The 268,085-nt window shown below is 44.5% G+C and overlaps 4 protein-coding genes across 9 annotated transcripts in view; 1 reads left to right on the forward strand and 3 right to left on the reverse strand.

The window, feature by feature from the left end:
* sccpdha.1 (saccharopine dehydrogenase a, tandem duplicate 1) overlaps positions 1 to 981 on the forward strand; it is a 20,962-nt gene extending 19,981 nt beyond the window's left edge. The window contains exon 12 of the mRNA XM_072580447.1: positions 671 to 981. Coding sequence (XP_072436548.1) covers positions 671 to 776 — 106 coding nt within the window. The 3' untranslated portion in view covers positions 777 to 981. The remainder of the gene's footprint in view (positions 1 to 670) is intronic.
* Positions 982 to 5,265: 4,284 nt separating this feature from the next.
* Positions 5,266 to 70,020, reverse strand: kif28 (kinesin family member 28). The gene is made up of 23 exons (XM_072580158.1): positions 69,837 to 70,020; positions 62,263 to 62,454; positions 59,231 to 59,437; positions 53,255 to 53,290; positions 51,973 to 52,197; positions 49,476 to 49,630; positions 44,650 to 44,761; positions 42,928 to 42,995; positions 42,051 to 42,193; positions 41,588 to 41,709; positions 34,843 to 34,933; positions 31,786 to 31,846; positions 28,717 to 28,840; positions 25,578 to 25,701; positions 24,546 to 24,661; positions 23,282 to 23,389; positions 21,947 to 22,221; positions 20,950 to 21,084; positions 15,626 to 15,792; positions 12,950 to 13,050; positions 9,458 to 9,599; positions 5,744 to 5,916; positions 5,266 to 5,430 (listed from the first exon to the last, which is right to left on the reverse strand). Exons 1-23 carry the CDS (start codon positions 69,888 to 69,890, stop codon positions 5,266 to 5,268), a joined length of 3,096 nt encoding a protein of 1,031 aa, XP_072436259.1. The 5' UTR covers positions 69,891 to 70,020.
* A 9,224-nt stretch (positions 70,021 to 79,244) lies between these two features.
* Positions 79,245 to 175,421, reverse strand: ahctf1 (AT hook containing transcription factor 1). Of its 4 annotated transcripts, none has more exons than XM_072580454.1 (36): positions 175,200 to 175,421; positions 160,766 to 160,894; positions 157,782 to 158,035; positions 154,339 to 154,519; positions 153,055 to 153,262; positions 152,712 to 152,828; positions 151,416 to 151,500; positions 148,139 to 148,289; positions 147,766 to 147,898; positions 146,756 to 146,937; positions 143,029 to 143,090; positions 140,966 to 141,094; positions 137,555 to 137,645; positions 132,638 to 132,727; positions 127,585 to 127,725; positions 127,200 to 127,304; positions 126,993 to 127,092; positions 126,615 to 126,738; positions 126,472 to 126,528; positions 126,154 to 126,300; positions 121,829 to 122,019; positions 120,541 to 120,685; positions 120,216 to 120,344; positions 118,813 to 118,957; positions 117,093 to 117,243; positions 114,235 to 114,342; positions 105,856 to 105,961; positions 105,337 to 105,534; positions 103,185 to 103,686; positions 102,938 to 103,064; positions 100,267 to 100,376; positions 92,413 to 92,591; positions 89,593 to 91,156; positions 81,334 to 81,455; positions 80,754 to 80,902; positions 79,245 to 80,573 (listed from the first exon to the last, which is right to left on the reverse strand). In XM_072580454.1, exons 2-36 carry the CDS (start codon positions 160,884 to 160,886, stop codon positions 80,360 to 80,362), a joined length of 6,618 nt encoding a protein of 2,205 aa, XP_072436555.1. In that variant the 5' UTR covers positions 160,887 to 160,894; positions 175,200 to 175,421; the 3' UTR covers positions 79,245 to 80,359. The 4 variants fall into 4 exon arrangements, with proteins under 4 accessions (XP_072436555.1, XP_072436554.1, XP_072436552.1 ...); XM_072580453.1 differs by having other exon boundaries at positions 100,267 to 100,373; positions 105,856 to 106,048; XM_072580451.1 differs by having other exon boundaries at positions 105,856 to 106,048.
* A 17,349-nt stretch (positions 175,422 to 192,770) lies between these two features.
* Positions 192,771 to 268,085, reverse strand: part of LOC140482809 (3-oxo-5-alpha-steroid 4-dehydrogenase 2-like) — a 267,535-nt gene continuing 192,220 nt past the window's right edge. Inside the window, exons 2-6 of one of the 3 annotated variants that reach the window (XM_072580456.1) lie at positions 212,102 to 212,262; positions 209,474 to 209,575; positions 201,217 to 201,367; positions 200,871 to 200,917; positions 192,771 to 194,851 (exon numbers count right to left, since the gene is read on the reverse strand). In XM_072580456.1, coding sequence (XP_072436557.1) covers positions 200,875 to 200,917; positions 201,217 to 201,367; positions 209,474 to 209,575; positions 212,102 to 212,262 — 457 coding nt within the window. In that variant the 3' untranslated portion in view covers positions 192,771 to 194,851; positions 200,871 to 200,874. The remainder of the gene's footprint in view (positions 194,852 to 200,870; positions 200,918 to 201,216; positions 201,368 to 209,473; positions 209,576 to 212,101; positions 212,263 to 268,085) is intronic. The other 2 variants (XM_072580455.1, XM_072580457.1) reach the window with 2 other exon arrangements.

The following is a 268,085-nucleotide window of genomic DNA, read 5'->3' on the forward strand; positions in this document are numbered from 1 at the left end:
TGAAAGGAGATAATGGGTGAAAGCCAAAAGATTATTCCTGTCTGTCAAAAATCAACTTTGCTTAATTGTTCTCAATATGTCTCAATTCCTTCTTGTTAGAAATCTACGTGTTATCTTAATGAATCAATGCATGTATTTAACTTTAATTGCCTTCCACCCCACACTTTCCAGTGTATGAAGATATTTCACCTTAAAGTTCTTGTTTTGTAACTAGTGTTTCGAGTAAAGTCCTTTACTATTTTTAAAAAAACTGTCTGAACCACTTTGACTAATTCTCTTCCTTATCCTGACATGTAATTTTGCAATGACTTGTATTGTTGGTGTCACAATTGGCCTATTTTCACTCTATGCAAATTGTTTTTAATTAGAGAAAATGATTTCTATTAGATTTTAAATATTTATTGTACACTTTAAGTCAGTTGCACATGAAATATTGTTTCACTTTTGCTTTTTAAATTTCAATATGGATGACTGGTTCTGTTGATTATAAATATTAAATGACGCACAGATTTGAAAAGTTTCTTGCAAGAATACTATTGTCTTCCAGTGATTGAGTTAATTGCTTTAGATTTGAAGACCTCCCAGGGTGTCTTCAGTTGAGCTCCTGAATGGAGCTGAAGAGGCTGCTCATAGTTTCAAACTTCTCATTTTTGTTTCTCCTTCCTTCTAGGGGTGGGGTGTACTCACCTGGAGCAGCATTCTCGAAGACAACTCTGATTGAAAGACTGAACAAATATGGCATTGAGTTCAATGTTATCAGCAAGCCTGAAGCATAAGTGCTTCCACACGATTTGAGTCCTCTGAGTGTGGTGGTTCATTGTCCTGCTATTTACTACACTGACCAGATTTGTACTTGATAATTAACAGCTTTTTCGCAGCAGTTCGCTCATGTTCTAATATAATGAACAAGAATGCTAAATAGTTTGAGACTTGCTTTTGAGGATTGAGTGTTGTGATGGTAATTAAACTTGTTGAATGTAACCATTTCAAAGTTGTCACTGTATTTTTAAATTGAATTGCAATTATTCTGTTTATATTCAACATGTTACAAGGGAAGAAGAATTGAAAATCATACAACCACACGTAATTCTAACACCATTCTGGACCCTTGTAATATGGTCTCTGTCTGTCCCTCCGCCCCTCCCTGGATTTGACCATGCACTTCCATTGGATTGGTCCATGCTTATTGACAGTGTACTGCAGTGATGTACCATTCTGCAGAATGGTTGACTAGGAGACTCTCCCAAACCAACCTGTTTGGTGACATTTCAAATATACCTTTCAGGGCCAGCAAGTCTTGGCATGGGATTCCTCAAAGCTTCCAGCCCAAAAGTAGGAATGTTATCACTGGTCCATGTGACCACTAGGATAGGGTAGCTGAAGAATAGAACATTCCTGATGAAGAGCTTGTGCTCGCAACATCAACTCTCCTGCTCCTCAGATGCTGCCTGAGTGGCTGTGTTTTTCCAGCACCACACTTTTTTTGACTCTGATCTCCAGCATCTGCAGTCCTCACTTTCTTCTGGGATAGGGTAACTAAACCTTTTTTTGGTGTAATACTGATAAATCTAAAGCATGTTGTCCAAAATGTCTTGCCCTTGTCAATGTCAGGATGCAAATTGGTGTTCTAATGTCAATTGGCCAAAACTATCAGTGTGCCAGCATCCAGCTTTTAGCTGAAACTGTGTCCAGTGAACAGCAGGCTGTATATTTTTGGGATATTGTTACCTTTTTTTCCAAGTAAGCTAAATTTAAGAACCGAAATAATAGATTCCACAAGGAACAAACTCCTAAATGTCCCAGAAGCTTCCAAACTGGTGTAAAGATATAAATAACAATTTCCATTTAAGCAGACCAAGTCCCCAAGATGAGTCTTGGATATATAATTAAGACACAAATGTTTGTTTTTCCTTACATTGATGTTCCTTACAAATTGTCCTGATGGTTGTCAGTTTTTCACCTTGCAATGTATTTTTTTCAGCAACCTGTTTTTTCTTTTAAGCTTTCAGAATATATTTTAATGACTTGAATGAAAGTATGTCCAAGCTTTCAAGTTAGAAGGCACTTTGTGTTTATTTGGTGAAGAGTGAATCAAGTTAGGCTGTGATATCTCAACATTTACTGACAACTTCTACAAATAGGAAGGAATAATAGGCCTTTAGAGGAAGTACAAAGCTATATCACAGCACGCAAAGTAAAAGAGAAACCTTGCCAAAATAAGTTGTAGAAACAGAGGACTCTTGTGTTTATTACTTCTGAACTGCTCATGTACAAGTATACTTTATATTAGTTTTCAGTGCAAAAGATTACTAGGAAGCAAATAATGCAATGAAATGTAATCCGTACAAAAAACTTGCAATAATTTCACTAAGAATCATTGCCAAGCCTCATTTGCTCAGAGGTACTTTTTAAAAATATGATTGTTTTAGACAATGATGGAGAAAGTGAGGACTATAGATGCTGGAGAGTCAGTTGGGAAATGTGCTGGAAAAAGAACAGCAGGTCAGGCAGCTTCCAAGGAGCAGGAGAATTGACGTTTTGGACATAAGCCCTTCATCAGGAATGTAGAGGGGAAAGTATGGGGAGGGGCTGGGAGGGAGTAGGTGGGATAGTGATAGGTGGATACCAGTGGGAGGTGATTGGGCAGGTAGGTCCGGTCAAGAGAGTGGTGCTGAGTTGAAGGGTTGGATCTGGGATGAGGTGGAGGGGAGATTTGGAAACTAGTGAAGTCAAATAATGATTCCTAATCTGCTATGATTTAAGGAATTAAACCAGGATGGCAATGGTGAAGGTGTATAATGTTAAGATAAATATTTCGACCTGTGTTTTAATTGCTTTTGTAGGGATTAGGAACAGTGCAGAATCAGTGGGATTGTAAAGGATCTGTGGAAGGATGCATTTGATAAGCAAAATGACCAAAGATGGTTATATTCAAACAACAATCAGATACCGCATCTGGACAGTCATTGGTATTGCCATCATCAGGTTTCCCCACCATTAACTACCTGATAGCTCAACTAGACCAGCCCAATCAATATTCTGATGACTACAGCAGTTCATGGCTGAGTAATCTAAGGCATGTTGCTCACCATCTGCCTCAGTTTCTCCACAACCCACAAATTACAAATCTTGAGTGAGGTTTAAATCCTTGTAGGATGAATGCAGTTTACCCTAACCCTATAGCAGCTGAACATCATGCAGACAAAAGCATTGACACCCTATCAACCAAATTTAAAAATCTATCAATGGCTTATTGTGGTTGTTATTTATTTGTGTTGAACACTCTCTTTTTGGAAATCAAGAAGAAAGAAAAGGGGTGGATAACTCGATTTAATGAAGGATAAGTCAGTACATGATTTGGAGATGCCGGTGTTGGACTGGAGTGTACAAAGTTAAATCACACAACAGTAGGTTTATAGTCCAACAGGTTTATTTGGAAACAGTACAGTAATTAGGATCATGGTTTGGAGGATTAAATGTAGGATTAGTTATGATGAAGACAAATGGCAAAAGAAAGTTACTGATTAAGGCAGTCACCTTCTGATGGTACAGTGTATTAGTCAGTTAAAAGGGCTTGTTTTCAAAATGTAATAATGAGAAATTTTAATCTTATAGATCAAATTAGTAAAGGTAGACTGGAAGATGAGTTCATTTTGTATTCAACATTTGTTGGAACAATATGTTCTGGAACAGATTATTTTAGACTTGATAATGGGTGACGGAGGTATATTAAATGTTTGCATTTAGGTATAGCAAGTAATTAGGTACTTTGTTAATTTTTACTGCAAGGGGACTGGAGTATAAAAGTTGGGGGAACTCCTGATCCAACTATCTAATATTGTTACTCTGTTCAAGCTATCAGGTTATCCTATTTGAAATGCTGAGTGTTGTCAACATGTCTAATACCCAGTGATAGTAAGGCCCAACCGAAGGTCTTAAAGCATAATTGTGATGTTAACATGGAGTTGTGTTCAACTTTACCTGTACTTTTATGACTGCTGCTCTGATACTTTCTTTGGGCACCTTAATTAAGTCACCCTAGTCCTAGCGGGCCATAGGACTATGGTTTAACCTGAGGGTGGTCATGTCTCAAGCAAAGGGCAATGTTGAGTAGGTAGGATATTCACAGTAACCTCAGCCAGTACAGGAACTGAAGCCCTGTTGTTGGTGTCACTGCATCCCAAACCAAGCTAAACAAACCAAAGGTTACTTGCTATTGTTGAAGGATTCTCTATATTACCAGTGTTTGTAAATCCCCATCCAGTGGTACTGAAAAAGTCCAGGCAAGTCAGAGGATTAATTGTGTCTTTCAATTTTAATTTTTATGATTTTACTACTAAATTCTGAGTTAAATTTGATCTCTCTTGGTGTTCAGGTGAAGCTTTGTTGAGAACTGTAGTTGCTTAACTGGCTGTCCTTTTAATACTGTTTGCTTGTCAAGTACATCCTGTGGAGAAGTTGTCTCTAGTGGTCCTAAGATCAATTAGGAGATATATTGCTGGGAGTTTCTTGAGATTGGCAGCTGCTTAGTTGTTCTCTGGAGTTTCACTTCTCTTTGAACGATCTCTCGCAATGGACGTCGCAAAAGCATGGAAAAATACAGTTAGGGAAAGAAAGTTTCAGAAAATACAGAATAATGCTACTTTAACAAATGTATGATGCAACCTGCAGCAATTTAATCTTTGTTTATCATCTTGTGTTTGGGATTATATTCACCTTTTTCTAACAATTGCATTATAATAGTGACCATATTAGGAAAGTCTTGCTGAGCACTTAAGATGTTCTCCTTTACAGTAAGAACAAAACACCAACTTGCATTTGTATAGCATTTTTAACAAGCAATACATCTCAAGGTGCTTCACAATAGTACTATCAGATAAAAGTTGGCACCTTTGAGCCAATGAAGGTGGAATTAGACCAAACGTTGGTCTAAATATCGGGTTTTTTTTATATTATGAAGTACCTTCAGAAGAATGGGAGAAGTTTAGGAAGAGAATGACTGAGCTTGGGGTTGATTTGGTTGAAAGTGCTGTTGTCAACGATGGATCAGAGGCAAGAGAAACCACAATGAGAGGAAGGTAGAGACCTCAGAAGAAGTAGGAAGTTCTAGAGACTAGATAGAAAAATGAAGCAAGTTCACAGTTTTTATTAAACAAGTTGCTGGACGTTTCTGAGCCTGTAAAAGACAAACAACTTTGTTTTGGAAAGAGAATTTATTTCCGCTGGAGAGGATCAACTGTTTATTGTTTTTTAAAAAAACTGGCTTCACTTTGCCACAGTACCCCACAGGTTGTGCCCCTTCTTTTTTTTAACAATGAGACTGACATCATTCTTCAGAGTGTTCATGCACAATTCCAGAGAGTCACCAAAATCCCTTATTATCCGAGTTTGGTTGTCCAGGTACAATCGCAGTGTTTCAACATCATCACCCTGCAATGTAGAGATTAACATCTATGAATTCAAATTGTTGCAGGTATGGAAATTTATACATAATGTCTGATATGATTGAGAAACTGTCCAGTGGGAGGTGTATCCACTTATGGGACTCTGCAATAATGGGAGCTGCAGCCGCAAACACTTATACTGTGACTGAACAGAAGGAAAATGGCAAATCAGTATCTCTTGCACTCATACACTAGAAGAAAGCAGAGTTAACATTTCAAATCCCGTGACTCTTCAAAGGTTTATCAATTAGTCTTCGCATCAGTTTCATGCAGATTTTACAATTTTGCATCAAACATACCGGTGGTCGATGGCGCCTCAATCCTAGCAGTTGGTTCCGTACCCTGTTCATGCTTTGGTAAAATGTTTTCAGAGCCTTGGCAAAGTCAACTTCATAACTGGCCTTGGGTGTACCCTTACTGCCAAAGGCTTCTGCATTCTTTCGGTGGAAAGACTTCTCATCGGGCCTTGAGGCTAGGGAAAAGTAAGATGAGACCAAACATTAAAATTACTCATGTGACTTGATCAATGTTGTCTATCTCATATGCTGCAGGCAAGGATGCCTGAGGCATGGTGCATTGGTGAGACCAAGCACAGGCTACGGCAACGGTTGAATGGACACCGCACAATCAACAGACAGGAGTGTACCTTCCAGTCAGAGAACACGTTAGCGATCTGGGACATTCGACCTCGGACCCTCAGGTGACCACCCTCCAAGGCGGACTTCAGGACAGACAACAACGCAAAGTGGCTGAGCAGAAGCTGATAGCCAAGTTTGGGATGGCCTCAATCGGGACCTTGGGTTGGTGTCACACTACAGGTGACCCCACTGCACTACATACATACACTCCTACAGACCCATATGCTCATGCAGACCCTCTCTCATACACAAGCTTTCTCTCACATGCTCACACATACATTACCGCACCCTCTCACAGACTTACACCCCTTTACACTCACACACATGTACACACTTTCTCACAGGCAATCATTACGCCCCCACCACCGCTCCCCCCACCCCCCCTTAGAAACAAACACATGCACATATAAGTTTATGGGGTGAAGTTGTACTTGCAGAAAAACATTTTACCTTGCTCAAAAACTGCATGAATCCATGTAAGATTCTGTAAATCCCTTTTTAAAATTAGAATCAGTCTAAACATTGGGGCACTGACAGCCTCACACAGGGTACGTCACACCTTCAATGCATTATGTGGACCAACATGGCACCTGTTGTTAAAGTTCACTTGAGAATGTAACTTTTAAGAAAGTTCTGAAATTTACATATGGAAGAACTGAAACCAACATGCCCATTGTAAAGATGAGAGACTTAACAAACAATCCAGGTCTTTTTCAATATATAATTTCAGTTACATCACACTGTAAACTTTTGCTTCTGTGTCTGATGATCTTATACTCCACAACCACCTGATGAAGGAGCAGCGCTCATAAAGCTAGGACTTCCAAATAAACCTGTGGGACTATAACCTGGTGTTGTGTGATTTTTAACTTGGTACACCCCAGTCCAACACCAGCATCTCCAAATCATAACAACTATTCAAGTACAGAAATCATTTTATAGTGAAATACAATAAAATACACTGAAAAACTTTCATTTGTTGCCATAATCAGGTGCTATTTTGATGGTTTAAGAGTAAGAGAAAATGAAAACATATAGATTAAAGAGCTGTCCATCTATGTTTGAATTCTGAGCCAGCTCAGAGCTACCACTGCCTCACCAGCCCCAACTCACGTCAAAGTCACTGGTTCTCACACATTGCACCTTTTGTTGCTACGCCTACCTCGTTGATGTCGCCTCAGGGCTTGCACTTTCCTCCACACTCGACTAATTCTCTTCTCCCTCCCCAGCCCATCCCCACACTTGCACCCACATTGAAATCATCTCTTTCCCCTGCACCACCTCCCCCCCTCCCCAACCCCTGCACTGGGCTTACTTTCTCCCCTTCCCTCCTTCCCTACCCCTGCATTGGGTTGACTTTTCACCCCCCCACCCCCATCACTCTCGTCCTACACTGGTTTCACTCTTCCCCCCCCGCCCCCCCCCCCCCCGCCTTCCATACCGGGCTCATTCCTCCCCCCCCCCCACCACACTGGGCTCACTCTTGCCCCCGCCCAATGCTGATCTCATATCTACGTCCCCAGGCCTGCGTTGGGCTTGCTCTCCTGCCCCATGACTCTCGCTGCTGCCAATGCCTTCAGGAGCTGTCTCCTTTGCCGCCATCACACATGCTCAGCAGGCTGGGGCCGTGCCCACTCTTGCCCTGCCAAAGATACCGAGAAAGGCTTTTTTAAAGAAAACAAAAAGACAAAGAGAAAAAGTTAAAAGAAAAAATAAAAAAAGAAAGCAGTGGATGAGCCACAGACCAGAAACTCAAACGCAGAGCTGTTACTCCATTGCCACCACATTGATCATTTTCAGCCACTGAATCTGACTTCAAGTATAAACTCTTTATTTCAACAGCAAGGAATTCAAGCAATGGCCCCAGTTGCATACCACAAAGACTTAACTGCTACTTTCTTCTTGCAATTATTCTAATTGGCATTTGTTTTAATCTTGATACCTGCAATTTCTTGGCATCTCAAAATCCTAAACAAAACTTCAATGATAACTTGTAATTAAAAAGTGCCCTTTAATTTATTTAAACAAGAGCTTTAATCTAGTTAAACAGAAAAAAAATTCTGTTTGTGCTTTCTGGTTTCAGTTTTTAAACCAAAGCTTCTCTGCATTTTGATTTAACTTGAATAATTAAAAGGGATCGACATGAGCTAGATTAATACCAACAGCTATATTATTCTACAGTTCATTGACTATGTGTAGGGCATCCTGATGGTTATGACAATTTTTCTCTGATTACTGGAAAAGTGCTAGGCCTCTGGTTCTTCGATTGGAATCAGGAACTGAGGATCTGATGCTTCTATTGTACAGGACGTTTGACCATGTATAGGCATCACTCAAATTGGGAACTGTCCCTTAAGAAATAAATGTCCAAATATGGTGGAGGCATGTTCAATTGAGGCAATCAAGCAGGCACTGGATGATTATTTAAATAGAAATAGTACATAGGGATATGAGGAAAGGGAAGGAAATTGAAGCTAGGGAATATAACTAGTACAAAACCAATGGGCTGAATGGCCTCTTTCTGAGCTATGAGAAAGTAAGGACTGCAAATGCTAGAGAGTCAGAGTTGAAAAGTGTGGCACTGGAAAAGCATCTGACGACCAGGAGAGTCAATGTTTCAGGCATAAGCTCTTTATCAGGAACATGCTGTAACAATTCTGAGATTCTGTCTGAGAAAGGTACAGTGCAGATTACCCAGAATTATTCCAGGGTTTAAAGGGTTCAATTATGAAGCCAAAGTGCCAACATGGTTTATATTTCTGTGAATTTGGAAGTATCAAGGCTGATCTAACTCACAAGCATAAAACGATTAATCCAAGTACTGTAAATATAAAGAAACTACTCCCTCTGGTGGAGGAATACAAAATAAGGTGGTTTCTGAACTGGACCTGAAACATTAACTCTGATTTCTCTCTGCAGATGCTGCCAGAGCTGCTGAGTTTTTTTTACACTAATTTCTGTTTTTAATTACAGAATAGGATGGCATAGTCCCATGAAATTAGAGCCAAGTTATTTAGCAGTGAAACCAGGCCAATTTGCTCATATATTGAGCAGTGGTGGAAACCTGGAACATGCTCCTCTAGCATGGTGGTGAATACGGAGTCAATAGAAATTTTTAAGACTGAGAGTGATAAGAGTTTTGTTAGGCAAGAGAATTGAGTGATATGGAATAAAAACAGGTAAATGGAGATGGAGTGCATGACAGCCATTACTTAGTAAAATGGATAAACAGGTTCAAATAGTTTACTGTTCATGTATTTCCATATGTGTAAGAGAAAGAAGCTGCAAAATTAGGTCTTAGTGAGACAGTGTTAGCTGTGCAGCCTGAGCAAATTTGCATTTGGCATCACAGCACACTCTGCTGGTTCCACATACCATCACTCATTTTCCTTAAAGTGCTCTTAATGGAGACGTTGTCTTTTCTTAAGGTTCTGTTGACATCTCTCAGAAGTTCAATCTCTTGCTCCAACTTCGATAACTTGATGTAAAGCTCTGAGAGCTGGTCATCGTCTATTTCCTGCAATTGGACAGAAAATGTAATTGTGAAATTATGAATGGAATGTATTCAATTTTTATTAGTTTACCAACCTTTATTAAGTTCCCTGTGAAATATGTGTGCAACAAACAGAATCTGGTCAGTCAATTACTTCCACAATTTTAATAAAATGTGCAGCTTGTCAAAAGTAAAATTCAGAGAAAATGTGATGAGAGGAAAGAGATTTAAAAAACATGAGGGGAAATGTTTTTTACACAGAGGGTGGTTCACGTGTGGAATGAACCTCCAGAGGAAGTGATGGATATGGGTCTGATTATAGCATTTAAAAGATATTTGGATAAGTACATGAATGGGAAAGGTTTGAAGGGATATGGGCCAGGAGCAGGCAGGTGGGACTAGTTTAGTTTTAGATTATGATTAGCATGGACTGGTTGGACCAAAGGATCTGTTTCTGTGCTTTATGACTCTATGGATGTTTGTCAAGAATTTGATTAAATCGATATATATCAGTGTTGTTAGGTTTTACGTTTTCAAAGTTCTGGAAACCATAATGGTTTTTCTAGCATTTAGAAGCACTGTCAGAACTAAAATTGTAGCTGCTTTGCTTCCAAGATAGAACCTTCTACTTATCACCTGCTGTTTTTTATGGCCATTGTGTTCCACACTTCTATCACACATTGTGGGAATTCCAATTTTAAGGTAATGTCCCTTTGTTCTAGAGTCTCCCCACAAGTGATAATAGTGTATTTCTATTTACTTTATCAATTCCTTTCAACATGTTCAAAACCTGGATATAGGTTTGCTCGCTTAGCTGGAAGGTTCATTTCCAGATGTTTTGTCACCCTACTAGGTAACATTTTCAGTGGGCCTCCAGGCAAAGCACTACTGATAATTCCTGCTTTCTATTTATAAGTTTGGATTTCTTTGGGTTGGTGATGTAATTTCCTGTGGTGATGCCATTTCATGTTTTTTTTCTCAGGGGTGATAGATGGAGTCTAACTCGATGTGTTTGTTGATAAGAGTTCCGGCTGGAAAGACATGCTTCTAGGAATTCTCGTGTGTGTCTTTGTTTGGCTTATCCTGACATCACCACAGGAAATGACATCACCAACCCAAAGAAACCCAAACGTATAATTGAAAGCAAGAATTATCAGCAGTGCTTCCTCTAGAAGCCCACTAAAGATGTTACCTAGTAGGGTGACGAAACATCGGGAAATGAACCTTTGAGGTCAGCAAGCAAACCCACACCCAGAACCTCAACCTGAGCTACAAATCTTCTCAAAATTTGCTATGTTCAAAACCGTCAAGCATATCACCCTTAACTTTCTATATGTTCCAGGAAATACAAACCTAATGTATGTCATCACTCTTCATAATCTAATGCTTGGAGATCTGATCACATTCTGGTGACTTTGTGCTGCACTTATTCCAAGATTAATTAATATACCCTTTCAAAGATGCCCTGCACAAAACAGTACACAAACTACCACAATTGGTCCAACCAAAGCTTTGTATGGCTGTAGTAAAACTTCCTTTCATAGTCTAGTCTTTGTGTTATAAACGACAACGTTCCATTAATCATTCTGATTATTTAATCAATTAATGTCTGCATATAATTTTATGCTTTGGTCTATGCTATTTACCAGACCAATTGTTAATTGTATCATTGGGAAATTGCAGTAAATGCAAATGTATAGGCTCAGTTTACATAATACAAAATTACAACCCACCCAAAAAGGTTTGTAACAGCAGATGACAGTTTCTGCTACTTGAACCTCTCTTGTCCTAACACAAGGAGACAGTAGTATTGGGAATACATATTCTTAATTAAGAACTACCTGGAGGATTTTAAATTATTTGGACTATATGTGGTTTCTTGGAAATCAAATGAACAGCTCAATGAATGCTGTAAGCCACCTGCTGTTTACTGGAAAACAAGTAACTGGAAAGGAGTTGAGCAAAACTTGTTAGAGAGTTAAGAGATAAGGTTTATGGATTTAATTAACAACTAAAGAACTGGGGATGCTGGAAATCAACCCTGTTCTGAAGAAGGATCACTGGACCTGAAATGTTAACTCTGCTTTCTCTCCACAGATGCTGCTAGACCCGCTGCATTTTTTGAGCAATTTCAGTTTTCATTTTGGATTTAATAGTTGGTTTAGAAGTAGTGTAGCCTATGCACTGATGTTTGTCTAGCAACACCCTTGTAGAGTGGTTCTTTTTCTCCCTAGGAACAAAAGACCACAAGAAGCTACAGCTTAAAAGATCTCTCTGTCTTCTCACCTCACAACATGACAAGCTAACAAGATCTCTCTCCAGGCTAAAGTATTTCTGAGAACTTGGGAAACGTCCAAAAGAAATTAGTATCCCAGACTACCTCATAAATTCTGAAGCTGCATGGTGGCTCAGTGGTTAGCACTGTTGCCCCAAGTATAAGGGACCTGGGTTCGATTCCACCCTCAGATGACTGTGTTGCATATTCTCTCTGTGTCTGCATAGATTGCCTCCAGTGCTCTGGTTTCCTCCCACAATCTAACAATGTGTGGTTCAGGTGGATTGGCCATGCTAAATTGCCCATAGTGTGCTGGTCAGATGGATTAGTCATGAAAAATGCAGGGTTACAGGAATAAAGTAAGGGGTTGGGGTGCTCGTTGGAGGGTTGGTGTGACTCAATAGACTGAGTGACCTGCATCCACACTGTAGGAGATTCTATGAAGTTAATTCCATTCAAAAACCTAAGCCAAACTAATTTTCCATCTGATCTGAAAAGACCAGTTTGAAAATTTTCCATCATTCTATAGCAATCAGCATTTTGATCCTGTCGAAGGAAACATGGGAAATCATGAGAAGGCTTTGAATTCATCCTTTGAATTCAGATTCTTGGCCCACAAATTTATTTGCCTTAAAAAAAATATATGCTCTGCAGAGCTGTATTGTCTGGCTTGTTCTATATGTGTCTGTTTGGGGCTCAGAGCATATAGTTTAATTCCTGATTATAGCTAAGTTGTTAACTAGTTTTCCATTTGTTTAAAGATTAAGTACTGTTTATAATAAAATAATTATTGAAGAAATCTAGTGAAACACTCTTTTACTCTGGACAGTAGTAATAAAGAGAAACAATTTGCCCATTTTAGTGATTAAATAAAAGATTTACACTTTTGGTATGGTTTGCAGAGTAGTGGGGATGATTTCCAGTGATTTTTCTTGTTCGAGATGGAACAGTATTTATAAGGCCAATCACAAACTTCTTTTCACATGTAATATAGCCATTCCCTGTGCAGCTATGCCAGAACACCAACATGCTTTTAAAATTAATTCTATTGGGATATACTTTTGGAAAAAAAATGTGAGCGCAAGTGAAGTATACTTACCACACTACTGGGCAGTTGTGGTCTCACACAGTCAATAATTATGCTGCCTTCATCAGTGAGTTCAATATCATCTGAAGGGGAACTGATTTCTGTGCAATCCTCTTCACAACATGTAAAAACAATAAAACGTAATACAAAATACAATCCTGTTACTTTTATTTGGCATTGACCAACATGCTGATCACATAGGGCAGTAACAGTATTACAATAAATGAAAAAAAACTATTGTTGTCAGATTCTCTCTCAGGGCTGAGCAAGGAGAATGCTGTTACCAGTGTTGTTCAACTGTGAGTTTTGGAATAACATTGTAAAAACTTAAAACACCTTAAGACATGTAGATCTCCTTTCTCAGCCTGCCCAAAGGCTATCTAACAAACTTGGCTGGTGTTTCTAAATCATTAAACTTTATTTTAACTTTTACATTTATATTTTTAGATCTTAACTTAGTTTTATACTTAAATACAGAGTGAAATATTATAAACACATGCCTCCAAACTCTACTACATACAGGTTTAGTAAATGTTTTTTTGAAGTGCTCAATTAAAATCCAAATTCACACCTTCAACTTACAGAAAATTAACTACAATTGGTATACAATTAATTAGCCATGTTCTGTATTGTATACTGTAATACCAAATACTGTAATACTTCATCAAGGCTACCATTCCTTGCAATCAATTCCCACAAGAACACCTTCAATAGCTAGAGCATAGAGCCTGGAGCCCAGAGTTTAGAGTGTAGAGCCTACAGTAACTCATTGAATGCTTATTCAATTCATTGCTCCTGACATAATATCACTATTTTAAGTGGAGAGAATTTTCTGACTTTATATTGTTCTTTCCCATGATGTGGAATTGAAACACAGTCCATCCATACTGTAATTTGATCAACCTGATTTTCCTGGTCCACCATGCCTTCTTACATACCTTTTCTATATCCTGATTTTTTTTTTCTTCCGACATCCTGATGACTACTAGGAGGCCTGTATATAACCACCATCAAGGGCCTTTTATCTTTTACAGTTCCTCAACTTTAGCCAGACACATTCTACACTTTCTGACTCTCTATCAGCTCTTACAATTGATTTAATTTTATTTCTTATAAACACGGCAACCTTACCCTTCTAGGGGAAAGTGAGGACTGCAGATGCTGGAGATCAGAGCTGAAAAGTGAGTTGCTGGAAAAGTGCAGCAGGTCAGGCAGCATCCGAGAAGCAGAAGAATCGACGTTTCAGGCATAAGCCCTTCTTCAGGAATGAGGAGGGTGTGCCTAGCAGGCTAAGATAAAAGGTAGGAAGGAGGGACTTGGGGGAGGGGTGTTGGGAATGTGACAGGTGGAAGGAGGTTAAGGTGAGGGTGATAGGCCGGAGAGGGGGTGGAGTTAGAGAGGTCGGGAAGAAGATTGCAGGTCAAGAAGGCGGTGCTGAGTCCGAGGGTTGGGACTGAGATAAGGTGGGGGGAGGGGAAATGAGGAAGCTGGAGAAATCTGTATTCATCCCTTGTGGTTGGAGGGTTCCTAGGAGGAAGATGAGGCGCTCTTCCTCCAGGCATCGTGTTGCCATGGTCTGGCAATGGAGGAGGCCAAGGACCTGCATGTTGTTGGCAGAGTGGGAGGGGGAATTAAAATGTTCAGCCACAGGGGGATGGGTTGGTTGGTCCGGGTGTCCCAGAGGTGTTCTCTGAAACGTTCCGCAAGTAGGCAGCCTGTCTCCCCAATGTAGAGGAGGCCACATTGGGTGCAGCGGATACAGTAAGTGATGTGTGTGGAGGTGAAGGTGAATTTCTGACGGATATGGAAGGATCCCTTGGGGCCTTGGAGGGAAGTGAGGAGGGAGGTGTGGGCGCAAGTTTTGCATTTCTTGCGGTTGCAGGCGAAGGTGCCAGGAGTGGAGGTTGGATTGGTGGGGGGGGATGTGGACCTGACGAGGGAGTCGTGGAGGGAGTGGTCTTTCCGGAACGCTGATAGGGGAGGGGAGGGAAATATATCCTTGGTGGTGGGGTCTGTTTGGAGGTGGTCGAAATGACGAAGGATGATACAATGTATCTGGAGGTTGGTGGGATGGTAGGTGAGGACCAGTGGGGTTCTGTCCTGGGAACGTTTGGAGGGGTGGGGTTCAAGGGCGGAGGTGCGGGAAGTGGAGGAGATGCGGTGGAGAGCATCGTCAACCATGTCTGAGGGGAAATTGCGGTCTTTGAAGAAGGAGGACATCTGGGTTGTTCTGCCCATCTGCCTCTCCTTTCAATTAGACGTGATTTAGTTCCCATGCCTGAACCCCTTGCAGCCACGTCTTTATTATATCCACATTGTACTTCCAATTTCAATCTGTGCTTTATTTAATGCATGATTTAAAGTACAAGACTCTCAGTCCTGCGTTGACTGCCCCCTCATCTGCAGTGCCTGAAGCTGAATTTTAGACCCCTTCCATACTTTATGTCCTATTCCTTGTTCTGGAATTTTTAACTTCTGTTGAGCCCCCCCCCCCCCCTTAACATTTTCCATAATTTTCCAAGCCTATTCCCCATCCATCTATTTAATATAAAGTCCTACCCATAGTGCTGGTTATACAATTTGCAAAGATTCTGCGCTGAGCATGATTCCTAAAAACAGTAATGATGCCAATGAGTTCAAATCCATGTCCCCCACACCAATCTTTGAGCCACAAAGGTCTTTTATTACCTTGGAGACCCCACAGATCCAGGACCAGAGCATGATTTTGTAGATAGTTCAGTAGTTCCTCTGACACACTTTTGACAGTGAATTGCATTACTTGATCAATTCTTGCATTAACAGTGTTCCAGATGGGTTTGGTGCAGAAGGGGCATGGATGGTTAAGTACATGATACCTGAAGAGATTAGCACACAGTTAATCTTTCTCAGGGCCCTGGTTTGTGAGGTATATTTTTCACATACACTGGTATATTAATTGTGCACAAACTGATACTACAGTATAAGTCAATAATTGTACGCAAGATATAAATTTTCAGCAATTACCAGCTGCATACTTTAGACTTCTAGACTCAGTGCTCTAGATTCTAGATTCTTTGGTGTCCATGACACACAGAGAGAAAGTACACAATTGCCATTAAGTTCATTTAGTGCAGGATTTAATTACAATTATTCTACTGTGTGCACTTATCACAGTGACCTCTCTTCATAAGACTTCCAACCACTACATAGAATAGTGGTGAATTTACAATACAGATAACAGACCATTCAGCCCATCAGTTTCATGTTGGTATTTGTGCTTCACAGGCACCTGTGGAATCGTATTGCAATAAGAGTCACATATTTGGGAAGGATCATAATCAGTTTTCGAAATCCTCGTGATGGAAGCAGAACATTTTTTAAAACACTCCAGGCACAATTTTTTTAAAAAGTATTTAAAGGACAGGAGATTAAATGTCGTGATAGGTGGAGAGCTTTTCTTTAACAGTTCTTTTTGATGCTTTGACAATTTCAATGAGTTTATATATATTATTTAAGTACATTCATGTCTACCTTTCAGAATTCTAAAGTACACTTCACCTCTTCCAAAGGGCAGCTTGTCAGTCCAAAGGTGTACCTGATCTTAACCAAAGGTGTCCCAGAACCAAATCCAATAACGGTACCTTTTCCCTTTGAAGTCAATCTTTCAGCCTTTCCAAAGGACTCCACAAAGTTTAGACATACTCTTACCAGGTGTAATCTGTGCACATCATATTTCACATGCCCAGGTCATCAAAGTCAGACTTGAGGAGTGGCAGCTGCTGATTTATATGGGCAGCTATTTCTGTGAAACACAAATGCATGAAATGTGACTTGCCCCAATAGGTAAGTGTCATATTCAGGAACAAGACTCTTGCTTCTTTTCTCAATGACAGAAAGGCTCTGGTCATAGCAAAAAATCCAAGTTGGAGAGTCTGTGAGTCTGTCAGAAAAGCTGCCTTTTCTTTGTGTCCAAGTGTTTAAAAGCTCACACCTGACTTTGAACAGGTTGGTTTTACTTCTGTCCCCAGTTCCTACATTAATCAACTTGATGGACCTGTTCCTGGGCCTAAAGCAACACAAATTCACACACCTTCACAGATTGAAGGCATTCTGATTTACCTTAAATTCTAAAAGACAGTGTCAAACATGACCATTTTGAAAAGGGAAGCAGTCACAACATTGCCTCTGATTCAGAGTCTTTAACCCGTGTGCATTAAATGTCATTACATGCACAGTCAAGGTGCAATAATACAGTGGCTCAGGGAACACTCAGACACTCACATAATAGTTGCTAAACTTAGGTAGCTTGTATATTGATCTTAAAGGGTTAATATTGAGGAATGCCATAAGTACTACCCACCATTGGGAGGTCATATGGACTTGTGAACAAATTAGCTTAGGATTTCAGAGGAGTCAGACCCGACATCCAGGTCCTCCTAATAGCTTTTGGAACAATGTCTATCATGTCAACGTAACCTGGGGCTAGTTGCTGACATTTGAGAAGCTATTTTCTGTTCAATACAAAAGCATCTTCCAATTAGATCAGAAAGTGGTTTATCCCTACTGCACTAGACCAAGCAGGTCCTGTAGATCCTTTTTCCTAAAGAGGATAGTGACAGCAAACCCACTACTTGGTGAGATGCAGACTTGCTTCAGCTGCATGTCCACGTCTGGAGTGACCAACTTCTGATCTTTCCAATCATATGGATGTGGCTTTTAATATCTCATCAGTGGGAAACCATGACCTTTGTTTACAAAATATCCATCTAACTATGTCTCGGGAAAAGTTTAAAAGCAACTTGTTATCTCGCAGAAGAACAAAGGAAAAGCAACCACCTTCATGACTCCAGTTTATACCAGTCATGAAGGGGCCTTGAGTGTCGGAACTGTTTTGGACAGGTTCTGCACATTTCAGTGAACACTTGTACTTTTTATCACAATGATAGAATGTTCAACCCAAGTTGACATTCAAAACACCAACTTTAAAGGGGGAATGGGCAAGGCCAGCATTTGTTGGCCATCCCTAATTGCTCTTGAACGGAATGGTTTGCTGGGCCATTTCAGTGGGGAGTTATGAGTCATTCCAATTAGTGTGGAGGTGGAGCCACAGATGGACCAGATCTGGTAAGGACAGAAGAAATCCTTCCCTAAAGGGCACTAATGAAACATGAGTTTTTGCAACAATTGATGATAGCTTCATGGTCATTATTAATGAGATTAGCTTTTGGGTTTATTCTTATGATTTGAAATTATATTCCATCAGCTACTATAGTGGGATTTGAACTTAAAGCATTAGCCTGGCTCTCTGAATTACTGGTCCAGTGACCTCAGCACCACAAATATAGAATAAACAAATAGCAATCCTCCAATTTAAATTAGCATATAATTCTTTAAGGGGAAGCTAACTAACCACATAGTGAATAATATGGAGGTTGGGTGAGATGAAGTAAGATGGGTTGATGTTCCTATGGAGAATTAACTCTGATGGCTAGTAATCTTGGAGTACCTCAGGATTATACCATTGGTATTGTTCACGTTTACGTCTTCACAGTTAGTATCTGACTATTGGAGTCTCACATTGCCCTAATATGTGGACAGTTGAGTGAGAGATCAATGGAGAGCAATCAGAAGTGCAAATAGGAAGTAATTTTATTTTCTTCTTGGCTGTAGGAACTAAGGCCAGCTGCATAAGTCTAGCTGCATACCTAAGACAGTTCAACTAAAACATCTTGGATTGGAGACTGGATGTGGAATATTCCTATCAGAAACCACGAAAGCTGGAAGCCTGAAACATAGGCGCACAGTAGTTGAGGAAAAGACGATATATTGTTTCAGGTGAGACTCATTGTCAGAAAGAGATCTTCTAGGTTTCACGGCAAACAGTTCCTCAATGGAAGGAGGTTATCTAATGACAACCAATAGACATCCAAGTCCTGACTCCAACCTTGACTGAGAATTGTATAATTTAGGACTCAGAGGCAGAAGGTTATAGTGTCCCAGCAATTCGTAGCCATCTTGTAAAAGCCACATCTGGAGTATTTTGTACAGTTTTAGTCACACTATTGCCCTGTACACTTCTACCATCATCAGAGAGGGCACAGTGAAGAATGTTAAAAGTTGGATTCAGCATCTGAGTTCCAAGGAGGGGCAAGCAAAACTGGAAATGGTTATATTGACAAAGAGCAACTCTGGAAAAAAACCTTGTTTTACATTGCAAGGAGCATTAAAACTGAATCTTAATAATGATTTCACATAGTCAGCAACTCTATGCAGGTCACATGGTGTAATGGAAAGTGTTCCTGTCTCTGAGCGAGAAGTTCCAATCTCTTGTCCCACTCCAAGCTGAGAAATGTGTGCTTGTAACAGGGTGAAACAGATTGAGTATTAACCTGCAAGTTCTCTTAGCACATATCAATTGCAGATGGATAACAACAGGAACAATTCTTGGTTAACCACTTAGAATCAGAGAATCATAGAGATGTACAGCATGGAAACAGACCCTTTGGTCCAACCTGTCCATGCTGATCAGATATCCCAACCCAATCTAGGCTGACCTGCCAGCACCTGGCCCATATCCCTCCAAACCCTTCCTATTCTTTTGCCTTTTAAATGTTGCAATTGTATCAGCCTCCACCACTTCCTCTGGCAGCTCATTCCTTTCATGTACCACCCTCTGAGCAAAAAAGTTGTCCCTTAGGTCTCTTTTATATCTTTCCCCTCTCACCCTAAACCTATGCCTTCTAGTTCTGGACTCCCCCACCCCAAGGAAAAGATTTTGTCTATTTACCTTGTCCATGCCCCTCATGATTTTATAAACCACTGTAAGGTCACCCCTCAGCCTCCGACACTCCAGGGAAAAACAGCCCCAGCCTATTCAGCCTCTCCCTACAGCTCAAATCCTCCAACCCTAGCAACATCCTTGTAAGTCATTGCTAAACTCTTTCAAGTTTCACAACATCTTTCCGATAGGAAGGAGACCAGAATTGCACACAATATTCCAATAGTGGCCAAACCAATGCCGCAACATGACCTCCCAACTCCTGTACTCAATACTCTGACCAATAAAGGAAAGCATACCAAACACCTTCTTCACTATGCTATCTACCTGCGACTCCATTTTCAAGGAGCAATGAGCCTGCACTCCAAGGTCTCTTTGTTCAGCAATACTCCCTAGGACCTTACCATTAAGTGTATAAGTCTTGCTAAGATTTGCTTTCCCGAAATGCAGCACCTCATATTTATCTAAATTAAACTCCATCTGCCACTTCTCAGCCCATTGGCCCATCTGATCAAGATCTCGTTATAATCTGAGGTAACCTTCTTCGTTGTCCACTACACTTCCAATTTTGGTGTCATCTGCAAACTTGCTAACTATCCCTCTTATACTCACATCCAAATCATTTATATAAATGATGAAAAGTAGTGGAACCAGCACCAACCCTTGTGGTACTGCACTGGTCACAGGCCTCCAGTCTGAAAAACAACCCTCCACCACCACCCTCTGTCTTCTACCTTTGAGCCAGTTCTGTATCCAAGAAAGAAAGTTCCACCAAGATTAATGGAAAGAACATTGGAACTTCTGTCATTTCTAATCATAGCTCCAAATCACAACATGCATTTTAAAAAATAATGTACACCATCACAACAACTTGGACTCCCTATGTGAACTGTGACACATCATTACTAATCAAGAACTTTACTACAAATGCCATGTACTCAATTGCAGAAGAGGAGAGGAAATGCAACTAGGATTTAATGTCTTTATGCAAAAGATGATGAAATAGTGGATCAGATTTCCCAGGAAAGTGATAAAGGCCTATGGCAGCTCTAAATTTAGGAAGGAATAGATTATTTTGCAGAGAAAAGATTGAGGGATTTGGAAGATAGACACGTAGACAGTAATTAACGGACAAGCTGGCAATGGTTTCTGTCATGTCCATTCCTGGGGTTGGTTCAGGGATGTCCTGCAAGGTAATCGATACCCATTGATCAAACAATCATGATGTTAGTTCCATATGAAAATTTATTCTTACTGAATCTGAATTCCTCTCATGCTATTCTGCTTCAACCATCTGATTCCCAAGCATTGCTTAATCTGAACTTGAAAATCCAACCTCTGGCCCACCATCTCTGTGGGGTCAATGAGGATCTCATCTTCACTCAGAGGTCTAGAGAAAAATACAAACTTATTTAACATTCTGAAAATGTAAAAATGCAGTGATACTATAAATACCATTTCTCAGGATGGGTATCTGCACCTAGCAATAAGCAAATAAAGTAAAACTAAATGTTTAACGTTCATATTCAAAATTCTAGTGCAATTTTAATATTGAAAAATTATCGAGACAATCATATTCTTTGTAAGATTTAAAAGATTAAAAATTTTAGGATGTCTTGGAAATTAGACATTTTCTTACTAGTCCGATTGTAGTTATACTGTTGGCAGCATAAAGACTGAGTCTAACTTCTAAAGATGATCTGAAACCATTGGTTTACATTTTAATTCAAACAACTTCACATTTGGCTTGTAAACAACGTACATACCATCAAACTATGCTTCAGTATAAGATGTGTGGTGCAACTATGCCTACGTTTTGCCTGAGCAAGGATTTTAGTAATTTTTGTCTCAACCAACATGTTCTGAAACAATGTTGCAGCATGAACTGTTTTTCCACTGAGAGTGGTTGCACCAAAGATCATTGCTTTTATTTCAAAGGGAAAATGGATAAATATTTAAAGTACAGAAAATTATGGGATGACCGGGAGAGAGTGGAGCAGTAGGATTCCATTCTGAACTGTTAACTGCACAGATGGATGGGGGAGCTGTACAATAGTGCTGCTACTGTCTGTGGTATATATTTACAGAACTGGACTGATTTTATTGTTGACTGCCAGAGATTTCACTTCAGCCTCCATATTACAGCCTTTCTGACATATGCAAAATATTACTCTGTCTTTTGTAATAAATCTTGGCTTGAATGGTTGTTTGGAAAAAAAATACAAACTAAAAACATTTGTTCTGAAACTTACTGTCCAGTTGGAGTGCATGGCACCAGATTCATCTGCAAAACGGCCTCTTCTTCACCTTGTGAATTGTGAAACTCCACATGTTCTTCCAGTGGAATACAATAGTTGAGAGATTGAAGCCAGACATATGCAGTTCCTAAATGGACCACATCAATAGGGTCCCAGAATGGATCACTCTCTCTATCCAGAGAAATGGTCTTTCCATCAATGAAATGCTGATATATGTCCTCCATGATGAACTTTCTGTTCACAAACTTAGCTTTTGACCAGACCCATACCTGTGTTATTGGGGATACATGGGGATCAGACCTAATTTTCTACCCAAGGACATAAAATGTAATGCTTTCATACAAGTTACAGTAACACGAGTGTTCAGTTCAAATATGAGCAACTTTGCATTAACGGTTATTGTGCGTATAAGGTTGCACTTGGTTGGGAATAAGAACTTTCTCCTTTATCTTGCAATGATGCATTGTTCCTAGGTTTCTGTCAGAGCTTCTTTGGGCAGCATGGTGGCTCAGTGGTTGGCACTGCTGCCTCACAGCGTCAGGGACCCATGGTTGATTCCACCCTCAGGTGACTATGTGGAGTTTGCACGTTCTCCCTGTGTCTGAGTGCATTTTGTCCCACAGTATAAAGATGTACAGACTAGGTGGATTGACCATGCTTAATTGCCCATTGTGTTCAGGGACGTGTAGGTTAAGTAGATTAGTCATGTGAAATTCAGGGTTATAGGGATACAGTAGATGGTTGGGTCTGGGTGGGATGCTGTTTGGAGGGTCAGTGTGGACTCAGTGGACCGAATGGCCTGCTTCTGCACTGTAGGGATTCTATGATTCTTCTCTTGTTACATCACTAGGAGACCAATGAAATTAACTCAGTGAAGGTCTCCACCTGATATCGGTTCTCTATACAGCTGTAGATAGTTTTAATTTTACCCCACATTTGAGTTAAGATAGGGCACTTTCGTGTAAAGTAAGAGAAACTGCTCAATATATTCTCACTTAAGATTTTTGCATCGACAGGAGAGAGGAGACCTTAATCATTTCAAGGGTACAGGACATGTTTGCATTGTCTATTCCCAAACAATATTACTTTTCCATAACCACCAGAATATCCAAATCCCATACTCAATGGTACTATGAAAGGATAACATAGAACATAGGAAATAGGTCAAGGAGTAGTCCATTCGGCCCTTCGAGCCTGCACCACCATTCCATATGACCAAGACTGATCATGCAATTTCATTTAAAAAAGTGGTAAAAGAGGAAAAATAATTTTCTTCTGATGCAATATAATGGGTGTCAAAGCATTTTGTATGAACGTATTCCTCCGTACCTGATGAGTCGTTTTATTTGTCACCTTCACTATCACCTCCTTCACCAGGTCATGGCCCCTGGAGTCTGTTAATGCCAAGTTCTTCACTTCCAATTCAAATCTGAGATCCTGCAATTGAACAATTAAAATAGTTATCAAGTCATAGAGATATACAGCATGGAAAGAGACCTCGCGGTCCAACTTGTCTACTCTGACCACATATTTTAAACTGAACTGATCCCATTTGCCTGCATTTGGCCCATTTATGGACCTGTCCAAATGTATTTTAAATGTTGCAATTGTACCCACCTCTACCACTTCCTCTGGCAGCTCATTCCATACATGTACCACCCTCTGCATGAAAACGTTGTCCCTCAGGTCCCTTTTGAATCTTTCCCCCCTCACCTTAAACCTATGCCCTCTAGTTTTGGAGTGCCCTCACCTTGGGAAAAGATCTTGGCTATTCACCATATCACATGATGTTATAAACCTCCATAAAGTCACCCCTAACCTCTGACACTCCAGGGAAAAAGACCAAGCTGATCCGGCCTCTTCTTTTAACTCAACCCCACCCCCCACCCCCACCACCACTCCCCCTCCCCCTCCCCCCCCCCCCCCCCCCCCCCAACCTCCCCATTTCTGGCAATATCCTTGTCAATCTTTTCTATATTCTTTCGAGTTTAACAACATTCTTCCTACAGAAGGATCATCTACTTGAGCACCATGTCACTTTGGTGCTGAGGGACTACTCCATTACCAGAGATGTTATCTTTGAGATTAGGCATTAACCTGAAGCCATGTCTGCTCAAGTGTTCTAAAACAGATCCATGTCAGACTCAGAACACTAACTCTGTTTCTCTCTCCACCGATGCTGCCAGACCTGCTAGGTTTCACTCGCATTTTCTGTTTTTATGCCATGCTTGCTCTCTCAGGTGCATAAGAAAGATCCCATTATCCTGGGCATTATCCTGGCATCCTGGACAACATCCTTCCCTTGAACCACATCATTATAAACAGTTGGTTATTCAGTGATTTTCTGTTTCCAAGTCTTGGATTTGTGGAAATTAGTTTCTCCAAACTCATCTTCCAAACATCAGTAACTTTATGTCAGACATAAATCATCAATTGTAAAGCGTTTTGTGGTGTTTTCAGGATGTAAAACATGTGAGGTAAGTGCGGGTTTACTCCTTGACAATGCCACACAGCATTGCCCATCTGGAGAGGGATGAAGGAAAAAGTTGGTGATTTTCTTGCAAAAGAGAGAGAAAACAAATTGTGAGATTACCTTACTTAACTCCTCACTGATCTGGTTTGCTTCCGCCACCAGAGGCTTCACCCTGATGTAATCGAGGAACACAGCAAGCACACTCGGGTCCACTTTCTTGTTCCTATTTGAAAGACCTAGTCAGTGGGTGATCAGAAAGAGTCACATTGAGAATAATTGCTGCTTTTGAATCACTTACCTCAATCCTTAACCAAACATTTCTGTACACTTGAACAATTAAAGTATGACTACTGTGTTACTAGTAGAAAATACAGGTGTATGGTTTAGTGTTGTCCATAGCAGTTGTTGAGGCTTCTGATCCCTTCATGGTGTACATTAAATGTATTAAAAATCCACAAGGACCACTATGAAGCCATTGATTGTTTCTGAACAACCACCAGCACTCAAACATCACGCTTTTGTAAACGTGAAAGTTTATAGAATCATAGAGTCATACAGCACGGAAACAGACCCTTCGGCCCAATCATTCCAAGCCAACCTTATTCCCAAATTAATCCCATTTGCGTGCATTCAGCCGGTATCGCTCCAAACATTTCTTATTCGTCTACTTATCTAAATGTCTTTAAAATGTTGTAACTGTACATGTTAGTAAGTTAGTTAGTTAGCCAATTAGTTAGTTAGTTCATCACTATCTCAGTGTACCTTGTATAAATATTTACTCTTGGGACCTGGAAACTGGGACCAGGCTGCATGTCTTACACAGCCAAATTACCCGAGCTGCATCAATTGTCTTTGCAATTGAGAGCCCACTTCACACGGGATTAAGATGCAAGCACATACTGTAACGTTACAGTCACATGTACATCAGATTAGGAGACAGCTTCCCCATTGAATGTCTGATGTGGTTTTGAATGACAATCCAACAACTTTCAGAGTCTTTCTTCTCCCATTGGTGCAAATTCATTAGTTCATTAATGACTGCGTGCACTGGATTTTGAACTTGGGACTGCTGCATTAATACTTCAATGCCGTAACCAGCACACCACCATAATCCTGGCTTTACCTGCTTACCGAGAGCATCTCTGTCAAAACCTTCTACTGCTGCCAGCTCTGACTGGAAGAAGTCATAGTCATATTTGCTCATGTCCTCACCATTCCGCTCACAAGGGAATCCTACGTAGAGGTACGTGCTGTTAGATCCCAGAATGAGTCTATCCTGAGATACACAAAAGCAACAATTAAAACCAAAAACACTTGTCATTCATTAGTTGTCAATTTCAAAGAAGAATAACAAATATTTTTGCAACACATTTTAACATACGTTTGAGGGAAGACCTTTTAAATGAAAAAGCTATTCGCCCTTCTGAATTTTAAAAAAAGTTTGATTCAAATAGCACTTTCATATCGTGTAGTATTTGCTTTGACTGCCACTGTAGACACACCATGGTATAGGACCAGAAAATGTAGCAGCAGAAATAGACCATTCTGCTCATTGAGTCTACTCTACCATTAAATGAGATCATGACTGAGCTGATCATCCCTAACTCCAGTTTTGTGCCTTATCCTCATGACACTTGATTCTGTTTAAAAATCTGTCTCAACCTTGAATATACTTAGTGATTCAACTTTAACAGCCTGCTGCAGTAAAGAATTCCACAAATTGGCTACCCTCTGAGAGAAATAAAATCCTCCTCATTCCTCCCTTTAAATGTACAACATTACTCTGAGATTGTGCCCTCTTGTGCTAGACTCTCCCACAAGGGGAAACAACCTTTCCACATCTGCCTTGTCAAGCTCCCTAAGAGTCTTTTATTTTTCAATAAGGTCACCTCTCATTCTTCTATGCTCCAATGTGATGGGACTATGCTCTTTAACAGAGATGTGTTCTGTCTTGCAGAGAAGTGTCATCACAGAAGTGACAAAATGTCTCCTTCAGTCAGGCCTTTAGTAAACAACTTTTGAGTTTTCCCTGAGTTTTTTTTTAATAATACAAAAGAATCATGAGTGAGCAGGATCAGGGCTCAAACAGACCCATGAAGGTTTTTAGTTTTGCTTTCAGTTAGAAAGTTTTCTGATGATTGCTGAGCTAAAGGCTTGAGTTCCTGACTGCTATAGTGGAGTCTTAGACAAAATGTTTCCTCTTAAAAATTAAATGGGACATTTCTTTCTTCTGGGCTGGAGAGAGACAGCGCATGAAAGCCACAACTGTTTTGCTGAATTGCATTTTTGCCAAAGCTTGTGTTTATGAGATGCCACTTATATTAGAACAGTTGATGATTAGTGGTTAAGTAATAAATTATCTTGTTAAGTATTTCAATAGAGTTAAAGTTATGCCAGTTCCTTTTCTGTATTTTAACTGTGTTGTAAGAATGAAGTGTGTTTTGATTAAAGCCTAATGGTGGACCTATCGAATCACATCTGGAACACAGCACCTTACACTTACCTTTAAACAAATATAAAAGTTAGGGTCTAGGCTATTCTTACAATACTTTGGTGTTGGAGACTGGTCTAGTCCACAATACCAATGAGAGAAGGCCTAACCAACTCAACCTTTTCTCATAGGAACATCCATCCATACTCACAATCAACCTAGTGAACCTTATCTACACTGCCTCCAAAGTCAATATATCTTTCCTTAGTTAAGGGAATCAAAACTACTCACTGTATTCTAAATATGGTCTGTGGTGGGTCCTTGTATAATTTTAGCAAGACCTCCTAATTGTTATACTCCATTCCTTTTTGTGATAAATAGAAATGTAGAAAATAGTAGCAGGAGTAGATCGTTTGGCCCTTCAAACCTGCTCTGCTCTTCAATACGATCATGGCTGATTATCCAACTCGGTTCCTTTTTCCTGTTTTTTTCCCTATATCCTTTGTCACCTGCAGCTTAAGACATATCTAACTCCTTCATAAAAACATTCAATGTTTTAGTCTCAACTGCTTTTCTGTGGCAGAGAATTTCACAAGCTCATCATTCTCTAACTAAAGGTTAATTTGGGAGGTGGAATGGGTAATGTACCTGCCTCTGAGTCAGAAGACCTAAGTTTATATTCCATTCCAGGACTTGATGAGTGCTCATAACACCACTGAAGAAGGTGATAATAGGTTTGTAATATCTTCTTCCAACATACTTGCAATGGTAAGAGCAGGAGAAATTCCTGATCAGCTAGAGGAGTCTTTACCATCACCATTTATAGCTCTGGACTATACCATGCATGTAAAAATGCATGTTGACACAATAACATGCGCTCTTTGAGAGATTGATAATACAGCATCACCAGTTAAATGATAGTTTCAACATCCAATGCCATGTCTGACTGGGTTTATATCTTGTCTGTGAAAGCACTGTTTCTTACATTAGCATTCCAAATTCTTACATTGACAGTGGACTACAGCCGAAGGCTCAGTTGTTCCAATCTGTTGTTTATTTGCTCATGTTTTATGCCTTTTCCCAGCATTCCCACTACTGCTGATATTCACTAAGCTTGGGACCGCCCTAATATTTCTGCATCTTCAGCCACAGACCACTAGAATTTTGTTTTCCTTTGTCAGAGTCCATATCCCCACCACCTCCACATCTTACGGAGCTCATCTGACCATCCCTGAAACAGTTGCCATGGAATCTTTGCATCCACCTGAGCAAATAAGTGGGGCCTCAGTTCAATATCTCATTCAAAAGACGGCACTTTGAACAGTGCAGCCCTCCTTCAATGGAGAGTCCTAGTGGATATTTGTGTTCAAGGTCTGAAGTGAGACTTACACACAAAACCTCTAACTTAGGGGTGAGATCCACTATTGGCATATATTACACTACATGTAATTATTTCATCAAATTTATTCCTTCTTGAAATGTGGGTGTAATGTATTTACTGCCAATCCCTAATTGTGCTTGAACTGAGTAGCTTGCTAGGCCAAAACAAAGGCCAGTTAAGAGCTAACCACATTGCTGGTCAGGACTAACATGTAGGCTGGACCAGGTAAGCGCAGCAGATTTCCATCATAAACATTCATAAACCAATGAGCCAATCAATGATACCGTTCATAGTCATCATCACTGCGAGTGACTTGCAATTCCTGTTTCTCCTTAATTAAAGTTAAGTTCCACCAGTTGTCCATTTGGGATTTAAATCCACATCCTCAGGGTGTTAGCTAGACGAGTGACATTACCACATGGCACGATCTCCCTTACATCTCCACAAAGTACCGTTTCTTTAAAATAAGAGAGAATTACCAAGTGTTTGAGTGGAACTTTGGTAAGGAGAAGGGCTCCATTTAAAATCACTTTAGCTTGTCCACATGGCTCCAGTGTTACTTTATTATCTAGATTTGTAATGATGGCATGTTTATCAGCAACACTAAAGAAGAAAAAAGCCATTAGATCAATCATTTTTACTCAAGCAATAAAGACTTCACAATATGCATACTACTGTGTTATACAAAAACACAAGGACTGGGAGCAGGAGTAGGCCATTCAGCCCCTCAAGCTTGCTCCACCATTTGATACAAATGTCTCTGATCTCAGCCTCAACTCCAGCTTACAACCCGCTCCCCATAACCCTCCAACCCAGTACTATTAAAAATCTCCTTAAATTTACTCAATATCCTGGCATTCACCACAGTCTGGGTGGTGAATTGCTCAGATCCATGACCCTTTGAGAGAAGGAATGTCTCCTCATTTCTGTTTTAAATCTGTTACCCCTTAGTCTAAGACCAAGAGGAAACATCCTCTCTACGTCTACTTTGCCCATCTCCTTTAGCATCTTACCTACCTCATTTAGATTAGATTAGATTAGATTCCTTACAGTGTGGAAACAGGCCTTTCGGCCCAACAAGTCCACACTGACCCTCCAAAGAGTAACCCACCCAGACCCATTCCCCTACATTTACTCCTGACTAACGTACCTCACACTATAAGCAATTTAGCACAGCCAATTCATCTAACCTGCACATTTTTGGATCTCCTCTCATTCTTCTAAACTCCAGACAGTATTGGCCTAAACTGTTCAGTCTTTGTTCGTAAGACAAGCCCCTCATCTCTGGAATCAATCTAGTGAACCTCCTCTGAACAGCCTCCAATGCAACTTCATCCCTCTTCAAATAAGGGGAAATAATTTATCTCCATTTAGATAATAAGTTACATTTCTATTCTTCTGACTAAAATGGATAATCTCACACTTATCCATGTTAAACTCCATCTGCCAAATTGTGGCCCACACACCCGACCTATCCATATCCATCTGTAAATTTCCTTATTTCTTACTTTCCACATATATTAGTGTATCTGCAAATTTGTCTACAGTACTGTCCATCATCCAAGTTGTTAATACAGATTATAAGTTGTTGGTGCCTGTGGCACCCCACTAGTTACATCTTACCATCTAGAAAAAGATGTATTTAGCCCAATTCTCTGCTTTCTGTTGGCTAGCCAATCCTTTATCCAAGCTAATAAATTACCTCTAACCTCATGTGTCCTTACCTTGTGCACTAACCTTTTGCATGGCAACTTATCAAATTAACTCTGCTACATGCTTCAGCTACTGGATGCCCATCATCCACGTTGCTTGTTACATCCTCAAAGAAATCTAGCAAATTAGTCAAACATGATTTGTCCTTCATAAAACCATGCTAAATCTGACAGATTGTGGTTTGACTTTCTAAATGTTCTGTTACTCCTTCATTAATAATGGATTCTAACAATTACTCAATGACATGCAACAGCTTACGGTGTAACATTCTATAACAGTTTAGAAATTCCCAGCACAGACAGAGGTCATTCAGCTCATTAAGTATGTGCTTGAGCAATCCACCTATAGCTTTGCTTCAACTCTTTACCAAATTTTCTATTAAAAATGTAATGGTCCCTGGCATATACACTCGCTGTGGTAAAGCAATCCTTCTTCCAAATATTATGGATACAGAAATTTCCTGTTTAATTTCCTTTGCAACAATCATTGTCTCCCCACCTAGAATATGTTTTTCCTTATTGACTTCATCAATTTCTTCATTATCTTTTTTTAAAAAAAAACCTCTAGTTGAACTTCCTTTGGGCCAGTATAAACTGTCTCAGGATCTGAAGTCTTGTGTCACATCCCTGGTAATGTTTGGTGAGTATACACCTCTGCTTTCTCTGTAATGTTCATCCTATAATGTGGGTACCTAAATATGAAACCAGCACTCAACTTACAACTTAATCAATCTTTTGAAATAATTTGTTACTTTTTGTACATTAGTAGTTTTTTTTAAACCTACCCTCACACATTTAGAGATTTATTTAGTTGAAATCCTGTGATTCCTTTTTACTCAATCCCTTGAGCCTCTTGTCTTTGTGTTTTCTTTTCTCAATGCTTCATCTTAAAGGACATCGGCCATCTGTCTGCCCATCTATAAACTGCTTTCCCAAACCCTCCCTCATAGGAGATGTTTTAAGATTCAGGCATAAATTCCGAGAGTATTTTTTGACAGGCCATTCACCCATTGCAGGGAGTAGGAAACACAGCCTGACCTGTTAAAGCCTTTACCCGATATCCATGTACATTTCCACTATCCAGCAGAAATTACCGGATAACAATGAGGGGCAGCATTCTCAGACTGGGGGGACTGAATGGCTTGCCACCGTGACTTGGCTGTGATTGCCTAATGATTCCCCTACAAAGAACCTTGTAGCTTTGAAAAGTAAAGAGAAACCTTGAACCTTAAACCTGTCTTCTACGAATGAGGAGATCTTGGATCACCGTGGGCGGTGTCCCAATCTGCAAGCTGAAACTCTGGGTTTCAGTCTCATTTCAGGACTTGACAGCCATGGAAAGTGTGTTTATAATGCAGCTTATGAGGCTAATTATCAACTCCAAACCTTTCCATCACATGCCAAGGTAGTAAGAGTGGAAGAGACTCCAGATCATCAATGCACCATGATGCCACTTAGGTTATAACTACTGGCTTCAAGCTGGTGACTTGTTCCAGGAAACACAAACTACTGTAAACAGATATAGGCATGGGCTTTGCTTCCCTCATGTGTTTCTAGACATCAGAGTTTGTTTTGGTCCTTATGATTTGATACTAATAGAGGCAGCTCTTCTTCCTAACTAATATGAGGAATGCAAAGCATCCCCTTCCTAAAAGAAGAACGTACCACATAATAATTACTTAGCTAGGAAATCTGCAAATATAAACAGCATTTCATTTACATACTATCACTGTCAATAATCTAGCAACTTGTTGGTACTTTGCAAGAAACTTCCAGTGTCTGTTCCATAATCTGTAAGCATATTTTTAAAAAAATTATATTGGGGTTTCAACATACCCGAAACCTTTAATAACAATGGCCTGTGGGAATCCTGCAGATTGTCCAATGACAGTCTCTCCTGAAACAAAACACAGGCATTCAAGAATCTACAGTGCATTTGAAATATCAATGAAGGCGTAACATATTTTTAAATTGGATGCACAGGAATTAGGTACCATGCACATTTGTGCAAACAGGTCACGTAATTGCACTTAATCTCCCTCAGAGTGCACACAAATGCTGCACTAGGAGGCATTAAAATGCAGAATCTTTTGGTCCTGTTGAACTATTTGGCCATAATGTAAACTGGGTGACTCCATCATTTTGTAATTTTTACTTCCGACTATAGTATTTTCTTGAAGCCCATTGGTGCTAAATTGCTTCTTCAATGCCCCAGGTGTAGTAACATGGAAGCATAGATCTCAACTCGTCAAATCTGCCTTGTTTTTCAATAAGATCATGGTTGGTCTGATCATTGTCTGATCTCAACTTTCCTGTCTGTCCTCCATAACCCTTGCTTCCTTTTCCATTAGAAATTCCGCCTTAACTAAATTCAATGACCCAGCCTCCACTGTCTCCTGGGGAAGAGAATTCCACAGACAAATGATCTCAAAAAAAGAGACCTCTTATTCTTAAATTATGCCACCTCGTTCTAGTCTCACACACAAGAGGAAACATTCTTCTAGATGTCAATCCTCTCAGGAAGATATTCTCCGAGAATTGCAGAAGTGTTACACTATTGAAGGAGGCCATTCAGCCCATTGTGTCTGCACCAATTCCCCATACCTTTGTTTATTATTTCTATCTATATAAACTTCCAATGCCCTCTTGAATATGTCATTTGAACCTGCCTCAATCATATTTCTAGGCAATGCATTCCATACCCTAACTACTCACTGTGTGGAAAGGATTTTTCTCATAATGCATTCTCCTGTTGAAAATCAATTTAAATCTGTGTCTCTGGTTCTTGATCCTTTTATGAGCAGGAACAATTTCACCCTATCTACTCTGTCCAGCCCCCTTCTGGTTTTGAAAATGTCTAACCAGATCTCCTCTCAGCTGTCTTCTCCAATGTCTTTAATCTATCCTCAAAACTGAAGTTCCTCATCCCTGAATTCTTCCTTGTAAGTTGCTTTTGCACTCTCTCCAATGGTTTACATCACTTCTACAATGTGCCAATCAGCTGCGCCCTCATTCTTCAAAAGTTATAGGCTCAACCTGTTCTGTCTCTCTTCATAAAATAAGCCTTGCATCACAAGAATGAGATGAGTGATTTTTTGCTGAACTGCACCTTACTCAATTATATCAGTCTTAAATAATTAACATGATTATTTGGTTAAGAATGGTCAGAAAAATCAGACTTGTTTGCCTCAGGATTTTCTGCTCAATCATTTAAAGACAAGATGAAAATCATGAATGAACCATTGGTGCCCATTTGTTTAAATGTTGCCAACTGAGCCTGACCTCTCACATCTGGATGTAGAAAAAGAAAACCTCTGCTAGCCCTCACACACACTTATCGATTGTGATGGTCAAACAAAACTTCATTTAGTTGTTCCCTGCAAATGAGAGATTTTAGTCTTGATCATGTTACATTGCGTCTCACAACACACCAAATTTCGGATTCAGATTTGTAGTATTTGAGAAGGGGAAGGCTGTGCAATGTCAACCTCTTGAATGGTGAGTGTGCAATCAGTTTCAGAAAAAAAAAGGAGAGTGGTCAAAGTAAATCATTCATAAGAGGAATGAAATGAAAGGACACAACCAAAGCATGCCATTGACACACATCACTGAAATAAAACAGCAGATTAACCTTTCTGATATGGAATGAAACTTGCATGTTCATTAAATGCTAAAAGATGATGGGGGGTTGGGAGATGGTGGTGAGCTAAGGGACGGGCAGGGTTAAGGTATGGTGGGGGAGGGATAATATTGGGACCATGGCTTGAGTCCTGCCAATGCATCACTGATCAAGAAAATTCACCACAAATCTTAAATTGAATCACCAAGCCCTGGGAATGATATCAGGAGGGTGAAGTGGGAAGACTTGACCTTTGTTTTAAGTTATGCTCTCAGTGCCTATTTCACATTAGAAATGACTGATTATCCCACACTGAAACAGAGGAATATGGGAGCAGGAGAAGACCAATCTGTCTCTCACTGTCCATCATTGATCATCTACCTCAACACCATAATCCTGTGCTGTCTCTAAATTGCTTGACAGCTTTGATATTAGAAATCATTTGGTCTCTGGCTTGAAGACTGTCATTGACTGAGCTTCCACAGCCCTCTGGAGTAGAGGATTCCAAAGATTCACCACCAGCTTCTCATCTCAATCCTTAATAGCTTGCCTTTCAGACTGGTGTTCCCTGGTTCTGGGAGCCCACAGACAATCTTTTCTGCACTGACCCTGTCAAGCACTGTCAGAATTTTGTCTGCCTCTATGAGATCATCTGTCAGTCTTCTCAAACTCCCCAAAACACAAGCTCCTCAATATCTCCTCACAGGACAGTCCCACCATCCCAGAAATCAATCTGGTAGACTGTCAGGAGGGAGAGTTTGTAGCATCACCACCTCCAGATCAGCAGCTCCAGATTCAGTTCCACAATGGGACTTGTTGGCTTTGGAAGGTGCATCCATAACATGGCCAATCAAGTTGCCTGTAAATCTTGCCAGCACAGCTAATGGTAAAAGCAGGAGAGGCTGCTGGCCGGCCATGATGTCATTGGCAAACCACAGCAGCAGTTTGCAAACCGTAACAATGGACAAGTGCAATATAAGTTCATGGCTATTAAAGCCCCCTGAGAGTATAGTGTCTGAAGAGACAAGATGTTAGGGAAGAGGACTGTATATAATGCCTACAAATGGAAGCAAGACTGCCCTCGGAACAAATTAAGTTTTTTTTCAAAAGTTTTAAAATACACCAGATATTATAGTTGCAGAACAGCATCAAATCGGTTTAAGTGGCAAAGTGGATTGACTCTAGTCCAGGTGTAGTTAAAAAGAATGATCAGGAGGTCAGCCAATAAAATCTGTCTGTGGATGTGGACACAGAAACACAGGGGTAGAGATTACCATCTTGGACGAAGAGGTGGACAAAGCCAGAGAGCTGAGGGTCCACGTTGACATTCACCAGATAGGGGAACATCTGAATCATACGCCTTTCCTAGAAGACAAATTTACAAACAAACTATGATGTTTTTTGTTACATTTCTTTGACAACAGCATTTTCCAAGCCCTCAAATTCTACCACCTTGAACATCAATATTGATTACATGGCCTGTGAGCATTCTTTCCCCAGTCCTGCTCACTGCTTCTTTCCTGTTCATTCCTCCCCTCACTCAATAACCCTCCCTCTCACCTTCTCACTCCAGCTTACTGCTTGTCTCCTACTCACTGCTTCCTTCTCGTCTGATCAAACACAGCACCTCAAACACAGGAATGGGTAGTTCAAGAAGGGGACTGAACAAGCTTTAGATCTGAAGCAGTTTGGTAAGGAAATTTGAAACTTATTTAAAATACCTTGGGTTCTGTAATTGCTTTTAAGAATGTTCGAATAGACTTTAAAGAGCTTGTATCAATTAGAAAGTGATCAGTTTTAATTTTTTTAGATAATAAAAAAACTGGAACATGTTACATGATTACCCCTGAACTGGAAGTGGTACCAATAGGAAGGAAGCTACCATCCAAAGAACATTGGCTGGCACACTCAAAGGAGAACTGGAGGCAAAAGGTGATCAGCACACAGGAGACTTGGAAGCAGTGCTTGAGTGCGCTAAGGTTGCAAGCTTGGAAGATTATGTGAATAGCATACCAGAAGTACCCAATGGGGTAATTATTAGCTGGCAGGTCGAAAAGGAATCCTGAAAAGCTACACTATTATGATTGTCATGACCCAAGGGGGAGAAATTTTGGAATACTACAATTTCAGTCTACCTGCTACAGGAAACTTGCTGTAAAACTTGAAAGTGCTCAGAAAACATTTACAACGATGTTGCCAGGGTGGGAAGGTTTGAGCTATAGGGAGAGACTGAGTAGGGGCTATTTTCCCCGGACAATCAGAGGCGGAGGGGTAACCTTATGGGGCGGCATGGTGGCTCAGTGGTTAGCACTGCTGCCTCACAGCGCCAGAGACCCGGGTGCGATTCCAGCTTTGGGTGACTGTGTGGAGCTTGCACATTCTCCCCGTGACTTTGTGGGTTTCCTTTGGGTGCTCCAGTTTCCTCCCACAATTCAAAGACGTGCAGGTCAGGTGAATTGGCCATGTTAGTCAGGGTTTAAAAAAAGGTAGGGGAATAGGTCTGGGTGGGTTACCGTTTGGAGGGTCAGTGTGAACTTGTTGGGCCAAAGGGGCTATTTCCATATTGTAGGGAATCTAATTTAAGGTCATAGAGATATGACTTGCTGATGAATTCATGTTAGTCTCGGGACTAAAATGGACTGCAGTAGGCAGCTCTCCATAAGTGTTTCAAGGTAAACTAGGAATGGGCCATAAATATTGACACAACCAACGTCATCCACATCTCATTGGGTGAATTTTAAAAAACTTCTCAGTGTAAGGAAAAAACAGCATATTGTGGAATAGAACAGCTGCTGCCATCAATTTTGCATGTAGCCGTGTAAGAATGTCTTTATCGAATTGACAATTTAAAATGGCATTTATCCTCTATTTGAAGAATCATCTTCTTTTTAATTTGTCTTTAATTTGCTTTGGTCCTGATTTGTATTAGGAAAAACCACAAAACGTGATACAGTAAGTTTTGCTATAACATGGAGTTCCATTCACGTGCAATCCAATGTTGTAAGAAAATCATGTAATAGCAGCACCATTTAAACTAATGGGGCCGGAATCTCATTATAACCAATACTTTAAAAGTTCACGCTATAGAAACAGTGTGCCCAATTCATCCATCGCATTATAGCGAATTCGCATGAACAAAACATGCTTTATAGCAGAACGACCTGTATCTTGTTGGTAATTTTTTCATGGAGTAATTGTTTGGTAGATGGCACTATTTTACTTTATTGGTCTCCCATGGGAATCAGAATAACGCCTTCTGACACTCAGTTAAATGTGAATAATAAATGTTGTCCAGGCCAGAGAGGTGCACAAATAAATCAAATCATGAATTATTCAAGAAGGCTGGAATAAATTGGCATTGCCAAGCACATTCTCGTGATTCACTTGTCTATAAAAAAAACAAAACAACTGCTGAAATGAAGACAGGTGTGCTGCATTATGAATGGTTTCTTTATACTTGCGCTGTGCTTCAGACTTCTGGTCTCTCAACACACACATCCCTTTGGGTACAAAGCTTCCTCTGCGGAAGGGATCCAGCAGGTGGAGCTATTTTATTGATATTTGATTTATTTGAATTATTGAGACTTCCACTCTTCCAGCTCAAATTTATATCATTTTATTTCTTAAAATGATAATTGTCCTGTCTGAGCCCTGGCATTAACTTTTTGACAGACGACCCCATTTTGATTTTTTTTTTCCTTATCCATTCTTGAAGCCAAACAGTCAGGGCAGGCGGGGACAAGGTAGGACTAATAAATTAAACTGCATTTATTTCAATGCAAGGGGCCTCACAGGGAAGGCAGATGAACTCAGGGCATGGTTAGGAACATGGGACTGGGATGTCATAGCAATTACAGAAACATCGTTCAGGGATGGGCAGGAGTGGCAACTTAATGTTCCAGGATACAAATACTACAGGAAGGATAGAAAGGGAGGCAAGAGAAGAGGGGGAGCGGCATTTTTGATAAGGGGTAGCATTACAGCTGTACTGAGGGAGGACATTCCCGGAAATACATCCAGGGAAGTTATTTGGGTGGAACTGAGAAATAAGAAAGGGATGATCACCTTATTGAGATTGTATTATATACCCCCTAATAGTCAGAGGGAAATTGAGAAACAAACTTGTAAGGAGATCTCAGCTATCTGTAAGAATAATAGGGTGGTTATGGTAGGGGATTTTAACTTTCCAAACATCGACTGGGACTGCCACTGTGTTAAGGGTTTAAATGGAGAGGAATTTCTTAAGTGTGTACAAGACAATTTTCTGATTCAGTATGTGGATGTACCTACTAGAGAAGGTGCAAAACTTGACCTACTCTTGGGAAATAAGGCAGGGCAGGTGACTGAGGTGTCAGTGGGGGAGCACTTTGGGGCCAGCGACCATAATTCCATTCGTTTTAAAATAGCGATGGAAAAGGATAGATCAGATCTAAAAGTTGAAGTTCTAAATTGGAGAAAGGCCAATTTTGACGGTATTAGGCAAGAACTTTCAAAAGTTGATTGGAGGCAGATGTTCGCAGGTAAAGGGACGGCTGGAAAATGGGAAGCCTTCAGAAATGAGATAACAAGAATCCAGAGAAAGTATATTTCCATCAGGGTGAAAGGGTAGGCTGGTAGGTATAGGGAATGCTGGATGACTAAAGAAATTGAGGGTTTGGTTAAAAAAAAGAAGGAAGCATATGTCAGGTACAGACAGGATAGATCGAGTGAATCCTTAGAAGAGTATAAAGGAAATAGGAGTATACTTAAGAGGGAAATCAGGAGGGCAAAACGGGGACATGAGATAGCTTTGGCAAATAGAATTAAGGAGAATCCAAAGGGTTTTTACAAATATATTAAGGACAAAAGGGTAACTAGGGAGAGAATAAGGCTCCTCAAAGATCAGTAAGGTGGCCTTTGTGTGGAGCCACAGAAAATGGGGGAGATACTAAATGAATATTTTGCATCAGTATTTACTGTGGAAAAGGATATGGAAGATAAAGACTGTAAAGAAATAGATGGCGACATCTTGCAAAATGTCCAGATTACAGAGGAGGAATTGCTGGATGTCTTGAAATGGTTAAAGGTGGATAAATACCTAGGACCTGATCAGGTGTACCCTAGAACTCTGTGGGAAGCTAGAGAAGTGATTGCTGGGTCTCTTGCTGAAATACTCATATCATCGATAGTCACAGGTGAGGTGCCGGAAGACTGGAAGTTGGCAAACATGGTGCTACTGTTTAAGAAGGGCGGTAAAGACAAGCCAGGGAACTATAGACCGGTGAGCCTGACTTCAGTGGTGGGCAAGTTGTTGGAGGGAATCCTGAGGGACAGGATGTACATGTATTTAGAAAGGCAAGGACTGATTAGGGATAGTCAACATGGCTTTGTGTGTGGGAAATCATGTCTCACAAACTTGATTGAGTTTTTTGAAGTAACAAAGAAGATTGATGAGGGCAGAACAGTAGATGTGATCTATATGGACTTCAGTAAGGCGTTTGACAAGGTTCCCCATGGGAGACTGATTAGCAAGGTTAGATCTCATGGAATACAGGGAGAACTAGCCATTTGGATACAGAACTGGCTCAAAGGTTGAAGACAGAGGGTGGTGGTGGAGGGTTGTTTTTCAGACTGGAGGCCCGTGACCAATGGAGTGCCACAAGGATCGGTGCTGGGTCCTCGACTTTTTTACATTTACATAAATAATTTGGATGCGAGCATAAGAGGTACAGTTAGTAAGTTCGCAGATGACACCAAAATTGGAGGGTTACCTCAGATTACAACAGGATCTGGACCAGATGGGCCAATGAGCTGAGAAGTGGCAGATGGAGTTTAATTCAGATAAATGCGAGGTGCTGCATTTTTGGAAAGCAGATCTTAGCAGGACTTACACCTTAATGGTAAGGACCTAGGGAGTGTTGCTGAACAAAGAGACCTTGGAGTGCAGGTTCATAGCTCCTTGAAAGTGGAGTCTCAGGTAGGTAGGATAATGAAGAAGGTGTTTGGTATGCTTTCCTTTATTGGTCAGAGTATTGAGTACAGGAGTTGGGAGGTCATGCTGTGGCTGTACACATTCACTGAACCATTCAGTGTAGGTCAACCCAACAGGGAGGGATCTTTATTCATTCACAGGATGTGGATAGCATTGACAAGCCCTATACTGACTGACATTGGTTAGGCCACTGTTGGAATATTACGTGCAATTCTGGCCTCCATCCTATTGGAAAGATGTTGTGAAACTTGAAAGGGTTCAGAAAAGATTTACAAGGATGTTGCCAGGGTTGGAGGATTTGAGTTATAGAGAGAGGCTGAACAGGCTGGGGCTATTTTCCCTGGAGCGTCGGAGGCTGAGGGGTGACCTTATAGAGGTTTACAAAATCATGAGGGGCATGGATAGGATAAATAGGCAAAGTCTTTTCTTTGGGGTTGGGGAGTCCAGAACTAGAGGGCATAGGTTTAGGGTGAGAGGGGAAAGATATAAAAGAGACCTAAGGGGCAACGTTTGCACGCAGACGGTGGTACGTGTATGGAATGAGCTGCCAGAGGAAGTGGTGGAAGCTGGTACAATTGCAAGAGGCATTTGGATGGGTATATGAATAGGAAGGGTTTGGAGGGATATGGGCCGGGTGCTGGCAGGTGGGACTAGATTGGGTTGGAATATCTGTTCGGCATGGACAGGTTGGACCGGAGGGTCTGCTTCCATGCTGTACATCTCTATGACTCTATGAAGTATGGGTGTGACAGGCTGGATCAGCATTTATTTCCCATCCCTAACTGCCCTGGAGATGGCGGTGGTGAGCTGACTCTTGAACCATTCAGTCTAGGTCAACCCAACAGGGAGGGATCTTTATTCATTCACAGGATGTGGATAGCATTGACAAGCCCAATACTGACTGACAATAGACAAAGAAAAGAACTGCAGATGCTGGAAGTCAGAAACCAGTTCTGGAGAAGGGTCACTGGATCCGAAACATTAACTTTGCTTTCTCTCCACAGTTGATGCTGAGTTTTCCCATGCAATTTCTGATTCGTTACTGACTGGCAATCCCTTATTTCCTTGCCAGATTATTTGAGAGCATGTTTACGAATGGAGCACCTTGTGTGGGTCTGGAGTCTCACACCTGGCAGAAGATTTCCGTCTGTGAAGTAGACCCAATGTTGTGGTTCTGTTCGCCGAGCTGGGAATTTGTCTTGCAAACGTTTCGTCCCCTGTCTAGGTGATATCCTCAGTGCTTGGGAGCCTCCTGTGAATCGCTTCTGTGCTGTTTCCTCCAGCATTTATAACCACTACAAATGCCGGAGGAAAGATCACAGAAGCGCTTCACAGGAGGCTCCCAAGCACTGAGGATGTCACCTAGACAGGAGACAAAACGTCTGCAACACAAATTCCCGGCTCGGTGAACAGAACCACAACAACAAGCACCTGAGCTACAAATCTTCTCCCAAACTTTGAGTAGACCCAATGGTTTATTTTAATGCCAATCCAGTAATGAAGTGCTCATGTGTATCTGTGCTCACTTTATATTCCAAATGTACTCACTAACTCCTCAGCTACCATAGTGGGACTTGAATAACCTGATTACTAGACCATTAACAAAGCCATGATATTTAATGCTCACCATTCATGTAGGTTGTGATTACAAAATAAGCAGCCTTATGAAAACTCAGTTTCTGACTCATCAAATATTTTATCTTGCGTATATTACATGCATGTTGCAATATTTAAGAAAACAAATGTAACAACTATTTGATTAAAAAGAAACAGAAAACACTGAAATACTTAGTAGATCAGGCAACATCTGTGGAAAGAGATACCCAGTTCAGGTTTTAGATCTGTTACCTTTGAGTTCTGATAAAATATCATTGAACTGATCTTTCTCTTTCTACAGATCTTCCCTAACCTGCCGAGTGTTACCAGAATTTTCTGCTTTTGTTTCAGATTTCCAGCATATGTAGTGCCTTGTTTATGTGCTGGTAATAATCTCGGCCAATTGGCAGTCCTACATATTATACAGTGCACACTGTTTTGCTCATTCTAACCTGGGTTAGAGTTTTGTATTTCTGTTCCCATTCTTGCTGTGCCTTCTCGAGTTGCTCCTCCCAAGAAGTCTGAATCTCTGCCATCTGCCGTTCATTCTCAGCCAGTGACTGTCGTAACTCTTCTAGTGAGAAAAGGCAGCATGATATTACAATAAAGTTTTGAAATGTTAAGGTGGAAAAATGAGGTGTTTGCAAAGGAGCTGCGATATTAGGATTTGGCTGCAAGGATGGAGGGGGAGATGCCATTAAGAAGAGTGGTTATCACCACTTCCTATAAGTCTTCCTCACATCCACCCTACACCCCCATTCACAGTCCCCACCAGTGAACCCTATCTGTCTGTTGCTTTTAGTTAAATGGACTTCAGCATTTGTAAGCTTTTCAAGCCAATGCGTCAGAGTGAAGGTTAAACAAATTTAAAAATTAAAGCTTTTACATTCTGCTGGACTAACTGCAGACACGTACTCATTTCTTCCTCTACTCTTAGTCCAGTATTCCTAATCTTGGTGATCGTTGACCGCAGCTTGGCGTTCTCTGCCCTCAGCTCCAGTATGAGTCTTTCTGTTGGATTTTCATTTATCACCGCCTTGTTCCGGATGTTCTTAGTCCTGTGGCCATGAAGTTGGGAAAGGGTGAAAATGGGTTAGTCATGATCACATTGCCTGAAAATTACATTTACAAACTCATGATGCTCGTGTTAAAGCAGAAATGTCCTGGAAAAATATGTGCCCCTTCCCACCGTCCTCTCTGATCCATTGAGGTAAATCAGGAGGAAGAAGATGGAACAAAAGAAGAAAGTTCCACAAGGTAAGAAGGGACACATCCTGAGTAACATTAAATGGGAAACCTATTTTTACAAAAGACCATGTGGTACTCAGTGATTTGATTCAATAACTTGAGCAGTGGCATGAGTATCTGCTGTGGCTCAGCAGGGAGCATGCTCACCTCAAAGTTAGATAGTTGTCAGTTCAGGCCTAGTCCAAAAACTGAGAGGGTGCTGCACTGTTTTGCTAAGGGTAATATTCAAGCTGAGATGCTTTCTGGCCTCTGAACCTCCCAATATTATTTTGAAGTCAAGCAGGGAATTTCTCCCTGGTGTTCTGGCCCATACTCTTCCGTTTGATCAACATTACCTGAATCAAAAATTAGAATATCTGGTTCTCGTTGTATTTCTGCTTGTGGTGTAGAAATTGGCTTCTACATTTCCTGAATCACAACAGCATCTCCACGTGAACAGTATATCAGTGACTGTAAAGTGCTTTGGGAAATCTCAAGACCAGTAAATATGAATGTCAGTGAAATTTCCTGTTTTGTTCCCCCTCTAAAATCCCATTATGTTTACCTTTCAGCGTAACGTAATGTTGAAAGTGTTTCCTCGTAGCAGATGTCAGCTGGACTGACTGTCGCAATCTGTAAAATAATTCTCAATTCAGATAGAAAGCTGTACTCTGGATATGACACTTATCAAGTTGTGGGGTGGCAGAGCTGAGAAGAGATCACTAGTTGTACATCAGCCCCTCAACTCCACCATCTCCTATTGTGAAATATAAAAGTCAGGGGACATGAGCACCATTGGCAAGGTAAGAATTTGTTGCCCATCCTTAATTGCCCTTGAGAAGGGTGGAGGTGAGCCACTCTCTAGAACTGTTGTGGTGTAGACACAGCCATAGTGCTGTAAGTGTGGGGTTCAGGTGCATTAGAAATTGGTGGGAATCAACTTGTACACCAAATATGTGCGAATCACCGTCTGCTCTCAGTAAGGTATATCTTGAACTCCTGTGTATCTCAACACTGTCACAGGGAGGTATTTAAAATATAGGGTGGAGTAATTTCCCTGGCAATGTATTCAACAATACAATGGGAGTAATTGGCTAATGTAAAAAGTGAAGCTATCATATTCTTACCAAACCATAGTGCTGCTCCCTCATTAGAGAGAGAGAGACAGAGATAAATGATTGGTGGTAGTTTAACCTGAGGGTCACCACACCGCAGGTGAGGGGAAAGATTGAGAAGATGGCATCTTCAATGTAATCTCAGCAAGTGTAGGAACTGAGCTCATGCTGCTGACATTACTCTGCATTGCAAACCAGCTGTCCAGCTAACTGACCCTCATTGCTAATACAATGTGAAGCCAAAGTTTTGTTTGATGTCATGTACAGTATTCTTGTATACTATGCCTCCTCATCTGCCAAATGCACAATGAAGCATTTACTATTTTAGCTTTGTCGCTTGTATTGATTTTTATTGATTTTGCCCCATTTAAATGTCATTGATATCTGGGAATTTCCTTGGATCCAAACTGAAGGAATGCTGACAATAAGATGAGGAACACAGTGGAACACATTTTTAGGCAGCGCATACATGTGGGAATCAGGTTGGGATTTGCTTATAAATTAACAAGGTACAACAGGTAACTAGGAGCATGACTGATTTGCAAAGGTAATCCCTTCCTTGGCATTTCTGGCCTTTATTTTATGTAAATGGTGAATGTCGCCACTATCATTAGGGGGACATGACTTGGTCGTCACAGAGCTACAAGACCCAACTCAATGTGTAGGAGACTCAAATTGAATACTCTTAAATAGACTGGTCCGGCCTGTGGTTAATCTAATTGTGTGGTTACCAGTAAATGCTGCACTAAGAAAATTTCACACAAGATTTTGTTTATCGGATTTACTACCACTCAGACACATGGGCTGGGATTATATTCCAGAGTCAAATATCCAGGTCGTGATCCTGGAATTGCAGATGCCGCGATCCTGAAGGCAATTATACAGCAAAGGCAACCAATTAAGAGACTATGTCAGCCCCAAATAAATTAAGGACAGAGGCAGATTCCAAGAGGCTGCAGGGGTTCAGACTCTGCTGAGAAATTGTTTGCTGCCAGGGATCTCACTCCCAAAGCCCTTCAATGAGCAAACTTAACGCAAAAGATACAGCAAGGAGGCTCAGCCTGGAAATGAAGAGAGAGAGAGAGAAATGATTGAAAGTTGACCCTCTTCACACTTGCCTGTTGAATAGTTTTGTCAGAGCACACATCACAATTTTCTAATTGAGCATTTACCATCCTCGTCTTACTGTTTCCTCCCAGAGCTGATTGCAGTAGTTTGGTCAGTGTGGAGTTTCTATATGGCACATGCAACACCCTCTTCCCCATGGCTATTTCTGCTAAAGCACTAGGGGAAAAAAAACATAGAATATGTGAAACTTTGAATTAGAATTAGCTTTATTGTCACATGTACTCAAATGACTATAATGAACAGTGTACAGGACGTCACGTACGGCCCCATCTCAGGTACAAAGGTACCTGGGTACAGATTCTTAAGTACAAATTCTGAGGGAAAATAATTAGAAAAAGAAATAAATATTTTGTTCGATAAACACGATGTGGAGGTGTAGGTGTTGGACTGGGTTGGTACCTAGGTACAGATTCTTAAAGTACATATTCTTAGGGGGAAAAAAATTAGAAAAATAAAGAAATAAAAGTTTTGTTCCATAAACACGATGTGGAGGCGCAGGTGTTGGACTGGGATGGACAAAGTCAGAAGTCACACAACACCTGGTTATAGTCCAACAGGTTTATTTGAAAAGTCCAAGCTTCCAGAGCACTGATGCAGGAGCCGCGCTCCGAAAGCTTGTGATTTCAAATAAACCTGCTGAACTACAACCTGGTGTGATGTGACTTCTGACTTCAACAAACATACCATCTGTACTGAGCAACGTAAACCAGGAGGGAATACAACCGTGTAGTGGTTACATTACAATAATCCAAAGGCCTGGACTAACAATTTCAGGGAATGCAAATTCAAATCCCACCATCATAGTTTAAAAGTCTGAAAATGTAAATGAAAAGCTGGAATGCAGGAAGATTGCCATAAAGCAGTTGGATTGTTGTGTAAATTTATCCAGTACACTATCCCATGACAGAAGAAAACCTATTGAACTTACCCAGTCTGGCTTAAAATCAACTCCAATCCCGTATTGATTCTAAACTCTCTCTGAAGTAGCTGAGAAAGCCACTCAGTTTAAGAATGAGAAATAAATATTATCATTGCCAGCAAACTGAGTGTATTAAATAAAAAGCAAGGGCCCCACAATTCATTTCCTGGACTAATTTAACTCAGTTTGTTGCAGTTGTAATTGGGAATAGATAATGATAGATATTTAATTCTAATCATAGAAATAGAGTTATAGATTTGAATGGGATACATACAAACGTTGTGATAACATGCAGAATAATATTGTCTTTCATTAAGTTGTCATTCTCTTGTACATGCTATTTTATTCTATCCCATTTCTGACTCACCTAGAAAGAGTGAACAGGCTGGGCTGGAGAAAGTGAGGACTACAGATGCTGGAGATCAAAGTCGAGCGTGTGGTGCTGGAAAAGCACAGCAGCTTGACCTGTCCATCACCTTTCCCGCCATCTGTTCCCGCCATCTGTTCCGCCCACTTCTCCGACCTATCACCTTCTCCCCCACCTGTTGCATTCTCAGCTCCTTTCCCTCGACCCCACCCCTCCCATTTATCTCTTAGCCCCCGGCCTCATTCCTGATGAAGGGCTTATGCCTGAAATGACGAATTGCCTGCTCCCCAGATGCTGCCTGACCAGCTGTGCTTTTCAAGCACACTCTCGACTCTGGGGCTCTTAGTCTGTGGTATAAAGTCTGTCAATATTGTGAAGGTAGCTAATAGGATAAATACACAGAAGTTATTCCATTTGTTGAGACTAATCCAAAATGGGGCTATAAATAAAAATTATTGATAATTCCAATAAGAATTTCAAGAGGACTTTATTTATCCGGAGAGTGGATAGATTGTGGAAATCGAAACTACACTGAGCTGTTGAGGCAAGTCACAAATGGGGAACTGAATGCATACATGAAAGAAAAACATTGAAACAGTGCAAATAGGAGCAGGCGTAGGCCATTCAGCCCTTCAAACCTGTTCCATCATTCAAGATGATCATCCAACTCAGTTCCCTGTTCCTGCTATCTCCCCATATCCGCTGATCCTTTTAGCCTAAGAATTACATTTATCTTCATCTTGAAAACATCCAATGTTTTGGTTTCAACCACTTGTTATGGCAGAGAATTCCACAGGCTCACCACTCTCTGTATGAAAAAATTTCTCCTCATCTCAGTCCTAAATGGCCTACCAGGGACTGTGACCCCTGGCTCTTGAGGTTAGCACTGCTGCCTCACAATGCCAGGGACCCGGGTCCGATTCTAACCTCGGACGACTGTCTGAGTGGAGTTTGCATGTTTTCCCCATGTCTATGTGAGTTTCCTCCCACAATCCAAAGATGTACAGGTTAGGTGAATTGGCCATGCTAAATTGTCCATAGTGTTTAGGTGAGATGCATTCGTTGGGAAAATGGGTCTGGGTAGGATGCTCTTTGGAAGGTTGGTGTTGGCTGATTGGCCTGTTTCTGTAGGGATTCCATGAAAACTTCTATGGACTCCCAATCATTGGGAACATTCTTCCTGTGTAACCTTGTTAGAATTTTATTGGTTTCTGAGGGATTCACCCCTCATTCTTCTAAATGCCACTGAACATAGCCCTAACCAATCTAGGGAAGTTTCAGTAGAGTTAGATCATGGTAGTTGTTGGTATGTAACTTGATATTTGTAACAATGTGAACTGTCAGGATGGGTGCAGGAGGTCACCATCTTTGTGGTGTCAGCTCTGAATAGTTATGTCACAAACCTTCATGCATCTTTGCAGCACGCAGCCCTTATTGTCCAGATAAATGTTTATAAAGGTATTTATTTTATCTTCAACACATTTATTTTTTCTTACAGAATGTGTCTCTGCTACAGTTAACAGATGAAAACCATTGTCATTGCTGAATAAATTGGTAAATTAATCTGTCTCAATTCTGACAGTTCAATGATAACATAACATTCTTTTCTTGGGCTGAATGTCTTGATTAAAATGGATAAAGATTTCAGCTAGTACAACACCTGAAAAAGGAAGGTTAGTTGATATATTTCATTGCCCCAACCCTTCCTTTTCACCACAACTCCATTGCCATCCACACAAGATCATTAGTCAGACTAGATAATCCTTATCAAAAGAACAAGAACAGAAAGTTCTGGAAACACTCTCCAAGTCAATACAGAAGATAAGGAAACTGCTGAGACATCAATTGGAATTTTAGACATTATATTGGGAAAGGTGAATGGGAATAAGAACAAGAAATATTGGCACTAATTCAAAATAGGATTATTACTTTCACAAGTTTGCTGCTAGTGTCCTTCATGGACCATTGATCAAGTGTAAACAATTTGAAAGCAGGCAAAGGGTTACGTTTGAGGTAAGTGTCATCTACAATCAGGCACTAGGGAAAACTTTATGTAGAACCTTGTATAGAATTTACAGCACAGCAAAAGGCCGGTCAGCTGAAGTGGTCTATGCTGGGAGTTATGGTCCATGCAGGCTGGCTTCCACCCAACATGTTTGGAGAGTCTAAGCTGAGCCAGTGTACATGATGACTCCTGCAATTAACTATAGTGTCCTGGGAGACAAAGGAACAAGGGCCTTTTTTCCTGTTTGCTGACTAACCAGAAGAAATTGGCAGTAAACATAAACCAACAGGTCCACTAAACCTACTTGTTACAATTTCAACACTTCCTCCCTCTCTCATTCTGCTCCTTCCCAGAGATCTCTGCTGACTATATGTAAAAGGATGAAGCGAAACTGTGAAGCTTCCAAAAATTAAACAATCTGCCAGGACTTATATAAATAATAGAATTTGTACAGTGTGGGAGAAAGCCATTTGGTCCGCTGACCCTCCAAAGAACATCCCACCCAGGCCCAACCCCTTTCCCTGTAACCTTGCATTGTCTGTGGCTAATCCACCTAGCATGCACATCTTTGAACCATAGGGAGAAAGCAGGTCACCCACATGGATACAGGAAGAATGTACAATCTCCACACAGTCAGTCACCCAAGGCTGGACTTGAACCTAGGTCCCTGGTGCTATGAGGCAGCAATGCTAACCACTGAGTTACTGTGTGCTGACCCATTAAAAAAAGGGCAAAATATCGTAATGCTCCAAACTGCAAATGAGGATCTTGTTCTGAGGAAGAAGCAAAATTGATAACATCATATTAAAACACATTACCATAATGTTTTATGTTAAAACAAAACCATACGCACAGTATCCCCATTATTACTTGCATTCAGTGAGGTATTATTGAATGCATTCTGTTAACTCTTTAGTTTTTTTTAGATCAGATTAGATTCCCTACAATGTGGAAACAGGCCCTTCGGCCCAACAAGTCCACACCAACCCTCCGAAGAGCAGCCCACCCAGACCCATTCCCCTCTGACTAATGCACCTAACACTATGGACAACTTAGCACGGCCAATTCACCTAACCTGCACATCTTTAGACTGTGGGAGGAAACCCACGCAGTCACGGGGAGAACATGCAAACTCCACACAGACAGTTGCCCAAGGCAGGAATTGAACCCAGGTCCGTGGTGCTGTGAGGCAGCAGTGTTAACCACTGACCACTGTGCCGCTCTACTTCTTGCCATTTAAAATTCAAACAACATAGTCATTTAATTATTACTCCATATGTTCAGCATATACTTCAATGCACCCAGCCAAATTTCCCTGGATCTGTGTTTCCGATGACTGTCTCTGCTGTCTCATCTTTGAAGAATTTTATTATTTCTTACACAGAAAATGAAGGTGAGGAGATGTCCAACAGAGATGCAAAGAGATGGATACAAAATCACACCGTGACTTTACTCCCTAAAGTCTGAAGACATTATTTTTTGAAGAAGAGAAATTTAAATTGGAGGGTTAAATTTGCATAACATCAACTTGTTCCACTGCTCCACATGCATTTTAAGTTTGCTTTCAGGGCTGTCCCACCTGATGACGTTGCCCAACGTAGTTAAGCTGAGATTGATAGCAGTTCCCTCTCTCAGCCGGTCTCCCTCAGAACCAGAGGATTTCTGCCTTTCACTGCCAGCCAAATCTACCAAATTGATGTCAGACTGTTTCGTGAGGTGGTCTTTTAAAAATACCTGTGTGAAAGAATATCAGCAAAAGAAGTGATATGTGTTCTATGGTCTTCAGGTTAACTAATCAACTGTGTTTTTACCTTTTTAACTGTACCATTGACCAATTTTTCTGAATGAGAAAAGATAGTGAAGAATGCATTTGGTATGCTTTCCTTTATTGGTCAGAGTATTGAGTACAGGAGTTAGGAGGTCATGGTGTGGCTGTACAGGACATTGGTTAGGCCACTGTTGAAATACTGCGTGCAATTCTGGTCTCCCTCCTATAGGAACGATGTTGTGAAACGATTGAAAGGGTTCAGAAAAGACTTATAAGGAAGTTGCCAAGGTTGGAGAGTTTGAGCTAGAGGGAGAGGTTGAAAAGACTGGGGCTACTTTTCCTGGAGTCGGAGAGGCTGAGGGCTGAGGGCTGACCTGATTTATAAAATCATGGGGAGCATGGATAGGGTAAACAGGCAAAGTCTTTTTCCTGGGTTGGGGGAGTCCAAAACTAGAGGGCATAGGTTTAAGGTGAGAGGGGAAAGATTTAAAAGAGACCTAAGGGACAATTTATTGCAGAGGGTGGTATGTGTCTGGAATGAGCTGCCAGAGAAAGTGGTAGAGGCTGGTACAATTGCAACATTTAAAAGGCATCTGGATGGGTACATGAACAGGAAGGGTTTGGAGGGAGAATGGACCAAATGCTGGCAATGGGACTAGATTGGTTGGGATATCTGGTCGGCACGGACAAGTTGGATCAAAGGGTTGGTATCCATGCTGTACATCTCTATGACTGTCTGACTCTAAAAAGTATTGTCCTTATCCTATGTTGCTATTTTAAAACTAACTAAAAATGTTTGGCAATCATTTGGAATACAACAGCAAGAGAATCTATTAAACTTATCATCATTATAATCATAGTATACAGTTGGATAAAAACTCCCCTATTCAGATGGCAATGTCCAATTTCTGTCTAGCGGTAGTTCTCAACATGGGTGACCATTCTAATACACTTCACATTGGCCTCTTTCCTTGCACTATCTCGAAAACTGAGCTCATCTAAAACCTGAGCTCCTGTTCATGCATGTGCTGTGCTGATTCCAGGTTAAGCAACACATCACCTTTAAAACTATTGCCTTGTTCTCCAATCCTGACATGGCCTCAGCTCTCCTCTAAGTTTCTAACCTTCTTTTGTCTTCCACAGCCTCTGCACTACTCCAATTCTTTCCTTTTGTGTGGCCTGGATTTTTGTTGAGTCACCACTGACGATTATGCCTTCAGCTGTCTAGACCATGAGCCTCCCTGTCTCTTTTTCTCTATCTCCCTCCCACATATTTTTACTGATTCATTTCTCTAGTCTGTCCATAAAACCAAATGCTTGCATTCCAGGTCTCATTCTAGTAAATCTCCTCTGCACCCTTGCTAAGGAATTGACATCTCTCCTATACTCTGGTTTCCAAAATTGGTCATGATCATAGAATAACACAGCAGGGGAGATCACTTGGCCTATTGTGCTTGTGTTGGCTCTTTGAAAGAGTTATCTAATCAGACCTACTCCTCTGCTCCTTATCTGTAGGTCTATAATATTTTCCAATTCAGCCTGAGCAAACACACTAAGGTCTTTGCTCCTGTCACATGCGATCCTGTTCTAAGCTAAATGTCTATCCAGCTCCCCCTTAGATTTGCCAGTTTGCTGCGTCTTCCACAGCTTGTTCTGCATTCCATACTCTCAAGTGAATTCATCGAAAACTTACTTCTCTAATTTGTCGTTTGTAAGAACTATCATTTTCAAATTGCTTGTTTGTCCCAGCATAGTCTTTTTGAACATGTTGGTACTTTCGCACTGGGATAAGGGCACAGTTCCAACAACAAATCTGACGATTTGCTCAAGTGACTTGTTAGACATTTGACACTATAAAAGCAAGTCCCAACATTCAAACTGGGGACCTATTCTCAGTTTTATTTATCAATCAATTTTTTAATACAATATCCTTATGTTTGAACTCCATACCTGTGTTTGTAACAATCCTGTATCTTTAAAATACACCCATTTTCACCTTCCATCATTTTATCTGTATTGCCTTTCTTCATTCTCCCAATGAAAGTGAACTACCTCAAACTTTTTGGTATTAAATATTACCTGCCAGCTGTGTAGCACTTTTACTACTTAATGTCCTCCCAAAGTTTGTTACTTTCTTCTTCACTATTTACTAAGTTTCTGAGTTCTGTGTTGTTTACAGTCTTTGAAATTATGTGCTGTACAATTAAGTCCAGTTTATCAATGTAATTGTAAACTTTGCTGAAGTGAATTAAATGAGTCATGGTTATTAACAAACAGTGTCACCACACTGACTGCTGTTGATCATTACCTGTTTGAATCGGATGGTGGTGATCAAGTGTGAACGACTGCTGACTGCGTTGATGCTGGTGGACCTTGTGATTCTCTTTGTATTGCCTTCCTTCAGCAACTGTTGGATTTGCTCATAGCTTTCACAAGGCACCAACGTTTGATTTTCCACATAGAAGCCCCTTTGGGGGCTTTCTCGCACTTTTAGATCTCTAGGCTGTTTACTCTCGGCTAACAAGTCTACCACCTAGGAAGCAAATTGGTTTTAGATGCAGTAAAAATGTGTCTCTCAATTGACCCTTACGACAATTGGCACCGTGAAACATCAGACTGAAATGAATCCCAACATTACAGTAATAAATCAGCACAATTGTTAACAATGCCCAAGTAAGTTTTACCATTTAAATGGAAATCATAATGTTAAAAGTGACTTACTGCTTTGAAGAATTGCAAACCATCGCCTGTGATTGATTGAAATTATCAAACTTGCTTGTCCTCTAATTCTCTCAAGTCCCTTTGTCCTGTTTAGTTGACCTCAATTCTTTCCCATCACTATAAAGGTCCTGCCTTCTTGACCTTGCCCTTCACTAGAGACATACTGACCCTCAGGCTAAATTCATCACGAGTCATCTCTCTCTAATAAGAGAGCAGCTTATGGTCCTCTGAGACTAAGGAAACTAGTGGTTTTTCCTGTCTATTTTTAATATTTTTGTTACTTATTTTGACTTAACCCCTTTTATTTTCATTCCTCTTTGGCTCACATCCTCATCCTTGTGATTGTTTTCTGTTTCAGTGTTAAGAGTAGTATTTATTGAAAACAAAACTTTCCATTGGTTATAAGTATGTTTAAAAGATCAGTTTTCATCTAATGCAAAGCTTGGCTTGTGGAGATGTATCTGATCACAGCCATAAGCTGCCCAGTCTTCACTGTTTCTATGTGATTATCTCCAGCCACACAATATCCAAGGCAATTCTATGGATTAGAACCAGAAACCCCTTTTAATAAACTAGCTCAAGTACTTGCTGAAAAATAATAATTAAACAATACCGTATCCTTGCATTATAAGTACATCTCAACATATTTTGTCAGTTTCAGTAAAGTAAATAAAATGCTATTTTACAATATGAGTTAATAAAATGTTCAGTTATATAAAAAAGCTTTGATTGGCAAGATCTTCAACATCATTCTTTAGAAGTAGCCTTTTTCTCACACTAATGTATTATTGACTTAAAGTGTACATTCATACTGTTGGTCTGAAAGTGGACAATATTTCATCTATATCCCAGTAGGAAGGAAAAATGACCTTTTCGTTGTAGATTTCCAACATGCTGAAATAAATCTGAAAAAGAAAAGAAATTGAGTTGGATCTTTAATGCCAAGTTACATTCAATAAAATCACCCTACATTCATAACACCGAGAGACTGTGGAACATTACTACATGGTAATCCAGAAGTCTAGGATAATGCTTGAAGGACATGGATTCACCACTCAGACGCTGGTTTGAAACAAATTGAAACTGCAGTACTGGATACCATGACAACTATCGCTGATTACAGTAAAAACCCATTTGGTTCATTTTGGGGAATGAAATCGACCATTCTTAACACAGGTCTGGCCTACCTGTGACTCCAAACCCCATAGCAATGTGGTTGATTCCAAACAACCATCCGAAATGACCCAGCAAGCCACTCAGTTCAAGGGCAATTAGGAATGATTGATAAATGCTGATCTAGCATGTGATGAACACTTTCCATGAAAGAATAGATTAAAAATAAAGACATCTCTGCCTTATATAATTTGTCAATGGAAATCATTCCACATTCCAGACTGATTGACATTTCAGTGTCAACTACCATTCAGTTAGTAACCATACACTACCATCAAAACATTCGGTAATCAAAGGCTTAATAATAACTGAAGCCAATTATAATCAAAAAATCAATTTAGAGATTTGGATTACCTCAGGACAAAGAACAAAGCATAAACAAAGAATGAATTATCACTAAAACCTAATACTGAATTATTGCTTTCATTTTATTCAAAAATACTAGGCAAGGTTCATAATATTTACCAGTTAAGTTTTCTCTTGAATGAATTTCCTGGCTCATATGTAGTTTAATTGAGCTGTTACATGATCCTATTTACGTGTGAAAAAGTGATGTAAATTTATCAACCAGCAACTACACACGCATTTGGACAATGTGATCTGCCAAGTCATTTAGTCACTAGGTAGAGTACAGCCAATACATTGTTCACTGTTGTTGGGCCCAATCAAAACAAGAAACTGCATAATATATTTGTGGGCGGCATGGTGGCACAGTGGTTAGCACTGCTGTCTCACAGCGCCAGAGACCCAGGTTCAATTCCTGCCTCAGGCAACAGACTGTGTGGAGTTTGCACATTCTCCCCATGTCTGCGTGGGTTTCCTCCGGGTGCTTCGGTTTCCTCCCACAGTCCAAAAATGTGCAGGTCAGGTGAATTGGCCATGCTAAATTGCCCGTAGTGCTAGGTGTAGGGGATTGGGTCTGGGTGGGTGTGCTTCGGTGGGTTGGTGTGGACTTGTTGGGCTGAAGGGCCTGTTTCCACACTAAGTAATCTAATCTAATATTCTGAATACATCATACTCCTATTGCATATGGTCATCTGGAGGATACACATTGTCTTCCACCTGTCATGTCTCAGGAAGTTTTCAAATACATCTTCCTCTTGTGTTCCTCTCCCATTTAGATTTTTTTTAAATCTGTGTGCTGTTCTGTTGTCCCTGCAATGACCCTTCCTAATATCATTCTCACTGCACTCTTCCCTCAGTTCTTTCCCATTGCTGCAACAATCATGGTGTCCTAATTTTTCTCACCCTTCAATCCCATTATATGTACCTTTTTGAGTAAGATTCTACCACTCATATCTCATCATGATCGAGGGCTTTTGCCCGAAGCATCGATTTTCCTGCTCCTCAGATGCTGCCTGACCTGCTGTGCTTTTCCAGCCCCATTCTAATCTAGACTCAATGTGGTAAGCCTTTTTTTAAAAATTACATCTTGATCTTTCAAGATCTTTACTTCATAGTAACTCTTCTCTAGCTTTGGGTGTTTTCACTTTATTTCTCCTTCTGTTGTCCCTCAGGTTCAAGGATAGAGTCATAGAGTCATAGAGATGTACAGCATGGAAACAGACCCTTCGGTCCAACCCGTCCATGCCGACCAGATATCCCAACCCAATCTAGTCCCACCTCCCAGCACCTGGCCCATATCCCTTCAAACCTTTCCTCTTCATATACACATCTAGATGCCTTTTAAATGTTGCAATCATACTAGCCTCCACCACTTCCTCTGGCAGCTCATTCCATACATGTACCACCTGCTGCGTGAAAAATTTGTCCCATAGGTCTCTTTTATATCTTTCCCCTCTCACCCTAACCCTATGCCCTTTAGTTCTAGACTCCCAGGGAAGAGACTTTGCCTATTTACCCAATCCATGCCCCTTATAATTTTATAAACCTCTATAAGGTCACCCCTCAGCCTCCGATGCTTCAATGAAAACAGCCCTAGCTTATTCAACCTCTCCCTATAGCTCAAATCCTCCAACCATGGCAACATCTTTGTAAATCTTTTCTGAACCCTTTCAAGTTTCACAACATCCTTGCGATAGGAAGGAGACCAGAAATGCATGCAATATTCCAAAATTCAGGAGTGGGTCTGCAGGAATTGAATAGTCCAACCCTGAAGCAGCAGACTCTGCCAAGTGTGGGGAGGTAGTGTTTGATGAAGCATTAGGGTTAAGAACACTCTGGATTCTGCCTACTCTTTCTTGCTGCCTATCCCCATTACCCTACATTTCCCATAGCTGATCCACCTAGCCTAAACACCATTGGACCAAGGAGAAAACCCACACAGACACAGGGGAGAATATGCAAACTCCATGCAGACAGTTGCCCCAGGCTGGGATCAAACCCAGGTCTCTGGTGCTAGAAGGCAGCATGTTAGCCACTAAGCCACTGTGCCTCACCAGACAGAGGCTGTTGACAGAGCTGAAGGTCTTTGTAAGATTGGAGAAGGCCAAATACAGTGGCAAAACTCAGTATAGAATTTAAAATGCTTCTTGATAAAACTAAGTTAATTTTGAATATCTTATCTCACTTTGTCTCTGTTTGGGATTTCTATATATTTATTCATTTTAACCATTGTAAGGTCAATCCTGCAAGACCCTAATTTTCAATTTAATTCATTAATCTGGGGGAGACTTGTTCTCTGAGACCAAAGACTGTTAGCATTTATTCAGTTAACTGAAGTGAGTTTAATGTGGGAGAACCTCTTTGCTATTAATACATTTAGTGAATTATCCCAGACAATGTAATTGATTCTATTTACAGAATGTGTATTTTCAGGTTGAAGACTAAATTTACTTCAGTTAATTTAGGGATAGCCTCTATTTGAACATTCGGTTGTAATTTTTGCTGCCACCAAGAAGTTATTATTGAATTAATTAACCTTAGAAAATGTGCCTTCTGCTTCCTCCCAGTCTTACTTTGGTTCTCCTGAGCCTGTTCTATCTTCATTAGCTCCACAGTTCCTCCTTTACACTCCCAATCATTTTCCATTTACTTCTCCCACTTAAACTATTATGTGTTTTACCTATTGTTAGGGTGTGGACATCACTAGCATGGCCAGCTCATGCAGTCTAACCATTACGTCCACTCAGAAGGTGGGATGGGGAACTATTTTCTTGAATCCCTAATAATGATTTATTACAATTTCAGACTTGGTCACTCAACAGTCCTCAGTGGTCATGTGTGCCTACAATGTCCTTAGAGTCTCTTTACCTCCATAGCTCACTACATTCAGATTCTGCATTCTCTGGTCCTCCATATCAATTGTTCCATGAACACGTACTGACGGCCATTTTGTAGGATAGAACTTGAGTAATGCTTAAAAAAAGGACACATTTTGTTGAAGCTTTCATTTTGCAATCATCAGACCAAGAATTACTCCGAAACCCAATGTAAGATTGTCACTCAGGCTTGCAGCGTGATGTTCTGGGAGATACATATGTTATTGTAAAAACAGAAAGAACACAAACAGTGCGCTTGTTCCAACTCAATGAAACAGGTGACAGCCATGCTTGGGTATATTTTTCAGGGCAATGTCTTGACCAATCAGACTCAATCTACCTGATTTAAATTTAAACAAAGGTTTGCCATCATCTGTCAATCATGAATTTTCCATGACAATGCTTCTACCAATCAGAATCCACTTGCCAACCAATCAGCACTCTACTCTCATACAAATAAAATGATTGTCTTCCCTTTATGTTGGTAATCCTTGAGAACTGACCTAATGAATGTAAGATGAAGAGTGTTGACAAAATCTGACTTTACTCAACAATATTTACTTATTTGATCCTACGTCCCACCTTCTGCAAATGGATTAAAAAGGAGACAACCAATTTGGTGTACAGTAATTTTTTTAAAAAAATGCATTTAAGAGAATATGTATCAGCCTCAGAGTTAACAACTTTCATCACTAGCTGATAACGATGCTTAGATACGTGAATAACCTCACTCTTTAACAACCTAAAAACCTCATGAATATAAAATAAAATCTTACCTGATCCTGCTGGGAGGAGTATAGATTTCTGGAACTATTATTTCTCTACCCAGGGGCAGCACAGTGGCTCAGTGGTTAGCACTGCTGCCTCACAACGCCAGGGATACAGGTTTGATTCTGCTCTCAGGTGACTGTCTGTGTGGAGTTTGCACATTCTTCCTGTGTCTGTGTGGATCCTCTCTGGGAAATCTGGCTTCCTCCCACAGTCCAAGGATGTGCATATTAAATGGATTGGCCATGCTGAATTTTCCATAGTGCCCAGGGATCTGCAGGGCTAGGTGGATTAGCTATGGAAAATGCAGGGATATGGGGTGGGTCTTGGTGGGATGCTGTTCAGAGGGTTGGTGAGGACTTGATGGGTCAAATGGCCTGTTTCCACACTGTAGGGATTCTATGAATATGTGGAACTACTTGTGCCATTTTTCTATATTGCCTTTTCTCCTAGAATTCTAACCCGATTTTATTAGTCTTTTTTTATCTAAATCACTATTTTTTGGTCAATAGCCTATAATGGGGATTGATAGCTACGTGACTTAATCTGGAAAGAGTCATCATAAGAAGATAAGAAATAGGAGCAGGCGAACAGCCTTCAGATCCTTGTGCCTGTTCTAACATTCAATGTAATCACGGCTGACCAGACGCCTTAACACCACTTTCCTGCTCAGTGCCTTTAACTCATGACTCCCTTGTCAATCAAAATTTGTTTAATTCAGTTTTGAATATATTCAATGATCCAACTCCCTCTATTCTTAAGGGAAGAGAAATACAAAGACTAATAACCCTCTGAGAGAAGAAATTCCTCATCATCTATGTTCATTTTCAGAAACCAGGACCCATTAATTAAACTGGTTAGATTCCTTAATGAGAGTAAACATCTCTCAGTATTGACCTTGTCATCCCTCTTATGTTTTAATAGGACCATATCTCAGTTTGCTAAACTCCATTGAGTATGGGACATCGTCTGAAAATTAGGGTCAAATCATTGAGGAGAGATGTTAGAAAGAATGTCTCCGCATAAAGGATGGTGAGATTTGAAATTGTCTTCCAGAAATGGCAGTAGATGCTGGAGCAGTTGTAGATTATAAATCTTGAGATAGGTGATTAGTTTTGTTAAGCAGATGTATTAAGGGATATGGATGAAAGATAGGCCACAGATATGGATTTAGGCCACAGATCAGCCATGATTTGTTGAATAGTTCAACAGGCTTGAGGGGCTGAATGGCCTTCTCCTGTTCCTTTGAGCATTGGCCCAATCCCTGCTTGGCCTTCCCTCATCAGACAAACACTTCCATTCTAAGGCTGGTTGAAATGAATAGTGGTTAGCTCTCTACTTCCAACCTGGTTTTTTCTGCTATTCTTTTGAAATGGTTAATGGTTAATGAAGTGGGTAAAGCCAATTTCTAAAGTGTATGAGCAATACTTAATCATCTTTATTAGTGTGTAATATTTGAATAAGCATTTTTGAGATGTTCTAGGCTTTAGCTTTTGCTTATGCTTCATCAGTTTTGATTCACACTCCCTCACCCATTACTAGTACCTCTTCCCAGTCTACACATCACCCACTCACCACTTCAAAAGGTATTACTTTTCACCAAGTACCCATTAATCCCATTTCACAATAAATACCAATATCCAGTGCCGACCTTCAAACAGCTTCTTAATAGCTAATCCTTACCTGGTACTGTTTATCAGGTTCTTGATTTTGATGAATTATTTTGAACATCCCATCGCATGTCAATGGGATTATCCCTCTATCTGGACCATAACCAATCATAGAGTAGCTCTTTCCTGAGCCCGTCTGACCATAGGCTAGTAGAGTGGCATTGTATCCCTTCCATGCATTATTCAGCATTTCTTGGCCAAGATCATCAAATACTCTTTTCTAAGAAAACAAATTTTAAACAAAATTCAATGTTTTTCTTTTCTTTCCATTTCATTCATCAGGACAGTTGCAAAAATGCCAAATCTGAAACTGAACAATACTGCATGAGAATCAGGGTTGATTGGTTGGCAACTAGACTCTGATTCTCTGATGATGGCAAAGTAGTTAGCACTGCTGCCTCACAGTGCCAGGGCCTTGGGTTTGATTCCAGCCTTGGGCAAATTTGCATGTTCTCCCCATGTCTGTATGGGTGCTCTGGTTTCCTACCACAGTCCAAATATGTGCAGGTTAGGTGGATTGGCCTTGAGAAATGTAGGATGACAAGGATGGGGATAGGGTTGGGATTGGGATGTTCTTTGGAAAGTCAGTGAAGACACAATGGGCCAAATGCCTCCTTCTGCACTGTAGGGATTCTATGATTGATTGCATCCAAAGTCACATTACACCAGGTTATAGTCCAACAGGTTTATTTGAAATCACAAGCTTTTGGAGAGCTGCTACCTCATTCAAGTGAAGTCACCACTTGATGAAGGAGCAGAGATCAGAAAGCTTGTGATTTCAAATAAACCTGTTGGAGTATAACCTGGTTTCATGTGACTTCTGACTTTGTCCACCCCATTTCGACACTGGCACCTCCACATTATGACTCATTGAGTCATTGCCATGAAGAATGCATCTAAACTTTACCCAATTTTTTTTGTTTAATTGTAAAGGTACTTTGTTTAACATTTGATGACCAACATCATCAAATGGTCATCTCGAAGAAAACACATTTTAAACAAAATTCAGCAATTTTTTAAATCCTTAAGTGTGCTGTGATATAATCTCTGGGGTTTATACATGTCATTTTTAATGTTATTTGTTGTAAGAGTTTGGGTTTTTGTTTTTTGGGTCAGTAATTTTTTGGGTTTTTTTGTATCTCAGAAGTTAATAATAACTTGTAAACTTTTCTGTAGTCATGGTGATTTTTTTACCGAATAAGTTTTGAGGCCTGACCTTAATGTGAATGTGTTTCGTGCAACATTAAATTAGATTAGATTACATTACAGTGCAGAAACAGGCCCTTCGGCCCAACAAGTCCACACCGACCCGCCGAAGCGCAACCCACCCATACCCCTATATTTACCCCTTACCTAACACTACGGGCAATTTAGCATGGCCAATTCACCTGACCTGCATATCTTTGGATTGTGGGAGGAAACCGGAGCACCTGGAGGAAACCCATGCAGACACAGGGAGAATGTGCAAACTCCACACAGTCAGTCAGGAATTGAACCCGGGTCTCAGGCGCTGTGAAGCAACAGTGCTAACCACTGTGCCACCATGCTGCCCATAAACTTTACATTACATTAACTTTCTTCTGGTGCATTCTCCATGGAAGTGCCTCAGAGTCCAGTTACTAACCAATCAGCATTCTGTTGTTGTTGCAGTATAAATTCTTATTCCATTTGAGATCTGGCATTCTTGCATCAGTCCTGATGAGTACAAGATTAAAATAAAGCTTCAATAGCATGTCCCTTTTCTTCAATGATATTTAAGTTTTGAAATGTTTAGTCTAGTAGTCAAGTCGACGAAATCTGTTCTTACAATCTAGGCCTTTAAAGCGCTGATATCATTCTGGTGAATCTGTGTTTTACCCATTCCAAGACCAATATCTTCTTCCAGGGGTCCTTGGATGCTGCCTGAACTGCTGTGCTCTTCCAGCACCACTAATCCAGAATCTGGTTTCCAGCATCTGCAGTCATTGTTTTTACCTCTTCTTCCAGGGGGTCTGCTGCTCAGAATTGAATGCAGGTCTCCAGGCAGGGTCAGATCAGAGCTGTATACAGCTGTAAACTAATTTCCACCCCATTATATTCCAAATGTCTTGAGTTGAAAATCAATTTGTTTTTTAAAATTATTTTTGTAACTGTCCAAAACATTTTAGTCATTCTGTGCTTGAATCTGTAAGCTTCTCTGCTCATCTTTAATTCCCAGCCCATGGCTGTTTAGAAAATGCTCTTGATGTATGAAAGATCAAATATAACTTTGAATATCATTTTAAACAAATGCAAAGTTCAAAGTCTTGCTTTTTGGCATTCCACATAATCTGAACCATTCTCCTACAGAGACCCCAGCACATGCCTTATTCAGTCTGATTTTTAATAATTCTCTTGGTGGTGGTACATTGACTGGGAACAGTACAGGAAAGAGGAGTATAATTTGAAAGAGAGATATGTACCCCTACAAAAATTAAACTTCAGGTAACAAAGCTAATGTCTACATAATTAAAGGGTCAGCTCTTTCATACTGTGGCTATAATTTTGGGATTTACAGATTCTCAGGAGAAAGCCTCACTTTATTAGATTATACTTCATATTTCAATTATATTTATGCGTCCTTTTCTAATAGTGAAAATAAAAGAAAAGAAAAATAGCCAGTTCAGTTCAGCACATTAGTTTGAATAGATGTATTTTAACAGATAATGGGTACAGCTGCAAGTCATGGACTGCAATAGTTCAAGAAGTAATCTTATCACCATTTTCTCCAGTCGAACTAGGGATGGGCAATAAATGCTGGCCTAACCAGGAATATCCACATCCCATGAAAAAAAATGAAAAAAATCCATTCTCGAAACTATTGTGATAAAATGTCACAAAGAATGTGAAAGGAAATATCGTCACTTGAAATGAATGTTTCTGGTGTTCCTTATACATGCGCTGCAGAATGGCTCCTGAAGCCATGCAAAACTCCTACAATATGGAACCAAAGAGTCTGCCCACATCCTGTGCTCTTAATAAAGTCAACATTGTCTTCTCTAAAGTTCCTTCCAGATGACATTTTACCTGGTCTGCATACTTGCTCGCAGGTCCATCTGGAATAAGAATTCCTTCCTTGTTTTTGATAAATCCATTGTGTGACCAGTAGGACAGGTCAAATAAAAAGGTTTTTGTGTTGTTCCGATTTCTGGGATGACAAACTGTGATACTGTTTAAAACCATGGAAATAATGCAACAGCTTCCCGCATCTTTCTCCATCTGTTGAGACATGTGAGGGTGACACATTGTTAACAGAAAGGGCAGTCAGGTAGAAACTAATATAAAAATATTTGCAACAATGAATGAGGAATATCCTGGATTACTTTAGGTTAAGGAAACTACAGATTATTCTCTAGGTACAGCTGACGGATGATACCTCTTAATGTCACCAGTGTAGACCCTCATATGCCATTACACTAAGTGTAGGCTATGACTATTGACAGGAGTTGTGGTAATGGAGAATATCATGGAAGATGCTAAACACAGGAGCCTAAAACACATGGTGGGAAAATAAAGCACATTAACATAAGAATACGTGAATGCTTACTGCATTAATAGACGGTTACAGCATGGAAATAGCCCCTTCAGTGCAACTTGTCCATACCACCCAGTTTTCACAATTAGTCCATTCCCATTTGTCTGTGTTTGGTCCATATCTCCCCATACTTCTCCCATCCGTGTATATGTCCAATGTTTTTTGAATGACAAAATTGTACTTGCCTCCACTACTACCTCTTTCAGTCCGTTCCAGACATTCATCACCCTCTATGTAAAAAGATTACCCCTCTGCACCACTTTGTATCTTTCCCGTCTCACCTTAAACTTCTGCCGTCTAGTTTTAGACTCTCTCACCATGGTGAAACGTTGTTGGCTATCTACCTTATCTATGCCTCTCATGATTTTATAGACCTCTATAAGGTCATCCCTCAGTCTCCTATACTCCAGGAAAAAAAGTCTCAGCCAATCCAACCTCTCATTATAGCTCAAATCTTCCAATCCAGTAGCATCCCTGCCCCTAATTTGCAACTGTCCCCCCATTTTAGCCTCTCTAAAAAAGGGAAACATCCTTTCAGCATCCACCCATCAAGTCCCCTCTGGGTCTTGTATGTTTCAGTAAGATCACTGCTCCTTCCAATGTGTACAGGCCCAGCCTATCGAACCTTTCATCAAAAGATATCCCTTTTCCCATCCCAAGTATCAAATAAATGAACCTTCTGAATAACTGCTTTTAATGTATTTACACCCCTTCTTAAATAAAGAGCCCAAAACTGTACAGTGCTTCAGATAAAGCCACAACAATGCTTGATACAACAGCAGCAAAACATCCATACTTTTATTTTCTATTTCCCTTGCAATAAAAAAGAACATTCCATTTGCCTTCTTAGTCACTTTCTGCATCTGCAGACTAACTTTTGTGAATCATGCACAAGGGTGCCCAGATCCCCATGTACGTCAGAATTCAGTAACACCTGTCCAGCAGAATATTCTTCTTGCTAACATAGATAGGTTCACATTGTACCACATTATAGTCCAGCTGGCAAATTGTTGCCCACTCATTTAACCTATCTATATTCTTTTGTAGACTCCTTATATTTTATTCACTACTTACGTTCCTACCTATCTTTGCACTTATGAGCAAATTTAGACACCATTCCTTTAGTCCCTTCTTTCAATAAATTTTTATAGATAGTTAACAATTGAGAGTTTAACACTCATCCCTTTTGGACATTGTTCATCAAATCCTACAGGAATAATTTAAATTTACAGTAAATTTTATTGCAACAAATGGAAAGAATTTGTCTTTATGTACGCCTTTCACAAACTCAGGTCAACCCAAGGTTTTTCATAGCCAAGGGAACAATCTTAACATGGGAAACATAGTGGCCACTTTTTTCACAGAGCAAGGTTCCAAAGTCAGAAACATGATGAATGATTGCCAGACAATCTGTTTCTTAAAACAAAATACATAAAATGTTGTGGAAACAGAGTTAACTTGCTGAGTCCAATGATTCTTCTTCAGAACTGAAGGGGGCTGGGAAACGATGTTGATGCAGTTGGCAAAATGGAAGGAGGTTGAGTGAAACAAATTGTAAGGGTGTCGAGAATCAAAGACAAAGGGAGAGCTAATGATAGTAAATTTTTTTTCATCTAACCTATTTTTCTAATCAGCCTGTTCAGAGATGTGATTACACACCTTTAGAGAAGGTGGGACTTGAACCTGAGTCTTTCAGTCCAGTGATGGAGATACTACCACTATGCCAGAAGAGAACCCCAAAACCCACTGTGAATTGAATGCAGGACACCCCAATTTACCAGCTGGTCGCTTTAACCAACTAAGCCACTGCACTGCTAGCTAATTATAGTAAAGGAGAGGTAAAGATGTAAAATAGGTGTTATTGATTAGATGAAAATAGGTCAAGTTTGCTGAGAGCAATTCCACACTATCAAAGTGTGGAGGTGTCAGTGTTGGACTAGGGTGGGCAAAGTTAGAAGTTACATGACATCAAGTTATAGTACAGCAGGTTTATTTGAAATCACAAGTTTTCGGAGCAGTGTTCCTTCATCAGGTGAAGTGGAGGGTGCCTGTGCACTTCCTGCCACTTCACTTGAAAGAGGAGCAGTGTTCCGAAAGCGTATAACTTCTGACATTGATACTATCGAGGCACAGAGGGGGGATGGGATTTTGATTGATATGATGTTGATTAATTGAGAAATATTAGCAGGACACTAGGGAAGAACACCTTTGCTGTTGTTCTTTGAAGTAATGGCATAGAATCTTTTTACCTGAGAGGGCATTTGGTTTAATGCCCTATCTGAAATACTGACAAAAGACTTAATGGCATTAAATCAGCTAGTCAATTGGAACTAAATAGCAATCATTTGTAGTTCTTTCTCTGTGTTTCTCAGTTGTCAATTGTCACCCCATAAAGATGACTTTACCTTATTATCCTCTGTTCATTGACAATAGGGAAAGGTTAGCAGAAGTGGCTGATGGAGCCATTGTAGGTTTAAAGCTCATATCAGGTTGAGCTGATGGTCATTAATGAAACATTAGTTTCCAACAGATACTTTTACAATTATAATTTAATAATAAATTCTTGTACTGAGTGTTGACTGGGGATCAGTGCTTAGAAATGAAGTAACTTTCAAAAAGGCAACGTTGCTGCTTACCAACTGGACTTGTTGTTGACAAAAATAAGCAGACTTGCTTTTCAAATATATGCATCCTCTTGGGGATCATGGAACAGCAAATAATCTATCAGTAAAAACACTAGCCTCCATGTAAGGTGTATGATTTATGTCTATTTTAATATAATTTATTTTGAATTATGAACAGTGGCACATGAATTTTGTGCATGTCTGAAGGGATTTAACAAATAACTTTTAATATTTCTGTAGCCATGTTGATTGCTTTTAAAAAGGCATGAGAGAGAAACATCTTCAAAAATAGCATGGTTTAAATTACTTTGGGAGAGTTTATGAGTGACAAAGTAAACAATGCACAGCATTAGATTTTCAAATAGAAGATTCTGGATTTTTGGAGGCATTTAAGAAGAAGTAATTAGATTCTCATGACAGGGAACTGAAGCCACAGCTAAAATTATTTTTTATGTGGGATGGAAATGGATATTCTCTCCGGTGTTTGAATAGTATAATGGAATTCAGTTGGGATCAATGGAATTGTATTTTTACCATGTGTTTCAAAATCTTTAAATTATTGTTATATGTAAATAATTTGGCTTATTCTATTTCATCTTTATTTCTTCTTCATAATAAACCTCTGTTATATTGTTAAATTGGAACCTGCAGTATTTTGTGCTTGTGTTTCAGTGAAAGACCACATTGTTAAAACCAAATAAACAAACTATAATCTATCAAGTCAGGTTTTAGTCTGGCATATGACTTGTCCATTAATAGCACCAACTGGAATAATAACACTGCTTATAAGCAACAAAGACTTCAGCTACATGTCATCCTGAAAACCCTGTTTTTGCTGGATGGATGTGGACTATGCTTTGAAACTATTTTCTTGGGTTCTGCTCTTGGGTTGGACCATGATGCTCCTCTCCTTTTGAATGCAACTGGGTCAAAGGTGATTTTGAAAGTCCCTGAGAGGTATCCTGTTGGAGCTCTTGATGTCAAATTCACTGTGATGAAGCAATCTGGCATTAGTACCTGGAAAAATTCATATATATATGGGTGGAACAGGGGATGAAAACTTGTGTACTCAATGCACTGGAAGTACTTTTTATATAGATGATGTATTGGCCATTTCTAATGCACCACTTTGTTAGGAAAGACTGAAGATGCTTCAAAAAATTGATCTTCCTTTTTCCATCTGCAATAACAACTTCTTGTTGGTAAGAAGGCTATTGTTTCATTTCTCATGATTATATTGGTGTCCTTGCCATGTAAGAAATATATTTATTAATCAAACAGAACACTCGGTCGATGATCACCAAAACATTGAAGGGTGAAGGACGTATCCCCTCAAAAAGGACGACATGTTTGATCACTAATCATTATTGCCACTAGAGCTTAGAGTGTCTTCTATTAACCTGTTCAGATCAAAGATAATTTTTTAAGAGGTTTAGACTATATCATGTGGAGTCAGTGTACTTTTCTGCATGTTGCTGAGTGCCAGGAAATGCTTATGACTGTACATAGAGAAGCCTGGGAGAAAGTGAGGACTGCGGATGCTGGAGAGTCAGAGTCAAAAGGTGTGGCACTGGAAAAGCACAGAAGGTCAACCAGCATCTGAGGAGGAGGAGAGATGACATCTCAGGCATAAGCCCTTCAACAGGAATGTGGGTTGGGTGGGGTTGGAGGGGGCAAGGTGGCTAAGAGATAAATAGGAGGGTGGGGTGAGGCTGAGGGGAAGATAGCTGGAAAGGCGATAGGTGGATGTAGGTGCAGGGTAATTGTGGTAGGTCGGAGTGGAGGGTGGAGCAGATAGGTGGGAAGGAAGATGGATGGGTAGGACAGGTCAAGAGGGTGGTGCCGAGTTGGAGGGTTGGATCTGGGATAGGCTGGGGGAGGATGAGGGGAGATTTGGAAACTAATGAAGTCAATGTTGATGCCATATAGTTGAAGGTCCCAAAGCAGAAGATGAGGTGTTCTTCCTCCAGTCGTTGAGTGGCTTGGATTTGGCAGTGGAGGAGGCCCAGGACTAACACGTCCTTGTGGAGTGGAAGGGGGAGTTGAAGGGATTGGGTAATGGGGTGGTGGGATTGTTTGTGTGTGCGTCCCTGAAATATTCCCTGAAACTCTCTGTTGGCATTCTGTCTCCCCTATGTAGAGTACATTGAGAGCAACGGACACAGTGGATGAGGTGGGTGGATGTGCAGGAAAATCTCTGCTGGATGTGAAAGGCCTTGGAAGGAGGTGAGGGAGGGAGGTGTGGGCGCAGGTTTTTTTTTGACTGCCTGGTGTTCTTTACACATCGTTGTCGGATCTGCTTGGTCATGTGAATTCCACCAACGACAAGTACCCTCTAATATCCTTGCAGGCTTCACCAGTTTTGTGACACAGACACGGCTCATGGTTGTGGATATCTTTCATGCCTTTTGCTCTCCAATTCGGTTGTTTGATGGCACAGCACAACATTGGATCATCATCAACTTCATGAAGCAGGTGACTGTCTTGGCCAAGAATCGAGCTTTGTGAAGAGTCACTGCTGAGCAAGATTTGTTGTTGACCCCTGTATTATAAGTAATTGGCCACAAGAGGACTATTGCTGACTGTGGAGCTACTGGATTACACCTGAAGACAATTCATGCAACTAAAATTCTCATTGCCTTGGTAGCCAAAGTCATAAACAATAGCATTTTAGATGCTCATCCATGCAGCAAGATCTTTTAAGAATAAGAGCAAAACCAATTGGAGTTGAAGGTAATCAGATAAGTCATGATCTCACTGAATGTAGAGCAAGCTTGATAGACTCAATGGACTACATATGCTCCTACATCTTAAGATCCTATGGTCTTATTAGGTATGACATTAATGTACAACCAAATTAACATGGGCAGTTACATGATGCAACATAACCTCGGTCTACTCGAATCAGTGGATAGGTCATACAGGGTTCACATTTACACAAAACACTTGGGCTAAATAGATTTTTTGATGGCTAAAACCTCTGGTCATTTATGGTCAAAAGAGTCTCTGAGCTAGCAATTGATGTTGTCAATAAGTTTGTTCAAAACATACTTGATATTTGGAAAGCATTTCACTAAGTTGGCGCCTGATCTCGTGGACTGTTGTAAACTGCATACAATTCAGTAATAACAGAGTGCTGTGTGCGACTTAAGTGAAAATCTTAAATAATCCAATCAGCTGCACACAGCATAATCTAACTAACAGCAGGATGACATGTGTGGAGAGGGATGGAGTATGACGACATCATTGGCAGAGCCTCAAGTCTAAGACTATGAAGAGCCCGTTGTCGGAGATGCTGATACTCCTGATGTTTTGGCATGCACAGTGTGCTAGAAAAAGATTCTTAGATGAAGCAAAAAAAAACACCCTGGAGACTTGCACATATCAAAAATTCTAAGGTCACTTTTTTGGAGGCTATTGCAAATTGGAATAATCGATAAAGACTTATTAGCTTTATTCTTGTGGAATGTGTGTAGGATGCTTGATAGGATAGCTTAGAACAGTGTGTGTCATTGAACTATACAAGCATAGACATCACCACAACCAAGTCCTATCTTGTCACACCTGAGACCTACATACCTGACCTTTTCATTAGAGGTAACAGTCAGGGTGAGACATTAACTCAATCAAAACCTATATACACTTTCACATGGTTAAAATTGAGCTCAGTATCACCTTTCCCTGATTTAACATATTATATATATATTTCCAGTAGTTAACACATTAGATCAATGAGTACATTACTGATTTAGTTAAGGGTTACAGGACAAGACAATTAGTTCAATTATTTTAAAGGACAAATAATTTAAATAATGCAGTGCCTTTAATTAGACAAATGTTTGAACTACCATGCATAGGCTTCATCAGGGTAAAACAGAAAATTGTATTTCATGTTGTTTATTTCAATATAGTTCAACCCAATAAACTGATTTCATCAGACCATGTGTTACAGTGTTTTTGTTTACCAATTTAGCACTTATTGAGCTCCCAGTAAAACATCCAAAAGCTCTTCGCATGAATGTCATCGCTTCAGGTGACATTACCTCTTACACGGTACAGTGACCACAAGCTTAGCAGAGTTGGTAGATTTCAAGGAATGCCTTAAAGAAGGGCAGGTAGGTAAGAGAGACAGAAGGAATTCAGGAGGGAATTCCAGAACATGGGGCCGAGGCTGCTGAAGGCGTGGCCACTAAAAGGCAGAGAGAGAGATTAAATACAAGATGAATGAGAAAACTGGAAGAGTGCAGGGATCTTCATGAATATTGGGGCTGGAGGGTTAAAGAGATTGAAGGCATTGAAAACACACCGACTTTAATCTATACTGGAAAGTACCTACACCAATAAAATGCACAATAACAAAGAAGTCAGACGTAATTGCCGTCAATGTGTACATCAATGACTTTTCTGTTCATCACATGAAATATTTAATAGTTCCCACTCACCTGGTTAAAGGGTCGAACACGGACTGCCACTTGCACACTGTCGGCACTCAGCATTTTTTTGTCCTTCCTTCATTTCCCCAGCTGGGGAAAGCAAAATTTGATAAATTAATAATTGTATGAGCTGCAGCTTAGCTGTCTTGTTTAGTCTGATGTTTATTTCAGCACCAAATATAGACTGTCAATTTTTAACTTCAATGCTTTCATCTGCTTCTCTGCTCACATTACTTTCTCCTCTGTGAGCTATGTTGTTACTGTGAGCTCCGTGGACAAGAAAGAATTGTGTCTGTCAGCCTACTTGAAGCAAGTGCAGCAACTGTATTAAGGGGTAGAGGTGTGGTTAGGGAGTTAAGAGTTACCTGAACGCTTATTGCTTAACTAACCCACAGAAGTATCCCTGGAGGTATTAAATATTCTGAAAACCCACCCCATCTCCATTGGGCACCACTTTCAGATGATGTGCATCTGAGTAGGATGTGGTGGGGAGAAGAAAAAATATAAGTTGAACATTTTGATCGTTTGAGTCACCTGACTGAAATTAACAAAGCACCTTGAAATGGATAAATAATGAAAAAGCAAACTTGAAACCAATCTTCCAGTGTGGGAAAGGATAGACGGCTTCTCTGGTGACTGTATAGTCATATGAGATTTCCAAGCTAGTGTAAAGCCAACTCATACATTTTAATTTGAAGAGAAATAAAGTGCAAATGAGAAGTAATCATAATTCCCAATTAGTCTCACTGCCTTTAGAGGCAGTGTTACTCTTAAACTGGACAAACACAGGGCAACATTTTAAAGCATGAATAACAATAGACCATACATTTTAGTAGGATTTTTATTTATATTTGGAACACTATAAATGCAGTGGAACTCTGGTAGAGTATGAGAATAGACTAGTACCTAACATAAACAGGAAGTCAAAGACTTCTGAGTAAAGTAACAAAAGGTTCATAAAAAGGATTGGCACAAATTGAACAGATGTTACCTATGGATGTAGGCAGGGAATATGCCTCAGTTACTAAATTAGCACATTGCATTTGTCCTTACCAAGGTTTCTGTCAAAGTGGAAGAGAAAATTGATGGACTAAAAATTGATAAATAAGAATTAATGGTAGAGAGTGATGGAGGCAGAAAAAGAAACTGAGGGAATTTGAAGAGTTTAAATTTGCAAATCATGGGGGTGGGACTGACTGGATTGCTCTGCAGAGAGCCAATGTGGACTCAACGGACTGAATGGTTTCCATTTGTGAGCCACTTACACTCTCTGCTGTAATTAAGGCTGATAAATCACCAGGATTGGGATAAGGTGTATCATTGAATAGATAAAAGAAAGAGTGAAAGTGGCTGATAGGTTGGCCATAATGTTCTGATCCTTCTTAAACACAGGCTTACAATCATTTACAACCCTCTCACAAGGCACAAAGTGGAATATGATGGAAAACTCACCACGTGTCTAGATGAATGCAGATCTAACAACAGTCCAATAGTCTAACAGCATCTGTGATAATGCAGGCTGCTTAATTGGCATGTCATTCAACAACTTAAAACATGCGCTCCGTTTTGAAGACTTGTAATGTTTCATTATTAAGTTCTAAGTGGTGGTGGGGGGAGGGGGTGAAATGGGTTTTAGTTTTTCAATTCTGTGAAGTTGAAGTAGAAAAACATTTTTGTAACTTAGTTATATCATACAGCATGGAAGCAGACACTTTGGTCCAACTAGTCTATGCCAACCATGTTCCCACATTGTCCCACTTACCTGTGCTTGGCCCATTTCTCTCCAAACCTTTCCTGTTCATGTACTTATCTGAATTTCTTTTAAATGTTATAACTGTACCTGCATCCACTACTTCCTCTGGCAGTTCACTCCATGCACGAATCACTGTCTGTGTAAAAATGTTGCCCCTCATGTTCTTTTTAAAACATTCTCATCTCGCCTTAAAAAATATGCCTCTTGGTTTTAACTCCCCGCCCTAAGCAAATGTTTGAGAGTGCTCTGATTGGTTTGTTCATAGCTGTACCAAACTGTCAGAAGACAGTCCGTGCCTATAAACTTGGACCTGAAACTTCTCAACAAATATTCAGGACAATAATGAAGAAATCTACTCAGAGATTTATATAATTTGCATAAAAATTGGAAATACTGTTGTTTCAACCACTGAAGTTCCAAAAGGAAAAAAAAGACAATGTGAGGGAATTGTGATTTTGGAAGCATTCTGAAACGGTGTCTGGAAATCCCTAATAACAATTAGATGAGCAATGGATTTTCAAAAACTGGCAAATTTGGGCAGTTCTGGCATATAGTTGTGATATCCCACATAGACAACGTGATGTGAAATGGTCAAATGAGAACCCACAAGGAAATTGGAAGAACAGACAGTGTAGGGGATAGGAAAGGTAATAGTTTTGGGGAACCAAACAGAAGGGTGCCAAGATAATAAAAGAGAAAAGGTTAGGTCATAAAAGATATAAAGAAAATAAAACATAATCATTGTAATAAGACCATGCATACAAAGGGTAATGGAAATTAAATAGGAGACCTATTTAGGAACTATAGTAGGGACAGTCAATAAATCCTAAGAAAAGGGTGTACCAGGATTGAAAATAAACATTAAAATTGTAGCAGGAATGTGGGTAGATCCTGTTGTAATCTGAGGTAACCTTCTTCACTGTCCACTACACCTGCAATTTTGGTGTCATCTGCAAACTTACTGACTGTACCTCTTATGCTCGCATCCAAATCATTTATGTAAATGACAAAAAGTAGTGGACCCAGCACTGATCCTTGTAGCGCTCCACTGGTCACAGGCCTCCAGTCTGAAAAACAACCCTCCACCACCACCCTCTGTCTTCTACCTTTGAGCCAGTTCTGTATCCAAATGGCTAGTTCTCCCTGTATTCCATGAGATCAAACCTTGCTAACCAGTCTCCCATGGGAAGCTTTGTCGAATGCCTTACTGTGGTCCATATAGATCACATCTACTGTTCTGCCCTCATCAATCCTCTTTGTTAGTTCTTCAAAACACTCAATCAAGTTTGTGAGACATGATTTCCCACGCACAAAGCCATGTTGACTATCCCTAATCAGTCCTTGCCTTTCCAAATACATGCACGTCCTGTCCGTCAGGATTCCCTCCAACAACTTGCCCACCACCGACATCAGGCTCACTGGTCTATAGTTCCCTGGCTTCTCCTTACCACCCTTCTTAAACAGTGGCAACACATTAGCTAACCTCCAGTCTTTCGGCACCTCACCTGTGACTGTCGATGATACAAATATCTCAGCAAGAGGCCCAGCAATCACTTCTCTAGCTTCCCACAGAGTTCTGGTGTACACCTGATCAGGTCCTGGGGATTTATCTAACTTTATGCATTTCAAGACATCCAGCACTTCCTCCTCTGTAATATGGACATATTGCAAAGTGTCACCATTTATTCCCCTACATTCTATATTTTCCATATCCTTTTCCACAATAAATACTGATGCAAAGTACTCGTTTCTGTCTCCCCCATTTTCTGCAGCTCCACACAAAGGCTGCCTTTCTGACCTTTGAGGGGTCCTATTCTCTCCCTAGTTATCCTTTTGTCTTTAATGTATTTGTAAAAACTCTTTAGATTCTCCTTAGTTCTATTTGCCAAAACTACCTAATGTTCCCTTTTTGCCCTCCTGATTTCCCTCTTAAGTATACTCCTACTACCTTTATACACTTCTAAGGATTCACTCAATCTATCCTGTCTATACCTTACATATGCTTCCTTCTTTTTCTTAACCAAACCCTCAATTTCTTTAGTTATGCAGTATTCCCTATAGCTACCAGCCTTTCCTTTCACCCTGACAGGAATATACTTTCTCTGGATTCACGTTATCTCATTCCTGAAGGCTTCCCATTTTCCAGACGTCCCTTTACCTGCGAACATCTGCCCCCAACCAGCTTTTGAAAGTTCTTGCCTAATACTATCAAAATTAACCTTTCTCCAATTTATAACTTCAACTTTTAGATCTGGTCTATCCTTTTCTATTACTATTTTAAAACTAATTGAATTATGGTTGCTGGCCCCAAAGTGCTCCCCCACTGACACCTCAGACACCAGCCCTGCCTTATCTTCCAAGAGTAGGTCAAGTTTTGCACCTTCTCTAGTAGGTACATCCACATACTGAATCAGAAAATTGTCTTGTACACACTTAAGAAATTCCTCTCCATCTAAACCCTTAACACTATGGCAGTCCCAGTCTGTGTTTGGAAAGTTAAAATCCCCTACCATAACCACCCTATTATTCTTACAGATAGCAGAGATGTCCTTACAAATCTGTTTCTCAATTTCCCTCTGACTATTAGGGGTCTATAATACAAACCCAATAAGGTGATCATCCCTTTCTTATTTCTCAGTTCCACCCAAATAACTTCCCTGGATGTATTTCCGGGAATATCCTCCCTCAGTACAGCTGTAATGCTATCCCTTATCAACAATGCCACTCCCCCTCCTCTCTCGCCTCCCTTTCTATCCTTCCTGTAGTATTTGTATCCTGGAACATTCAGCTGCCAGTCCTGCCCAGCCCTGAGCCATGTTTCTGTAATTACTATGACATCCCAGTCCCATGTTCCTAACCATGCCCTGAGTTCATCTGCCTTCCCTGTGAGGCCCCTTGCATTGAAATAAATGCAGTTTAATTTATTAGTCTTACTTTGTCCCTGCCTGCCCTGACTGTTTGACTCATTTCTGTTCTCAACTGTGCCCATCTCAGATTGATATCTTTCCTCACTATCTCCCTGGGTCCCACCTTCCCACCTTACTAATTTTAATCCTCCCAAGCAGCTCTAGCAAATCTCCCTGCCAGTATATTAGTCCCCTTCCAATTTAAGTGCAATCCGTCCTTCTTGTGCAGGTCACTTCTACCCTAAAAAGAGATTCCAATGATCCAAAACTGTGAATCCTTCTCCCATACACCAGCTCCTCAGCCATGCATTCATCTGCTCTATCCTCCTATTCCAGCCGTCACTAGCTTGTAGCGCTGGGAGTATTCAGATAGTACTACCCTTGAGGACCTCCTTTGTAAATTCCTGCCTAACTCCCTGTAATCTCCCTTCAGAATCTCAATCTTTTCCCTCCCTATGTCGTTAGTTCCAATGTGGACAACAACCTCTTGCTGGCCCCTCTCCCCCTTGAGAATATTCTGCACCTTCTCTGAGACATTCTTGATCCTGGCACCAGGGAAGCAACACACCATTCTGCTTTTTCGCTGCTGGCCACAGAAATATCTGTCTGTACCTTGGACTAGAGAATCCCCTAACACAATTGATCTCTTGGAACCCAACGTACCCCTCATTGCATTGGAGCCAGTCTCAATACCAGAAACTTGGCTGTTTGTGCTACATTCCCCTGAGAATCCCCCACCCCCTACATTTTCCAAACAGCATACTTGTTTGAAATGGGTATTGCCAGAGAACACACCTGCACTAGGTGCCTACCTGTTTTGCCTTTCCTGGAGTTAACCCATCTATGTGACTGTATCTGAGACTTGCCCCCCTTCCTGTAACTGCCATCCATCACATACTGTTGCCGTTGCAAATTCCTCATTGCTTCTAACTGTCTCTCCAAACGATCCATTCGATCTGATAAGATTTGCAACCATGAGTGGCACTCATCCACAAATTCAATCAATAAGCTCATCAACCTGGACCCAAATACCGACCACTGCAGCGGACAGCTGGAACTGACAACTGGAAGCAGCAGATTCAAACCACTATAAATGCCGGAGGAAACATCACAGAAGCGCTTCACAGGAAGCTCCCAAGCACTGAGGATGTCACCTAGACAGGGGACGAAACGTCTGCAACACAAATTCCCAGCTCGGCGAACAGAACCACAACAACGAGCACCCGAGCTACAAATATTTTCACAAACTTTGAATGACTCATATCCTATTCCACGTTTAGTAGACTGTATTGAAAAGGTAGGCCAAGCAACTTATATTTCTAAGTTCTGTTTGGGAGGATACTGTTTGGCAGGTACCTTTATCTGAAGAGTAAAGGACTTTTCAGCTTTCGTGAGACTGAATAAACCATACCAGTTTAACATCATGCTGCTTGGGTCAGTATTAAGAATGTGCAGCCACATTTCAAAGACAAACCAATATAATGTCACGTACATAGACGATCTAGTGATTTGTAATCACATGTGGAACGAACATTTGGAGCATTTATCAGAATTAGTTGATCAACTTTGAGAGGCAGGCTTGGTGATAAACCTCGCTAAGAGGCAACTTTTTCACGCAGAGGGTGGTGCATTTGTGGAATGGGCTGCCAGAGGAAGTGGTGGAGGCTGGTACAATTGCAACATTTAAAAGACATCTGGATGGCTATATGAATAGGAAGGGTTGGAAGGAATATGGGCCAGGTGCTGGCAGGTAGGACTAGATGGGGTTGGGATATCTGGTTGGCATGGACAAGTTAGAGCGAAGGGTCTGTTGCCGTGCTGTAGGTCTCTGACTCGATAAGAGGGAGCTCACAATAGGTAGAGGTTTTATATCACCACCCCCTGGCCGTGGTCATCACCAACGGGGTGAAGTCTAGGAATTTTAGGATTGGTAGGGGTAAATGGCAAGGCTGCCCCCTCTCACCGCTGTTTACGTTGGTGATAGAGGCGCTGGCAAAGGCCATTCATCAGAACATCCACATAACCGCTCCGGAAGTGGGATCAAGGACACACAAGATTACACTGTATGCGGATGATGTCCTTCTGGTTTTAATCGAACCTGGTGACTTCCATACCCCATTTGATACAATGTATCAATTCATTTGGGGCTATTTCAGGATACAAGATCAACTTTGCAAAATCAGAGGCTATGCCTTTGGGGAACCTTAAGGATGTGCCAGAAGTTGAAGGTGGCCCTAGATTCCCCTTTAAGTGGTCATGGGCAGGGTTCTGATACTTAGGCATTTTTATTACCCCCAAGTTTGATCTGTTATTTCAGACTAACTTTGCTCACTTGCGTGACAATATTAGGCAAAATTTCCAGAGATGGGAGGCTCTTCCAATTTCATGGCTGGGCCGAATATCTCTCATTAAGATGAATGTTCTTCCTAGTTTGCTTTATCCCATGCGTATGCTCCCTATAATGTTTCCCAGGTCAACGCTGCGGAAGCTTATGGGATGGTTTGGTTCCTTTGTCTGGCATAGTGGGCAGCCTCTCATCAAACTAACTAAATTGCAATTGCCTCAAGGAGGGAGAGGAGTTGATTTCAGGAGGTATCAATGGAGTTCCCTGCTGTCCTTTGTCTGCGATTGGGTAGGTAACGATCCAAACTCAATATGGCTGGATACTGAGGCCTCCCAAGCAAAGTGCCCTCTTATTAACCTGTTGTTCATGGATGAGGATAGTTATGGACTACTGCCAGAACCCCATTGTCATTAGTACAGTCAAGGCATGGAGAGTGATGAGTCAGAGTGAGGGTTGATATCCAAGACTTTGCCACTTACACCTATAGTTGGCATGCCAGCGTTGACAGACTCAGGGATGACAGACTCAGGGTTCAAACTATGGGCAGGGAGAGGAGTTTCTCGTTTGGGAGACTTGTTTGAGGGGGAGGTTATGATGTCTTTTGAGCAACTGAGCTGTAAATACAGGTTGCCCAGCAGAGATCTTTACCCTTTTTCTTTTTATTATACTGATATTAGTTATAAAATTATTGAAAAATACAATCAATAAGTTTGTAAAGTTAAAAGAATTTGCTAATAAATATATTTACAAAAAAGTTATTAGAAAATTTTCCATACCATTGATGAAGAGGGAAGCACTACAATTCCTGGGACTGAGTGGTTTTGATCGAAATTTCGTGCCAAGTTTTAGCAGTGTAGTTGCTGCATTGACTGACCTGAAGTGTAGAAAATTTTATTGGATAGAAGAGTGTCAGAAGAATTTGAGAACTGAAAAGCTGCATTGACCACTGCTCCTGTGTTAGCAACACCTAACTACACAAAGACATTCAAGATGGCTTTCAATGTGAGTGATGCGTGTTGGTGAAGTACTCCTGCAAGCTGACAAGAGAATAGAAAGACCTATCAATTTTCTGGAAAAATAAATCAACAGAAATATTCCACAATTGAGAAAGAACCTTGAATTTGGTGTTGGTGTGCATTTATGTTGCCAGCAATATATCTGAGACAATTGCACATACTGATAACCCCTTATAGCTTTTTTTTCTCTCCCCAAACCAAGCAAAAAATTCCAGACTGTTTAGATTGCAGTCATTCAATTTGAAAATTATACAAATGACAAGTTGAGAGAACAACATTGTAGACGCAGCGTCACGACTCTGAAGACAGAGGCTTTCAGTGACAGAAGAAACAGATTGAAATGGACTGATAGCAGAAGAATAAAGGTTTATTGAAAATAAAGCCATCTTTGTATGTTGATTCATTTTTTTTGGCGGGGGGGGGGGGGGGGGGGGGGGCAGGGGGGGGAAGAAGAAAGCTGAGACAAAACTGTGGCTTTAAGAAATTTAGTTTATTCTGCTTTTTTTTAAAAAATGAAGAGGCTGTGTCAGCGGTGATGAGCAGCCTGTTCCAAGCCAATAAACAGATTGTGAGGCCTTGGAATTTAACAAAAAATGAAACAATAGAAACAGCATGAAGAAATGGGTTCAAGTTTAACTTTCAGTAGCTGTTGGGGTTTGGAAGCTGCTGTACATCTTTCCCTGTTACAGCAAAATGCTTGAATTCTCAGAGTTTTCTCTTTATGTTCTTTCCTCCTGAACTGCAAAATTGCATGTGAGAATCAATTTTACTGAATTTGCCTTTGCCAAGGATGTGTCTATGGGATATTACTATACTGGAATAGTTGCTGTTTGTAGTTAATAATCTATTCTAGTTGCATAACTAGAATATTATTATAAGCAACAGATATTTGAAGTTATAGATGTGAAATTACAATTTGGAAAATTTGAGAGAGGTGATGACTCAGTGGCATTAATCACCAGACTACTGATCCAGAGACCCAAGTAATGTTCTGGGAACACATGTTAGAAACTCACCATGACAGAGGGTGGAATGTGAAAGTCTGGAATTAAGATTCTAATGATGATTATGAAACAGTTGTCAACTGTTTAGAGAGAAAAGAAAAAATCTGGTTCACTAATGTCCTTGAGGGAAAGAAACTGCCATGCTTACCTGGTCTTGCCTACATATAACTCTAGATTCACAGCAAAGCAGTTGACACTTAACTGTCCTCTGGGCAATTAGAGTTGGGCAATAAATGTTGACCTGGCTAGCAATGCTCATATCCAATGAATGAATAAACAAAAAGGGAACGAATAAGGGGGAAAAATTGAAAAGGAAAAGATCAGTTAAGACAAATGCAAACTATTAAATAGGAGATCAAACTAATGACAATAAATAAAGAATAGAACAACTCCATTGTAAAGAAATTTCGGCAATCTTTTTATTTTTTTTTAAAATCTGCCTGACTTACCAGTATTTGCTGAGCTCTCTCAGTTTTGTTGTATGATTTATAGCAGCACGCCAAGCATATCTTGATGAAAACCAAAAACATGATACAAGCATTGTGACAAAAGTAAATAACGTGATGCAGCATCACGTGACATAAAATTAGTATGTTACAAGGTTCAGTGTGATACCCGGGCTAGACTTCAAATGCATGTTTGGCTATCTTGTAAAGGAGAGTAAACAAAAATAGGCAAAAAAGAGGAAAAAATAATATCTTCAATAAAAAACATTTCCTACATTTTAAAAATAATTGCAGATAAAATTGTCAGCTTCTTCTTCCTTTCCAAATCATAGACATGCATGTTGCCAATATTCATCCACTGGAAACTTTGTGCCTGCATTAGATGTGAGCAAAGATTTGAAATGACAACATCCATGGAATGAGAAAATGGCTTATTACACCAAAGCTATTTCCTGATGAAGAGGAGTTACTGACTTCATGCTATTAGTAGAGATATGGGATAAATGAACTATACATCAATTATAACTTATTCTCTTTTCATGAAAGCTGAGAGATAAGATAGCTCAAGGTAGCCAAGCACCACTTTGAACTGTGCCTCAGATTACTGACAATCTTATCACGTCTCTAAAATGATTGTTAAAAACAAATTTTTTTAGAGATGCACAACTGCATATATGGTACCATTTACCCAATTGGCAAAATGTTCCATCACAAAAATGCAAAAACATATCAAACTGCCAAGTATACATTTTATTTATAACTTCCCTAAAATGTCAAAAATATTTACATTTAATCATTTTATATATGTTAATAAAATGTAAGATTCATTACAAAATTAAGATGAGAAACATTCGCCTAAAAACAAAAATAGCAGTTACATACTCCATACGGAGCTACAGTTCCCCTTACAGACCATTTGTTCATGAAATGTTAAAATAATTTATATAAATTATTTTCCGAAAATTGGATGAACTTCAGAAATTCGCTCAGTTCTGTATACTGTATAACTCTTATATATAAACTGCATCCAAGTATTAAATCGATAAAACAGTAAAACTTTTCACTATTTGTGTCGGTTTACTTTTCTGCGTGTGACAGGCTTTCGGAACACAGGGATCAGTTTTTTCCTCTTACAACGAAGTGTCATTTTGTGTTCTACAGATTCAGCATCATCATTCCCTCCTCTTTTGCTGGATCGTGTCTCCAAAGGACTTGCTAAAGGAGAAAGAAATTCAAGTTCCACTTGTGGAGCCACCCCTGAAGCCTTCTTAGCTTTCCTGCAAAACAGAAACAATCATGGTGTTAAAACACACAAATTTCACATTAAGTCATTCATGCTTTCAACACATCAAACAAAAATTAAGGTCAATCTTCTTCCTCAGTAATGCAGAATTGTAAATTAAAAGCATCATTTTATGCTACTTTGCAATGTTTATTTTTGAAGAATTAGATGTTACCTTGGAGTCCCTCTTACTCGGAGTCTTGTAGTTCTGCTTCTTGTATTCATCTTCTCTTCCTCCTCTTCCTCGTGTTTTTTACTTTTCTCCTCTTGCTGTGTTTTAGCCACCCTTACTTTGGGGACATTATCATCCAAAACAGCCAACTCCTGACGTTCACACAAATGAAAATGCACAACAAAATTATTACATTGCTTACCAAAATGCACAATTATTATTACACAGCCAAATACCTTCTGGATTATTAGTACTAAACATGGTTAGGACATCAGCCAAGACAATTTATAAATAAAAGACAAATGAGGTTATTTAATATCTAAAGCTTAATTGTTGTACAGAGGTCAGAGCATAAACCAGGAATGAGGGAGAAAGTAAAGCCATTCAACCCACAAAGTCATTTATTGACTGTGCAACCTCCCTCCAACCCCTAAAATGCTCATCTACAATTTAGGCTCAACTTAAATTTAACGCACTAGCCCCAAGAATTTAACTGAAATATTCTTATTTTTACATATCCTGTATAATAATAGTTTTCAGATAAACAATCTGTGTACTAGATCCTAAAAGATGATTTGTTTACCTGCTCTTTTACCATCTGAGAGACTGCTTTGCTGGTCCTCCTTCTGGATCTTGTTAGAGGAGTAGAAAAAGCAAATTCTGGTGGCGGCTGCACAGAAGACTCCTGTAACACTGTTTTCTGAACTATTAGCAATAAAATTGGAAACAAAAACTGTTAATGAATGGTCAATTAAAAAATGACAAGTTCATTATATTCAGGGAAGTGAAATTCCAAACATATTTAAACACAGTTTGTTAAAAGATTCAAAGTAATCAACAGATGCAAAAACTTCAATGTGCCATAGAAAATTCACACACCCATTAGTAGTAAATTGAAGACGTCAGCAATCTACTCAAACACTGATTAAAGTTCTGTTTTTGCAACGGGTCTTGGATAAATTCTGCTTTCTATTTTAAATACAAACCTGGAGACAGGAGAAGGCCCCTTCAGCCTGCTCCATCAATCTAGATCATGACGGATCATTCACCTTAACACCATTTTCCCAATTTTCTGTCTCCATATTCCTTGACGTTATTAGTATCTAGCAATCTATTGTTCTCTGTTTCAAATATACTCACTGACAGACCTTTCACAGCTCACTTGGGTAGTGAATCCCAAAGGTTCACTATCTTCTTTGTGAAGATATCCATTTAACCCCAAAAATGCTTTGCCCTTATTTTGAGATTGTGTTCGAGACCCACCCAATAATCACAGTTAACATTCTTTCTGTATTCATCCTGTCAAATCCTGTGTTATGTTCTTATTTGCATAATTGTGAAGTGAACCTAGATTCCGTTTTTCCCCAAGGCTCTAATATCATCTGTTGATGAATGTTGAAAATAAAATACACATTTTGCTGAAGCGTTTTGTGTACCCGTCAGGACAATTCACAAGAAATGCCAAAATGTAAAGGGAAAATACTCTTACGATACAAGAAGAAAGTATCGATTGTTTGCAAAGTGAATTGACTGGTAGAGGCATATCCTCTAAGCTGCTCACAAGAAGGTACTGACCGATACCCAACTAGGCAATGCTTGCAAATCTGACAACAGTGTCCAACATTACTAAATACTGTCCAATCATGGAACTATGCCTAATGAGAAGACTTACGCTGTCAACTAATTTAGGATTATCAATAAAGCTGTGTGGCACACTTGTGGACTAGAAACTATATTATACATACCCATTGTGCCTGCTTCAAATCAATGAACAGGTGATAACCATTCTTTGGTTTATTTCTCAGGGCAATGCCTTGATTAGTGTTAATCTGTCCGTTCAAAATTTAAACACCAAAGATAACTCCAGTATGGAGGGATTGCCTTACGAGCATGTTAGGATTCAATTCACGGGAGTTTAGAAGAACGAGATGTTATCTCAGAAGTATATCTTAAGGGGAGTGACAGGGTAATCACTGAAAGGATGTCCTGTAATGATGGTGTTGGGGACCAAGTGCAAAGTCTCAAGAGTTAAATGGCACTAATTTGAGATTGCATTGAGGAGGCATTTCTTCTCAGAGGTTTGAGTGTCTTCAGAACTCCTTGCCACAGAGAGCTGGGGAGCAGAGTCCTTCTGTCTATTTAAGGTTGAGATCAATTCATGATCGATAGAAAAATCAAGTTTTACGGGGAAAATGCAGGAAAGTGGACATGAAGAATGTTGAATCAGGCACGGTCCTATGAATAACAGAGCAGGCTTCAGATGCTGAATGGCCTACTCTTATTTCATATGGTCTTACACTGACCTTCTGATAATCTATTTCCAAATCAAGATGTTGTGTAATTTGGAAGAGAACCAGAGTAATCAGGTCTTTGGTCATCTGCCCCAGTATTACTATGTTACAGTATTTTAAGTTTTGCTTTATGACACTCCTGTGAAGTAAAGCAGAGCCTTATAATAAAAATGGTACATAAATACACGCTGTTGTTGTGTTCACTTGTGCCTACTGTGCTCATCTTTCTAGATGGTAGAGGTTGCAGGTTTGGAAGCTTCTGCCAAAGAACCCATAGCTAGTTGCAGCATACGCCTTGTGGCCAATGTGTTTATAGTACATTCACACTGCTGCACATGAATGTTTAAGGTGATAGATGAGGAGCTGAATCAATAGTTTGAAGTGTCAATACGTTAGTAACAAATATTGAAACACATGATACATGAAATAACGGATAAAGAGAGTAGGAATAATCACAAAATATGGTCGAGGTATTTAATGAATGTTTTGTTTCTGACATTAACAAACTGGAAGATAGTGAGAATGGCCTAGTTGAAAGCAAATGACCATATAAAGAAGAGATGCTGAAAAGGTTGACAGCACTCCAGATACAGAAGTCACCAGGCCCAGATGGGAGGTATCCCAGATAGCTGACAGGGGCAAGGGAGAAAATTGCAGAGCAGTCAACAGAAATTTCCAGGCCTCTGAACACAGGATTAGTCCCCAGGGACTAGAGGATTGCAAATATGACACTGTTGTTTAATAAAGGGGCAAAGGATAACCCAGGAACAACAGACCTGTTAGACTGACATCAATAGTGAGAATATTGATGCAGACCATAATACGGGATAAGGTAAATATATACTTTGAGAAAAATAAGCTAAGACCAAACAATCAACATGCCTCTCAGATTTAACTGAGATCTTTGACAAGGTGACACAGGCAGTGGCTGAGGACCGTACTGTGGCCGTTGACAGATGTGGACTTTCAGAAAGAATCTGATAACAGTGCCATATGGCAGGTTGGTAAGCAAATTAGAAATGTTTTGGAATGATGGATTCTAGGTAGAATGGAGTAGAAGTCGGTTAATAGATAGGAAACAGTGGAATATAATTAGAATCTGAAGGGGAGCAGGTGGATGATAGATTGGCATTTCTCAGACTGGAGACAAGTTGAAAGTGGTGTTCCTCAGGGATCAGCACTTGGTCCTTGGCTTTTTCTAGTTTACTTAAAAAATTTGCAGAAGAGTGTTTAGGATGAAATCTCCAAATTTGCAGCTGATATTAAGCTAGGGAGAATAGTAAATTATGAGAGCGATGCTGAGAAATTCCAGAGGGACATTGTCAAGTTGGCCAAATGAGAAGATGAATTTCATTGCAGAGAAAGGTAAGATAAAAGCAGCACAGAAAATACAGGCTCAAATGGTACAAATTTGAAGGCAGCACAAGAGCAGCTAATGTCAGGGCTCAAGTGCACAATTCTCTAAAGGTGGCCAGGCAAGTTGAAATAGTTAAGGAAACTTATAGCATCCTTGGGACTTTAAAAGAAGGCAGACAGCATAAAAGGCAAGGAAGTGATGTTACACATTTACAAATTGTTGGTCAAGCCACATTTGGAGTACTGCGTTCAGTTCTGGGCAACTTAACGAAGGATGTTAAAGCCCTGGACAGAGCACAAAAGGAGATTTACTAGAATGATACCAGGAAAGAGGGAATTTAGACAGAAGGAAAGATTAGAGAAATTAGATGGATTCTCCTTGGAGCAGAGATGATTAGAAAAGGTGACCATATTGAGGTGTTCAAAATTATGGACAATTTTGACAGAGGAAAGAAGGATATTCTGCTTCCACTAGATGGTATGGCAGTAACTAGGGGTCACAATTTCAAGACTGTCAGAGAGCTAGGTGTGAAGTGAAGAGGAGCTTCTTTACTTAGTGCTGCTAGGATTTGGAATACACTACTTGAGAATGTGAAGGCGGCAGATTCCATAGTTCTCAAAAGAGAGTTCAATATATATTTGAAATTAATGAAATGAGTGTGTGTTACGGAGAAAGGGCTGGAGAATGGGACTAGCGAGGTAGCTCTTTTGGGAGGTAGTACAGAATGGCCTCCTTATGTACCGTAAAATTCTAATGATTCTTAAATCTGTTGTTTAACACTGATCATGCATCAGTTGCTGGATACTCTATTTCAGAAAGAATGTACAGCTCTGAAAAAATATAATCAACACTGTACAAGTATTCACTAAAATACGAGACAAATGGCTACCATTGTTACAAAGAAAATATTGAAGTATTAACTTCCAACTGAATCACAGAAGACAAAGAAGGAACTGAATTTTCAAAAGCGAGGGCTTAAGTAGTGAAAGTTTGATGTCACTGATTTGAAAGTTAGTAGGAGAGCACAACATTTTGGAATATAATTAGATTCTGATGGGGAGCAGGTGGATCAAAATGGTCATTTGCACACTTGTCCTCATTACTGAAGTTAAGGTTACCTGCCAGTTCTTTAGGACAATGTCAGTTTCAAAGAGAAAGTAAATACAGTCAATACCTCTGCTATTGTTTCACAATGAATCCCCTTTGATCTGCTGTCAATTGTTAAGTCTGATTAAGTTAAAAATTAGTTTTTTCAATTCTTAAATGTACAGCCATTATTTCTTCCATATATTCCACTCATGGTACACCATTCACTTTTATCAACATAGGCAAAATACTTGTAAAACAACCCTGTGTTCCTTAATGTCCATGAAAGAGTGCTTTGCTTATTCACTATTAAATACTTTCTTTAAACTTCAATTTGCAACCTGTCCTGAAACAAACAATGGACACTTACCAGCATAGTCTTCACTGACTTTCACAGGCCACTGGACCCAGCATTTTAAATTAAAAATTTCAAACCTACAACACCCCTAACCTCCTATTCCACCCCAAACTTCACAAGATAACTGCTCTCCTCTATTTCTGGCTTTGTGTATTCCCAGTTTTAATAACTCCAACATTAGAAGCCATGCCATCAGTTTGAAGGCTCTAAATTCTCTCTCTAAATCTCTAATTCAGATTTAAGTGCGCCTCTGAAACCTGCTGTCTTGACCAAACTATCCTGAAATTCCACCTTGTCTTGGTTTATTTGTTAATACTATGAATAACCTTCAGGATGTTAAGGGTGTTTAAGAACCCATGTCATTGTAAAGAGCAGTCGACACAAACCTTGTTTGCATGAGTACCTAATTAAAACCGGAGTACCAATTTGAAAATCTGAGTCAGTATCAACAGGATTGTTGGTGAGAGCAATGACACATAGTGAATCATAGTGTCACAGATGTACAGCACGGAAACAGACCCTTTGATCCAACTCGTCCATGCAGACCAGATATCCTAAATAAATCTAGTTCTATTTGCCATCATTTAGTCCATATCCCTCTGAACCCTTACTATTCATATACCCATCCAGATGCCTTTTCAATATTGTCACTGTACCAGCCTCTACTTCCTCTGGTAACTCATTCTGTACAAACACCATTGTCTGTATGGAAAAGTTGCCCCTCCGGTTCCTTTTTATAACTTTCCCCTTCTCACTTTAAAAATGTACGCCCTTCCCCATCTAAGGGGAAAGGCCTCGTCTAAATTACACAACCATGTTCCTCATGATTTTATGAGCCTTTTTAAGGTCACCTTTCACCTCCGACACCCCAGGGAAAATAGTCTATTCAGCCTCTCCCTATAGCTCAAATCTCCAGCCCTGGCAACATCCTTGTAAATTTTTTCTGAACCCTTTCAAGTTTCACAACATCTTTCCTATAGGAGGGAAATCAGAACTGCATGCAACTCTCCAAAAGTAGTCTAACCAATGTCCCATTCTGTACCTGCCAACTCCTATACTCAATGCACTGACCACTAAAGGCAAGCATACCATATACCTTCTTCACTACCTTATCTACCTGCAACTCCACTTTCAAGGAACAATGAACCTGCTCTCTACGGTCTCTTTGTTCAGCAACATTCCCCAGGACCTTACTATTAAGTGCATTGGTCATGCCCTGATTTGTCTTTCCAATATGCAGCACCTTGCATATATCTTAATTAAACTCTATCTGCCACTCCTCGGCCTATCTGATTAAGATCCTGTTGTACTCTGAGGTAACCTTCTTCGTTGTTCACATCTCCAAATCATTTATATAAGTGATGAAAATCAGTGAATCCAGCAGCGATCCTTGTGGCACACCACTGGTCACAGGTCTTCATTTTGAAAAGCAACCCTCCACTACCTGTCTACACACCAGTTGTGTATCCAAATGGCTAGTTCTCCCTGTATTCTGTGACCTAGTCTTGCTAACCAGTCTACTATGAGGAACTTATCGATTGACTTACTGAAATGATATCCTAAAGATGACACCAAGGTACACTTTTGGGACTAAATGATTTTATTCCATTTTGAATATGTGCTACACTTGACACAATGGTTCATGATGAGAGTGATGGCTATTACAAGCCTTACGTATGCACACAAAGAATACTCCTATAAACACACAGACAAAGGGAATACAAAACCCAGAAATCCAATGCTACAAACAAGAGTCAGCTAGGCACTTTGAAATATAAATGTCATTGTAATTAAGATACTCCACTATGATTTCACACCATTTGCTTCAATTGTTTTAGAAATTCTTAAAACTAACAATTGTACAATATGAACACAGAGGCAAACACTGCAATTACATGTGACATTCATAGTGGTCATTGGAAAGGATCAATGGCTGGAATTAACTAAATCAAAGTAGAATTCAACTGACTCAAAAATGTATCCAGGAAATTAGTGATGAATGACAAGAATAATTCCAGTTCTTTGGAACTTAAAAAGTTATACAAGAAAAACTGAAGTGATTAAAACCAAATTCTGCTGAGGGGGAAAAAAAAAGCCTGATGCAGATATTCAAAAGTAATGCAAGATTCAAATGATAAATGATCAAGCCATTTATGTGGGCCACGGACCTAGAACCAGAAGAATCAACCTTTGTCTTCAGCAATCGGCCTGCAGGAGATGCAGCTGTCCGTGACAGTATTGGTAAGAGTGCTCGCCACATGGTCCTGCCTTCAGCAGAGGAAAACATTCATTATATTGTGGCAGGACCACTGTACTGAATCGATAAATTTTGAAAAGAACTAGATAGGGAATTCCAGGAGACATTATGGGTGATCAAATGCTACAGAATTTTGATCAACCACAATCTATAACCTCACAAACTGGCATATATCCTACTCTAACATTACCACCTAGTTAGGGATGAACCCTGGCTCAATGAAAGTGCAGGACAGTGTGTTAGGGGCAGCAGCAGGCACACCTAAAAATAGGGTGCCAATCTACTTGAATGCCAAGCAGAGTAAGCAGCATAAAATGTAAAAAGTACTCTAGATTATTTTCTGTTGCATCAAAAAGTTACAAAAGTGACATTCGGCGTCAAGTTGACAGTGTACACTTTATTTTTGTTAATGCTCAATCATTTCATGGACTGAGAGCTTTACTGGACAGTACAGCTTTTAGTGCTTATCCCTAACTGCCCTGAAGCTGGTGGTGTTGAGCTGCCGCCCTGAACTGCTGCAGTCCTTGGGGTATATGAACACAGTGCTCACATGGAGTTCCAGAGTTTTGAGGCAGTAAAGCTTGCAGGTGGTGGTGTTCCCTTTCTCTGCTGCCCTAAATCTTTCCCAAGTGCAGAGATATATGCGAAAGCAGTTTTACTGTGCTAGGTTCACAGAGATCGTCTCAGATCTGATACTAGTGATCCACTCTTAGATGACGGTATCATTGGATTCTACTGTACTGCGACCAAAAACACCTGTGCTAAAATTCCATAAACTTTGTTCTCAGCAGCAGGAGAGTGAAGTAGAAATCAGTAATGGGAAGTAGGGATGAATAGGTAGCAGATCTCATTAGTTTTAACCAGGTTAACAGGTGCTCACTCGTGTGGGAGAGCAAATGGAAGTGCAGTGAATAATAAGAAAGTTTTATTTTCCAGTTTTGCTTATCATCTGTGCTCATGCACAAAGTACAGCCACTTGTATATTTTATTCAAGTAAGCATGGTCACAGCTAAGAGAACTATTACCAAGTTGATAGTAAATTCCTTCAAAAGGGTTAAAAATTGGTATAAAAAAAGAGAAAACATAATTATTGCAAATTTACTTTTCAAAAAACCCAGCAGTGATGCATTTAGCATTTACTCAAACACTATATATTGAAATAGTAAGAATTACTGTTTTACTTCCAGCAGTTCTTTCCACCACCCTCATCCAGCTGGGTTTAGCTATTTGTCTTTGAAATGGAGAATGCTTTACAGCAGAAATAAAAGGCATAACAAACGTTACACTTTAACGTTTCAGGCAAACAATAAAACATTCCAGATTTGTGAAAGTAGTGTAAAGTAGAATTATACCTTTCATTTCAATTTTGGGCTATACTGTCTACTTAGTCAACTAAAACAAAATAGTCTGATCCAAATAGCTTAGCACATACATTAAGAAAACGTTTAAAAGACATGTGAACAAACATGGTTAAAAGCTTTAGCCAAAATTACCTTTAGACTTTTTTGATGATCTTGTAAGAGGAGGAGAGAAAGTGTAAGAATCTTCTTCTGCTAAAATTATTGTCCGTGAATCCGTGCTTTTACCAGGTCTCCTCCTAGTTGGTTTGTGGGTAAAAGTTACTGTAAGCTGCTCCTCTTGCCTGTCATCCCCAACATCATCTTTAACAACAAACTGAGTTTCTTTGCTTCTAACAGTCTCCCTCCTCTTTGTCTGTGAATTAGCAGGCAGGGTTATCTCAACATTTGAAGTCAGTTCAGCAATGTTTTCTAGTGCCATAAAATGGGCATCTTTGGCCCTACTTCTTGTAAGTCTGCTGGGTGTTGGTGGCACAGGCACTTGTTCATTAATCTCCAATGATGAAAGTGGGTCATTTTGTACTGCATGAACTTCAGAAAGTTTCCTACTTTTCTTTCTCATAGAAGGACGAGTAGTAGGAGCATCAGTTTGCTGACTTAGTGGTGTTTTTAAAGGGTCATGCAAGATGGGTTCTGCATCGGCTTTAACAGCAACACTACTTCTTGTGGATCTCAAAACTGGCACAGTTTCAGTGAGATGTGAGCGCGGTGTTTTGGTGACAAGCAGACTACTTTCTATGACATTTTTTTTATGACTGTTAGTTTCCCTGGATGATTTTGAGGTAGGATGGACAGTGTCAAACTTTTGATCAGTTGGCACATCCTTTGGGTCAGCAAAGTTACTTTTCAGGATCTCAACTACACCAGTAGTAGTTCTCCTTGTACTCCTCCTTGGTGTTGCAGTTATTTCAACTTTGGGTTTAACTTCCTGTATTTCCACGAACACAAGCTCCTCACTATCTGCAACACTGCCTTCGGTCATCTTATTACCTTTTCCTTTCAAGGAATTTTTAGGTGTTGCCATTTGCTTAGTCTGGATAACTTTGCCAGTCTCATCTGCTTGTGTTTTCTTTATTGTCTTGCTTTTACACGACTCACTCCTCTCAGTTATTACTGGCGCATCTACCTGAACAGGCAAAATCAGTTCAGACAATTCTACCTTTGACTGATCCACTTTAAGAACTTCTATAGAATTCTCTGGTTTGGCCACTTTAATTGGTTCAGTCACATAGGGCAATGCTTCAGCCAAGTTACGTTGATCTTCCAATGGTTCTTGAAGAACCAAAGAGTTGTGTTTTATATATGACTGTTCTTCACTTTCAAATACATTAACTTCTGGAGCATCTTTATTGCGTTCACCTAGTTTAGTTTCTGTGCATTCAAGTGCAATTGCCTTTTCATTCTCAACTGAAGGAGGCTGTTGATTTTCCATAGTCGATGTCAACAGTTCAACAGGCTCATCCCCATTATTATTTTCCAACATTAAGGTTAAGTTTTCTGGATTATCATAGTGGTCTTCAATCTCAACAACGTCATCCTCAGCGTGACTCTCAGTTTTTACAGTGCTATAGGACTGCTCTGCAAGCTCGGAGTTATACCCTTCGATAATTACAGCTGATTCATGCTGTACTGGCACTGTAGAATTTTCAGTCCAAGATTCCTTGCTTGAAGGCAGCACTTCAAATTCACCATCAACATCCTGCAATCAGAAGACAGGAGGTCTGAATCAGAAAATATTTCACATATTCTCTATTTAAGCACATATATTCAAACACCTTTCATGTATATCAGAACAAATACAAAAAAAATTCACAACACAGTTTGTTTAACATTCATATAAATGAATTACAATTAAAATAAGAGAACGGCCAAAGGTAAGCATTTAATTTAACTATCATTTGCTTCCTTCTCAGTGAAAAAATATTTTCTTTAAAAAAGGTATGTGTCACATCCTAAAAAAGAGGTACCACATGAGAGTTTTATTCTCAATTTTACATGTATTGATTCCCAAAGTCCCATCACAAAGTTTCATTTTAATATTGCATTGAAATTATTTTGAATCTAGTGGAGAAATATTGAGAAAGTAGGAAAATAGATCAGACAAGTGCCTGTAAACCTCAAGGGATGCAGTAAAATGTAAAATATGACATATATCACTTGGTTTGAGCAGTCAGTAAACCTTTGTTTCAAGCATACTTTTGAGGTGAAGTCACTGGGAGTTTGTTGCTATTTATCTGGATGAAAGCACAATCAGAATGTTGCAGTGATTCATTTAATGATAAGATGACATTTAAATGGAATGAGGCTTTGCTAGAGTTGCAAGTATCCAGAAAACAGTAAAATTAATCACTGGCCAACATCAAGAGAAATTCAAGGGTAGAACTAAAATCTGTCCACTAACTAATAAGTACAGACAAATGCCTACAGCTAGGAAGGGAGTCATGCACAGTTATCAATATTGTAGCATCTCTAGCTTCTAATTTGAATGCAACTTGGCATAAAAAAAACCTCAAATTCAAACTGAAGCAATGCCAAAACAAGAGAGATTAGTCGATTTGGAGGAGACAATGCAAGTGGCTCCAGGCTAAAGTGCACAATATAAAATAACTGAAATACCTTCTAATTTGAATCAATTCAGAGTCTAGGTTATGTCAGATATTGCAATCACATTTTCCATTGAAATCACACAATTATGTCAACACTCAAAACATTTGACATACTGAAACAATAAACGATTAGAGATGCAAAACTGTGACAATTCACGCCTTAATATGAAGGGTAAGATACATTTACAGTCACCAACAATTCCTACAGTCTCTTTATTTGGAGACAACTTTCTCCTTCATAAGGCAAACTAACGAATGATAATAATATTATTATTATTATTAATAATAATAATAAATGCCATAATGTTAAAACAAAATACAGAAAAATAGTCTGACTATAAATGTTCACCTGAAAATGCTCAGTGCTAACAGGAAGCAAACTTGCAAGTGGTTCATTCAGTGTACACACACCATTATCTTGCATTATTTCAACATCACTTTCCTCATTTATTGGCAATGCTGACTCATTTTCTTCTGGTTTTGACTGTGTATTGGGAATGCCTTCATCATCAACTACAACCACCACAGCTGGAAAAGAAACAAATACATTCCCACATTTAAATACAAAGTAAACAAAACTAAATATCCAATAATTACCATAGCTTTTAAAAGGGCTGAGACATTAATAACTGTTAAGATGACCTGTACATTTGAATATCATAAGCTGCACTAGTTTGAACAGTCCTCTTTTCATTGTATTGTACATAAATCTTTGAACCCCACTCCATAAAGAACCTTCATCACTGCTGTGACAATTTCTCTAACTCTTAAAACAGCAATATAGAAAACATTTATTTTCTCCATCTTTAAATTTCTAAATTAAGAACGCTATTTTAAATATAGATATTTTTGTGTTACCTTTATTGCTTGCAAGATACAATAGCTAAATTGAGAAAATGCAGACTCCAAATGGACTGTAACCGTCGTGCTTGGTGATTAAATTCCAGATATTCGCTTTATTCATAGTGGGGAAGCGTTTCAAATGAAATTAGGAACTGTATGGAAAATCATGTTAAAATATTCTACATTTAGTTGACCTCAAAAGGAACAGGAGTTAAGTCACTGCAATTCTGTTCTGTAATTCAAGTAGACCACAGCTATTCGGTGTCTTAACTCCAGAGATCCTTACTGGTTTTGAAATGCTCAATACCCTTGCCTAATAAAAATCTATCAATTTCAGCTTTGACATTTCAAGTGATTGGTGTCAACAATGTTTGGGAATAGAGAGTCCCCGATTTCCACTGCCTGTGTGTTAAGAAATGCTTCTGGCATCGCTGTTGAACAGCTTTATTCTAATTTTAAGGCTCTGACCTCTTTTCAGGCAAACGAGATTCTTTATCATTTCAACCATATGGATCATCTTAAACCTCTCAACTGGATCATATCCATATATCAATTATATTGAAGGGAATCTTACCAGAGATGCTTTAATATTTTAACCATTTTAGCCCAGTATAACAATGGTAAATCTATACTGTAGAGCCCTGTAATCCCTAACCACAGATTAACATATCCCACCTGTGATGTAGTGTCCAGAATGGAAGGAGATAGATATTCTTGGAATCCAGCCATACTCCTGAACAGCAGCAACATAACCTCTACCTATTTGTTGCAATGTATGTTCATATTGTAACTTCACATGCTCATCGTAGTATGTAAATATTGTAGGAATGAAAGCCTCAAAATATATGCAGGCACCAAGATCAAGAACAGGTTTGATGTTTGATCAGTTGCAGCTAACAAACAGAAATTTATCACATTTAAGGACCTCCAAATAAAGACACTGAAAAAGTCTCACAGTAGGAGTTTTTGTTTGAATAACTTGGGAGTGCATACTTTCCTCTTTCAAGGTCACATTCCACTTATCCAAATTCAGTTTCATAATGTGAATTAACTGACTATAATTCTGCCACACACATCAGTGTAAAGCATTGACAAGTTTCTCCATAGTCTTCCAAATTCATCACTTTCAAATATATATCCAGCTCTCTTTCGACACCACCTATGGAATCCGTCCGCTCCACCTCCAAATCTTTTATACAGAATCAGAAAAAGCAAGGATCGCAACACCAATCCCTGATGTACACCACTTTCAACTTGTCTCTGGTCTGTAAAACACTTGCCCACTAAATCTTTTAGCCAATTTTTAATTGTTACTGCCTAGGACCCATCAATCCCAAATATTTCTAATTTGTTAACCAATCTGCCATGTGGTAACATATCAAATGCTTTATGAAAATCCAAACATACAACATCCACAACACTACCCTCAACCACTACCTGTGTATCTTGTCTCTCAAATTTAAGTTCTCTGACATGACCTGCCCTGCCCTTGACAAAGCCACGTTGTCAAGAATAAATTTATTCTAGACCAAGTGTATGTTTATTTTATCCTGTATCATGGTCTCCAACAGCTCTCTCCACTATTGATGTCAAGCTAACAGGTCTGTAGTTTCCTGGGTTATCCTTTGCCCACTCATTAATAAAAGTGTCACATGTGCAATCCTCCAATTCCCCCAGGAAAGCATTTGAAATTTGTCAATACCTCCGCAATTTACTCCCATAACTCTCTGAGCAACCTAGGATGCATCCCATCTAGGCCTGGTGACATTTTTTTAACCTGGACTGCTGCAAGCCTTTTTAATACCTCTTCTTTATCTATCACACGCTCAACAACCATATTTTCAAATCGGCCATTGTCACCATTTCCTAATTTGGTCAAGTTAGAAGTAAAGTACTCATTTAGTATCTCTGCCATATTCTTCGCTTCAGTAAGTGGCTTACCCTGCTCATTCCCTATGGACCACACTCTATTCTTCAATAATTTATTGTTTACTCTATTAATATATTTCAAGAACATTTTACCATTTGTTGTTGGACATCCTGCTATCCTTTTCTCATGCTTAACCTTCCTTACTTCAACCTTAACCCCTCTCCTGCATTTGCGATACTATTCCTGATTCATATCGCAATTCCTATCACAATATGAATTATACACCTTTTTCTTCCTTACCTTCCCACCAATATCCTTAGTTATCCAGGGTATTTTGGATAGTGATAAAACGTCAGAAGTTTCTTGATGTTTGTCCACCCACTATCCCTTTAGGGTAAGACATCGATATGCATTTATTATAACTGCATAACCAAGCAGCCTGCAATAGCACTGAACTACAGGGTGGGCAGAAATGAGAGAGCAAAGTTAAAAGACCTCTAAAAGAAGTTGTGTGTAAGCTTTCCTGATGCTCTCTGATGCCTCCTGCAGTATGTCTACCTGTTGTCTGACACCCATTACTCCAGGTCAGGTAGAAATCCATGAACTCTCAAATGGCCAAATAAAATGCTTGGACAACATTTAGCACATCTATGGTATATTGAAAGCACAGCAGTTTTTATGGCTTGTCAATGTGACCTTGGTTTCTAAGCTATGAATGAACTTTCATCAGACCATCATAGGAATGATAAGCTTCTACTTGCAGTCACAACCATAGCATGACCAAACCTTTTATTTCACAATCACACTTGTTCAAATTTACTTTTAGAACTGACATTTACTTGTACAAGAAATCTGTATCTAAAATACAATGCAGACTCTTCAACTCTCTCTGGTGGTGAGCTGGGAGGTAGGAATGGTTTTGAGTAAAGCACAAAATGAGGCATAACATGAACATCAGGCCTTTCCACTCTAGCAGAATTAAGTAGGAAGGTTCATTGTAAAACCTCCTGTAAGAGTGAACAAGTCTTATTCTATCACCACTGGGATGAACCCTGTGACAGGAAGGCTCATTGCCATGCAATATGCATGGCTGCTAAACTGTGTGGCAGGTGTATTACCTCCATCAGTTGGTGGGGAAGCATTTAAAAGGAAAGTAGTGCCTTGTCAAGGGGAGTCCTTGCTACCAACTCCCACACCACCACCCCCCCACCCACTATGAACATCTCTCCCTTGTTCATGACTTAGGCCACTGGGTTATCTTGGGACTCTGGTGTCTGTCCATCTGACAGATGCCACAGCCTCCCCAGTGGCGATGATGAGCATGAGCTGCTGGCCTCCGACTGACTGCCAGCTCTCACGAGGTGAGACTTCAACCCTGGATCCTTGATTCTAACAGAAAGTCCACCACTGACCCCTCCATTGCCTAAATGGCTTGTGGTTCAGTGGGCCTTCCCAAAAAGGGTGAAAGTAGGTTTTATACCAGCTCTCCAGCTGCCAGGTAAGACCCCAAAGTCTCAACAGGATTCCACCCATGATTAGCAAAGTGACTAGCAAATGCCCTATTAGTAGCCTACCTAGATTAGACATTGGGGCAGCACGGTGGCTCAGTGGTTAGCACTGCTACCTCATAGCGTCAGGGACCCGGGTTCGATTTCAGCCTCGGGCCACTGTGTGTGGAGTCTGCACATTCTCCCCATGTGCACGCGAGATTCCTCAGTACTTGGTTTCCTCCCATAATCCAAAGATGTGCAGGTTAGGTGACTTGGCCATGCTAAACTGCCCAATGTTCAGGGATGTGTAGGTTAGATGCATTGGTCAGGGGTAAATATGGGATAGGGAAATGGGTCTGAATCAGTTACTCTGAGTTGGCGTGGACTTGTTGGGCCAAAGGGCCTGTTTCCACACTGTTCATGATTCATACTTGCAATTTTCAAGAGCTTGTTTTACAAAAGTTATGAACTGATTAAGTAGCATGATTAGGAAGATCGCCTTTTGCTAGGACCTAGAGTTTAAATTGTATATATTTTTATACCAGTTGGGAGAAAGTGGTAAAACTGTTTTTATACCATCAACAAGCACTTGTATATTGCTGCTTTGTTAAGAGAATGGTATTCTTGTTTGATTTGAACAGTTACATTGCTTCTCTAGGCCAAAAACAAAACTGTGAAATATGTTTTGCAGAACTAGGTTTTTCACCACACAGTGGGAGTCAAGTTTAAAATTGTAATTGCAGAGAACTGACTCACTGGAGAACTGTAGTTCTGTGACAAATATTTCACAACTTTGCTGTTGGTCTAGAGGAGCATTGTGGCTATTCAAGTCAAACAAGAATACCATTCTCTTAACAAAAGGGTTGGTGTACATATATTTATTGATGGGATATAAACAAATTACCATGATCTCTCTCACCCAAAACTAATGGAACTCTCTACATTAAATGAATCTAGTTTATAGCCAATCTAAACTGCACAAGCTCACAGTACAGAACTGCATGTAATTAAATGCAGAAGTGCAAGTGTCTTCAGTAAGTTTAACGGTGGCTGGTGCAGGAAATTATAAGAATCACATACTAACACACAACAAATCAATCTTGCAAATTTGTTGCAACAAAAGAAACTAACCCAAGAGTCTAAGTTTACCCATCAGGCATCCTTTATTTATTCCGGGGATGAAGAGACTGCTGAAGAAAACAATCAATCATTCTTCACTTGGGTGAGTCGTGAACATTTGCCTTTCAATAACGAAGGCAACCTTTTACTTAAAAGGTCAAAGAGATTTAAATGTGAAGTTTTTAAATTATGAAGGGTTTTGGGCGTGTTAATGGCAAAGACCATTTTTGTTAAATGAGGAATCAGTGTTTAGACTATTAACCTCAGACTATTAGCAAGAGAGAACAGTCAGAATTTAGAACTTAGAACATAGAAAAGTACAGCACAGAACAGGCCCTTTGGCCCACAATGTTATGCCGAGGTTTAATCCTAATGTAAAATATAATAACTTAACCTACGCATCTCTCAATTCACTGCTATCCATGTGCATGTCCAGCAGCCGCTTAAATGTCCCTAATGACTCTGCTTCCACCATCACTGCTGGCAATGCACTCCATGCATTCACAACTCTCTGCGTAAAGAACCTTACTCTGAAGTCCCCTCCATACATTTCTCCTAATATCTTAAAACTATGACCCCTCGCGGCCATCAATCCTGCCCTAGGGGAAAGTCTCTTGGCTATTGACCCTATCTATTCCTATTATCTTGTATACCTCGATTAGGTCTCTTCTCTTGCTCCTTCTCTCCAGAGAGGAAAGTCCAAGCTTATTCAACCTTTCTTTATAAGGCAAGCCCTCCAGTCCAGACAGCATCCTGGTAAACCTTCATTGCACCCTCTCCAAAGCCTCTGTATCTTTCCTATAGTAGGGCGACCAGAATTGGAAACAATATTCCAAGTGTGGTCTCAACAGGGACTTGTAGAGCTGTAGCATAACCTCGCAGCTCTTAAACTCGATCCCCCTGTTAATGAAAGCTAAAACACCATATGCCTTCTTAACAATCCTATCCACTTGGGTGGCAACTTTCAGGGATCTATGTACTTGCACACCCAGATCCCTCTGTTCCTCCACACTGCCAAGAATCCTGTCTTTTATTCCTATTTCGACCTTCGAAAATGCATCACTTCCTATTTATCCAGGTTGAACTCCATCTGTCATTTCTTAGCCCAGCTTTGCATCCTGTCTATGTTGCGCTGCAGCTTGCAATAGCCCTTGGTACTATCAATGACACCTCCAACCTTTGTGTCATCTGCAAATTTACTAACCCACCCCTCAATCTCCGCATCCAAGTCATTTATAAAAACTACCAAGAGCAGACGCCCAAGAACAGAGCCTTGCGGGACCCCACTCAACACTGACCTCCAAGCAGAATACTTTCCATCTACAACCACTCTCTGCCTTCTGTCCGCCAACCAATTCTGAATCCAGGTAGCCAAGTCTCCCTGCATCCCATACTTCCTGACTTTATGAGCAAGCCTACCATGGTGAACCTTATCACAGTGGGTGGCACGGTGGCACAGTTATTAGCACTGCTGCCTCACAGCGTCAGAGACCCAGGTTCAATTCCTGCCTCAGGCGACTGACTGTGTGAAGTTTGCACATTCTCCCAGTGTCTGCGTGGGTTTCCTCCAGGTGCTCTGGTTTCCTCCCACAGTCACAGATGTGCAGATCAGATGAATTGGCCATGTTAAATTGCCCGTAGTGTTAGGTGAAGGGGTAAATGTAGGGGTATGGGTGGGTTGCGCTTCGGCGGGTCGGTGTGGACCTGTTGGGCCGAAGGGCTTGTTTCCACACTAAGTAATCTAAATCTAAAACAAATGCCTTGCTGAAGTCCATATCCACCACATCCACTGCTTGACCTTTAATCGACCTGTCTTGTCACCTCCTCAAGGAACTCAATAAGATTTGAGAGGCATGACCTGCCTCTCACAAAGCCATGCTGACTGCCTTTAATCATGTTATGCTTTGCCAAATAGTCATAAATCCTATTCCTCAGAATTCTTTCCAAAACTTTGCTGACCACAGACGCAAGACTGACAAACATTACCTGAGTCTCTGGATTATCAGTCCACCAATGATGTCACAAGGCCATTGCTTCCCCTTTATTTTTATTTAGAAGATTACTGGGCTATTTGATGTTAACAAGTGGCCAAGGCTGATAGTGTTAGATTTTTTTCCCCAGAGAACAGTAAATAAATAGTTGAAGGGAGACAGATGGAGTTAGTTTTGAATTGCTGGAACAGGCATTTTGGATCACCTGGTCTGTTCCTATCCTCTTTAAAAAAAAATTCTGCTTTAAATTCCCTCACAGTATCTGAACAAAGTAGTGGCATATAGGTTTTATTTCATGCCTCTAAACAATTACTTGCCACCCCTCCACAGAGGTCCTCAAAGACCAAAAAGTTATTTTTTGCCTTCTTGTGTGTACTATGAATACAACATAATACAAGAAACAATAAAATAGATGGCTATAGAAAACCTAACATATTTGTCAACTACATAATTAGTGAATTTCAGAATTAAAACGTAGCTAAACAGCTTTGAGGAAGTGAAGCAGATGTGATGATTACGAGCCTCTCTTTTGTGGTAAGATAAACCATGATCTTACCACAAAAAATATGTGTAGAATTTACACATACGTAACTGCACAATACTAGTTCGACACACAAGTTCAAAGACAGCAAAATCTGGCCATTCTGTTTATTAAGTGAACAGTCATCTTTGCAACAGTCATTTTTGTTCAGGTGGTTGTTAAACTGACTTGGATTTCAGAGCAAATGACACTACACTCCAGTTGTTTTCAATTGTTTCTTGGTACACAAACCTGCAGGTGCTGCATTGAGAAAAATTCAAAAGAAAGGCTCACCTGCTATAGTAAACTAGATTTTTTTCTTAAACTAGAGATTGTAATTTTACATAGAAAAATAAAATAAATTACATACGTTCAGTCTCTGTATGAACTGAGTGGACCTCACTCTGGGACAACCCTTTTTCTTGTGGTATATGAGTCAGTTGCTGTCCCTCCGTCATTTCTGGAAGTGTGCCTTCACTACTGGTAAAACAACATAAAAGCAAACACAGAATCAGATCATTTGGCCCAATCTGTCAAAAGCCATTATTTTATGCTCTACATAAGCCTCCTTGCACCTTATTTCATCCACCAAGAGCAGACCCTTCAATACTTCCCCGTGTACTTATCTGGCTTTCCTGAAATTCATCTTATCATTTCCTTCAAATACTCCAATAGTCTGTGTTCTAACCACTTTGGGTAAAGATGTTTTTCCATAATTCCCATTGGGATGCATTGGTGACAATGGTTTATTCATGGACCCTAGCTCTGGGCTCATCCAAAAACAAAGGCATCTTAGTTAGATCTTTCCTATTTAACCTGTCCAGAATTTTTAAAAGGCTATCAAAGTCACTCCTTCACGTTTGAACAGTGCTGTTAACAGAGTTAATGCTGGAAACTACAGGTATAACAGATCATATTATATTTCTGGATTATAGCCCAGAGATATTTACAGGCAACAGACCTTAACTAGAATATTAACATTTTAAGAGAAATCTGGGAATGGAATTTTCTTTCTGCCTCTACTGATGATTCAACATAGAACTCTTTCCAGCATGAGAAGAACATCCTTTAATATTTCAATGAGGAGGTTCACTTCCCAGATTAACTGTCTGTTAAGATCTTACAGAATAAGGCAGTTAGCTAATATCAAACGAGTGGATTTTATATTGTTCTTTTCCAAGATGGCAAATCAGGAAGTGGAAGAGATGCGGTGGAGGGCATCGTCGACCACATCTGGGGGGAAATTGCCGTCTTTGAAGAAGGAGGCCATCTGGGTTGTACAGTTTTGGAACTGGTCCTCCTGGGAGCAGATGCGGCAGAGACGAAGGAATTCGGAATATGGGATGGCGTTTTTACAGGGGGCAGGGTGGGATGAGGTGTAGTCGAGGTAGCTGTGGGAGTCGGTCGGTTTATAGTAAATGTCAGTGGTTGGAGGTTGGAGGAAGAGCGCCTCATCTTCCGCCTGGGAACCCTCCAACCACAAGGGATGAACTCAGATTTCTCCAGTTTCCTCATTTCCCCTCCCCCCCACCTTGTCTCAGTCAAATCCCTCGAACTCAGCAACGCCTTCCTAACCTGCAATCTTCTTCCTGACCTCTCCGCCCCCACCCCACTCTGGCCTATCACCCTCACCTTGACCTCCTTCCACCTATCACATATCCAACACCCCTCCCCCAAGTCCCTCCCCCCTACCTTTTATCTTAGCCTGCTGGACACACTTTCCTCATTCCTGAAGAAGGGCTTATGCCCGAAACGTCAATTCTCCTGCTCCTTGGATGCTGCCTGACCTGCTGTGCTTTTCCAGCAACACATTTTCAGCTCTGATCTCCAGCATCTGCAGTCCTCACTTTCTCCTCCTTATTCTCCCCAGTCAGGAATACAATCTTCCAGCATTTACTCCTAAGTCCCTTCAGAATTATGTGTTTCATTGTGATCAACTCATTCTTCTGAAGTGTTCTTTGATGTCTCCTCATTGGAAGTTTCACATCCCAGGGTATTAGCCTAGTGAAGCTTCACTGCACTCCCTCTAGGCCATTCTTAGGTAACATTGAAACTACTCAAGATATAATCAAAGCCCAATACACTTACAGTAAAAAAAAATTCTCTTAAATCCCTTGCTAATAAAGGCCACTTGTTTTCCTAACAGCTTGCTTGTATCTGCTTCTGATTCATGTATATTGATCGCCCCAAAGTTCCTCAGAACATTATCATTTCCTAGCCATGAATCATAATAGAACAACTTTTGACTTCTTATCAAAGGGATAAATCCACACTTCTCCACTTTATGTTTCACCTACAATTTTTTTGCCAACTCTCAATCTCACTAAATTCTTTTGTAAATCTCACAGTTTATTTTCTCACTTACCTTTGTTACATGATGCATGATCACTTCATCCATGTTAGTAATATATATTATATACAGTCGAGGCCCAAGCATAGATCCTTATGATATGCTACTAGTTACTATCTATTAACATAAAAAGGCCATGTTTATTTCCAACTTTTTTTCTGTTCACTAACTGAACCTCAAAATTTGCTAATATCAATTCCAGAGAGGCAGTGTTTGTTTGATGAAGAGAGATTGATCGGTTTAGGCATGTACATTAGAAGAATAATAGATCTAATTGAGGTACAGAAGATCATAAAGGGGATTGACAAAGTAGACAAATACAGAATATTACCTCCTGTAGGCTATCTAGAACAAGAAGTCAAAGCTTTAGGGTAAAATCGAGAGGAGGAGAAATTATTTGTCTCAAGGGGTCGTGAATCTGTGGAATTCACTCTTCCAGATTATGTGGATGTTGGGATACTAAGTAAATTTAAGGAGGAGATGGACAGCAGGCAAGAAAGTGGAGTTGAGGCAGAGATGAAAACAGCCATGTTTGTATTAAATGACAGTGCATTTGAGGGGCTGAATTGCCTGCACCAGTTCCTAATTCTTATGTTCTTACATGGAGATCAATGCTGGGAGCTCTACGTTTTACATAAAAACTTATACGCCAACTTACTGGATGTTTTTCAAATTCTAAACACAGGCTTACCTCTCATTAGTAGATTCAAGGTTAAGCAAGACTGCTTCCTCATTTTTTGAGGTGAGGAACTGCGTTGTATGCTGCGGTGAATCTACTGTTGGTGACGTACTTCCATTCTTGGCATCAATGTTCAAAGCTAACAACAGAAAATATTATCTGGTTAATGGTTTTGTTTGACAAACAAATCAGCTGAAGGTAAAGCTACTTCATTCCTAAGATGAAGGATTTCAGAACACTTAATAAAAAATAAACTTACCTTCTTCACACTCAGAAGCTTTGTTAATATCTAACTCAAACAGATTTTCATTTACAGGCACATCCTCGCTTCTCATTTGTGGCACTTCAACTTGGTCACTTGCAGCATGCTCCTCCATGACACATCTCTCCACACAAGCAGGTGCAGTTAAGACTTTTCTTTCATTATTTACAAACAACACAGCTTCAGAGACTGCTTTCCCCATTTCCTTACATGTATCTCCTCTATCCAGAGACTCAGCAGCATCTACATATTCTTCCATGGACCACTCTTCTGTTCTTCCTGAACTGTTAAAGTCATCTCTGGGGAGTTGAACTTGGTCATTACCCACGTCAGTGCCAGAAAAATCAACCATCGCCACTTGCTCCGACAGTATTTCATCGTCTGGAGTTAGTTCACCCATTGCCTGGTTTTCTGTAGTTGAAGGCCATGATTCAATGGATGGTGTTCGTGGAATTGGTTTTGACGATGAAGGCAGTAACTGTAGTTCATCAGCTGCAACCTAGAATCAAAAGGATATTTTATAGAGGTTGCAAACTGACATAACAGGTTAATAAATAATCAATTATTCATGAATTCAGAGGTTGGAGACAACCAAGGATTAAAAAATTAGAGTTCTCCACATTTGTATCGTATTACTATTACAGGCTACCCAAAAGATACCTTATGTGTAATTGACAAAATGGTCAATTATACAGGTAACCACTTCTTATAAAGTTATACTTTTACGTACTCAAAGCCACATCTGACACCGATTCACTACAAATCTCAACTAAACTAGCTAGGATAGTTTCCTTTTAATAAACTTATGTAGGTTTGCTCACTGAGGTGGAGGGTTCATTTTCAGACATTTCATCACCATACTAGATAACATCTTCAGTGAGCCTCTGGATGAAGCACTGTTGATGTTTCCTGCTTTCTATTTATAGATTTGGGTTGGTGACGTCATTTCCTGTTCTTTTTCTCAGGGGGTGGTAAATGGGGTCCAAGTCGATGTGTTTGTTGATCGAGAAACAACATCACCAACTCAAAGAAACCCAAACATATAAATAGAAAGCAGGAAACAATCAGCAGTGCTTCATCGGGAGGCTTGCTGAAGATGTTACCTAGTATGGTGACGAAACGTCTTGAAAATGAATGCTCCAGATCAGCGAGCAAACTTTCCTCCAGAACCTCAACCTGAGCTACAAATCTTCTCAAAACTCACTAAACTTACTTTATAGTTACCGTGAAAATAATGTCATTGTTGTCCCAAATAAAAGACAGTTGTAGAGGAGCACAGAATGGAAAGATGACATGGAACACAGTCAATGCATTAATCATTCCTGTAATCTGTCTAAGAGTACATAATTGTCCAATCTGCTTCGCTTAGCATGGTTCTATCTGAACTGTTCATTCCTTTGCTAATCAAAGCTTGACCCGTGTCCTCTGTCTATAACTGGTGTTAGGGAAATCAAAATCAGCTCTAACACATCTCTTCTTCCCACTGCAAACATTTCACATACTGCACACTTTCACCAAAACCCATGCCAAAAAGGCACTCAAAAAGGTATAACGCTCCATCTTTTGATTTTCTTCAAAATTATAATTACATAGATTTTAAAAGAGCCCAGAAAAGTACAGAATTCTAAAGATGTGAACATACCAGCCCATCATTTACTGGATTGCACACTTAGCTCCATGACCTGTTCATCACTGTTACATGCTATGCTATAGAGTTTCAGGGTAGCTTGACGTTTTAGACAGCATGCAGAGTCACCACAAACAGACCAAGACTGCAACTTCTAAATGAGGTTCATTAGCAGTATCTAAGTGTTATTTATTTATTTATCACACACGGCCTTGAACGTACTAGCATTTTTCAAAACTTTTTAAAAATTATAAGCACTCATGATCTGACCGAAGTCAAAGCCTTTCAAAAACTGTACAGAATATTCCCAGACATTTGTCTGGACAAAATATCTTCTGATGAACATGGACATATAATGAACTAAGTCATCCTGCCTTAGAATCAAAGATTATTATGTATTACCATTCAGTTTATAACTCAAAGATCGAGAAAACAACTAATTGTCAAGATGCTATCATTTAGCAAAAATCATCTCCCTTTATATCTCCGTTTAATAAAGCTGAGTAATTACAAAATACATACCCCATTGGTCCACCGAATTGTTAGCTTCTCCTTCATGAAAGAAATTTTGGTCTCTTTACCACGCAATGAAGGAGTTGAAGACCTACTCGGTGAAGGACATGGTGATGTCAAGGATGTGGGACGCAAGTTGGATCTTAAGATCGACTGAGGAGTAAAATTGGCAAAAGTGGCCTCTGAAGATGTAAATGCTCTTGCCCTCTAAACAGGAAAACAAAACAATATTTAAGTTGCAAGCATGCTCCAAGTTTAATTACTGCGCTTTTCCTGCTGAAAATAATGATACATCGGGTAACAGGAAGGATATTTATCACGGCTATGCTGAGTACAATACACTAACACAAGTTGAAAAAGATTTGACGAGAGCAGGTGATTGAAAACTTGATTCTTTTGTTTTCTACTCCAAAGGTATATTTCCAGGAGGGCATAATATTGACCACAGTATTGCTTAAGAATTACATTTTACAAAACCTTAAGTAAAATGCTCAATCCAAAAAATGTGCATTGAAATTAATTGCAAACCTTCATCACAGGTGGTGTCTGTAAAAGTTTCAGCTCCGATGCTTTAGAAATGCCTCCAAGGTGGCCAGTATTGATGGTGCATGGTTGCAACGGATTGACTGTCAACCTAGAAGGACATGTATTTTGCTTACATGGAGTAGGCTCTGCTTTCAAGGGTGAATTGGTCTTCAGTTGCTGCACAGAATCCAACATCCTAGTCAAAGAAAAAGATTCTATGGGAACTGTACTCTAAAAAATCTCATTCTTTTCCAAGGATGCAATAGTGAACCATTTGCAAACTGATTTATGATTGAAACAAATTTATTTTAGAGAGCTAATCACACTGTCCTACGTAATTTTTAGTAAGTTGTCTAGAAACAATACTCAACTGATCTCAGATTATCATACTAATATTTAAGTTTAACTTGCAAATGCTAAAATAAGATGCAAGTTTCATCAAGACATAATCCTAGAACTATACAAGTCCAAGAGTCAGAGTCATACAGCATGAAAACAGATTCTCCAGCCCAACTTGTCCATACCAACGAAGTTTCCTGAACAGAATTACTCCCATTTGCCTGTGCTTGGTCCGTATTCCTCTAAATCTTTCCTATCCAAGAAAATGTCCAAATGTCTTTTAAATGTTGTAATTATACTTGCCTCTACCACTTCTCTGGCAGTTTGTGACATACGTGCACCACCCTCTGTGAAGAAGTTGCCGCAGAGGACCCTTTCAAGTCATTTCCCTCTCATCTTAAACCTATGCCCTCTAGTTTTGGACTCCCAGACTCAGGGGAAAAGACATTGGCTATTCACCTTATCTCATGATTTTATAAACCTCTTGTAAGGTCACCCTTCAGCCTCCTGTGCTCTCCAGAAAAAAGTACCAGCCTATCCAGCCTCTCCTCATAAATCAAACCTTCTAGTCTTGGTAACATCCTTGTACATATTTATTGCATCCTTTCCATTTAACATCCTTCCTATAGCAGGGCAACCATAATCGCATGCAGTACTCTTGAACTTTGACCATTGGTTGTTTCATCAAAACAGAGTAGGGTTTCATGCCTTATACAAATCAAAACATCCTTTCGTCAGAGAAGCCATAAACAAATTAATATTCCATGACCCATATACACTGTCCAAACGTGACAGAATATATATCCTAGAGATAAACAATGCTGTTTACAGCAAGGATACAACTATCATTCCAGACAATGACATACAAAAAAAAGGAAATAATTAAAGGAGTGAAAACCCCTTAAACTAAAACAGTTATAGGGAGGCAATTTCCCCATACCATACTGAAATCAAACTGGACCTTGTAACGCAACTGCAGATGACAGAAGGCATACCAGCGTAAAAGACATTAGTTGGAAAAATATGATATTAGGTTCTGAATCAAATTTAACATTAAAGCTCACCCATCAAATGATCATAAACTATCACCATAACTAGCATTTGTGGAATCAAGTTGGTTGAGACTAACTATATGGCACAAACTTACATGCAAAACTCTCTGTTCTATACCAAACACAGCAGTAGGACAGCGAGTTACAGCTGGGAAAAAAACATTCCTGTCATCTTAAATCAGATGAAGATGCAAGGGATGCAACAGGAAAGAAATAATGTTCAGTGCAGGACCTTCCTTAAAAAAAAAGTGCCACCAGCAAGACTAGTATTTATAGTCCATTTCTAGCTACCCCTAAGATGAAGATGGCAAAAAGCCACCTTCTTGGATGCTCCAGTGTGCTGATGGAATTACTGAAGCAGCGAAGATGAAATCTGACACTATGGGTTGTGAAAGCTACAGGTTTGAGACATGCTTTTGAAGAATGCCTTGGCGAGTGCTAGTGGATCTTGTAGATGCACATCTGGGTGCTATAGTCTACCACCTAGAATACAGTTTGATCCCCCAGTCCAAATTATCTTCAAAGTGGAGCAGTATTGTTTCACCAAGGAAAAGAGGTATGTGCAGATTTCCTAATTAGCATTTTACTTCATGTGGCGAGATTTCATAATGTCTGGGCTTCATGTTGAGAACTCCTAGGAACACTGGTTTCCATACTCAATACTTGTGGGTCTACCCTATAGGTAGGACAGGCATGGTGATAGAAGTGTCAGCAGGTAGTCTTTTTTTGTGTGGGTGGGGGGGGGAGAAACACAATAGTAACATTGCTGAGGTAATAAACCAGAAACTCAGACTAATGTTCTATAGACACTGGTTCAAAATCCACTGTGGTATCTGGTACAATTTAAATTCAATTAATTAAATTACTTTTTTAAAATGGCATTGAAAGCTAGTCTTAGTAATACTGGCCATGAAACAATCAATTGTGGTTAATTAAAAAGCCAATTGATTCACTAATGCACTTTGCTTTAAGAAAGGAAATCGATCATCTTTCCATGGCTGCCTCTTAGCTGCTTTCACAGGCAACTTGAAATGGAGAACAAACTTTGGCCTTGCAGGAAAACCCACAACCTATGAAAGGATGAAACTAAACTATCAGCATGGAAAAATCATATTTGATATGACTGTTGAACAGCACTTCCAACACGGACTCAAATTCGTACATAATAGTGACAAAAGACTTTGCCTTGGGGACTAGGCTAGGTATGTCATTGTCCTGGTGCAATCTGATGCCTAGGTCAAACCAGAGGACTCAAGTTTTATTTTGATCTTATTTCTTTGAAGCAATTTGATATAACAATATGGTTTGCTAGGCTATTTCAGAAGTAAAGTGAGAGTCAGACAATAGGCTTTAGACCAGTTAAGGTTAACATGTTTCCTTTCATAGAAGAGATATTAGTGAAACATTTCAGTTTGTACAATAATCCATTATCATGTTGATTTATTTTAAATTCATTCACAGGATGATGGCATAACTGGCTAGGCCAGCATTTAATGGCTAGAGAGCAGTTCAGAATCGACCAAATTGCTGCGGGTCTGACATTACATATAAGACAGGTAAGGATGGCAGATTTCTTCCCTAAAAGGCATTAGTGAACCAGATGGTTTCTCCTGACAATCAACAATGCATTTGTCAGCATTACACTCAATCCCAGATTTTTACTGAATTCAAATTCCATCCTCTGCCATGGCAGGATTCAAAGCCAGGTTCCCAGAACATTTCCTGGGTCTCTGGATTAACAATCCAGTGATAATACCACTAGGCCATTGCCTTTCCTAAAATGATGTCAGCATCACTGTTACCATTCTGAGAAGCTCTCAGCAACTTCTGGCACCCACACAGGCATCACCAAAAATGTAAATCCTGAAAACATTATGAATGATTTGCTACACCTTCACAGAACATTAGAAATGTGGAGCTTATTCAAGGAAAAGGTACTGTGTGTCCTAGATAAGTATGTACCTGGCAGGCAAGGAGGAAGCTATAGAGCGCGGGAGCTGTGGTTTACAAAGGAAGTGGAATCTCTGGTCAAGAGGAAGAAGGCGGCTTATGTTAGGATGAGATGTGAAGGCTCAGTTAGGGCACTTGAGGGTTACAAGCTAGCCAGGAAAGACCTAAAGAGAAAGCTCAGAAGAGCCAGGAGGAGATATGAGAAGTTGTTGGCGGATAGGATCAGGGTAAACCCTAAGGCTTTCTATAGTATTTAAGGAATGAAAGAATGACGAGAGTAAGATTAGGGCCAATCAAGGATAGTAGTGGGAAGGTGTGTGGAGTCAGGGGAGAAAGGGGAAGCACTAAATGAATATTTTTCGACAGCATTCACTCTAGAAAACGACAATATTGTCGAGGAGAATACTGAGATACACGCTAGTAGACAAGGCGTGATTGAGGTTCACAAGGAGGAGGTATTAGAAATCCTGCAGAGTGTAAAAATAGATAAATCCCCTGGGCTGGATGGGATTTATTCTAGGATCCTCTGGGAAGCCAGGGAGGAGATTGCCGAGCCTTTGGCATTGATTTTTAAATCGTCATTGTCTACAGGAATAGTGGAGACTGGAGGATAGCAAATGTGGTTCCCCTGTTCAAGAGGAGGAGCACAGACCACCCAGGTAATTATAGACCAGTGAGCCTTACTTCAGTTGTTGGTAAAGTGTTGGAAAAGGTTATAAGAGATAGGATTTATGATCATCTAGAAAAGAATGATTTGATTAGGGATAGGCAGCACGGTTTTGTGAAGGGTAGGTCGTGCCTCACAAACCTTATTGAGTTCTTTGAGAAGGTGACCAAACAGGTAGATGAGAGTAAACCGGTTGATGTGGTGTATATGGATTTCAGCAAGGCGTTTGATAAGGTTCCCCACAGTAGGCTATTGTACAAAATGCAGAGGAATGGGATTGTGGGAGATATAGCAGTTTGGATCAGTAATTGGTTGGCTGAAAGAAGACAGAGTGGTGGCTGATGGGAAGTGTTCATCCTGGAGTCCAGTTACCAGTGGTGTACCATAAGGGTCGGTGTTGGATCCACTGCTGTTCGTCATTTTTATAAACGACCTGGATGAGGGTGTAGAAGGGTGGGCCAGTAAATTTGCAGATGACACTAAGGTCAGTGGAGTTGTGGATAGTGACGAAGGATGTTGTAGGTTCCAGAGAGACATTGATAAGCTGCAGAGATAACCTGGGCTGAGAGGTGGCAAATGGAGTTTAATGCGGACAAGTGTGAGGTGATTCACTTTGGTCAGAGTAACCGGAATGCAAAGTACTGGACTAAATGGTAAGATTCTTGGTAGTGTAGATGAGCAGAGAGATCTCGGTGTCAAGGTACACAGATCCTTAAAAGTTGCCACCCAGGTTGACAGGGTTGTTAAGAAGGCATACAGTGTTTTAGCTTTTATTAATAGAGGGATCGAGTTCCGGAACCATGAGGTTATGCTACAGCTGCACAAAACTCTGGTGCGGCCGCACTTGGAGTATTGTGTACAGTTCTGGTTACCGCATTATAAGGAGGATGTGGAAGCTTTGGAAAGGGTACAGAGGAGATTTACTAGGATGTTGCCTAGTATGGAGGGAAGGTCTTATGAGGAAAGGCTGAGAGACTGGAGGCTGTTTTCGTTAGAGTTAAGAAGGTTGACAGGTGACTTAATAGAGACATACAAGATAATCAGAGGGTTAGATAGGGTGGACAGGGAGAGCCTTTTTCCAAGTATGGTGATGGTGAGCACGAGGGGGCATAGCTTTAAATTGAGGGGTGATAGATACAGGACAGATGTCAGAGGTAGTTTCTTTACTCAGAGAGTAGTAAGGGTATGGAATGCTTTGCCTGCAACGGTAGCAGATTCGCCAACTTTAAGTACATTGAAGTCGTCATTGGACAAGCATATGGACGTACATGGAATAGTGTAGGTTAGATGGGCTTCAGATTGGTATGACAGGTCGGCGCAACATCGAGGGCCGAAAGTCCTGTACTGCGCTGTAAAGTTCCATGTTCAATTCAGAATCACAAAATTGATGTGAATTCCCACTTCTTAGACTATTACTTTCAGCCTGAAAACCTTGAAGAGGTATTTTAAATGAGATATAGTTAGATTTTTAACATAATGCACATCATGTTAGTGCTGAACAATCTGTTTCTGAGAAACAGACTTTTATATTTGAAGGAATAGGTCATTTTGCTGCTTGAGCCTATTTGCCATTAAACAAGACCATGTCTGATCAGAGGCCTTACAGATTTTGTCACACACCTTTGTTACCTTTATATAACAAAATTCTATCAATGCGAGGTTAAAGGTTCCTATCAACAATTGGTTATAGTATTCACATTTTTTTCTTCTATCAGTGTCCTTCAATAAAAGATATGCACAGTTTTCCAAAATAAAAAACAGTTTCAGTGTTAGAGAAAACCTTGGAATATTATAGTTTGTGTATTTGCAATTTTTCACTTAATGCTTCAAAAACCTGGGAGGAAATCTACCTGGTCCCTGGGAGTTTGTCATTCTTTACGACCAACATGCTTTTCAGTAGTTATTTTTGTTTTGCCTCTGTTTCAAGCTTTGCTTGCTTCAAATTTTCACCATATTCATTGCTTGCCTTCCTACTTATACTGACATTTAGCATGTATGCCTTTTCCAATTATCATTGTCAAAGCACCATCATTAATTTTCAAGAGCCCCACATATTATGAATACTCTTTTTTCCTAATTGTAAAGATGTTTTGTATTGATTTCCAAATTCCTTGTAAGTTTCTTTCTGTATTCTCTTTTCATGTTTTGTAACTCTTATCAATTCTATTCATCTTTCCCATTTGCTGTGCATGCGTTTCCTTTTGCTTTTTTATTGGGTTTACTTCATCTCTTACTTCTCCACTTGTCCTTTGTTGCCTTTTTTGGCAAACAGAACTCTTGCTCTTTAATTTAATCCTACATCACATTAAATTCTAATTTGAACTCTGAACACAAACCTTCTGTCTTTCCATACATTTATAGGTTTGCCCAGTTTATTACAGAAAATTCTGCCCCATAGCATAGCAATCAGTCTTATCTAAAATTAAGCTGATTTACATTTTTCCCTTTCAAACATTGCACTAAAGTTTATTGTTCAAATGGAATTAGGCTTTAATCATGTCTAGTTCAGCAATGGCTTCTAGATACAATGTGGGACATTCACTTATTGGTTTGTGGACAAAAATTCTGCAGAAAGATTTTCTGGGGACACTCAAAGAAAACTCACTAACCATTCTTACATGTTGGTCTGCTTGTTTCAATCTACATAAAACTTGAAATATTAAAATCACTCCATCTTTGCTGTATGCTTGTCTACTAATTTCTGCACTTAAACCATCTGAAATATCTCAGATTTTTTTTCCACATCTCCCACTATGGTCTTAAGACCTTTGCTATTTCTTAATTCTATTCATAAAGTCTCTACTGCCTGTTTGCCTCTTACACCATTTAAGTGATTGCATCTTTAATCACCAAGGCTGGTTCTCCCCTTTTGCCAATTTCCCTATGTTTTATATCTTGATAAAGTTTTTTAAAAATTACTTACAGTGTGGAAGCAGGCCCTTCGGTCCAACAAGTCCACACAGACCTTCCGAAGAGCAACCCACCCAGACCCATTCCCCTACATTTACCCCTTCACCTAACACTATGGGCAATTTAGCATGGCCAATTCACATTTTTGTGAATGCACATCTTTGTGATTGTGGGAGGAAACCAGAGCACCCAGAGGAAACCCACGCAGAATGTGCAAACTCCACACAGACAGTTGCCTGAGGTGGGAATTGAACCCGGGTCTCTGGCGCAATTTCCAATCTTGAATATCTAACAGCCATAACTACTATAGCATACGCTCCAAGCTACAGTTGAATCTTCAGTTCATTCTATTTGTTTCTTATATTTTGTGGATTTGTATAAAGCACAAATCACACCCCAATCTGTCTCACTGACCTAATTTTTGGACTAATATTTCATTTTTGGAATAATTTCTTTACATCTTTTAGCTCTCTTTACCTAAAGCACAATCTGACTATTACACTATTCTGCCGCAATAAACAATTATCTAGATGAACCTTTTCACCCAAGGCCTATAATCACATCCTAGCTTAAGTCCTTTTGACTGCCCCATTTATCCTCTCCACTACAGCTGTAGCCACAGCCTAGTTCATGTCCCATACTAACTGCAGTTTTATTTTTTTTACTGACCCAATATGGCACCAGTGTCCCATGAAACAGAATCAGTTCTCCCCACACCACAAGCATACAGCAAGGATGGAGTGATTTTAAATGTGTCATTTTAAGTTTTATATAGATTGAAACAAGCAGATCAGCAAGTGTAAGAATGGTAATGAGTGTTTTGAGTGTTCCCAAAAAAGCTTTCTGTAGCATTTTTGTCCACAAACCAACAAGTGCGCCACACTGTATCTAGAAGCCAATGATAAACCAGACATGAATAAAGTCTATCAAAAGTTCTCCTCTTTAATCTTATTTCAGTGATTATCACCACACTAATATTTGTGGAAGTCAAATTTCTCCATTCTATGACATTAACTTATGACAGTTTATGATGCTTTGACTAATGCTTCAGTTCTAGGTCTATGTCCCTATTTTGATTTCACTTCCTGTAACATAAGTAAATGACAAATTGTCCTCATTTACTTCCTGGTTAGCAGTCTGTGTTAACCTTTCAGTGGGATTGGATACTTGGCCTACTTGGTAACATCACTCTCCTATCATTGGTGCCAGCATGAAATTAATGCTAAGAGTTGGGAAATCTGCACCACACAGCACGTATATCTTCATGGGCATTGAGCTGTGCTCAAGGTAAGTGACTAACATAGTCACTTTGTACAGTCCACCAGATCCACGGCAATAACTACAGAGGTCTGCACATGGCTCAAAACTCATTATTAATATGAATCTTCCTGAGAAATTTCAAATATGGGAAAGAATACACAATAATAAAGAAACATTGCAAATAAACTTATTAAATAAAGCTACCTGGAAAGTCTTCTGGATTGTCTGTTGATTGGCGTCCCAACAAATGCATTAGACACTTCAGCAGATTTGAGGGTTGGACTAACTGAACTCAGTTCATTATTCCTTGGACTGAAGTTTTAAGAATAATAAGTCTTAGTAAAACAATCAAAATGGGCATGTTTTCCCTTTACTTACAAAAACTATTTTCATCTTTATGCATGTACAGGTTAAAACAGAAAGAATATACTACTAGAAAAGTTACCAAGCAGGTAGACTGAAATTAGACAGCATAAGTTCAGAATACAAACAAAAAAAAATAACATTTACAATGCACGTTTTCGGTTCATAAAACAGGTAACTTAAAATCCTGCTTATTAAGTTTACAAGATCTCCACCCACTGCTTAAGAGGTGACATTTGAGCTTATTTGCTTACAAAGTAGACTTTCAGAAAATAAATCCTATATTTTAAAACATTAATTAGCACAATGCAGCTTTTCTTCACCCACTTTTCAATGGTAGCTTCCAAATCACAAAAGAAACCCAGAGCAATTTTTAATGATGACTCACTTTCTGTGTACCACTGTGATTCGTATCCTTTCCTGCTGCAATGAATATTTGAATTATGCCAAATCTTCGAAGGGTAAAGGTAGATAAATCCCCAGGACCTGATCAGGTGTACCCTAGAAATCTGTGGGAAGCTAGAGAAGTGATTGCTGGGCCTCTTGCTGAGATATTTGTATCATCGATGGTTACAGGTGAGGTGCTGGAAGACTGGAGGTTGGCCAACGTGGTGCCACTGTTTAAGGGTGGTAAGGACAAGCCATGGAACTATAGGCCAGTGAGCCTGATGTCTGTGGTGGGCAAGTGGTTGGAGGGAATCCTGATGGACAGGATGTACATTTATTTGGAAAGGCAAGGACTGATTAAGGATAGTCAACATGGCTTTGAGCATGGGAAATTATGTCTCACAAACTTGATTGAGTTTTTTGAGGAATTAACAAAGAGGATTGATAAGGGCAGAGCGGTAGATGTGATCTATATGGACTTCAGTAAGGCGTTCGACAAGGTTCCCCATGGGAGACTGATTAGCAAGGTTATATCTCATGGAATACAGGGAGAACTAGCCATTTGGATACACAACGGGCTGAAAGGTAGAAGACGGAGGGTGGTGGTGGTAGTAGAGGGTTGTTTTTCAGACTGGAGGCCTGTGACCAGTGGAGTGCCACAAGGATCGGTGCTGGGTGCTCTTTTTGTCATTTACATAAATGATTTGGATGCGAACATAAGAGGTACAGTTAGTAAGTTTGCAGATGACACCAAAATTGGAGGTATAGTGGACAGTGAAGAGGGTTACCTCAGATTACAACAGGATCTTGACCAGATGGGCCAATGGGCTGAGAAGTGGCAGATGGAGTTTAATGCAGATAAATGAAAGGTGCTGCATTTTGTGAAAGCAAATTTTAGCAGGATTTATACACTTAATGGTAAGGTCCTAGAGAGTGTTGCTGAACAAAGACACCTTGGAGTGCAAGTTCATAGTTCCTTGAAAGTGGAGTTGCAGGTAGATAGGATAGTGAAGGCGGCATTCGGTATACTTTCTTTTGTTGGTCAGAGCATTGAGTACAGCAGGTGGGAGGTCATGTTGCGGCTGTAAAGGACATTGGTTAGGCCACTGTTGGAATATTGCGTGCAATTCTGGCCTCCTTTCTATCAGAAAGATGTTGTGAAACTTGAAAGGGTTCAGAAAATATTTACAAGGATGTTGCCAGGGTTGGAGGATTTGAGCTATAGAGAGAGAGAGAGAGAGAGAGAGAGAGAGAGAGAGAGAGAGAGAGAGAGAGAGAGCGCCTGTTTTCCCTGGAGCGTCGGAGGCTGAGGGGTGACCTTCTAGAGGTTTATAAAATTGTGAAGGGCATGGATAGGATAAATAGACACACAGTCTTTTTCTTGGGGTCGGGGAGTCCAGAAGTAGAGAGCATAGGTTTAGGGTGAGAAGGGAAAGATATAAGAGACCTACGGGGCAATGTTTTCACACAGAGGGTGGTACATGTATGGAATGAGCTGCCAGAGGAAGTGGTGGAGGCTGGTACAATCGCAACATTTAAGAGGCATTGGATGAGTATATGAATAGGAAGGGTTTGGAGGGATATGGGCCAGGTGCTGGCAGGTGGGACTAGATTGGGTTGGGATATCTGGTCGGCATGGACGGGTTGGAACGTAGGGTCTGTTTCCATGCTGTACATCTCTATGACTGTTCATTACTGTTAATTGCAAACATTACACAGCAATCTCCTCTTTTGCTGTCTTTAATTATTCTATTCTTGACTCTGATCAGTTGATAGGGTTAGTTCAGCTAATCTGAAATGCAAATCCCATACCACTTCCACTGCTGAAGCTCAAAGAGCTTGATTGGCCCTTTTTCTACCAAAGTTAGCTTTCTCATAAATTACTTTTAATTGTTTTTTAAACACCAAATCTGATTAAAAGCTTCAATTTGTTACATTTTGGAAAACAAAAGATCACTCCTTACTTGAAGATTGATGGGCAACTAGTATCTTACCTTAAAAACTGGAAACTTTTTGCACCCCTTTCCCATGTCAGAAATTCTCACTCATCGATACTACACCAGTTATTCACTGCATTCCAGATAAAATACATACGAATTCTACAAGAATTACCCATCATTGCAGCACTTAGTGTTTGAGTTAAATCTTTTATGGGCCCAAAACTGCAGGTATCTTAACTTACCCAGTCCTACCTTTACCAACCAAATTTATTATATATTTTACATTTCCTACTCAACTGTATAGAAGAGAACCATCCTTAGCTATTTTCCATACACAGACAGGACTGACAACATAGCATCAGAGTTCGTTACCTGTTGCAAGGAGATGGAGCAGTTTGTTGTTCATTTTTTAGCCACACTTCATTAACCTTTGAAAGCACTGTACTAATAAACGTTGCACGAGTAATCACACTTCCTGCAGTTGTTCGCCTTGCCACAGTGGACAATGGTTTGGGTCGTGTAACTGTTTTCAAAAGATCCGCAAGATTTAGCAGAGTCAATACTTTACAGTTAAAACAAATATGTAGCAGCCATTGAGAAAGCAAGTGGAAAGATAGACCAAATAGAATTTGAAAGAAGCCACCCTCAAACAATGCTTTGGTTAGATGTCACAAACATCAGGGGAGAAAGTGACATAAGGACATGGATTTGAATGGCTGTCTGAATTGGAATTCAATTAATCCACAAGTTCAATTAATGAATTTTTAAAAATCTGGAAGCAAAAGTTAGTATGAGTAATGGCGTCACAAAATCCATAAAAAGATCAGATTGTCATGAGAATGTACATAGTTCTTGAAAACCCTTTTGAGAAAGGAATCTGCTATTCTGTGGTTGACTCTAAAGTTCTCTCTGAAATTGCTTATCAGGGCACACAAATGAACAGCAATGGATAGCAAATGCTGGCATTCTCAGTGATGCCCACATCACATGAAAGAACAAGAAAATACCTGCATACAAAGGTTTCAACTCAATATGTCAGACAATGGAGATGCAAATGTTCAGTTATGACATTTATAAGATTTTGTTATGTTTTGGTTTGAAGACTAAGTTACAGTAAAATGAAAGTGATTGCATGTCCTGTTCTGGCATCTGACAGCCAAGCCTCTGATTGCTAAAGATTACAGGAAGGACCGTACTGCTTTACTAGGTAGAAGGTGTAAGGCATTCACACTTGTAGACAATAGTAAAGGCAGCTGTAATGCTGGTGAACAGACAAAATCTCCTTGATTAGATGAGCCAATAGGCTGAGGAGTGGCAAATGGGAGTTTAATTTAGATAAATGTTAGGCATTACGTTTTGGTATGGCAAACCAGAGCAGGACTTATACAGTTAATGGTAAGGCCCTGGGAAATGTTGCTGAACAAAGACTCCTAAGGATGCAGGTACATAGTTCCATGCAAGTGGAGTTGCAAGTAGACAGTGAAAGTGGTATTTGGCATGCTTGCCTTCATTGGTCAGAACATTAAGTATAGGAGTTGGGACATCATGTTGCAGCTGTACAGGATTTAGTGAGGCCATTTTTAAATTATTGCATTCAATTCTTGTCTCCCTGCTATAGTAAAGAGGTTGTTAAACTTGAAACAGTTCAGAAAAGATTTGCAAGTATGCTGCTGAGACTGAAGAATCTGAGCTATAGGGTGAGGCTGAATGGCCTGGGGCCTTTTTCCCTCTGAGTGTCAGAGGCTGAGGGGTGACTTAATAGAGGTTCATAAAAATCATGAGGAGCATGGATACGGTGAATAGTCTGTCTTTTTCCTAGGGTCAGGGAATCCGAAACTAGAGGATATAGATTTAAGGTGAGAGGGGAAAGATTTAAAAAGGGACTCGAGGGGTAACTTTTTCATGCTGAGGGTGGTGCATTGTTAACAAACTCGAATAACAAGTTCCAAAATGTCCTGATTCCACAGACTTTCTGGATGCTTGAATAAAGATGCATTTCTTCGATGGTAATGGCCGAGTGAAAACAAAGTCTTTAGACTGCTTTAAACAACATGGGTTTCAAAACGTCAAAATTTCAAAAGTATGATCACACCTTCACGTAAAATTGCTAAATTATGGTAAGGTTTTGCACGTTCATTTGCTAGCCTTCTCTGAACCCTTGGAAGAACTTTGCCATACTGTTCCAGAATGGAATTCCTTGCAGCTGTTCTTTCTCGAATTTGAGGATCACGATCATTCTGAAAAAAAAAAGTTTTAAGAAATATTTTATTTCCCTCATTTCCCTGCTTTACCTCAGCTTTCTTTTTCCAGAGCTAGTTCCTTTTCATGCCACGGAATCAACACTAGATTGTGTGAAACGACAGGTATAATGCAACATAATGGAGATATATTGTGCAACATGAGTGGATTGGGGAGGCAATGGACTGTTAATCCAGAGACTCTGGTTTGAACCTGCAATGCAGCTGGTGGTATTTGAATTCAACAAAAATCTGGAATTAAGAGTCTAATGATGACCTCTTGTCAATTGTTGTGAAAAAAAACCCATCTGGTTCACTATTGTCTTTTAGGGAAGGAGACTACTTTCTTTACCGAGGCTACAGGTGACTCCAGACCCACTGCAATTTGGTCAACACTTAACTGCCCTCTGGGATGTTGATTCCCTCATCCCATGAAAAAAAATCCGACCTAACCAGAGCCAAATTTAAACAATGTTAGATTTGCTCTCATTTTAGCAATTTGTCTAAACTCTGCAGTTTCAAATTCCAACAAACAGTTTGACAAGTACGTCTTCCCAAACCTGACTTAAAAAGAATCAAAGATAAGCACACATTAAGCTAACTTGAAAGCAATTAATGTCGTAGACAAATTGGCCATGTCAATTACAGACTTGGCCAAATGGAGTGTAGCTTGGCAGTTAACCCCCAAATGAAATTTTACTTTATCGGAGAGACTTCACCATATTGCTTACAAAAGTTACAAATTCGGTTTAATTCTGATACTTCCTCAATTTCAGGCAACTGTTACTCTAGTGATCAATCTGACTTTTATTTTTATGGCAGATGATTCACTGTTCTATAGTGTGACCCAGGGGCACAAAAAGTTTGTGAACTTGGCAGCGTGTCTTCACAGAAAACCACATTTAGATGGCATTTGTGATGGGTAATTAACATTTCTTGCTAGTTACAAACAAGGCGGCCTAAAACATAAATGAATAAAAAGTTTTGAAAGGCAATGGTAAAATTCGTAATCATGCTTCATATTTTAACATTAAATTTAATATTAATGTGGGCTACCAGAGCACCTTTAGAAAGCAAACTGCTATTTACACTCGGCTATACAAAACAGGGGTTGAAAGCAGACATTTCATACATATCAGACGGATTTATTTTTCCTCAACCCTGGGGACTTGCTCTGGCAAATTTAGAGACTGAATTAATAAACTCAGTTTCCGATTATTAAAACAATTTTCAATTAATAAAACCGCTTTCAACCTACCAAATTCATTTTCAGTGACTGATTGAGCTGCAAGGCTGGCACATAGTTGGCTCTTTGAAGATGATGAACTAAAAGAAATTCTTGGTTTTGAAGATTGCCACTCTTCTTCAAAAACTTCTCCAAACACTCCTGCAAATATATCAAAGTAAATAAAATACTGCAAAATTGTGATTATAATGCTTTTATAGCAAGCTTGATTTATCAGCGAATAGTTTCCTACTAAACTGACAACTCAATGATAATGTTTTTTTCAAATTACAACTAAAAATTAACCTTCCCTCCCAACTGCAGGTGACTTTAAAAATGCGATTTATGGATACTTTACCTGTTCAGTAGCAGTGAAAGGGAGTTTAAGTAATTCCTCCATCAGTCCATTCTCTTGACATAGCTCATACATGTGCTTCAGCAAATCTTCTACATTTATTCTGTTTGCATTTAGTCGAAGTAGATGCCAGGCCTCCACCATGCACCTTTATATTTTAGAACAAGCATTTTGAGCTTTACTTTTAATATTAATTTTAGACAATGATTGAACATTTAACATGTGCAACCTACCTGTCAAGAAGCTTTAGGGCAAAACACAACATGGAAACCTTTGATTAGTTATTAAAATAGAGAATAGAAGATAGAGGATAGAGAACTGATAAAATGGCTAACCTAAAAGGCCTTCATTTCTCAACAGGAGAATGATATTCAACCCAGTCTGTTATTTAATTGGATCATGAACGATCTGCATCTTAATTCCATGGTTCCATAACCTTCATACTGCTGCCCAATTAAAAATCTGTCAGTTTTAATTTTGAAATTTTCAACTGCCCTATGCTGAACACTTTCATGGTGGCGAGTTCCTCAATATGTCCACTACCTTTTCAGTAAAGGAATATTTTGTGATATCACATTTAAATGGCCTAGCTCTAATTTTAAATGTTATGTTATAGCTCTATGTTTGGGAGCTTTTAAAAGAAATTTCTTTATGCGATATGGACATTATTGGCAAACATTTATTGCACATCCCTACTTAAGAATCTACCACATTGCTATGACTCCAGAATCACAGGTAGGCCAGGTAAGGATGACAGATTTTTTTCCTCAAATGACTAACGAATTAAATGGATTTTTAGAACTGGCAGTGGTTACATGGTCACCATTATGACTTTTTTTTTAAAAGAAAAAAGTTCCAGATTTAATTGAAATTATATTTTACCAATTACCATATTGGGATTCTAACTCCAGGTCCCCAGAACATTGGCGTGGGGTTCTGGATTGTTAGTTCATCATGACTACACCAGCACCTTCCTGTTCTCAGTGATGTAGTTGCTTTGCTACTACTTGAAGCACATAACAAATCACGTCTGGTGTGACGAAGTGAAACGCAACTTATATTAAGAGGCATAGTACACGTCATTCTGCTTAACAGGCCTGAGATGTTCCCTTTTCTTCCCAGAACACACACAGAAAAAGTGGTTTATGCTTAGAAAACGGCTGTTAGAACTACCATCTTATTGGAACTGCATATATAACGGAATGCAATCTCGTAACTGAATGAATAAAAGGAATATTACACTAGCAACAAAATGAATTACTAAAAGTTACATGATGAAGAAATCAGTTACCTGTTAAATAGCAGTACAGTAAGGTGAAGTTTAACCTCACTGCTACTGGCCATTGAAGGTTTCATTGCCTGCATGTACCGAAGGGCTTTTCTATGTTCTCCTTGGCACATCAAGGCTTGTAAGATTCGGACATGCTGCCATGAGGACAGTGACCTGCTAGTTGCTGGATGCAAAATACGATCTAAGGCATTCTTTGGAACAAGGAAAGAAGAAATAGATCAAATGCAAGATTTTTCAACTGCAGCTCAACTACCATATCAAACTTATTTAAATTCATCAAATATTACTCCATTGATTGGCATGGTCATTACAGTTATATGATATACTGAATTATCTTAAATACCTATGGATACTTTGATCATTAACATGTGTTAATCATGGCATTTTTAGTATAGCAACAGGTCATTCATCCCATTTTCAGTGTTAATACTCCACATTATCCTCCTTCTACCTGCTTCAGCCAAATCAACTAATAACCAAATTGTTTGCATATCTTGAAACATAAATTTAAAGAGAATTATTGTCTGAGAAATATCTATAGAAAACTTTAGTAAACAAATTCTGTTACCCTGTTAGTTTTGTACTCCAGACAAGGAGACAGGTAAACCTGGCAGTAAATTTACTCAAATTCTAATTAGGGTCTCAGAATCATATTGAACTTAAGGGTCTGTTTCTGTGTTGTCTATGCTTCTAATAATGTTAATAAAATTTGGACAGGGAACTGTTTGAGACCTGGGAAATGCTATTGGTTCATTAACTACATAAAAATTACCTCCCCGCTATGGTAATCCGTAAGAGCTCAGGATCCAGTCCCAGGATTGATGATCAGCTGAGGACATACATAATTGAATCTCACAGAGGACAAATTATGTGAAGTGTGCAAAGGGCTCCACCTTTCAGACATCCCCTGGTGCCCAAAGAAGAATCATACCATGTAGTACTTGATCATTTCAGTACGTACCTGGTTCCATACCAACCAACCCAGTTTCAGGTGATCATTCCCTCTGGTTTATATGCTACTCATTATTTTTTAAATTATGTCTTCAAGATTTCGCTTTGAGGGCTTCCTCAAATATATTGCCTCCATCCTTATTTCGTATATATGAGCATTCTAAAATTTTGCCTTTTGCTCCTGGTCTTGCCCAGATCTGGCATGTGTTCTGAAGCAAGGTTACACCCGAAACATCGACTTCTGCACCTCCTGATGCTGCCTAGCTTGCTGTATTCTTCCAGCCTCCTGCCTGTGTACTTTGGATTCCAGTATCTGCAGTTTTTGTCTCTAACCAGGTGTGACACGAATAGATCCAGGATGTGATAGCCACCTTTACTTTTTCCAATGAAAAACAGTTGTAGAAGTCCACCTTTACAGCTATAGAACAATACAAGCAAAATTGTGCAGATGCTGGAAGTCTGAAATAAAGACAAAAATGCTGGAAAAGCTCATGTGGCAGCATCTATGGAGAGAGAACGAGACACTGTTTCAAGTGCAAAATGATTCTTCTTCAGATCTTGCTTGCCATTTCAATAACCACCTTGTTCCCATGCTAACATTTCTGCCCTGCGTATGCTGCAATGTTCCAATGATTTTACATTTCCCCAGTCTCTCCACTGCATCTGTTGCACATGCGTTCCACCAGGATGCCTCTGACAAGACCTCTTTTTCCATATCAAAGGTGCCCCTCCCATTGTGGTTGACAGCACCCTAAACCCCAACTGAACAGTTTCTCGCACTAAATAAAAACCAAAAGAACTGCAGATGAGATAAATAAGAAGCAAATACAAAAATTGCTGGAAAAGCTCTGTGGGTCTGGCAGTATCTATGAAGAGAAATCGGAGATAACCATTTGGGAATCAGTTGAGAAAGGATCACTCGACCCAAAATGTTAACTCTGTTTTTGCTGACAGATTCTGCCAGACCTGCTGAGCTTTTACAGCAACTTCTGTTTTCATTTCTCACACTTCGACCCTCACTCCTTATTCTCCTCTTTTCTGGAAGGACCAACTTCCCTTTGTCTTCATTTCGCATCACACTAGTTGACACATTCAAAGGATCATTTCTGCCATGTCCAGTAGAATATCAACACATCTTCCTCTCTCGTCCAGTCAGTATTCCACAAAGACCATTTTTTCCAAGAAACCTTGGTCCAGTCCTTTGTTGCTCCTAATATTTCCTCATTCCCCTGTATACCTTTCCATGCAATCACAAAGTATAATACCTGCTCATTCACCTCCTCCTTCTCTCTGTCCAAGGTCCTAAACATACCTTCCAGGTGAAGCAGTATTTTATTGTACTTCCTTAAATATAGTCTCTATGTGAAATAAACTAGAATAGTAATTTATTGTCTCTTGTGCATTTAAAAAAAATAGTGAAATGTGTTTAAGTCACCATACCACGATGCCTATGTTAAAAATAGAAGGCATAGACAAGAAAATTTTTTAAAAACAAATTAAGACAAAGTCTATCTTAGTTCAATTCCTAGCCCTTGGCTCCAGAAAAAGTGTATCGGTGCAAGATCACCATCTATGTCAAAATAATCACCGTTGCAGCTGTCGATGCATTACTTCACTTTTTACTAATTCTCTTCCAATACAGCAGTATCCTTGTTGTGGGTAAGTTAACCAAAACTACATGTAACTTTACAATTGATGGCTGTACCAGTGATCTTATATAAAGTGGTATACAATGTGGATGGCTGTTCACCCACACTATATAACATATTCCATTCTGCACACCTTCGCTGAAGTGACTTAAAAATCAAATAAAAAGGCAAGATGGTAGTTTGCAGGTTCTTACTGGATTGGCGAAAGTAGCTCCTTTATGCGCATCCGTGTTAGGACTTAACTGGGAAGAGTGCAGATATTTAAACCCCACTATTCCATAAGTTATCACACATGTGTAAACACAAAATTTAAACCACCAGGTTGATCAATTTGTTCACTAACTACTATTCGGGACAAAAAGTATTTCACACTAAATTTTATCATTTACTAGAAAAGAACTCTTTGTAATCAAACTTACTTTTTAAATAAATAGCAGTGGAAAGAAAGGACTACTAGTGTACTACAATGTGATTTAAACTAGTTCCTTTAAAATACCAAATACAACAACAACTCACATGCGTGAACAATAGACTTTAACAAATATATTATCATGAAAACATATAGCACTGAGGGAAACAAAATTCTGAAGATCAAGATTTCAGATTGGCAGGATGCAGTTAACTCTCAGTTCTTTTGATTTTAGTAAGGATTTCATGCTGTTGTCTGTAGTGTGATGGTTCTTCTTCAATCGGGTGGATAAAGGTCTTTTCCTGTAAAGAATTATTTCTACTCCCACTGATAGAAGGGTGTTTTCTGCTTTCTAGTTTTGGATGGTTCAGATTGCATACTTTCCAGTTTGTAGTAAATTGGTTTGGCCAATGCAAGGGCTGTCATCAGGCAGCTGCATTGTGACTCAACTTCCTAGTGCCTCTCTTGATTCAACAGAACAATCTCACTGCTCCAAAAGTGACATTTTTAACGGTGCAAGGCAATGTTACCACTTGCTTTTTAAGTTGCAAAACCTTCCTTTTATGTGAGTTGTATCACCATGTGAGAATTTCATTCCAGTTTCATTCCCCACAACTGAAAAATATATGTAGCACCTTACACTGGTGAAGATCATAAACAACTACATTAGTTACTTCTTTAGAGAATTCCAGCTGAGGCAGATTCGTTGCTAGATCTGTGCTGACTATTGCTATTGGATAAGCTTTTTCTCAGTTATAGTAATTTGGCACCTGATTATAATCCATGCCTCTATATATAAACACGACAACTGATCATCCATCCATCCTCCTTCCAGAGACAATTCTGCTGCAAAAATATTTATTGAGGAATGATTTCATTATGAATTTTAAAAATACTCGGCATCTAGTCTCAATTTAATGCAACTTTTTTGACCTTCTAACAGATAGCTTACTGATATCTCCTTGTGTAGCAGATGTCTGGATCAAAAAAAAATTAGTCTTTAATTTAATCATCTTCATTTATAATGGCCAATGGAAAATGTATTCAAAGCATTTAATTCCTGCATTTCTGGAATAACACCGAAAACCTAAGTAAAAATTTCCTGTATAGTTCAGAATTCTCAGCCATGTTACACATCTTTGGACACACTACCGTGGTTAGCATGGACATCACAAGTTTCAGTTATTACATACAATTAACTGAGCAAATAAGAACTTGAGTTAATTAATTAACTCAACATTTCAATAGAAATGACAACAACTTGCTTCAACTAAGGGTAAAGTAAAGTAAAGTTTATTTCTAATGTGAGTACTTACCTCATGGTCACTGTGATCCAAAAGCCAAAATCCCTGAATAAGGTTTACTAGGCCCACAGGTACGGCAAAAGCAGGTGGAAAAGATTCAATTGAAGACTCATTCTTATTAGGAACAGAAGAAAGAACATCCAGCAGTAGATAAATAGCCTGTAAATCAGAGGTTAAGGCTCCAAAACAAAGTGCAGCAATCCAAATTATAACTAAATTATCTATATAATTAAAATCTCAACAGTAAGTCAGATATTTGCAAACACTAACTCATCAATGCCAGAAAGGCGGTGAACACCAAAAACAACCTTTTATACAACTAAAGGATACGATGGCATGCTTTGTCGTTTCATCCACACTCTCCAACAAATATACATCAAGAAGAGCCTGTCGTTATGAAAAATAAAAATATTAGTTTAACAGCTGCAAAATTTTCATTTCACTAAATTTGCCATTCAAGCATCACATCTTACATGAAGAGTTGAGGGTGGATATTTTCCTGTTCCTCCTTCATCCCTCTTCCACAGCTGTGCTATGTGGTCCCCAGTTTCAGACACCATTCCATCAATCAAAAGGCAGTCTGAACACCATTTGCCTCTGGGTAAAACAAGTTTAAAAGTGCAATATGAAATTAGTCAAGTTATTTTGTGACCATTGACCAATTGTTTAAAAAAATATTGATTCTTACTCTAAAAACTATTTTCTACAGAAAATATAGATTCAAGATACTGATTTAAAAACCAGAAATTATGAAGCAAGTTATAAACAGAGTTGTGCTGTACACTAAGCTAGCAGGTTTGAGAATCACATTACATATTTAATTTCCAAAATACAATTCACTAAGAACATACTTTGATAGACGCTCCAACTTATGCCGTCTGTTAGTGTAATAATTTTGTATAATGGGGTAGTTGTAGATGGGCCTGGATAACTGTAGCACATCAATATCATCTAAAGAAAAAGTAAAAAACATCAATAATATAAAACTCACTGAAGTGCAGCATAAAAAGGTTATCCCAGCTTAGTTGATAAGCATTTTTAAAATATGTTGCTGTTACCTGAACCCTCTGGGAGTAGGCCAGCACGACAGAACCACAACACAACCTGAGTGTATTGAGAAAGGAGTGTACCTACAATGCGCTTGTTCATTAAGTCAACCAATCCTGTGGGAAGAAAATATTATTATGCTAAGAAAAAAGGATTTCCAGGATTATTTTATATTCAAACAATATTTAGCAGGAGATTTTTCTGGAAAGAAGGCCTCTAAATGTTTATTTGTAGGTGACTGTCGCATACCTCTGCTACATGTTTGGTGCTTTTTTTGTTTATAATTTTAAAAACACAACTAGCAACATTTAAAAATATTGTTGCACACACAAAGTAAAATAGCAGATTAGTAACCATTTACATAAAACAGTGCAACTGTAATTCATATACACACACCTCGCTCAGTCAGTTCCTGGGCCTCAGTAAGGAAACAGCTAACAATGGTGGTGAGGTTGCTAAGTAACATCTGGCAGTGCTGCAGAGACTGGAGTGTGTGTGGGTCAATGAAGTGACATGATCCATCAAAAAGTGGAACACCTAGTGGTTAAAAGGACAATGTGAAACACACTCAAGTTAAGCAGGTGTCAACCTTATCAAAACAATTTTTCACAGCGGTTAACTCTCATATGTGTACACTTCTACAAGCATCTGCTTTGAAATGAGAAGAAATGTGCCTGAAACACAATTTTTTTTTAAACAACAGAGCACGTAATTAATTTAGGGTGACCCATTTATCTCATGCCTATAATAATATGCATGCAAGTTCATAATGTCAGCTCCATTAATCAGAGGAAGCTACTGAGCAAACATTAGTTCTGTTCGGCAAGCAGATGAGAAGTACCCAATCCTATCATCCAACCATCCCTTCAAGACATGGATTAATTCTGGGCTGATTTGCATATCTCCAAGATATAGGTTGATTAAAAGTCTGCAAGGATTAAGGGAACAAATTACTAGCAAACTGTTTCAGCCAGAAAATAGTAACATAGCAGGACCATACAACAAAGATTTCTTTTGGGAAGTTACTTCCAGATTCAAAAATGTAACTGAATTAAAGGGGAAAAAAAAAGTCTTTCTTAAATAAAAATCAGTATTTTAAACATTAACAATTAATGTTTTAATAAAAATAGTTAGGTTCAACAACGGAGCATTTATCTGTGCTTTAGTGTAACACAACTTAACAGGTCAAACACACATTTCAAAATATATAATTTCACCCAGCTGCAACAGCACACTATAGGATCAGTGCTTAATTATAAATAGTAGAGTACATCTCATCCAAGCAATTTAACTAGCTCCAGTATTGTATACTCCCAACATGAGAATCTAATCATCTCCCTTTGATATTCAACCGTATTACAATTATTTAATTCCCCATCAACTTCGATGGTGTTACCTTCACCAGAATCTTATCTAGGCCAATCACAAATATGTCAAAAGTTGGGAATGCTCATCCCCAAAGCCTGTCCACTACCTACAAAGCAGAAGTCGGGAATATGCTGCAAGATTTTCTAAATATCTAGGAGTGCAGATCCAACAACACAACAGGCTTGACACCATCAGGACCAACTAACTTGATTGGAATCTCTTCCTCCAATGGCACATAATGACAGTCGTGTGTACCATCTACAAGAATTATTGGAGCAATTTAAAAGTTCATTCAATGGAACTTTCCACACATAACTCCACACATTTATTTCCAATTATGCACCATTCATACTCAACTATAATGTCACATCTTCACTATCATTGGGAATTCTGGAAGTCTTTCCTCAACAGCACTGTCAGTCTATCTACACCACAATGGCTTCAATGGTTCAGAGGAGTGACTCAAAGGCATCTTCAAAAGCAATTAAGGATAGCAATAAATACTGGCATGGTCAGAAATGCCCTTGTCATAACAAATAAAAATAATTCCACTGGCTCCAAGTGATGACAATGACTGAGTCAACCAAAAAGCAACATAAATTAAAAAAGGGTAAAGCTATTTACCAATACCAAACCAACAAAACATTTTTTTTCCAAAGCAGCCAATTCAGGTACTGGAAGCTACTATAAACACAGTCAAACACTTGGCCCAGGGTGGGAATAAAATCTATTGGTTTTGTGGGGTCAGCATGGCCTTCCACAAAGCCTGCACTACATAAAGACAAAAATAACAACACAAGTCAAAGAAAAAAGTCGCACTTACCTATCAATGCTTCAAATGTAGATAACATATAAAACTGAAGAGTTATGTACAATGAACAAAGAAAATTTACAGCCCAGAAACAGGCCCTTCGGCCCTCCAAGCCTGAGCCGATCCAAATCTACTGTCGATACCTGTCGCCCAATTCCTAAGTGTCTGTATCCCTCTGCTCGCCACCTACTCGTGCATCTGTCCAGACGCACCTTAAAATGAATCTAACAGGCCTGCCTCTGTTACCTCTGCTGGCAACGTGTTCCAGACACCTACCACCCTTTGTGTAAAGTATCCTCCTTAAACTTTTCACCTCTCACCTTGAAAGCGTGACCTCTCATTATTGAATCCTTCACTCTGGGAAAAAGCTTATCTCCATCTTCCCGGTTTATACCTTTCATGATTTTGTAAACCTCAAATCAGGTCCCCCCTCAATCTCTTTTTTCCTAATGAAAACAAACCTAACCTACTCAACTTCTCTTCATAGCTAGCACCTTCCACACCAGACATTATCCTCGTAAACCTTCTCTGCATCCTCTCCAAAGCCTCCATACAGTTTTGGTAATGTGGCGACTAGAACTGTACACAGTATTCTAAATGCGGCCGAACCAATGTCTTGTACAATTTTAACATGATTTGCCAGCTCTTACACTCAATATCCCATCCAACGAAGGCAAGCATACTATATGCCTTCTTGACCATTCTACCCACCTGTGCAGCAACCTTCAGGGTACAATGGACCTGCACTCCCATACCTCTCTGCTCATCAACTTTTCTCAAGGCTCTTCCACTCATTCTATAATTCACTTGAGAATTAGACTTGCCTAAATGCATCCCCTCACATTTGTCTGGATTGAACTCCATCTGCCACTCTCCTGCCCAACTATCCAGTCTATCTATATTCTCCTGAATATGTACAAGCACAGAAAAACATGGTTGGATGCAGCTTTGAAGTGGTGACCAAGAAGGATGGTTTGAAAGATGGGATTTTGTAAGGGAATTCCACACAATGGAACAGTACAGCCAGAAACTACCACCAATGTGTAGAGTCATGATGCAAAGAATGTCAGAATCCAAGGTATCAAATATGGCGAATGCTAGGCTAGAAAAGCTACAAACAAAAGTTGAATGAGGCTGTGATGGCAAAGAACACAAATCTTCACTTCAATGGAAACAGGAAGCCAATGAAGAACAAAGAAAAGACCAACAGGTGAACAAGGAAGACTGTATGCAGTAGGGGCTTATGATGATTGTTAAAATGGAAAGCTGGTAAGGAATATCTAAAATAATTGTCCCAATGAAGCCAAAGGAGTAGACATGTATTTCAGTGGTAGTCGGGATCAGTTATCTTTCTAAGAAAAATAACTACTCTGGACCTAAGAATAAGAAATAAACAATGAGTTAGGATGTGCTACTTTGACAATAAACAAGCAAGAGAATGTTTATAATGCTTCTAATTCAAAAAGAATACTTTGATTCTCACGAGGAGTGGAGTTGTTCAGGAGAGAAGAGGAAATAATAAAAATGTGCTCAATGAGGTGCAACATGCCAACCCTGGTAAATAGACAAAAGACAATAGGTGCAGGAGTAGGCCATTCTGCCCTTCGAGCCTGTACCACCATTCAATATGATCATGGCTGATCATCCTCAATCAGTATCTTGTTCCTGCCTTATCTCCATAACCCTTGATTCCACTATCTTTGAGAGCCCTATCCAACTCTTTCTTAAATGAATCCAGAGACTGGGCCTCCACTGCCCTCTGGGGCAGAGCATTCCCCACAACCACCACTCTCTGGGTGAAGTAGTTTCTCCTCATCTCTGTCCTAAATGGTCTACCCCGTATTTTTAAGCTGTGTCGTCTGGTTCGGCACTCTCCCATCAGCAGAAACATGTTTCCTGCCTCCAGAGTGTCCAATCCTTTAATAAGCTTAATCAGATCCCCTCTCAGTCTTCTAAACTCAAGGGTATACAAGCCCAGTCGCTCCAGTCTTTCAGTGTAAGGTAACCCCGCCATTCCAGGAATTGACCTCGTGAACCTACGCAGCACTCCCTCAATAGCCAGAATGTCTTTCCTCAAATTTGGAGGCCAGAACTGCACACAGTACTCCAGGTGTGGTCTCACCAGGGTCCTGTACAGCTGCAGAAGAACCTCTGTTTCTATACTCAATCCCTCTTGTTATGAAGGCCACCATGCTATTAGTCTTCACTACCTGCTGTACCTGCATGCTTACCTTCATTGACTGGTGTACATCAACAAGGAGAAAGTGAGGACTGCAGATGCTGGAGATCAGAGCTGAAAATGTGTTGCTGGAAAAGCGCAGCAGGTCAGGCAGCATTCAAGGAACAGGAGAACAGACGTTTCGGGCTTCAGCCCTTCTTCCTGAAGAAGGGCTGATGCCCGAAACATCGGTTCTCCTGTTCCTTGGATGCTGCCTGACCTGCTGCGCTTTTCCAGCAACACATTTTCAGCTCTGGTGTACAAGAGCACCCAGATCTCTCTGTACTGCCCCTTTACCTAAATTGATTCCATTTAGGTAGCAATCTGCCTTCCTGTTCTTGCCACTAAAGTGGATAACCATACATTTATCCACATTAAACTGCATCTGCCATGCATCTGACCATTCACCTAACTTGTCCAGGTCATCCTGTAATCTCCTAACATCCTTGTCACATTTCACCCTGCCACCCAGCTTAGTATCATCAGCAAATTTGCTAATGTTATTGCTAATACCATCAAGATATTGCTAATATCTTGTCCAATTTGTCACCTACTGTCAACACTCAGCACTTGAACGTCAGACATAAATCACAAATGCAATTCCTTCTGTACTAGCTCTCAAATATCAAAAATGCTTTCTGCTTCGTCATTGCCACTCACTTATCTCAGCAAGTTTCAAACACATTTTCTTAGCGAACATAACCTTGAAATGAAGAAAATGATCATCTAAGTAGTAGTAGACACCAAATATCAATGACAGAAATGATTAGCTGTTCATGCACATGCATGCAGAAACATTCGCATCACAAAGTAAAAAGTATGCAGTGCAGCTGAGAAGCAAACTTGTTCTGCATGAAACTGCAACTGCAGGTTAGTCATCACTTTTTGAGAGAGAAAAAAAAAGCCAAGGAAAAAGGGTATGGTATTTTCTACCACCTCAGTCTCTCTCCAACCACAGACACAGACAATGTGAAGAAAATATAGCCTTAGACTACATATTACAAAAGCCAAGAGAATTGCTGAAAAAACACATTCACAAGTTTCAGACTTACAGATGCTGTCAAGTTCCTCTTTGGTTTGAGTGATCTTTTTCCATGTCCATTCAAGCACAAAGCGCAGACTGGCAGCTGATCTAGGTTGTTCTTATTGAAAAGAAAAAAAATTAAAAAACATTACTTTCTACAGTTAAACAACAGATCAAAACATGTGTTTTGAATTACTTAAGGCAAAATGTTAAGATTTCTTTGCAAGTAGTTTACAGTTTCCAGCAGAGATTTATTCTACAGTTTGTTCTAATTATGGAAGTAGCAGACAAAATATCATAGCTAAATAAAAAAAAATACATGACTCAGACGCCCTTTTATTCCTTCATGAAGTCCAGCAAAAAAAGGTAAAAAAATGCGTTTTGTGGGATTTAATCAACTTTTTTTGTTTAAAAAAAGCAGAACCTCAATCCTTCACAAGCTACAAAATGTTTCATCACCTTTTTTTTGGTCACCTTTGAATAGATACCATAGGACCTGCTTAAAGATAACTCAAATTTGTTCTCAGATTTACTGACTAGATGTCTAGAAGTGTTTACATTGATGAAAGCAAGTAATGTCAACTCCTGGCAGCCTGCATGTCTTGACACACAAATTGTATAGATGCGGTTAGAAACACTATTGTACACTGTGTTGGGTCTCTTTTAAACATCTAAATACCCAGCTATATAGTTTAATGGGGCTGAGCCGATCAGGATCTAAAACTAGGAATCAAGGCACCCAGTATTGGCTGTATAAAAGAAGAACCAACAGAACTCGGGAGTACCCTAGTGTAATAAAAAGCCAGTTTCAAAATGGTCAGGGGTAGCTGAAGAGGAATCCAGGAGAAAAATAACCAAGAGACCAGAAGAAACTAAAAGGCCAATGGTCACAGGAACAAGGAAGAAAAGAGATTTCGTCTGAGTGATTAGCCTAATACACCAAGAGGTGACCACTAGCTGAGAAGAGGCGGCTTCAGGTAGTGAATTGGTGCTGCATTCTGGCTCTATGTAAACAGGTCTGAGAGGGGCTTTGCACCAACTGAAAAGGGGCTGGACATTTGCCAGGGAACTGTCCACAAGAGGAGACTGAACCATTAGCAGCCAAGCAGTCCTTAGGCACTTCACATCAGAGCGATATTGCAAAGAATAAACAGTGGAGCCTTCCACAATGAACAGTAAAATCATTCTGGAAGAATATTAAGTGTCACATTGTAATTACCGTCATCTGAATGGTTTGATAATAAATCACATCTACATGTCTAGGATATTATGCATGACCACAGTTTGCCAATTAATTAGTTTGCCTCATACTCTAACATCCAAAAATCAGCATAAGACAGATATTGAAAGCTATTTCTTTTTTGGCTTGGTGTAGTAAAGCTTACATTTGGTTGTTCAAACCAACGGAATCTTGTAACTTTATTTATCAGTAAGGATTTGAGATTCCCAATCTTCATTAATTTTAAACCAAAAAGAGAGTTACCGATCCCTTGATAGACCATAATCAAACTTGGGGGCTGTGCCAGGATCGTAACAAACATCATCACGAGGATGTGGTGGCCTCGCAGTATTGTTACTTGACTAGCGAGCCAGACTAATGTTCTGGTGTCATAGTTTGAATACCATCATGGCAGAGAATAAAATCTGAACGGTGTCATGACACACTGGGATAATGCACTGAAAATCAAACACCAGAGTAGTCACAAATCTGAAAAATTAATTAAAATCACTGAATCACCCAATTTAGCCTGTCTAACTTAGGTTAGAAGAAACATGCATACAAAGTTTTCTCCACCAACAAGAAAATTTATTTATAATCAGTGTTTAAAATCGATACCAATAAAAGAGGCAAGTTGAATGACTAATCTGTAAATCTTACTTAGAACTCCAATACACAAACAGATAAACACACAGAGACAAGCCAGCAGAGAAAGAGTGTAACATAGCAAAATTCGATGATACTAAAATAGTTGGAGAGCTGACTATGAAGAGTAGATAGAGCTTACAGATGGATATTGGTAGGCTAATGGATATTGGCAGGTGAATGGGTCAGAATGTGGCAGATGGAGTTTAATGTGGATAAGTGTGAGGTTGTCCATTTTGGCCAGAAAATTAAAAAGGGCAAATTATTTAAATGAAAAGCAGATTCAAAATGAATCAGTGCAGAGGCATCTTGGGCGCCTTTGTGCATAAATCGCAGAAGTGTGGATGTAGATGCAGCATATAATAAGAAAAGCAAATGGAATCCTAGCATTTGTTGCAAAAGCATTGGATTATATATTTAAAAAAGCAATTATACAATGCGTTGGTAATACCACACCTGGAGTACTGTATCCAGTTTTGGTTTCCCTACTTGAGGAAGGATGTGGTGGCAGTTCAGAAGAGGTTCACCAGATTGATTCCAGGGATAAAGCACTGTTGTAGAAGGAGCGGTTGAATAGCTTGAGCTTGTACTTGCTGCAGTTCAGAAGAATGAACGGGGTAGGAGGAATCTGACTGAAGTATATAAAACGCTAAAGGGAATTGATAAAGTGGATGTTGAACAAATACTCCAGACTGTCTCACATGGGAGAGCAAGAGGACATTGAATGAGAAGAGATAGGTTCAAAACGGAGATGAGGAGAAATTACTGCAGAGGGTTGTCAAACTGTGGAACTCACTACCCCAGAAGTGAAAGCAGAATCAATCAACAGATTTAATAAATAAATAGATATGTTTCTAATGAAATGTGGGGTAAAGGGTTATGGGGAACAGGCAGGAGAGACAAGTTGAGCCTGGTAAAGATCAGTCATAATCATGTTAAATGGCAGAAGGGACTTGAACAGCTGAATTGCCTACTCTCGTTCCTAATTCCTATGTTCCTATGATGAGATAACAAATATTGGGTATGGGGAAAGAGGAGGAAAAAAAAAATCAGAAGCAGACTTCTGACACCAGCCTAGATCATAGGATTTCTTTTATCCCCTTCAGATTCAAATAACTTGATGTAGTGGATATAGCTATTCTCAGTCCTTCACCAAATGGTTGTAAGTTTTTGCCTTTTCAGAGCCTCTGAAGGTGGATTTCCCTCTTTTCATGTGAGCAGGAAATTTATAGAGACAAATACTTAAGAAAAGTGGGGCCCGGTTCAAATGAAGAATGCAGGACAGCATGCAAGGAGAAGCACCACGCAGAAGTAAAAACATGGGTATCAACCTGTTACAACACTATTTACCAAGCAGTAAACAACAACCACACAATCCTACAATCAATAGATCAGATCAAAACTCTGCAGCCCTGCCACAACCAGTCATGAAGGCTAAGGCTCCACATCCTGAATCATGGGAGCATTCAACAAAAAGAAAAGGCTTAAGCAACTGAAAGCACCTTCAACCAGAACAGCTGAATAAAATGTTCCAAATAAGCTTCCAGGTGGAGATTCCTAGCAATGTAGATACCATTCTTCAGCCAATTAAATTCACATCACGTGATAGCAAAAGTCAGCTGAAGTCACTGGTTACTGCAAAATTAAAGGCATGGTGTTCTGACAACATGCTGGCAGGCAGTAGCAAAGCTGTTCTTGTATGTTACCACACAATGGGTATCTACCCAATACAGAAAATTGCCTGGGTATGGCTTGTTTTTGCTCCAATGTATTTTCAGATCATCAAAGGATTGATGGAAGGTGTCATCAGCAGTGGCACCTACCAAAAACTGCTTACTGACAAACAGACACTGTTGCTTCAATTCCTCTGCACTCCTCACCCAATCCAACCTGACTGTAATCTGTGCTCTTAGATCCAACCCTGATTTTGTTATTAAGCCTATTGGTAAGGGTGGTGCCATTGTAGTCTGGCGTACTGATCTCTGCATTTCAGAGGCTGAGCGCCAGGTCTCAGATACCTCCTTCCTATCTCCTGCTGGACCATGACTCCATCATGGAACATCAAGCCACTGTATCAACTATGATCATTGAACCCATTTCATCTGGTGATCCCCAGATCTGCTGAGCTTTTCCAGCAAGTTCTGTTTTTGTCACTGACAAGGAGTTGGGGATACACCAGGCCCAATCAGCCCTGACCTCATTAAAGCCTTGTCCATGCTTGGACAACATGAACTCAAGAGGGGAACTGTTGACAGCACCTTCCATTACTTTGCTGATGATTGGCGAAGGTGACAGATGGGATGTGGACAAGAAAGCCCCATCCCTCAGAATTATCATCTATGGCTAACAATCTTTGTTGGGCAAGTCAAAAACAGGTACATTCTGATCAAGGATTTTCCCCTGTAATATCCCCCCCATAGCCAATATATCTATCACACATGTGTGAATAAACTAAGTTGGCATTTGGGATGAGATAATAGAAAACAATGGATACTTGTGAGTCTGCACACTTGGAAGTCACCATTTTCAGAAGAGGTTGGAAAAATAGTTATGTCTTTCGTTCATGATACTCCACAATTGAACCTTGCAGCATGCTTTGAATAATCTCTGGACTCCTCTTGCATGTTTCAGACTTTACATACTGGTCCTTTTCACAGTTTTGAAGCGAAAAGGACTAGTAAGCCATTTAGTCCCTCAAAGCTTTCAGTGGAGTTCAATTGAAAGCTTTCAACTTTCCATTAGTCACTTTTGTGAAGTAAAATGAGGGCAATACTACATGCTTACATATTTTTCAGTCCATATAAAATTGTCGACGCCTCTGTAAACATACAGCTTCAATGGTGTCAATTACTTTTAAAACTAATCCAGAATTACAAAATTATGAAGATCAGAATAGCACACTAATTCTTGGAACTTATGTTGAAAAAGTAGAGCTTTAAAAACCATTTTATTGACTTAATATATTCTGTTCTATCACAATTTCAAAATCAAATTGCAAAACCAATGTAAACTGTAAAATGAACAAGAGTGTAAGCAGGTTGAAACAGGATTATTTTCAACAGGTTTTAACTTCAGGCTTACCTTCTGCTGTCCATTGTCTGATGCATCCAGTTATTAATCCTAAGGAACTAGATTCTACAGCTGCTGACAAAATTGCTTCAAGTTTCTCCTCCTTAGAAAAACAAGTGTTATAATTAAGTTAACATTCCAGATATCTCCCCATAGCTTTGAAAGTCTATTTCCACAGGGACATCTACAAAGTCACTATAAAATAAAAATGAATCTCAAGTATAAAGTAACCTGGCAAAATAAGCATCAAATTGAATGCATCATACATTGGCAAAGATGCACTGTCCATTGTATGGATTAACCACAAAATTCACAAGTACTTTTTATATGCAACTCAGAAAAGACATATAACCTGCAAGTCAGAGCCTAGTTTGCACATTTTAAAATCAATTAATGAGACATACACCGAGTAAAAATCGGCTAAGTGGGCTAAAAAGTTAAACAGAGACAGATGCTGGAAATCTGAAACAAAAACAGAAATTGTTGGAAAATCGTAACAGGTCTGGCAGCATCTGTGGAGAAAAATCAGAGTTGATTGTATCTAGGAAAAGAGTAGTTTTTAATAGAGATGGGGTGCGTGGAGTAAATAATAGATGGGAGATAGAGCCCAAAGAACAAGAAAACCGTTGGAGAAAGAAGTGGTTTAATATCAATCTGGGAAAAATGAATAGCTGATAATGGGGACAATAGTGGCTAACAACGGGTAGTTTGTGATAACAGCCAGTATAACGGGGTGAAGGAAAGCATGAAGAAACTTGCTCAAGCCATAAAATTGTTGAAGGCTGCACAGTTCACAAGAAGAAAATTAGGTGTTGTTCTTTCATCTCACACTAATTTCACTGTAGCACTGCAGCAAACCTGAGACAAAGATATTGGCCAAAGAATGTGGTGATGTGTTGAAGTGGCAAGCAACTGCACATTCAGGATCTTTTCTGCAGATAGAATGTAGGGATTCTGCTAAGCGTTCACCCAATCTGCACCTTGTTTCCCCAATGTAGAGGAAACCACATTGTGAGCAGAGAATACAGTAGACTAGGCTGAGTGAAATGCAGGTTAAGTGCTGCTTCACATGGGGCCTTGGACACAGTAGAGAGGAAGCAAACAGGCAGGCATTACACCTTCTGCGATTGTAGGGGAAGATGCCATGGGTTGGAGGTGGAGGAGTGGATCAGGGTGTCCCAGAGGGAATGGTCCTTGCGGAAGGCTGACAAGGAAGAATTGGGGAATGTGATTTGATGGAACCCCGCTGGAAGTGATGGAAATGGTGACTAATGAACCTCTGGATGTGGATGCTGGTGGGATGGTAGGTGAGGGCAAGGGGGACCATATCGATGTTTTGGGAGGGAAGATAGAGGGTAAGGAACTAATTGTGGGAAATGGGTTGAACCCAGTTGAGGGCTTTACCAACCATGGTGCTGGGAATCTTTGATTGAGGAAGGTGGATACCCCCTTATTGAAGATGGCATCATCAGAACAGGTGCGCTAGAGACGGAGAAACTAGGAGAATAATTTGGAATCTTACAGGAAGCAGGGTATGGGGATGCATAGTCAAAAGGATAAAAGTAAGTCATATGTGAACTTTGTCACCTCCACTTCATTGCTGCAAAACTCCACCGAAATATATTGATTAGCACAACCTCAAAAGAAATGAACTTCTGACATCTCATCAAATAGCTGCCAAAACTTGAGATGATAAATTCAGTTGGGAGAACAAACTGGCCCTGAATTATTTGATCATTGCTGCTTACATGTTAACACCATAGTCATCTGACAGAATTGAAAAAAAACAGCTAATTCATAGACTTGTTCAGAGGAAAGGACAGCAATGAAATACCCACCAACATGCGTTGTGATTCAATATACTAACATCTGTTGATTGCTCCCTACCTTCAGATCTTAGAGCTCTGATGCAGTCAGAACTCTTAGATATTTAGAAGTTTACATAAGAACCAGATTCCATCAAAAACAAATGCTTAAAAGGTTTCCTACAAATGGTGACTAAAGCAGAGCATTTTTGTTGTTAAAATATTATATCTTGCCCCCTCTATCAATAAAGTAGTGATTATTTGTGAAAGGCACAATAATTATCTTTCCATGTGGTGTGCATTTTACAAAGATGTGAAAGAATAGATCAGTTTGATTGCTATAAGATGCAAATTTCATTTGACTGCAAGCTTAAAAGATTTTAAGATTTCAAGATTTTGAATACTACACAATGAGGATCTGTCTGTCAAAAACTAAAATAAAATCAAAACAGTGCAGATCCTGGAAAAAACAAGATGCAGGAAATTACACAGCAAGTCAGGCAGCGCGTGTCAGGAGAATCAGAGTTATTGCTACAAACTGAATTGGACTCATTTAGAGAAAGTGGCACATCACATTTGACTTAAATGAGAATTATTCTTCTCTCCTCAGATGTTGCCAGGCTGCATTGCAAGTGTATAACTGCATGGTTGGAAGTGTGTTGCAGGAAAAGCACAGCAGGTCAGGCAGCATCCAAGGAGCAGGAAAACCGAAGTTTCGGGCCTGAGCCCTTCATCAGGATGCTGCCTGGCCTGCTGTGCTTTTTCAACAACCCACACTCTCAACTCTGATCTCCAGCATCCGCAGACCTCATTGTCTTCTATATAATTGCATACTTTCTTGGCATAGAAACTTTCAATTTTGAAGAAATTGATAGGCAAAAGGAAGGCAATTGAAACTTTGGAATTCAGAAATCACCAGGTTACGAAGGTAGTTATGCACCACAGGTTGTTTCATTGGTATTTTCAAAGTTAGAAGGGAGAGAGCCATAGAAGTGTTTAGCTGGAGACCGCAAGACAGTAACTCTTGAGGAAATAATTGCTGTGTCTTTGTTAAAGATGAAATCTGTGCATTTAATTCCTCAAAGTTTGACAAACATCTAGTAAACAAAAGGAAATTCCAAAAGTATTCACAAAATTAACAGATCAAGGTATAGGTTTGGAAATTGAAAATAAATAACAAATCTCTATCTGGATCATCCAGGAGGACAGTGGTACCATGAATTTAGTTTGCCAGCAGCCAATCAGGAGAGTTACGTGCATTTTCTTGCAGAAGCAGTTGATCAGCTTGGAAGACCATAAAAGTAGTACTGTATCTGCCAGTAACCGAAACATGAATGGAGGCCATTAGGAATTGGAATGCTCCTTATCTGAGTCACCTGCAAATACAGCCAGTCCCTGGAATGAAGTAGTACAGAGTTCTGGAGAATGATCACTATCAGTTTTGCCTGGTCATACCAGTGGCTGAGCACTTAATCCAAACAACAGAACAGATAAAATAAAATGAAATCCACAGAAAATTCAGCATACAATGTACTTGATAATTGGCAAACATGATATGATGAGTCAAGGCACTCAATATTCATCAGAAGATATTACTGTACTTTCATTCTCAACTTACTTGTGAGAGACAAGAGGGCTGTATATCTGCAAGCCTTGGAGAGAGAAGGCCAGCCATCAGACAACGACTATACCCATCAGGTATTGCTTCACTAAGAAAAGGACCAGCCTTCTTCAAGTAATTCAATGTCTAGACAACAAAACTAGATATCAGTAATGTAGTGATAAACAATTCTTCAAAGTTCTCAAAACATTAAAATTTAATGATAAAAATCACACCAAGCGAGAGTTCTTAAGACTGATTTCCCCACATTATACTGTCAAATTTTTGTATACTCACTTATTCCTCATCCCTTAGTATCCTCTTTCCCTCTTGAAAACTTATTTTGCTATCTAAATCGGTGTAATAGGTAAAGTTAGCTACCATACATTGATTCAGTACCTTCATCCAAGTAGATGAAATGGCTTGTAAATAGTTCAGGTCTCAGCACTGATCCCTGTACTGTACTCAACTGGTTGCAGCTTTTCAAACCAGAAGATGACCCATTTATCCCCATTTTCTGTTGCTTATTCAGCAATCTAGAATCAGCATCCCACAAGAAAACGTCAAATAGTGGTGCAGCAAATGATGTCACTGAATTGTAGATTTACTGAAATGATTGTATAGTGAAATAAGGCCTGGATCCAGTTGAGAAGATTGTAAAACTAAAAGGTCAGTTCCCTGGGCTACAAGTGTTAAGAATGACCAGTGCGTCGACTAAGAAGTTAGAGTTCAAATTAACTGCACTCAAACAGTGCAAATTCATTACTCCAGTTCAAATGATGACCAGGGTAATTGAACGTCATCAAAATGAAGCATCACAGACCAAAGTACTGTTGTCAAGTTTAACAATTATTTTTAAAAATATATGGTTATAGTCAAATTAACAAAAGATATTTTCATTTAGTCCAAAAGGATTTCGGTCACAGGATGTTACCCCCATTTTTCTCCCTATGTTTACTCGTTTTCTCCCACCCTCCTCAGGCACTTAGTCTCATTGTTTTTTTCCTCCTACATCAGTCAGTTTAAGTAGTGCTCTGGGTCAAGTTCACTCTGAAACTTAAGGTTTAATTATTTCACAATGATAAAGTTGCAATGAGATTGTTCTCTAAGTTTATAATTACCTCAGTTAAGTGAAGTGTTTTCTCTAAAACTTAGGTGATCTGATCAAAATCTTCAAAATATTAATAGGAAACGATGGGCAAAATAAACTACTTCCAATTTTTAGAAGTTCTTGAACTAGGACGCATTGTCTAAAAATTAGGGCCAGACCATTCAGGATGTTAGAAAGCACTCCTACGCACAGAGGATGGAGGTTTGGAACACTCTTCCACAAATGACAGTTGGTGCTAGCTCAGCTGTCAACTTTAATGAGTTTTGAGAAGATTTGTTTCTCAGGTTAAGGGTCTGGATGCAAGTTTGTTCGCTGAGCTGGAAGGTTCATTTTCAGACATTTCATCACCATACTAGGTAACATCAGCGAGCCTCTGGTGAAGTACTGGTGTTAGTGACCCACTTTCTATTTGTGTGTTTAGGTTTCCTTGGGTTGGTGATGTCACTAGCAGTGATGTCACTTGCAGCTCATTTTCTCACAGGGTGGTAAATGGGGTCCAAGTCAATCTGTTTGTTGATAGAGTTCCAGGTGGAATACCATGCTTCTAGGAATTCTTGTGCCAGTCTCTGTTTGGCTTGTCCTAGGATGGATATGTTATCCCAGTCAAAGAGGTACCTTCCTCATGTGTATATAAGGTTAGTAGTGAGAATGGGTCATGTTTTTTTCTTGAACTAAAAATTAGGGCCAGACCATTCAGGATGTTAGGAAGCACTCCTATGCACAGAGGATGGAAGTTTGGAACTAGTTTATGTTCATGTATCCTGGAGGCTAGCTGTGAATTTTAAATCTTAGATAGTTTTTTAAAAAATTAAACACAGGTATTAAGGGGATGTCGGCAAAAGGTGGGTATGTCGAGTTAGGCTACAGATCAGCCACAATCTCACTGAAGGGCAGAATAGGCTCAAGGGGATGAATGGTCTACACTTGTTCCTGTGACATTGAAATATCTACAGTTCATGTAAAATCTCACCTCTTTCTGAAACCCAGAGCATGTTATGTGCACAAGGCCCGAATTTATCAAGCAAGTTGCATCTGGAAAAGAAAAGCAAATAATTTTTTTTTGTATTCCGAAACTAAGTTCAAGCACAGTCTTCAGCTTAATCTCCAAGTAAAAACAAAATTTCAACCATTTAAAAGAAACAAATGAGTTGAAATCCTGCAACATGCAATTTCCATTTCCACTATTCACACTTTCAGACACAACATTTCACTCCATAAGAAAAGCAATCACAAAAACGAGCAAAACTTATGCAACCAGTGTCAGCTGAAATATGTGGGGCACAATGTAAAAGCATAGGGGAAAGAATCAATTGACACACTCAAATCTGAGCTAAATAAACCATAAAAGTTGCATTTATAAATTACCTTTAAATGTGGTAAAATGTCCCAATGTAACAAAAGTGAGTCAGATTAAATTTAACACCAAGCTACATAGAAATATTAAAAGATTATCAAAATCCTGGTCAAAAAGTTTGATTTTAAGGAAAATCTTAAAAATGGGAGGTTGCGATACTTCTTTGCCTTGAGCAGATTTGTCCTCTGCTGTTTCTCTCGTGGAGATGCTGCCACTGGTGATGTCAGAATGCCTGCTTCAGAAACAATGGGTGAACAGCTTTGAGCTCCCTGAGTTTTTTTTAGAAAAAGATGCATGAGTCAGTCTCGCACAAACTCAGGGTTGCGGTTTTGCTTTCAGTTAGGGTTTGGAGTTGACTGCTGAAGCTGATAGAAACAGCTCCCAATCTGCTGGAACAAAATGCTAGAGTTCTCTTGCTGTTAGATTGTTTATATCAGTATTTCTTTCTCCTGGACAGGAGGAGATAATGGGAGTAAAATTTGTTTTGCTGAATTTGCCTTTGCCAAAGGTGTATTGATGGGATGCTGCCGTATTGGAACAGTTAACAACCAATTGTTAAATAATATATTATTTTATTAAGTATTTCAATAGAGCTAAAGTTATGCCAATTCTTCTTTCTTCTACTTGTACCTTAACTATGTTGTAAGAATAAAATGCACTTTGCCTAAAGTCGAGCAATGAACCAATCGAATCACATCTGGAATAGAGTGCCTTACACTTGCCTTTAAATAAAATTTTAAAAGTTAGGGTCTAGGCTATCTCCTTGATATATTTTGAGGGAGTTTGGTCCGATCCATAACAAAGTAAAGCAGATTAAAGACAAAATTAAAAAGCTTAAGGCTTAAGCAATTGTAAATGGAAGATATAATTATGTGTATTAATTTATATTTTACTAGCAGTAACCAAATGAGATTCAGTGTATAACTACTGCAGAGATGAGAGTAGCCAAAAGAAGGATGAGCCATCTGAGAGGTTTGAGAGGCTGAATGGCCGGTTTCCTTATGGCTTAAATCAAAAAATTAAGGAATAGAAAGGAAAATGAAATGTTGGCCTTTATTTCAAAGAGAATGGAGTATAAAAATTGACAGTCTCATTGAACACTTTTCAGACTAGAACGGTGAACAGTTTGGGACTCCCTTATCCAAGGAAAGATATTCTGACATTGCAGGTAAACCAGGGAAGATTTACTAGGTCAATGCCACGTGTCGAAGGATTTTCTTATGAGATGAGGTGAGGTTAGGTCTGGTCTTCACTCATTGGAGTTTATAATAATAGAGAGGCAATTTCATTGAAATACACAAGATGGAGAGCTCCCTTTCTCTTCTGGGAGAGTTTAGGAACCAGAGGGCTATTCTCAAAGTAAGTAGTTGTATATTTAAGACAGATGGCAAAAATTTCTTCTCAGAGTAGTGAATCTGTGGAATTATTTTTCGTAGAGACCTGTGGAGATTCGGTTATTATAAATATTCAAAGCTAAGACAAACAAATTTTTTAATCAGCAAGGGAATCAAGAGTTACGAGGAGAGACAGAAACTTGGATTTGAGGATCATCAGATTAACCATTATCTCATTGAATGGCACAGAACACTTGATAGGCCGAATGGCTTACTTTTGCTCTCGGCCTTATGGTCTTACAGTGGCCTGTCTGAACAAAGATTTAATACTTATTTTTCTGACAAGTAATCAGGTAATTACAGCACCATCTGTAGTAAATGTAAATACATTCAGGCAACTTTAGATAGGAATTATTGGACAGCATTATTAGGGTAGGAACATTAGTTATTTTGCTTACTTTCCATTACATCAAGACAGAATACCAATACATTTCTATCAAATTTCTAAAGTGACATTGGCATTTCAACATTCCAAACAGTTAGTGTGTATTGCAGGATGAGACCCAAACTAACAACATTGCTGAATTGTAAAGGCAGTGCTTCACAGCTTAAATAGCATACGTGATGAGTTCAAATATCATAACTATTCACTCCGACAATTAGGGATGCGAAACTAACATTGGCCCACAATCCATGGAAAACACACACACATAAAACTTCTGAAAATTAACATGACCCCAGACAATGGCACAAACAAAACATAGTAAAATCTGAAAAAAATGTTTGGCTGCATATAGAACAAGAGAAAATATTACGTCTACGCACATGAAAATATAAAAGTACTTTACTAAAACATTTTATGCATTTTGGGTTCTGGCACATTTGCTATTGACATAAGTCTCAGTAAAGCCCCTCGCTCCCTCTACGTTTTATAATTAATTCTTCTTCCCATAGGCTTCTGCATTCAACATTCCCTCCCAACCAACACTTACCCTAAATGTTCTCATCTCTTCTTTCCCACCACTTTAGTCACTTGCCCCTCTTCACAATCTCAATTCACTCACCCAACAACCTAGCCTTTCCAACAGCCTTACATCAACACCAAGACAAGCTGGGGCCCAATGACCAGATACTGGCACCAAATCACTATAAATCAACTCTCATGCTGGTTCTGCTCTCCCTCATGGCCCACACTGCCAAGCTCTGGTGGGAACTCAGGAAGATCGCATTATCAAACGTCAGCCCACAGGATCCCCTTAAAAAGGAGGTGGAGTCCCGGGCTGGGCTCTGACCTCCATCTAGCCCAGTCTTGAAAAATGCTTCCCATCAAACTATTGGGTGTGATGGGAATAGATTAGACTTATCACTCAGTAGATGTTGCAAATTTTCCAATCACAGATTCTGTCTTTCCTGCCTCTTGATGCTCCAAACAGATTTGTCTCTGGATAGCAGAAAAAGGTAGAGTCAGAATCCACGATTAGAAAAGCTGGAGCATTCAACGTGGGAGAGGCAGAATCTGCACTTGAAGTAATAGCTCCTGACAGACTCAGTCTCTCTTGCCTGTGCTGCTCTTAAATTCCTACTCTCATTGACAAGGATTGAACATAGATTTAAAATTGCATGTTTCCAAGATGCAAATGTTGAAAATGCATCCCTGTTTAGCTCCTATTTGAACTTATTTGGTTGGCTCTTTAATTAGATATGCTTCCATGGGTATAGATGATTCACAATTAAATTTGTTACGTGGCCAAAACACCATCGTGGAACTTGAAAATCCATTTCAACAGTCTACCTGATCGTGAGGGGCCAGGAGTTTCCCCATTACCCCCAGCTAAAATCAACTCAAAAACTGAAATCGGACACTGGCCTTTATTAAATTAGGCAGACGCTCGGTGCTCACAAATGGGCTATATTTCATCCCGTGAAGGCGACTGATCAATTTTTACCTTCACTGCCATTTAATTACAAAAACATTGCATTCTATGATAACACTTTTTGACTACACTCACCAAAATTGTAGGTGCTAGGGTTAAAGAACTGTTCTGGTGGTGGATAAGATGGAGGAACTCCACGGCTAAGGCTTCTTTCATGTACCAAGATATCCAGCAGGTAATACGGAAAGGTCATGCACACAACAGGATCCAGAGACCATAATGCAAAATAGGGGCAGTTATGAAGTTGCTCTCCTGCTCTGTAAAGCAGAAACCATGAAATGAAAACAATCATATTTAGCAACAAACAGTACCTGTTCTAGTGAAAATGACATCGACCTGAAACACTAACTATTCTTTCAACAGATGCTGTCTTACTTGCTATGTAATTCCATAATGTTTAATTTTATTTCAGGTTTCCAGGATCTGCAGTGGTTTACTTTTGTACAATCTGTAGGTATTTTTCTGCATTTTGAAACACACTTTCAGGCAAAATATAGATGCAACAATTTAACTGTTCCATCATGTCCTGTACAAAAACTCAAGATTGCTGAAGGAGGTACTAATCTTCTGGAAGCTGGATCACTTACTAGAATAGACAGAATACTATCCTCTGAACTGATTTTTTTTAGTGCATCAGATCTTTGAACAGTCAGTATGCATATGTCAGTTTTCTAACTAGCATAATTTCTGCACTTTGATCTTGTGCAGACAAACTTACTTTATCACACTTGTGCATGCTCGACATGTGCATGCTCACTTGTGCATGCTTAATAACAGATTTTCTCAGTATAGCTTGGGGTATTTTGTGGAAACATGCGATGCTTACAATTTCTGTGCTCCAACTGAGGGATATTAATATGAGGAAATGGAACACTCCTTCCTTCAAGACGTTCACTACTGAGTTAACAGCCAGATGCACTAAGAGCTAACTCTACTTTTACAAATCAGTATCAGAACAATACCCCCATTTGCAATAAATTCCTCACACCCGCCAAATTAGCCAGCCAATTCAGTGCTTTATATATGTCTAATAGTAATTTTAACATTAGTTATGAAGAGAAAAATAAGGAAATTCAAAAACTAACCTTAGCGAATCAGGCATCTGTGCATGATACCAACGATTGATATCAAATATGCCCAGATAGGTGGAGGGTTTCCGTTGTCCATATGTATTCACCTGCCAACTGAAAATTGATACACTGGTGTCTGGCGAGCTGCCTGTAAGCAACAGGATATCACTAAGTATTTTACAAATAAAACTGCCTAAACTACAATTTATTAAAATTATTTTGGTCCTTATCAGTGCAAGATGTGTTTTAAACTTTACATCCTCATAATAATGTTGAAAACCCAGTTTATCACAGCACAAAACAAAGTGAACAACAGTTCCAACTTCCTAAACTTTGAGAGATAGAAAATTCCACGCATTTTCTGAATAAAGCAGTACTGTAAACTCACCTTCACTCACACTTTCTTCTCTATCTCCATGATTCTTAAATTTCTCTATAGTTTGGCAGCCCAGCAGCCGAGCATTGGTATTTCTAATCCTTGAAGAAAATGCTTCGTTGGTCAGATCTTGAGTGTAACGCTCTTCACAATATTCCAAACCCTATTAAACAATAGAAATAACATTTAGAGACTCCAAATACAAACTGGAACCTGGGATTTATTCTGCTTAGATATAACATTATCTCCAACTTGACAAGAGTGATCCAAGGCTAGAAGTCTACAAATCACAGCTACATGATGCGTGCTGCTTGGCTAAACAGAGTGCTTTGGAGTTGGGTGAAAACTGAGTTAGATGAGACAGGAGGTAAGCAAGGCTGAAAAACTGAGTGCAGTACAGTGCTCAGTCTCAGTTTGGGCAGTGCAGAAAATGACATGGTCCCCATGGTGACAACCAATTGGCAATGATAACTGCAGAGTTTTTTTGTAGTTTTTAAAATATAATATTAGTTGAAGTAGGGATTTTTCAATTATAATAGAAATGTTAGAAATAAAGGAAGGTTTCCAGCTTAAATAAAATTTCTTATTTGGTAACTAGCTTAATCTAGAGAGAAATCACGACAGAAGACCTCGTACCCGTGATGTGTTTCTCTTGCACAACATGGGAAATAAGAACTATGTTTCCAGAACTACCTGTGGAAATAATTATGTCCAGCTGCAGCTTCTGGCTAACCACTTTTCAGAGCTGGAGCTGTGGGTGGAACGCACTCATCTGCGATGTGGAGAATGTCATGGATAGCATGCTAAGCGAGGTGATCACAACACAAGGTGAGGATTACACAGGGAAAAAAGGAATGAGTAACCATCAGACAAAGCAAAGGGCTCAGGAACAAAGTGCAGAAGACCCCTGTGATTGTTCTCCGCTTAAAACAGTTATATCACTTTGGATCCTTTTGGGTCAGGATGGCTTCTCAGAGAAAAGCAGCATCAGCCAAATCAATCAGACTATGGGTGGCTGTATTGCACAGAAGGGGAGGTGAACAAGCAGCATGGTTATAATGATAGGGGATTCAATAGTACAGGGAAAGGACAGATGCTTCTTTGGCTGCAGACAGGAATCCAGGATGGAATGTTGCCTTCCTAGTGCCAGGATCAGGGATGTCATGGAGCAGCTGCAGGTCATTCTGGAGAGGGTGAACAGCCAGTGGATTGTTAATACCTAGGTGTACCACAACATAAGTAAACAAAGGAATCAGAAACTGAAAGCTGAATATAGGTTGTTAGACGATAAATTAACATACAGGACCTCAAATGTAGTAATTTCAGGATTACTCCCAGTGTCATGTGCTAGTGAGAGAGCAGGAATATATGAATGTGTGGCTTCCAAAAATGTAACCAGGGAGGAGTTTAGATTCTAAGGCATTACAACAGTTTCAGAGGTAGGCGGAATCTGTACAAGCCTGACAGGCTGAAACTGGACATGGCTGGGACAAATGTCTCCATAGGGCTTTTGCTAATTCTATTGGTGATTTTAAACTAGTACGGCAGGGAGATGGGAACCGAAGTGTAGGCTTAGATGGGCTATATTCATATCAGGAAATTGGTGGTAGAATGCAATGAGCAACTCGAAAGACAAAGGAAATGAGGATTAAAAAGCTTCCAAAGGAAATTGACAGATGAACTCAATGAGTATTACAAACAAGGCAGGGCACAGACAGACACATGAATGGAAAGCTGTTTCAAATGGCGTTCTGTAAGTCTGTGTCAGGATCCCTGCTGCTTGACTTATATGTGAATGATTTGGACTTGAATGTGGACAGCACAATTGGGAAATTTAAAGACAACACAAAATTTGGCTGTGTAATGTAGAGGATAGTTGTAAAACTCCAAAACGATATGGATGAGTTGGCGATATGGGCAGGAAGGTGGCAGATGTAAATCAACTCTGGTAAGTATGTGGTAATGTATTTAGGGCGGTCAAACATAAAAGGGAATACGCAATAAATGGGAATATACTGAGTCGAGTATATGAAGTGAGTAATTTTGTGTGCAAATCTTCAGGTTCCTGAAAGGTGGCAGTAAAGTTAGATAAAAGGTTGTGAAGAAGTTATAGTACATAGAATGTACTCCTCATTGGCAGAGCTATAGAATACAGAAGTAGAGATATAAAGGTGAACTGAGGAAGACACTGAGGCAGTCACAACTGGAGCTGTGCACAGTTCTGGTCACCATATTACAAGATGGACATATATTGCTCAGAATACATTGCAGAGAAGATTTACAAGAATGTTGCCAGGGCTGGAGAATTGAGCTGAGGAGAAATTGGAGAGGTTAGCGTTATTTTCCTTGCGACAGAGCAGTACAAGTTACATTATGATTGAGGTATACAAAATTATGAGGGGAGACAGAATAGCCAGGAGGAACCTTTTTTCTCCTTGACCATCAGTTAGGGGTCATAGATGCAAGGCAAGTGGCAGAAGGATTAGAGGGGAAGTGAAGAAAAACGTTTTACACTGTAGATGGAGATGTCTGGAATTCTGGGTGTCTGAGTTGGTGAAGGAGGAAGAGACTTTAAACTCTTTCATGTACACCTGGATCTGCACATTAACTACAAGTTATGGGCCACGTGGAGGAAGGTGGGATTAGAAAGGGCACTTGGGTATCTTTGAGTCAGCATGGACAAAATAGGCCAAATGGCCCCCCTTCTGTCCTGTAAGACAGATATAAAAAGTGCTTAGGAACCACACAGGCTGATAGGAAAACTGCATCATAATCGGAAGGTCCATGTATTAACAACACAATAGAGAAATCACTAGCTGGATTATTTGGGGCTTGACAGGGCAGATGTGGAGGGGCTCTTCCTCTTGTGAAAGGATCTAGGCCCAGAGAGGATAATCTCAGAGTAAGGGGTTGTCCATTTAAGATGAAATTGAGAGAGTACTTTTTCCTCGGAGGGCAATGAATCTGTGGAATTCTTTTCCATAGATGGCTGCTGAGGGTCATTTAGTGAGACACAGATTTTCATCAGCAAGCAAATCAAAGGTATGGGACTAAGGCATGGAAGAGCAGTTGAGGGTTATCTGATCAGCCATGATCTCTGGATGGCACAGCAGACTTTATTAGACTGTTTGAATTCATAAAATTGTAAATACCTCTTAAAAACAGTAACATGCAAACTTTTATAATTTTGTCCCAAACTATAGTGAAAAACTACAACTTGTTCAATACTAACTTAAGTTACCTCTTTGTATACATTGAAATACATGGTTCCATAGGAAGGTAATGTTACCTCATAGAGGATTTGTCCTGAAGATAAACACTTGCGATCACCAAATGCCAACTGAAGTAAGTGCAGGCTAACCACATCCCCTTCACTATAAACAAAGTCAAACAAGTAGTAAATTAACACTGAAGCGGCTAACGTTGTTAGTGTTTTATTACCATAAGAACCATTTTGCAGCGTGCAGACAGAGACTTCAACTACATATTTATGGTGTCCTTTAAAGTGACCAGAATATAAAATGGATACATAAAAAGGAATACAGAGCACTGGAGAAATTATGTTGTGCAGTACATTAGATGCTAGCCTTTAACTCAATGAATTCCAATATTACACAGTCAAATGAATAACTTTTACACCACTCATCTATTTCTGATAAATTTTGTCTCTTGAACTCATTGCTAAGGGCATGGTCCCTTAGCAATGAATTTCTCCTAGCACAATGAATTTCCACAAATGGTCTCCTTCCTATCGGAAAGATGTTGTGAAACTTGAAAGGGTTCAGAAAAGATTTACAAGGATGTTCCCAGCGTTGGAGGATTTGAGCTATAGGGAGATGCTGAACAGGCTGGGGCTGTTTTCCCTGGACCGTCGGAGGCTGAGGGATGACCTTATAGAGGTTTACAAAATTATGAGGGGCATGGATAGGGTAAATAGACAAAGTCTTTTCCCTGGGGTCGGGAACTAGAGGGCATAGGTTTAGGGTGAGGGGGAAAGATATAAAAGAGACCTACGGGACACTTTTTCACGCAGAGGGTGGTATGTGTATGGAATGAGCTGCCAGAGAAAGAAGTGGTGGAAGCTGGTATAATTGCAACATTTAAGAGGTAGTTGGATGTGTATATGAATAATAAGGGTTTGGAGGGATATGGGCTGAGTGCTGGCAGATGGGACTAGAGATTGGGTTGGGAAATCTGGTCGGCATGGATGAGTTGGACCGAAGGGTCTGTTTCCATGCTGTACATCTCTATGGCTCTATGATTACTGGCACAGGATTTACAGCATATAAAAACAGAACACAGCAACGCAACTATGCCACTGCTTATGTCCCACTGGAGTCCCTTTCTGTCTCTCCTTATTTGGATGGAGAACTGTAGAAAAGGTCTCTGGAACATTCGGGATTACTTTCGTGCCACATTGTAACTTTAAGATGGACCTGTGTTAGGTCCGATTCAGGAATGGTTAATCTGTATGTTGGAAACCCAAAGTATAAAATTTTACAAAAGACATCAAATTTGCTCAAAAACTATATAGTAACATTTTTAGAAATAATTTTTGTTTAAACATATAATTATGGATACTCACCCATCCTGTGCAGACTGTACAGCCCAAAGGTAACAGCAGTTCCGAGGGTCATTCTCAGGCTCCTGAAAAGTGAATGCGTAGACAGGTACTTTTCCTCCTTCCAACTGTGAGTAGTATCTGTACCAAGGGAAAAGGATTTCATCAAATCGACTATTTTCAACAGTCCACGAGAATGTGTCAGTTATTGTTACTAATGTGTGGACGTTTTTCTTCAGAATCACTGTTCTATTTATACTTGAAAAACTAAACATGGCAAAGTTTAGGGAATCACGATCAATAAAGACACCCAAGAAGTTTCAATCAGCATTAAGTATACAAAACCTAAAAACTTTCTAACACTCACTCTTTTTTCAAAGTCTTCAGGTTCCAGAGTTGAACATAACCATTAGCAAACCCAACTACCAATTGGTTTGTTCTTGGCACATAGCTCATTGCGGAGGCTGCTATTGCTGATGGACTTTGCAACTGAAAGCACAGGTGTCGCCCTTCCCTCATCACAGTTTCTCTCATTCGAGGAATTTCAGCAGGGGATCTATTGATCACTTCGAGATCTGAAGAAAGAAAAAGTTAGAATACAGCAAGTGCAAAATATCTCAAGTTAATTTTTTAACACAGCCAAGGCTCAGTGAAAGAGCTGAGTGAATAAACAGCTGATCAAAATGAGCCCACATTCAACTTCTTTTCAAAAGAGGATCTATATCATAATGTTTTTAAGTTGTGGAACCAAGATTAATACTCGATGACAACTATTTTTTAATGTAAATATTAGTATACATAAGTTTATGCCACAAAAGTCAGTTGTTAGCAAGAATCAATCAGCACGAAGACTGCGTTTCTTGGCTTTCATATTCATGGCAGACCTCAGCACTACGCAGGGTGTAATCTCTTCTCATTGGTTTCTGTTCATCAGGCACACAACACTTGGTGTACAGGATTAATGCCTAGGGCTTCCCTGCCAAGAGATTGTGAAAGCACAAGATCATACTTAGCAACCTGATTGCTCATGATCCTCCTAGACTTCCATATACTTTTTACTGGAGGCCAACAAAACATTTGGTGAGAAAAGAGGACAGTTGGAAAATTAGCTTCCAGAATTTAGCCCAACCAATTAAACCTTGTAACGCTGCCAGTTTCCATTCATTTTCACCAAGATGCAGGACAGGGAAGCAAGGCAGAGATATAATGGATACAATGTAAAGATGTCCCTAAGAATGGATAGAAAAAAAAACAACAAACCAGGAATGAAAACATGAAATGCTTACATTGTCATACTAAATTGTGGTGGGTTTAACATTTCAGTTCACTCATCCAATATCAAAGAGCTGGAGAACAACTTGGAGAGTTTCAGATTAAAGATATTTTCTCTCCACAGGTTAGCTGCATCACTGTCTTCAAGAAAACAATGTTAACTGTTTTCATAGGTGCTTGGTGACCTCTGAGCATGGGAGGTGGAAATAATTTGGAAAGGGCAAAGAAATGAAACAATAAGTATTTGGTGAACCTTTGTATGTTATTGTAGTACCAGCTAGGTGAATGGACTAATGGCAAGGGAAGTAAATGCAAATTTCACAGATAACAACTGATATTATTATTTTCATTCTCAGGCACGTTAAGCAGATGAATTTACCTGCTGGTTCTTGTTCACTTTGACAGCATGAGAAGTCATCCAAGCACAGGTCAATGAGCAGAACATGTCCTGTATCAGTTACAACAGCCACTATGCCAAAAAACCACCGTAGACTCTGATTCAAGCGCTGTGTACTGGCAGTGGCACCTCCATGATTAACTATTGGTTCAATAGCAGTCACCTGAGATTTAAAAAAGAAAAAATGATGAATTTTGCACAATTTTAAAAATGCAATATTATAGATCTAAAAATCTCGGCGTTGAATGAAAACTAGAAACAAAGAAATTGATATATGCTCATTTCAATGCTGTGTTTCAACATTATGCACCTCATACCAATGCCTTCTGTTTCTTTTCAGCTACTTCATATTTGGCCCTTCAAGTCATTTTTAGGGTGGACTTGGAGAAGGAGAACAGGAAAGCTACAGTGAAGAAATGTGGCAGATGGTATTTGCTTGCAGGTCCATCATGTGTTGCAACATTAAAGTTAATAAATCCAACTTGTACAAACAACAAAAAAAAATCAAACAAAAGCTCCAAAAAAATTAAAAACATTTATTTCATAAGCTGAAGAGTCCAGTTTATGCCACAGCATATCTAGATAAATCGAGAAGGAGAACACAGTGTAATATCACTAAGTAGTTTGATGCTGGGTACTGGTCATGTCTTCCCTGAACACTCTAATGGTACTGTTACCAGGAATATGGAGTATTTTTTTCAAAAGAACTCTATGCAAATACAGTAGAAACTAAATTCCTGTTGCAATTGTGCAATGGTGCTATTCACAACTTCACCACAAATGTGAACATTTGATTAAATAACCAATTTTAACCAACTATCAAATTCAGGTTACAATAATATGCTCAGATTTTTAATATTAATAAGCAAATTACTACTTATTGTAATTGTACAGTTCTTAACCATTGCCAAAAACACAAACACAAATTGCTAACTTATATCGCCATACTTAAATTCTACTTAAAAAAAATTTATGGAACGACAGGCAAGACACACAAAGATGGGTGGAGAGGGAACAAAAAAAAAGGTCAGCGATGGACAGTTCAGGCACTAGTCCAGATTATGCATAATTGGATGCTTTCCTTCAGTTCGTTACGACTCTGAGGGCACAAGATTATGAATATATCAATTCACTAGTTGAAAAATCACTCTTTCGATGTAAGAGGTTTTTTTTTTCTTTATTTCTTTTAACTGCAAAGTTTGCAGAGACAGCCATTTACTGAAAAATGGCAAGCAAAAACAGCTATCAGATCTTCTGTTATCTCTCTACACAGGAGGAGGGAGAGAAATTCAGGTGCTTTCTCTTTACAGACTTGATGTTTCTCCTGCATCGACCAAACAAAGCTGTAGCTATTTAACCAAATAATTACTATCCTGACCACTCCCGAAAAAAAAGTACAATATCAAAAAAAATTGTCCTCTGGGTAAAACTACACCTAACACACCCATAGAGTTGATGTGTTGACTGCAACATTTTAGATACAATTTAGAATGAATTCCAGTAAACCACTTACAGTCAGAGTCATAGAAGGGACAGCATAGAACCAGACCCTTTGGTCCAACTCATCCATGCTGACCAGATTCCTAAATAAATCTAGTCCCATTTGCCGGCAATTGGCCCATACCCCTCTAAACCCTTCCTATTCATGTATCCAGATGCCTTTTAAATATTGTAATTGTACCAGCCTCCACCACTTCCTTTGGCAGCTTGTTCCAGACATGTGCTACCCTCCGCATGAAAAGGTTGCACCTTAGGTCACTTTTAAATCTTTCTCCTCTCACCTTAAACCTGTGCTCACCAGTTCTGGACTCCCGTTAAACCAGGGAAAAGACCATGGCTGTTCACCATTTCCATGCCTATGATTTTATCAATCTTTATAAGGTAATCTCTCAGCCCCTGATGCTCCATGGAAGATATCTCCAGCCTTTTCAGCCTCTCCTTATGGCTCAAACCCTCCAACCTTGGCAACATCCATGTAAATCTTTTCTTGACCCTTGCAAGTTTCACAACATCCTTCCTACAACAGGGAGACCAGAAGTGCATGCAGTATTCCAAAAGTGGCCTAACCAATGTCCTGTACAGCTGCAACAGGACCTCCCAATTCCTATACTCACTGCACTGATCAACAAAGGCAAGCTTACCAAACACCTTCACTATCCTACCTACCTGCAACTCCATTATCAAAGAACTATGAACTCGCACTTCTTATAACTAAGGTCTTTCACAATTTGGTTTAGAACAGTATCTTTTCCCATTTTCATAAACTCACAATTCAAATAAAAAGGGTTCTTTCATTCAAATATTACAGAAAAAAAAACTGAGAAGGTACGAGAACAGAATAATAAAAGTGAATAGATAACTATCTTTATAGCAAACATCTTTTGAACAACCAGATTTTGAATAATGTCAAGATGCAACCTTTTAAAAAGATCAAATCTTATTTGAAACATATCCATCAGAACATATATGCCTCAGCTTGTGGGTTTAAAAATTTATACTGTAAGAAATATTGAAATCGCATCTTAACAGTACTAATTAAAAATGGAATTCAAGTCTGACCAGAAATTAAGTTGAACGACACTTGCTTCCTGACTAAACGCTGGTAACATGGGACATTTCGAAAGCCACTAAGTTTCAGGTATGGAATATGAATAGGGTTTTATTATTTACTTCAATAGTCAAAATGTAGATGGACAAGATAGGTAAGGGAGAGAGATGCAGAATCTCAAACCAGAGTTGTTGAAGGAAATGTCTAAAATTGGGCAGATAATTGAAAGTAGGTGGTACATCCATGCACCTGCTAACCTTGTTTTTCATGGCAGAGGTGAAGAGTTTGGAAGGTGCAGTAAAAGAAGTTTGGTGAAATGATGCAGTACATCTTTATTGTATGAACAATACCATTGAAGAAACTGATTGTTTTGGGCGCTTACAGTACTAATCAAGTAGGTTGCCTTATCCAAGATGACATTAAAGCTCAAGTTTGCCTTATTCAGACAGTGGAGAGCATAGCGTGCACAAGACTTGTACCTTATAGATGATACAATTAAAGGATGCCACTTGCTACAGATTACCTGTAAGGTAAACTGGAATACATGTGCAATGTTAAAGATTGTCTACTTCACATGCAAAGCCTAACGTAAAGAAAGTAATAACGTAAAAGAAGTTCAAATCAATTTGGAATAAAACAGACAATGCAATAGTCCTGACTCATATGGAGAAGGACAGGACTTTTCCTTGCAACTAAAGGGTTATTAGTAACTATTGCTTAGCATCCAAATGGCATCAATGCAAAAATTAACATTTTTTTCTTAAATGGCAATGGCATAATTCATTAAGGCTAAAGACTCTCATTAGGCATAATTCTAATTAATGTATTCAGTTGTAAAGGGAATAAGGATTGTGGTAAAAGACATATTAAAACATACCTTGCCAGGGAGAAACACTGATTTAACAACTCTGGATACTGCAAGGTCGTAAAGGCAGAGGATGCTACCTTCAGATTCTTTTAATCCTATTAATAATCCAGTTCTTTTCAACCAGCAGAATTCTTTTACAGCCAGAATAGTTGGGGGTTGTTCTCCAACTCCACGGAATCTATAAGCTGAAAGTCGTTCACCTGTGATTGAGTTAAGCAGCTCTAAATGAGCGCCACAAGCTAGCCAGGCCAATCCATTTCTACCTGAAAGAGAAACACAAGCAAATCAATACATTTATTCTGACAAATAAAAATTTCCTTTAAAACCTTAGTGAAACATTCTGATCTTTGAAAAAGAGCATATAAAGTCAGAAAACTAAAATTGTAAATGTCTTTTAGGAAAGGAAACTAAAATGTACCAGATCTGCCCTATCAGACTTCAGACACAGAGTTGCTAATGAGATATTCTTTTAGCAACAAAGGAGATATCAAATGTATTGTCAATTAAATGCTTTAAGACAGTTGCACAGAAATCGGCTAACAGGTGAATCAGTACCTAAAATGCTGAAACTTCATCTTGTATCATATGCCCCGGTTACACAATCTCTCCCTGTATTCACACTCACTGACTTAAAAGATGTAGAATGAAGTGTGGTGCTGACCAAGCCCAAGCTGTTGTAACACAATTACTAATTCTCTCCACAACCCAGTCAAAATGTTGTCTCTAAAGCAAAGCTAGAACTTTGGAATTCATCATAATTATTCAACGCCACATGCTTCATTTGCGATCCTTGTGCCAAATGCCTCTTATCAGAACTGTGCAAAACATTTGACCTCACCAATGAGCTTCGTTGAAAGGCATGTTTGCACATTGACAATTGGTTTTAGGTGAATCAAATCAGAATATATCTTGCTATAGTGTGCCTGAAGATCACACAAGATCGCTAAGCTCCATTCCCCCAAGATCTGGTTCAAATCTTAAAACTGAGATTGAATCAAACAGAATGCGCACAAATCAATATTCTTCCTCAGTCTTCTCAGAAAAGTTCAAAAGACAGACCTGAACACCAGACAGAAGCTCAACCTGAGCTACAAATCTTTTCAAAACTCACTAACGTATCCTGGTGGCTAGTTTCCTGCTGGTTTGTCTAATGTAATGTTTGTTGCAGTCCTTGGAGGGTATTTTGTATATTACGTTTGTTCTGCTGACTGTGGGTATGGAGTCCTTAAACTTCAGTAGCAGTTGTTATAGTAAGATAGTAGGAGAAAGTGAGGCCTGCAGAAGCTGTAGACCAGAGTCAAAGAGTGTGGCGCTGGAAAAGCTTAACCGGTCAAGTAGCATCTGAGGAGCAGGAGACTTGATGTTAGCTCGGAATGCAATAGTTAGGTGAAAGTGGGGGGAGATGGTGAGAGGTCGGAGCAGAGGATGGAGCGAATAGGTGGGAAGGAAGATGGACAGGTAGGACAATTCAAGAGGGCAGTGTCGAATTGGACAGCAGGATCTGGGATAAGGTAGGGGGAGGGGAGAGGAGGAAACTGGTGAAATCAACATTGATTCTACTTGGTTGGAAGGTCCCAAGGCAGAAAATGCAGCATTCTTCCTCCAATTGTTGGATGTCTAGGATTTGATGATGGAGGCGGCCCAGGAGCAAACACGGGAGGGGGAGTTGAAGTGGTTGGCCACAGGGCGGTGGGGTTCGTTAGTGCATATCCCAGAGGTGTTCCCTGAAACATTCTGCAAGTTGGTGTCCTGTCTCCCCAGCGTAGCGTAGACCACATCCAGAGCAATGGACACAGTAGAGGTGGTGTTTGGATGCGCAGGCAAATCTCTGCTGAATGTGGAAGGATCCTTTGGGGCCTTGGATGGAGGTGAGGGAGGTGTGCGGGCGCAAGTTTTACATCTCTTATGGCGGCAAAGGAAGGTGCCAGGAGTGGGTTGGTGGGGGTGTGGACTCAACAAGAAAGTTGCAGAGGGAATGGTCTCTGCAGAATGGGGAAGGAAATATATCTCTGGTCTGACTGTAGATGGTGCAAATGGTGGAGAATGGTGCTTTTTAATCAGGAGGGGTGGAAGGTGCGGACCAGGGGATTTCTATCTTTGTAGTAGGTTTGTGGGCAACCACGATGCCTGGGGGACAGAGTAGTCTGGTGGTCATCTCTGAAATGTTTTTGATGTATAGTGACTAGAACTAGAGTTCCCAGGAGTGTTGAGTTTTCCTCTTTTGGTCCGTTATGCAGGAATTTGCAGACTGCACTTATCGGATATCCGTTGTCCCTGAATACGCTGTATACTTGTTTCCCCTTGGCTTCTTGTGTGCATATTTTTACCATGACCAAAGTACTTTTGACATATTTATATATTCTAAACATTTCAACAAACTCACTACAATGGGTTAAGTTAGTTATATCTTGTGATTCCCAAGTCATCCTTGCATTTTTACCAGTTCAAATCAAATACAGGATCTTTGAATGTTTGCTGCAGCAATATAGTTACTTGTAAGGGTTGACTTGAGTTGAGCCGACATGGGAGCTTTAAAGTTACTGTGCAGTCACTTGGCTTTGAGGGAAATGCTAATACCTGCAAGCTACTAGGCAGCGCAAGTATCAATAAAATGATGCAACAAAAAAAAAATAAAAACTTTGCTCAATTCCTAGAAAGGTGTACCAAAAAAAGATGCTACCACTGAACACTGTTAAGAACACAATCATCGTCGAGGATCCATCAATAACTTGAAACAAAAGTATCCAGCAATGCTTGATAAAGGAAGGATGAGAAGAAACATCAAAATATATACAGTGTCATATTTTCCAGAAACACACTCCAAACTTTACTGTCAAAGCACACTGATATTCAGTGACATCTACTAAATCAGAAGGCGAGAGGGAAAGAAAAGAATGAATATTCAAAATTTAAAGTTTAAGAAAATGTAAATGAAAAAGTTGATAGAAATCAAACAAATAACGTTGTTTTAATTAAACTTTGTAATGCCTTACTTGCAGCAATTTTCCCATATAGGCCCTCATCTTGTGTTGATTCATCATCACCAAGAGCTTCTATGGTCACTTCTGGAAACTGCAGTAGACCACTGGTGACTTGGGCTGTTAGTTCACACATACTTCACTCTGAAATAGAATAAGCCAAATCTTAAAGGGATGCTACAAATCAAATACAATACTAAATTAATAGCAGAATTAGGTTACTCAATGGCTGATCTAATCACTCCACATTCCCAAGTACTTGGTAATATTTTACCCTCTCATCAAAAATGTACCTGTAACATCTTAAGACACTGGTCTAATTTATCCTCCTTTCAGCCCATCGAATCTGCTCCACCATTCAAATCACAGCTGATAAATTTCTCAACCCCATTCTTCCGCTTTCTCCACATAAGCCCTTGATACGCAAGAACCTCAGTCTTAAATTTACTCAATGACCATGGTCCCACTTTCTGGCTGAAGAAGTTTCTTCTTATCTCTGTTCTAAAAAGGTCTTCTCTTTACTCCAAGGTTCCTTGGGTCCTAGTCTCTGCTCTCAATGGAAACATCTTCCCAACATCATCTCTGTCAAGGTAATTTTGTATTCTGTATGTTTCAATTAGATCACTTCTCATCCTTCTAAACTCCACTGTGTATAAACCCAGAGTCCTCAAAACTTTCCTATGTTAAGCTTTCCATTCCTGGCACCATTCTCGTGAACCTCCTTCCTGAGTTATGGGGCCAAAATTGCGTGCAATACTCCAAATGTGGTCTGACCGGTGCATTATTGAGCCTAAGTACATCCCTCCTTTTATATTCAGGTTCTCTCAAAATAAACGCCATCATTGCATTTGCCTTCTAAACTACTGACTCAACCTGCAAGTTCTTTGAGAGAATCCTGGACTAGAACTCCCAAGTATCTCTGCACTTTAAGACTTCTGAATTTTCTCTCATTTAGAAAATAGTCCATGCCTCTATTCTTCCTACCAAAGTGCATGGCCTCACACTTTCCCACATTGTACTCCATCTACCACTGCTTTGCCCACTCTCCTAACCTGTCCAAATCCTTCTGCAGCCTCCGCACCTCCTCAATGCTATCTGTCTCTCTACTTATCATTGTATCATTTGCAAACTTAGCCAGAATGCCCTCTCTTCATTCATCTAAATCATTAATGTATGAAGTGAAAAGTGGTGGTCCCAACACTACTGAGAAGGACACTTTTGTCCCCACTGTCTGCTTTCTACTAGACAGCCAAACTTCTATCCATTTTAGTACATTGACACCATGGGCCCTTATCTTACTCAGTAGCCTAAGTGTGTTGCTGGGAAAGCACAGAGGTCAGGTGGCATCTGAAGAGCAGGAGAATCAACATTTTGGGCATAAGGCTTTATTCCTGATGAAGGGCTTTTGCCCGAAACGTCAATTTTACTGCTCCTCGGATGCTGCCTGAACTGTTGTGGTCTTCCAGCACCACTAATCCAGAATTTTGGGCATAAACCCTTCATCAGGAATGAAGCTGGTGGGCTGGGGGCTGAGAGATAAATGGAAGAGGGGTGGGGAAGGTAGCTGAGAAAGAGAAGGAGTGATGGACAGGTCAGGAGGATGGTGCCAGGTTGAAGGCTTCGGACCGGGATAACGTTTGGGGGGGGGGGGGGGGGGGGGTGGAAATGAGCAAGCTGTTGAAATCCACATTTATCCCATGTGGTTGCAGGGTCCCAAGGTGGAATATGAGACATTTTTCTTCCAGGTGTCAGGTGGAAATGGTTTGCTGGTGGAGGCGGCCCAGTTCCTGCACGTCCTCATAGGAGTGGGAGGGTGAATTGAAGTGTTTAGCGTCTGGGTATTCCAGAGATGTTCTCTGAAACAATCCACAAGAAGGTATCCTGTCTCCCTGATGTAGAGGAGATCACACTGGATGCAACACAGGCAGTAGTTGACATTGGTAGAGGTATAGGTAAATTTCTGATGGATGTGGAAGGATCCCTTGTGGTCTTGAGGGGAGTGGTATAGATGCAGGTATTCCACTTCAGATGGTGGCAGGGAAAGGCCAGGAGCGGGGTGTGGGCTGGTGGTGGGGGCGTGCACCTGATGAGGAAGTTGCGGAGGGAATGGTCTGTCCGGAATACTGCCAGGGTTTGGGGCAAGGGGGCCCATTTGGAGGTGGAGGATGATGATGCGATGTATGCAGAGATTAGTGGGATGGAAGGTGAGGAACAGGGAGGTTCTGTCCTTGTTGCGTTGGGAGGCGTGGGGTTCAAGGGTGGATGTGCGGTGGAGGGCAACCTCCACCACCGCTTACATCACATCGTCCTGTACCACCACGTACAAATGGACCCCACCACTAAATATATATTTTCCTCCACACCCCATCAGCATTCTGGAGAGATCATTCCCTATGTGACTCCCTTGTCGGGTCCACGGCCCCCCACCAGCCCACAGCTCACTCCTGGGGCCTTTCCCTGCCACCACAGGAAGTGCAAAACCTGTGCCAACACCATTCCGCTCACCTCTGCCCAAGGCCTCAAGAAGAGGAGATAGGGATATTGCTGTATCAACGTAGACATGTACATAATAGCGATCAAATATTAGGGTCTGAGAATATCAAGGACTTACAATTCTTGCTATTTATCGAATTGTTATGGAGTGATTGAAATGCTTTGGTTTATTGGTACTAGATTTATGCTCCAACGCGCATCCTCCCAGACTACCTCATATTCCCCCATGCTGTTGTCTTCCACTCTCATTGTTTCTTTTTATAGTGTGTTTTCTTATTTACAGACTTGCTAAGATCTATGATGGGTTTTTTTTTAAATTGTGTTAATAACAGTATTTAGACATCGATACATCATAAACTATTTAAATGCTGCAAACAAAATGTTTTAATCCAAAACTTGGGTACTTCTATCACCAGAGGTGTATGGTAACATGGTAATTATGGGAAAAGGATATTAAATGTACTTCTCACATGAAATGCCTCTAGTCAGCATTTTCCATCTTAGGCTGGCGTTTGCACTAAATCTATGCTTTGAACACTGGGATCTCAATTAGCACTACTTCAGGAAGTCAACAAGATAGGAGCTCATAACTCCTAATATCCAACTGTACCTACAACGTGTGGAATAATTGACAGGAAAACTGATCCTTTGCAGAGTATGCAAGGCCATTCCTCTCTTTGCTCCCGCACATCAGTTATTACAGGTAAATTCACAGGGCAGCTAATTTAAACACTAAGTGTAACTTGACACCTGTTTGCATAAAATAACGCACATTAAATTAGAGGAAACCTTCAAGACCATCGTTAACATCCTTACTGGGCTAAAATTCACAAAACAGGAACAACAAACTGCCATTTCTCGATGTCACAGTAGAATGAATAGTCAATGGGGACCTTCAAACCAGCTTCTACAGGAAAACAATACATACAGACCAAATACTGAACTACAGAAGCAATCATCCCAACATCCAAAAACAGAGCTGCATTAGAACATTTCAATAAGCCACCATATACTGCAGCACAGAACTACGTAGAGCAGAGGAAAATTACCTGAACAGCATATTCAAAAAGAAAGGGTAACCAATGAACACAGTACGCCGATTTCTCAGCAAGAAACTCAACCAAGCAGACAAAAAGCGCCCACTCTCCCCTACATCTTGGAAATGATTCGCCGACTACTCAGACGTCTTGACATCATGGTAGCCCACAAACCCACCAACACACTAAAACAACAGCTAATGAACTTAAAAGATACTATACAGACAAGCAAAATGAACGCCATTTACAAAATATCTTACAACTGCAACAGACACGACACTGGACAAACAGGCAGAAAACTAGCCACCAGGATACACTAATATCAACTAGCCACAAAAGGACATCACCCATTCTCACTAGTATCCTTACATACAGATGATGAAGGTCCCCACTTTGACACATCCATCCTAGGACAAGCCAAACCAAGACATGCACAAGAATTCCTAGGAGCATGGTAATCCAACCTGAACTCTATCAACAAATACATCGATGTGGACCCCATCTACAGCCCTCTGAGGAAAAGAGCAGGAAATGGCATCACCAATGTAAATAGGAAGTGGGACATAACACCAGCACTTCACCAGATGCTCACTGATGATGTTACCTAGCATGGTGATGAAATGTTGAAAATGAACTTTCCAACTCAGCAAGCAAATTTACATCCATAAAGCACAAACTTGGATATATTTGTTATAAATTATTAATAAAAGAATATGTCGCATTGCAACTAAAACTTTATGTTTTGAATTTATAGAACCATCACAGCACTGAACAGGGCCATTTGTCTGGTCTTTACTGGTTATCTGATGGAGCAATGCTTCTCTGCCATTCTCTTACCTGTTCCTCATAGCCTTGAAGTTTTTTTTTCTGATAATGGTTAAGTTACCTTCTGAACTTGCCTTCACTACACTCCCAGGCAACACATTCTGAATAGTAACTATTTGCTGTACAAAAATGGTCTTTCCCCATGGCACCATTACTTTTGCCAAGGATCTAGAAAATTGCTCTAACAATTGATCTCAAAACAGAATATAATGTTCAGTTAAAATCTGAGCGCCTTGTGTCAGAATCATGATATTTTCTTGTTGGTATACTTTTGTTTGACTGGAGAGAATGTGAAGGAAAGGAGGGATATTGAAGGGAGAAAAGAAGAATGAATTTATAAAACTAACCCTAGAACATAGAATAGCTTCTGCAATTTTACAAATCATGAATGTGATATTCATGAACATAGTATTCTTTATTTTCTGTTCTATTACAAATAAATTTTGTTACAGGCTTTACCTATGTATTGTCAATGTAGATTAGTGTTATTGTCAGAACTTCCTGCAGAAGCATGTTTTTTTGTTCTGAAGTAATTTTACGATGTATCCAAGTGTGAACAGAATATACATATTATCAATGTGATACAAACAAACATATGCATTGTTTCTGTTTGGAGTAGTGAACAAAGCGCATAAATAATGCACTTGTTTCAATTTTTTTGAAAGACACTGGCAAAACAGGGGCTGATAGAATCTGAATATTAACTACAGTTAAACCTGGATTATTTGTTTCAGCACACAATACTGCAGCAATGTTTTAGGTTTTTTTTGCTGGCACGAATGCCCTAGAAAGACAGCTAAGAACAAGGAGAAAACAGCACACTAATTGCTGTGGATAAATACATGTTTCTGAACTTCATATGTGCCTTATTCACATTCAAAATAATTCAGCTTGGCACATCAGTAAATTAAATTAGAATTCATAATTTGTAATAGTTTGACATCCAGTTAAATCTAGCCAGGAAAAACAATGAGAGATTAGACAACTTAATACAATAAGAGTTTGATGGTGCTGAGAGGAGTTCTCCCACCCAATGCCTAAAGCAACAGTTAACGGTCAGTCATCTTCTTCAGCAGGATGGAGAATGACTTTAACCTACTTTTAGATTAGTTTAGTTTTAGTTTACTTACAGTGTGGAAACAGGCCCTTCAGCCCAACAAGTCCACACCGACCCGCTGAAGTGTAACCCACCCATTCCCATACATTTACCCCTTTACCTAACACTACGGGCAATTTAGCATGGCCAATTCACCTGATGTACGCATCTTTGGACTGTGGGAGGAAACCGGAGCACCCGGAGAAAACCCACGCAGACACGGGGAGAATGTGCAAACTCCACACAGTCAGTCGCCTGAGTCGGGAATTGAACCCAGGTCTCTAGCGCTGTGAGGCAGCAGTGCTAACCACTGTGCCACCATGGAGAAGGAGGATGAGGCAAAATGGGAGATATTTAATTGGGGAAGAGGAAACTATGATGTGATTAGACATGAGTTAGGAAGCATGGATTGGGAGCAATTGTTCCATGGTAAAGGCACTATAGACATGTGGAGACTGTTTAAGGAACAGTTGTTGCAAGTTGTTGCATATGTCCCTCTGAGACAGGCAAGAAGTGGTAAGATAAAGGAACCTTGGATGACGAGAGCGGTGGAGCTTCTCGTCAAAAGGAAAAAGGTAGCATATATAAGGTGGAGAAAGCTAGGGTCAAGCTCAGCTCTAGAGGATTACAAGCAGGTGAGGAAGGAGCTCAAAAATGGTCCGAGGAGAGCCAGGAGGGGGCACGAGAAAGGCTTGGCAGAACGGATTAGGGAGAAGAGAAAGGCATTTTTCTCTCATTCCTCACATAAGTGTATGGTCAAAGAAAGAGTAGGGCCAATCAGGGGTAGCATAGGGAATGTGTGTGTGGAGTCTGAGGTAGGGGAAGCCCTAAATGAGTTTTTTGCTTCTGTCTTTACAAAAGAAACAAACTTTGTAGTGAATGAAACCTTTGAAGAGCAGGTGTGCATGCTGGAATGGATAGAGATAGAAGCTGCTGAATTGCTGAACATTTTGTCAAACATTAAGATTGACAAGTTGCCAGGCCCTGACCAAATTTGTTCTCGGCTGCTTTGGGAAACGAGAAATGCAATTGCTTCGCCACTTGCGAAGATTTTTGCATCCTCGCTCTCCACTGGAGTCATACCAGAGGACTGGAGGGAGGCAAATGTAATTCCTCTCTTCAAGAAAGGAAATAGGGAAATCCCCGGCAATTACAGACCAGTAAGTCTCACGCCTGTTGTCTGCAAGGTGTTAGAAAGGATTCTGAGGAATAGGATTTATGACCATCTGGAATTGATTAAATGCAGTCAACACAGCTTTGAGGAGCAGCTCATGCCTCACAAACCTTATCGAGTTCTTGGAGGATGTTACTAGAAAAGTTGATGAGGGTCGAGCTGCGGATGTGGTGTATATGGACTTCAGCAAGGCATTTGATAAGTTTCCCATGGTAGGCTCATTCAAAAGGTCAGGAGGAATGGGATACAGGGGAACGTAGCGGTCTGGATACAGAATTGGCTGGCCAACAGAAGACAGCGAGTGGTAGTAGAAGGAAAATATTCTGCCTGGAAGTCTGTGGTGAGTGGTGTTCCACAGGGCTCTGTCCTTGGGCCTCTACTGTTTGTAATTTTTATTAATGACTTGGATGAAGGGATTGAAGGATGGGTCAGCAAGTTTGCAGACAACACAAAAGGTTAGGGGTGTCGTTGACAGTATAGAGGGCTGTTGTAGGCTGCAGCGGGACATTGACAGGATGCAGAGATGGGCTGAGAGGTGGCAGATGGAGTTCAACCTGGATAAATGCGAGGTGAATGCATTTTGGAAGGTCGAATTTGAAAGCGGAGTACAGGATTAAGGATAGGGTTCCTGGCAATGTGGAGGAACAGAGGGATCTTGGTGTGCAGGTACATAGCCCTTAAAATGGCCACCCAAGTGGACAGGGTTGTTAAAAAAGTGTGTGGTGTTTTGGCTTTCATTAACAGCGGGATTGAATTTAAGAGTTGTGAGATCTTGTTGCAGCTCTATAAAACTTTGGTTAGACCGCACTTGGAATACTGCGCCCAGTTCTGGTTACCCTATTATAGAAAAGATGCGGATACTTTGGAGAGGGTTCAGAGGAGGTTTACCAGGATGCTGCCTGGAATGGAGGGCTTATCTTATGAAGAGAGGTTGACTGAGCTCTGACTTCTTTCATTGGAGAAAAGGAGGAGAAGAGGGGACCTAATTGAGGTATACAAGATAATGAGAGGCATAGATAGAGTGGATAGCCAGAGACTAATTTCCCAGGGCAGAAATGACTAACACGAGGGGTCATAGTTTTAAGCTGGTTGGAGGAAAGTATAGAGGGAATGTCAGAGGCGGGTTCTTTACACAGAGAGCTGAGAGAGCATGGAATGTGTTGCCAGCAGCAGTTGTGGAAGCAAGGTCACTGGGGACATTTAAGAGACTACTGGACATGCATATGGTCACAGAAATTTGAAGGTGCATACATGAGGATCAGTGGTCGGCACAACATCGTGGGCTGAAGGGCCTGTTCTGTGCAGTACTGTTCTATATACTACTCTGGTGGATCACATAACCAGAAGACACAGATGTGGCACATGTGCTGCTTGAGGGATTGGGTAATATGATTGTATGAAGATTTGTGCTTTCCAACATCTTATCTTCACGACTGTTTGGAGTCACACTTGGCACACTGGAAGATGGTCAAAGTTGTTGGAGGTCAGTCATCTCACCTTCAGGAGTCACTCAGGGTAGTGTCTTCAGCTGCTTCCTCAATGACCTTGCCATCACAAGGACAAAGTAGAAATGTTCACCAATGACTGCACAATGTTCAGCACCATTAGCAACTCCTCAGATACTGAAGCAGTCCATGTTGAAGTGCAACAAGATCTGGGCAATATCCAGGCCCCACTAAAATGGTGACCAGAAACTCAACTGAATGCATCATATGAATGTAGTGGCTAAAAATGCACATCAGAGGCGAGGAATTCTGTGAAAAGTAACTCACATCCTAACTACCTACAGCTTGTCCACCACTGACAATGTACAGGTCAGGAGTGAAATGGAATACTCTCCAATTGCCAGGTATGGATACCGTTCCAACAACCCAAGAAGCTTTACACCATCCAGGACAAGTCCACTTCATTAGCACATCCACAAACATCAACTCCCCCCTCCACCAAAGCATAGCAGAACAGTGTGTACATCTACAAGATGTACTGCAGAAATTTACCAAGGTTCCTTAGACAGCACCTTCCAAACCACTTCTATCTAAAAGGACAATGATAGCAGATAATAAGGAACAGCACTACCTGCACGTTCTGCTCAAGGCCACTCAATTCGATTTAGAAGCATGTCAATGTTCCTTCAATGTTGCTGTGTCAAAATCCTGGAATTCCCTCCTTAATGACATGTGAGTCAAACTACAGGATGCTAACCACAGCAGTTAAAGGTAACAGCTTACCACCATCTTCTCAAGGACAACGAGAGATGGGCAATAAATACTGGTCAGTCAGTGATGTCAACAAGCTAATTGAAACTTAAAGAACAAAGCATATGCCCAAATTCTCTTACGTGTTTGATGTACTCCCAAACTGGCCTTCACCATTTTCGTCAGTCACAAGTCATATCTGGGTCCCCCTGAGTCAGTGGGTATGGTTGACTGCCTTTTTGCCTTCTGAGGGAAGCAGAATTTCAAGGCAGAACTGCAAACTGGAAATTAAGGTTCAGTTTACTGGAGCAAGTGTGTCCAGCATTCCTATATGCTGGGTGCAGATTTGCTTGCTGAGCTGGAAGGTTCTTTGGAGACTTATTGATTATGTTACCTAGTATGGTGATGAAATGTCTGAAAACGAATCTTCCAGCTCAGCGAGCAAGCCTACATCCAGAAGCTCAACCTGAGCTACAAATCTTCTCAAAACTAACTCTATAATGCTTCAGAGTCTACTGCAGACATCTCAAAGTGCTACCAATAGTACCTCTGCAAAAGACAGACAACGGACAGAAGTATCCTCTCAACAAGCAAACTTGCCCATCATGGAGGTTTTAACCACTCTGCTGGAGGACATATCTTTCACATACCTGACAACCATACATGGATATACTGCACTAACAATACTATCAATTGCAATATACAGAGGAAATTAATGTTTCTGGCCATAGAGCAGCACACAGACTGCTCAAACTGTGGTACTGGATAAATATCCTTAAAATTCAGAAACTTGCTAGAAATGCATGCATATACTATAATATACAGAATTAAGGCTGCAGATCAGAAGCTGACACAAAGTAACCAACTAAATAGAAAAAGTTATAACTTCAAAAAGATACAACCAGTGTGTTTCAGAGTGGCCCCTGGCCTTATAAGCGCATTATCTTAGCTGTTTAAACTCAAAAATGTAACTGAACTCATCTTATTAGATGTCAGATCAAAACAAAATTGCAAAAGGTTTCAAATAATGTTATTTTGCAGTTTTGATGTGAGCACCAGTATTAAAAAAATTCTCAATGCAATGTCATATGTTACCACATATCAGTCTGTTTGGAAAAAACATTTAATTATACGTTAGGTGGCAGAATAAACTACTTCAGCAAACGAATGCAAGAAAATCAAACTGTTTTCAAACTACAAACTGAATACTTTCTCTACTCCTTTCTACTGCCATTCAAGCTGTGTTGATGGCTTATGTTTGAAGATCACCCACTGCAGAAGATCAGTTTGGAAAGTTTGGGGATTTTTCAAAAGTTCAACCTAGGCATAATCAAATGTGCACTTTGTACACAGCTTTTCTTTCCCACTTGGATACTAAGGTGAGCTATCATACATTTCCAGGACACACTTTCCATTTCAAATCATCAGCATATAAAAAAATTTTTTTTTTTAATGCTCATAACCTTGTTCTTTCATTCTCACACAACAGTATTACATTTCACACATGCACACACATACACAAAGCAAGAAACGTAGCTGGTCAGAACACAAAATTGACAGCACTGTGGAGTATTGTGCAAGTTGTTTGTTTCTTATTTAAGGAAGAGTGGAAATTTATCAGAAACAGTTCACAGAAGGTTTATTAGAGTAATACAGGAAATTAGTCGGTTGTCTTGAGGGAAGGTTGGACTGGCTGGGTTAAATCTGCTGGGGTTCAGCTCAAATCATACAAAGATCTTGCAGGATCATGATAGAGTGAATATGGAGAGAATGTTTCCCCTTGACAGAATCTAGAACTAGGAGGTCACTGTTTTAAAATTAGAGGCCACCGATGAGGTGAAATTTTCACTTACAGATGGTCATTAGAAATTGTAATTCCCTTTTTCAAAAGGCACATAGAATCTTTGAGCATTCTGAAGTCAGAGCTAGATAAATTCTTGATGAGTAATATTTGAAATAGTGGAGCAATCGGGTCAGTTACCTTAATGAATGGTGGTGCAAAGTCGAGGGGTCAAGTGCTCCATGTCTCTAAGTATATTTCAACAGGATCAAAACCAGAATAAAAGTTTCTTCCTTCAAAAAGAAGAGTTTGTAATCAATGTAAAAATGCCTCAATTATGACCAGGACTTCTCTGACAATATCTAGAAAGTACATTTATATAATTGAGGCAAACTTTCCAGCTTTGCACCGCATTCTTGAACTTCTCCCACCTGACCATCTTCCTTCTCAACCCCATCATCCCCCACCTGCACCCACCCCACCTTCCTGATGAATGGCTTTTGCCAGAAACATCGATTTTCCTGCTCCTCGGATGTTGCCTGAGCTGTTGTGCTTTTCCAGCATTACACTATCCACTCTAATCTCTAGCATCTGCAGTACTCACTTCCCCTCACCTGCATTGACCTATCGCCTTCCTAGCTATTTTGCCCCTCATTCCCACCCCCTCCTACTTATCTCAATCCCTTTGCCAACTGCTCCCCCCACCGACGTTCCTGATGAAGGGCTTATGCCCAAAACGTCGACTCTCCTGTTCCTCAGATGCTGCTATGCTTTTCTAGCGCCACTTTTTGACACTGACTTTCCAAAGTGGAACTGGGAGGATACTGCATTCTGCAGATGATTCAAACTTTCCTGAAAATATTAAAACCAAGACTGATTTGTCTGCCCTGAATATAGGTAAAAACAATGACTGCAGATGCTGGAAACCAGATTTTAGATTAGTGATGCTGGAAGAGCACAGCAGTTCAGGCAGCATCCGAGGAGCAGTAAAATCGACGTTTCGGGCAAAAGCCCTTCATCAGGAATAAAGGTAGAGAGCCTGAAGCATGGAGAGATAAACTAGAGGAGGGTGGGGGTGGGGAGAAAGTAGCAGAGTACAATAGGTGAGTGGGGGAGGGGATATAAGGTGATAGGTCAGGGGTGGGGGGAGGGTGGAGTGGATAGGTGGAAAAGAAGATAGGCAGGTAGGACAGGTTATGGGGACAGTGCTGAGCTGGAAGTTTGGAACTGGGGGGGGGTGGAAATGAGGAAACTGTTGAAGTCCACATTGATGCCCTGGGGTTGAAGTGTTCTGAGGCAGAAGATGAGGCGTTCTTCCTCCAGGCGTCTGGTGGTGAGGGAGCGGCGGTGGAGGAGGCCCAGGGCCCTCACGTCCTTGGCAGAGTGAGAGGGGGGAGTTGAAATGTTGGCCCACAGGGCGGTGTGGTTGATTGGTACGGGTGTCCCGGAGATGTTCCCTAAAGTGCTCTGCTCGGAGGCGTCCAGTCTCCCCAATGTAGAGGAGACCGCATCAGGAGCAACGGATATAATAAATGATATTAGTGGATGTGCAGGTAAAACTTTGATGGATGTGGAAGGCTCCTTTAGGGCCTTGGATGGAGGTGAGGGAGGTGGTGTGGGCGCAGGTTCCTGCGGTGGCAGGGGAAGGTGCCAGGATGGGAGGGTGGGTTGTAGGGGGGCGTGGACCTGACCAGGTAGTCACGGAGGGAATGGTCTTTGCGGAAGGCAGAAAGGGGTGGGGAGGGAAATATATCCCTGGTGGTGGGGTCTTTTTGGAGGTAGCAGAAATGTCGGTGGATGATTTGGTTTACGCGAAGGTTGGTAGGATGGGAGGTGAGCACCAGGGGCATTCTGTCCTTGGTACGGTTGGAGGGGTGGGGTCTGAGGGCGGAGGTGTGGGATGTGGACGAGATGCGTTGGTGCTGGTGTAATTACAGAAAATAGACTGTTCTACGTAGCCAACAAAGAGACAGGCATAGCTGGGGCTCATACGTGTGCTCATAGCTACCTCTTTGGTCTGGAGGAATTGGGAGGATTCGAAGGAGAAATTGTTAAGGGTGAGCTCCAGTTCGGCCAAACGAATAAGTGTGTCGGTGGAAGGGTACTGTTGGGGACGCCGGGAGAGGAAAAAACGGAGGGCTTGGAGGCCCTGGTCATGGCAGATGAAGGTGTAGAGGGATTGGATATCCATGGTGAAGATGAGGCGTTGGGGGCCGGGGAAACAGAAGTCTTGGAGGGCGTGGGTGGTGTCTCGAACGTATGTGGGGAATTCCTGGACTAGGGGGGATAGGACAGTGTTAAGGTAGGTAGAGATGAGTTCAGTGGGGCAGGAGCATGCTGAGACAATGGGTCGGCCAGGGTGGTCAGGCTTGTGGATCTTGGGAAGGAGATAGAACTGGGCAGTGCGGGGGTCCCGCACTATGAAATTGGAAGCTGTGGGTGGGAGATCTCCTGAGGTGATGAGGTTCTGTATGGTCTGGGAGATGATCGTTTGGCGATGGGGTCATGGTCAAGGGGGCGGTAGGAAGAGGTGCCCTAGAGTTGGCGTTTGGCTTCTGCGGTGTAGAGGTCAGTGCGCCAGACTACCACTGCGCCCCCTTCATCTGCTGGCTTGATGGTGAGGTTGGGATTGGAGCAGAGGAATTGGAGGACTGTGCGCTGCGACGGTGAGGGGTTGGAGTGGGGGAGACAGGTTGAGGCAGTTAATGTCCCGGCAGCAGTTGGAAATGAAGAGGTCGAGGGCAGATAATAGGCCAGCGCGGGGTGTCCAGGTGGATGCAGCGTGTTGGAGGTGGGCAAAGGGGTCCTCGGAAGGTGGGCGGGAGTCCGGATTGTGAACAATCTCACGGGAGTACTAACTGCAGATAGTCGCTGATTTGCTGTTTGTGGGATCTTTCTGTCCACACCTTTATTTGCCTGCACACTGCATACAGTGAGCAAAAATCTATTTAAAACCAGGCGTCAAAACACAATAAAAAAGCGAAATTCCTTCTCAATACACAAATCATGTTCTGACAATTTCAATGCGATATATGTTGACAACGATCTTTGCCGTCAAACTTCTCCGCGCAAGACGGAATATTAAAAACGTTCCGCTACAAAGAACAAAATACAAGCTCAACAGGATTCGATCACTGCTGTTCGTTCCCTACAGTCGACCGACATTCGGAGACCAGTTCACGGCACAGATTTGTTCTACGCGGAGGACATGCAGCTCCGTGTGGATCCACTCAAAAGCCCCGACACCGTTCAACTGACGCTTCTAACACAACGTGGGTCTGGTCTTTATTCAAAAGCACAACGTGCAGATTTCGTCTACAGCAGGACAAATCCCAATACAGCATTCACAAATAAAGTGGCGGAGGCGGGAACAGGCTGGGCTCCACTCCCTGAGGACTTTATCACCATGATATGATTTACATGTGTTAATAAATGGGGATCATTGCACTCGGACTATCTGACACACGCTGACTATTCAAAGCGAGATGAACGGGAAGAAGGCAATTGCTTCTTTCTCTTTTATATCGATTCGATTAAAATAACTTCGAGAGGGCAGGTCTCCTCAGGGACTCTGCACGCTCTGCAGACTCCAACTCAAATCCTTACGTTTTTCAGGTCCTGTTCAAAACGCTAGACATGCTCAGGGGGAAGAGGGGCAGGGGAAGAGCCGGGCGTGCGGCGGGGCCTACACAGCAGTGACTCACTCGCCCTCCAGTCTGGCCCAACGCGATCGAAGGTGGGCCTCAGTCGCAGGCCCACCATCCCCCGCCAGATCCGGGGGTTTGGGAGTGGGGTGGCTAGGTGATGAGAGCGGATCCGGACAGGCGTCTCTACACCACGGCGCCTTACCTGCGATCAGATGCGGCAGCCAACACCGCCTCCGGGATGATCCTGTCATTAAATCCAAGGCGCGATGGCCCTTCCACCGCCCTCTCCCTTCCCCGGCTGATTCTTTTACCAGCGCGGTGGGGGCTGTCTTTCCGCGCTGAGCCTCTCCTCGTTCCCTCAGCCCCAACCCCTGTTTCTTTACCCCCTCTCTCTCTCTCTCTCTCTCTCTCTCGCTCCCGCTCCTTTCACTTTAACGTCAGCGCCATTTCCCAGCTGGGGCTGCGCAATCCCCTCCCTCCCACCCACCCCCGCCCCTACACTCGTCTGACGTCAAACTCTCGCGGGAGCCGCTGACCGGGAGCTGGAATTCCCGCCCGCATTCAAAATACAGCGGTTAGGCACCGCCCCGCTTAACTTTATTTAAAACCTGCAGAGTCGACGCCTGGAGGACAGGGACAGTAGTAAATAGTCGTCGTTTGAGGTCTTCGTGAAGGCAGGAGAGTAAAATGGTATCTGATGAGGATATGTTTCTGCAGCTAACTCGTGTTTGATTGGTATTTTATCAGCGGTTTTTTTTTCCCCTCTACGTATATACTCATTGCCCGAATGGACAATGAATCTTTATTGCCCTGAAGAGAGTGCTGTTTGTTTTCTTAACCCCATTTTACCTTTTGAGAGATTCGAGTCAACCAGCGCACTACAGTGCTGAGTCATTCGGATGGTCTTTCGCTCACTCAGAAATTGAGTTCCGTGTCATTCTTGATTCCTGTTCTGAAGCATATGAGGAAAAGATTCTTTCGTTAAGCACCTGGAAAACTAAAAGGTTTTTTTTTCTAAGCAGTTCTCAAGATCTCACTTCCTCCCACGGATGTTGAGATCCTGGAAAACATGGACTTTTTCACATATCTTGGGAACCTATTCTTAGCAAAGAAAAACATAACAATAATTCATCATTGCCGCTGATGTGTAGTCGAGCCTTCAGCAGTTGGATAAGGATAACGTGAGGACCGCATCTAAAGTGCAAAACCAAGCCATAGTTTACTGGGCAGCAGTGATCCCTGTATTCCTATATATTCTGGAGACTTGGAAAATATACAATGTATAGTTCAAAGCATGTGAGGACTATCATCTGCAATGCCTTCACAAGAGCCTCCAGATTATGTGGCAACAGTGAGATACTACAGCAGTAGCCTCTCCCGAGACAAAGCTCTGAGACACTGAACATCTCTGATGAATGGAAAATATTACCAGATGCTCAAAACGACTGATCTATTCAAACTCTGTCATGGCAGGAGAATCCCAAAAGAACAGAAACACATTATGTCCTCAAAGCACCCCATGAAATATTAAACATACCCCATGAAAGTTTTTGACTTATGACCAATCAAAATAAATAAGTTTCAGTCAGAAGGCATTGAACATATCCAAAGACTGTCTGGAGTGTCCATTGGTGAGTGTGCACAGATCTCGAAAGCATCTCCTCTGCCAACCTTTCAAGCACCATCTGTCCCACGTGACTGAGTCTATTGATCATGAAATTGATTTTGCAACAATCTCCAAATTCACAAATCAAAGTTTAACAATTCATTCTTGATGTTAGGGGAAATAGGCTGGACAGGAAAGTTCGGCATTTGGGACAATCCCAATAGTTTCACCATTATAGATACAAATTTCTTATTTCCAGATTTACAAGACTAACCAAAACTAAATTCCCCAGTTTATGTGATAGAATTTGAATGCCTAGCTACTCAGTTTGGTCTCTGGATTACTAATTCAGTAACATAACCACTTTCCTCCATCCTAACTGATGTAACTGAGTGGCTTGCTTGGTCACTTCAATGTATGTTTTATGAGCCAATCGTGTTGGTGTAGGACTATGAGTCATGTATAACCCAGAGTTGCTGACAACAGAGTATTTCTGTCCCTCAAGAAAATTTTATTGAGCTGTTTAGATTTTTAAACCATAATCTGATGCTTCACAGTCAGCAGCAAAATGCTGTGGCATGAGAATTAACTGATAAGCAAAGTAAATGCTATGTCAGACAGTCTCGGTGGAGAGGGAAACAATTAATGAATTGTTTGGTAAATTGGTAAGGACGTTAACTCCTTCCAAATACTACCTGACCTCAGTATTTCCAGCAGTTTCTTATTTAAATTTATATTACTTAAAATCCACCTCTACTTCTAGACATTTCTTTTACAACATCCAAATTCTCAAATTACCACTTGAGTTTTTAACTCACCTTCTCTGGAATACTAATTTGCTGGTTAGACTACACTGCTTGCCAACCAATTAATTGCTTTTTGAAAAGTCCTGGTTGTTGTTTGTGAGGACAGCACAGCAGTTAATTTTCACGCAGCATGATTGCACAACAAAAGAGGTGAATAAAAATGCAAGTTCTAATTGTCACAGTAGCTTTTAAAGCAAGATATTTTCTAAGGTGCTTCACAGAAAACACATGCTGATATGGCAACTAGAGTTTCTGACCAGCTCACTTTAAAAAAAGAGGTGTTTCTAAAGAAAGAAAGAGTAGTGAATAGGTTTTAGCAGTGAAGTCCTGAAAGCCTTGCTACTGATGGTGTGGATGAAAGGAAGGAGATTGCCCAAAAGTGAGTGGATACTTGAAGGAGGTTACAGTGGTAGGATGGAATGACAGAGAAATTTAAATAAGAAGATTTTAAATTTGCAACATTGAGTCAAACCAAAGTAGGTAAATTGAGGACTGGTGCCATGGGCAAGCAAGACTTTGCAAAAGACAACCTACAAAAAGCAATTACAGATTACGGGGGATGGTTAGCAAAACACTGGAGAAGAAGCTCGGTTGCAAACAGCACATTCAACCTGATTGATTGGAGAGGACAAAGGAATGGGTAACAGAAATGAATTTTATAGCCAGGTCAATGGCAATCATTGATTCTCCCTATGTTGCACCAGAGGAATTTAAGATCTATTGAAGAATGAATGTCTAATGGTATAGAAGGAATAAAGATAGAGTTAGTTGTCTGATTCAAAGTGAAGTTTGATCCTGTTTGTAGATGATGTCACAGAGGGACTGTATGTAAATTAGGAAGCCAGGTATATGAATATATATTTGAGTGACTTTAGAAATGAGGGTTTGGGTTGGCAAGAGACAATGTGCTGGCTCCATTTAGATAGGTAGCAGGTTAAAGGAAAAAAGGATAGGAAGAAATTACAGAAAGTGGGGAGTAGCTTAAAATTTGTTGATGAAATCTATAAATTACTAGTGCTTTTATAAACTACAAGACCTCAAACAACTGGGATAAGTGACCGTTAATTTAGTTTGAAGGTAAAAGTGGAAATATAGTTTTTGTCAGCAGAGAATGTGATTATAGTGACAGTTTAAAGGAAAGAAGTGATTGTTCCTTGGAGAAAGAATATTTGCATTTTAGTTGAAATTGTAGCCACAAAGGGAGGGTGGAGAGGGATTGAGCGAATAGAAATTGAGAACACATGGGGAGAGGAAAAAAAAATGGAGAAAAGACTGAAGTCTTTGTGTGTGCAAGGTCTCTCAAACAGCAACCTATCAAAATTGCCAGGTGATCTGTTTTGGATGAACGGAATCGACGTTTCGGGCAAAAGCCCTTCATCAGGAATAAAGGCAGTGAGCCTGAAGCGTGGAGAGATAAGCTAGAGGAGGGTGGGGGTGGGGAGAAAATAGCATAGAGTACAATGGGTGAGTGGGGGAGGGGATGAAGGTGATAGGTCAGGGAGGAGAGGGTGGAGTGGATAGGTGGAAAAGGAGATAGGTAGGTAGGACAAGTCCGGGCAAGTCATGGGGGCAGTTACTGAGCTGGAAGTTTAGAACTAGGGTGAGGTGGGGGAAGGGGAAATGAGGAAACTGTTGAAGTCCACATTGATGCCCTGGGGTTGAAGTGTTCCGAGTCGGAAGATGAGGCGTTCTTCCTCCAGGCGTCTGGTGGTGAGGGAGCGGTGGTGAAGGAGGCCCAGGACCTCCATGTCCTCGGCAGAGTGGGAGGGGGAGTTGAAATGTTAAGCCACAGGGCGGTGTGGTTGATTGGTGCAGGTGTCCCGGAGATGTTCCCTAAAGCGCTCTGCTAGGAGGCGCCCAGTCTCCCCAATGTAGAGGAGACCGCATCGGGAGCAACAGATACAATAAATGATATTAGTGGATGTGCAGGTAAAACTTTGATGGATGTGGAAGGCTCCTTTAGGGCCTTGGATACAGGTGAGGGAGGAGGTGTGGGCGCAGGTTTTACAGTTCCTATGGTGGCAGGGGAAAGTGCCAGGATTGGAGGGTGGGTTGTTTGGGGGCGTGGACCTGACCAGGTAGTCGCGGAGGGAATGGTCTTTGCGGAAGGCGGAAAGGGGTGGGGAGGGAAATATATCCCTGGTGGTGGGGTCTGTTTGGAGGTGGTGGAAATGTCGGCGGATGATTTGGTTTATGCGAAGGTTGGTAGGGTGGAAGGTGAGCACCAGGGGCGTTCTTCCTTGTTCCGGTTGGAGGGGTGGGGTCTGAGGGCAATGGTGTGGGATGTAGACGAGATGCGTTGGAGGGCATCTTTAACCACGTGGGAAGGGAAATTGAACACTCCACCCTCTCCACCCTTTGCCTGAAAAGTCGATTTCGATGCTACTTGGATGCTGCCTGAACTGCTGTGCTCTTCCAGCACCACTAATCCAGAATCTGGTTTCCAGCATCTGCAGTTATTGTTTTTACCTTGTTTTGGATGAACACTGACCAGAATACCATAATTGTCTATTCCCGTTTTAACTTCATCCTGAAACAATGCAGTGATAGCTTGAATAACAAGCTGAAATGGACCTTCAATTTGCAACAACAATGTGAATACAAAAATCACCCTCGGTGAAATAAAATGTCTAGACCATTAATAAACTAGAATTTGACACCAAGTCATATAACAGGATTTTAAGGAACATCTTAAAGAGGAAAGGGTGCTAGAGAGACAGAAAAGTTTAGAATATGAGGTGAGCAAAAGAAATTTTTACTAAGTCTAAGACTTTTTTAAAATTCATAGATTCTGACTTCACAGACATCCACTCATTTGTAAGGGGGAAAAACTTACCATTCCTCTCCTGTCACTCCCTAGATGATTTGATTATATATATTCTTTGATCAGCAGTAAAATTGTTGCATGAATTAAATGTTACATAGAGTAAGCAGTAAGTTCAATTGTATACTATCATGTAATGTAGCTATAATGTTAGCAGGCAATTAAATAGGTCAATTTTTCTATCTCGTCTATAAAACAATCTAATTAAAATTATAATGCAAACAGAAAATGCTGCAGGCACTCAGTACGCCAGTTAGGATTTGGGAAAAGGGAAATGGAGTTGACAGCAGAAGCATAAAAAGTCTGGCAAAGCAGAGATTATGCTTTCAAGGTGAGAGGTGGAAAGTTTAAGGGGGATACATGCGACAAGTACTTCACACAGAGGTTGGTGGGCATTTGGAATACATTGCCAGCAGAGGTGGTAGAGGCAGGCACGGTAGATTCATTTAAGATGCGTCTGGACAGATACATGAGTAGCTGGGGAGCAGAGGGATACGAATGCTTAGGAATTGACCAACAGATTTAGACAGTACACTTGGATCGGCTCAGGCTTGAAGGGCCTGTTCCTGGGCGGTAAATTTTCTTTGTTCTTCCGTGACCAAGGAATGTGGTAGAAGGGCATAAATACACAAGAGATGGAAAGAGGATACTCACGCATAGAACACAGCTGTGTGTAGATGCTGTCTTCTGTTCACTCAAAGTGGCAGATTTCAAGAGCTTTGCCCTGTTATAGGTATTTCATTGTCCATATTTGGTTGCATTTGTGACCTTTACAGTTCATCTAAGTCATCAAGCTTTAGGTCATTGAGTTTAAATTTATTAGGATATGATTTGCTCTCTGAGCTGGTAGATTTGTTTTGAGACATTTCAACACCATGCTAGGTAACATCATCAGTAAGCCTCCGATGAAGCACTGGGGTTCTGCCCCACTTGTTATTTATTTGTCTTGGTCTGTTGTGGTGGATAATATCACTTCTGATTCTTTTCCTGAGAGGTTGGTAAATAGACTCCAAATCGATTTGTTTGTTAATGGAGTTCTGGTTTGAATGCCAGGCCTCTAGGAAGTCCCCTGTCTGTCTTTGTTTAGCCTGTGCCACGATGAATCTATTGTCCCAGTCGAACTGGTGTCCCTCTTCGTCTGTGTGTATGGATACCAGCGATAGTTGGTCATGTCTTTTGGTGGCTAATTGGTGCTTGTGTATCCTGATGGCTAGTTTCCTGCCCATTTGTCCAATGTAATGTTTGTTGCGGTCTTTGCAGGGTATTTTTTGGGATATCTTATGAATTCAAAGTATTTGCGCAGTCACAGCCAAAGAGCATATTGTCCTTATCGAGATTTTGTTCCATTGTCTGATGCACTTTGGACAATTTATTACATTAAAAGTGTTAAAGTATAATTTGTTGTAGTGTTTGCAATTAGGTAGCAATCCCAAAAATTTGGTAATTAAATATGACATTAAATATGACAATCAAATGTGGCAGGAAATATATGCATGACTAAATCTCACCAATTTCAAGCCAAATCCTTCGCTGCTGCTGAATCAAAATTTTAGATCTCCCTTTCTAATGGCATTGTGGGTTTATCTACACCGAATTGACTGCAGCTATTCAAGAGACTGCTGACTGCCACATTCTAAGGGCAACGAAGATGGGCAATAAATGCTAACTCAGCCAGAGACGCCTACCTCCCATGAATCATAAATTAGAATCCCTACAGTGCAGATAGAGGCCATTTGGGCCATCAAGTCTACACCGAACATTGTGAAGAGCATGCCACCCAGACTCTCAGTATCCCCATAACCCTTCATTTCCCATGACTAACCCACCTAGCCTGCACAACCCTGGACACTACAGGGCAATTTAGCATGGCCAATCCACCTAACCTGCACATCTTTGGACGGTGGGAGGAAACCAGAGCACTTGGTGGAAGCCCACAGGGAGAATCTGCAAACTCCACAAAGCCAGTCACCTGGGTACCTGGCGCTGTGAGGTAGCGGTGCTAACCACTACCGTCCGATCAATAACAAAAATTTGTTTTGGTCCACTGCTCTTTAAATAGAATTACAACCTATACAAGGTTAACATAGAAAGATCATTCAGTCCATTGTGTAAATTTACTAGAATAAATGCAAAATTGCACGTTGCATTTCTTCTATAATTCAATATCTTTAACTGCTTCAAATGGTTATCTGCTTTTTCTTAAAAATGCATCGTGTCAAAGCATCCAAGTCTTTGTTACAGTAGTTCCTCCACTCTACTTTTGTAGTGATTATTTTAATTTCATGACTGTAGTAATTGTAACAAGGTCAGCCAGATGGACATCATAGAATATGATTTCTCTGATTGGGGCTGTTAATCTGGTCCTGGTTGACATAAAAGGGTGAATGTCAGAGATATTGGGACTCCGAATGCCTGACTCAGTGTGCAGCAGTGCTATTATCAAAGGCTATGTATTTGGAAATAAAAGTTGATTAGTGATGGGATGCCAACCTCTGAGGAGTTATTTCAATGACATTCTGTAATTGTCTCCCTAACTATGTTGACTATGTTCAAAATTTTAGGGTCCTCTGTTAAACCTCCCCAATGTCTCCCTTCCAATAGAGATTGTCTTGGCTCTCTGTTCATCATTAGCTTCTCATCTCTGGTATCACCCTGTAAAGAGACAAGCTCATTAAAATCCATTTGAACAGATAAGTCCCTTGTTTTGACATTTCACCTCAGATTGTGCAGTACCACAATGCTCTGATATTGTTATAACCACTTAAATTCATGATAGAATAGTTACAACGCAGAAGGAATCCATTTTGCCCATCATATCTGATAATTCAATGCAAGAGTCTGAAGCAGCCACCCCCTTACTCCCAATTCCTCTGTTTCTATCGTATTTGCTCCTATTCTAGAACATCCCACATGGCCTCCTACTTTAAGGACCACAATTTCCTCTCCCACATTGTCAAAAATGCTCTCCAGCGCATCTCCTCAACTTCCTGCACCTCTGCCCTTGAATGCCACCCTTCCAAGCGCAACAAGGAGAGAACGTCCCTGGTCCTCACCTTCCAACCCACCAATCTCCAGATACAATGCATCTTCCTCTGCAGTCAGACCCCACAACCAATGATATATTTCCCTCCCCACACCTATCAGCATTCCACAGATACCATTCCCTCTGCAACTCCCTCATTAGGTCCACGCCCCCCATTAACCCACCTTCCACTCTCAGCTCCTTCCCTTGTCACCTCAAGAGCTGTAAAACCTGCACTCACACCTCCCCCTCACCTCCATCCAAGGCCCTAGAGGATCCTTCCACATCTGGCAGAGATTTTCTTGCACATCATTTACTGTATCCATTGCTTTCGATGTGGTCTCCTCTACACTGGGGAGACAGGTTGCCAACTTGTGGAACATTTCGGAGAACATCTTTGGGCCACAAGCACCAAACAACCCTACCGCCCTGTGGCCAACCACTTCAACTCCTCCTTCCACTCTACCAAGGACATGCAAGTCTCTTCATTACCAAATTCTAGCCACCCCAGCTTGAGGAAGAATGCCTCATCTTCTGCCTTGGGACCCTCCAACTACACTGCATCAATGCTGATTTCACCAATTTCCTCATCTCCTTTCCCTCTGCCTCATTCCAGATCCATCCCTCCAACTTGGCACTACCCTCTTGAACTCTCCCACCTGTCCATATTCCTTCTCACCTATCCACTCCACCATTTGTTCCGACCTATCACAATCACCCCACACCTGCATCCACCTATCGCCTTCCAAGCTACCTTCCCCCCCATTTATTTCTCTGCCCCCTTGTACCACACACACACACCGCTGTGATTAAGGTCTTATGCCCGGAACGTCAACTCCCTCCTTGGATGTTGCCTGACCTGCTTGTTTTTCCAGCACCACACTTTTCAACTCTGATTAGAGATAGTCACCATGGCTTTGTGTGGGGGAAATGGTGTCTCACTAACTTGATTGAGTTTTTTTAAAGAAGTGACAAAGAAGATTGATGAATGCAGAGTAGTAGATGTTGTCTATTTGGACTTCAGCAAGGTGTTTGACAAGGTACTTTGTGGTAGACTGGTTGGCAAAGTTAGTTCACGTGGATTCTAGGGGAGCTAGCCAATTGTATACAAAGTTGCCTTGAAGGTCAGAGAAAGAAGGTGGTGGTTCAGGGTTGTTTCTCAGACTGGAGGCCTGTGATCAGTGGTATCGCATAAGGTCCACTGCTTTTTTAAATTTATATAAAGATTTTGATGTGAACTTAGGAGGTATGGTTAGTAAGTTGGCAGATGACATGAAAATTTGTGGTGTAGTGGACAGTGAAGATGGTTATCTCAGAGTAGAACCTTGATCAGATGGGCCAACGAGTCAGAATAGAATAGAATGATAATTTATTGTCACTTGCATTTTTACAAAAAACACCATGAAACATGTTTAAGTTGCCATACTCTGGAGCCTATATTAATAACAGAAATCGTATCATCAGATAGTTTGGTTTGTTATAGACTAGTGAGCCTTACTTCTGTTGTAGGAAAGGTTTTGGAAAGGATTATAAGAGATGAGATTTATAATCATCTAGCAAGCAACGAACTGATTTCAGATGGTCAACATGGTTTTGTCAAGGGCTGGTCGTATCTCACAAACCTCATTGAGTTTTTTGAGAAGGTGACCAAGCATGTAGATGAGGTTGTGGTTCTGTTCGCCGAGCTGGGAATTTGTGTTGCAGACGTTTTGTCCCCTGTTTAGGTGACATCCTCAGTGCTTGGGCGCTTCCTGTGAAGCGCTTCTGTGATCTTTCCTCCAGCATTTGTAGTGGTTTGAATCTGTCACTTCCGGTTATCAGTTCCAGCTGTGCATTGCAGTGGCTGGTATATTGGGTCCAGGTCGATGTGCTTATTGATTGAATCTGTGGATGAGTGCCATGCCTCTAGGAATTCCCTGGCTGTTCTCTAGCCAGGAAATTCCTAGAGGCATGGCACTCATCCACAGATTCAATCAATAAGCACATCGACCTGGACCCAATATACCAGCCACTGCAATGCACAGCTGGAACTGACAACCGGAAGCGGCAGATTCAAACCACTACAAATGCCAGAGGAAAGATCACAGAAGCGCTTTACAGGAGGCTCCCAAGCACTGAGGATGTCACCTAGACAGGGAACGAAATGTCTGCAACACAAATTCCCAGCTCGGCGAACAGAACCACAACAACGAGCACCCGAGCTACAAATCTTTTCACAAACTTTGAATGTAGATGAGGGTAGGGCAGTTGACATGGTATACATGGACTTCAGTAAAGCCTTTGATAAGGCTCCACATGGTAGGCTGTTGGAGAAAATGCAGAGGCATGGAATTGAGGGTGATTCAGCAGTTTTGGATTAGAAAGTGGCTTTCTGAAAGAAGGCAGCGAGTGGTGGTTGATGGAAAATATTCAGCCTGGAGTCTGGTTACGAGTGGTGTGCCACAAGGATCTGTTTTGGGATACTGTTGTTTGTCATTTTTATAAATGACTTAGACGCAGGCATAGGTGGATGGATTAGTAAATTTGCAGGTGACACTAAAGTTGGTGGAGTAGTGGACAGTTTGGAAGAATGTTACAGGTTGCAGGGGGACTTGGATAAACTGCAGAATTGGGCTGAGAGGTGACAAATGGAGTTCAATGCAGCTAAATGTGAGGTGATGCACTTTGGGAAGAATAACAGGAAGGTAGAGTACTCGGTCAATGTAAAGGTTCTTGGTAGTGTGGATGTGCAGAGGGATTTTGGAGTCCACAGACATAGATCCCTGAAAGTTGCCACCCAGGTTGATAGTGCTGTTAAGAAGGTATACAGTGTGTTAGGTTTCATTCATGGAAGGATTGTGTTCTGGAGTCGCAATATCATGCTGCAACTATACAAAATGCTAGTGCGGCCACTTGGAATATTGTGTATAGTTCTGGTTGCCATATTTCAGGAAGGATGTGGAAGCACTGGAAAATGTGCAGAGGAGATTTACTAGGTTGTTGCCTGGTCTTGAGGAAGGTCTTATGAGGAAAGGCTGAGAGACTTGGGTCTGTTCTCATTGGAAAGAAGAAGGCTTAGAGGGGATTTGATAGAGACATACAAGATGATCAGAGGGTTAGATAGGGTAGGCAGTGAAAGTCTTTTTCCTAGGATGATGACGTCAGCTTGTACGAGGGGGCATAACTACAAATTGAGGGTTGATAGATTTAAGACAGATGTCAGAGGCAGGTTCATTACGCATAGAGTGGTAAGGCCATGGAATGCCCTACCTGCCAATGTAGTCAATTCAGCCATGTTAGGAAGATTTAAACAATCCTTGGATAAGCACATGGATGATGATGGGATAGTACCGAGTTGAGAATAGTTCACAGGTTGGCACAGCATTGAGGGCCGAAGGGCCTGTTCTGTGCTGTATTGTTCTATGTTCCATTTTATCTGCTTTCTTTGTTAATAAGCTTTCTTTTTTCCTTTTGTCATTAAACTTCACACAAGGCCATAATTACTTCTTGTCAGTCTTCATGGTGGAGAACACGAATAATATCCCAAAAATTCAAGATGGTGAGGGAGCAGAGCTGAGTATGGTGGCTATCACCAAGGAGAAGCTGCTAGAAAAACTGAATGGCCTGAAAGTGAATAAATCACCTGGACCAGACGGATGTCACACCAGAGTTCTAATGGAGAAAGCTGAAGAAGTAGTGGAGGTGTTAGTGGTGATCTTTCAGGAATCACTAGGATCAGGGAGGGTCCCAGAGGACTGCAAATCACTCATGTTTGAAAAGGGAGTAAGGCAAAAGATGGGAAATCATGCGTAAGATCCTGGAATCCATTGTGAAGGATGAGATTTCTGATTACTTGGAAGTGTATGGTAAAATAGGACAAAGTCAGCATTGTTTCATCAAGAGGAGGTCATGCTGACAAATCTGTTAGAATTCTTTGAGCAGGTTAGACCAAAGAGAGCAATGGATGTTTTCTACACGGACTTTAAGAAGGCCTTTGACAAGGTGCCGCACAGGAGGCTGCTGAGTAAGATAAGGGGAGATGGTGTCAGAGGCAAAATGCTAGAATGGATAGAAGCTTGATTGTCTGGCAGAAAACAGAGTAAAGTTTAAAGGGTCCTTCTCAGGGTGACAGCCAGTGACAAGTGGTGTTCTGCAAGACTTAGTGTTGGGACCACTAGTTTTCACTTTATACATTAATGATCCATATCAAGAAACTGAGGGCATTATGGATAGGTTTGCAGACGATACAAAGATAGGTAGAGAGACAGGTAGCATTGAGGAGGTGGGGAGGCTGCAGAAGGATTTAGACAGGTGAGGAGAGTGGGCAAAGAAGTGGCAGATGGAGTACAACATGGGAAAGTGTGAGGTCATGCACTTTGGTACGAAGAATAGAGGCATAGACTATATTCTAAATGGGAAGAAGATTTAGAAGTCTGAAGTGCAAAGAGACTTGGGAGTTTTAGACCAGGATTCTCTCAAGGTAAATTTGCAGATTGAGTCAGCAGCTAGGAAGGCAAATGCAATGATGGCATTTATTTTGAGAGGATTTGAATATAAAAGGAGGGGTGTACTTTTGAGGCTCTATAATGCGCTGGTCAGACCACATTTGAAGTATTGTGTGCAGCTTTGGGTGCCATATCTCAGGAGGGATGGACTGACCCTGGTGCGTGTTCAGAGGAGGTTCACAAGAATGGTCACAGGAATGAAAAGCTTAACATATGAGGAACATTTAAGGACTCTGGGTTTTCCTCAATGGAGTTTAGAAGGATGAGGGGAAATCTAATTGAAACATACAGAATACTGAATGGCTGAATAGAGTAGATGTTGGAAGGTGTGTCCATTGGTAGGAGAGACTAGGACCCGAGGACACAGCCGTAGATTAAAGGGAAGACAGAGATAAGGAGAAATGTCTTCAGCCAGAGAGTGGTGAATCCATGGAATTCATTGCCACAGAAGGCTATGAAGGCCAGGTCATTGAGTAAATTTAAGACTTAGATAGATAGGTTCTGAGTATCAAGACGATGAAGGGTTATGGGGAGCAAATGGGAGAAAGGAGTTGAGTAATGTATCAGCCATGATTGAATGGCAGAGCAGACTCAATGGGCTGAATGATCTAATTTCTGCTCCTATGTCTTATGGTCTTAAGTAACTGGGAAGAGAGCATATCCAGAGTGAAGCACAGTCTGAGTGTGTGTTTCAGGACACAGTAAAATTAGCTTACCTACTGTGGTCCACATAGGTAGGAACAATATAAGCAAAACAAAGAACGAGGTTCTGCTGAGGGAATATGAGCCACTAGGGGCTAAATTAATAATTTCCGGATTACTGCCTGAGCCACAAGCTAATTCGCAAATCATCAAGAAGACTGAAGAGGAAAATGTTCAACAGTTTGTGGGAGAAATAGGTTTGAATTCGTGGAGCATTGGCACCAGTTTTGGTGAAAAGAGGAAGCTGGTCTCATGGGACAGGCTCCACCTGAATCATGCGGGAACCAGAGTCCTGATGAATCACATAATTAGGACTGTAGAAAGGGTTTTAAACTAAATAGTAGGGAGAGGGTTCAGTCGTATGGAGAATTAGGAAATCAAGTTAAGGAGAAGGTAAGAGTGCAGGTTAGTGATGAGATTAATTGTTACCAAAAAATAAAGCAGTCAGAATGAATGACTGTAGTATTGCACGAAGTATTGCACCTACAAGAATAGGAAAATTTGAGAATAGAATAAACTTAAAGGCTTTGTATCTAATACACAAAGCATTTGGAATAAAATTAATGAGTCAACAGCGCCAATAGAGACAAAAAGTTTTCATTTGGTAATGATTACGGAGATGTTATTGCAGGGAGATGAGGTTTGGGAATTGAATATCCAAACATATATACTGTTTTGAAAACGTAGCCAGGAAGGGGGTAAAGGAATAGATCAATGTTGTATTGAGAAATGATATCTGCACTGGAGATCAACACATAGAATTAGTATGTAGAAATAAGAAATAGCAGGGGAACGAAGTCCCTGGTAGGTGTAATCTGCAGTCTTACTTTATGGGCACAGGATAAACCAGGAAATAATGGGGGCTTGCAAGAGGGGTATAGCAATAATCATGAGTGATTTTAATATGCATAAAGGCTGGATTAATAAAATTGACAAAAGTAGCCTGAAGGGACAGTTCACTGGATGTGTTTGAGATTGCTTCTTGGAGCAATATGTTTTAGAATTAGCCAGCCCCAAGGCTACTCTAGATTTGGTATTGTGTAATAGAGAGGGATTAATCAATGATCTCATAGCAAAGTAACTTCTAGGGAAGAGGGATCATTAGCATGCTAGAATTTCAAATTCAGTTAGACTGTGAAACTGGGATCCCATTCTCACATTCTGCAATAAACAAAGGTTTAGGGTTAAACTAAAGATTTCTAGGCATGAGGTTAGATTTGGTCTGAGTGGATTGGGCCAGAAGACTAAAAGGTGGGACAGTGTAGGTTTTGGACATGCGAAATTACTCCCACCTAAAATATATTCCAGAAAGGAAGAAAGATTGTATGAGAGGAAAACTGACACTTAACTAAACAAGGAAGTTAAAGATATTATCAAGACAAAAACTAAGGCATACTATATTGCAAAAGCTGGAAACTTTTATATTGGTAAACTTTTAAATATCAAAAGGTTCACTGAAAAAAGTTTTTAAAAAAGCAAAACTAAATTATGAAAGCATTAGTGCAAAATATAAAAATGGATGCAAAAGCTTCTGTAAGTTTATACAACAGGAAGAGAATAGCTAAAGTGAGTATTGGTCTCTTGGAGGCTGAGACTGCAGAGTTAACAGTGGGAAACACCGATATGGCAGAGTCACTAAATCAATATTTTACTTCAGTTGTCATGTTGGAGGACATTAGTACCACCTCAATCATAACAGGTCATACAGAGCTTCTCGAAAGGTAGGAACTTAAAACAATCATCATCACTGGGGGGAGAAAAACTGAGCAAACTATTTGGATGGAAGGCAAACAAGTCTCAAGCATCTGACGGCCTACATTCTATGGCCTTAAAGGAAGCGACAGCAGACATTGTGGATCCATTGGTTATAATATTCTGTGGATTGGAAAAATACTAATATAAAATGCTTATTCAAAATGTGAGGGAGACAAAGTAGAAAACTATAGACAAGTTAATTTCATGTATTGTTGAGAAATAGTTAGAATCCAATATTAAGAAAGTAATAGCAGGACATTTGGAAAAGCAAAATGCAATCTGTCAGTGTCAGCGTAGTTTTATAAAAGGTAAATCATATTTGACTAATTTGCTAAAATTCTTCAAAGATGTAATATGCAAAAGGGATAATGGCTAACCTGTAGTGTAGTATATCCGGACTTCCAGATAGCATTTGATGAGGTGCTGTGCAAAAGTTCAGTATGCAAGATCACATAGGGTTGGGGATAATTTATTAGCTTGGACAGAGGATTGGCTAACCTGGAAAGCAGAGAGTAAGGACAAATAGGCGCAGGAATAGAAAGTACTATCACCACATTTGTCGATGACACTAAAAAGGTGGGAATTTAAATTGCAATGACGAAGTAAAAAATTTACAAATTGATGTTGATAGGTTAGGCAAATGAGCCAAAATTTGGCAGATGGAGTTTAACATGGATAAGTGTGAGGTCATCCATTTTGATCAGAGGAATAGAAAGGCAACTTATTAACTCAACATAGAGAAGCTTCTGTGCTTCAGTGCACTGTGATCTGGGTGTCCTCGTGCATGAATTGCAGAAAACTAGTACGCAGGTATAGCAGGTACAAGGAAGGCAAATGGAATTTTGGCATTTATTGCTAAACAAATACAGTCTAACAGTAAGGAAGTGTTGCTGCGCTTGTATAAGGATTGGTGAGACCGCATCTGGAATGCTGTGTACAATTATCACTTCTTTACTGGAGGTGGGATGTAGTTCCATTGGAGGCTGTTTAGAGGAGGTTCATTAGATTGATTCTAGAGATGAGGGGCTTGTCTTGTGAACAGAGATTGAGCAGTTTAGGCCTATAATCTCTGTAGGATTGAAAGGAGATCCAATTGAGGTATGCAAGATAACAAAATGGGGTTGACAAAATAGATGTTCAGAGGATTTTCCTCCATCTGGGGCAATTGAGAACAAGAGGTCATAGTTTTCAAAAAAGGGTGGAATATTTAAAACAGAAATTACTTCTCTCAAATAGTCGTCAATTTATGGAATTCACTACCCCCAAAGTGTGGTAAATGCTGGATAATTGAGTTAATTTATGGAAGAAATAGATTTTTCATTAATAATGGGTTGAAGGGTTATGGAGAGCAGGCAGGAATGTGGAGCTGATGTAGAGTGGAGATTAGTCATTATTATATTGAATGGCAGTGCAGGTTTGAGCTTCTGAGTTTCCTACTCCTAGTTCTCATGTTCTTTAAGCTGTTTTACTGTTGAGACAAAATCTGTAGCATTACATGCTTATGTTGAAACCATAAGAAAATATGACCTGTCAAGGCAGGTTTTAATCTGGAATCTGACTGATCCAATATAAACATAATGGCACTACCATCTAATCTGCTCACCATCCTGACTTCGGAATTATATTATTCCTTCACTGTTGCTGGGTAAAAATTCTGTAATTGTCTTCCATAACAGTACTGTGGGTACACTGACCTCTCCATGAACTGCAGTATTTCAAGGTAGCTCATCACTGTCAAAAAGGGCAATTAGGAGGGGTTAAGAAATGTCTGCATCCTGCACTTGATTTTAAAATCACCACGAGTGCTTGTGTCATTTTTTCCATACCTTGGGGGAACTGTACACAATATTCCAAGTGTGGCCTGACCATGGACTTACAACAATTTGTCATAACTCCACTTTTGAATTTAATATTCTTAGAAATAAATCTGAGTGCTTTAAGATTGTTTTGCTGGCTTACTTGCTTGGATTTGTTTTCCTGGATCCCTCACATTCCCCCATTTATTTTCTAAATGGTGTAAATTATGTTTCTATTTGTCCCCTTACAAAGTGCATAACCTCACATCTGGTAAATGTTAACTACCTAGTTTGCAAGTTTTCTCGTACCCCTTTATGTTCTGGTACATTCTTCCTTTCTTGTCGATCTTCGATCACTTGCAAATTTTGATATTAAGCAACTTATGCCCAAGTCTAAATCATTCATGTAAATATGAACAGTAGTGCAGGCTCAAGTTCTTGTAAAAGAATATTTTCCACCTTCCTCTAATACAAGGTATTACACTTAACTCCTACTCTTGTTTTAGTCAATTTCAGTAACTATTCAGCAATTTGATCATTAATTTTGCATGCTCTAATCTTTGTTATTATGAGCCTACCATGTGATACAATCCACAAATGGAATCTAACTTTACTCTTGTAAACTTGGGCTAACGGTTTAAAAAAAGGCAGCTTTGGTAACCAAATACATAACTATTATCTGAACATGAGAGTTGTGTTGAGTGAGGTCAACAATTATCCTTTCTACTTTGTTTTTCATTTTCTTGCTTTATTCTAAAAGTCACAAAAAGAGCAGAGGTGAAGTCAACAGTTTAATTTATTTGCAAGGAATAAAATCAACAAGCAATATCATTGCAAAAAATGACATCATTTCATTTGCACATTACTTAAACTACTCTGTAACAAAAAGCACATTCTGGAAAATGATCTAATTTCAAGAACATGAGGACTGGTTTAAGAAGTAGTCTTTGTCTTATTATTACTTACTGTAAAACCTGGATATCCAGTCTTTTGATGTTAGAGTTAGACATTTCACTAATTATTAGCTGCAGTCAAATTGTGCCTAATATTCCTTAGTCAGGTGTTTCAGCAGTTTATTGTAATCACTTTTTTTTTAAAGCAAAGAACTGCAGCAATAAAAACAAAAAAGGATTGGACACAATTTGACTTGTTTGGCCAAGTGAGAGCTTTTAAAATAGATTCTCATCAATCCCCTGGGAGATTTCTCACAATTTCACCAAACTTGCCTCATTAACCACTTAGGAGAAAGTGAGGACTGCAGATGCTTTAGATCAGAGTCGAAGAGTGTGGTGCTGGAAAAGCACAGCCGGTCAGGGAGCATCCGAGAAGCAGAAGAATTGACATTTCAGGCATAAGCCTTTCCTCCTCGGATTATAAGATGTTCCTCGGATGCTACCTAACCGGCTGTGCTTTTCCAGCACAACACTCTCGTCTCATTTACTACTTACCCTGCCTCTACCCTATTGCATCTACACATCCAATTCTCTGCTGTTCCCAGAATAAATTGCCACTCAGCAGATACCTACCGACAGATTGGCATCTCTTGTGCATGTGTTATCTTTTAAAGCCTGTTGTGAACCTGAACAAGCCCTTTTTGTCCTAAGCTGCCCAGCATAGTTTCTGACATCTGCCTTGGATTTGGCAGATGGGGAAAGTTGGAACCCAGCATTGCAAATAGGGACCTGGAAGTCCTGCTGCACATGGTGGTGCAAATGTGGGACATCCTCTTCCCCAGTGGAGGTTATGACACCAGACCATGTCCAAGGTTGCAAACTGGGTTGGAATAGCCTTAACCATCTGGAAGGATAGCCAGTAATTTGGAAGAAAGTCGTTGCACTTCTCCACTCTGCAAACAAGTGCAACTATCTGCTCTCCGATACTTCACACTCACTCATTCCAGCTGTATCTGCTTCCAACCACCTCACAAACTATTATGCCCTTTGTTTTTGAAGCCTAAAAGAATAGCATGCAAAATGTAAGATAGATAATAACTGAATATGATTTTATCAAAAGCCTTGCTACAAAATGTTTTCCTTAACATTTTTGTCCAAACAGAAAAGTTCTATTAAATAGTCCCTCAACCTGAACAGTTTATTTATATGTTGTGGATATGTTCGCTTAGCTGGGAATTCATATTGCAGATGTTTCATCCCCTTTCTAGGTGATCTCTTCAGTGCTATGCAGCATTCTATGAAGCACTGCTGTACTGTGTTGGTTGGAATTTATTTGGTTTTGTTCCTGCTGCTTCCAGTTGCCATTGGCAGTGTTTGGTATATTGGGTCTAGGCCAATGTGTTTATTGATGGAGTCTGTGGATGAGTGCCAGAGGATCTCAGAGGACAGCGAGAGAATTCCTCGAAGCTTGACACTCATCCATCACTAAACACATTGACCTAGACCCAATATACCATCCACTGCAATGAACAACTGGAACTGGCAACCAAAAGCATTGGAAATAAAACCAAATAAATTCCAACCAACACAACAGCACTTCACAGGAGGCTCCACAACACTGAGGATGTCACCTAGAGAGGAGGCAAAACATGTGCAAACCGAATTCCCAGCTTGGCGAACATACCCATAACAACTACAACTGGAACCCAAGCTACAAATCTTTACACAAACCTTGAGTTCATTTATAATGTTAAGTTAGGTCATTAGTAAATACATTGCTAAAAATCTTATTTCTAGCAAAGCTCTTAATAATCAAAATATGGTTTTGAATTAAGTAGATTAATTTTTGCAATCTGCAATAGAATAACTGAAGTCTGTTTGAGCTTTAAAATTGTTGGTTCAAAATAAAAAGGGAATTAAAATCTTCCTAGATTTTGGATAGTCCTGGAACTTCTCCACATAAAACCTGGGGAGAGAAAAATAAAAGAAGTTGACCAGCAAACTTTCACAATGAAATATTCTACAAATACTGAACACACTTTTGCACAATGTTGAAATGATATAAGTCATTGAAGGAGGCAATGTGGCTCTTCTAGTCAAAGTTTAGAAAGGGAATCAAATCTGTGCACCAAAGCCCCACAGAAAGCATGTGATAGCCACCAGACAGTTAGTTGAGAATTTGTTTTTAAATGGCTACCTTGGAATCAAGGATCTTTGTTTATTTTCCTCCTCCCTAACCCAGTGGTACTGGTGCAAGTATTAACTATTCCCATTGACAACAGCTAAAAATCAGCTAAATGCATTATAAAATATAGATAAGATGTGGTAACCAATAAGTAGTACTGGCCAGCTATTTTTCTGACTAATATGCTTCAGCAACAAAATCAATTTTTAAATTTTCACAAGTTAGTAACAAATGATCTAGTGGTGTATGTCATAAAAACTAAAAATACCAGAATTCTTTTGTGCCAAGTAAACGCACTATTTCAGTTACTGCAAATTAAGATGGTGTACTTATCAATGCTGAGCTCTAGAAACTTAGAATCCTGTGAGTGAAAAGTTGAAGATTATACTGAAGGTCAGAGAGACGAGAACTACAATTATCTAGATTATTAATAGTCTTTTTATCTTAGACCACAAGATATAGGCGCATAATTAGGCCATTTGACTTATCACTGAGTGAAGGCAGGGAACCTCCAGGGTGGAGAGATAAATGGGGGGGGGGGGGGGGGGGGGGGCGCTGGGGAGAATGTAGCAAAAAGTACAATAGGTGGAATGGGGTGGGGATGAAGGTGATAGGTCAGAGAGGAGGGTGGGGGAGGGTAGCAAAGAGTAGCGTGTCTGTTTCAGTACATGTTTGAAGAGATTCAGGGCACAGGAGATGACCTGGGGGTTGCAGTGAGAGAGAGACTCACTGAGACGTCTGCTCCACTATATGATCATGGTTGATATGATTTTCAACCCCGTTCTCCTGCCTTGTCCCCATAACCCTTGATCCCTTTGGTACATCAAGAACACTGTCTTAAATACATTCAATGACTTGGCCTTCACGGCCTTCTGCAGCAATGGAGTTCCATAGTAAACCATCCTCTGGCTGATGAGATTCATCCTCGTCTCAGTTCTAAAGGTCCGTCCCTTCACTGTGGCTGTGCCCTCAGGTCTTCATCTCTCCTACTGATGGAAATACCTTCTCCACATTCACTCTATCCAGGACTCTTAGTATTCTGTAAGTTTCAGTAAGATACCCTCATGATTAGATTAGATTCCCTACAGTGTGGAAACAGGCCTTCAGCCCAACAAGTTCACACTGACCCTCCGAAGAGTAACCCACCCAGACCCATTTCCCTCTGACTAATGCGCCTAAAACTATGGGCAATTTCGCATGACCAATTCACCTAACCTGCACATCTTTGGACTGTGGGAGGAAACCGGAGCACCCAGAGGAAACCCATACAGATACTGGGAGAATGTGCAAACTCCACATAGACAGTCGCCCGAGGCTGGAATCAAACCTGGGACCTTGGTACTGTGAGGCTGCAGTGCTAACCACTGAGTCACCGTGCTGCCCTATCATTGTCCATCTAATATCTGAGTACAGACTCAGTTCCTCAACCACTCCTCATATAATAAGCCCTTCATCCCAGGATCATTCTTGCAAACCACCTCTGAACTCCTTCCAACACGAGCACATCCTTTCTTAGATACAGGGTCCAGAACAACACAATATTCTAAATGCAGTTTGACTAGAGACTTAAATACTGTTTCCCATGCTAACATTTGTCTCAAGCCTGCTGCCCAATCATTGTAATTAACCAGCGTGTAATATCATGTTTACATAGATTAAAATTGGGTCTCCAAGGACTTATCTTGACATTCCTACTAACATGCTACCCCTCAGTGACATTATGATGTTAGTTTCCACATGTGACGTGGGTCTTTGAAAGTGGAGTCCCAGGTAGCCAGGATAGTGAAGGCGGCGTTTGGTATATTTGCCTTTATTGGTCAGTGTTTTGAGTATACGAGTTGGGAGGTCATGTTGCAGCTATATAGGACATTGGTTAAGCCACTTTTGGAATACTTATTCAATTCTGCCTCCGTGCTACCGGAAAGATGTTGCTAAACTTCCACAGAATCCCTACAGTGTGGAAACAGATCATTCAGCCCACCAAGTTCACTGAAGAGCAATGCACCCAGAACCATTCGTATAACCCTACATTTCCCATGGCTAATGCACCTAACCTACACAACCCTGAACATTGTGGGCAATTTAACATGCACATCTTTGGACTGTGGGGGGAAACCTGAGCACCTGGTGGAAACCGAAGCAGACAAGCAGTAGATGTGCAAACTCCACACAAACAGTCGCCCGAGGGTGGAGTCAAACCTAGGTTCCTGGCACTGTGAGGAAGCAGTGCTAAGCATTGAGCCATTGTGCTGTTCCAGATTGCTGCAGGAGGAATGAAAGGGAAGAGGGTCTGGACCGGACATTCAGAAATGTTCAGAAAATATTTACAAGGATGTTGCTAGGGTTGGAGGGTTTGAGCTAAGGCAGAGGCTGAATAAACAGGCTATTTTCTCTGGCATGTCAGGGCTGAAGGGTGACATTACAGTGGTTTGAAAAATCATGACAGGCATTGATAGGGTGAATAGCCAAAGTCTTTTACCCAGAGTGGAGGAGTCCAAATCTCGAGGGCATAGCTTTAAGGGGAAGGGGAAAGATTTAAAAGGGACCCAAGGGGCAACCTTTTCACACTTGGTGGTGCTTGTATGGAAATGAGCTGCCAGAGGAAGGGTGGAGGCTGGGACAATTGCAATATTTAAAAGGCATCTGGATGAGTGTATGAATAGGAAGGGTTTAGAGGGATATGGGCCAAATACTGGCAAATTGGACTAGATTAGTTTAGGACATCTGGTCAGCATGGATGTGTTGGACTCTACCTCACCAATACAGTCTCTGTCAGGCTGTGTCTCATTTTCATCAAACTGCTTATCTGACTTTCAGAGAGAGCAGAAATTTCTTCCAACTAAGATGTCGGAAAAACCAAAGTGATTAGCTTCAGTCCAGGTACTAACTGAACTGTATGCTATCAACTCCATTAATCTTGCTGGAAGCCATCTGAGGTGACCCAGACTTCACAATTCTATTGTCATACTGGACCAAAAAGGAGTCCACATATCCACACCATTCAGACACCTACTTTTAGTTGAGCATTGTCTCGCCCCCAACCTCCGCTGCTCTGCTGCTGAAATCTGTATCCATGCTTTTGCTACCTCTGTTACAACGTTCTTCTGGCCAGCCTTCCAGTTTTACCCTCGAGATTTAAGGTTATCCAAGACCCAATCACTAACCTACATTAGCTTTGAGTTTATCAGTAGGTAATGCAGTTTTAAGATTCTCATTCTGGTTTTAACATCGTTCTATGATTTTACTCCTACTTTTCTCTAATCTCCTCCAGCCCTACAATCCTTCAAGATAGTTGTTAATCTTTTAAAAAAGTGATGGCCTTTTGAACATCACTCATTTTAAGCATACCAGTGCTGGTGGAAATACCTTCACCTGAGGCCCTAAGATTTGAACATTCCTCCTACAACCACACTTTTCTCCTTTTATGCGGTCTTTAAAACCTGCATATTTGACCAAGGCTTTGGTCATCTTCAGTTATCTCCTATTAGGCTTAGTGCCAACTTTTGTTTGCTCATGCTCCATGAAGGGCCTAAGAATGTTTTCATATAAAAGACACAGATATTCTTGCATTGAGCACATAACTAAAGAGCATGGAGAAGCAAAAGAAAGTGGAATTATTACTGGAGTTGAGTGATCTGAACTGTAATCCTGAATACTATTAGAAACACTTAATGTACTTATGCAAATTTCTCAACATTCTAAGAAAACAATATTGAAGAAATTAGAGATGTATCAATTTCCATAGAAGAAACAGTACATTGATTTACCACTTTCAGTAAAATACATTTTAAAAACTGACCTGCTGTGACTGCAGCCTAACTGGTGTTCCCATAAATGAAAGGGCCCCTGGTATGTCAGATTTTCCAGAAAATTAGTCTGCAGCTGTAAGCAACCCATCTCAACTTCAGGTGTGCAAACTTTTGGGTTTCCTGAATATGACATAACCCCTACCCCAATACTGGAGATTCAGGAAACACTTTAGCACTCAAGAAACAGGTACTTCAAGACTAAATTTTTACAACGTTAACACATTTGAGAATTAATCGCAAACTGCAAGAAAATTGCCTGACTGATGTCTGCTGATTTTTGCACTCCACACTTGCTACTTAGAGAGTCACACAGCACAAAAACAGACTCTTTTGGTTCAACCAGTCTTTATCAACCATAATCCTAAACAAAACCAGTCCTACGTTCCTGTGCTTGGCCCATATCCCTCCAAACGTTTCTTATTCATGTACATATCCAAATGTCTTTCAAAAGTTGTAACTGTACCTACATCCACCACTTCTGCTGGAAATTTATTCCACACACAAACCACACTGTAAAAAAAAAGGTTGTCCTTCATGCCCTTTTAAAAGTCTTTCTCCTCTCATCTTCAAAATATGCTCCCTAGTCTTGAAATCCCTCACCATTGGGGAAAAAAACACCTGCCACTCATCTTATCTATACCCATGCTGAATTTATAAATCTCTATCAGGTCACCCCTCAATGATCAAGTAAACAAGTTCCTAGCCTATCCAGCTTCTCCTAAAATTCAAACTTTCATTCCCGGCATTATCCTGGTAAATCTTTCCTGACTTCTTTCCAGCTTGATAGTATCCTTCCTGTAACTGGGCAACTAGAACTGAACACAATATTCCAGAAAAGGCCTCACCAACATCTTATACAACCTCAATGTGACATGTCAACTCCAATACTCAAAGAACTAAACAATGAAGGCAATTGTGCTAAACACCTTCTTAACCACTTTGTGTACATGTGACACAAGCTTCAAAGAATTATGTACCTAGGGTCAAGGCCTTACTTTTAATTGTACAAGTTTGTTTTACCAAAATGCAATACTTCACATTTATCCAAATTAAACTCTATTTGCCACTCCTCAGCCCTTCAATAACCTCCTTCACTCCACCAATTTTGGTGTCATCTGCAATCTTACTAATCAAGCCTTCAACATTCTCATCTAAAATCATTTATATAAATGACAAAAGCAGACCAGCACCAATCCCTGTGGAACACCGCTGGTAACAGGATTTCAGTCCAAAAAAACAATCCACCACCACCACCACCTTCTGTCTCCTGCAATTATACCTTCTTTTCTTTTTTTCCCCTCACCTTGTTGACTTGCTACTCTCAATTACACTTGAACTATTCATTGCATATGGTCACCAATCTGACCACTCTCTATCGAGATTTTTCATCTGTATTCCTTCATACGATTTATTAATGATCATCCTATGTTCATAGATTCTATTTTATTCCCCTAGAAAAGTAAAATGTACTCAAAGCTTTCCATCTATTGAACACCTTCATAATTTAAAAGACCTCTATAAGGTCACCTGTCAGTCACCCCTTATCAATAGGAAAGGAAAGAGCGAACAGCCTGTTCAGTCAGAGACACCTGCATTTCAAATGCAGGCAACATTGATTTTGCCAATGGATGCAGAAGTCATATTTACAGACAGGAAAATCATTAAAAGGGAGGAGGCAAACAAAAATGATACCATGTTCAAACTAGAGTAACTCTCAGTGATGAAAAACAATCTGTTCTGATTTTTCTGTAACATCTTAGCTTTGTTAAAACATGTCTTGACACACCATACTCTGCAAATTGATTAAGGCAAGTAAAGATGGACTTTTAATTTTAGATCCAAACTTAATTTGTTTTAGGCTGGAAACTTTTAAAATCTGCAAGTGCACAAAAACGTTTGGTTAAAATCATTGTTATTTATAACTGTACATGAAACATTTCAAAAATATAGAATGTCACTACATTAATATTGTTTCAATAAAAATAACATACACTGTCAGGGTAGGTTTTCTGTTCTTGATCCAGGACGACTACAACACCTGGTATGGCAAGATAAATTAGGCAGGGTGTAATGAATTTTCCCCAAGATAGACAATCACTTTTAATAGATACATTAAGCTTTCTTCTCCACTCATTTGCCTTATTTGTTTTTGTCTCCAGTCCTGAGTTCACTTGCCTAGGAAATCCGTAAACACTCATGCACCAGAACAGCACAAATTGTACTTAATTTTATTGAATCTGTATGATCAAGACCATGTTCAAAAGAAGAAACTTGACTTAAGGAAAATTAAAAATCAGTATTAACAAAAAAGGTTGCATTTTAACTTGTCAATTGTACCTGTGATGATAAATAGCACGAGATCCTAAGGATAGGCTTGTGAAAATGGCAAAAGCAAAGGCTGGGAAGGTCCAAGTGGCAATGGAATAACCAAACCACTCCACAATTTCACCAAAATAGTTTGCTGCAGAAACATATTCAAATAATCCTCCTAAAAACAAAACAAAATATTGTTGTATTATTGCAGAGAACACAGACAGTGTACTTGTAAGACAGCTAAATGACAGCACAGGATGTGTTGCTCCTCCTGCAACATGTATGAGGTGAGGGATGCCATGGACGTCCCTGCTGATTACACTTGCAGGAAGTGCACCCATCTCCAGCTCCTCCAAGACCGTGTTAGGGAACTGGAGCTGGAGTTGGATGAACTTCGGATCATTCGGGAGGCAGAGGGGGGTCATAGATCGGAGCTATAGGGAAGTAGTAACTCCAAAGATGGCAGATAGATGGGTGATAGTGAGGGGGACTGGGAGGAAGCAGCCAGTGCAGGGACCCCCTGCGGCCGTTCCCCTTAAGAACAAGTATACCGTTTTGGATACTTGTGGGGGGGGGGACTTACCAGGGGTAAGTGACGGGGCTCAGGCCTCTGGCACGGAGCCTGTCCCCGCTACTCAGAAGGGAAGGGTGGAGAAGAGCAGAGCAATAATAATTGGGGACTCAATAGTTCGGGGCACAGATAGGCGGTTTTGTGGGAACGAGAGAGACTCACGTTTGGTATGTTGCCTCCCAGGTGCAAGGGTACGTGATGTCTCTGATCGTGTTTTCCGGGTCCTTAAGGGGGAGGGGGAGCAGCCTGAAGTCGTGGTCCATATTGGCACCAATGACATAGGTAGGAGGAGTGCTGAGGATGTTAGACAGGCTTTTAGGGAGCTAGGTTGGAAGCTCAGAGTTAGAACGAACAGAGTTGTTGTCTCTGGTTTGTTACCCGTGCCACGTGATAGAGAGTCGAGGAATAGGGAGAGAGAACAGTTAAATGCGTGGCTACAGGGATGGTGCAGGAGGGAGGGATTTCGGTACTTGGATAACTGGGGTTCTTTCTGGGGAAGGTGGGACCTCTATAAACAGGATGGTCTGCACCTGAACCTGAGGGGCACCAGTATCCTTGGGGGGAGGTTTGCTAGTGCTCTTGGGGGGGGTTTAAACTAACTCTGCAGGGGCATGGGAACCCAGACTGTAGCTTTAGGGTGCAGGACCTGGAGTGTAGGGAGGTTAGGAATATGGCATCAATCTTAAAGGAGGGTGCCTGTAAACAGAAGAGTGGCTTGAAGTGTGTATACTTTAATGCCAGAAGTATACGAAATAAGGTAGGTGAACTTGCAGCGTGGGTTGGTACCTGGGACTTCGATGTTGTGGCTATTACGGAGACATGGCTAGATCAGGGACAGGATTGGCTGTTGCAGGTTCCAGGGTTTAAATGTTTTAGTAGGGTCAGAGGTGGGGGTAAAAGAGGGGGGTGTGTGGCTTTGCTTGTCAAAGATAGTATTACAGCGGTGGAAAGGAAGATGGACGAAGATTTGCCATCTGAGGTAGTTTGGGTTGAGGTTAGGAATAGGAGAGGTGAGGTCACCCTGTTAGGAGTCTTTTACAGGCCTCCTAATAGTCCTAGAATCGTTGAAGAAAGGATTGCGAAGATGATTCAGGAGAAGAGTGACAGTAATAGGGTGGTTGTTATGGGGGACTTTAACTTTCCTGATATTGATTGGGAAAGCTATAGCTCAAGTTCGTTAGATGGGTCAGTGTTTGTCCAATGTGTGCAGGAGAGTTTCCTGACACAATATGTAGATAAGCCAACAAGAGGTGAGGCCATACTGGATTTGGTTCTGGGTAACGAACCAGGCCAGGTATTAGAACTAGAGGTAGGTGAGCACTTTGGGGACAGTGACCACAATTCGGTGATTTTTACTCTAGTGATGGAGAGGGATAAGTGTGTACTTCAGGGCAAGAGTTATAGCTGGGGGCAGGGAAATTATGATGCGGTGAGGCATGACTTAGGATGTGTGGATTGGAAAAGTAGATTCCAAGGTAAGAGCGTAATTGATATGTGGAACTTGTTCAAGGAGCAACTATTGAGTGTCCTTGATAAGTACGTACCTATCAGGCAGGGAGGAAAGGGTCGTGTGAGGGAGCCGCGGTTTAATAAGGAATTGGAATCCCTTGTTAAATGGAAGAGGGCGGCCTTTGTAAGGATGAGGCGTGAAGGTTCAATAGGGGCGATTGAGAGTTATAAGGTAGCCCGGAAGGACCTGAAGAGAGAGCTAAGAGCAGCAAGGAGGGGACATGAAAGGTCCTTAGTTGGTAGGATTAGGGAAAACCCTAAGGCTTTCTATAGGTATGTTCGGAATAAAAGAATGACTAGGGTAGGAATAGGTCCAATCAAGGATAGTAATGGGAAGTTGCGTGTGGAGGCTGAAGAGATTGGGGAGGCACTGAATGAATACTTTTCGTCAGTATTCACTTAGGAACAGGACATTGTTGTCGATAATGAATACTGAGGCACGAATAAGTAGAATGGATGGCTTTGAGATATGTAGAGAAGAGGTGTTGGAAATTCTGGCAAGGGTGAAAATAGATAAGTCCCCTGGGCCTGATGGCATTTATCCTAGGATTCTCTGGGAAGCAAGGGAGGAGATTGCAGACCCATTGGCCTTGATTTTTGTGTCCTCTTTGTCTACAAGAGTAGTTCCAGAGGACTGGAGGCTAGCAAACGTGGTTCCCTTCTTCAAGAAGGGGAGTAGGGATAATCCTAGTAACTATAGGCCAGTGAGTCTCACTTCTGTTGTGGGCAAAGTCTTAGAGAGAATTGTAAGGGATAGGATTTATGCACATCTGGATAAGAATAATGTGATCAAGGATAGTCAGCATGGTTTTGTGAAGGGCAGGTCGTGCCTCACAAACCTTATTGAATTCTTTGAGAAGGTGACTAAGGAGGTAGATGAGGGGAAAGCGGTAGATGTGGTATATATGGATTTTAGTAAGGCGTTTGATAAGGTCCCCCATGGTAGGCTACAGCAGAAAATACATAGATATGGCATTGAGGGTGAGTTGGAGGTTTGGATTAGGAATTGGCTGGCTGGAAGAAGACAGAGGGTAGTAGTTGATGGCAAAGGTTCATCTTGGTGTGCCGTCACTAGCGGTGTTCCGCAAGGATCTGTTTTGGGACCATTGCTGTTTGTCATTTTTATAAATGACCTGGAGGAAGGGTTAGAAGGTTGGGTGAGCAAGTTTGCAGATGATACGAAAGTCGGAGGAGTTGTAGACAGTGAGGAAGGATGTGGCAGGTTACAGCGGGATATAGAGAAGCTGCAGAGCTGGGCAGAAAGGTGGCAAATGGAGTTCAATGTAGCTAAGTGTGAGGTGATTCACTTTGGTAAGAGTAACAAAAAGATGGGGTACTGGGCTAATGGTCGGATACTTGGTGGTGTGGAAGAGCAGAGGGATCTTGGTGTCCATGTACACAGATCTCTGAAAGTTGCCAGCCAGGTAAATAGTGCAGTGAAGAAGGCATATGGCGTACTGGCTTTTATTGGTAGAGGAATTGAGTTCCGGAGTCCTGAGGTCATGCTGCAGTTGTATAAGACTCTGGTGCGGCCGCATCTGGAATATTGTGTGCAGTTTTGGTCGCCATACTATAGGAAGGATGTGGAGGCACTGGAACGGGTGCAGAGGAAGTTTACCAGGATGTTGCCTGGTATGGTAGGAAGATCCTATGAGGAAAGGCTGAGGCACTTGGGGTTGTTTTCATTGGAGAAAAGAAGGTTTAGGGGTGACTTGATAGAGGTGTACAAGATGATTGGGGGTTAGATAGGGTTGACAGTGAGAACCTTTTTCCACGTATGGAGTTAGCTATTACAAGGGGGCATAGCTTTAAATTAAGGGGGGGTAGATATAGGACTGATGTTAGGGGTAGGTTCTTCACTCAGCGAGTCGTAAGTTCATGGAATGCCCTGCCAGTAGCAGTGGTGGACTCTCCCTCTTTATGGGTATTTAAGCGGGCATTGGATAGGTATATGGAGGATAGTGGGTTAGTGTAGGTTAGGTGGGCTTTGATCGGCGCAACATCGAGGGCCGAAGGGCCTGTACTGCGCTGTATTCTTCTATGTTCTATGTTCTAAGTACCCCCCTCCCCCTCATCATCTTTAGGAGCATTTTGTAGTCAGCCAAGTATCATGTTATAATCATGTAATTTAGCTGTAATATCAGTAAGCATAGGACCAGACTATGTGCACATCTAAAATCTTATAACTGCCTTGAAGTTTATTAGCAACATTCTTTACATCAGCCTCAACAAAAATCAGGTCTTCATGGTATATTTCGGGCTAGTATACAGCGACAACACTCAGATTATATCATACTGATAAGATACCACACCAGTTATAATGTTTTCTTCAAAACAGAAACTATTAAGTATAATGTCCCGAGTTACACCATCACTGAAATTTGCAGTCTATTGCTAATAGTACAAATCAATTCATAACATCAAAATTCAAAGAGTCAGCTGTTTTCATTATTTTCTGCAGTGAGAAAAGTGTCTTTGTTTATCTGGTATGAAGTACTTATAGTGATAAATCTATACACACACAATATGTGTATATATACTTTGAACATACTGATGTGAAACCAAGTAGATTGATACAACAATAAGGTATTGATTATCACTTCATTAGCTACTGATCAATAGGCCTGAGTCACAGCTACAGGCTAATTGAAAATATCAGTGTATCATTTGAAAGGGAAAAAAGGTGAGTACTATAATAGGTTTATTATTTTCTCTAAGATAAAACAAAAAAGAACTGTAGATGCTGAAAGTCTGAAACAAAAACAGAAATTTTTGGAGAAACTCAGGTCTGGCCACATCTATGGACAGAAAGCAGAGTTAATGTTACAAATCCAGTGACCCTTCTTCAGATCTGCCGAATCTCTCCAGCAAAGTTTCTCTTTTTCTCTTTTCCCTCGTATTCTTTGTTAAACCAGCAACAGGTTTAAATTAGCATGAGGCATTCCTGGGCCAAATAAAATGTAGGCAACAGCTGCACTAATTTCTGGCAAATGAAATTGTGGTGAAATCAACCCCTACCTTTAATGTGTTGAATAAATTTCTCAACCACTACATTAATGTTAAAAAAAATGGAGTAATTCTGTTGAAATACAAAAGGAATTTTGAATAAATGGGTTGATCAGCGTAATTTAATCAATTTGAGGGTTCCTTCTGTTGCACACAATTGAGGTTTTTCTACTTCATGTTGTAGCAACCCTTTAAAATGTTGTTAATTTTAGTGCCAAATTATAAGTGATTTTGCAATAGGAACTGAATTAATTCAGGCCACTCAAACTGATTTCCTGTAGGTTGCTTATGGACTGATCTGTAATAGGTAAAAGGTATTTTGAAAACCAAGATGCTTTATAAAAGCAAAGGTGGTAGATTATAAGTAAAAACCTTACATTAAGTGTAAAACGCTGGGTTTTATCTGTCAACTGGTCTGCATTTATCTTGGAGATTGTTTAAATTACCGAAAGCTTTCGTTTTATTTTCCCAATTCAACTCGTTTAAATCTCAATTTTCTGAATCAGCAGGCAGTCGTGTTTGAGTTAATTTGGATTTGGATATACAGTTTCATAACAGATAGAATTGCCCAATGTTGGTAAAATTTCATTAGTCATTGATCACATTAGGTGGCTGAAATTATTGAGAGAAACCAACTATAGATATTCAAAACACAAGTTTTATCCATGAACACCAGCAATATCAAATAATTCATTCAAAATCCAACATAATAATGAATTCACAATGAAATGACAGGTATTCCGCTCATGAATTTCTTTTACAGAAATAAGTAACCAAGTCAGAGTCATAGAGCTGTACAGCATGGAAATTGACGCTTCAGTACAACTCATTCATGCCAACTAAATGTCCTAAATAAATCTGGTCTATTTGCCAACATTTGGCCGATATCCCTTTAAACCCTTCCTATTCACATACCGATCCAGATGCTTTGTTGCAGTCTCCATCACTTCCTCTGGCAGCTCATTCCATACACGCACCACCCTTTTCATGAAAACATTGCTTTTGATGTCCCTTTTAAATCTTTCCCTTCTCACCTTAAACCTATGCCCTCAAGTTTTGGATTCTCTCACCCTGGGGAAAAGACCTATCTATTTACTTCGTCCATGCCCCTCATGATTTTATAAACCTCTGTAAGGTCACTCCTCAGCCTCTGATGCTCCAAGGAAAACAGCCCCTTTCTATTCTGGCTGTCCCGACAGCCTAAACTCTCCAACCTTGGCATTATCCTTGCAAATCTTTTCTGAAACTTTTCAAGTCTCACAACATCCTTCCTATAGCAGGGAGACCAAAATTCAATGTAGTATTCCAAAAGTGGCCTAACCAATGTCCTGTACAGCCGCAATGTGACCTCCCAACTCCTGTGCTCAATACTCTGACCAATAAAGGAAAGCAAACTGAACGCCACCTTCACTATCGTACCTACCTGCGACTCCACTTTCAAGCAACTATGAACCTGCACTGCAAAGTCTCTTCGTTCAGCCAGTGGACTAATGAAATTTTACCAACATTGGGCAATTCTATCTGTAATGAAACTGTATGTCCAGATCCAAATTAACTCAAACAGCACTGCCTTCTGATTCAGAAAATTGAGATTTAAACGAGTTGAATTGGGAAAATAAAAAAAAAGCTTTTGGTAATTTAAACAACCTTACCACTAAGTGTAGAAGTTCTGCCCTGATTTGCCTTTCCAAAATGCAGCACTTCACATTTATCTAAATTAAACTCCACCTGTCATTCCTCAGCCCATTGGCCCATCTGATCAAGATCCCATCATATTCTGAGGTAACTTTCACTGTCCACTACACCTCCAATTTTGATGTAAACTTATTAACTATACTTCCTATGTTCACATCGAAATCATTTATGAAATGACAAAAAGCAGTGGACCCAACACAGATCTTTGTGGCACACTACTGGTCACAGGCCTCCAGCCCGAAAAACAACCCTCTGACTTCTACCTTCGAGCCAGTTCTGTGCCCAAATGGCTAGTTCTCCCTGTATTTCATGTGATCCAATCTTGCTAATCAGTCTACCATGAGAAACCTTGGTGAATGCCATACACCAGCCTTTCTGGTGTATGAGGAAAGGCTGAGGCACTTGGGGCTTTTCTCATTGGAGAAAAGAAGGTTTAGGGGAGATTTGATAGAGGTGTACAAGATGATGAGGGGTTTAGATAGGGTTGACAGTGAGAACCTTTTTCCGCTAATGAAGTCAGCTGTTACCAGGGGACACAGCTTTAAATTAAGGGGTGGTAGGTATAGGACAGATGTTAGGGGTAGATTTTTTACTCAGCGGGTTGTGAGTTCATGGAATGCCCTGCCAGTAGCAGTGGTGGACTCTCCCTCTTTATGGTCATTCAAGCGGGCATTGGACAAGCATATGGAGGTTATTAGGCTAGTGTAGGTTAGGTAGGCTTCGGTCGGCGCAACATCGAGGGCCGAAGGGCCTGTACTGCGCTGTATTTTTCTATGTTCTACAATGTCCACCACTCTGCCCTCATCAATCCTCTTCATTAGTTCAAAAAAATGCTTTCAAGTCAGTGAGATATGATTTCCCATGCACAAAGCCATGTTGACTATCCCTAATCAGTCCTTGCCTTTCCAATACCTGTAAGTCCTATCCCTCAGGATTCCCTCCAACAACTTGCCTGCCACTGATGTCAGGCTCACTGGTCTATAGTTTCCTGGCTTTGCCTTACCATCCTTTTTAAGTAGTGGTATCACATTAGCCAACCTCTAATCTCCTGGCAGCTCATCTGTGATAATCGATGATACAAATATTTCAGCAAGGGGCCCAGCAATCACATGCCTAGCTTCCCGCAGAGTTCAAGGGCACATGTGATCATGTCCTGGGGATTTATCCACTTGGATAACAGTAGATAATAGCAAGTGAGAATAGTTGAATTTGGCAGTGAATATTTTTTTTAAAATTCAAAATTAATTACTGGCATTTCCACAGCATTTGCTTATGGGATTTAGCTACCATGTAAGACCATGTACTGTGACTATCCTCATTTTTACATATCATGGAGGCTTAAAAAAAAACAGGAAAACAAATACTTGCTTAGTAAATCATTACTTTATTATGTGGATGAGAGAAAAGTATGCACTTGATGGATGCTAAACGCAAGACTCAAGTACTGGTGTATGGCAAGATAGAAAATGAGTGGGGGTTTAGGGAAGAGACTAATGTTACCTTTAGGAATCTTGTAACTTGTGTCTCCAGGTTTTCTCAACTTCCGTAACAAATGATCACTATGGATATTGAAAGCCATTCCTAGTAAGAATAGCATCAGCCCTACAAGACCAAAAAAATTTCCTTGAATACAACAGCAAGAACACAAACTGAACTTTGACCAATGTAGTGTACTCCACTATAGATGTTAAGATGATACAGATCAAAAGTCTAACAAATGTTTAATATTGCAGTATGGCATCTTGTTTTTATCTGGTTTTCTCTTCTGCTCTTTTCAACTTTGTCCAGCCTAGTCCCATCATTTTTTCTAAAAATTGAATGGAGAGAGCCCAAAATCAGTGATATGAATGTTCTGTGATTTACCCATGTACAGCAGGTGAACCTTGAATAAGAACCAAAGAAAAAATGGACAAGACTCAACCAATCCAACAGCAGCATCTGAGAGAAACAGACTTAAAATTTCAGGAAAACAACCTTTCATCAGATGAGTCTTGAATACTCTTCCCTTTTCATCTCAAATCACTTTCAAGGTGCAAGAAACCAAAATGTAGAAAAAGGAACAGCAATTTTTACAATGTGGGAAAAGTGTTAATTATTTGAGTTATGATTTGAGTTATGATTGACATGTAGATGTGGCAGGAACAGTTAATGTCAACCTTACTTAGCAGTTTAAAATCAGATCTGGTAGGCGGACACAGATTGACCAAGCTGTTGCAATTGAGAACATAGCACGAGTTGCTGTTTCCATAATTCTTTCATCTTTGAAAAAAGGTACAATTTATGGGCATATTGTTTTTACCTTCAAAGAACAAATTTCTGCACTTGAATACATGTAGCTTATAGCATGTGCAAATGAATCATACTGCAAGCCTGGCTGACCTTAGATTGGCTTAGTTCAAAATGTGAAAAGCCAAAGAGTAATGGCCATAGCTATCAAAATATCTAACTCCAATGCCTAAATCTGAAGTACAAATGATGTATTTTCAGATTCACAGAAGAATGCCTATCAATCAATAGAAGGGAGCAGGTTCTTTGATTCTTTTAAACATCTCCTAATTGTCCCCTTCTCTGAAGTAAGCTTATTTAATTTCCGGTTCGTTATAGCACTTCATTGAAGTGCATGTCAATGTTTGCACAAGATTGCTCAATTTTATGGTCAATATTCTGAATGTAGGTTTGCTTGCTGAGCTGGAAGGTTCATTTTCAGATATTTCATCACCATACTAGATAACATCTTCAGTGAGCCTCTGGACGAAGAACTGCTGGTGTTTCCTGCTGTCTATTTATATGTTTAGGTTTCCTTGGGTTGGTGATGTCATTTCCTGTGGTTCCAACTGGAACTCTATGAACAAACACATTGACTTGGACCCCATTTACCACCTCCTGAGAAAAGGAACAGGAAATGACATCCCCACAGGAAATGACATCACCAACCCAAGGAAACCGAAACCTATAAATAGAAAGCAGGAAACACCAGCAGTGCTTTGTCCAGAGGCTCACTGAAGATGTTACCTAGTATTGTGACGAAACATCTGAAAATTGACCTTCCAGCTCAGCAAGCAAACCTACATCCATAACCTCAACCTGAGCTACAAATCTTCTCAAAACTTGCTAAATGGTCTATATTATTGGAAATTGGGGGATGTCAAAAACTACACTTTCCTACTATTTACTGTCTAACATGAGATTTTATTCAATAACTAATGTAGCAGTAATTAATTTCCCAAAGTTCTAGCGTATGAGAACAAAATAAAGCATTATAATAAATAGTCTGCAGGACAGAGTACTTGATGATTCACTGCCTTAAAACACAGCTACTCTACAATTCAACTATTAGAACATTGAGTGGTAGAAAGTGAGGACTGCAGATGCTGAAGATCAGAATCGAGAGTGTGGTGCTGGAAAAGTACAGCAGGTCAGTCGGTATCCGAGGAGCAGGAGAATTGATGTTTCAGGCATAAGCCCTTCCTGATGAAGGGCTTATGACCGAAACATCAATTCTCCTGCTCCTTGGATGCTGCCTGTCCACACTCTTGGCAACTATTACAACATTGGCAACTTCTCCACACTTCCCCAATGATCAGAAACTCTCCAAGAAGATTTTTTCAAATAAAAAGAAAAATATTGTTCATAAAGCTCCACACCACCAAATGAAAATATCATGCTGGAGGAAAAAACAACTTTCCTATGAGGACAGCCTGACATTCAAAGAGGTGCATGTGTATTTTGCACCCAAACCTTTCCCAATCTACAGCAAGGTTTCACATAATGTGGTAACTTGGAAGGCAGACAAAAATTGTTTTCCAGTTTTAAAAAAGTCTAAATTCCGCATTCATGGCCTGGTTCGAACTTGCATTGGCAGAAAAATCCAGCCCATTAAACCTTGTATTTTTCCTCTTCGCAAATGCTGCCAGATCTGCTAAGTATTTCCATGATTTCCTGTATTGATCTCAGATTTCCACAGTCTAATACTTTGCTCTAAATAAATGAAAACAATTGCAAAAGATAAATAGGTGGAAAGTGTGTAGGAGTACAGTAAGCAAAAAAGTTAGGAATGGTAGGAAATAAAATTACAGAAAGTTTGTTTTAAAAAAAAGCTTTGTCTGATTTAATATCATATCAACTTACCAAACAAAAATCTGAAGTCAGTGGTCCAGCCATTATACTTGGTACAGTAGATCAAGTTGTGTCCTTGAAGGTACCCATTCAAAGCACAAAATACAAAACATTTCAAAACAAAGAAGATTTCAACAACTTGTCCTCTGGTGAAACATCCATAAATAAATACCCTAAAATATAGGAGATTGAAAGTATTAATTATACTCTTGACCCTTTGCAGTACTTTTATTAATGAACTATTTGGATTTTAAAAGAAGGAGACACATTTGCGCGGATAGAGTGAATAGACAAGGCTTTTTCCCCAAGGTAGGAGAGTCCAAAATTAGAAAGCATAGGTTTAATGTGAGAGGGGAAAGGGACCTAAGAGCAACTTTTTCACACAGAGGATGGCGCATGTATGAAATGAGCTGCCAGTTGAACTGATGGAGGCGGCTACAATTACGACATTTAAAAAGCATTGGAATAAGTTTATGAATAGGAAGGGTTTAGAGGGATAAAGGTGAAATGCTGGCAGATGAGACTAGATTTATTAAGGATATCTGGTCGGAATGGACAAGTTGGACCAAAGGGTCTGTTTCCATGCTGTACAGATCTATAGCTCGCATTTCAGGACACCCCAAGAGTACTTTTCAATCCTGGATCAATTCTGAAACAGAACTAATTTACAGAAAAGCACTATAAAATTGTGTACATTTGACAGATAAATACTGCTCAGAACACTAGGGATAACTAAACTTGCTCTTCTTAAAATGGTACTAGATCATTTTATTTTTAAACACACACTGAGAGCCAGTGGACCTTTAGGTTAATGGTTTATCTGAATAGCAAAAGATCTTTTAATATAGCAGAAGTGTTTATATGTTCACCTAAACTTATAGGTAAGTTTTGGTGATTTGTCTAGGATAATTGTAAAATACAAAAATCTAATTTTAAAAAACCTCTGAGGTAAATAACATTTTCTTTGGCTCAACCTTTAAAGAAAGACTTGCATTAATGTAGTATCTTTCACAAACTTAAGACCTTACAGCCAATTAAAAACTTTATGAAGCATAGTTATTGTGGTAGTGTGGGGAACTCTAGAACAGTTTAGTACGTTAAAATCATGTAATTTTTGAAACTAAGGTGTTTTTTAAAAAAAAAAGCTGTTTTCCCCCAAGACCCGGAGGAATGATTAAGAGAAAAATGAATTCCACAGTGCTTTGAAACTCTGGAAAAGTTTTTATTGTTTTTAAAGAGAGGCAAGTGTTGTTGGGAAACAGACTTTCTGCTAGTTATCAGTGACAACAGGGACCCAGAAGGAAAAATAATACTGAATAAAAAGTTACATTGCACAAAGGATAGTCTGTAATGCAAACCACCTTAATAGAGGGACTATTGGAGAAAGAGACTTAAAACAAATTGACAAATATACAAGTCAGAATTGATGCTTGAGTTTTGGACAGATACCATTAAGAATAGAAGGGTTCTTCTCAGATTGAGGACCTGAGAAATTCAAAGAATTGGCCATACTCCTTCCTGCAAATCTATAGATGAGACATTTGAATTCAAAAATTACAGCTAATGAGGAGGGTTGAAGTTAGATTTATGTAAGTTGGGAACCTGAGGAAAATTTTGATAAGGGCGTGAGAGGCAGAAACTTAACAAGTGACTCAGAGGAAACAGAAAATAAAAAGAAACAAGCCACCCAGCCTCTCCCCTTCTCCCCCCAGCATCTCCCCCCCAGCCTCTTCCCCCCCAGCCAGCCCCTCTCCTCCCACCCAGCTTCTCCCCTTCCCCCCCCACCCCCAGCCTCCCTCCTCCCAGCCTCTCCTCTTCCCCCCCCCCAGCCTCTCCCCTTCCCCCCTTCACAGCCTCTCTCCTTCCCTCCCCCCACAGCCTTTCTCCTTCCCTCCCCCCCCCCCCCCCATGGCCTCTCCCCTTCCCCCTCCCACAGCCTCTCCCCTTCTCCCCCCACGCCTCTCCCCTTCCCCTCCCCCCCGCGCCTCTCCCCTTCCCCCCCGCCAGCCTCTCCCCTTCCCCCCTGCCAGCCTCTCCCCTTCCCCCCCGCCAGCCTCTCCCCTTGCCCCCGCCAGCCTCTCCCCTTGTCCCCGCCAGCCTCTCCCCTTGCCCCCGCCAGCCTCTCCCCTTCCCCCCCCACAGCCTCTCTCCTTCCCTGCCTCCCACAGCCTCTCTCCTTCCCCCCCCACTGCCTCTCCCCTTCCCCCCCACCCACAGCCTCTCCCTTACCCCCCCAGCCTCTCTCCTTACCCCACACAGCCTCTCCCCTTCCCCCCCAGCCTCTCCCCTCCCTACTCCTAGCCTCTCTCCTCCCACCCAGCCTCTCTGCTCCCCCCCAGACTCTCTCCTCCCCTCAGCCTCTCCCCTTCCCCCTCCCCAGCCTCTCCCCTCCCCTCCCCTCCCAGCCTCTCCCCTTCCCCCCAGCCTCTCCCCTTCCCCCGCCTCTCTCCTTCCCCCCGCCTCTCTCCTTGCCCCCCCGCCTCTCTCCTTGCCCCCCTGCAGCCTCTCCCCTTCCCTCCCCCCACAGCCTCTCTCCTTCCCTCCCCCCACAGCCTCTCCCCTTCCCCCCTCCCACAGCCTCTCCCTTCCCCCCCATAGCCTCTCCCTTCCCCCCCGACAGCCTCTCCCTTCCCCCCCCACAGCCTCTCCCTTCCCCCCTCCCACAGCCTCTCCCTTCCCCCCCCATAGCCTCTCCCTTCCCCCCCCATAGCCTCTCCCTTCCCCCCCCACAGCCTCTCCCTTCCCCCCCCACAGCCTCTCCCTTCCCTCCCCACAGCCTCTCCCCTTCCCCCCCCACAGCCTCTCCCCTTCCCCCCCCCCCACAGCCTCTCCCCTTCTCCCCCACAGCCTCTCCCCTTCTCCCCCAACGCCTCTCCCCTTCCCCCCTCGCCAGCCTCTCCCCTTCCCCCCTAGCCAGCCTCTCCCCTTCCCCCGCCAGCCTCTCCCCTCCCCTCCCAGCCTCTCCCCTTCCCCCCGCCAGCCTCTCCCCTCCCCTCCCAGCCTCTCCCCTTCCCCCCCATCCTCTCCCTTTCCCCCGCCTCTCTCCTTCCCCCCCCGCCTCTCTCCTTGCCCCCCTGCAACCTCTCTCCTTGCCCCCCCGCAGCCTCTCCCCTTCCCTCCCCCCACAGCCTCTCTCCTTCCCTCCCCCCACAGCCTCTCCCCTTCCCCCCTCCCACAGCCTCTCCCCTTCCCCCGCACAGCCTCTCCCTTCCCCCCCCCCCCCACAGCATCTCCCTTCCCCCCCATAGCCTCTCCCTCCTCCCCGACAGCCTCTCCCTTCATCCCCCACAGCCTCTCCCTTCCCTCCCCACAGCCTCTCCCCTTCCCCCCCCACAGCCTCTCCCCTTCCCCCCCCCACAGCCTCTCCCCTTCCCCCCCACAGCCTCTCCCCTTCCCCCCTCGCCAGCCTCTCCCCTTCCCCCCCCCACAGCCTCTCTCCTTCCCTGCCCCCCAAAGCCTCTCCCTTCCCCCCCACAGCCTCTCCCTTTTCCCCCCCCAGAGCCTCTCTCCTTCCCCCCCAGCCTCTTTCCTTCCCCCCCAGCCTCTTTCCTTCCCCCCGCCAGCCTCTCTCCTTCCCCCCCCAGCCTCTCTCCTTCCCCCCAGCCTCTCTCCTCCCACCCCAGCCTCTCACCTTCCCCACCCCACAGCCTCTCCCCTTCTCCCCCCACAGCCTCTCACCCAATCACCACTCCACTCCAATCCCCCAAATCTCTCCCCCCCAAGTCTCTCCCACACCCCACTCTCTCACCTCAAATCTCTACCACCCCCAATCTCTCCTCCCAATCTCGCCCCCAATGACCACCCCAATCCTCCCAAATTTCTCCCCAATCTCTCCCCCCTCAACACTCTCCCTCAAATCTCTTCTTACCCCCCCAAAATCTCTCCACCCACATCTCCCCTCCCCAATCTCTGCCCCACCAATCACCACCTCACAACTCTCCCCATTAAATCACCCTTCCCAAAATTCGCTCCCCCAACCCCCCAATTTCATCCCCACCCAATCTCTCTCCTGCCTAAAAAAACCACTCAAATCCTCCCCACCAGTCTCTCCCACCCCCAATCACCACTCCAATACCCACAATCCCCTCCACCCCAAATCTCTACTCCCAATCTCTCCCGTCCCAATCGTCACCAAACTTCCTCCCCAAATCTCTCCCCCATTCTCTTCCCCCCCACAAATCTCCCTCCACCAATCCAATCCTCTCCCGCCGAACGTCTGCCCCCAATCTCTACCACATCATCACCGCAACCACCTCAAATCTCTCCCCACAAATCTCTCCCCCCCACAAATCTCTCACCCAATCTTATCTCCCAATCCCTCAAAATCTCTTCCCCCTCAACTCTGTCACCTCCAAATCTCTCCACCCCAAATCTATCACTCCAATTCCCCAAAATCTCTACCACACCCAATCTTTCCCCCGCCAATCTCTCCACCCTAATCCCTCCCCACCCTCTCTGCTCCCAATCCCTCCCAGCCTCTTCCCCCAGCTTCTCCCACCCAGCCTCTCTCTAATCCCCCTGATCTCTACCCCCCTCTCCAATCTCTCCTCCCGAAACCCCCAATCCCCCTCCCCAATCTCCTCCCATACCCCTACCCTAATCCTCCCTCCCCCAAATCTCTTCCCCACTCTTTCCCCCTCCAAAACCTCCTCCCCAATCCCCCCAAACCTCTTCTCCCCAATCCTTCTCTAAATCTCTCTCCCGAATATCCTACGCAAATCTACCCTCCCCCAATCCCCCCAAATCTCTCCTCTCCAATCCCCCACAAATCTCTTCTCCCCAATCCTTCTCCAAATCTCTCTCTCCAATACCCTACTCAAATCTCTCCTCCCCAATCCCCCCAAATCTCTCCTCCCCAAACCCTGCAAATCTCTCCTCCCAAATCCCTCCTTCCCCATCTCACCATCCCCATTTATGCCCGAATTTCTCCCCCCAAATGCCAATACCCCCTCCCCCAACCTTTCCTCCCGTAAACCCCACAATTCCAGCTCCCCAATCACTCCTCCCCAAACCCCACAGTCTCTCCTCCTACAACTTCCCCAATCTCTTCTCCCCCTACACACCTAATCCCTCCTCCACTAATAATCTGCTATCGCCCCTCCCCAATCCCTCCAAACACTCCACCCTCAATTCCCCCCTCTCCAAAATCTCCAATCCTCCCCAATCCCCCTTCCTAAACTGCCCCCAACTCCTCCTCCCACAATCCGTCCAATTCCCCTTCCCCGATCTCTCCCCCATCCCTCTCCCCTAATCCCCTCTAAATCGCTGTCTCCCTATCACCCCAAATCTCCCCCCAAATTTCTCCCCCCAATCTCTCCTCCCCAATCGCCCAAAACCTCCTCCCCCAATCCCCCCAATCTCTCCTTTCCCAATGCTCCCTCCCCCTCTCACTCTCCCCCCCGAATCTCTCCCCCCCAAATCTCTCCCCTCCCGAACCTCTCCGCCCACAATCCCCCCCGAATCTCTCCTTCCCCAATCCCCCCCGAATCTCTACCTCCCCCGAATCTCTCCTCTCCAATCCTCCCCCGAATCTCTCCTCCCCCAATCCCCCCAAATCTCTCCTCCCCCAATCCCCCCCTTCCCCAATCCCCCCTTCCACAAATCTCTCCTCCCCCAATCCCCCCAAATCTCTCCTCCCCCAATCCCCCCCCGAATCTCTCCTCCCCCAATCCCCCCCGAATCTCTCCTCCCCCAATCTCCCCAAAACTCTCCTCCCCAACTCCCACATATCTCCTCCAATACCTCTCCCCAATCCTCCCTCCCCCAATCTCCCCAAAATCTCTTCCCCACTCATCCCCCCCGAATCTCTCCCACCCCAATCCCCCCTCCCCCAATCCCCCCGAATCTCTCCTTCCCCAATCCCTCCCTCCCCCAATCCCCCCCACCTCTCCTCCCCCAATCCCCGCCCGAATCTCTCCTCCCCCAATCCCCCTCTTCCTCAATCACCCCACCGAATCTCTCCTCCCCAACTCCCACATATCTCCTCCAATACCCTTCCCCAATCCTCCCTTCCCCAATCCCCCCTACCCCAATCCCCCCGAATCTCTCCTTCCCCAATCCCCCTCTTCCCCAATACACCCTTCCCCAATCATCCCCCGAATCTCTCCTCCTCCAATCCCCCTCTTCCCAATCCCCTCCGAAACTCTCTTTCCCCAATCCCCCCCTTCCCCAATCCCAATCCCAATCCCAATCCCCCCTCACCTCTCCTCCCCCAATCCCCCCTCCCCCAATCCTCCTCTTCCCAATACCCCCGAATCTCTACTCCCCCAATTCCCCCCCGAATCTCTCCTCCCCCATTCCCCCCGAATCTCTCCTCCCCCAATCCCCCCCCAAATCTCTCCTCCCCCAATCCCCACCCCGAATCTCTCCTCCTCCAATCCCCCCAAATCTCTCCTCCCCCAATCCCCCCCCGAATCACTCCTCCCCCAATCCCCCACGAATCTCTCTTACCCCAATCCCCCCCTCACCCACTCCCCCCCGAATCTCTCCTCCCCCAATCCCCCCTTCCCCAATCCCCCCCGAATCTCTCCTTCCCCAATTCCCCCGTTCCCCAATCCCCCACGAATCTCTCCTTCCCCAATTCCCCCCTTCCCCAATCCCCCCCTCACCTCTCCTCCCCAAACCCCCCAATCCCTCCTCCCACAATTCCCCCCAATCCCTCCTCCCCCAATTCCCCCGAATCTCTCCTCCCCCAATCCCCCCCGAATCTCTCCTCCCCCAATCCCCCCCGAATCTCTCCTCCCCCAATCCCCCCCCGAATCTCTCCTCCCCCAATCCCCCCCGAATCTCACCTCCCCGAATTCCCCCCCGCGAATATCTCCTCCCCCAATCCCCCTCCTGAATCTCCCCTCCCCCAATCCCTCCCCCGAATCTCTCCTCCCCCAATCCCCCCTGAATCTCCTCCCCCAATCACCCCCCGAATCTCTCCTCTCCCAATCCCCCCCGAATCTCTCCTCCCCCAATCCTCCCCCGAATCTCTCCTCCCCCAATCCCCCCCGAATCTCTCCTCCCCAATCCCCCCCGAATCTCTCCTCCCCAACCCCCCCTGAATATCTCCTCCCTCAATCCCCCCCGAATCTCTCCTCCCCCAATCCCCCCCCCGAATCTCTCCTCCCCCAATCCCCCCCTGAATATCTCCTCCCCCAATCCCCCCCGAATATCTCCTCCCCCAATCCCCCCCGAATCTCTCCTCCCTCACACACACACACACACACACACACGTACATACACACACACACACACACTTTCTCAAACCCTACTCCGAATGTCTCCTCCCCCAATCACCCCCTTCCCCAATTCCCCCCGAATCTCTCTTCCCCCAATCCCCCCCGAATCTCTCCTCCTCCAATCCCCCGCCCAAATCTCTCCTCCGCCAATCCCCCCCGAATCTCTCCTCCCCCAATCCGCCCCGAATCTCTCCTCCCCCAATACCCCCAAATCTCTCCTTCCCCAATCACCCCCCGAATCTCTCCTCCTTCAATCCCCCCCCGAATCTCTCCTCCCTCACACACACACGTACACACACACACCCATACATACACACACACGTACATACACACACACACACACACACACACACACACACTTCCCCAAACCTCCCCCGAATCTCTCCTCCCCGAATCTCTCCTCCCCGAATCCACCCCCCGAATCTCTCCTCACCCAATCCCCCCCCCGAATCTCTCCTCCCCAATCCCCCCCCAAATATCTCCTCCCCCAATCCCCCCGAATCTCTCATCCCCCCCGAATCTCTCCTCCCCCCCGAATCTCTCCTCCCCAATCCTCCCCTGAATCTCTCCTCCCCCAATCCCCCCCGAATCTCTCCTCTCCCAATCCCCCCGAATGTCTCCTCCCCTCCGAATCTCTCCTCCCCCAATCTTCTCCCCGAATCTCTCCTCTCCCAATCCCCCCCGAATGTCTCCTCCCCCAATCCCCCCCCCGAATGTCTCCTCCCCCAATCCCCCCCCGAATGTCTCCTCCTCCAACCGCCCTCCGCGAATCTCTCGTCCCCCAAATCTCTACTCCCCCAACAACCCCCGAATCTCTCCTCCCCCAATCCCCCCCCCCCCCGGAACTCTCCTCCCCCAATCCCCCCCGAATCTCTCCCCCCCCACCCCCGAATCTCTCCTCCTCCATTCCCCGGCCCAAATCTCTCCTCCGCCAATTCCCCGGCCCAAATCTCTCCTCCGCCAATCCCCCCCAGAATCTCTCCTCCCCCAATCCCCCGCCCAAATCTCTCCTCCCCGAATCCACCCCCTGAATCTCTCCTCCCCCAATCCTCCCCGAATCTCTCCTCCCCAATTCCCCCCTGAATCTCGCCTCCCCCAATCCCCCCCCCGAATCTCGCCTCCCCCAAACCCCCCCCGAATCTCTCCTCCCCCAATCCCCCCCGAATCTCTCCTCCCCCAATCCCCCCCCCGAATCTCTCCTCCCCCAATCCCCCCCAAATCTCTCCTCCCCCAATCCCCCCCTGAATCTCTCCTCCCCCAATCCCCCGCCCAAATCTCTCCTCCCCCAATCCCCCCCGAATCTCTTCTCCCCCAATCCCCCCCGAATCTCTCCTCCCCCAATCTCCCCCAAATCGCTCCTTCCCCAATTCCCCCACCGAATCTCTCCTCCCCCAACCCCCCCCCGAATCTCTCCTCCGTCACACACACTCGTACATACACACACACACCCATACATACACACACACACACACGCACACTTCCCCAAACCTCCCCAGAATCTTTCCTCCCCCAATCACCCCCTTCCACAATCCCCTCCCCGAATCTCTCCTCCCCGAATCCACCCCCCGAATCTCTCCTCCCCAATCCCCCCCGAATCTCTCCTCCCCAATCCCCCCCGAATCTTGCCTCCCCCAATCCCCCCCCGAATCTCGCCTTCCCCAATCCCCCCCCGAATCTCTCCTCCCCCAATCCCCCCCGAATCTCTCCTCCCCCAATCCCCCCCCCGAATCTCTCCTCCCCCAATCCCCCCAGGGAATCTCTCCTCCCCCAATCCCCCCCGAATCTCTCCTCCCCGAATCCCCCCCGAATCTTTCCTACCCCAATCCCCCTCCTGAATCTCTCCTCCCCCAATCCCTCCTCCCCCAATCCCCCCTGAATCTCCTCCCCCGATCCCCCCCAAATCACTCCTCCCCCAATCCCTTGCCCGAATCTCTCCTCCCCCAATCCCCCGCCCGAATCTCTCCTCCCCGAATCCCCCCCCGAATCTCTCCTCCCACAATCCCCCTCCTGAATCTCTCCTCCCCCAATCCCCTCCCCGAATCTCTCCTCCCCGAATCCACCCCCCGAATCTCTCCTCCCCAATCCCCCCCGAATCTCTCCTCCCCAATCCCCCCCGAATCTTGCCTCCCCCAATCCCCCCCCGAATCTCGCCTTCCCCAATCCCCCCCCGAATCTCTCCTCCCCCAATCCCCCCCGAATCTCTCCTCCCCCAATCCCCCCCCGAATCTCTCCTCCCCCAATCCCCCCAGGGAATCTCTCCTCCCCCAATCCCCCCCGAATCTCTCCTCCCCGAATCCCCCCCCGAATCTTTCCTACCCCAATCCCCCTCCTGAATCTCTCCTCCCCCAATCCCTCCTCCCCCAATCCCCCCTGAATCTCCTCCCCCGATCCCCCCCAAATCACTCCTCCCCCAATCCCTTGCCCGAATCTCTCCTCCCCCAATCCCCCGCCCGAATCTCTCCTCCCCGAATCCCCCCCCGAATCTCTCCTCCCACAATCCCCCTCCTGAATCTCTCCTCCCCCAATCCCTCCCCCGAATCTCTCCTCCCCCAATCCCCCCTGAATCTCCTCCCCCAATCCGCCCCGAATGACTCCTCCCCCAATCCCTTGCCCGAATCTCTCCTCCCCCAATCCCCCGCCCGAAACTCTCCTCTCCCAATCCCTTGCCCGAAACTCTCCTCCCCCAATCCCTTGCCCGAATCTCTCCTCCCCCAATCCCCCGCCCGAATCTCTCCTCCCCCAATCCTCCCCAGAATCTCTCCTCCCCCAATCTCCCCCCGAATCTCTCCTCCCCAATCCCCCCCGAATCTCTCCTCCCCAATCCCCCACGAATCTCTCTTCCCCCAATCCCCCCTCACCCAATCCCCCCCGAATCTCTCCTCCCCCAATCCCCCCCTTCCCCAATCCCCCCCCGAATCTCTCCTTCCCCAATTCCCCCGTTCCCCAATCCCCCACGAATCTCTCCTTCCCCAATTCCCCCCTTCCCCAATCCCCCCCTCACCTCTCCTCCCCAATCCCCCCAATCCCTCCTACCACAATTCCCCCCCAATCCCTCCTCCCCCAATTCCCCCCGAATCTCTCCTCCCCCAATCCCCCCCGAATCTCTCCTCCCCCAATCCCCCCCCGAATCTCTCCTACCCCAATCCCCCCCGAATCTCTCCTCCCCCAATCCCCCCCGAATCTCTCCTCCCCCCAATACCCCCAAATCTCTCCTTCCCCAATACCCCCCCGAATCTCTCCTCCTTCAATCCCCCCCCGAATCTCTCCTCCCTCACACACACACGTACACACACACACCCATACATATACACACACGTACATACACACACACACACACACACACACTTCCCCAAACCTCCCCCGAATCTCTCCTCCCCGAATCTCTCCTCCCCGAGTCCACCCCCCGAATCTCTCCTCACCCAATCCCCCCCCCGAATCTCTCCTCCCCAATCCCCCCCACCAAATATCTCCTCCCCCAATCCCCCTGAATCTCTCCTCCCCCAATCCCCCCCGAATCTCTCCTCCCCCCCGAATCTCTCCTCCCCAATCCTCCCCTGAATCTCTCCTCCCCCAATCCCCCCCCGAATCTCTCCTCTCCCAATCCCCCCCCCCCCCCCCCCCGAATGTCTCCTCCCCTCCGAATCTCTCCTCCCCCAATCTTCTCCCCGAATCTCTCCTCTCCCAATCCCCCCCGAATGTCTCCTCCCCCAATCCCCCCCCGAATGTCTCCTCCCCCAAATCCCCCCCGAATCTCTCCTCCCCCAAATAACTCCCGATTCTCTCCACCCCCAATCCCCCCCGAATCTCTCCTCCCCCAATCCCCCCCCCGCGAATCTCTCCTCCCCCAAATCCTGCCCCGAATCTCTCCTCCCCCAATTCCCCACGAATCTCTCCTCCCCCAATCCACCCCCCGAATATCTCCTCCCCGAATCCCCCCCGAATATCTCCTCCCCCGAATCTCTCCACCCCGGTATCTCTCCACCCCCGAATCTCTCTTCCCCCCCAATCTCTCCTCCCCTAATCCCCCCCCGAATCTCTCCTGCCTGAAATCTCCCCTCCCCCAATCCCCCCCACCAGAATCTCTCCTCCCCCAATCCCCCCACGAATCTCTCCTCCCCCAATCCACCCCCCGAATCTCTCTTCCCCCAACCCCCCCTGCGAATTTCTCCTCCCCAAACCGCCCCGGAATCTCTCCTCCCCCAATCCCCCCCCTGCGAATCTCTCCTCCTCAAATCCCCTCCCGAATCTCTCCTCCCCAAATCCCCACCCGAACTCTCCTCCCCCAATCCCCCCGAATGTCTCCTCCCCCGAATCTCTCCTCCCCCAAATCCCCCCCGAATCTCTCCTCCCCAGTCCCCCCCGAATTCTCCTCCTCCAATCCCCCCGAATCTCTCCTCCCCAATCCCCCCCCTGCGAATCTCTCCTCCCCCAAATCACCCCCACCGAAACTTTCCTCCCCCAAATCCCCCCCCCGAAACTCTCCTCCCCCAAATCTCTCCTCCCCCAATCCCCCCCCGCGAATCTCTCCTCCCCCAAATCCCCCCGAATCTCTCCTCCCCCCAATTCCCCCCGCGAATCTCTCCTCCCCCAAATCCCCCCCACGAATCTCTCCTCCCCCCAAATCCTCCCCCGAAACTCTCCTCCCCCAAATCCCCCCCCGAATCTCTCCTCCCCCAAATACCCCCCGATTCTCTCCTCCCCCAATCCCCCCCGCGAATCTCTCCTCCCCCAAATCCTGCCCCGAATCTCTCCTCCCCCAAATCCTCCCCCGAATCTCTCCTCCCCAAATCCCCCCGAATCTCTCCTCCCCCAAATCTCTCCTCCCCAATCCCCCCCGAATCTTTCCTCCCCCAATCCACCCCCCGAATATCTCCTCCCCCAATCCCCCCCCGAATCTCGCCTCCCCCGAATCTCTCCACCCCGGTTTCTCTCCTCCCCCGAATCTCTCCTCCCCCCCAATCTCTCCTCCCCCAAATCCCCCCCACCGAATCTTTTCTCCCCCAAATCCCCCCCGAATCTCTCCTCCCCCAATCCCCCTCCGCGAATCTCTCCTCCCCCAAATCCTCCCCTGAATCTCTCCTCACCCAAATCCCCCCGAATCTCTCCTCCCCCAATTCCCCCCCGCGAATCTCTCCTCCCCCAAATCACCCCCGAATCTCTCCTCCCCCAATCCCCCCCCCGCGAATCTCTCCTCCCCCAAATCTCTCCTCCCCCAAATCCCCCCCACCGAATCTTTCCTCCCCCAAATCCCCCCCGAAACTCTCCTCCCCCAAATCTCTCCTCCCCGAATCTCTCCTACCCGAATCCCCTCCCGAATCTCTCCTCCCCCAAATCTCTCCTCCCCAAACCCCCCCCGCATCTCTCCTCCCCCAATCCCCCCCCGAATCTTTCCTCCCCCAATCCCTCCCCCGAATCTCTCCTCCCCCAATCCCTCCTCCGAATCTCTCTTCCCCCAATATTCCCTCCGAATCTCTCCTACCCCAATACCCCCCCGAATCTGTGCTCTCCCAATCCCCCCCGAATGTCTCCTACCCCCAATCCCCCCCGAATGCCTCCTCCTCCAAGCCCCCCCCGAATCTCTCCTCCCCCAAATCTCTCCTCCCTCAATTCCCCCCCTCGAATCTCTCCTCTCCCACTCCTGCCCCCCGAATCACTCCTCCCCCAATACCCCGTCCAAATCTCTCCTCCACCAATCCCCCCCGAATCTCTCCTCCCCCAATCCCCCACGAATCTCTCCTCCCCCAATCCACCCCCCGAATATCTCCTCCCCCAATCCCCCCCGAATCTCTCCTCCCCCGAATCTCTCCACCCCGGTATCTCTCCTCCCCCGAATCTCTCCTCTCCCCCAATCTCACCTCCCCCAATCCCCCCCCCGAATCTCTCCTGCCTGAAATCTCTCCTTCCCCAATCCCCCCCACCAGAATCTCTCCTCCCCGAATCCCCCCACGAATCTCTCCTCCCCCAATCCACCCCCCGAATCTCTCTTCCCCCCAATCCCCCTCCCGAATCTCTCCTCCCCCGAATCCCCCCCGAATCTCTCCTCCCCCAATCCTCCCCTGCGAATCTCTCCTCCCCAAATCCCCCCCGAATCTCTCCTCCCCCAATCCCCCCCTGCGAATCTCTCCTCCCCCAATCCACCCCCGCGAATCTCTCCTCCCCAAATCCCCCCCCCCGAATCTCTCCTCCCCCAATCCCCCGCCCGAATCTCTCCTCCCCCAAACCTCCCCCGAATCTCTCCTCCCCGAATCTCTCCTCCCCCAATCCTCCCCCCAATCTCTCCTCCCCAATCCCCCCTCACCTCTCCTCCCCAATCCCCCCAATCCCTCCTACCACAATTCCCCCCAATCCCTCCTCCCCCAATTCCCCCCGAATCTCTCCTCCCCCAATCCCCCCCGAATCTCTCCTCCCCCAATCCCCCCCGAATCTCTCCTACCCCAATCCCCCCCGAATCTCTCCTCCCCCAATCCCCCCCGAATCTCTCCTCCCCCAATACCCCCAAATCTCTCCTTCCCCAATCCCCCCCCGAATCTCTCCTCCTTCAATCCCCCCCCCGAATCTCTCCTCCCTCACACACACACGTACACACACACACACCCATACATACACACACACGTACATACACACACACACACACACACACACTTCCGCAAACCTCCCCCGAATCTCGCCTCCCCCAATCACCCCATTCCCCAATCCCCTCCCCGAATCTCTCCTCCCCGAATCTCTCCTCCCCGAATCCACCCCCCGAATCTCTCCTCACCCAATCCCCCCCCGAATCTCTCCTCCCCAATCCCCCCCCAAATATCTCCTCCCCCAATCCCCCCTGAATCTCTCCTCCCCCAATCCCCCCGAATCTCTCCTCCCCAATCCTCCCCTGAATCTCTCCTCCCCCAATCCCCCCCCCCCGAATCTCTCCTCCCCCAATCTCCCCCCCGAATCTCTCCCACCGCCTTCCGCGAATCTCTCGTCCCCCAAATCTCTACTTCCCCAACACCCCCCCGAATCTCTCCTCCCCAATCCCCCCCCCCGAATCTCTCCTCTCCCAATCTCCCCCGAATCTCTCCTCCCCCCCGAATTTCTCCTCCTCCATTCCCCGGCCCAAATCTCTCCTCCGCCAATTCCCCGGCCCAAATCTCTCCTCCGCCAAATCCCCCCCTGAATCTCTCCTCCCCCAATCCCCCGCCCAAATCTCTCCTCCCCGAATCCACCCCCTGAATCTCTCCTCCCCCAATCCTCCCCGAATCTCTCCTCCCCAATCCCCCCCCGAATCTCTCCTCCCCCAATCCCCCCCCAAATCTCTCCTCCCCCAATCCCCACCCCGAATCTCTCCTCCTCCAATCCCCCCAAATCTCTCCTCCCCCAATCCCCCCCCGAATCACTCCTCCCCGAATCCCCCACGAATCTCTCTTCCCCCAATCCCCCCCTCACCCACTCCCCCCCCGAATCTCTCCTCCCCCAATCCCCCCTTCCCCAATCCCCCCCGAATCTCTCCTTCCCCAATTCCCCCGTTCCCCAATCCCCCACGAATCTCTCCTTCCCCAATTCCCCCCTTCCCCAATCCCCCCCTCACCTCTCCTCCCCAATCCCTCCTCCCACAATTCCCCCCAATCCCTCCTCCACCAATTCCCCCGAATCTCTCCTCCCCCAATCCCCCCCGAATCTCTCCTCCCCCAATCCCCCCCCGAATCTCTCCTCCCCCAATCCCCCCCGAATCTCTCCTCCCCCAATCCACCCCCCGAATATCTCCTCCCCCAATCCCCCCTGAATCTCTCCTCCCTCACATACACACGGACATACACACACACACGTACATACACACGCACACACACTTTCCCAAACCTCTCCCGAATCTCTCCCCCCCCAATTACCCCCTTCCCCAATCCCCCTCCCCGAATCTCTCCTCCCCGAATCCACCACCTGAATCTCTCCTCACCCAATCCCCCCCGAATCTCTCCTCCCCCAATCCCCCCCGAATCTCTCCTCCCCAATCCCCCCCGAATCTCTCCTCCCCAACCCCCCCCGAATATCTCCTCCCTCAATCCCCCCCGAATCTCTCCTCCCCCAATCCCCCCCTGAATATCTCCTCCCCCAATCCCCCCCGAATATCTCCTCCCCCAATCCCCCCCGAATCTCTCCTCCCTCACACACACACACACACACGTACATACACACACACACACACACTTTCTCAAACCCCCCTCCGAATGTCTCCTCCCCCAATCACCCCCTTCCCCAATTCCCCCCGAATCTCTCTTCCCCCCAATCCCCCCCGAATCTCTCCTCCTCCAATCCCCCGCCCAAATCTCTCCTCCGCCAATCCCCCCCGAATCTCTCCTCCCCCAATCCGCCCCGAATCTCTCCTCCCCCAATACCCCCAAATCTCTCCTTCCCCAATCCCCCCCCGAATCTCTCCTCCTTCAATCCCCCCCCGAATCTCTCCTCCCTCACACACACACGTACACACACACACCCACACATACACACACACGTACATACACACACACACACACACACACACACTTCCCCAAACCTCCCCCGAATCTCTCCTCCCCGAATCTCTCCTCCCCGAGTCCACCCCCCGAATCTCTCCTCACCCAATCCCCCCCCCGAATCTCTCCTCCCCAATCCCCCCACCAAATATCTCCTCCCCCAATCCCCCTGAATCTCTCCTCCCCCAATCCCCCCCGAATCTCTCCTCCCCCCCGAATCTCTCCTCCCCAATCCTCCCCTGAATCTCTCCTCCCCCAATCCCCCCCCGAATCTCTCCTCTCCCAATCCCCCCGAATGTCTCCTCCCCTCCGAATCTCTCCTCCCCCAATCTTCTCCCCCGAATCTCTCCTCTCCCAATCCCCCCCGAATGTCTCCTCCCCCAATCCCCCCCCGAATGTCTCCTCCCCCAAATCCCCCCCCCGAATCTCTCCTCCCCCAAATAACTCCCGATTCTCTCCACCCCCAATCCCCCCCGAATCTCTCCTCCCCCAATCCCCCCCCCGCGAATCTCTCCTCCCCCAAATCCTGCCCCGAATCTCTCCTCCCCCCAATTCCCCACGAATCTCTCCTCCCCCAATCCACCCCCCGAATATCTCCTCCCCGAATCCCCCCCGAATATCTCCTCCCCCGAATCTCTCCACCCCGGTATCTCTCCACCCCCGAATCTCTCTTCCCCCCCAATCTCTCCTCCCCTAATCCCCCCCCGAATCTCTCCTGCCTGAAATCTCCCCTCCCCCAATCCCCCCCACCAGAATCTCTCCTCCCCCAATCCCCCCACGAATCTCTCCTCCCCCAATCCACCCCCCGAATCTCTCTTCCCCCAACCCCCCCTGCGAATTTCTCCTCCCCAAACCGCCCCCGAATCTCTCCTCCCCCAATCCCCCCCTGCGAATCTCTCCTCCTCAAATCCCCTCCCGAATCTCTCCTCCCCAAATCCCCACCCGAACTCTCCTCCCCCAATCCCCCCGAATGTCTCCTCCCCCGAATCTCTCCTCCCCCAAATCCCCCCCGAATCTCTCCTCCCCAGTCCCCCCGAATTCTCCTCCTCCAATCCCCCCGAATCTCTCCTCCCCAATCCCCCCCCGCGAATCTCTCCTCCCCCAAATCCCCCCGAATCTCTCCTCCCCCAATTCCCCCCCGCGAATCTCTCCTCCCCCAAATCCCCCCCACGAATCTCTCCTCCCCCAAATCCTCCCCCGAAACTCTCCTCCCCCAAATCCCCCCCCGAATCTCTCCTCCCCCAAATACCCCCCGATTCTCTCCTCCCCCAATCCCCCCCCGCGAATCTCTCCTCCCCCAAATCCTGCCCCGAATCTCTCCTCCCCCAAATCCCCCGCGAATCTCTCCTCCCCCAAATCCTCCCCCGAATCTCTCCTCCCCCAAATCCCCCCGAATCTCTCCTCCCCCAAATCTTTCCACCCCCCGAATATCTCCTCCCCCAATCCCCCCCGAATCTCGCCTCCCCCGAATCTCTCCACCCCGGTTTCTCTCCTCCCCCGAATCTCTCCTCCCCCCCAATCTCTCCTCCCCCAAATCCCCCCCACCGAATCTTTTCTCCCCCAAATCCCCCCCGAATCTCTCCTCCCCCAATCCCCCTCCGCGAATCTCTCCTCCCCCAAATCCTCCCCTGAATCTCTCCTCCCCCAAACCCCCCGAATCTCTCCTCCCCCAATTCCCCCCGCGAATCTCTCCTCCCCCAAATCACCCCCGAATCTCTCCTCCCCCAATCCCCCCCCGCGAATCTCTCCTCCCCCAAATCTCTCCTCCCCCAAATCCCCCCCCCACCGAATCTTTCCTCCCCCAAATCCCCCCGAAACTCTCCTCCCCCAAATCTCTCCTCCCCGAATCTCTCCTACCCGAATCCCCTCCCGAATCTCTCCTCCCCCAAATCTCTCCTCCCCAAACCCCCCCCGCATCTCTCCTCCCCCAATCCCCCCCCGAATCTTTCCTCCCCCAATCCCTCCCCCGAATCTCTCCTCCCCCAATCCCTCCTCCGAATCTCTCTTCCCCCAATATTCCCTCCGAATCTCTCCTACCCCAATACCCCCCCGAATCTGTGCTCTCCCAATCCCCCCCGAATGTCTCCTACCCCAATCCCCCCCGAATGCCTCCTCCCCCAATCCCCCCCCCAATCCCTCCTCCACCAATTCCCCCCGAATCTCTCCTCCCCCAATCCCCCCCGAATCTCTCCTCCCCCAATCCCCCCCCGAATCTCTCCTCCCCCAATCCCCCCCGAATCTCTCCTCCCCCAATCCACCCCCCGAATATCTCCTCCCCCAATCCCCCTCCCCTGAATCTCTCCTCCCTCACATACACACGGACATACACACACACACGTACATACACACGCACACACACTTTCCCAAACCTCTCCCGAATCTCTCCCCCCCCAATTACCCCCTTCCCCAATCCCCTCCCCGAATCTCTCCTCCCCGAATCCACCACCTGAATCTCTCCTCACCCAATCCCCCCCGAATCTCTCCTCCCCACCCCCCAATCCCCCCATCCCCCGAATCTCTCCTCCCCAATCCCCCCCGACCCCAATCCCCCCCTGAATATCTCCTCCCCCAATCCCCCCCGAATATCTCCTCCCCCAATCCCCCCCGAATCTCTCCTCCCTCACACACACACACACACACGTACATACACACACACACACACACTTTCTCAAACCCCCCCTCCGAATGTCTCCTCCCCCAATCACCCCCTTCCCCAATTCCCCCCGAATCTCTCTTCCCCCAATCCCCCCCGAATCTCTCCTCCTCCAATCCCCCGCCCAAATCTCTCCTCCGCCAATCCCCCCCGAATCTCTCCTCCCCCAATCCGCCCCGAATCTCTCCTCCCCCAATACCCCCAAATCTCTCCTTCCCCAATCCCCCCCCGAATCTCTCCTCCTTCAATCCCCCCCCGAATCTCTCCTCCCTCACACACACACGTACACACACACACCCACACATACACACACACGTACATACACACACACACACACACACACACACTTCCCCAAACCTCCCCCGAATCTCTCCTCCCCGAATCTCTCCTCCCCGAGTCCACCCCCCGAATCTCTCCTCACCCAATCCCCCCCCCGAATCTCTCCTCCCCAATCCCCCCACCAAATATCTCCTCCCCCAATCCCCCTGAATCTCTCCTCCCCCAATCCCCCCCGAATCTCTCCTCCCCCCCGAATCTCTCCTCCCCAATCCTCCCCTGAATCTCTCCTCCCCCAATCCCCCCCCGAATCTCTCCTCTCCCAATCCCCCCGAATGTCTCCTCCCCTCCGAATCTCTCCTCCCCCAATCTTCTCCCCGAATCTCTCCTCTCCCAATCCCCCCCGAATGTCTCCTCCCCCAATCCCCCCCCGAATGTCTCCTCCCCCAAATCCCCCCCCGAATCTCTCCTCCCCCAAATAACTCCCGATTCTCTCCACCCCCAATCCCCCCCGAATCTCTCCTCCCCCAATCCCCCCCCCGCGAATCTCTCCTCCCCCAAATCCTGCCCCGAATCTCTCCTCCCCCAATTCCCCACGAATCTCTCCTCCCCCAATCCACCCCCCGAATATCTCCTCCCCGAATCCCCCCCGAATATCTCCTCCCCCGAATCTCTCCACCCCGGTATCTCTCCACCCCCGAATCTCTCTTCCCCCCCAATCTCTCCTCCCCTAATCCCCCCCCGAATCTCTCCTGCCTGAAATCTCCCCTCCCCCAATCCCCCCCACCAGAATCTCTCCTCCCCCAATCCCCCCACGAATCTCTCCTCCCCCAATCCACCCCCCGAATCTCTCTTCCCCCAACCCCCCCTGCGAATTTCTCCTCCCCAAACCGCCCCCGAATCTCTCCTCCCCCAATCCCCCCCTGCGAATCTCTCCTCCTCAAATCCCCTCCCGAATCTCTCCTCCCCAAATCCCCACCCGAACTCTCCTCCCCCAATCCCCCCGAATGTCTCCTCCCCCGAATCTCTCCTCCCCCAAATCCCCCCCGAATCTCTCCTCCCCAGTCCCCCCGAATTCTCCTCCTCCAATCCCCCCGAATCTCTCCTCCCCAATCCCCCCCCGCGAATCTCTCCTCCCCCAAATCCCCCCGAATCTCTCCTCCCCCAATTCCCCCCGCGAATCTCTCCTCCCCCAAATCCCCCCCACGAATCTCTCCTCCCCCAAATCCTCCCCCGAAACTCTCCTCCCCCAAATCCCCCCCCGAATCTCTCCTCCCCCAAATACCCCCCGATTCTCTCCTCCCCCAATCCCCCCCGCGAATCTCTCCTCCCCCAAATCCTGCCCCGAATCTCTCCTCCCCCAAATCCCCCGCGAATCTCTCCTCCCCCAAATCCTCCCCCGAATCTCTCCTCCCCCAAATCCCCCCGAATCTCTCCTCCCCCAAATCTTTCCACCCCCCGAATATCTCCTCCCCCAATCCCCCCCGAATCTCGCCTCCCCCGAATCTCTCCACCCCGGTTTCTCTCCTCCCCCGAATCTCTCCTCCCCCCCAATCTCTCCTCCCCCAAATCCCCCCCACCGAATCTTTTCTCCCCCAAATCCCCCCCGAATCTCTCCTCCCCCAATCCCCCTCCGCGAATCTCTCCTCCCCCAAATCCTCCCCTGAATCTCTCCTCCCCCAAACCCCCCGAATCTCTCCTCCCCCAATTCCCCCCGCGAATCTCTCCTCCCCCAAATCACCCCCGAATCTCTCCTCCCCCAATCCCCCCCCGCGAATCTCTCCTCCCCCAAATCTCTCCTCCCCCAAATCCCCCCCACCGAATCTTTCCTCCCCCAAATCCCCCCCGAAACTCTCCTCCCCCAAATCTCTCCTCCCCGAATCTCTCCTACCCGAATCCCCTCCCGAATCTCTCCTCCCCCAAATCTCTCCTCCCCAAACCCCCCCCGCATCTCTCCTCCCCCAATCCCCCCCCGAATCTTTCCTCCCCCAATCCCTCCCCCGAATCTCTCCTCCCCCAATCCCTCCTCCGAATCTCTCTTCCCCCAATATTCCCTCCGAATCTCTCCTACCCCAATACCCCCCCGAATCTGTGCTCTCCCAATCCCCCCCGAATGTCTCCTACCCCAATCCCCCCCGAATGCCTCCTCCTCCAAGCCCCCCCGAATCTCTCCTCCCCCAAATCTCTCCTCCCTCAATTCCCCCCCTCGAATCTCTCCTCTCCCACTCCTGCCCCCCGAATCACTCCTCCCCCAATACCCCGTCCAAATCTCTCCTCCACCAATCCCCCCCGAATCTCTCCTCCCCCAATCCCCCACGAATCTCTCCTCCCCCAATCCACCCCCCGAATATCTCCTCCCCCAATCCCCCCCGAATCTCTCCTCCCCCGAATCTCTCCACCCCGGTATCTCTCCTCCCCCGAATCTCTCCTCTCCCCCAATCTCTCCTCCCCCAATCCCCCCCCGAATCTCTCCTGCCTGAAATCTCTCCTTCCCCAATCCCCCCCACCAGAATCTCTCCTCCCCGAATCCCCCCACGAATCTCTCCTCCCCCAATCCACCCCCCGAATCTCTCTTCCCCCAATCCCCTCCCGAATCTCTCCTCCCCCGAATCTCCCCCGAATCTCTCCTCCCCCAATCCTCCCCTGCGAATCTCTCCTCCCCAAATCCCCCCCGAATCTCTCCTCCCCCAATCCCCCCCTGCGAATCTCTCCTCCCCCAATCCACCCCCGCGAATCTCTCCTCCCCAAATCCCCCCCCGAATCTCTCCTCCCCAAATCCCCACCCGAATCTCTCCGCCCCCAATCCCCCACCCGAATCTCACCTCCGCCAATCCCCCGCCCGAATCTCTCCTCCGCCAATCCCCCGCCCGAATCTCTCCTCCCCCAATCCCCCCGCCCGAATCTCTCCTCCCCCAATCCCCCGCCCGAATCTCTCCTCCCCCAAACCTCCCCCGAATCTCTCCTCCCCGAATCTCTCCTCCCCCAATCCTCCCCCCAATCTCTCCTCCCCAATCCCCCCGAATTCTCCTCCTCCAATCCCCCCGAATCTCTCCTCCCCAATCCCCCCCCGCGAATCTCTCCTCCCCCAAATCACCCCCACCGAAACTTTCCTCCCCCAAATCCCCCCCCGAAACTCTCCTCCCCCAAATCTCTCCTCCCCCAATCCCCCCCCGCGAATCTCTCCTCCCCCAAATCCTCCCCTGAATCTCTCCTCCCCCAAATCCCCCCGAATCTCTCCTCCCCCAATTCCCCCCGCGAATCTCTCCTCCCCCAAATCCCCCGCGAATCTCTCCTCCCCCAAATCCCCCCCGAATCTCTCCTCCCCCAATCCCCCCCGCGAATCTCTCCTCCCCCAAATCTCTCCTCCCCCAAATCCCCCCCACCGAATCTTTCCTCCCCCAAATCCCCCCCGAAACTCTCCTCCCCCAAATCTCTCCTCCCCGAATCTCTCCTACCCGAATCCCCTCCCGAATCTCTCCTCCCCCAAATCTCTCCTCCCCAATCCCCCCCTGAATCTCTCCTCCCCCAATCCCCCCCCGAATCTTTCCTCCCCCAATCCCCACCGAATCTCTCCTCCCCCAATCCCCCACGAATCTCTCCTCCCCCAATCCACCCCCCGAATATCTCCTCCCCCAATCCCCCCCGAATCTCTCCTCCCCCGAATCTCTCCACCCCGGTATCTCTCCTCCCCCGAATCTCTCCTCTCCCCTAATCTCTCCTCCCCCAATCCCCCCCGAATCTTTCCTGTCTGAAATCTCTCCTTCCCCAATCCCCCCCACCAGAATCTCTCCTCCCCGAATCCCCCCACGAATCTCTCCTCCCCCAATCCCTCCTCCGAATCTCTCCTCCCCCAATCCCCACCGAATCTCTCCTCCCCCAATCCCCCACGAATCTCTCCTCCCCCAATCCACCCCCCGAATATCTCCTCCCCCAATCCCCCCCGAATCTCTCCTCCACCGAATCTCTCCACCCCGGTATCTCTCCTCCCCCGAATCTCTCCTCTCCCCTAATCTCTCCTCCCCCAATCCCCCCCGAATCTTTCCTGCCTGAAATCTCTCCTTCCCCAATCCCCCCCACCAGAATCTCTGCTCCCCGAATCCCCCCACGAATCTCTCCTCCCCCAATCCACCCCCCGAATCTCTCTTCCCCCAATCCCCTCCCGAATCTCTCCTCCCCGAATCCCCCCCGAATCTCTCCTCCCCCAATCCCCCCATGCGAATCTCTCCTCCCCAAATCCCCCCCCGAATCTCTCCTCCCCCAATCCCCCCCTGCGAATCTCTCCTCCCCCAATCCCCCCCCCGCGAATCTCTCCTCCCCAAATCCCCCCCCGAATCTCTCCTCCCCAAATCCCCACCCGAATCTCTCCTCCCCCAATCCCCCGCCCGAATCTCTCCTCCCCCAAACCTCCCCCGAATCTCTCCTCCCCGAATCTCTCCTCCCCCAATCCTCCCCCCAATCTCTCCTCCCCAATCCCCCCGAATTCTCCTCCTCCAATCCCCCCGAATCTCTCCTCCCCAATCCCCCCCGCGAATCTCTCCTCCCCCAAATCACCCCCACCGAAACTTTCCTCCCCCAAATCCCCCCCGAAACTCTCCTCCCCCAAATCTCTCCTCCCCCAATCCCCCCCCGCGAATCTCTCCTCCCCCAAATCCTCCCCTAAATCTCTCCTCCCCCAAATCCCCCCGAATCTCTCCTCCCCCAATTCCCCCCGCGAATCTCTCCTCCCCCAAATCCCCCCCCGAATCTCTCCTACCCCAAATCCTCCCCCGAAACTCTCCTCCCCCAAATCCCCCCCCTAATCTCTCCTCCCCCAAATACCCCCCGATTCTCTCCTCCCCCAATCCCCCCCGAATCTCTCCTCCCCCAATCCCCCCCCGCGAATCTCTCCTCCCCCAAATCCTGCCCCTAATCTCTCCTCCCCCAAATCCCCCGCGAATCTCTCCTCCCCCAAATCCTCCCCCGAATCTCTCCTCACCCAAATCCCCCCGAATCTCTCCTCCCCCATTTCCCCCCGCGAATCTCTCCTCCCCCAAATCCCCCCCGAATCTCTCCTCCCCCAATCCCCCCCCGCGAATCTCACCTCCCTCAAATCTCTCCTCCCCCAAATCCCCCCCACCGAATCTTTCCTCCCCCAAATCCTCCCCCGAAACTCTTCTCCCCCAAATCTCTCCTCCCCGAATCTCTCCTACCCGAATCCCCTCCCGAATCTCACCTCCCCCAAATCTCTCCTCCCCAATCCCCCCCCGAATCTTTCCTCCCCAAATCCCCCCCCGAATCTCTCCTCCCCCAATCCCCCCCTGCGAATCTCTCCTCCCCCAATCCCCCCCCCGCGAATCTCTCCTCCCCAAATCCCCCCCCGAATCTCTCCTCCCCAAATCCCCACCCGAATCTCTCCTCCCCCAATCCCCCGCCCGAATCTCTCCTCCCCCAAACCTCCCCCGAATCTCTCCTCCCCGAATCTCTCCTCCCCCAATCCTCCCCCCAATCTCTCCTCCCCAATCCCCCCGAATTCTCCTCCTCCAATCCCCCCGAATCTCTCCTCCCCAATCCCCCCCGCGAATCTCTCCTCCCCCAAATCACCCCCACCGAAACTTTCCTCCCCCAAATCCCCCCCCGAAACTCTCCTCCCCCAAATCTCTCCTCCCCCAATCCCCCCCCGCGAATCTCTCCTCCCCCAAATCCTCCCCTAAATCTCTCCTCCCCCAAATCCCCCCGAATCTCTCCTCCCCCAATTCCCCCCGCGAATCTCTCCTCCCCCAAATCCCCCCCCGAATCTCTCCTACCCCAAATCCTCCCCCGAAACTCTCCTCCCCCAAATCCCCCCCCTAATCTCTCCTCCCCCAAATACCCCCCGATTCTCTCCTCCCCCAATCCCCCCCGAATCTCTCCTCCCCCAATCCCCCCCCGCGAATCTCTCCTCCCCCAAATCCTGCCCCTAATCTCTCCTCCCCCAAATCCCCCGCGAATCTCTCCTCCCCCAAATCCTCCCCCGAATCTCTCCTCACCCAAATCCCCCCGAATCTCTCCTCCCCCATTTCCCCCCGCGAATCTCTCCTCCCCCAAATCCCCCCCGAATCTCTCCTCCCCCAATCCCCCCCCGCGAATCTCACCTCCCTCAAATCTCTCCTCCCCCAAATCCCCCCCACCGAATCTTTCCTCCCCCAAATCCTCCCCCGAAACTCTTCTCCCCCAAATCTCTCCTCCCCGAATCTCTCCTACCCGAATCCCCTCCCGAATCTCACCTCCCCCAAATCTCTCCTCCCCAATCCCCCCCCCGAATCTTTCCTCCCCCAATCCACCCCCCGAATATCTCCTCCCCCAATCCCCCCCGAATCTCGCCTCCCCCGAATCTCTCCACCCTGGTTTCTCTCCTCCCCCGAATCTCACCTCCCCCCCAATCTCTCCTCCCCCAAATCCCCCCCACCGAATCTTTTCACCCCCAAATCCCCCCCGAAACTCTCCTCCCCCAAATCTCTCCTCCCCCAAATCCCCCCCGAATCTCTCCTCCCCCAATCCCCCTCCGCGAATCTCTCCTCCCCCAAATCCTCCCCTGAATCTCTCCTCCCCCAAATCCCCCCGAATCTCTCCTCCCCCAATTACCCCGGGAATCTCTCCTCCCCCAAATCCCCCCCGAATCTCTCCTCCCCCAATCCCCCCCCGCGAATCTCTCCTCCCCCAAATCTCTCCTCCCCCAAATCCCCCCCACCGAATCTTTCCTCCCCCAAATCCCCCCCGAAACTCTCCTCCCCCAAATCTCTCCTCCCCGAATCTCTCCTACCCGAATCCCCTCCCGAATCTCTCCTCCCCCAAATCTCTCCTCCCCAATCCCCCCCCGAATCTCTCCTCCCCCAATCCCCCCCCGAATCTTTCCTCCCCCGAATCTCTCCTCCCCCAATCCCTCCTCCGAATCTCTCCTCCCCCAATCCCCACCGAATCTCTCCTCCCCCAATCCCCCACGAATCTCTCCTCCCCCAATCCACCCCCCGAATATCTCCTCCCCCAATCCCCCCCGAATCTCTCCTCCACCGAATCTCTCCACCCCGGTATCTCTCCTCCCCCGAATCTCTCCTCCCCCAAATCCCCCCCCGAATCTCTCTTCCCCCAATTCCCCCCACGAATCTCCCCTCACCCAAATCCCCCCCCGAATCTCTCCTCCCCCAAATCCTCCCCCGAACCTCTCCTCCCCCAAATCCCCCCCCGAATCTCTCCTCCCCCAAATCCCCCCGATTCTCTCCTCCCCCAAATCCCCCCCGAATCTCTCCTCCCCCAATCCCCCTCCGCGAATCTCTCCTCCCCCAAATCCTGCCCCGAACTCTCCTACCCCAAATCCCCCGCCAATCTCTCCTCCCCCAAATCCTCCCCCGAATCTCCTCTCCCCCAAATCCCCCCGAATCTCTCCTCCCCCAATTCCCCCCGCGAATCTCTCCTCCCCCAAATCCCCCCCGAATCTCTCCTCCCCCAATCCCCCCCGCAAATCTCTCCTCCCCCAAATCTTTCCTCCCCCAAATCCCCCCCACCGAATCTTTCCTCCCCCAAATCCTCCCCCGAAACTCTCCTCCCCCAAATCTCTCCTCCCCCAATCTCCCCCCGCGAATCTCTCCTCCCCCAAATCCTCCCCTGAATCTCTCCTCCCCCAAATGCCCCCGCGAATCTCTCCTCCCCCAAATCTCTCCTCCCCCAAATCCCCCCCACCGAATCTTTCCTCCCCCAAATCCTCCCCCGAAACTCTTCTCCCCCAAATCTCTCCTCCCCGAATCTCTCCTACCCGAATCCCCTCCCGAATCTCTCCTCCGCCAAATCTCTCCTCCCCATCCCCCCCCGAATCTCTCCTCCCCTAATCCCCCCCCGAACCTTTCCTCCCCCAATCCCTCCCCCGAATCTCTCCTCCCACAATCCCTCCTCCGAATCTCTCCTCCCCCAATCCCCCCTCTGAATCTCTCCTCCCCCAAACCCCCCTCCGAATCTCTCCTACCCCAATCCCCCCCCCGAATCTCTGCTCTCCCAATCACCCCCCGAATGTCTCCTCCCCAATCCACCCCGAATGCCTCCTCCTCCAAGCCCCCCCCCGAATCTCTCCTCCCCCAAATCTCTCCTCCCTCAATTCCCCCCCTCGAATCTCTCCTCTCCCACTCCTGCCCCCCGAATCACTCCTCCCCCAATACCCCGTCCAAATCTCTCCTCCACCAATCCCCCCCGAATCTCTCCTCCCCCAATCCCCCACGAATCTCTCCTCCCCCAATCCACCCCCCGAATATCTCCTCCCCGAATCCCCCCCCCGAATCTCTCCTCCCCCGACTCTCTCCACCCCGGTATCTCTCCTCCCCCGAATCTCTCTTCCCCCCCAATCTCTCCTCCCCCAATCCCCCCCCGAATCTCTCCTACCTGAAATCTCTCCTCCCCCAACCCCCCCCACCAGAATCTCTCCTCCCCCAATCCCCCCACGAATCTCTCCTCCCCCAATCCACCCCCGAATCTCTCCTCCCCCGAATCCCCCCCGAATCTCTCCTCCCCCAATCCCCCCCTGCGAATCTCTCCTACCCAAACCCCCCCCCGAATCTCTCCTCCCCCAATCCCCCCCTGCGAATCTCTCCTCCCCAAATCCCCTCCCGAATCTCTCCTCTCCCAAATCCTCCCCCGAAACTCTTCTCCCCCAAATCTCTCCTCCCCGAATCTCTCCTACCCGAATCCCCTCCCGAATCTCTCCTCCCCCGAATCTCTCCTCCCCCAAATCTCTCCTCCCCAATCCCCCCCCGAATCTCTCCTCACCCAATCCCCCCCCGAATCTTTCCTCCCCCAATCCACCCCCCGAATATCTCCTCCCCGAATCCCCCCCCCGAATCTCTCCTCCCCCGACTCTCTCCACCCCGGTATCTCTCCTCCCCCGAATCTCTCTTCCCCCCCAATCTCTCCTCCCCCAATCCCCCCCCGAATCTCTCCTACCTGAAATCTCTCCTCCCCCAATCTCCCCCCGCGAATCTCTCCTCCCCCAAATCCTCCCCTGAATCTCTCCTCCCCCAAATGCCCCCGCGAATCTCTCCTCCCCCAAATCTCTCCTCCCCCAAATCCCCCCCACCGAATCTTTCCTCCCCCAAATCCTCCCCCGAAACTCTTCTCCCCCAAATCTCTCCTCCCCGAATCTCTCCTACCCGAATCCCCTCCCGAATCTCTCCTCCGCCAAATCTCTCCTCCCCATCCCCCCCCGAATCTCTCCTCCCCTAATCCCCCCCCGAACCTTTCCTCCCCCAATCCCTCCCCCGAATCTCTCCTCCCACAATCCCTCCTCCGAATCTCTCCTCCCCCAATCCCCCCTCTGAATCTCTCCTCCCCCAATCCCCCCTCCGAATCTCTCCTACCCCAATCCCCCCCCCCGAATCTCTGCTCTCCCAATCACCCCCCGAATGTCTCCTCCCCAATCCACCCCGAATGCCTCCTCCTCCAAGCCCCCCCCCGAATCTCTCCTCCCCCAAATCTCTCCTCCCTCAATTCCCCCCCTCGAATCTCTCCTCTCCCACTCCTGCCCCCCGAATCACTCCTCCCCCAATACCCCGTCCAAATCTCTCCTCCACCAATCCCCCCCGAATCTCTCCTCCCCCAATCCCCCACGAATCTCTCCTCCCCCAATCCACCCCCCGAATATCTCCTCCCCGAATCCCCCCCCCGAATCTCTCCTCCCCTGACTCTCTCCACCCCGGTATCTCTCCTCCCCCGAATCTCTCTTCCCCCCCAATCTCTCCTCCCCCAATCCCCCCCCGAATCTCTCCTACCTGAAATCTCTCCTCCCCCAACCCCCCCCCCACCAGAATCTCTCCTCCCCCAATCCCCCCACGAATCTCTCCTCCCCCAATCCCCCCCTGCGAATCTCTCCTACCCAAACCCCCCCCCGAATCTCTCCTCCCCCAATCCCCCCCTGCGAATCTCTCCTCCCCAAATCCCCTCCCGAATCTCTCCTCTCCCAAATCGTCCCCCGAAACTCTTCTCCCCCAAATCTCTCCTCCCCGAATCTCTCCTACCCGAATCCCCTCCCGAAACTCTCCTCCCCCGAATCTCTCCTCCCCCAAATCTCTCCTCCCCAATCCCCCCCCGAATCTCTCCTCCCCCAACTCTCTCCACCCCGGTATCTCTCCTCCCCCGAATCTCTCCTCCCCCCCAATCTCTCCTCCCCCAAATCCCCTCCACCGAATCTTTCCTCCCCCAAATCCCCCCCGAAACTCTCCTCCCCCAAACCTCTCCTCCCCCAATCCCCCCCCGCGAATCTCTCCTCCCCGAAATCCTCCCCTGAATCTCTCCTCCCCCAAATCCCCCCGAATCTCTCCTCCCCCAATTCCCCCTGCGAATCTCTCCTCCCCCAAATCTCCCCCGAATCTCTCCTCCCCCAAATCCCCCCCACGGAATCTTTCCTCCCCCAAATCCCCCCCCGAAACTCTCCTCCCCCAAATCTCTCCTCCCCCATCCCCCCCCGCGAATCTCTCCTCCCCCAAATCCTCCCCTGAATCTCTCCTCCCCCAAATCCCCCCGAATCTCTCCTCCCCCAATTCCCCCCGCGAATCTCTCCTCCCCCAAATCCCCCCCCGAATCTCTCCTCCCCCAAATCCTCCCCCAAATCTCTCCTCCCCCAATCCCTCCTCCGAATCTCTCCTCCCCCAATCCCCCCTCCGAATCTCTCCTCCCCCAATCCCCCCTCCGAATCTCTCCTCCCCCAATCCCCCCTCCAAATCTCTCCTACCCCAGTCCCCCCCGAATCTCTGCTCTCCCAATCCCACCCCGAATGTCTCCTCCCCCAATCCCCCCCGAATGCCTCCTCCTCCAAGACCCCCCCGAATCTCTCCTCCCCCAAATCTCTCCTCCCTCAATTCCCCCCCTCGAATCTCTCCTCTCCCACTCCTGCCCCCCGAATCACTCCTCCCCCAATACCCCGTCCAAATCTCTCCTCCACCAATCCCCCCCGAATCTCTCCTCCCCCAATCCCCCACGAATCTCTCCTCCCCCAATCCACCCCCCGAATATCTCCTCAGCCAATCCCCCCCGAATCTCTCCTCCCCCGAATCTCTCCACCCCGGATCTCTCCTCCCCCGAATCTCTCCACCCCGGTATGTCTCCTCCCCCGAATCTCTCCTCCCCCCCAATCTCTCCTCCCCCAATCCCCCCCCGAATCTCTCCTGCCTGAAATCTCTCCTCCCCCAATCCCCCCCACCAGAATCTCTCCTCCCCCAATCCCCCCACGAATCTCTCCTCCCCCAATCCACCCCCCGAATCTCTCTTCCCCCAATCCCCTCCCAAATCTCTCCTCCCCCGAATCCCCCCCGAATCTCTCCTCCCCCAATCCCCCCTGCGAAACTCTCCTCCCCAAATCCCCCCCCCCGAATCTCTCCTCCCCAAATCCCCACCCGAATCTCTCCGCCCCCAATCCCCCACCCGAATCTCACCTCCGCCAATCCCCCGCCCGAATCTCTCCTCCCCCAATCCCCCGCCCGAATCTCTCCTCCCCCAATCCCCCGCCCGAATCTCTCCTCCCCCAATCCTCCCCCGAATCTCTCCTCCCCGAATCTCTCCTCCCCCAATCCTCCCCCCCAATCTCTCCTCCCCCAATCCTCCCCCCCAATCTCTCCTCCCTCAAATCTCTCCTCCCCTAATCCTCCCCCCAAATCTCTCCTCCCCAATCCTCCCCCCCAAATCTCTCCTCCCCCAATCCTCCCCCCAAATCTCTCCTCCCCCAATCCCCCCGAATCTCTCCTGCCCCAAATCCTCCCCCGAATCTCTCCTCCCCCAAATCCCCCCCGAAACTCTCCTCCCCCAATCCCCCCGAATGTCTCCTCCCCCGAATCTCTCCTCCCCCAAATCCCCCCCCGAATCTCTCCTCCCCAATCCCCCCGAATTCTCCTCCTCCAATCCCCCCGAATCTCTCCTCCCCAATCCCCCCCGCGAATCTCTCCTCCCCCAAATCTCTCCTCCCCCAAATCCCCCCCACCGAATCTTTCCTCCCCCAAATCCCCCCCCGAAACTCTCCTCCCCCAAATCTCTCCTCCCCCAATCCCCCTCCGCGAATCTCTCCTCCCCCAAATCCTCCCTTGAATCTCTCCTCCCCCGAATCCCCCCGAATCTCTCCTCCCCCAAATTCCCCCCCGATTCTCTCCTCCCCCAAATCCCCCCCGAATCTCTCCTCCCCCAATCCCCCCCCGCGAACCTCTCCTCCCCCAAATCCTGCCCCGAGTCTCTCCTCCTCCAATTCCCCCGCGAATCTCTCCTCCCCCAAATCCTCCCCCGAATCTCTCCTCCCCCAAAATCCCCCCCGATTCTCTCCTCTCCCAAATCCCCCCCGATTCTGTCCTCCCCCAAATCCCCCCCGAATCTCTCCTCCCCCAATCCCCCCCGCGAATCTCTCCTCCCCCAAATCCTGCCCCGAATCTCTCCTCCCCCAAATCCCCCGCGAATCTCTCCTCCCCCAAATCTTCCCCCGAATCTCTCCTCCCCCAAATCCCCCCGAATCTCTCCTCCCCCAATTCCCCCCGCGAATCTCTCCTCCCCCAAATCCCCCCCGAATCTCTCCTCCCCCAATCTCCCCCCGCGAATCTCTCCTCCCCCAAATCTCTCCACCCCGGTATCTCTCCTCCCCCGAATCTCTCCTCCCCCCCAATCTCTCCTCCCCCAATCCCCCCCCGAATCTCTCCTGCCTGAAATCTCTCCTCCCCCAATCCCCCCCACCAGAATCTCTCCTCCCCCAATCCCCCCACGAATCTCTCCTCCCCCAATCCACCCCCTGAATCTCTCTTCCCCCAATCCCCTCCCAAATCTCTCCTCCCCCGAATCTCTCCTCCCCCGAATCCCCCCCGAATCTCTCCTCCCCCAATCCCCCCCTGCGAATCTCTCCTCCCCAAATCCCCCCCAAATCTCTCCTCCCCCAATCCCCCCCTGCGAATCTCTCCTCCCCAAATCCCCCCCCGAATCTCTCCTCCCCCAAATCCCCCGCGAATCTCTCCTACCCCAAATCCTCCCCCGAATCTCTCCTCCCCCAAATCCCCCCGAATCTCTCCTCCCCCAATTCCCCCCGCGAATCTCTCCTCCCCCAAATCCCCCCCGAATCTCTCCTCTCCCAATCCCCCCCCCGCGAATCTCTCCTCCCCCAAATCTCCTCCCCCAAATCCCCCCCACCGAATCTTTCCTCCCCCAAATCCTCCCCCGAAACTCTTCTCCCCCAAATCTCTCCTCCCCGAATCTCTCCTACCCGAATCCCCTCCCGAATCTCTCCTCCCCCAAATCTCTCCTCCCCAATCCCCCCCCGAATCTCTCCTCTCCCAATCCCCCCCCGAATCTTTCCTCCGCCAAACCCTCCCCCGAATCTCTCCTCCCCCAATCCCTCCTCCGAATCTCTCCTCCCCCAATCCCACCTCCGAATCTCTCCTCCCCCAATCCCCCCTCCGAATCTCTCCTACCCCAATCCGCCCCCGAATCTCTGCTCTCCCAATCCCCCCCCCGAATGTCTCCTCCCCCAAACCCCCCCGAATGCCTCCTCCTACAAGCCCCCCCCGAATCTCTCCTCCCCCAAATCTCTCCTCCCTCAATTCCCCCCCTCGAATCTCTCCTCTCCCACTCCTGCCCCCCGAATCACTCCTCCCCCAATACCCCGTCCAAATCTCTCCTCCACCAATCCCCCCCGAATCTCTCCTCCCCCAATCCCCCACGAATCTCTCCTCCCCCAATCCACCCCGGTATCTCTCCTCCCCCGAATCTCGCCTCCCCCAATCCCCCACGAATCTCTCCTCCCCCAATCCACCCCCGAATATCTCCTCCCCGAATCTCTCCTCCCCCGAATCTCTCCACCCCGGTATCTCTCCTCCCCCGAATCTCTCCTCCCCCCAATCTCTCCTCCCTCAATCCCCCCCGAATCTCTCCTGCCTGAAATCTCTCCTCCCCCAATCCCCCCCACCAGAATCTCTCCTCCCCCAATCCCCCCACGAATCTCTCCTCCCCCAATCCACCCCCCGAATCTCTCTTCCCCCAATCCTCTCCCGAATCTCTCCTGCCCCGAATCTCTCCTACCCCGAATCCCCCCGAATCTCTCCTCCCCCAATCCCCCCTGCGAATCTCTGCCCCCCAAATACCCCCCCTGAATCTCTCCTCCCCCAATCCCCCCCTGCGAATCTCTCCTCCCCAAATCCCCTCCCGAATCTCTCCTCCCCAAATCCCCACCCGAATCTCTCCGCCCCCAATCCCCCACCCGAATCTCACCTCCGCCAATCCCCCGCCCGAATCTCTCCTCCCCCAATCCCCCGCCCGAATCTCTCTTCCCCAATCCCCTGCCCGAATCTCTCCTCCCCCAATCCTCCCCCGAATCTCTCCTCCCCGAATCTCTCCTCCCCCAATCCTCCCCCCCAATCTCTCCTCCCCCAATCCCCCGCCCGAATCTCTCCTTCCCCAATCCCCCGCCCGAATCTCTCCTCCCCCAATCCTCCCCCGAATCTCTCCTCCCCGAATCTCTCCTCCCCTAATCCTCCCCCCCAATCTCTCCTCCCCCAATCCTCCCCCCCAATCTCTCCTCCCTCAAATCTCTCCTCCCCTAATCCTCCCCCCAAATCTCTCCTCCCCAATCCTCCCCCCCAAATCTCTCCTCCCCCAATCCTCCCCCCAAATCTCTCCTCCCCCAATCCCCCCGAATCTCTCTGCCCCAAATCCTCCCCGAATCTCTCCTCCCCCAAATCCCCCCCGAAACTCTCCTCCCCCAATCCCCCCGAATGTCTCCTCCCCCGAATCTCTCCTCCCCCAAATCCCCCCCCGAATCTCTCCTCCCCAATCCCCCCGAATTCTCCTCCTCCAATCCCCCCGAATCTCTCCTCCCCAATCCCCCCCGCGAATCTCTCCTCCCCCAAATCTCTCCTCCCCCAAATCCCCCCCACCGAATCTTTCCTCCCCCAAATCCCCCCCCGAAACTCTCCTCCCCCAAATCTCTCCTCCCCCAATCCCCCTCCACGAATCTCTCCTCCCCCAAATCCTCCCTTGAATCTCTCCTCCCCCGAATCCCCCCGAATCTCTCCTCCCCCAAATTCCCCCCCGAATCTCTCCTCCCCCAAATCCCCCCCGATTCTCTCCTCCCCCAAATCCCCCCCGAATCTCTCCTCCCCCAATCCCCCCCCGCGAACCTCTCCTCCCCCAAATCCTGCCCCGAATCTCTCCTCCTCCAATTCCCCCGCGAATCTCTCCTCCCCCAAATCCTCCCCTGAATCTCTCCTCCCCCAAAATCCCCCCCGATTCTCTCCTCTCCCAAATCCCCCCCGATTCTGTCCTCCCCCAAATCCCCCCCGAATCTCTCCTCCCCCAATCCCCCCCCGCGAATCTCTCCTCCCCCAAATCCTGCCCCGAATCTCTCCTCCCCCAAATCCCCCGCGAATCTCTCCTCCCCCAAATCTTCCCCCGAATCTCTCCTCCCCCAAATCCCCCCGAATCTCTCCTCCCCCAATTCCCCCCGCGAATCTCTCCTCCCCCAAATCCCCCCCGAATCTCTCCTCCCCCAATCTCCCCCCGCGAATCTCTCCTCCCCCAAATCTCTCCACCCCGGTATCTCTCCTCCCCCGAATCTCTCCTCCCCCCCAATCTCTCCTCCCCCAATCCCCCCCCGAATCTCTCCTGCCTGAAATCTCTCCTCCCCCAATCCCCCCCACCAGAATCTCTCCTCCCCCAATCCCCCCACGAATCTCTCCTCCCCCAATCCACCCCCTGAATCTCTCTTCCCCCAATCCCCTCCCAAATCTCTCCTCCCCCGAATCTCTCCTCCCCCGAATCTCTCCTCCCCCAATCCCCCCCTGCGAATCTCTCCTCCCCAAATCCCCCCCCCGAATCTCTCCTCCCCCAAATCCCCCGCGAATCTCTCCTACCCCAAATCCTCCCCCGAATCTCTCCTCCCCCAAATCCCCCCGAATCTCTCCTCCCCCAATTCCCCCCGCGAATCTCTCCTCCCCCAAATCCCCCCCGAATCTCTCCTCTCCCAATCCCCCCCCCGCGAATCTCTCCTCCCCCAAATCTCTCCTCCCCCAAATCCCCCCCACCGAATCTTTCCTCCCCCAAATCCTCCCCCGAAACTCTTCTCCCCCAAATCTCTCCTCCCCGAATCTCTCCTACCCGAATCCTCTCCCGAATCTCTCCTCCCCCAAATCTCTCCTCCCCAATCCCCCCCCGAATCTCTCCTCCCCCAATCCCCCCCCGAATCTTTCCTCCGCCAATCCCTCCCCCGAATCTCTCCTCCCCCAATCCCTCCTCCGAATCTCTCCTCCCCCAATCCCACCTCCGAATCTCTCCTCCCCCAATCCCCCCTCCGAATCTCTCCTACCCCAATCCCCCCCCGAATCTCTGCTCTCCCAATCCCCCCCCCGAATGTCTCCTCCCCCAAACCCCCCCGAATGCCTCCTCCTACAAGCCCCCCCCGAATCTCTCCTCCCCCAAATCTCTCCTCCCTCAATTCCCCCCCTCGAATCTCTCCTCTCCCACTCCTGCCCCCCGAATCACTCCTCCCCCAATACCCCGTCCAAATCTCTCCTCCACCAATCCCCCCCGAATCTCACCTCCCCCAATCCCCCACGAATCTCTCCTCCCCCAATCCACCCCGGTATCTCTCCTCCCCCGAATCTCGCCTCCCCCAATCCCCCACGAATCTCTCCTCCCCCAATCCACCCCCCGAATATCTCCTCCCCGAATCTCTCCTCCCCCGAATCTCTCCACCCCGGTATCTCTCCTCCCCCGAATCTCTCCTCCCCCCAATCTCTCCTCCCCCAATCCCCCCCGAATCTCTCCTGCCTGAAATCTCTCCTCCCCCAATCCCCCCCACCAGAATCTCTCCTCCCCCAATCCCCCCACGAATCTCTCCTCCCCCAATCCACCCCCCGAATCTCTCTTCCCCCAATCCTCTCCCGAATCTCTCCTGCCCCGAATCTCTCCTCCCCCGAATCCCCTCCGAATCTCTCCTCCCCCAATCCCCCCCTGCGAATCTCTTCTCCCCAAATCCCCCCCTGAATCTCTCCTCCCCCAATCCCCCCCTGCGAATCTCTCCTCCCCAAATCCCCTCCCGAATCTCTCCTCCCCAAATCCCCACCCGAATCTCTCCGCCCCCAATCCCCCACCCGAATCTCACCTCCGCCAATCCCCCGCCCGAATCTCTCCTCCCCCAATCCCCCGCCCGAATCTCTCTTCCCCAATCCCCTGCCCGAATCTCTCCTCCCCCAATCCTCCCCCGAATCTCTCCTCCCCGAATCTCTCCTCCCCCAATCCTCCCCCCCAATCTCTCCTCCCCCAATCCCCCGCCCGAATCTCTCCTTCCCCAATCCCCCGCCCGAATCTCTCCTCCCCCAATCCTCCCCCGAATCTCTCCTCCCCGAATCTCTCCTCCCCTAATCCTCCCCCCCAATCTCTCCTCCCCCAATCCTCCCCCCCAATCTCTCCTCCCTCAAATCTCTCCTCCCCTAATCCTCCCCCCAAATCTCTCCTCCCCAATCCTCCCCCCCAAATCTCTCCTCCCCCAATCCTCCCCCCAAATCTCTCCTCCCCCAATCCCCCCGAATCTCTCCTGCCCCAAATCCTCCCCCGAATCTCTCCTCCCCCAAATCCCCCCCGAAACTCTCCTCCCCCAATCCCCCCGAATGTCTCCTCCCCCGAATCTCTCCTCCCCCAAATCCCCCCCCGAATCTCTCCTCCCCAATCCCCCCGAATTCTCCTCCTCCAATCCCCCCGAATCTCTCCTCCCCAATCCCCCCCGCGAATCTCTCCTCCCCCAAATCTCTCCTCCCCCAAATCCCCCCCACCGAATCTTTCCTCCCCCAAATCCCCTCCCGAAACTCTCCTCCCCCAAATCTCTCCTCCCCCAATCCCCCTCCGCGAATCTCTCCTCCCCCAAATCCTCCCTTGAATCTCTCCTCCCCCGAATCCCCCCGAATCTCTCCTCCCCCAAATTCCCCCCCGAATCTCTCCTCCCCCAAATCCCCCCCGATTCTCTCCTCCCCCAAATCCCCCCCGAATCTCTCCTCCCCCAATCCCCCCCCGCGAACCTCTCCTCCCCCAAATCCTGCCCCGAATCTCTCCTCCTCCAATTCCCCCGCGAATCTCTCCTCCCCCAAATCCTCCCCCGAATCTCTCCTCCCCCAAAATCCCCCCCGATTCTCTCCTCTCCCAAATCCCCCCCGATTCTGTCCTCCCCCAAATCCCCCCCGAATCTCTCCTCCCCCAATCCCCCCCCGCGAATCTCTCCTCCCCCAAATCCTGCCCCGAATCTCTCCTCCCCCAAATCCCCCGCGAATCTCTCCTCCCCCAAATCTTCCCCTGAATCTCTCCTCCCCCAAATCCCCCCGAATCTCTCCTCCCCCAATTCCCCCCGCGAATCTCTCCTCCCCCAAATCCCCCCCGAATCTCTCCTCCCCCAATCTCCCCCCGCGAATCTCTCCTCCCCCAAATCTCTCCACCCCGGTATCTCTCCTCCCCCGAATCTCTCCTCCCCCCCAATCTCTCCTCCCCCAATCCCCCCCCGAATCTCTCCTGCCTGAAATCTCTCCTCCCCCAATCCCCCCACCAGAATCTCTCCTCCCCCAATCCCCCCACGAATCTCTCCTCCCCCAATCCACCCCCTGAATCTCTCTTCCCCCAATCCCCTCCCAAATCTCTCCTCCCCCGAATCTCTCCTCCCCCGAATCCCCCCCGAATCTCTCCTCCCCCAATCCACCCCCTGAATCTCTCTTCCCCCAATCCCCTCCCAAATCTCTCCTCCCCCGAATCTCTCCTCCCCCGAATCCCCCCCGAATCTCTCCTCCCCCAATCCCCCCCTGCGAATCTCTCCTCCCCAAATCCCCCCCCAAATCTCTCCTCCCCCAATCCCCCCCTGCGAATCTATCCTCCCCAAATCCCCCCCCGAATCTCTCCTCCCCCAAATCCCCCGCGAATCTCTCCTACCCCAAATCCTCCCCCGAATCTCTCCTCCCCCAAATCCCCCCGAATCTCTCCTCCCCCAATTCCCCCCGCGAATCTCTCCTCCCCCAAATCCCCCCCGAATCTCTCCTCTCCCAATCCCCCCCCCGCGAATCTCTCCTCCCCCAAATCTCTCCTCCCCCAAATCCCCCCCACCGAATCTTTCCTCGCCCAAATCCTCCCCCGAAACTCTTCTCCCCCAAATCTCTCCTCCCCGAATCTCTCCTACCCGAATCCCCTCCCGAATCTCTCCTCCCCCAAATCTCTCCTCCCCAATCCCCCCCCGAATCTCTCCTCCCCCAATCCCCCCCCGAATCTTTCCTCCGCCAATCCCTCCCCCGAATCTCTCCTCCCCCAATCCCTCCTCCGAATCTCTCCTCCCCCAATCCCACCTCCGAATCTCTCCTCCCCCAATCCCCCCCCGAATCTCTGCTCTCCCAATCCCCCCCCCGAATGTCTCCTCCCCCAAACCCCCCCAAATGCCTCCTCCTACAAGCCCCCCCCGAATCTCTCCTCCCCCAAATCTCTCCTCCCTCAATTCCCCCCTCGAATCTCTCCTCTCCCACTCCTGCCCCCCGAATCACTCCTCCCCCAATACCCCGTCCAAATCTCTCCTCCACCAATCCCCCCCGAATCTCTCCTCCCCCAATCCCCCACGAATCTCTCCTCCCCCAATCCACCCCGGTATCTCTCCTCCCCCGAATCTCGCCTCCCCCAATCCCCCACGAATCTCTCCTCCCCCAATCCACCCCCCGAATATCTCCTCCCCGAATCTCTCCTCCCCCGAATCTCTCCACCCCGGTATCTCTCCTCCCCCGAATCTCTCCTCCCCCCAATCTCTCCTCCCCCAATCCCCCCCGAATCTCTCCTGCCTGAAATCTCTCCTCCCCCAATCCCCCCCACCAGAATCTCTCCTCCCCCAATCCCCCCACGAATCTCTCCTCCCCCAATCCACCCCCCCGAATCTCTCTTCCCCCAATCCTCTCCCGAATCTCTCCTGCCCCGAATCTCTCCTCCCCCGAATCCCCCCCGAATCTCTCCTCCCCCAATCCCCCCCTGCGAATCTCTTCTCCCCAAATCCCCCCCTGAATCTCTCCTCCCCCAATCCCCCCCTGCGAATCTCTCCTCCCCAAATCCCCTCCCGAATCTCTCCTCCCCAAATCCCCACCCGAATCTCTCCGCCCCCAATCCCCCACCCGAATCTCACCTCCGCCAATCCCCCGCCCGAATCTCTCCTCCCCCAATCCCCCGCCCGAATCACTCTTCCCCAATCCCCTGCCCGAATCTCTCCTCCCCCAATCCTCCCCCGAATCTCTCCTCCCCGAATCTCTCCTCCCCCAATCCTCCCCCCCAATCTCTCCTCCCCCAATCCCCCGCCCGAATCTCTCCTTCCCCAATCCCCCGCCCGAATCTCTCCTCCCCCAATCCTCCCCCGAATCTCTCCTCCCCGAATCTCTCCTCCCCTAATCCTCCCCCCAAATCTCTCCTCCCCAATCCTCCCCCCAAATCTCTCCTCCCCCAATCCTCCCCCCCAAATCTCTCCTCCCCCAATCCCCCCCGAATCTCTCCTGCCCCAAATCCTCCCCTGAATCTCTCCTCCCCCAAATCCCCCCCCGAAACTCTCCTCCCCCAATCCCCCCGAATGTCTCCTCCCCCGAATCTCTCCTCCCCCAAATCCCCCCCGAATCTCTCCTCCCCCAATCCCCCCGAATTCTCCTCCTCCAATCCCCCCGAATCTCTCCGCCCCAATCCCCCCCCCCGAATCTGTCCTCCCACAAATCTCTCCTCCCCCAAATCCCCCCCACCGAATCTTTCCTCCCCCAAATCCCCCCCGAAACACTCCTCCTCCAAATCTCTCCTCCCCCAAATCCCCCCCGAATCTCTCCTCCCCCAATCCCCCCCCGCGAATCTTTCCTCCCCCAAATCCTCCCCCGAACCTCTCCTCCCCCAATATCTCTCCTCCCCCAATCCCCCCCGAATGTCTCCTCCCCCAAATCTCTCCTCCCCCAAATCCCCCCCACCGAATCTTTCCTCCCCCAAATCCTCCCCCGAACCTCTCCTCCCCCAATATCTCTCCTCCCCCAATCCCCCCCGAATGTCTCCTCTCCCAATCCCCCCCCCGGAATGTCTCCTCCCCCAATCCCCCCTGAATGTCTCCTCCCGCAGCCACCCCCCTGAATCTTTCCTCCCCTAATGCCCCCCAAATCTCTCCTTCCCTAATCCCCCCGAATCTCTCCTCCCCCAAATCTCTCCTCCCCCAACCGCCCCCGTGAATCTCTCATCCCCCAAATCTCTACTCCCCCAATCCCCCCACCCCGAATCTCTCCTCCCCCAATCCCCCCTCCGAATATCTCCTCCCCCAATCCCCCCTGAATCTCTCCTCCCCCCACGAATCTCTCCTCCCCCAATCCCCCCTCCGAATCTCTCCTACCCCAATCCCCCCCCGAATCTCTCCTCTCCCAATCCCTCCCCGAATGTCTCCTCCCCCAATCTCCCCCGAATGTCTCCTCCTCCAATCCCCCCGAATCTCTCCTCCCTCAATTCCACCCCCCTCGAATCTCTCCTCTCCCACTCCTGCCCCCTAAATCACTCCTCCCCCAATCCCCCGCCCAAATCTCTCCTCCACCAATCCCCCCCGAATCTCTCCTCCCCCAATCCCCCACGAATCTCTCCTCCCCCAATCCCCCCCGAATCTCTCCTCCCCCAATCCTCCCCGAATCTCTCCTCCCCCGAATCTCTCCACCCCCGTATCTCTCCTCCCCCGAATCTCTCTTCCCCCCCAATCTCTCCTCCCCCAATCCCCCCCGAATCTCTCCTCCCTGAAATCTCTCCTCCCCCAATCCCCCCACGAATCTCTCCTCCCCCAATCCACCCCCCGAATCTCTCTTCCCCCAATCCCCCCCGAATCTCTCCTCCCCCGAATCTCTCCACCCCCGTATCTCTCCTCCCCCGAATCTCTCCTCCCCCCAATCTCTCCTCCCCCAATCCCCCCCGAATCTCTCCTCCCTGAAATCTCTCCTCCCCCAATCCCCCCCACCAGAATCTCTCCTCCCCCAATCCCCCCACGAATCTCTCCTCCCCCAATCCACCCCCCGAATCTCTCTTCCTCCAATCCCCCCCCCGAATCTCTCCTGCCTGAAATGTCTCTTCCCCCAATCCCCCCCACCAGAATCTCTCCTCCCCCAATCCCCCCACGAATCTCTCCTCCCCAATCCACCCCCAGAATCTCTCTTCCCCCATCCCCTCCCGAATCTCTCCTCCCCCGAATCTCTCCTCCCCGAATCTCTCCTCCCCCGAATCTCTCCTCCCCCAATCCCCCCCTGCGATTCTCTCCTCCCCCAATCCCCCCCTGAATCTCTCCTCCCCCAATCCCCCCCCCGAATATCTCCTCCCCCAATTCCCCCCGAATCTCTCCTTCCTCACACACACACATACACACACACACACACACATACATACACACACACACTTCCCCAAAGCCCCCCTGAATGTCTCCTTCCCCAATCCCCCCCGAATCTCTCTTCCCCCATTCCCCCCCGAATCTCTCCTCCCCCAATCCGCCCCCGAATCTCTCCTCCCCAATCCCCCTCTGAATCTCTCCCCCCCCAATTCCCCCACCAAATCTCTCCTCCCCCGATCCCCCCTCCGAATCTCTTCTCCCCCAATCCCCCCTCCGAATCCCTCCTTTCCCAATCCCCCCTCTGAATCTCTCCTCCCCCAATCCCCCCTCCCCCAATCCCCCCCGAATCTCTCCTCCCCCAATCCCCCCCTCGAATCTCTCCTCCCCCAATCCCCCCCCAAATCTCTCCTCCCTCACACACACACACACACACATACATACACACACACATATACACACACACTTCTCCAAACCCCCCCCAAATCTCTCCTCCCCCAATCACCCCCTTCCCCAATCACCCCCGAATCTCTCCTCCCCCACTCCCCCCCAAACCCCCACTTCCCCCCTTCCAAATCTCTCCTCCCCAAATCTCTCCTCTCCGAATCTCTCCTCCCCGAATCCCCTCCCGAATCTCTCCTCTCCCAAATTTCTCCTCCCTGAATCCCCTCCCGAATCTCTCCTCCCCCAAATCTCTCCTCCCCAATCCCCCCCCGAATCTCTCCTCCCCCATTCCCCCCCGAATCTCTCCTCCTCCATTCCCCCCAAATCTCACCTCCCCCAATCCCCCCCGAATCTCTCCTCGCCCAATCCCCCTCCAAATCTCTCCTCCCCCAATCCCCCCCCGAATCTCTCCGCCCCCAATTCCCCTCTGAATCTCTCCTCCCCCAAATCCCCCTCCAAATCTCTCCTCCCCCGATCCCCCCTCCGAATCTCTTCTCCCCCAATCCCCCCTCCGAATCCCTCCTTCCCCAATCCCCCCTCCGAATCTCTCCTACCCCAATCCCCCCTCCCGCAACCCCCCCCCCCCAAATCTCTCCTCCCTCACACACACACACACATACATACACACACACATACACACAAACTTCTCCAAACTCCCCCCAAATCTCTCCTCCCCCGATCACCCCAATCCCCCCCGAATCTCTCCTCCCCCACTCCCCCCCAAAGCCCCACTTCCCCCCTTCCAAATCTCTCCTCCCCAATCCCTACCCAAATCTCTCCTCCCCGAATCTCTCCTCCCCGAATCCCCTCCCGAATCTCTCCTCCCCCAAATCTCTCCTCCCTGAATCCCCTCCCGAATCTCTCCTCCCCCACATCTCTCCTCCCCAATCCCCCCCCAATCTCTCCTCCCCCAATCCCCCCCCGAATCTCTCCTCCCCCAATCCCCCTCCGAATGTCTCCTCCCCCAATCCCCCCCCGGAATGTCTCCTCCCCCAATCCCCCCTGAATGTCTCCTCCCGCAGCCACCCCCCAAATCTTTCCTCCCCCAATCCCCCCCAAATCTCTCCTCCCCAAATCCCTCCCGAATCTCTCCTCCCCCAAATCTCTCCTCCCCCAACCGCCCCCCGCGAATCTCTCCTCCCCCAAATCTCTACTCCCCCAATCCCCCCCCGAATCTCTCCTCCCCAATCCCTCAAGAATCTCTCCTCCCCAATCACCCCCGAATCTCTCCTCCACCAATCCCCGCCAAACCCCCACTTCCCCCTTCCAAATCTCTCCTCCCTAATCCACCCCCGAATGTCTCCTCCCCGAATCTCTCCTCCCCGAATCGCCTCCCGAATCTCTCCTCCCCAATACCCCCCGAATCTTTCCTCCCCCAATCCCCCCCCTATCTCCTCCCCCAATCCCCCCTCCGAATCTCTCCTCCCCCAATCCCCCCAGAATCTCTCCTTCCCCCACAAATCTCTCTTCCCCCAATCCCCCCTCTGAATCTCTCCTACCCCAATCCCCCCCGAATCTCTCCTCTCCCAAACCCGCACCGAATGTCTCCTCCCCCAATCCCCCCCGAATGTCTCCTCCTCCAATCCCCCCCGAATGTCTCCTCCTCCAATCCACTCCGAATCTCTCCTCCCCCAAATCTCTCCTCCCTCAATTCCCCCCCTCGAATCTCTCCTCTCCCACTCCTGCTCCCCAAATCACTCCTCCCCCAATCCCCCGCCCAAATCTATCCTCCACCAATCCCACCTGAATCTCTCCTCCCCCAATCCCCCCACGAATCTCTCCTCCCCAAATCCCCCCCCGAATCTCTCCTCCCACAATCCCCCCCGAATCTCTCCTCCTCCGAATCTCACCACCCCCGTATCTCTCCTCCCCCGAATCTCTCCTCCCCCCCCAATCTCTCCTCCCCCAATCCCCCTCCGAATCTCTCCTCCCCCAAACCCCCCACGAATCTCTCCTCCCCCAATCCACCCCCCGAATCTCTCTTCCCCCAATCCCCCTCCGAATCTCTCCTCCCCCAAACCCCCCACGAATCTCTCCTCCCCCAATCCACCCCCCGAATCTCTCTTCCCCCAATCCCCCCCCGAATCTCTCCTGCCTGAAATCTCTCCTCCCCCAATCCCCCCCACCAGAATCTCTCCTCCCCCAATCCCCCCACGAATCTCTCCTCCCCCAATCCACCCCCCGAATCTCTCCTCCCCGAATCTCTCCTCCTCCGAATCCCCCCCGGAATCTCTCCTCCCCCAATCTCCCCCTCCGAATCTCTCCTCCCCCAATCCCCCCTCCCCCAATCCCCCCCCGAATCACTCCTCCCCCAACCCCCCCTTCGAATCTCTCCTCCCCCAATCCCCCCCCAAATCTCTCCTCCCTCACACACACACACACACATACATACACACACACACATACACACACACTTCTCCAAACCCCCCCCAAATCTCTCCTCCCCCAATCACCCCCTTCCCAAATCCCCCCTGAATCTCTCCTGCCTTAAATGTCTCCTCCCCCAATCCCCCCCACCAGAATCTCTCCTCCCCCAATCCCCCCACGAATCTATCCTCCCCCAATCCAACCCCCCGAATCTCTCTTCCCCCAATCCCCTCCCGAATCTCTCCTCCACCGAATCCCTCCTGAATCTCTCCTCCCCCAATCCCCCTCTGAATCTCTCCTCCCCCAATTCCCCCACCAAATCTCTCCTCCCCCGATCCCCCCTCCGAATCTCTTCTCCCCCAATCCCCCCTCCGAATCCCTCCTTCCCCAATCCCCCCTCTGAATCTCTCCTCCCCCAATCCCCCCTCCCCCAATCCCCCCCGAATCTCTCCTCCCCCAATCCCCCCCTCGAATCTCTCCTCCCCCAATCCCCCCCCAAATCTCTCCTCCCTCACACACACACACACACACACACATACATACACACACACATATACACACACACTTCTCCAAACCCCCCCCAAATCTCTCCTCCCCCAATCACCCCCTTCCCCAATCACCCCCGAATCTCTCCTCCCCCACTCCCCCCCAAACCCCCACTTCCCCCCTTACAAATCTCTCCTCCCCAAATCTCTCCTCTCCGAATCTCTCCTCCCCGAATCCCCTCCCGAATCTCTCCTCTCCCACATTTCTCCTCCCTGAATCCCCTCCCGAATCTCTCCTCCCCCAAATCTCTCCTCCCCAATCCCCCCCCGAATCTCTCCTCCCCCATTCCCCCCCGAATCTCTCCTCCTCCATTCCCCCCGAATCTCACCTCCCCCAATCCCCCCCGAATCTCTCCTCGCCCAATCCCCCTCCAAATCTCTCCTCCCCCAATCCCCCCCCCGAATCTCTCCGCCCCCAATCCCCCTCTGAATCTCTCCTCCCCCAAATCCCCCTCCAAATCTCTCCTCCCCCGATCCCCCCTCCGAATCTCTTCTCCCCCAATCCCCCCTCCGAATCCCTCCTTCCCCAATCCCCCCTCCGAATCTCTCCTACCCCAATCCCCCCTCCCGCAACCCCCCCCAAATCTCTCCTCCCTCACACACACACACACATACATACACACATACATACACACACACATACACACAAACTTCTCCAAACTCCCCCCAAATCTCTCCTCCCCCGATCACCCCAATCCCCCCCGAATCTCTCCTCCCCCACTCCCCCCCAAAGCCCCACTTCCCCCCTTCCAAATCTCTCCTCCCCAATCCCTACCCAAATCTCTCCTCCCCGAATCTCTCCTCCCCGAATCCCCTCCCGAATCTCTCCTCCCCCAAATCTCTCCTCCCTGAATCCCCTCCCGAATCTCTCCTCCCCCACATCTCTCCTCCCCAATCCCCCCCCAATCTCTCCTCCCCCAATCCCCCCCCGAATCTCTCCTCCCCCAATCCCCCTCCGAATGTCTCCTCCCCCAATCCCCCCCCGGAATGTCTCCTCCCCCAATCCCCCCTGAATGTCTCCTCCCGCAGCCACCCCCCAAATCTTTCCTCCCCCAATCCCCCCCAAATCTCTCCTCCCCAAATCCCTCCCGAATCTCTCCTCCCCCAAATCTCTCCTCCCCCAACCGCCCCCCGCGAATCTCTCCTCCCCCAAATCTCTACTCCCCCAATCCCCCCCCGAATCTCTCCTCCCCAATCCCTCAAGAATCTCTCCTCCCCAATCACCCCCGAATCTCTCCTCCACCAATCCCCCCCAAACCCCCACTTCCCCCTTCCAAATCTCTCCTCCCTAATCCACCCCCGAATGTCTCCTCCCCGAATCTCTCCTCCCCGAATCGCCTCCCGAATCTCTCCTCCCCAATACCCCCCGAATCTTTCCTCCCCCAATCCCCCCCCTATCTCCTCCCCCAATCCCCCCTCCGAATCTCTCCTCCCCCAATCCCCCCAGAATCTCTCCTTCCCCCACAAATCTCTCTTCCCCCAATCCCCCCTCTGAATCTCTCCTACCCCAATCCCCCCCGAATCTCTCCTCTCCCAAACCCGCACCGAATGTCTCCTCCCCCAATCCCCCCCGAATGTCTCCTCCTCCAATCCCCCCCGAATGTCTCCTCCTCCAATCCACTCCGAATCTCTCCTCCCCCAAATCTCTCCTCCCTCAATTCCCCCCCTCGAATCTCTCCTCTCCCACTCCTGCTCCCCAAATCACTCCTCCCCCAATCCCCCGCCCAAATCTATCCTCCACCAATCCCACCTGAATCTCTCCTCCCCCAATCCCCCCACGAATCTCTCCTCCCCAAATCCCCCCCCGAATCTCTCCTCCCACAATCCCCCCCGAATCTCTCCTCCTCCGAATCTCACCACCCCCGTACCTCTCCTCCCCCGAATCTCTCCTCCCCCCCCCAATCTCTCCTCCCCCAATCCCCCTCCGAATCTCTCCTCCCCCAAACCCCCCACGAATCTCTCCTCCCCCAATCCACCCCCCGAATCTCTCTTCCCCCAATCCCCCTCCGAATCTCTCCTCCCCCAAACCCCCCACGAATCTCTCCTCCCCCAATCCACCCCCCGAATCTCTCTTCCCCCAATCCCCCCCCGAATCTCTCCTGCCTGAAATCTCTCCTCCCCCAATCCCCCCCACCAGAATCTCTCCTCCCCCAATCCCCCCACGAATCTCTCCTCCCCCAATCCACCCCCCGAATCTCTCCTCCCCGAATCTCTCCTCCTCCGAATCCCCCCCGGAATCTCTCCTCCCCCAATCTCCCCCTCCGAATCTCTCCTCCCCCAATCCCCCCTCCCCCAATCCCCCCCCGAATCACTCCTCCCCCAACCCCCCCTTCGAATCTCTCCTCCCCCAATCCCCCCCCAAATCTCTCCTCCCTCACACACACACACACACATACATACACACACACACATACACACACACTTCTCCAAACCCCCCCCAAATCTCTCCTCCCCCAATCACCCCCTTCCCAAATCCCCCCTGAATCTCTCCTGCCTTAAATGTCTCCTCCCCCAATCCCCCCCACCAGAATCTCTCCTCCCCCAATCCCCCCACGAATCTATCCTCCCCCAATCCAACCCCCCGAATCTCTCTTCCCCCAATCCCCTCCCGAATCTCTCCTCCACCGAATCCCTCCTGAATCTCTCCTCCCCCAATCCCCCTCTGAATCTCTCCTCCCCCAATTCCCCCACCAAATCTCTCCTCCCCCGATCCCCCCTCCGAATCTCTTCTCCCCCAATCCCCCCTCCGAATCCCTCCTTCCCCAATCCCCCCTCTGAATCTCTCCTCCCCCAATCCCCCCCTCCCCCAATCCCCCCCGAATCTCTCCTCCCCCAATCCCCCCCTCGAATCTCTCCTCCCCAATCCCCCCCCAAATCTCTCCTCCCTCACACACACACACACACACACACACATACATACACACACACATATACACACACACTTCTCCAAACCCCCCCCAAATCTCTCCTCCCCCAATCACCCCCTTCCCCAATCACCCCCGAATCTCTCCTCCCCCACTCCCCCCCAAACCCCCACTTCCCCCCTTACAAATCTCTCCTCCCCAAATCTCTCCTCTCCGAATCTCTCCTCCCCGAATCCCCTCCCGAATCTCTCCTCTCCCACATTTCTCCTCCCTGAATCCCCTCCCGAATCTCTCCTCCCCCAAATCTCTCCTCCCCAATCCCCCCCCGAATCTCTCCTCCCCCATTCCCCCCCGAATCTCTCCTCCTCCATTCCCCCCGAATCTCACCTCCCCCAATCCCCCCCGAATCTCTCCTCGCCCAATCCCCCTCCAAATCTCTCCTCCCCCAATCCCCCCCCGAATCTCTCCGCCCCCAATCCCCCTCTGAATCTCTCCTCCCCCAAATCCCCCTCCAAATCTCTCCTCCCCCGATCCCCCCTCCGAATCTCTTCTCCCCCAATCCCCCCTCCGAATCCCTCCTTCCCCAATCCCCCCTCCGAATCTCTCCTACCCCAATCCCCCCTCCCGCAACCCCCCCCCAAATCTCTCCTCCCTCACACACACACACACACATACATACACACATACATACACACACACATACACACAAACTTCTCCAAACTCCCCCCAAATCTCTCCTCCCCCGATCACCCCAATCCCCCCCGAATCTCTCCTCCCCCACTCCCCCCCAAAGCCCCACTTCCCCCCTTCCAAATCTCTCCTCCCCAATCCCTACCCAAATCTCTCCTCCCCGAATCTCTCCTCCCCGAATCCCCTCCCGAATCTCTCCTCCCCCAAATCTCTCCTCCCTGAATCCCCTCCCGAATCTCTCCTCCCCCACATCTCTCCTCCCCAATCCCCCCCCAATCTCTCCTCCCCCAATCCCCCCCCGAATCTCTCCTCCCCCAATCCCCCTCCGAATGTCTCCTCCCCCAATCCCCCCCCGGAATGTCTCCTCCCCCAATCCCCCCTGAATGTCTCCTCCCGCAGCCACCCCCCAAATCTTTCCTCCCCCAATCCCCCCCAAATCTCTCCTCCCCAAATCCCTCCCGAATCTCTCCTCCCCCAAATCTCTCCTCCCCCAACCGCCCCCCGCGAATCTCTCCTCCCCCAAATCTCTACTCCCCCAATCCCCCCCCGAATCTCTCCTCCCCAATCCCTCAAGAATCTCTCCTCCCCAATCACCCCCGAATCTCTCCTCCACCAATCCCCCCCAAACCCCCACTTCCCCCTTCCAAATCTCTCCTCCCTAATCCACCCCCGAATGTCTCCTCCCCGAATCTCTCCTCCCCGAATCGCCTCCCGAATCTCTCCTCCCCAATACCCCCCGAATCTTTCCTCCCCCAATCCCCCCCCTATCTCCTCCCCCAATCCCCCCTCCGAATCTCTCCTCCCCCAATCCCCCCAGAATCTCTCCTTCCCCCACAAATCTCTCTTCCCCCAATCCCCCCTCTGAATCTCTCCTACCCCAATCCCCCCCGAATCTCTCCTCTCCCAAACCCGCACCGAATGTCTCCTCCCCCAATCCCCCCCGAATGTCTCCTCCTCCAATCCCCCCCGAATGTCTCCTCCTCCAATCCACTCCGAATCTCTCCTCCCCCAAATCTCTCCTCCCTCAATTCCCCCCCTCGAATCTCTCCTCTCCCACTCCTGCTCCCCAAATCACTCCTCCCCCAATCCCCCGCCCAAATCTATCCTCCACCAATCCCACCTGAATCTCTCCTCCCCCAATCCCCCCACGAATCTCTCCTCCCCAAATCCCCCCCCGAATCTCTCCTCCCACAATCCCCCCCGAATCTCTCCTCCTCCGAATCTCACCACCCCCGTACCTCTCCTCCCCCGAATCTCTCCTCCCCCCCCCAATCTCTCCTCCCCCAATCCCCCTCCGAATCTCTCCTCCCCCAAACCCCCCACGAATCTCTCCTCCCCCAATCCACCCCCCGAATCTCTCTTCCCCCAATCCCCCTCCGAATCTCTCCTCCCCCAAACCCCCCACGAATCTCTCCTCCCCCAATCCACCCCCCGAATCTCTCTTCCCCCAATCCCCCCCCGAATCTCTCCTGCCTGAAATCTCTCCTCCCCCAATCCCCCCCACCAGAATCTCTCCTCCCCCAATCCCCCCACGAATCTCTCCTCCCCCAATCCACCCCCCGAATCTCTCCTCCCCGAATCTCTCCTCCTCCGAATCCCCCCCGGAATCTCTCCTCCCCCAATCTCCCCCTCCGAATCTCTCCTCCCCCAATCCCCCCTCCCCCAATCCCCCCCCGAATCACTCCTCCCCCAACCCCCCCTTCGAATCTCTCCTCCCCCAATCCCCCCCCAAATCTCTCCTCCCTCACACACACACACACACATACATACACACACACACATACACACACACTTCTCCAAACCCCCCCCAAATCTCTCCTCCCCCAATCACCCCCTTCCCAAATCCCCCCTGAATCTCTCCTGCCTTAAATGTCTCCTCCCCCAATCCCCCCCACCAGAATCTCTCCTCCCCCAATCCCCCCACGAATCTATCCTCCCCCAATCCAACCCCCCGAATCTCTCTTCCCCCAATCCCCTCCCGAATCTCTCCTCCACCGAATCCCTCCTGAATCTCTCCTCCCCCAATCCCCCTCTGAATCTCTCCTCCCCCAATTCCCCCACCAAATCTCTCCTCCCCCGATCCCCCCTCCGAATCTCTTCTCCCCCAATCCCCCCTCCGAATCCCTCCTTCCCCAATCCCCCCTCTGAATCTCTCCTCCCCCAATCCCCCCTCCCCCAATCCCCCCCGAATCTCTCCTCCCCCAATCCCCCCCTCGAATCTCTCCTCCCCCAATCCCCCCCCAAATCTCTCCTCCCTCACACACACACACACACACACACATACATACACACACACATATACACACACACTTCTCCAAACCCCCCCCAAATCTCTCCTCCCCCAATCACCCCCTTCCCCAATCACCCCCGAATCTCTCCTCCCCCACTCCCCCCCAAACCCCCACTTCCCCCCTTACAAATCTCTCCTCCCCAAATCTCTCCTCTCCGAATCTCTCCTCCCCGAATCCCCTCCCGAATCTCTCCTCTCCCACATTTCTCCTCCCTGAATCCCCTCCCGAATCTCTCCTCCCCCAAATCTCTCCTCCCCAATCCCCCCCCGAATCTCTCCTCCCCCATTCCCCCCCGAATCTCTCCTCCTCCATTCCCCCCGAATCTCACCTCCCCCAATCCCCCCCGAATCTCTCCTCGCCCAATCCCCCTCCAAATCTCTCCTCCCCCAATCCCCCCCCGAATCTCTCCGCCCCCAATCCCCCTCTGAATCTCTCCTCCCCCAAATCCCCCTCCAAATCTCTCCTCCCCCGATCCCCCCTCCGAATCTCTTCTCCCCCAATCCCCCCTCCGAATCCCTCCTTCCCCAATCCCCCCTCCGAATCTCTCCTACCCCAATCCCCCCTCCCGCAACCCCCCCCAAATCTCTCCTCCCTCACACACACACACACATACATACACACATACATACACACACACATACACACAAACTTCTCCAAACTCCCCCCAAATCTCTCCTCCCCCGATCACCCCAATCCCCCCCGAATCTCTCCTCCCCCACTCCCCCCCAAAGCCCCACTTCCCCCCTTCCAAATCTCTCCTCCCCAATCCCTACCCAAATCTCTCCTCCCCGAATCTCTCCTCCCCGAATCCCCTCCCGAATCTCTCCTCCCCCAAATCTCTCCTCCCTGAATCCCCTCCCGAATCTCTCCTCCCCCACATCTCTCCTCCCCAATCCCCCCCCAATCTCTCCTCCCCCAATCCCCCCCCGAATCTCTCCTCCCCCAATCCCCCTCCGAATGTCTCCTCCCCCAATCCCCCCCCGGAATGTCTCCTCCCCCAATCCCCCCTGAATGTCTCCTCCCGCAGCCACCCCCCAAATCTTTCCTCCCCCAATCCCCCCCAAATCTCTCCTCCCCAAATCCCTCCCGAATCTCTCCTCCCCCAAATCTCTCCTCCCCCAACCGCCCCCCGCGAATCTCTCCTCCCCCAAATCTCTACTCCCCCAATCCCCCCCCGAATCTCTCCTCCCCAATCCCTCAAGAATCTCTCCTCCCCAATCACCCCCGAATCTCTCCTCCACCAATCCCCCCCAAACCCCCACTTCCCCCTTCCAAATCTCTCCTCCCTAATCCACCCCCGAATGTCTCCTCCCCGAATCTCTCCTCCCCGAATCGCCTCCCGAATCTCTCCTCCCCAATACCCCCCGAATCTTTCCTCCCCCAATCCCCCCCCTATCTCCTCCCCCAATCCCCCCTCCGAATCTCTCCTCCCCCAATCCCCCCAGAATCTCTCCTTCCCCCACAAATCTCTCTTCCCCCAATCCCCCCTCTGAATCTCTCCTACCCCAATCCCCCCCGAATCTCTCCTCTCCCAAACCCGCACCGAATGTCTCCTCCCCCAATCCCCCCCGAATGTCTCCTCCTCCAATCCCCCCCGAATGTCTCCTCCTCCAATCCACTCCGAATCTCTCCTCCCCCAAATCTCTCCTCCCTCAATTCCCCCCCTCGAATCTCTCCTCTCCCACTCCTGCTCCCCAAATCACTCCTCCCCCAATCCCCCGCCCAAATCTATCCTCCACCAATCCCACCTGAATCTCTCCTCCCCCAATCCCCCCACGAATCTCTCCTCCCCAAATCCCCCCCCGAATCTCTCCTCCCACAATCCCCCCCGAATCTCTCCTCCTCCGAATCTCACCACCCCCGTACCTCTCCTCCCCCGAATCTCTCCTCCCCCCCCCAATCTCTCCTCCCCCAATCCCCCTCCGAATCTCTCCTCCCCCAAACCCCCCACGAATCTCTCCTCCCCCAATCCACCCCCCGAATCTCTCTTCCCCCCAATCCCCCTCCGAATCTCTCCTCCCCCAAACCCCCCACGAATCTCTCCTCCCCCAATCCACCCCCCGAATCTCTCTTCCCCCAATCCCCCCCCCGAATCTCTCCTGCCTGAAATCTCTCCTCCCCCAATCCCCCCCACCAGAATCTCTCCTCCCCCAATCCCCCACGAATCTCTCCTCCCCCAATCCACCCCCCGAATCTCTCCTCCCCGAATCTCTCCTCCTCCGAATCCCCCCGGAATCTCTCCTCCCCCAATCTCCCCCTCCGAATCTCTCCTCCCCCAATCCCCCCTCCCCCAATCCCCCCCCGAATCACTCCTCCCCCAACCCCCCCTTCGAATCTCTCCTCCCCCAATCCCCCCCCAAATCTCTCCTCCCTCACACACACACACACACATACATACACACACACACATACACACACACTTCTCCAAACCCCCCCCAAATCTCTCCTCCCCCAATCACCCCCTTCCCAAATCCCCCCTGAATCTCTCCTGCCTTAAATGTCTCCTCCCCCAATCCCCCCCACCAGAATCTCTCCTCCCCCAATCCCCCCACGAATCTATCCTCCCCCAATCCAACCCCCCGAATCTCTCTTCCCCCAATCCCCTCCCGAATCTCTCCTCCACCGAATCCCTCCTGAATCTCTCCTCCCCCAATCCCCCTCTGAATCTCTCCTCCCCCAATTCCCCCACCAAATCTCTCCTCCCCCGATCCCCCCTCCGAATCTCTTCTCCCCCAATCCCCCCTCCGAATCCCTCCTTCCCCAATCCCCCCTCTGAATCTCTCCTCCCCCAATCCCCCCTCCCCCAATCCCCCCCGAATCTCTCCTCCCCCAATCCCCCCCTCGAATCTCTCCTCCCCCAATCCCCCCCCAAATCTCTCCTCCCTCACACACACACACACACACACACATACATACACACACACATATACACACACACTTCTCCAAACCCCCCCCAAATCTCTCCTCCCCCAATCACCCCCTTCCCCAATCACCCCCGAATCTCTCCTCCCCCACTCCCCCCCAAACCCCCACTTCCCCCCTTACAAATCTCTCCTCCCCAAATCTCTCCTCTCCGAATCTCTCCTCCCCGAATCCCCTCCCGAATCTCTCCTCTCCCACATTTCTCCTCCCTGAATCCCCTCCCGAATCTCTCCTCCCCCAAATCTCTCCTCCCCAATCCCCCCCCGAATCTCTCCTCCCCCATTCCCCCCCGAATCTCTCCTCCTCCATTCCCCCCGAATCTCACCTCCCCCAATCCCCCCCGAATCTCTCCTCGCCCAATCCCCCTCCAAATCTCTCCTCCCCCAATCCCCCCCCGAATCTCTCCGCCCCCAATCCCCCTCTGAATCTCTCCTCCCCCAAATCCCCCTCCAAATCTCTCCTCCCCCGATCCCCCCTCCGAATCTCTTCTCCCCCAATCCCCCCTCCGAATCCCTCCTTCCCCAATCCCCCCTCCGAATCTCTCCTACCCCAATCCCCCCTCCCGCAACCCCCCCCAAATCTCTCCTCCCTCACACACACACACACATACATACACACATACATACACACACACATACACACAAACTTCTCCAAACTCCCCCCAAATCTCTCCTCCCCCGATCACCCCAATCCCCCCCGAATCTCTCCTCCCCCACTCCCCCCCAAAGCCCCACTTCCCCCCTTCCAAATCTCTCCTCCCCAATCCCTACCCAAATCTCTCCTCCCCGAATCTCTCCTCCCCGAATCCCCTCCCGAATCTCTCCTCCCCCAAATCTCTCCTCCCTGAATCCCCTCCCGAATCTCTCCTCCCCCACATCTCTCCTCCCCAATCCCCCCCCAATCTCTCCTCCCCCAATCCCCCCCCGAATCTCTCCTCCCCCAATCCCCCCTCCGAATGTCTCCTCCCCCAATCCCCCCCCGGAATGTCTCCTCCCCCAATCCCCCCTGAATGTCTCCTCCCGCAGCCACCCCCCAAATCTTTCCTCCCCCAATCCCCCCCAAATCTCTCCTCCCCAAATCCCTCCCGAATCTCTCCTCCCCCAAATCTCTCCTCCCCCAACCGCCCCCCGCGAATCTCTCCTCCCCCAAATCTCTACTCCCCCAATCCCCCCCCGAATCTCTCCTCCCCAATCCCTCAAGAATCTCTCCTCCCCAATCACCCCCGAATCTCTCCTCCACCAATCCCCCCCAAACCCCCACTTCCCCCTTCCAAATCTCTCCTCCCTAATCCACCCCCGAATGTCTCCTCCCCGAATCTCTCCTCCCCGAATCGCCTCCCGAATCTCTCCTCCCCAATACCCCCCGAATCTTTCCTCCCCCCAATCTCCCCCCCTATCTCCTCCCCCAATCCCCCCTCCGAATCTCTCCTCCCCCAATCCCCCCAGAATCTCTCCTTCCCCCACAAATCTCTCTTCCCCCAATCCCCCCTCTGAATCTCTCCTACCCCAATCCCCCCCGAATCTCTCCTCTCCCAAACCCGCACCGAATGTCTCCTCCCCCAATCCCCCCCGAATGTCTCCTCCTCCAATCCCCCCCGAATGTCTCCTCCTCCAATCCACTCCGAATCTCTCCTCCCCCAAATCTCTCCTCCCTCAATTCCCCCCCTCGAATCTCTCCTCTCCCACTCCTGCTCCCCAAATCACTCCTCCCCCAATCCCCCGCCCAAATCTATCCTCCACCAATCCCACCTGAATCTCTCCTCCCCCAATCCCCCCACGAATCTCTCCTCCCCAAATCCCCCCCCGAATCTCTCCTCCCACAATCCCCCCCGAATCTCTCCTCCTCCGAATCTCACCACCCCCGTATCTCTCCTCCCCCGAATCTCTCCTCCCCCCCCAATCTCTCCTCCCCCAATCCCCCTCCGAATCTCTCCTCCCCCAAACCCCCCACGAATCTCTCCTCCCCCAATCCACCCCCCGAATCTCTCTTCCCCCAATCCCCCTCCGAATCTCTCCTCCCCCAAACCCCCCACGAATCTCTCCTCCCCCAATCCACCCCCCGAATCTCTCTTCCCCCAATCCCCCCCCGAATCTCTCCTGCCTGAAATCTCTCCTCCCCCAATCCCCCCCACCAGAATCTCTCCTCCCCCAATCCCCCCACGAATCTCTCCTCCCCCAATCCACCCCCCGAATCTCTCCTCCCCGAATCTCTCCTCCTCCGAATCCCCCCCGGAATCTCTCCTCCCCCAATCTCCCCCTCCGAATCTCTCCTCCCCCAATCCCCCCTCCCCCAATCCCCCCCCGAATCACTCCTCCCCCAACCCCCCCTTCGAATCTCTCCTCCCCCAATCCCCCCCCAAATCTCTCCTCCCTCACACACACACACACACATACATACACACACACACATACACACACACTTCTCCAAACCCCCCCCAAATCTCTCCTCCCCCAATCACCCCCTTCCCAAATCCCCCCTGAATCTCTCCTGCCTTAAATGTCTCCTCCCCCAATCCCCCCCACCAGAATCTCTCCTCCCCCAATCCCCCCACGAATCTATCCTCCCCCAATCCAACCCCCCGAATCTCTCTTCCCCCAATCCCCTCCCGAATCTCTCCTCCACCGAATCCCTCCTGAATCTCTCCTCCCCCAATCCCCCCCTGCGAATCTCTCCTCCCCAAATCCCCCCCGAATCTCTCCTCCCCCAATCCCCCGCTCGAATCTCTCCTCCCCCAATCCCCCTCCGAATCTCTCCTCCCCCAATCCCCCCTGAATCTCTCCTCCCCCCACGAATCTCTCCTCCTCCAAATCTCTCCTCCCTCAATTCCCACCCCTCGAATCTCTCCTCTCCCACTCCTGCCCCCCGAATCACTCCTCCCCCAATCCCCCGCCCAAATCTC

This window comes from Chiloscyllium punctatum, chromosome 11 (assembly GCF_047496795.1).
Source record: "Chiloscyllium punctatum isolate Juve2018m chromosome 11, sChiPun1.3, whole genome shotgun sequence".
NCBI classification, from domain to species: domain Eukaryota; kingdom Metazoa; phylum Chordata; class Chondrichthyes; order Orectolobiformes; family Hemiscylliidae; genus Chiloscyllium; species Chiloscyllium punctatum.

Bases quoted from the DNA above. Each gene is read 5' to 3' on its own strand.
- kif28 (XM_072580158.1), bottom strand. From the start codon at position 69,890: ATGCTGAGTGCCGACAGTGTGCAAGTGGCAGTCCGTGTTCGACCCTTT. The intron at 41,710-42,050 runs GTACGTGTCTGC...TTTTCTCACTAG, and splicing joins AAGAGTAGAGGAAGAAATGA to AAGAGTTACGACAGTCACTG. The intron at 15,793-20,949 runs GTAAGAATAAAT...TAATCTCTTCAG, and splicing joins ATGAGAGGAATTCAGATTCA to GTATCATGTACTTAACCATC.
- ahctf1 (XM_072580451.1), bottom strand. From the start codon at position 160,886: ATGTGTGAACTAACAGCCCAAGTCACCAGTGGTCTACTGCAGTTTCCA. The intron at 154,520-157,781 runs GTATGTTTTAAT...TTTAAATCTCAG, and splicing joins CAGTGTTTCTCCCTGGCAAG to GTGACTGCTATTGAACCAAT. The intron at 91,157-92,412 runs GTGAACATTTAT...TTCTGATTGCAG, and splicing joins TTAGCACTGAGCATTTTCAG to GATGTTGATGGTGAATTTGA.